The following is a 246,755-nucleotide window of genomic DNA, read 5'->3' on the forward strand; positions in this document are numbered from 1 at the left end:
TTCTGTGAAGGAAAGCTGCCAACACTGCCATGCATTTGGTGAAGACTCGCGGAGCCGACTTCAGACCAAAGGGCAGGACCTTGTATTGATAATGTTTGTGTCCGATCACAAACCGCAGGTACTTCCGATGACGTTTGGCAATGGAGATGTGGAAGTACGCATCTTGGAGGTCCACCGAACACATCCAATCCCCTACTTGCAGATGTGGACATATTTGGTGAAGGGCCAACATGCGAAACTTCTCCCTCACTATGACCTTGTTCAGTAGACGAAGGTCCAGGATTGGTCGAAACTTGCCCTCCTGATCTCCTTTGTGGACAAGAAAGTATCTGGACTAAACTCCTTTTCCTCTTTGAGAGGGCGGAACCTCCTCTATCACCTGCTTTCGGAGAAGAGCTCTCACCTCTTTCCGAAGCAGCTTCAACTGATGAGGACGAGACTTTTTAGGTGGTCTGTCCTTTGGAAGGGTACGGAAACGTAGCGCATATCCATTGCGTAGTATATTCAGCACCTAGCGATCTCCTGTGAAGCTGCTAGATGTTGAGAAGTCAAGTCAGTCAAGTCAGAGAATTTGTATAGCGCACTACACACCCAGAGGGTCTCAAGGCGCTTGAGGGGGGGTGGGAAATTACTTGTCGAATATCCACGTTTTAAGTTGCTTTCTGAATGCTAGGTGGTTCTGGGTAAGGTGAAGGTAAGTGGGAAGTGAGTTCCAGGTTTTAGCTGCCAGGTAGGAGAAGGATCTACCTCCCATGGTGGTTTTGTTGATGCGAGGTACAGTGGCAAGGGCTTGGTTGGATGATCGTAGCTGGCGGGAGGGGGTGTAGAAGGACAGTCGTGTGTTGAGGCATTCTGGTCCGATTTCGTAGAGTGCTTTGTGTGCGTGGGTTAGGAGCCGGAAAGTGATCCTCTTATTGACGGGAAGCCAGTGGAGGTTTTTCAGGTGACCAGAGATATGTTCTTTACGCGGGATGTCTAATATGAGCCTGGCTGAGGCGTTTTGGATTCGTTGGAGTTTTTTCTGGAGTTTAGCGGTAGTCCCGGCGTAGAGGGTGTTTCCATAGTCCAGTCGGCTCGTGACCAGAGCGTGGGTGACCGTTTTCCTAGTTTCGGTGGGGATCCAACTAAATGTTTTTTTGAGCATGCGAAGAATGTTGAAGCAGGATGAGGAGACGGCGTTGACTTGTCTGTTCATTGAAAGTGAGGAATCCAGGATGACGCCCAGGTTCCGTGCGTGGTCTGTCGGGATGGGTGCTTTTCCAAGGGCTTCTGGCCACCAAGAGTCGTCCCATGCGGAGGGGGAGGTACCTAAGATGAGGACTTCTGTTTTATCTGAGTTCAGTTTCAGACGGCTGTGTTTCATCCATTCGGCTACTTCTTTCATTCCTTCGTGTAGGTTAGTTTTGGCGGTGCTAGGGTCATTGGTGAGTGATAGGATCAGTTGAGTGTCATCCGCGTAGGAGATGATGTTGAGGTTGTGTTGGCGTGCGATGACCGCGAGGGGGCTCATGTACACGTTGAAGAGGGTGGGGCTGAGTGAAGATCCTTGTGGTACGCCGCAGATGACTTCAGTGGCCTCTGACTTGAATGGTGGAAGGCGGACTCTCTGGGTTCTTCCGGTGAGGAACGAGGTGATCCATTCTAGTGCTTTTCCTTGGATTCCGATGTTTCTGAGGCGCTGTAGAAGGGTGCTATGGCAGACTGTGTCGAATGCTGCGGAGAGGTCGAGGAGGATGAGGGCGACTGATTCTCCATTGTCCAGTAGAGTTCGAATGTCGTCTGTTGCTGCGATGAGGGCGGTTTCGGTGCTGTGCTTGGCTCGGAAGCCGGACTGTGAAGAGTCGAGGGATTTGTTGGCTTCGAGGAAGGCGGCGAGCTGGTTGTTGACAGCTTTTTCGATGACTTTGGCCGGGAATGGAAGGAGCGAGATGGGGCGGTAATTTTTGAGTTCAGTGGGGTCCGCTGTGGGTTTTTTCAGAAGGGTGCTGAGTTCAGCGTGTTTCCAGCTTTCCGGGAAGGTGGCGGAGTTGAAGGAGCAGTTGATGACGTCTCGGAGGTGCGGTGCTATGATGGAGTCTGCTTTGTTGAAGATGTGGTGAGGGCATGGGTCTGTGGGGGATCCTGAGTGGATGGAGTTCATCAGGCGGATGGTGTCCTCAGTGGAGATTGGGTTCCAGTCATTAAGGATGTTCGAGGGGGGTGAAGGTCCAGCAGATGGTTGGGTGGGTTGGTCTCCGGGTTGGTTGTCGAAGCTGTTGTGGATGTCTGCAATTTTGTTGTGGAAGAATGAAGCTAGGGAGTCGCAGAGGGCTTGAGAGGGGGTGATGTCGTTAGAGTTGGCCGAGGGATTGGTAAATTCCTTGACGATGTTGAAAAGTTCCTTGCTGTTGTGGGCGTTGTTATCTAGTCGGTCCTTGAAGGCCGTTTTCTTGGCCTTTCGGATCAGTTGGTGGTGTATGCGGGTGGCGTTTTTGAAGGCGTCCTTGGTGCTGGTGGTTGGGTCTTTTTTCCAGGCCTTCTCAAGGGAGAGGCAGAGTTTCTTGGATTTCTTAAGATCATCGTTGAACCATGAGGCCTTCTTGCTGCCAAGTTTGCTTTGTCGTTTTTTCAGTGGTGCTAGGATGTCGGCGCTGTTGGATAACCATAGGGTGAGGTTGGTGGCGGCTTGGTCGGGGTTTGAGGAGTGAGCTGGGGGGTTTAGAAGAAGCGATGAGGAGATCTGGTCGATGGTGATTTTGTTCCAGTTTCTTTGCAGAGTTGGTAGGGGGTGGTTGTTGGGTTTGGGCTTGTTGTAGGTAAAGTGAACGCAGCTGTGGTCAGTCCAGAGGAGAGCCGTAGTGTGGCTGAAGGAGACATGATTGCTGGAGGTGAAGATAGGGTCGAGGGTGTGACCTGCGATGTGGGTGGGGGAAGTGACCAGTTGTTTAAGTCCGAGGTTGGCGAGGTTGTCCAAAAGGGTGGTGGAGTTGCGGTCGTTGTTCTTTTCAAGGTGAAAATTGAGGTCTCCCAGAAGGATGTAATCTATGGAGGGGAGCGCGTGTGGAGTGATGAAGTCCGTGATGTCCTCACTAAATTGTGCGCGGGGTCCTGGTGGCCTGTAAAGGAGGGTGCCTCTGATTGTGGTCTTGGAGTCGATGTGGATCTGGAAGTGAAGGTGTTCAGAGTTGGCGAGATTGACGTCTGAGCTGGTTGAGATGTGGATGGATTTCTTATGGACGATAGCGATTCCTCCTCCTGTGTGGCCGGTACGGTCCTTGCGTATGATCTTATAATCTTCTGGGATGGCAATGGTGATGTCTGGGGCGGAGGAGGCGTTCATCCATGTTTCTGTTAGGAAGGCGACGTCCGGAGAGATGGTGTCTAGTAGATTCCATAGGTCAATGGCGTGCCTGTGGACCGATCGGGTGTTGAGCAAGATGCATTGTAGGTGGTTGGGGTCGGGAATCTGTGGTGTGGTCGTAGCGGAGTTGTTGTCGGTGCCGATGAATTTGCAGGAGTAGCATGAGAAAGGTCCATGGGTGTGTCCAGGAGCGGCTTGGACGCAGTTGGGGGAGCGGCCGGGGTTAAGGGCTAGAAGGGTGGTGGCATCGTAGGTAATGCGGGAGGCCTGGGCAATGCGGGGGCCAGGGGGTCTGGCGCTGGGCGCGGTCCAGGCGCGGACGGGCGTAGACGGGCTTACCTTTGGCGCACCTTCGGCGTGTCAGTAGCGCGTGGACGCTGCGCGTGGGTGCATCTGTCCATAAATGGATAGTGGGGGGGCGGAGCGTGGGAGGGTCAGCTTGGGAGGCGGGAGCGGGGAGGAGACACTGGGGCAGGTAAACAAACAACAACAGCAAAATGGCGGTGGGGTAGCGCGATTTCAGCAGTCCCCGCGCTAAAGTTGCCAGATATCAGGAGCACTGATCAGAACAACAATATAAATTATAGCGCAGGAAAAACGCTATTAGGTAAAAGTTAATTACAATTCTTAACAGAAAGAAAAACGAAAAACGATACCAAGCGCTATACAGGAGCGCTATGCAGGGGAGAAGGCAGGCGCTGTGCAGCAGTACACTATTAGTTAAAAGTTAATTACAATTCTTAACAGACAGAAAAACGATACCAAGCGCTATGCAGGAGCGCTATGCAGGGGAGAAGGCAGGCGCTGTGCAGCAGTATACTCTGTGGGGTAGGGCTCAAGGAGGAGCGAGTGGGAGCGACCTCTGAGAGCCCTACCCCACTCCCACTGGAGTGAGCAACGGCAGCGGAGGACGCCACTGTTCATTACTTTCCACCTCTCGCCGTGGTACAGGACTGCTGTTGGTGACCACCTCTACCTCTGTTGGACTTTCCTCCTCGAAAATCGTTTTTCCCCTGGTTCTTGTTCTGGGACCACTGAGGAATTTGAACCCTCTGTTGAGGCCCCTTGCACTGGTTGGATTTGTAGCGGCGCTCAAATTCCTTCTTCTTCTCCAACCCAACCGCCTTGACAGTGTCCAACTCGGTTTTCATCCTATTCATCTCTTCGTCCGCGTGCGTGCTGAAGAGAGAAGAGCCAGAGAACGGAAGGTTTAGTATTCTTTGCTGTGCATCATGCTTCAGTCCTGTTAATCGCAACCAGACCGACCTCCTGGCGCCTATCCCATGCACGTAGGAGTGCGCTGATAGCACCGCACCATCTGCCGCTGTGCTTATCATTTGGTTAGACACCAAAAATCCCTCCGTGACTACTTCAGCGAAATCCTTTTGGTCTTCCTTAGGGAGCTTGGTTTTGAAACGCTCCAAAGAGTCCCAGAGAGCTCTGTCATACCTGCCAAGCAACGCAGCTGCGCTGGAGACTTTAAGGGATGCAGCAGCAGAAGTGCAGGCCCTACGACCCCACGAGTCCTGGGACCTGCTCTCTTTGTCTGGTGAAACAGAAGAAGTGGCCGAAACAGCATGCGTCTTCTTCGCTGCGGCCACGATGACCGAGTCTGCAGGAGATTCCGTCTTGACGAAGACCTGATCCGAGGTAGTCGGCTTATATTTCTTCAAGAGGCGAGCCGGCACCGCTTTAATGGTTGCTGGAGTTAAAAAAGTGTCCATGACTGGGTCAAGGATCCCAGGAACCAATGGAAGCAGAGGACGAGATGCTGTCTTCTTATAGAGATTCTCAAAAATCACTGTTGTCGTGACGTGCGGGACAGACATCTCAATATTGAGCTTCTGCGCACCTCTCTGCAGAACCTCATGGTAGGTGCCAATGTCATCTATGGGCGAGACCCTGGAAATCGGGCTGTCCGATAGTGTGGGGTAGTAATCCCTCCTGGAGGACCGGGTAGAGGAAGTTGAGGAAGTAGATGGTGTCCTCCTACTTCGTCGGTGTGCACTACGCCTCCTTTCACATCTGTCTGCGCGTTCCTCACGTCTCGGAGAACGCGATCTGTAGTGCCTTCTCTCCGGAGACCTCTCCAGCCTGTGTCTAGGAGAGCTCGCTCTGTCCACTTCGTCCACCAGTCTCTGAAGAGGAGACCTATGCACAGAGCTGGCATACTCCTGCATTCGCTTTGATGCTCCAGTGTCCCGCCAGTGACTTAAGGGCAGCTGCCATCTTAGGGACAACTGAAATGCAGCAGGAGGTCTTGAAGGGGACTTGCGGACGTGTGAAGCAGGTTCTGGAGTGGCTGATCTTGCAGAAGCCCTCCTGGAATGAGAGCACGAATGGCGTGATGCCAACTCCGTCACCAGGACCACTGATCCATCCCCAGGCCTCACCGAGGCCTGTCTTGACGTCGAACGTGCTCTCGACGTAGAACCTGCACGCACTCCAGACGCCGATCTAGGCTCCTGCCGTCTGCTTGACGTTGAACGCTGTCTTGACAGCGACCAGTGTGAGTGCTCTCTCGACGTCGACCGGCGTTGAGAAGCCGACGATGGAGGATATCTCTCTCTCGATGCCTAGTGTCCTCTAGACAAAGGAGGAGCTGTATCCACTCTCGACGTCGAAGGTTTGCGAGACAACGAGGAGGGGTTTTTCTCGCCCTTGACGCCGAACGCCGTAGAGACGACGACGTAGATCTCATCCTCTACGCCAATCGTCGCCGGCTTGACGACGGCGGAGGGGTCCTTGTTCTCAACGTCGATCGTTGGTGGGACTGCGATGACAGAAGAGAGCCTGCTCTCGACGTCGAACGTTGACGACGGCGGAGGGGTTTTGTTCCTCGACGCTGATCGTCGCCAGGTTGACGGCAGAGGGGTGACACTCCTCGACTCCGATCGTCGTCGAGATGACGACGGCGGAGGGTCCTTGCTCCTCAACGCCGATCGTCGCCAGGTTGACGATGGTGGAGGGTCTCTGTGTCACGGTCCAACGGCTCTTCGGGATCAGGGCGATGCTAATAGGGGTCCACCTCCAGCTTTCCCCGCCCTCCGATTGTACAACACACAGAGCACGGTAGTAAGCAGGTGAGGGAATAATGCCGGGGGCTGGAACCGCTGGAGAAGGGCTGCCTGTTGAAACAAAAACCATACGTTAAAACCAGTGCCTCACACTTCTCCAATCTATATCTCAATTAGAGCCTCCCCTACCTGATGCTCCTCAGACTTTAGCTCCCTTCTGTATTTTCAACCTGCCAAGATGAGATGACTTCTCTCATATGTGGATCAGGATTCCTGAAAGAACAAAAAGCCCTCTGATTATGCTGTAGTGTAGTTCCTATTTTCCCAATAGGCCCTGCGCATTGGAATAACATAAACAGTAGTATCGACGTAGAAGTGTGGATCTTCCAGGCCTCTACTGACTATGCTAAACTTAATTGGGTTTGTTACCAACTAGCTCAGAGGTCGCTGGAAACTTTCTTCTCTGAATAGGAAGTGATCAGCTTCCCTGGTACAGACAAGAAGGGATTCAGTTTTCCAACAACCGTGCAACATGACAACTTTGCTCCTCATATAAGAGTCAATCTCTAGAGTCGTGTGAACAATAGACAGTTATTTTACTCAGTCAGTGGTTGTGCAGATTACTTTAACAATATGTAGAGAATAGAGAGACGGGCGTTGTCAATAAGGGGTAACATTTATTGAACAGTCTTTCTTCTCGTACAAGAGAAATGAATTGCCACAATTGCAAGACTTGTTGTTATAAAAAGTACGTACAGTAAGATGAGTATTGCGAAATAATACTGTAAAAGCATTGATATGGTTTCTTAGCCATACAATGGTTTAAAATGAATAAAACATATATACATTCATATATACATTAGGCTAAAATACTCAACTGGTGCTTCTAACTACGCCTACCCCAGTGTACCTGACCTAAGCCTAATATTTGGGAGGGGAGTAAGTAAGTAGCTTTAAGTTGGTTTTGCCAAGGTTTGCTTCAAGAATTCTCTCTAAGGGTTTAGTCAACACCATACCTCTGGAATAGAATGATGGAGGTCTGGTGTCACCTTCAGGGACTCGATATCCCAGTCACCCGCAAGGGTAGGCTGGAAACGCCGGGGCTGGATTTCTCTGCAGGAGAAAAGACAGCGTCTCTCTCAGCGCGTCGAGGAAGAGGAGGGGCAGCGTCCGCGGGCAGCTTGCATCTGCTGGGCTCTTGCAGCGGGACGGCTGTTCAGCTCCTAAGTTCACCACAACATCGTTCGCTCGTTAGCAGCGATAGCAGTAGCGATAGCAGCTATGGTATCATCAGCATAACAGCAGCAACTTCAGCAGCATCAGCGAAAACAGCAGCGTTTGCTTAAGGCAACGTTGGTAATATTTATACCTGAAAGGTGCCTTGTTTGACGTATGTTTTTGGACATAAGACGTCAATTAAGATGTCACTAGGAAGTGATCGTCTATCAGTGCTCATTAGAGTTCTATTACTAATCAAAACATAGCAAGCGGGGCTTTCCCAGGTTGCTGAGTTTTAATCTTGTTGAAGAACTCGGAGTGTTAATCTAGGAATCTTAGATAGTAACTTCTGCTATGTCATTGCACTAATTAGCTGCAAAGGAAGTGGCAGAGAAAGCGATTCTGAAATGTGGCTCTGTTCGTGTGAGGCCCGAGACGAGTTTCTGAATATTGCATTTGATCAGTTATGCCAATATAGGGAATAAATGGATTTATAGCCGTATAGGGGCATAAGGTCACAGTATCGATCAGGGTCCTAGATTAGAACGCTACACCCACTCCACGAATTCATGTCCATCAATTACTAAAACTAGAGCAATAAGATGCATGTGTAACATTGCCCACCCCAAAATACATATATGCATTTGAAATAGGCGTATTTCTAATACGTGAAAATGTAGGTACTGTACGTTTTTGAAGCATAGAAATCATTCAAAAATTATAGCATATGAAATCAATGAACGATTTTGCAAAAAGAATTACACATGAAATATCTCTGAATACAGAAAGGAAGGGCGAGATAATTTCATCACATATAAATGCATTGCAGTAAAATGTGCTAGAGGCTGGTGTAAAGTTATTATGTCTCTAGATGTATTTAAAAATATAGAAGTAGAAGCTTCTGTTCTTTATGAATAGTTCTACTTTAAGCAAAGAATTTTTTGTGCCAAAAAAGGGTGAATATTAAAAAGTGTTCAATTCAAAAGAATTATTGCTTGAACGGGAAAAATAGAGTTCCAACGCTTTTAGCAGTTTTTGTTGTTCAAAACTGAAGGCCGAATTCAGAGTTCATGGGAACGCTGTGTGCCGAAATGCTTCTCTAAAGTTATTGTTTCTGTTCGTGTGAGAACATCATATCCCGACAGGCTCTCAAAGAATTGGTCTACAAAATCAGGTGACAGTTCGACCAAATTCGATAGTGCTGTAACTTGGCAGGTGTGAGAATGATTGCTGTCATCAAAGGCTGGATCAGCAATGCTCACAGAAGGTCGTACCTGGGTGATGTTGCTTTTGTCACTTGCTCCACTGTTACCACCTAGTCGTAGTACAGGAGTCTCAACGAATGCCGTCATCAGGATTGGTAGCCGCTGGGGACAACACAATGCGTGAGCCGTTATCGGACTTAGCAAAGTATCGATATCCAGTGGTACTGCTGATGGAAGTGCAAGACAGGTGTCCAACACGCACTCATCTCCGCATAGCATACATCGTAGTACAGGTAAGATGCAGTTTTGCCATATCGGTCTGAATGAAAGGAACCAGGTCATGTTTAGATCTCTCAGCCTGGCCAATCCAAGGACTCTAGTTATTCTGTCCCGGTAGCGGATTGCTAGGATTGTTTCTTCCATTCCCATAGGAGTCATGTCTGAGCTGTGGCTTGCCATATCGGAGCAGGAGGGTCAAACATAAAATCCCTGCTACAAGTCCCAAAAATAGGGGTATGCCGCCAAAAACAGAGTGGACAAAATTTGGAACGATTCCCAGAATTGCTTGAAATGGTGTTAGCAGTCCCGTAAAAATCGTCTTAAATATGCCTGGGATGCCTGTGGCACTAGACATGTTAAGGAGATGGCTCAACATTTCTACGAAATGCACGGGGCAATTTGTTGATAAAAGGTCATGAACCTCCGTAGCTGTCCTTGCAACTAGGAGATCATACGTCTCTTTTGATGACGTGATGGGCACTGTTGTCTGCAAAAGCACAGACTTCATTTTGCTTAAAGTATCAATTCGTATAGAAGAGAAATGCAGACGAGGCCAGATGGGAGTCTCTATGTCTCCAGGGCCGCTCGGGAACAATGCTTGCATACAGCATTTGACCATGGAAGTTACGCTTACGAGATACGCTTTTCCTGGCAAAAGGCCACAACATCTGTGATCCGTTCTTAGAATGTAACTCCCATTCGCGAGTTGCATAAAGAAAGGCTCTATCTACGTTGCAGGTGTGACAAGCTGGTGGCATGAAAGGTTGTTAGAATTACCTTCACAGGCTCCATGTAAATTAATACCCTGGCACAAAAGTATACCGCTTAGTGAACGTTTACAGTTTTCACCACTAAGAAATACATTTTTGTCGCTGTCACTATAGCATGAATGTGTGTATGGTAATTTCCATTCTGACTTAACATATCCTTTACCTAATCGTTCATACTGGCCAGTAGGTATGTATTCAAGGCACTTCTTAAATCGGAAATCTGTTATCGGAATTGTGATAATCCCGTGTATTATCCATTCAATGACAGGACTTTCTGACATTGTCAATGGTAATCTCTCAGGTTTTTCGATGCTCAGGATTGTATAGTCTGCTCCTTTCTGTGCCAAGCTGATTTGTTTATCAGTAAGGTTAAAAATGGAAAACAATGACGTTGTGTTGATTAAACGCCAAGGCACATAGCCTGAACGAAGATTTTGCAGCGTCCAGCCTAATTGTACAATAGAATGTAATTGCGACTGGCCATGCTGTAGCATTAGCAAGTCTCTGTCTATTATATCAAAGGCAGAGGATACAATATTGTCCAACGAATGTATTCTGGAGGACAGAGTCATTAACCCATTGTCCACTACAGAAAGTGATTTTTCCAAATTAATACGATCAATTTCTCGTATTTTTTGAGCTGTTTCAATTTGTGTGACTTTCCAAGCCTCGTTGTATGGAGCATAGATACTGGTCGCTATGAAACGCTTTTGACGCTGTTTGCGTGGTCCAAGAATGAAATCGTGCAAATCAGCACCCTCTTTAAGTAAAGATAAGTGTTGCTTAATTTCAGCCAGTGTGGATGATCCTAGTCATTCAAGGCAGAGTTTCCCTACACTGTATGTTGTTACTATCCCTGGATGTTGTCTCTGGGAGTATCTAGGGTCTTGTCTGGTCATTTTTAACCCCTGTGTTTTATTCAGGAATCTATCTTGACAGTTGTTTGTGTCAGTAGGCCAGATTAACCACTTTTTCCAATCAGGATGTGTTCTGTTAAAATGTAAAATTTTAGTTACGTCTATCTCAATATCTGTTGTTGCATTATCAGGTATTGGCTTCGGAATAGACGGTTTGTTAAGGTCTTTGATCTTAGCTAGGCCAAGACAGGATGTTTGATGAATTGTGTCATTTAAAAACATCATTTGTTCTGGTATCATGCAGGTTCTGAATAGTGCTTCTAGGCCTTGTACCTGCCAATCTTTCGTACCCCAAATGGTTTTGGTTTCAATGTTATTTTTCCAATAATCAAAACCAAATGTCATCATTTTTTCATAAAATGCTTCAGAATATATCAATTTAGTGCTTGTCAGCATTGTTTTCAATCCTGCTTTATCTAACAGTTTGTAATAAAACGTTTATGCATCACTGGTGTTAAACCCTGAGAAGTACTTGAATTTCTCAAAGAATGTTTTAGAACTGCTTTTAGGTGGTGTAGCACAATGTTCCCATTGGTTATACTTAAAAACATTTCTAGGCTGTGCAGATTTATGCAAATAATGATCGCCATAATGTGTAAAACAGAACATCTGTTCATAACTAGATGAACCTTGTAAATAATCATGATCTGTGAATCTAGCTGACATTACTAAATCAGACATCATGTTATTAATACTGTCAAAGTCCCAATCATCAGAGAATGTACTAGGTTTTACAAAGTCACTTAAGGAAACCTTCAGTTGATGAGGATACTTCAGGATCTCGACCGGACCATAGATCTCATAGTCAGTTTTCTCCCATACTACCCCACCGGGTATTGGAATGGCTGTGACATTTACTGTTGACAGTTCTCTTTTCTTCACGTGGGATGATCTGTGTGGTTTGAGGACTAAGTTGATGTTCTGACTTGCTGTGTCCATTGTACTATATTTTCCCTCAATGAATTTTCCCAAACAAAGTACCATGATGAGCCAAAGCAGGAGGAAAAATATACCTAGACCGAACCAGAACCAGAACTCTAACCAAGGGGAAATAAGGTAGATTTCCTTCAGTTGATGAAAGAGTTCCGTTGCTTTTTCTTTTAAAGTCTTTTATGTTTCTGGCATCACTTCGGGGTTACTTTGATCCTCGGAAAAGTTGTCGAAGTCGATGAAATAACCAGAGGCAGTTCTGTCAATTATTGGGATTGTTCTTTCAATTTGTCTTTCGGTAGCACTTTCTGATGCCACATTATTGTAGACTGGTGTTTCTTGACGAACTGTTTCAATCTGTGTCTCAAGAGGCACGAGTTCCATGGCATTATTGCATAGTTCCTCTCTGTGCACTGCAGGCTGATCGAATGTGATTAGTCTTTCAGTTTGAACCTCTTGGATTGTTGCAAGTTTGGGTATTCTGTTGTTTCTTGGGAGTCCACTGGGCCTACTGTTGATTATAGGCCACATGCTTGTGGTTTTACCAGGTCGATTGATACAACTCTGTTTTCCTTTTTACCAGCAAAGGGCGGTCGTACTACTGATCTTGTTCCGGTGACTGCCAAGACAAGTACTGCTTTTCTGTAAGAAGGCCCAAATTCCTTCTTCACCGCTATTTTTTCTCTGACTAGATCCCCAATCTTTGGAATCCAGACAGGCCTTGCTGGGGCTGTTGCTTGTGGTGCCTCGTCAGTGGTAGCTGGCTGTTGCTTTAACTTTATGTTGCTTAAGGATTTTCTTGTTTCATTCAAGTCCTGTAAAACAGCCAAACTATCTTTGATGTCAAAGTCTGTTTTCTTATCTTGTACCACTGATACTTGACTATCTAAGTCCTGAACTCTCATTCTAGTTCCGAACAATAGTTCGTATGGGCTGAAACCTTTTAGAGAATTTCTTGGCAAATTATTAAGACTGATTTGGACACTTATTAGATGTTTGACCCACCCAGCACCCGAACCTAATACCTTCGCTGTTATAGATTGCTTTATGTCCCATTTTTTTCTTTCTACCACACTATTCCCTTCGGGGTGTGACGGACAAGAATACCGCAACCCAACTCCCATGCTGGCCATGGCCTCCCTATAAGCTCGAGAGCTAAAAGCAGGACCCTGGTCAGAATGGAACATGGCAATTGCGTATGTGCCGATAAAGACTCGCAGATCTTTTATAACCGTTCTGGCGTCAGCCGAGCGCTGGGGCCACATTATTTAAGTGTGTTTAGCCTTAACTATTAATAGGACGCAGGATGGGATGTAGACAGCGTTACGCTGTTTCTGATTGGTAGCCGGTAGCATAGTTCGCTACTGCGATCCCTGTTGCAGTTTTCACAGTTGTTTGCATATATTTGGTGTTGTACACTCATTCCTGGCCACCAGTATACCGATTGTAATTCAGTCAAGGATTCCTTGATCATTCTGTGCCTAGGACCCAATCCCATGTGTGCGTCTGCTATTAAAAATATTCTCCTGTTCATGTTTGGAATTACCCTATCTCCCACTCCAGGGATTCGAGCAAAAGGAACGGAGTTTGCATCGATTACGTATGCATAATTGAGTGGATAGTTCACGGGTAGTGCTGCACAGTCGCCTTTTACGGTCGTTTTTACTGCCAGCATGGTTTCCCCGTCTATGTATTTTTCTGTACGCTTTTTTGTGGCTACGGAAGCCGGTTTAGTTGCTTCCACTATGGCTGTATTAGCCAATGAATTCCCTGCAATGTGAACGCCATCACGTTGAAGACTCTGTGCGTGTATCACGTGAGTCTTTTGTAGTTCTTTCTGAAAAAGAGCTACCTGTTTCCAGAGCAATTTATGCTTTATTGTGGCACCTGTGTCATCTTTGTAATCGTTTTCAATCCAGTTCTGCAGTTTATTATTGTAAGAGTTGACGCAAAAATGAGAATCGCACACGATTAGTGTCGGGAATTCACGTTCTGCATTTTCAAGCCCCATCTTTAAAGATCTGATCTCAGCTCTCTGAGCCGAACAGTTTCTTACTGATTCAGTTTTTGTTATTTTCGGTCTGAATTTACCGCACAGCCAACGACCTTTAACAATCGCACAGGCTGCATCGTACGATTTGCTCTCTACGTTGAAATGTTGTACAAATTTATCTGTATAGATTATACAGGCGTACTGTGGGAGAGGCAGAAGTTCGATTGGCAGAGGATATTCTTCTTCATATTCTAAATCATTCAGTTCTTCGAATTGCGGGGCGAAATAGTATTTCACATTTTCCGCTCCTAGAGAATCTACATACTGTATCCATTTCGGATCCAGTGACACTGTAGGCAGGTTTACTGGGCTGAATAGCGCCTCGAAGGCGGATTCTGCTGTGAGGATATTAATCCGTTTGAAACAGATTGTGTGAAGGTTAGAGATACCTTTCACTAACTGTGCGCTAAGTTCAACTTGAAACTGAATTGTTTCTCCTCTTGTTGTTTATCCTTTTTTTATAAAGAATTGATGTTCACAATGTTTTTTATGATCATTTCAAAATATCTTTATTGACTTGTTTTTTCCTTTCCTTATTATAACTCATAAGGACTTTTTAATCCATTTCGTTAATGAATCCATATATACAAATTATTTCTCTGCCCAATGCATTTCGGGTCGGTATGAGTGACCCTTCGTTAGGGGCCTGTGAATGAATAGATACAGGACCTTAGCAATCACTTCAGTGTAATCAAAATATAATTGATAAACAATCGAAAACTGCACATACGTCATTATGAGTTCATGGCATACATATGTTAAAGTAAATCTCGAATATCAAACAATTCTATTGTGAAAAAAGTGATGAGTATAATAACAAAACGTGACTTGATGAGAATATCACAATAGTGAAAAGTGCTTAAACGTGCGGACATTTGAATAAACAGTGACAGGTACGAGGTGATTACATGGCGGCGTGGTTAAAATGATATATTGGAATTGATTCTTATGGGGGTTTCAAAAGCAGAAAAACGAATCAAGGGAAAAGGGGTGAAACTTACGAGCGATCTGTACATAGGATATCTCCGCAGCGTCGGAGGATCGTTTGGGGTTTTCGCACGGTTAGTCATTTACAAAATGAAGAGTATCCCGATCACGTGATGTGGTTAACAATGGAAGTCGAAAAAAGACTCTCCAGTATGTATGATGAATGTTTACTATTCGTCGGATTTAGAGAATATACACTGGAATGTTAGTTGCAGTAAACATTCAATTAAAACATGAAAATATATCGTGAAGAGTATAAAAATGACAAGTAAAAATTAAAATAATGCTCAGTGTAAGTGGTGCTTCCATTGTTACCCAAAAATACAGCAAATATACATCCTCGAATAAAAGAGTGCACAGGGATCAAAAACTTTATTCATCTTGACGCACTGCCTAACCCATCTCTGTAGCACCGACGCTAAAATTTGACAAAATGCAATTTGACGAAATAGCCCAGATCACAGTAAATAAAGCCGAAACATTAGCATTTACGTCAGAAGCAGCGAAAGACATTTATGGTTTGATACAGGAGACCAGAGCCTTCACACCCCAAATATCGACAGTAGCACAACTATTACGTCAATTCGAATACATTTCCAAAAAGGAAATTAACCAAAGGCTTCATGCCACAACCTTGATTCATTACCATAAGAATCAAAGAATTCCTCGGGGACTACGAATAGCCCTTAAACCGATGCTATGCAAAAACAACAAGAAATTCATCGAAAGATGGTATCAAATTTTGAACAAATGTTCTCTGGATTTAATTCTACTAATAATTGAAGAGTTGTCAAAAGTACTAAAGGAACTTGAGGAAGAACTAGAAGGCATAAAAAGAGAACTCAACAAACAGGAGGATTTACAACAACTCCTTGAGGACATTAACAAAAAACTTGATAAATACACTAAAGAGGTAAATGACCGTAAGATACGAAAATACCGTTGAGACACTATCGACTACAAGTTAGAAGAGGTATACACATGGGCTGAGATCTATAACCAAAGAAAATGGCAACAACCACAACCACAACCAAGATCGAATGTGGGATCATCCCAAGAGAGTGTAGTTTCAGAATCAGAAATATCAAAAACAAGACAACCAATTCCATCAACATCAAAACCATCAGTAACTCAAAAACCTTTAACTCAAGCACAACAACTGGCTTTTTTAGACTTAAGCCCAGCAGCCAACGAAGCACCGCAAGTAACAAAACAAGGAGAGGAAAAAGAAACGGAAGAAGAACGAGTAAGACGAGTCACGAGGAGCCAAACGAAAGTGACTTAGTCATCAATATCTCAAAAAAACAACTTAATGAAACTCAAATAAAGATTTTGAACAAGGGAACCTCATTCGTCCCCACCTACAGATCAAACTTACCTGAAACCGAAATAGCACTTTTCAAATTTTTTCGAAATCTGAAACTACGGTACTTCTTCAAAACTAATGAAAACATTCCACCTCAAGAATCTGAAAGTCAAACAAAAGAATTCAAACCAAAAAGCACATTCTGTGCACCAGTTTCTCACAAAACTATCGAAGCCTTCGAACGAACGGTACTAACAGACCTACAAAAAATAAAATTTGCTAAACCTAGGAGAACAAATCTTTCACCTCGAGAATGGAATATTCTGAAAAATTTAAGTCAAGACGAAGAACTAACCTTCCAAAGAGCTGACAAAGGTGGTGCGTTAATTGTAATGGACACTAGTTACTATCTACAAAGTGTGAATATGCGTGTCCAAGATACCAACACGTACATGCCACTTGACTCTGATCCTACTGATGAATACAAAAGAATATTACAACAGATAATTGACAAAGCACTTGACATGAAATGGATCAGCAAAAAGACTCACCAATTTTTTGAGACAAAGTATCCAAGACGACCAAAACTTTATATGTTACCCAAAATCCACAAGGACAAGAAAAACCCACCATTCAGACCAATAGTCTCTGCTTGTGGTTCAATCTCCGAACCCATAGGACAATACATCGATTGGTATCTTCAACCCATAGTTCAGAAAGGTAACACATACATAAAGGATACTACAGATTTTTTAAAACTACTCAATGAAGTGACACTTTCACCAAACAATGAATATTGGCTATGCACTATAGACATGACTTCACTCTACACTTCTATTCCTCACAGTAAAGGACTTGAAGCTTTGGAATGGAGCCTCCTCAGGAATGATGAACTGGAGGAAAGCCAGAAAATATTTTTACTAGAACTAATGCATTTCGCATTGTTTCATAGCTATTTTGAATGGCAACAACGATTCTACAACCAATGCAACGGGACATCAATGGGCTTTGGGGGGCTCCCGCATACGCCTGCATCTATATGTCAAAATTCGAAACAGACTTTGTTTTGAACAACCCAGATTGGAAAGACAACATGATCATATTTAGACGGTACATAGATAACATTTTCGTATTATGGCAAGGAGACAAGAATCAACTCGAAAGAAACATCACATCTATGAACACAAGACATGAAAGAATCAAATTCACCTACAACATCGATCATGAATCTATTGTCTTCCTGGATGTAAAAGTTAACATGACTGATTTCCAATTCACAACTCAAGTCCACACTAAGCCAACAGATAGGAATTCAAGTCTTCTCTTTCAAAGTTTCCATCCTATCACATTAAAAAAACACTTACCTACTTCGCAATTGATCAGACTAAAAAGGATTACCTCAGATCCTAAACAACTAGAAACCACAGTCAATGAACAAATCAAAAAATACCAAGAAGGAGGATATCCTATAACCATTTTGGAAGAATCAATGAAAAGAATAAATAACACTCCCAGAGAAAAACTATTCACACCTAAGACAAACACATCAGAACAGAAGACAGTATGTGTGCTCAAATTTTCCACAGAGGCCATGAAAATCAAGAAAATAATTAACACTCATTGGAGTCTGATAAGAATGGAACCAGACCTGAAAGATCTATATAACGAAACATTACGTTTGCATTCCGCAGATCCAAAAATTTGAAAGAAATTGAAAGAAATTCTAACTACAACATCAACAAAAAACTCAAAGATCAAATTCAAAGGCATGTCTAAATGCTTCAACTGCACTCATTGCAATAATGTACTAATGGGAAACAAATTCATGCATCCAACTCAAGGCTATGAAATTGAACTAAAACATACCAGTACATGTGACACAAAAAATACCATTTACGCCATCAAATGCCCTTGTGGCAAGATATACGTAGGTCAAACGGAAAGGAAAATAAAAGTAAGTATAACAGAGCACAAGAGCAATATTCGTTTACAAAATCCTAAATCAACTTTGGCGAACCACTGGATAGAAGCAAAACATCAAATATCCCAACTAAGATTCACGGTTCTGGAGACAATCACACAACGCAGTGACATGGACCCCACTAAACAAAGACTAAGAGCTGAATTTTTTTGGATAAAAAAATTGAACAGTCTTCAGCCAATTGGAATGAATGATCATATTGAATATTCGTTTCTTATAGAAAGCATCCAATAAGGACTATTCTGCTACCTGAACATTATAAAGTAACATGAGGTCACTAATCTATGGTGATGTATCTACAGGCTAGTTTTCGTAAATCATGTAATTATCTTTATGCACCTGTTTTACATATGTTATTTTTCATCACAATGTATACGTTTGGCATCTTCATTTTAACACTCTCATATATTTTTCTATCTCAGGCATCCTCTTTCAATTCCTCTTCCAATTCTCCTTTTGAGTTAACTCTTCTATGTTTATGGTAGTTTTCAGTCAAGTTCGTGCTCGATTATTATCACACATTCAATTATGCACCACTTACACTGAGCATTATTTTAATTTTTACTTGTCATTTTTATACTCTTCACGATATATTTTCATGTTTTAATTGAATGTTTACTGCAACTAACATTCCAGTATATATTCTCTAAATCCGACGAATGGTAAACATTCATCATACATACTGGAGAGTCTTTTTTCGACTTCCATTGTTACCCACATCATGTGATCGGGATATTCTTCATTTTGTAAATGACTAACCGCGCGAAAACCCCAAACGATCCTCCGACGCTGCGGAGATATCCTATGTACAGATCGCTCGTAAGTTTCACCCCTTTTCCCTTGATTCGTTTTTCTGCTTTTGAAACCCCCGTAAGAATCAATTCCAATATATCATTTTAACCACGCCGCCATGTAATCATCTCGTACCTGTCACTGTTTTTTCAAATGTCCGCACGTTTAAGCACTTTTCACTATTGTGATATTCTCATCAAGTCACGTTTTGTTATTATACTCATCACTTTTTTCACAATAGAATTGTTTGATATTCGAGATTTACTTTAACATATGTATGCCATGAACTCATAATGACGTATGTGCAGTTTTCGATTGTTTATCAATTATGTTTTGATTACACTGAAGTGATTGCTAAGGTCCTGTATCTATTCATTCACAGGCCCCTGACGAAGGGTCACTCATACCGACCCGAAATGCATTGGGCAGAGAAATAATTTGTATATATGGATTCATTAACGAAATGGATTAAAAAGTCCTTATGAGTTATAATAAGGAAAGGAAAAAACAAGTCAATAAAGATATTTTGAAATGATCATAAAAAACATTGTGAACATCAATTCTTTATAAAAAAAAGGATAAACAACAAGAGGAGAAACAATTCAGTTTCAAGTTGAACTTAGCGCACAGTTAGTGAAAGGTATCTCTAACCTTCACACAATCTGTTTCATATTACTAAGACACGATTAGGCATCGTGTAACAACTGCTTGCGCTACCACAAACAAAATACAGCAAATATACATCCTCGAATAAAAGAGTGCACAGGGATCAAAAACTTTATTGATATTAATCCGTTTACCATGTGCTAATTCTCGTTCATTTGCTAATGCAATTTGCACTGCTTTCACAGTTCTTTCTGTGGGACTGAATGTTTTTTCTACTTGTGTGTACAAGTGAGATTTAATTGAAATTGGTACCTTTTCTCCCTCATTAGAGGTCAGGTACGTGAATCCGCATCCTCCTGGGATGACTTTGATTACAAGATCGCGTGTGTTGTCACGTGTATCTAATTTTGTTTTTGCTAACATGTCTGTTTGCAGTGATCTCAAAATTTCTGTGTGTTTTTTAGTCCAATTGATTTGTTTAAAATCAGGTTTGATTAGTTCGTAGAGAGGTTTAACCATCTCTGCGTAATTTAGAATGTAAGTTCTTCCGAAATTCAGAAAACCTAGTATGGATTGTAAATTCTTCAGCGTTTTTGGAGCTTGGAGTACAGCGCACTTCTCTAAGAGGTTGTCCGCTAGGCTTTTTCCTTCACTTGATAATTCGTATCCTAAAAATAATAGTGTCAGATGGGCAATTCGAGACTTTTTAAAGTTGAATTTGTAACCCTTTGCTGCAAACCCAAGTATAATGGTGTTCACTCTTTTCAAGTGAGTATCCAAGTCGTCGTCTGTGAGATAGATATCATCTACGTAAGATAATGCCTCATCATCATATATTTGTAGTAACTCTGTTACTCTAGCTGAGAATAGTCCTGGGCTGTTCTTGAACCCCTGTGGGAGCCTACAGAAATTTTTCTGAGACCCCATTTCGGAGAAAGCGGTCAAGTACCTGCTTTCTGGTGCAATGTTTTGACAAAAGAAACCATTAGATATGTCTAATGTCGTTTTATATTTTTTCCTAACTATGTTGTTCATTAGTGCAACACTATGCGAGTTTTGTACTGCAAATGTTTTGCAACATGCATTAAGGTGTCTGTAGTCCAAAACTAGACGATATGAATTGTCTGTCTTGGAGACTGGAAACAAAGGATTGTTCATTTGAGAGGTGCATGTTTCAATCACCCCCTGGTATTCAAGTTGATCTAAGATCTCCCTGACTTGTTTTTTAGCTTCTTGGTTAATGGGATACTGCCTTTGGGCAGTTGGTTCACTGTTTTAACTGGATTTTGTGAGGAGGCGAGTCCTCATCCCATCCTACATGATTTTTATATAATGCCGGTGCCTGGGCCACTGCCCATTTCCTAGCATAAGTATATTTTTTGTGAATCGGAATGTGATTCGAGAAGGCAGGCATAATCATTTCTTCGCCTTGAGGGCACTCCCTGACAAACTCTGGGGGCCAATCTTTTTCAGCTAACAGAATATCATAGCCTTTTGAGAGTTTATCCCAAAATAGACCCTTTCTTTTCCTAGTCTTATCACCCTCTATACGCAATGTTATTTCGTATATCTTATGGGGCTCGCTAAGTCTGGTGTCGGCAGTTTCAACCTGAATGTATTCATTCGTGTCCACTGTCTCCAGATGACTCATCAAGATCTTGCGGGCTATACTGGTTTCTGCTGCACTGTCTAACATTGTCTGTGCCCACTCCCCGTTTTTCAACTGTGTCCTCAGTATTCTCGGCATGGTTGATTACTCTAATACTGGCTACCTTCTTTTTTGGAAATTGAGATTTTTTACTCTGAGCAGGTTCCTTGTCTTTGGACTTGGTGTGCTCTCCTGGGTCTGACCGTCCTCTTCTTTCCGATTTCTGCGAAAAAGATCAAGAGGGATGTGTATCAATACTTTGATATCTATCAGGTTTTTTCAAATTATCCCTATTTCTAAGGTTATATCTTTTCTCAGAGGGCTCCCTCTGGGGTGACTTGTGTTCTCGAGTCGGAGTTCTTTCCCTCCGTCGAGGAGACCTTCCTCTGGACTGGAAAACGTTTTCCTTGGGAGTGGATTGTTTATTTCCATCCCAGCTCCTTTTAGGAGTGTTTGAATTATTTTTAATAAATAATTTTTCAGGATTTTCGAGCAGTTGGGGCTTTACTGGTTTTCCACCCAAGCTGTCTCTACCTAATTCTTCATAGCATTTTTCTATGATTCTGGCAAGCTCAATTGGCTGATCTGTTATATCTGTTTCCCTCAACTTCTGGCGGATCACCACGGATGCTGCTTCTCCTTTTGTATTGGCTAATAATATAGCCGAGACCTGCTTAAAGTCTTTCAGTAATTTCATACCAAGAGTTAAAGCAGGTTCTGGACCGTATTCATTTTGAATCTGTTTTAGCACTTCTGGTATTACCGCCATTGACGGGACACCATGTGTTTTTGTGTAAATGGAAGCAAAGACTGTACCCCAAGTGTCACAGTCCTCTATGTGTGGTGCGACCCCCATAGGAAGGCAGATGGTCAGGATCCTATGTTTCTCAATAGGGGTAGTATTCGGAAATACTGCCTCTATTTGAGTGATTTTCTGCGCCAACCAGAAAGGAATTTGTTCCCGTTTTATGGGTGTTTTACCAAGACATGACTGTATGTTCTGTGGTGTAATTTTATTAGTGTTCCCCTGATGAGGGGTCAGCTGTGGTACATTAACAGCTGATTGGACTGTAGCAGTCCGCATTACATATTGGACTAATTGCCTTTGTATTTTTATAAGTGTTTTTAGCTGTACTAACAGCTCATCTTTTGACATTTTTGCAATGTCCGGATGTGGTGTGTAGCTGGCTAGAACCGGCCACGTTGCTCCTGGTCTACCTAGTGGACCGAGCCTGGTAATATGATCATTGTGTTTTAGGGCGCCTTTAAACCAAAGTAAATGTTCTTGGTATTTTAGTGGGATTTCAGTCTCCTCGAAAGGAGCGTACTCATCCGGTGGTTTCTCTATTTTGTAATAGTGAAACTCTTTTGTTCTAGCGTTTGCCGCTGGAAAGTTTATCCATGAATAGAATACCTCTGTCTGCCGATATTCGTGTGCCTCTATCACGAAAATCACTGTACCACCTTGTGGTGTCAGTCCGTTTTCTATAAGTTTTAACGTTATAGATTTTCTTAAATTGACCAGGATGATTATTGCATCCGGTTCAGTCTGTAGGAGACTCGTGTCTTCCTCTGTTAGTAGGGTTGCCAGTCTAGCTGCTTCCTTTTCTTCTTCACTGTCTGACATTTTATTGTCAGAAAGGTTTTTGCAGAGTAGGTCTCCAAGGAGACAAAGATTAGGTGCACAATATTTTGAAACACTGTATCCTTCAACGTTGAATAAACCAGAGCTTTACATAGGAATCTCTTCCTACTAAGGTCGGGCCGATTTTAACCTTTCACCCACTCCAGACGTCTATTGGAGTATTTACGGGAGAAAGGGGTCTGCGTGAAATATGCACGACTGAGTTACTCTAACGTCTTGCGTTAGTTTATCGCCTTACCAAACGTTTGGGCGCCATGTAGTGTAGTTCCTATTTTCCCAATAGGCCCTGCACATTGGAATAACATAAACAGTAGTATCGACGTAGAAGTGCGGATCTTCCAGGCCTCTACTGACTATGCTAAACTTAATTGGGTTCTTTACCAACTAGCTCAGAGGTCACTGGAAACTTTCTTCTCTGATTAGGAAGTGATCAGCTTCCCTGGTACAGACAAGAAGGGATTCAGTTTTCCAACAACCGTGCAACATGACAACTTTGCTCCTCAGATAAGAGTCAATCTCTAGAGTCGTGTGAACAATAGACAGTTATTTTACTCAGTCAGTGGTTGTGCAGATTACTTTCACAATATGTAGAGAATAGAGAGACGGGCGTTGTCAATAAAGGGTAACATTTATTGAACAGTCTTTCTTCTCGTACAAGAGAAATGAATTGCCACAATTGCAAGACTTGTTATTATAAAAAGTACGTACAGTAAGATGAGTATTGCGAAATAATACTGTAAAAGCATTGATATGGTTTCTTAGCCATACAATGGTTTAAAATGAATAAAACATATATACATTCATATATATACTAGGCTAAAATACTCAACTGGTGCTTCTAACTACGCCTACCCCAGTGTACCAGACCTAAGCCTAATACTTGGGAGGGGAGTAAGTAAGTAGCTTTAAGTTAAGTTGGTTTTGCCAAGGTTTGCTTCAAGAATTCTCTCTAAGGGTTTAGTCAACACCATACCTCTGGAATAGAATGATGGAGGTCTGGTATCTCCTTCAGGGTCTCGATATCCCAGTCACCCGCAAGGGTATTCTGGAAACGCCGGGGCTGGATTTCTCTGCAGGAGAAAAGACAGCGTCTCTCTCAGCGCGTCGAGGAAGAGGAGGGGCAGCGTCCGCGGGCAGCTTGCATCTGCTGTACTCTTGCAGGGGGACGGCTGTTCAGCTCCTAAGTTCACCACACCATCGTTCGTTCGTTAGCAGCGATAGCAGCTATGGTATCATCAGCATAACAGCAGCAACTTCAGCAGCATCAGCGAAAACAGCAGCGTTTGCTTAAGGCAACGTTGGTAATATTTATACCTGAAAGGTGCCTTGTTTGACGTAAGTTTTTGGACATAAGACGTCAATAAAGATGTCACTAGGAAGTGATCGTCTATCAGTGCTCATTAGAGTTCTATTACTAATCAAAACATAGCAAGCGGGGCTTTCCCAGGTTGCTGAGTTTTTATCTTGTTGAAGAACTCGGAGTGTTAATCTAGGAATCTTAGATAGTAACTTCTGCTATGTCATTGCACTAATTAGCTGCAAAGGAAGTGGCAGAGAAAGCGATTCTGAAATGTGGCTCTGTTCGTGTGAGGCCAGAGACGAGTTTCAGAATATTGCATTTGATCGGTTATGCCAATATAGGGAATAAATGGATTTATAGCCGTATAGGGGCATAAGGTCACAGTATCGATCAGGGTCCTAGATTAGAACGCTACAATGCTGTCCCTTCCTATCCTACCAGTAAGAGACACCTCACTTCCACACATACACACCATGCGGTCTCGCTCCCTTGTGAATAACTGAAGACGAAGAACCAAGCTAGACCTTCATATAACCAGAAGGTGCGGAAAAGAAAAGAAAAGAAACTAAATGCCAGTGTATCCACCCAGTTCGTAGGATCCAAAAACATTAGCATGAAACAGACCGTCTCATTATACCTCCGTATGAATGTCTAACTACAGTTCACAAGATCCATAGTCACGAAAAAAGGATGGCAGAACTACTCAAGGTAGTATCAATAGGAACGATGCTCTCTTACCAGACTCAGTCACTGGCGTTTCCACTCCACCGTTCTGGCCGCGGAAGGGGGCAATCCTGCGTCTTCCTACCAGAACACACCCCAGAATAGCAATCCTAGAGTGAGGATGAAACCGGTCAAAGAGAGGGTGTAATCCGGCGTCTCTCCTAATGACCTAACCCACCTCACATCAGCGGGAAAACAACCACCAGTCGAGAGGGTGCAATCCGGCGTCTCTCTAATTGGCAGCAAACCACAATCCGACGTGAGAGGGGGAAATCCAGGCGTCTCTCACCTCGGAACAAAAAAACAACGAACTAGACTTCAGACTCGGTGGTAAACTTCTAGCGTCTCCCGTTCTGGCCGCAATCAAGATACAGAGGCCAAGGGTCAACCCTCCAGTAATCCCGCAGCTGCGGAACTACCTCCGTTTAGATAGAAGACACTTCTTCACTCTGGAAACACAGAGAAACCAACGTCCAAACAACTGATCCCAATAGGACAAATCACGAGCACCGCTCCCGGTGAATCGCGTACATTTATGGCCTCTCCCAATCGCTTCTGCCCACAGGAATTCTGGGGGATGTAGTTCACAGCTATTTTCAGGCAGGCACACGTCGCATCCTGACACTCTGCTCCTCGACATCGATCGTTGCCGGGTTAACGACGACGGAGGAGTTTTGTCCCTCGACGCCGAGTTGACGACGGCGGAGGATCTTGAATCGACGACATACCTCTTCTCGGCGGCGAGTCCGCTGTCAAGGGTAGTTTCTTCGATAAATGACCCACCTGAAGATCTTTTCTCAGCGCCGAGCCGTAGCTGCCAAGGTTTCAGATTGCCATGTGTGACATTTGAAAAATTTGAGTGAAATTATGAGTGACATTTCAACGACTATGAGTGACACTTTCTCGCGAGCAAAAACCATGCAATTAAGGCAAGGGAAATTTATAAATGTCAGAAATGACAGCCAATTGAGCAACAAGAAACTCCAAGAACTTCTTGAAACTGTTGCAGATCACCAGCAATGGAAGGAGACTAATCCTATTGCTCCCTCCTGTAACCGTCGTGGATGATCATGAGGCGCAGGCTGAACCAAAAGCAACCGGGCTGGCCACCTGTTGTTGTGCTGGTAGGGGCTGGTGACATCACTGGGGCTCAGCTCTGCCTCTCCTCAGCTTGCCTTGTAATGATCACGAGGCAGCCGGGCCATTGCTTAGCAACAAGATGGGGACTCCTGGCCTGGGCGTCGAGTCTGAGTCTCATGTTGTGGCAGGTCTCTCGGACCGTCCAGGCCCCAACTCAACAGGATGTGTGAGCAGAGAGGAGCCACACTGAAGTCAACAACACAGGTCTCTGTCTGTGTGACTCAGTGTGTTTCGGGCAGGCCACTTCACAAATCAGAAAAAAAGACACTGTGAAGAACACTGAGAGTGTAAATGTCCATGCACTGACCCGACTTCGGACTTGATGATAATACCCACTATTCACAACCCTAGATGACACTCAGAGCAGCTGCTAATGTGATAACACGTACTGCAGAGGTATTAGGTCAGACTAAACCAGGGGCAGCAGGCTCTCGTACTCCGGAAGGATGATCAGACAGAGCAGCCCTGCAGATCGATGCTTTTTATTATGTGAAATTATTGTTTCACTGCATCATGACTCATGTTAGTAAAGGTCACGGTGGTGCTACGGCCAGGCAAGTAGAATACCTGACGCAGTGCTCTTCGTAGAAGGTCCAAGGGGATGGGCTGTAATAATGCTGAAGGCTCAGTCCTTACCTCTCTGCGTAGGTGCTGCTGTGTGACAGTGAGTGTCTCACCTTCTGGCTGGCCTACCGGTACCCAATTTCTTTGAAAACTACTGTTCTTACTACATTCGCAGCCTAGGCTTTCTGCATTTTTTTTAAATAAATGCATGTCACTGGAGGTAAGCGGCTACATAGAAGTTAACACGGCTCTGAGCTCTTGCTGCTGTGTGTCACTTTTCTCTTAACATGGTTGCTACCTCCTACATTTTGTTTGCTGTCACACTTGCACCAGACAGTGCCACCATTGCCTACGACGTAACGTTACGTTTGTTCTTGTGTTTGAGTGTCTGACATTTATTGCACTATTATAGGCTCTAGTCTACTTGTTACTAACTTTGCACGCTTTTATAACTTACTTGCACGCGTCGCATCATCATGCCACTTTCCTGTAATGCAGCGTTTGTGCTATCTCGTTTGCTCACGATTGTCACTTATGCCTCATGTAACACGTTTGTTTAAGCTTTTTGTGTAATTCATTTGCCTCATAACTAGTTTCTACTCAATACTACAGAGTTGTTGTCTCTGTCTGTTGTTGAAGCGCTCTCTGACCCCCGAGGTAAGTTGTCCGCGTGACGCAGCGCTGCAAAGTGCATAACATAAAAAATAAATAAAACAGTGACAGTCAGTGACTGACACACTTACTAAGTGACTTGCTCAGCTGCTGCCGTGCACACCCAGCCACAATGTGGTTCAACACTGGCCACTCTGACGAGTCTCCCTGCCAGCTGTGCCTGCTGCTTCATCCCGACGGACACTGTCACTCCTTGGCCGCCGCCGGGCCGCCGCCCCTGTCACCCCCGAGCCCGGGCCACGCTCCACAGTCCTCCAACCTTGGGCCTGGGCGCAGCTTGGCCAGAGCAGCAGTGAGTCTGTCGCCGCCGCCGGGGCGCTCTGCTGACCTTAGGAGCTCAGCTGCCAGAGGTGGGCCTGGGGCAAGGTGCGAGCTGCAGTGTCAAAGCGCTGCGGGGCGCCGCGCACGGCCATGATGGTGCTCAGAGAGACATGAGCGACTCGTGCCGCGCAGCCTGCACTCGCGCTAATCGGCACATCCGAATTAATCCCGGCTCCCTGGTGCGGTGATTGACAGCTGAGTATTACGACTAGAGGGCAGCCCGGCCCCCTTGCAGCAGACTAGTACAGAGTCTGAGTAGCCGCGCTGGCGCCGCCTGCACAATTTGCGCATGATGTTTACAGTTTCCGGGCAACAGGAACTTAGTCGGAAAGCACAGGCAGCTGCTGGCAGAGAGACTAGATACATTGTAGCGCGCCGCTGAGCGCTGTAGCAGAGTCTCTCAGTTAACTGTGTAGGCACTCGGGCGACTGGCAGCACCTCTCTCAGAACACAGAGCCGGGCACAGGAGCGCCGCTGGCGAGCCTGGCACAAGTCAAAATGCGTGACAATGCATTTCAGTGCGGTGAAGCGGATCACCGCACTGAAATGCGTGAGCGTCACACCTGTTGCGTGACGCTTGGCAGGACTGCCGAGCCCGACGCTGAAGCAGAAGGACGCGAGGACTAGAAGATGTTCTAGGCCTCTTGGAGCCCTTCCTTACTGGAGACCTTCCTCTAGATGACTTATCTGCCTGGCCATAAATGCGAATTATTTCCCTGTCCTTCAAAGTTCTTCTGGACAGGTTCTGGCAGTGAGGGCAGGTCTTCGGATCATGATCTTCAGGTAGACAAAGAATACAGACTCTATGAGAGTCTGTTTTGGCCTTCTTTTTACCACAAGAAGGGCAAGAGTCAAAAAGAGATGGCATTTTAAGGTGTTAAAAATGCCCAACCCTGCCAAAAAAAGACAGCCTGTTACTTCTACAGATGAAAAACGTCGAAGTGAGGAAAAAAGTTGTCAAAAGTTAAAAGATTTTCTGAAGAAATCAGAAAAGAGTGGAGCTGTGTTGCCAGGATCCTTCTAGAAGGAGCCGGAAAGAACAACTGACCTAACTGTCACCCATGAGGCATGATGGGAAGCTGGGGGTCAGGAGTGCCTTAAAGGCACGGTGTCAGTTTATTGCTATACAGCTACAGGTTACCTTTTCAGTCTTTTTAGACTGTGTATTTGCAATGCAGCCTGGGAGTTTTCTATGCTTTCAGTGTTTTATGAAAATTTTAAGCATTAAAACAGTTTTTAAACAAACTTTGTTGTTGTTTCTCATGTTTCTAATGCATGTTATTCATGTATGGTGGAAATTCTTTACAGCATGATTCAGCTCTGGTGTTTATTAGGCTGCAATTGCTTATTTATATATATATATATATGTGGGGCACATATAATATAGTGTTTCCGGGGTCCCGCGCATGGGCGGGAATATTCTAATGCTTATGACTTTGATGAGGATCCCCGGGAAAAGAACTGCTTCTTATGGTTACCCCCACTTTCTGCTGATGTCTCATTGTTTTTGGACTGGTCTGGCTGGGATCCTGCTATTCAGGACCCCAGTCTATCTACTTTCTCCCTTAAATTGCTATGCATGTACTTTAGATACAATCCAGATTGGATACTGGGGTACTCTTATCAGTCCCTAGTAGATGGTACACCATTTAGCCAGGGCATAGTTACCCCAGAGGCCTCCCATGGGCTGATGCATGTATTATGCCCTCCCTGAGAGGCCATCCAAATTGACATGACAAGCCTGCTACAGCAGACTGTGTAAGCTGGTGTGAGAAGTTGGCCTGGTTTATGATGTTCACTATTCTAGTGAACCCCTTGCACCAGTCCAAACAACAGTTATGGTGATGGTTGTAAAGTCAACCTTATAGACCCGCTATCCTAGAGGTAGCGTGGACAGAACAGTCTTAGGCTAAAAGACTCTTGAGAGCATGTAAAGCCAGCTGTTTTACCATATGTAATCCCTTGAATAGCAAATGAAAGGACACCATACAGGGCATATATAAAATATGTATGTATTTATTCACTAACACACTCCTCTGAACTCTTTATGAGATCAGAGGCAAAAGCACATAACAAGTTATACTCAGAAATACTTTAAATAGCACAATTTACAGTTAGGCCCTAGGGGCGCGTAAAACCATATACTAAGTAAGTGGTATAAGAACCACAACTTGGGAAAGGAGAAGGCCTAGGGTCTAGGGAATCGCTGGGACTATACTATCTGACCCTTAGGTTAGGAGTGGGAGGCCCACAGGCGGCGCGTGCAGAGTCAGTACTCTCACGCGAGTCAATATAATGTCAAAATGGAACGTAAAAGGAAAGTAAATGAAGATTTAGGACACTTCCGGTCTAGCTAGAAGGAAACAACTAAAAACCTAGACACTTGGATAGTCAATACCCTTGAGAGCACCAAAGTACTTGTGTTACCTCACCCACAGGAAGCGGGTGCATAGGTGTGAAGATGTCGGGTTTCGCCGTTAAAGTCTATGGACCCTGTGAAGAAAGATGCTGCAGGTGACCAGGAGGAAGATGTCCGGGTAGATCCAAGGGTGGATCGAGGATGAAGGAGACCTGAAAGCAGAGGGGACAGAGTCTAGGTCACTAGCTAGTGACCGGGTGGAACCAGGAAGGAACCAGACCTCGTCGAGGAGCAATCAGGTGCTGTCTTGAAGCTTGTTGTTGCAGCCACGCGGACCAGGAGGTGTCGAGGATGACCAGGTGCTGGAGAGGAGCTGTCCCAGAAAGGTTCTCCCAGATGGAGGGGTTGGCTTCATGATCGGAGCCAACAAGCCTAAGCAAAGGCAACCCACGCAGGATACACAAGGAGCTTCTGGTGCAGACCAGGAGGGTCTGGGGTACTTCACCTTTTCAGGGAAGCAAGTGCCAGTCTGGAGCAACCAGACCAGCGATGGATTTTCAAAGGATCCTCGTCACAGGGCTACTAGCCAACTGGCCAGCAACCGGGACAACGCGCCGAGCAGAACACAAGCAGAAGGGCCCCACGCAGATCTCGTGGAGTGTGGAGGGCTGGTCTTCGGTGCAGGTGGAGCTCGGTGTCGGGGTGTCTCAGTCCCCAGTTCACAGCTTCGAGGAGCCTCAGGAGCTGCGCTGTTAGCAAGTCAAAGTCTTTCCAATTTGCTTGCTTCCACGGGTTTCGACGCCTTCCACGGGGCTCAGCTGTGCTGGAGTCGTGCAGTGGGGTCAGAGAGGTCCGGGAGTCGAGGTCTTGTCAGGCTTTGTGCTCGGGTTCCGGCGGAACAGGGACAAAGCAAGCCGTTGAGGTGCTGGATGGTGCCTGTTGCCCAGGGTGGTCACTCTTTGGCCGCAAGGGAGATTCTTCAGTCTTCAGCTTGGTTGAATGTTGATGGGTTCAGAGTTTCGTCTTCAGTTCGATTCCAGGATTAATCTAAAGTCTCCTGGGTCAGCTCCTACCTTTATACAACTAAAGGGGGCTGGTTTACTCACTAGGTCCCTCCTGTGGGTGGGACCAGGAGGGGGGGTGGTTAGACCCCCTTTCCTTCGTCCAGTTTCGCACCAGAGCTGGGGCTGGAGTGCCCCAGCAACCGGTTTGAACTGGTGTATGCATGAAGCACCTGGTGTGACTCAGGCAGTGTCTCAATCTATCCAGCCCTCCCTGTCCCAATACACATCCTCCTGTCTGGGGTGGTGCTCGCACCTCCCCAAGCAGGAAACCTATTGTCCAAACCTCCATGACTGGAAGGACTCCCAGCAGCAGGAGGTCAGACTTGTGTCTGTGGCAGCGGCATCCTTTTTGTGATGCTGGGGCTCTGGTTAACTTTAACCGGGCTCGTTGGACTTAACATGTCTTCTCCCTCTAGAAGGGTGGAATGCTACCCCCGTCGCCAGAATTGGCGAGGGGGTAGTATTCCGAAGCGTATGACACCTTACACGACATGTTTGGATAAAGCCAAACCAAAGTTAGCATTTAACTGCGAGGTTCATAATGCACTTAAGAGTACATGGTATGGCAATATCATAGAACAGCTATAAGGACATGGTTCCGAAAGCTGCAGACAGGCTCAGCTCATGCTAGAGCACCATCTCACATAAAACCAAGCACTCTGCCTCCAGGATTGTTAAGGCCTGCCATAGGAGTGACTTATAGGTTACTATGTGTCTATATGTAAGTAGGTATAGGAATACTACACCTAAGCAAGGGGTGGTTACACGCCCTTGCCCCAGCTTAGTGATCAGCCAGTTGTGTCGATTTGAGTGGCCAGCCAGGGGTGGCATAATGCATGCTGCAGCCCCTGGTAGGCCTTGGTTACACCTATGCCTTGAGTACCTAGGGTACAATTCTACAGGGGCTGATAAGGTGAACCAATTCCCAATTGTGGATGTACCTAGAGTACATGGTGTGAATTTAGAGAGAGTGCATCTGGGCTGTGGGTCTGATTAGCAGGCCCACAGCCACATCTAAGTCGAAAACCAGTAAAGCAAAAGCAAAATGTGGGGGTGACCATAGGAAGCTACTCTCCTACAGCTGGTGCTTGCGCCACTTACTTAAGATATAGGTTTGCTATATCTATCTAAATCACTACACTTAAATACGTATCAGTCTTTCTTTTAGCAGTCCTTATCAATCCTGAAGTCAGGGTGCTGTGTTTTACGCGAGAGGGTGCCCCTGCATGAGCAGAGCACCTCTGCAGCCTTCGGGGATCATTCTCCGGGGTTGTCTGTGATGCAGCCAGACATATATGTTTAAGTGCATTATAACCTCGCGGTAAATGCTAACTTTAAAATGGCTGCTTAGAAACAAGTTGTGTTTGGTGTCAAGCACCTTGGAATCATACCTCCACACCAGTAACTGGTGTGGAAGGTATGATTCCACTCTTCCAAAGGGACATATGTGGGTCATTGGTCTACCCAGTACCAGCTTTCTCGACCTGGAAAGCACAAAAGGAACCTTGCCAGCCACAGACACGATTCTGCTCTCCTGCTGCTGAGCCAAGCTCGAACAGAGAAAGGCATGACAATAGGCATCATGTCACAGGGAGGTGTGACCACCTCCCAGACAGAGTTTAGTGTATTGGGGCTGGGTGGGTGCACTCAGAGTGCCAAAAAAGTCTGCACTGGGGGCATAGTCCAGCTCTGGAGCGAAACTGGACAAAGGGCATAGGTGTAGCCACCCCGCTGTCCTCCCCCCATAACCCCAGGAGGGTCCACAGAATCTTGCCAACCCCTCCCCATGGGTATAAAGTGGGTTACCTGACTACAGGACTGTAGATTTTACCTGGACAAGATTCTGCTAAGAAGAAACCAAGTACTTCGACTGCCTGCACAACGCTGGACGACGGAAGAATCTCCCTTGGAGTAAAGGAGTAACTCCCCTGCAAAAGCAGGCACCTAAATGCATCTGACCGGTTAGCTTCTCCCGAGCTCCTGTGGACTCCAACACAGGAGGTGAGTTCCTGAAGGTCCCTGAGGTCGATCTGCTTTCTCAGCAATTCTGAGACCAGCATCTCTCGTGGGGACTGTGCAACCCGAACCCCTGTGCACTGTGTACTTTTGCTGTTGAATATGCTTGTTGATGAATCCTGAGCTTGTGCATTGGACTCCGTGCAGTCCTGACCCCAAGCAGTATTTGCACTGAAGATTTCCGGCCTCCACTCCTCAAGTGTCCTGTGGGCTGGTACTTTGCAACCTTGCTTGAGGTCTCCTTGCGATCCCTTGTCCGTTGGCCTGTGGGTCCTGGCGAGAGTCACATTGTATGTTCTTGGGCTTACCTGGTTGCTCCAGACGTGCCCTGACCTTGCTGGTCCACACCGTAACCTGTTTTCTCTGACCCCATGGGTTGCATTTGCCAAAATTTGTTGGTGCTCCAGCCGGACATCGACCCCTCAGCTCTCGACATCCTTCATGGGACAGCTCACACCCAGATCCTGGTCGTCCTCGATGTCACCTGGTCCCCGTGGCTGCAGAGTCAAGCAACCCTTCTTCACTTCTGAAGCATTCGACATTGGTGGGCATTCGACTACCGAGCCCCGGGTCACCTGGCGTGACCCAGACTGTATCTCCACTGCTTTCAGGTTCCCTCCGGGTAGGTCGCTTCCCCACCGCTGCAGCTCTGCCGGTGCCCATGTTCTCCTGTCTGCCTGCCTCCTCCCGCATCGTGACCCGTTGCTGGTCTTGCCCGCTAGACCCGCCTTGCTCTGCTTGTGCCTTCTTCGTTTTTTTTTTTTGTTTTTTTTTTTAAAACCTTTATTACGCAATATCAGAAGTACAAATACGGGCCTACAACCATACGGCCGGCCACGAAAACTGTTGATGCGTCATAGCATACATAACGATGACACCATATCACATACGGACCATATCAAACATCAAAAGTTACACTGTAAAGCAGCGTGATATCGTGTCCCAGGAGTTATGAAGGTTAATTTTAAAGGTTTTCTTCAAATGCAACTATTAAAGTCCGACATATAAATGCACAGAAACAGTAAGGAAAGAGAACCGCCCATGCAGGTGAGGTCTAACCTCATCGACAGTGTGTCTAAGACCCAAGTACCCAAGAAGCTAGGACCCCCAGGCGGGATGGCGGCATATTCACCCCAAGGAGGTAGTAGAACCGGGAAAGTACACAGAATTCACCGCCACCCCCCCATCCCAACCTGACATGGACCCGAGAAACATAGAGAAAGAGGACGAACACCGAATAAAGAAGGCACCATAGAAACCAAAACAGAAAATAAAATCCCCCATCCCCCCACCCTACACGCATGCAGAGGCTACGGCCTACCCCCCCCCAGCAGTGTGTCTGTCGCCCAATAAACCCGAAATTTAGAAGAGAAGCAGAAGAAAGAAAAAGTGTCACCCTTGACATAGAGGGAGGAAGACGAGTGTATAAACTAATCTATAACTCCCCAAAATTAAGAAGGTGGGGAGGAGCCCACAATTATCGAGCTTCCCGGACTCACACGCACTTCAATGGTTTCTACGCCAGAAGGGGCATCGAAATTGGGAGACATCGCATCATTTATAAACAAAGTGGTCTACCTCCGGACCCCCGTTCCGCCCAGAACCGAGATCTTGGCTACGATGATAAACAATAGGATTTTATGACTGCGACCTTGAAAGAAGAAGAGCATCCCCCCCAGCGCACAAATCATAGCAAATAACATTACAGGCCAGGTCGTCACCAGTCAGTCGGCAAGTCAGCGTGTGAAACATCCTCAGCCCTGGCCAGAGCGCCGAAATACCTCCAGACATGTCCACCGCTGTACACTCCCCTCCGGCCAGACAAAGAAGCAAAATGGCCTCCTCCAACAAAGAAGGCGAAGAGGAGAGGGATATGAGCGCCCCCAGTCGACAACACCAGCAGTGCCCAGGTGGCGGGGCGCCCCCCCATCGCAAGACGACTCACACTCCGCGAACGCGGAGAAAGAGTCACGGTAAAGGCAGGGAGGGGGACCAGCGCCCGGAAAGTCTCTGGGGAATGCCACAGTGTCGAGTCGGTAGCAACAGTATCAGGCTGCAAATCGGAGGGTGACTTCGCAACAGTATCCTTATCAAAAGTGAAACAATCAAATTTACATCCAAGGTCTGATCGCTTCTTCACATTCTCGCGGTGTAGCAATGCCTCCTGAACAGGGGTAGTCAGCGGTAGCAGGGGGCCAGTCGAACGCAGTTGTGTCAGACATACGGCACCTCCCACTATCTGTTGTTCCAGTATACAGGCTTGTTGCCGCCATGTCGCCCGCAAGTCAAACAGGGCAGCCAGGATGTCGCCGCAGGTCGGTTCTCTCCGTGCCGCTGGCTGACTCATACCGCACGGGCGCTCCACCATGTTAATCACCAGTTCAGATATAGGCAGGATCCTGCCCGTTGAGGACAAAGAGACTGCCATCTTCCCTCTGCATGGGAGGGGGCGTCATGGCTACCCCCGCTGCAAGCTCGCAGTGAAGAGAGGGGGGCGACTACGTAGGCGAGAGCAAGAAGAGTGGGAGCCACCGACAAACTGGCGGCACACAGGTCCAGACCAGGGCAGAACGAGAGCTTTCTCTCCAACCAGCGATGCAGACAAGCTGCGGTAGAGCAGGCTCCCCAAGATGGTCTCCGTTCAGTCCCCAGGCAGCTCATCGGGGGAAAATCGCTGTGGGTCGGGTGCCCGTGTCTCTCGTTAGCAGGGCGACCCAGCAAGGAGCCTTACCGCTTCAGAAGGGGCGATGCAACCCGTCTCCGCGATCAGCAGCGCTCTTGTCCCAGCCAGTGTCGTGCCAGCGTGTCCGGCTGACGGCGCCCAGCCGCGTCCAATGGCGGCGATCGGCTCCAGGTCCCGGGTCGGCTCCAGGGGTCGGCAAACAGTGCGAGTCCACCGTGTAAACAATCGGCAGAGGTCCCAAAAGAACACCGGTGACATCAGCGTTCGCGTGTCTCCATTTAAACACGGTACGGTCAGGATTAGTGTCAGGATTTCATTGCAGGATCGGACGGCTCGCGGAGCCTGGAGCTTACACGTCCGTCCCGGTCGCCATCTTGGCTCCTCCCCGCCTTCTTCGTTTTTGACCCCCAGTGCCCCTCTTCACTTCTGTACCCTGCGTGTCCCGTGTGCCTGCTCGCCCCTTTCTCTCCTTGTTCCCCGTGTGTTTTTGCTGATTGTTTATTCTGTTTTACTTTTCAGGTCGCTTCCTGAGCGCCTCCCGATCGCTGCTTTCCCGCCGCTGCCTCCCGTGCGGCCCACCCCCCCACGCCCATTCGCTGGTCCGTCCTCCCGGCTGACCCCTCCTCCCCTCCCACCCTCATATGGCGGCTGCTGCGCGGTACAGACAGCAACCCTTGACCCTCCGGGTAGGTCGCTTCCCCACCGCTGCAGCTCCGCTGGTGCCCGTGTTCTCCTGTCTGCCTGCCTCCTCCCGCATCGTGCCCCGTTGCTGGTCTTGCCCGCTAGACCCGCCTTGCTCTGCTTGTGCCTTCTTCGTTTTTGACCCCCAGTGCCCCTATTCTCTTCTGTACCCCGCATGTCCCGTGTGCCTGCTCGCCCCTTTCTCTCCTTTTTCCCCCTGTGTTTTTGCTGATTGTTTATTCTGTTTTACTTTTCAGGTCGCTTCCTGAGCGACTCCCGATCGCCGCTTTCCCGCCGCTGCCTCCAGTGCGGCCCGCCCCCCCGCGCCCATTCGCTGGTCCGGCCTCCCGCCTCCCAGCTGACCCCTCCTCCCCTCCCACCCTCATATGGCGGATCCGCGTAGCGGACGCGCCAAAGGCGCACCAAAGGCAAGCCCGTCTGCGCCTGTCCGTGCCAAGACCGCGCCCAGCGCCAGAACCCCTGGCCCCCACCGCACCCAACCCACCGGACTGAAATAAGACTCCGCCTCCCTCAACGCCGGTCGAACTACCACCTGCTACCAAGCCACCCCCAAACGGACCCACGGACCCTTCACCTGTCAAGCCTGCAAATACTCATGCATCCGAAGCTGCAGACCAGCCACCGGCGCACGCAACAACAACCACCTCAAGTGCATCCTCCTCAACACACGCTCCGTCCACAAGCACGCCGTCGAACTATGGGACCTCTTGGACACCACAGCACCAGACATCTCCTTCATCACGGAAACCTGGATGAACAACTCCTCGGCCCCAGACATCGCCATAGCCATCCCCAACGGCTACAAGCTCGCCCGGAAGGACCGCGTCAACCAAACCGGAGGAGGAATCGCCATCATCTACAGGAAAACCATCAACATCACAACCACCACCGAAGACACACCCCTCGACGCCGAACACCTACACTACCAGATTCACACCGACTCAAGAACCACCCTCAGAGGAACACTCATCTACAGACCCCTGGACCCACGCGCACAATTCAGCGAAACCATCGCCGACTTCATCAGCCCGCACGCCCTAGCCTCACCAGAATACATCCTCCTCGGGGACCTGAACTTCCACCTGGAGAAAAACAACGACAACAACACCACCACACTGCTAGACAACCTTGCCAACCTCGGACTCAAACAACTGGTGAGCACCCCCACCCACATCGCTGGCCACACACTCGACCCCATCTTCTCCGCCAGCAACCACGTCTCCTTCGGCCACTCTTCCGGACTACACTGGACCGACCACAGATGCGTCCACTTCACCTTCAAACGGGACACTCACCACCATCGTACACAACAAATTCCCCGCAGATACTGGAGCAAAATCACCACAGACCAGCTCCTCTCAACACTGAATCAGAAGCCACCAGCCAACATCACCGACATCAACAACGCAGCCCTCAATCTCTCACACTGGATCACCAACTGTGGCGACAACCTCGCACCGCTAAGAAACCCCCCTGGCGGGACCAGCAACAGGGAAACCCCATGGTTTACGGACGCCCTCAAAGAATCTAAGAAAGCCTGCCATACCCTCGAAAAAACCTGGCACAACGATCGAACCACAGAAAACATGGCAGCCCTCAAGATCGCCACCCGTGAACACCACCAGCTGATCCGCTCCACCAAAAGGACATCATTCAAAGAGCGACTAGACAACAACAACCACAACAGCAAGGAACTCTTCGACATCGTTAAAGAGCTTTCCAACCCCAGCGCCAGCTCCAACGACATCAGGCCTTCACAAGAACTATGAAACTCCCTCGCCTCGTCCTTCCACCGAAAGATCGCAGATCTACACGACCGCTTCAGACCACAACCCCCGCCTCCTACTACCGAACCAGAAGCCCCCACCACCACCCTAAGCTCCTGGACCCCTATCAGCTCCGAAGAGACCATAAGCATCATGAACTCCATCCACTCCGGCTCCCCCTCGGACCCTTGCCTCCATCACATCTTCAACAAAGCCAATACCATCATCGCACCCCATCTCTGGAACATCATCAACAGCTCATTCGCATCAGCCACCTTCCCCGAGAGCTGGAAACACGCAGAAATCAACGCCCTCCTGAAAAAACCCACGGCAGACCCCAACAACCTGAAGAACTTTCGCCCCATCTCTCTTCTCCCCTTCCCGGCCAAGGTCATCGAGAAGACCGTCAACAAACAGCAGACCGCTTTCCTCGAGGCTTACAACTCGCTTGACCCATCCCAATCTGGATTTCGAGCCAACCACAGCACAGAAACCGCCCTCATCGCAGTCAGCGACGACATCGGGACCCTGATGGACACCGGACAAACAACCGCCCTCATCCTCCTGGACCTCTCGGCAGCCTTCGATACAGTGTGCCACCGCACCCTAATAACCCGCCTCTGCTCCACTGGAATCCTTGGAAAAGCCTGTGACTGGATCATCTCGTTCCTCTCTGACAGAACCCAGAGAGTCCACCTCCCTCCCTTCCGCTCAGAACCCACCGAGATCATCTGCAGCGTTCCCAAGGCTCCTCACTTAGCCCAACCCTCTTCAATATCTACATGAGCGCCCTCGCAGCCATCAGACGCAAACACAACATCAACATCATCTCCTATGCCGACGACACCAAGCTAATACTCTCCCTCACCAAAGACCCAACCACAGCCAAAACCAACCTACAGGAAGGCATGAAAGACGTCGCGGAATGGATGAAGCTCAGCTGCCTTAAACTGAACTCATACAAGATGGAGGTCCTCATCCTCGGACAATCCCCTTTAGCCTGGGACGGCTCCTGGCGGCCCACGGCACTGGGCAGCGCACCGTCCCCCTCGGACCACGCACGCAACCTCGGATTCATCCTGGACCCCCTCCTCACGATCACCAAGCAAGTCAACGCCGTCTCATCATCATGCTTCAACATCCTACGCATGCTTCGTAAGATCTTCCGGTGGATCCCCGCCAAAACCAGAAAGACGGTCACCCATGCCCTTGTCACTAGTTGACTGGATTACGGCAACACCCTATACGCAGGAACTACAACAAACTCCAGAAACGACTACAACGCTTCCAGAACGCCTCCGCACGCCTCGTCCTCGACATTCCACGCCACAGTCACGTATCTGCCCACCTGAAACACCTGCACTGGCTCCCCATCAACAAGAGGATCACCTTTAGGCTCCTCACCCACGCACACAAAGCACTCCACAACATGGGCCCTGAATACCTCAACAGCCGCCTCTCATTCTACAGGCCCGCCCGTCAGCTCCGCTCAGCCAGCCTCGCCCTCGCCACCGTCCCACGGATCCGCAGAACCACCGCCGGAGGAAGAGCGTTCTCCTACTAGGCGGCCAAGACATGGAACTCCCTCCCCACACACCTCAGAACTACCTAGGACCAACTCGCCTTCAGGAAGAGCCTCAAGACCTGGCTCTTTGAGCAGTATTAGACCCCCCCATCCTCCAGCGCCGTGAGACCCCCACGGGTGAGTAGCGCGCTCTACAAATGACATGATTGATTGATTGATTCTCACTTCGAATCCAGGCTTGGATTCCACCGGGCATTCGTCGACCTACTGGCAGCAGTACTTCTTCGCAACTTTCCATTGAAAACAACAAAGGTTTCTGACACCACTTGACCCCTATGCACCCGGCCCCCCTGGGATAGGTAACACAGGTACTTCAGTACTCACTGGTGGGTTGGCCTTCGAACCTCCTATGTTCCAAAGGGTTTGCTCGAAGTCCTCTTAGAAGTGTCCCTAACTTGTAGATTTACAACTGTGACTTTCCCATAGAGTTATATGGAGCACACATCTGTGTTTCCTCAGTGCACCTGTCCTTCGTGGGCTCCCAGTGTCACTCCTCTGGGTGGTTCCTTGGGGTCCTACATGCTCTTGGCACTGTGTCTAGTCAAGTCGTTGGTCCACCATTTAAATTTTTTATTTTAGTATGTCTTTCGGTCTCCCCCTGGAGCCCGCTGTTTATTTTACTATTTACAATTGTTCTCTTGATTCAGTATTGTGTACTTTGTGCCCTAGTCTTGTATAGAGACTATTAGAGAGTGTTATATTAATAAATACATATTTTTATATAAACACTGTGTGGTTCTCCTTTCAGTTAGTCATTTAAGGGGTGATATTCTGGTAAAGCAAGCTGCTTTACATTCCTTCAAGATTAAGAAAGAAGGCTGCTCTCCAAAGCTACCACTAGGGTAGCTTTCAATAAGGTTATCTTTGGCCTCGTACATCATAAGGGTTGTGTGGACAGGCACCTAAGATCACAATGGATCAAGGAGCTAGCTGTGGAGTAAGTAGACACCACAATACAATATACAATTTCAATAATGTTTGTACTCTTTATAATGACCACAGACTCAAGAAGTTTTGAAAACCTTTATCTAATCATCATCATCATCATCATATGCCATGAGCCAAAGGTTTACACAGATCAAACTGTCTGTAACTAGAATTAGAAATATCGTATAACTATGAATGAGGGTAAGAATCATTTAGAAATCGAGAATTACTAAAAGGAAAAAAATAAGGAACACGCTATTTTGAATCAACAGACTTTCACAACTTCACTAAAGGCGGGTAAAGAAAGGGAACATACTAATCAAAGTAGACTTTTGAAATTCACTAACGGTTCAAAGGAAATGAAACTTATGCAATTTGATTTATCCAGATGTGCTTATTCTCTATAGGGAGGGTAAGAATGGAACATAAACTATATAAGAAAACAATTTGATATTTGACTAAAGGTAGGTAGAAAAGTGGAACATGCTAATAGACAATAATGCATGAAAATCTCATTTATAGAGCAACAGAGGAAAAAAGGAACATGTGCAATTAAGCTTTATTCGAGACGTTAGGAAGGAAGTTTAGACAAAACGAACACCCACACAGATATATTTATCTAGGATAGATTGAAGACTAACCCTGACCACGGGTTAGTTTGGAAAGACGGGAAAGGACCCTCAAGGACTTAGGTTGCCAGTAGGCGAACAGGTACAGCTCATGGACAGTCAGGACAGGATAACCCCTGGATTTGGATCAGGACAGGAATCACCAAGGAGTACGACCAACACCTGCAGCTTCGGTTGCAACGCCTGCGCTACTCCCTCTCTGCAAGGATTCTGCCAATAACCCCGATTGGGTTTTCGAATCTCTCAGCAAAGTGCTTCGCCAACACTTAAGGTTCCCCAAAACCCCGACTGGGTCTGTGGAAAATACGGACAGAGTGCTCCGCAGCTCTCTGTATCAGTCACCTATAGAGTACATTGGGTCAGTGACCGGTCTGCTATTCGGACATGTCGGACAATTTCTCTAGTTAAACCTAGGCTAGTTATACTGTTTTTCGGGTCAGTGTACCACCCCCTAATGTTGCAAGTGAAAGGATCCCCAAGTTCTGATTGGACAAAGGAGGAGGTTAAGTCATCACACCGCCTAAATTTTAGACTTTCTCAGGCTTAATATTCAATTTCGTACCCACCCCTTACATTCTAGTTTCCCATGGCATATGTTTACAGAGGACAATGGGGTATACAGCAGTTTATTACAAATGTAGCAATTTCAGGTACAGTTCAGCTTCGTCCTGCTGGGTTACAGGTCGGTTCCCAGGAGCATCTTGGGCGAGGCTGCCAGCTGGCTGGGTTCCACTGTTGCAAGGTTATTTTCCCCCATGTAGGAAGGTGGCTACCTGACTATGGTTACCTAAGATTTGTTGCCTTGTGTTTAGCTGGTTTTCGACTTAGTTGGCCTGGTTCCCTGCTAATCAGGGCCCCAGGCCATCTGCTCTCTCTGTAAAATGGACTCCATGTACCCAAGGTGCATAACTAGATTGGCTTGGGTCACCTTATCAGCCCCTGTACAGAGCACTATAGGTGCCCAGGGCATAGGTGCATCCAAGGCCTACCAGGGGCTGCAGCATATCTTTTGCCACCCCTGGCTGGCTATCTAAAATTGTCACAACTGGCTGATCACTCAGCTGGGGCAAGGTGGTGTAATCACCCCTTGCTTAGATATAGTATGCCTATATCTAATCCTATCTGGACACATATAAACCTGTGAGCCACTCCTATGGCAGGCCTTAACAATCCTGAAGGCAGAGTGTGTGGTTTAATGTGAGATGGTGCTCTAGCATGAGCTGAGCCTGTCTGCAGCTGTCGGGACCAATTCCCTTAGCTGTTCCGGGATAATGCCAAACCATATACTATTGAGTGCATTATAATCCTCGCGGTTATATGTCAACTTTGGTTTGGCTTTATCAAAACATGTCGTGTAAGGTGTCATACGAATTGGAATACTACCCCCTCGCCAGTCCTGGCAACGGGGGTAGCATTCCACCCCTCTAGAGGGGACGACATGTTACTTTTGCTAAAACGCGGTTGATTTTTAAAAGAGCCTCAGATCCACAAAATGGATGCTTCTGCCACAGACACATGTCTGACCGCCTGCTGCTGACCGAAACTCAGCAGAGGAGGCCTGGACAAAGGCTTTCCTGTCGCAGGGAGGTGTCACACCACCCCAGACAGGAGATAGTGGATTGTAGCAGGGAGGTTTGAAAAAAACCAGACACTGCCTGGGGAGCACAAGGCTGCCCCTTGCATAATCCGGCCAAACCGGTTCTGGGGCACACCAGCCCCAGTCCCAGCGTGGCCTGGATCAAAGGAAAGGGGTGTATCCACCCCCTTCCTGGGTCCCACCCATAGGAGGGGACCTAGCAGGTAATCCAGCCCACCAGATTCGAATAAGAGTGGGAGCAGTGCCAATGCAACTCAGATTATCCTGAAGAAACATAAGAAACGAAACTCTGGACCCTTCGACATCCTACTCAACGTAGAAGACTGAAGAATCCCCCTTGTGGCAAAGGAGTGACCACCCTGTGCAAACAGGCACCATGCAGCACCTCAATCCTTGCTTGTTGCAGTTCCCGCCGGAACTCGAGCAACAGAGATCAACGAGATTAAGCTTGCCTGCCTTCCCCAGCCCGATCCACAGTCCCTGCACAGCTGAGACCCGTGGAGGCGACCGGAAGCGTGGGGCACGCCATCTTGAAAAGGCCACGAGACGCTGACCGTGCAGCCCATGAGTGACCCTCGAAGCTGTACACCGGGGTTTGAGAAGCCCCCACCTTGAGCTGCTCTTGCACCGAAGCTACCCCCTCCACACTCGACGAGTGCTGCGTGGGGCCCTTCTGCTTGTGTTGGCTTGACGCGTTGGCCCGGTCACTTGCCAGCTGGCTTGTGGCCCCTGTGCCGACAAAAACCTTAAACCGACTTGCTTGTCTAGTTGCTCCAGATTTGCACCAGCTCCTGTGAAAAGGAGCACCAGCTCTGACCTTCCTGGTCTGAGTGAGAAGCAATCTCCTGGTTCCGCGTGGATTGCTTTTGCCAAGTGCTGTTTGCTCCAATCTTGAAGCCGACGGCGCTGACGGCGAGAGCCTGCAAGGGACACATCGTGACCTGCTCCTGGACGTCGCAGATGCCCCAGAGCCCACGTGACAGCGGAGAGAAGCTCCTCGACAACCATCTGATTGCGCCCGACATTGCCTGGTTCCGTCCTGGTTCCACCCTGGTCACTGCTGAGTGACCCAGACTCTGTCCCCTCTGCTTTCAGATACTTCTCGACTTCGATCCACCCTTGGATCACACCGGACACTTCTGCTTCCCATCGCCTGCAGCATCTTCAGCTCCAAGCACCAAGAGCCTGCGTGTCAAAACCCGACGGCACTTCGACCCTATGCACCCGCTTCCTGTAGGTGAGATAACATTGCAACGCCGATGTTCCCACACTGGTACACACCTCTAGGGTCTGTGTCTTAAGTTTTGTTCCTCTAGGTTCAGAGGGAGTATCTTTTAACTCGCTTTGTGTAACTTTTACGCACCATTGACATTGCATTGGTGCCAGCCGCACTTTACGTGCTGCACCCGAATTCCGCGGGCTTTTCCCGACTTCAGCATTGCTAGTCCAGACTGCTCCCAGCGATTCCCTAGGCCCTAGGCCTAACCACTGTTCGATTGGTATCTCTTATACCACTTTTTTAATATATGGTTTGAGTGGCCACCCGCCCTCATCAATAATTGTGCTACTTTGTATGTTATACTGTGCTTTTGATTTAACGCTTGTGCCCCTTTGCTCATAAGAGTACTGGGGATTAATTTAGAAATAAGCACATATATTTTTATAATATATACTTGTGTGGTGTCCTTTCATTTGGTATTACAGGACTGTATGTGGTAAAACAGCTTGCTTAACATGACCTCTTAAGTTAAGCCTTTAAGGCTGCTTAGTCTATGCTACCCGTAGGATAGCTTGTCTAACAAGGTTGACTTACAACCAGACACCATAAATGTTTGTTTGGACTGATACAAGGTGGTTCCAGAATTGGAAACACCACATATCAGGCCAACTTCTCACATTGGTGCGCAGCGTGCGGATTTGAGCTTGCTGTTGTTTTACCATTGCACTCTTTATATCAAATTGAAAGATCACATCAAGTACCTTAGGTACATATAAATCAAAAGCTTAGCATATTAAGTTCTACTGAACTTAGTAGTTGTAGATTAAAGGGATTAGCACACCCTGACTACAACTCACTAGCAAGGTACAGTAGGAAAACACTTAGTGTAGGTAAGTGCACCACTTGCACCTCACTAGCAGTCATGTCTGATGCAGGTGGAGCTTCAGGCTCTGCTCCTGTAGCAGTTGACCCTACCAAGGCAACTACCAGATATGACAACCTTAGCCTTGTGCACAGCAAGAGGGCTAAAAAAGGGCAGAAGCCCTACCATTCCTTCCCTGATAGCCATTCTGGAAAAGGATGACTTAGATAAGGTGAGTCAGGCTCCCTTAGAGACAGGAGAGGGGGTGAACACCCCTGAGAATGAGATTCTCCCAGAAGAAGAAGAGGAGGAGGAAGAGGAGGAAGAAGGCTCAGAGATAGAGGAGCCTGAGAATCAGGATCAGAGGGTGTGAGAAGTTGGCCTGGTATATAATGCTCACTAATTCTTAGTGATCACTTTGTACCATGCCAAGCAACCCTTATGATGATGGTTGTAATTCAACCTTGTAGACCAGTTATCCTAGTGGTAACGTGGACAAAGCAGTCTTAGGCTAAACTCTGAAAGGCATGTGAAGCCAGCTGTAATACCATACACAACCCCCTTGAATACCAAATGAAAGGGACACCGCACAGATATATATTGAAAATATATATTGATTTATTAACTATAAAATCCCCTGGACTCTTTATGAGCCCAGAAGCACAAGCGTTAAATCACAAGACAGTTTAAAATACACAAAAGTTGCACAATATGGATGAGCCCTAGGGGCCACCTAAACCATATACTAAGAAAGTGGTATAAGAGATACCAATCGGAATGGGAACAGGCCTAGGGCCTTGGGAATCGCTGGAGCTATTCGAGACCTGCAGTGACTAAGTCGGGAAAGGCCCGTGGGACTCGGGTGCAATGTTCAAAGTGCACACACTTTCCAATGTAAATTCTATGGTGCGTAAAAAGTACAAAGTTAAAGAGTTAGGAACCTTCCGAGTGACCTAGAACGCTGAAACTTAAGACACAGGCCCTTGAGATGTGTACCAGTGTAGATACACTGGCGGAGCTGAGTTACCTCACCCACAGGAAGCGGGTGCACAGGGTCGAAGTAGTGTCGGGTTTCGTCACGCTGGTCAATGGTGCTTGGAGCTGAAGATGCTGCAGGCGGCTCGATTTGAAGAGTTCCGGTGGATCCAAGGGTGGATCTGAAGATGTGAAGACCTGAAAGCAGAGGGGACAATGTTCAAAGTCACTAGCCAGTGACTACCGTGGAACCAGATTGGAACCAGGCGATGTCGGGTGCAAACAGGCGTTGTCGGGTAGCTTCTCTCTGCAGCCACGTGGACACCGGGGGTCGAGGACGTCCAGGAGTCGGTCACGAGCTGTCACATGCAGGCTTCTCGCTGTTGGCGGTGTCGGCGACCTGATCGGAGCAAACAGGCCTTGGCTAATGCAAGCCACGCAGGATTTGAAAGATGCTTAACACTCGGACCAGCAAGGTGAGAGCGAGTGCTCCTTTTCACAGGAGCTTGGGTGAGTCTGGAGCAACCAGACCCGCTGTGTAGTTCGTTGGTTTCGTCGCCAAGAGGGCCGCTGACCACGTGGCTAGTGGCCGGGATGGCGCGTCGAGTGGCACAATGCAAAAGGGTCCCACGCAGATCGTGGAGATGCTGGGGGGCTGATCTTCGGTGCAAGGGCTGCTCGATGGTGGGGGTTCTCAGTCCCCAAAGCACAACGTCGAGGATACCTTAGAAGCTGCGCAGTCAGCTTTTCGAGTGTCTTCCAAGAGGTCTGGTCCCACGTCACTCTGTGCCTCCACGGGTCCCTTCTTTGCAGGGACTGTGGATCGGGCTCTGAGAGGTCTGGGAGTCTGGTTCTTGTCGGGCTCTGGGCTCCGGCGGGAGGCGGGAGGCGGCGGCAAAGCAGACGTCGAGTTGCTGGTTGGTGCCTGTGTTCACAGGGTGGCCACTCCTAGGCCACAAGGGAGATTCTCTTCAGTCTTCTGAGCAGCAGAATGTCGAAGTCCAGTCGTCTTCTTAGTTTCAAGTTGATTCAGGATGATCTGCTGTGCAATGGCACTGCTCCCACTCTTATTCCCAATCCGAGGGGTGATCACCTACTAGGTCCCTCCTTTGGGAGAAACCAGGAAGGGGGGCGGTTACACCCCCTTTCCTTTGTCCAGCTCCTCGCCAGCCCTGGGTCTGGAAAGTCCCAGGACCGGTTTGGACTGGCCTATGCACGGGGACACCTTGTGTGCCCCGGGCATGTCTGATTCTATTCAGCCCTGTCCTACCCAATACACAAAACCCTGTCTGGGGTGGTGCTCGCACCTCCCAAGGCAGGAAACCCTTTGTCCAGGCCACCATCTGCCGAGTTTCGGTCAGCAGCAGGAGGCCAGACTCGTGTCTGTGGTGGCAGCATCCATTTTGTGATGCTGAGGCTCTGGTTAACTTTAACCGGGGTTAAGGCTACACACATGTCGTGTCCCTCTAGAAGGGTGGAATGCTATCCCCGTCGACAGAACTGTCGAGGGGATAGTATTCCAATTCGTATGACACCTTACTCGACATGTTTTGATAAAGCCAAACCAAATATAGCATTTAACCGCGAGGATTATAATGCACTTAAGAGTATATGGTATGGCAATATCCCGGAACAGCTTAGGGAGTGGTTCCCGACAGCTGCAGACAGGCTCAGCTCATGCTAGAGCACCATCTCACATATTTCCAAGCACTCTGCCTCCAGGATTGATGAGGCCTTCCATAGGAGTGGCTGATAGGAACATATGTGTCCAGTTTAAGGTTAGATATAGGGATACTATACCTAAGTAAGAGGTGATTACACCAACTTACACCAGCTGAGTGATCAGCCAGTTGTGTCAAATATGGAGGCCAGGCCAGGGGTGGCACAATACATGCTGCAGCCCCTGGTAGGCCTTGGAAACACCTATGCCCTGGGTACCTAGGGTACACTGTTACAGGGGCCTATAAGGTGAACCAGTTCCAATTGTGTATGCACCTAAGGTACATGGAGTCCATTTTAAGGAGAGAGCAATCAGCCTGGGGCCCTGAATAGCAGGATCCCAGGCCAACTATGTCAAAAACCAGCTAAACACCAGGCAAAATGTTTGGGGGTAACCATAGTCAGATATCCACCTTCCTACATAACCCCCCCCCCCCCCCAAACGAAAGGAGATAAGGCTATTTTTGACCAGGTAAGCCTATATTGCCTAAGTGGCCATATAAGGAAGTACCAGCTCTGGCTTGGTAACCCCCTGTCTCATGGTCCACTAAGCAATCCCTCACCCTAAGGGTATCTGAGGGTCTCCACCATAGGGAATCTCTACCTGTGGGGTGTCTTTGCAAAGTCAAAGGCTGGTGTTGAGATGGAGTACTGAAGTGAGTTTCCTCTGTAGGGCTCAGCTTCCTCCAATCACTCTCCACCATGTGTGCCTTTCTTTCTTTGACTGGGTTGCACTGTGCTCTCAGGGTCAACCTCTGGCTACCTAAAGCTGGAGGCTGGGTCTCTCTGTTTGGCTTACTGGAGGGACAGTTCAGGTTTGGGCCCTTAGGGTCCCAGGTTTGGCTGTGCCCAACAATATCCATCTGGGGGAGGTCCCTAACTACTTTTAAGGGGGATCCCTCAGGAGTTTTTAAAGTTTGCACCTCACTAGGGCTACTAGTTTCGGTGCCCCTAATCTGTTGATGGGGGTGCTTTATTTGACAGGGGGCCCTTTGGGTCTCACTGTCCTTCTTGTCCTCTGCAGCCCTGGGCTGAGTAAGGCAAGGTAGAGAGGGGCAGGTTACCTGATCCAGACTGGGTCCCACCTGAGAAGGGTCCACTGCCATCAGAGGCTCTGTCAGGCCAGGCCTAACAACCTCTGGGACAGTTCCTTCATCAGGGGTAAGATCAGTTCCCTGAGGAGGCTGATCCTTTCCTAAAGTCTGGTGAGGGGGAGATTTCTCTTCCTCCTCCATGCTCTCAGTTTGGGTGGAGTGATCCATCGTTTCAGGCTTCACTACCCATGTATCTGTTTGAGTTTGGGCTGTGGCCATCACAGCCCCTCCAACCTTTTCAGGAGGAGACTCAGTTTGGGTATGGACTGTTACCATCACAGCCCTGCTACTCTTTTCAGGAAGGAAGTTAGCTAAAGATGGGGCTGAGGTTTGCTCCGCCCTCCCAACCTTTTCAGAAAGGACATCTTGGATTGGGGCTGTAGCCATCACAGCCCCACTAACCTTTCCATGGAGATTTACCATTTTAGAATGGGTTTGTTGTTCAACCTCAGCCCAGGCTGAGATTTCCAAATCATTACCCAGTAGGCAATCTACAGGCAAGTTTGCTGACACTGCCACTCTCTTTGGGCCAGTGACACCTCCCCAGCTAAGATTGACTACTGCCATGGGATGATTGGTTTCTATTCCATCAATGTTTGTCACCTGATATGTGGCATCAGGTAAACGTTGCCTTGAGGGGACTAGACATTCAGCCACCATGGTGATGCTAGCCCCAGTGTCTCTGAGGGCCTCAACTTTCAAACCATTGATGAGGGGCTCCTGTCTATACTTGCTCAAAGTGTTTGGGCAAGCAGTGAAATTGGCAAACCCCATGCCAGTCTCATAGACAAGAGTATCTGAGTTAGGGGACCTGGATAGGCCAGAGTCCACCTGTCCTCCAAAATTAAACCCACCCAAATTCTTGGGGGTGCTTCCACCACCTGGGGGACCACTGCTAACAGTGACAGGAGGTGTTGGAGCCTTACCTGGAGGTATATTCTCTTTATTGCCATTCTTGGGACAACAGCTATCTGTTTTGTAATGCCCCACCTGTTTACAGGTATGACAATAAGGCTTTTTCTGGGTTGTAGAAGTGTCTTGGGACCCACCCCCATTCTTGGAGTTTTGGGGCCCTGGAGAAGTCTTTTCCTTACTTGTATCCCCACCCTTCTCTTGAGGCTTGGTAGTCTCTTTCTTTTGGTCACCACCCTGGTTCTTAGGCCTGATCCTGGTTCTGACCCATTTGTCTGCCCTCCTACCCAATTCTTGTGGGGAGGTCAGATCAGAGTCAACCAGGTGCTGATGTAGAAGCTGATTTTGACAATTACTTAAGATTTGCTCTCTCATAATTAAATTATACAATCCTGTATAGTCAGTAACCTTACTTCCCAGCAACCAGCCCTCCAGAGCCTTAGTGGCACATTCAACAAATTCAGACCAGTCCTGAGTCTGTGTCTTCTGGGTATCTCTGAACATTAACCTGTACTGTTCAGTGGTTAAGCCTAACCCATCAATCAGAGCACTCCTCAGGACCAGGTAGTTTCTAGAATCCCCATCACTAACTGTGAGGAGTCTGTTTCTGCTTCTACCTTCAAAGGAGAGCCACAGGATTGCTGCCCACTGCTCCTGAGGGATCTGCTGTACCATGCAGTCTCTCTCAAGTGCAGTCATCCATTTGTGGATATCATCCCCAGCTTTGTAGGGGGGCACAATCTTACTCAGGTTTCTTGTATCAAAGGACCTGTCTTTATCCTTCTGGATAGTGCTGCCACCAGTGGATCCTAATCCACTCTCTCTAGGCTGTCTTGCTCTAGCAAGTTTCTCTTGGGCCAGGGCAACTTCTAATTCTCGCTTCTGGATCCTAAGCTCAGCCTCTCTAATTTTGGCCTCATGTTCCCTTCTCTGGGGCTAGCCAGCTCCTTTCTGGAGTGGCCATGAGAACCTCTAGAAGCATGGAAGTTTTTAGAGTCACCTGAGTGAGTCCTTCTCCTCCTAGGCTTCTGGTTAAGCCCACCTGGGGGTCTGAATGGGTTGTTACCTGATTCATTCCCAAGTAAGCTTAAGTTAGCCTGGTTCAGTCTACTGACCAGCACCTGACTATTTCTGTCATCATCTGACTCACTGCTTTCCACCTCCTCCTCTTCCTCCTCTTCCTCTTCCTCCTCATCTACCTGGGGAGCTCCAGTGGTGGAGGCTTCCTCATCTACCAGGATGATAGGGGCAGGGGTGTCTACAGTGTCATCCTCTGAAGGATGGCCTCCTTCAGCATCCCCTGTGGGGTTTGCCTTGGAGGGCTTTAGAGTCTCAGACTGGTCTAAGAGCTCTCTTAGGTGGTCTGTAGTAGGGGATGGCCCTGTCTTCAGACCCCTTAAGACAGAAAGCTGTCTTAATTCCTTAAAGAAAAAAATAGCAAATTTGGATGGTGCCCTTGGAGGGTCACTCTCAACAGGAGTAAGTCCACTGGACCCCTCTGCTCCAGACATTGCTCTAGTGTGGGTGGATGTGTTCCAATCTACCTACACTGGTGTTTACCTACTAAACCTATCTAGTAGTTGTAGCTAGGGTGTGCTACTCCCTTTGCTCTACAACAACTAAGTTCAGTAGAACTTAAGTATACTAGTCTTGTTTTATATGTACCTAGCAGGTACCTGTATGATCTTTCAAATGATAATCTCAAAGATTGTAATGGTAAAACAACAGCAAGCTCAGATCCCAATCCGCTGCTCACCAATGTGAGAAGTTGGCCTGGTATATAATGCTCTCTAATTCTTAGTGATCACTTTGTACCATGCCAAGCAACCCTTATGATGATGGTTGTAATTCAACCTTGTAGACCAGTTATCCTAGTGGTAACGTGGACAAAGCAGTCTTAGGCTAAACTCTGAAAGGCATGTGAAGCCAGCGGTTATACCATACACAACCCCCTTGAATACCAAATGAAAGGGACACCACACAGATATATATTGAAAATATATATTGATTTATTAACTATAAAATCCCCTGGACTCAATTCAATTCAATTCAATTCAATTCAAAATTTCTTTATTCGACTGAAGGTAAAATCAGTCATAAAAGTACATGGAAAAAAAGGTAACACATATATAAACAGTTCATCATTTAAAAACAGTTAGATATAAAACAGTAAATTGCGATATACCCTATCACAGCTCATGCAAGAGCGGCAGTACAATTCATTAAGATACTTATTATCCTTCCATACTTTTCCTAAATCTCAGGGCTGTCTTTAAAAAATTGATTACGTATAAAGTGCTTTCACGGTGCAACATTTTAAGATAAATTAGTGCGGGCCTTATTTGCACGAAATTCAGTTTTTTAAGAAGAGGTTTTAAAAACATTTTTCGAGGTACGGTATAGTATGGACATATAAATAAAAAGTGCGCCAGATCTTGCGGACACTTGTTGTCGCAGCCGCAAGCTGGCAGCACTTGCCCCCTATGGGCTCCACTGGGCACGGCTAGCAACAGATGAAAAAGGTCAAAACGAAATCTAGTCATTAAAAAGCGCTCATATCTGGAGATGGCCCAGGATAAATATGGTTCTATTTGAATGCATGTTTTGGATAAAGTGTGGCTCAACACACTGCCCTTCTTCAGTTCAGTCTCTTCCCTCGCCAACTGACGGGTCATTAGAAAAGTAGTCTTTACAGATGTTGCATCATACTTTGTTACTGACTGTGGTGCTAAGAAGAGGTCCAACCTGCCCAGGTTTTGAAGGCAGTCTCGAATGTACTTTATCCAGGGTATCTTTAGTTTCCCATCCCATGTGAGTGCTTCAGATAAAATGTTCTGAGTGAACGGTATTTCGTTGTTCATCCAACTATTTAGCCAGCACAAGAGGGGGTTTACTGCAATTTTATCCTCTAAATGTGGCATGCCCAGTTCCTTGTGGATGGAGAAGTTGGCCGTACTTTTCGGTAAACATAATATTTGTTTTAAAAAGTTATTTTCTGTGATTATTAGATCAGGCACTGGTAAGAACCCCCAGAGGTCACTCCCATAGCAGGCAACTGATATGCTCTTGGCTTGGTATAATTTCATTAACGCAGCCACGGTTGTGTTGCCCATTTTGCGAGCAAAGTCAGTTATTGCCGCGTTGGTCCTTATTAAGTCTCCTCTCTTTTTCTTTAGCGCTGGTCCCCATGTAAGTTTGCTGTCGAACAATACGCCAAGGTAGGAAAAAGATGTTGTGTAGGGTATTTTTTCCCCATTAACAGATAAAGGGTAAGTCTTCTTGGACCCATGTCCTACCTTCATGATGAATGACTTGGCGTTGTTAATACACAGGCCTCGAGAGTTCATAAAATGAAAAAAAGAATCCAGTAAAATTTGGAGGCCAAGTGCCGTTCTTGAGATAAGGACGGCGTCGTCAGCGTAGAGAAGGACAGGGACGCCCCTTTTACCTATGTATGGGTAATCCGTGTTTGTTCTTAAAAGGTGCTCCTCTAAATCATTGATGTATAAATTAAAAAGAAAAGGCGCTAAAATACAGCCCTGTCTGACCCCCGATTTATTTTAAAATCTTTGGTCACTTTTAGGTCTTTAGTGTATCGCACATTCGCTTGTGTATCGCTGTGAAGATCGGCCAAGAAATTGATTAGGTTTTTTTCAACCCCCATTTTCAGCAAGACATCCCAAAGTTTATTTCTGTCGACACAGTCAAATGCCGATGAAAGGTCCATAAAGGCCATATTGAGTATACTGTTTCTGGCCAGTGTATATTTGCCACTAATTAGGTATAGGTTCAGGCATTGTGTTATTGTGGAATGTCCTGGTCTGAAGCCATATTGTGCTGGCGACATAACATTGTTGTTTTTGGCCCAGGTAGATAACCTATTTAGGAGGATCCCACCAACAACCTTGGCGACAGAGTTAATCAGTGAAATTGGCCTGTAGCAAGCTGCGTTACTCCTGTCTCCTTTTTTGTACACGGGTACAATAGTTGAGGCTCCCCAGGACTTAGGGGCCCTGGTAGCGGCTCCAGCGTTGACCACTGCCGTGAGGATTGGAGCCCAGAAGGCGACGTTTGATTTAAATAGGTCTGAGGGGAGGCCATCTGGGCCCGGGGCCTTGTTGCTGGTCAGACAGCGAATCCCCCTTTCCACTTCTTTGTCTGTGAATAACAACGGAGCTTCTACAGGGAGTTTTGGGGCTTGCGTTTGCTGTGTATCGTCGCTTTTAAAAATTGCACTAAAGTGAGAGACCCAGTCACTTTCGGGTATGCAAGTTCCAATTGTAACAGCATTCGGATCGTCAAACATTGGTTTGTTGATTAGGCTCCAAAACTTAGAGCTGTTGCCCAGGATGGATGGATCGAGTAAGGATTCCCAGATGCTCACCTTTATAGCTTTTTTGCGTGATGCCAAAGCAGATCTATAATCAGAGCGTAATATTTTGATTAAGGTGGGATCCCTTGGTTTGTTCTTCAGAGCCATTTTTAGTTGCCGACCGGCTCTTGAGCAGGTATGATCGAACCATCGTGGCTGTTGGTTGGCTTGACCCTTCATTGGTACGGAGAGCAGTTGATCCACTCTTTTGGTCAATTCAGCGAAGGCAGATAGTATAAGATCCGAGGGAGTGGTGTTTTGGGGAGCAGATGGTAAGTTCTTGAACACAACTCGTTTTAACTGATTCAAGTAAAGCTTCACTGTTTATTGAGGACCACTTTAGTCGTCGGTTGCCATTAATTAATTTTAAAACACCTGGGTCTTTGCGATTTTTGCTGAGTTCAAACAGTCCACTTTTAACTTCCACTGAGATCGGATTATGGTCACTATGGATATTTTCATGGATGTTAAAATTTGAAGCTGTAATTGCCATATCAACAAAGAGCAATATATGATCAATAAAGGAGCCTTGTTCTGAACCTTTATAGGTTGGGGTTTTGTAGATAAAGGAATCCTCTTTCAGGGTCATCGCATTTCTCAAGTCTAGGCCGTCTATTAGGTTATTCATATTAGAGCCACGTGGGCAGTGCACAAAATGAAGGCCTGATCTGTTTCCACAACCCATGGAACCCAGGGATGACAATGTCGGGTGACCACAGATATGCACATTAAAATCACCTACAATTATTTTGTTCCGTGGTAGAACTGCCAGGTTATCGTGAAGGTACTCGTGGAGTTTGACGATATTGCAATCACCTGAAGGCGATATGGCATTATAGAAGTTAACCAAAGTTAGTACTTTTTTGCCTTTTCTAAGGTCCAAGACCTGTATGTTGATATTGTCTTGACGTTTGTATTTTAACTGTATCACTAGGGAGAGGCTAATGAATATTGCCAGCCCCCCCTTTGCCCTTCCACTGGGTGAAGGAAGACCGGGAACGAAGAAGCTTTGGAAACCTTCAATGAAAACATTGTTGTTGGTGAGCCAAGTTTCCTGAAAGCACAATATAGTGAAATTTTTAACAAAGGCTATCCAGGAATGATCATTGATTTTTGAGGCCAAACCTGCAATGTTCCAAGATAAAATTTTGATGGAGCTAGGGTTGTTATGGGGATTCCCCATATCAGCAGTCATATGTGGCGGTGAGGGCAGGTGCAGATCAACATGCCTTTCGATATCTGTCTGGGAGCTGCTATCGCTATGTGAATGGTTTAGGTGTGTATTAATATTAGGGAGGCCTATGTCAACGGGGAGAGGGGCAGGTGCACCTTGTGGAGATAAACTTTCAGAACTAGATATTATCGTCTCTGTATTGAGAGTATCTGTGTGTGCACTGGTGGTATTGTGGGTTTTTTCAATGACGGCAGGTTTTATTATATTGGAAGGGGCAGCGAGTTTTATCTGATTACTTAAAGGACTGGGAGGTGAGACAGATACCAGTCAATCTACCTCATCAAGGTAGTCGTTGTCATAGTTATAAAGAGCTTCATATCTATTTGAGGTTGGGATCTGGTATAAATTATGAGTTGGGTGCGATCTTGTATATGGATAGTAGACAGGTTCTAGATTCTCGTACAAAGGATATGTTGGATAGTTGTAAGTTCTATTTTCCCAAGAGTGAGCATATCGATGTGCTTCTAAGTTCGTATGGCAATATCCCGGAACAGGAGTGGTTCCCGACAGCTGCAGACAGGCTCAGCTCATGCTAGAGCACCATCTCACATATTTCCAAGCACTCTGCCTCCAGGATTGATGAGGCCTTCCATAGGAGTGGCTGATAGGAACATATGTGTCCAGTTTAAGGTTATATATAGGGATACTATACCTAAGTAAGAGGTGATTACACCAACTTACCCCAGCTGAGTGATCAGCCAGTTGTGTCAAATATGGAGGCCAGGCCAGGGGTGGCACAATACATGCTGCAGCCCCTGGTAGGCCTTGGAAACACATATGCCCTGGGTACCTAGGGTACACTGTTACAGGGGCCTATAAGGTGAACCAGTTCCAATTGTGTATGCACCTAAGGTACATGGAGTCCATTTTAAGGAGAGAGCAATCAGCCTGGGGCCCTGAATAGCAGGATCCCAGGCCAACTATGTCAAAAACCAGCTAAACACCTGGCAAAAAGTTTGGGGGTAACCATAGTCAGATATCCACCTTCCTACATAACCCCCCCAAACGTGTAGGTTGGTTCTGGCGGTGGCGGGGTCGTTGTTGAGGGAGAGGATCAGCTGGGAAGGCTGGCAGGCTGGCATTGCAACGTTGTTCCAGCCAGCGTAGGAGATGATGTTGAGGTTGTGTTAGCGTGCAATGGCCGTGAGGGGGCTCATGTAGATGTTGAAGAGGGTGGGGCTGAGAGCTGATCCTTGTGGTACGCCGCAGATGACTTCGGTGGCCTTGGATTTGAACGGGGGGATGCGGATTCTCTGGGTTCTTCCGACGAGGAACAAGATGATCCACTCTAGTGCCTTGTCTTGGATTCCGACGTTGTTGAGGCGCTGCACTAGGGTGTGGCGCCAGACAGTGTTGAACGCTGCGGAGAGGTCCAGGAGGATGAGGGCCGCTGTTTCCCTGTTGTCGAGTAGGGCTCAGATGTCATCAGTGGCTGCGATGAGGGCATTCTCGGTGCTGTGGTTGGCTCAGAAACCAGATTGTGAGTGGTCGAGGGATCCATTCGTCTCGAGGAAGGCGGCCAGCTGTCTGTTGACGGTCTTCTCGATGACTTTGGCAGGAAAAGGGAGGAGCGAGATGGGGCGGTAGTTTTTTAGGTCAGAGGGGTCCGCTGATGGTTTCTTCAGTAGGGCGCTGAGTTCGGCATGCTTCCAGCTCTCCCGGATGGTGGCGGTTATGAAGGAGCAGTTGATGATGTCCCGTAGGTGTGGTGCGATGACGGAGTCGGCCTTGTTGAAGATGTGGTGGGGGCAAGGGTCGGATGGTGATCCGGAGTGGATGGTGTTCATCGTGCGCATGGTGTCTTCGGTGCTGACCGGGGTCCAGGCTCGGAGTGTGGTGGTGGGGGGTGTCGGTTCGGTGGTAGGGTGCGTGGGCTGTGTGCTGAAGCTGTTGTGTATGTCTGCAAACTTGCTGTGGAAGAACGAGGCGAGTGCGTTGCAGAGGTCTTGCGAGGGAATGATGTCATTGTTTCCGGCTCTCGGGTTGGAGAGCTCTTTGACGATGCTGAAGAGCTCCTTGCTGTTGTGGGCGTTGTTGTTATGTTATGTTAATTTTGATTTATATAGCGCCAAATCACCGACAGGTCTCTTAGCGCTTGCTTTGGGAATCCGTCCTGGCTTTCCCTGCAAGATAACCCCTACTGGGCGTCCCCAAGGTGAAGACCAGGCATCCCATCGCGGGGGACGTAGTGGAGATTAAGCAAGCTATTGCCCAGAGTTGCAGAGTGTGAACACATGATTCGAGTAGGCACCGAGGTGAGAATTATCGAGTCTGTGGACATTTTGAGCTCAAGACCCTGCCGCGTCGGGAATTGAACCCTGGTCCCGGGTCTGACCTCTGCATCAGGGTCTGCTTCCTCTAACCAGTGAGCCACACTAGTCGTTCCTTGAATGCTGTCTTCTTGGTGGTGTGGATCAGCTGGTGGTGTTTGCGGGTGGCGTGCTTGAGGGTGGTCATGTTGTCTGTAGTCGGGTCATTGCGCCAGGCTTTCTCGAGGGTACGGCAGTTCCTCTTGGAGCTCTTGAGTTCGTCGGTGAACCAGGGGGCTTTCTTGCTGCCGGGTCTGCTGGGGGCGGTCTTCAGTGGAGCCAGGTCATCTGCGCAGATGGTGATCCACTGTGTGAGGTTGTCGGCTGCTTGGCTGGGGTCCGTTGATCTGGCGGGGGTGATGTGGGTCAGGGATGTGGTGAGCTGATCGGAGGTGATCTTGTTCCAGCTCCTGCGGGGACCCTGTTGTGGGTGGTGGTGGGTCGTGATCTTTCGGAAGCTGAAGTAGACGCAGCTGTGGTCTGTCCAGTGAAGTCCAGTGGCGTGACTGAAGGAGATGCACTTGCTGGATGAGAAGATGGGGTCAAGTGTGTGTCCGGCGTAGTGGGTGGGGGTGGTCACCAGTTGCTTGAGTCTGAGGTTGGCGAGGTTGTCCAGCAGGGTGGTGGTGTTGCTGTCATTGTTGTTCTCCAGGTGGAACTTGAGGTCCCCTAGGAGGATGTAGTCGGAGGAGCGGAGGGCGTGCGGGCTGATGAAGTCTGCGATGTCTTCGCTGAAGTGTGTGCGAGGTCCAGGGGGTCTGTAGGTGAGGGTGCCTCTGAGGGTGGTCTTGGGGTCAGTGTGAATCTGGAAGTGCAGGTGTTCGGCGGCTGTGAGGGTGTCGTCTGTGTTGGTCGTGATGCTGATGGTATTTCTGTGGACGATGGCGATGCCTCCTCCGGTCTGGTTGACGCAGTCCCTCTGGGTGATCTTGTAACCGTCCGGGATGGCGATGGCGATGTCGGGCGCTGAGGAGGCGTTCATCCAGGTTTCCGTGAGGAAGGCGACGTCTGGAGATATGGTGTCGAGCAGGTTCCAGAGTTCTATTGCGTGTCTGTGGACGGAGCGGGTGTTGAGCAGGATGCACTTCAGGTGGTTGCTGCTGGGGATCGGCTTGGTGGGTGCCGCGCGGGTCCGGAGGCAGGTGAACTTGCAGGTTCGGCACGTGACGGGTCCGTGGGTGCGTCTCGGGGTGACTTGGTAGCAGCCGGAGCTCCGGCCGGTGTTGAGTGCATTGAGGGTGGCGGCGTCGTACGTTCGGCGGGTGGACTGGAATCAGCGAGGGCCAGGGGTCCTGGCGCTGGGCGCGGTCCAGGCGTGGACGGGCGCAGACGGGCTTGCCTTTGGCGCACAATCGGCGCTCCCGCTGCGCGTGAACGCTGCGCGCACGCGCGGTCTCCATTTAAGGTGAAGTGGAAGGGAGGGGCAGCTGGGAGGCGGGAGCGGGGAGGACACAGAAGAAAAGGGGGGCGGGCCGCGATGTACGGCAGCGGGGAGCGGGGGTCACAACAGGGGCTAGAATACAATCACAAAAATACACGGAGCAGGAGCAAAACAGGGGCAATACAGGCAACAAGTGGAGAGATTACCACAGGCACAGCACTTAGCGGAAAAACGGCAACGATCAGCAGCGAGCGAGGGAGGGGGCACACAGACACAGCTGGAGGGCCGTGCGGCACGGTGGGGTCTTGAGGACAGGTCACACTCACCTGCGCCACGAGGTCTCCATTTAAGGACAAGTGGGAGGGAGGGGCAGCTGGGAGGGGGAGGGCACAGAAGAAAAGGGGGCGGGGCCACGATGTACGGCGGCGGGAAGCGGGGAGCGGGGGGTCACAACTGGGGCTAGAATACAATCACAAAAATACATGGAGCAGGGGCAAAACAGGGGCAATACAGGCAACAAGTGGAGAGACATGCGTCCCCCCCAGCTGAAAGTGGGGAGAGCTACCCAACCTCTAGGGAGTTCTTGTCACTAAGGCGGAAGAACCGGGAGAGCCAGTCAGCATTGGCGTGGTCAACTCCGGGTCGATGTTCCACCCGAAACTCCATCCCCTGTAGGGAAATGGACCACCTTAGCAACTTGGGGTTTTCGCCTCTCATCTGCATGAGCCAGCGAAGGGGTCGGTGGTCGGTCTGAATCAGGAAGTGAGAGCCAAAGAGGTATGGCCTCAACTTCTTCCAGGCCCAGACCACGGCGAAGGCTTCTCGCTCAATGGTACTCCATCGCCGTTCCCGAGGGAGGAGTCTTCTGGAGATAAAGGCCACAGATTGGTCTTGGCCATTATTGTTGAGTTGCGGCCGCATCGCGCCTATGCCATGCTCAGAGGCGTCTGTCTGCACGATGAATTCCTTTGTGAAATCAGGTGTTGCAAGCACCGGGGCGGTGCACATCGCGTGCTTCAGTGTCTCGAATACCTCTTGGCAAGCAGCCGTCCAGATCACTTTTCGTGGCTGCTTCTTCGAAGTCAACTCAGTCAAGGGGGCTACGATGGTACCATATCCCTTGACGAACTGGCGGTAACAGTCAGTGAGGCCGAGGAAAGCTCGGACCTCAGTCTGCGTTTTGGGGGGCTCCCAGGCCAGATGGTCTCAATTTTGCCCTGGAGGAGTTGCACCTTACCTCCGCCCAGCAAGTGTCCCAGGTAGACGACAGATCCCTGTCCAATCTGGCACTTGCTAGCCTTGATGGTCAGACAAGCACGTTGCAAAGCCTGCAGCACCTCCTGGAGATGCTGCAGAAGGTCCTCCCAGGTGCTACTGAAGACAGCTATGTCATCCAGGTATGCCGCTGAGGAGGACTCCAGGCCAGACAGCACCTGGTTCACCAACCGCTGGAAAGTGGCCGGAGCATTCTTAAGTCCGAAGGGTATGACTCTGAATTGGAAGTGGCCCTCGGGGTGGAGAACGCTGTTTTCTCCTTTGCTCCATCGGCCATGGCAATCTGCCAGTACCCTGATGTTAGATCAATGGTGCTGAGGTACCGGGCTGCTCCCAGCCGGTCAATCAGCTCATCTGCCCTTGGGATCGGGTGAGCGTCTGTCTTGGTGACAGAGTTCAATCCCAGATAGTCCTCACAGAACCGAAGTTCTGGTGTAGTGCCCAGTGGGGACGCTTTTGGCACCAACACAACCGGACTAGCCCAAGGGCTGCTGGAAGGTTCGATCACCCCCAGCTCCAGCATTTTGGCTACCTCACCCTGGCTCCTGTTCGTAACCTTATCAGACAGCCAGTAAGACTTGGTTTTTATAGGCGGACTGTCCCCTGTGTCCACATCATGGGTACACAGATGTGTAATTCCAGGCGTGGGGGAGAAAAACGAGGCGTACTGTTCCAACACCTGGTGGCAGTCCCCCTGTTGTTCCGGGGTCAAGGATGGGGAGAGGACAACTCCTTCCACTGAACCATCCTTCTCCTGGGCTGCCAGAAGGTCAGCAAGAGGCTCACTCTCTTCCTCCTCGCTCCATCCGTCACCAGGAGGAGAGCAAGCTCAGATCGCTCATAGGCTTCAGGTGGTTGACGTGGAGCACCCTATGGGGCTGACGGGGGTCTTCAAGTCAACGACATAGGTGGTCTGGCCTCAACGCTCCACAGTTTCGTACGGACCAGTCCACTGGTCCTGGAGGGCACTAAGCTCCCCAGGCTCCATGACCCACACCTTCTGTCCAGTGTCCAACTCCACCGTCCGAGCGTTGCGGTCATACCACTCCTTCATGACGGCTTGGCTAGCCTCCAAGATGTCTGAGGCTTACTTCCACAGCTTGGCCATCTGGCTGCGGAGCGCCAGCATGTAGCTGACAACATCACAGGGAAGCTTCATTGAAGCCCTCTCCCACCCCTCCTTGACAAGGCTGAGGCGCCCCCTAACGGGATGGCCATAGAGCAGTTTGAAGGGGCTGAACCCGACTCCCTTCTGTGGCACCTCGCGGTACTAAAACAGCAGGCAAGGGAGTAGGATGTCCCATTTCCACCTCAAGTCCTCTGGCAGGCTCCGGATCATTCCCTTCAAGGTCTTGTTGAAGCGCTCTATGAGCCCGTTTGTTTCGGGGTGGTAAGGAGTGGAGAACCGATAGGTCACTCCGCACTCCTTCCACATGGCCTGCATGTAGGCCGACATGAAGTTTGTGCCCCTGTCCGACACCACGACCTTGGGGAATCCCACTCTGGTGAATATCCCCATCAGGGCCCGCGCCACCACAGGTGTAGTGACAGTCCTCAGAGGAATAGCCTCCGGGTACCGAGTGGCGTGGTCCACTAACACCAAGATGAACCGGTGGCCCACAGAGGTCGGAGGGTCCAACGGTCCAACAATGTCAATTCCGACTCGCTCAAAAGGGGTCCCGACCACCGGGTGCTTTTCCAAAGGGACCTTCACCTTAGTCCCAGTCTTGCCACTAGCCTGGCAAGTCTTGCAGGACTTCCAATAGGTGTCAGAGGCAACTCTCATCCTGGGCCAATAAAAATGTGGGTCCAACCGCGCAAGGTTTTGTCCTGGCCCAGGTGTCCAGCCAAAGGAATCTCATGCACCAATTCCAATAAGAAGGCCCAGTAGCATTGGGGGACCACTAAGGGCCTCGAGGATCCATGCACCGGACCCTTAGGCTCACTGTAAAGGAGACCATCCTCCCAGTACACGTGAAAACTGCCAGTCTCCTGATCAGTCGCTTGGGCTTCGGCCTGTCGCCGCATGCCTTCAAGCGTGGGGCACTCCTTCTGCGCCCGACAGAATTCCTCCCGGGTAGGCCCTCCGTCCACATGCCACTTGGCAAGGGTCGGCAAGTCCCCTACGGGAACAACATCCACCTCCACGGACTCCGGGGGTACCTCCACAGGCTCCCCATCCATCAGTACGGGGTGTGTCCTCCACAACAATCTCAGGACCAGCATTGGGTTGGGCCATTGTCTCAGGCTCCAATCCAGGTTGAGTTCCTCGCTGGGCAGCCATGGACCTCGTGACCACGCAAGTCCATCCTGGTAACCCCAGCATCTCAGTGTGGGCTTTAAACTCCACTTCCTTCCAGGCGGTATGTTCCAGGTTGTTTCCTAGCAAACAGTCCACAGGCGAGGCAGGGCTTGTCGCAACTCAACAGGCCTTTCACTCCTCCCCACTCAAAGGGAACCTGTGCCACGGCATAGTAGCTCAGTTTGCCATCAGCCAACACGGCTGGATGGAACACATCAGGTACTATTTGCTCAGGGGACACCAGCCGCCTCACTACAGTGGTCAAGCTGGCACCTGTGTCCCTCAGAGCCTCCACCTCCTCCCCATTAACCTACCCCCTCTGTTGATATTTAACAGTGTTCGATGGTAAGGACGTCACTGGGATCATCTCTCTGTCCCCAAGTGAAACCAGGGTCAGGCCTGTCCACTCCCCTTCCCTATCTAGGGGCAGCTTCACCCCAAGCGCTACACTAGCCACCCCGGGACTCTTGCCACCTGTGGGGGCCGGAGGTTTCTTGCGATACTGGGGTTCCCCCTTGTAGTGTCCAACCTCCCTGCATTCATAGCACCGGACAATTTTTGGCTGCTGACTCTTGTCAGGTAAGTGGGCTTTGGGGAACTGGAATGAGGTGGGGTACCTACTCCTTTCCCAAACTGTCTAGTTTGTGGGCCTCGTGAGAACTCCTTCTATTTATCTCCCCCCTCTTTCTTCTGGGGGATGCCCTGTCCGCCTTTTGGGCCATCTCCCCCGGGGCTCTTGTGTGACACCCAGGTGCTAACCCAAGTATCCGCCTCTTCCTCAAGCTCACAGGGATCAGTCAGATTGCGGTCCACCAGATGTTGGCGCAGCTCCGGAAAACATTTATCCAAGAGGTGCTCTCTCAAAAATAGATTGTACAGGCCCTCATAATCATGCACCTTGCTGCCACGCACCCAACCATTCAAAGCTTTACGGGCGTAATCAAAGAAATCCACCCAATTCTGCGTGGACAGCTTATGGCTACCACAGAACTTTTGGCGATACATTTCGGGGTTGAGGCTAAACTTCTTAAGGAGTGCCTCCTTCATGGGGGGATAACTGAACTGATCTGCCTTTTCAAGGTACAGAAGGGTGTCCCTAACATTGGGAGGTATGTAACGATACAGACCACCTCCCCAGTGGCTCTCGGGCACCCCATGGGCTGTCAAGGCCACTTCATACGCCTCCAACCACTTGGCGATATCATCCCCCTGAGTGTAGCTTGCTATCACCTACTTGGGTACCAAAACCTAGGCTCTTGTTGAGCCCCTGGTACGCTGCCACCATTGGGACTTGCTGGTGCCCTCAATTGCAAAGCTCTCAGCTCTAACTCCTTAAGCTGAAGCTCGTGCGCCACCTTCCTCTCATCCAAAGCTAATCTTTCTCTCTCCCTCTCGTGCTCTAACTTGGCAAGCTCCCATCTCAATTGCCTCTCCTCCCTCCTGTCCTCATATTCTTCTAACGACCACCTCCTCCTAGATCCACTACTGCCTGCCCTGGAACGTCTTCCTGCCAACACATTTTCAGTAACATCAATACCCAGTAGGTCTAGCTCTTCTTGGGTGGCCGCTTCCCCTGGTGTGCCCTGCCCCTCCTGTTCCCCATCCCCTCTCCCCTCTGGGTGGGCCCTTACCCATGCCCTCAAAGCAGTACGGAGTTCTTCCTTTGCGGCTCTCCGCCCAACCGGCACCCCCATCCCCTGACAAAATTCCCTTAGCTGCACCACTGTGTACTTCTCCAGATCGGCTAGCTGGATCTCCATTTTGACAGGTGGGGACCCAGATACAATAAAGGAAAGATACTAGGACGTAGGTAACAATATTGGGTCAAACAGGTCTCTGCACACTCAGGTTACACAGTGGGGGTCAATTGCGTAGGCTTGCATGCACGATAGGTGTCTAGTCTGATTGCAGCCCACTCTGTCCCACTGGAGGGTGCTGTATAGTCACAGGTCCTGTATCACACCGCTCACTACCAAAATGTAGGAACTGGGTTCGCCAGGTCCCCGGGGGATAGCTTATACCGAGCCGGCAGGCACCCGAAGCTTAGGTGTAAAGTGACTACACAACACACTCATTCACTGAGACAATAAGTGCACGCAAGGACTGAGTCCACACCAGAATGCTGGATTCAAATAAATACGTTTTATCTTGAATTAGAATCAGAGCAGGCAAAAATCACAGCGGTATTAACTCATTGCCGTTCCTTTAAAACACAGGTTTTGCATTTCTCAGCAATAAATATGTAAATAAATATTAAATATTGAATAATGGTCAGCCTGGTAACAGCCTTACTCCTAGTCAGCACCTGCAAAGAATTTCCTTCTCAGACTTTTAAATAACATCTCATTGCTCAGCAGCAGTCGCTAATGGAGGGTAAACATTTCCTAGCTGCAAAAATAAGCCATTTATCAGCAAATACAGTGCATTTCATCAGGCTGGAATAAAGCAATTCAACACTTAGTTATGAGCATTTATTTTGGTCATAATAGGCAGGACATGACTCTCAGGAGCTAAGTATGACAATTCCCTTAACGATCAGGCCACCACAGTAGAACAACCTCTCCCCTGCTAAGGGGTTAACGTTTCTTAGGGCTCCTGCCCAGTCCTCAGTATCTCTTGGGGCCAACGGGGCCCAACTATAGTCTCCCACGGGGAGGGCGGACTTGGAGCCTCCCCAGGGGTTTACCTCACTTCTTCGGCCCCTGTTCGGGCCCTTGAGAAGGGTCAGCACAAGGTAAGATGACTCCAGGAGGCGCGCTCTTCCTACTGCGTCCTCCGGTGGTGTAGTAGGCTCCCGGGCCCCCTTTAAGCCCTCCTGTGAAGTCGGGGATGCGCAGGGGCTCTGGTAGTCTCTGCAAGCCCCCCGCGCAGGTGTCAGCTCCGGTCCCGGTCCTCCCTCAGAGTCTGCAGGGACCAGGGACCAACAGGAGGATAGGGTGCGGAGCGACCGCCAATTGCAGAGCGGCTCGCGGAGCACAATTTCGGGGACCCAATAAGGGCATGGCGGGGGCGGAATTACACCGGCGCCCCTGTCATGTGATGCTAGATCCCAGCTTCAGGCCTAACGAGGCCTACTGCGGCCTGACCAGATTTTACGGCGGCCTTCTCTTGGCTCTGGGGGCCACCGAGGGGGAGCAGAAAGCAGCACCGGCGTCGCGGAGAAGGCGCCCGGCTGCAACGATGACAGTAAGGCTCAAAGGCTAAAGCAGAACTGCAAGAGCTCTCGACAGAAGTGCGACCGGGGGGGGGGGAGCCAGCTGAGAAGCATTAAGCAGTCAAAGCGCTTGGTCCTCGTGGCGCTTTAGGCCAATTTACCATCACGCCTTAGGCAGCACTCTCAGGGCCCACACAGGGTCTCCACGCAGTAGCGCTTCTCAAAAGGGGCACAGCGCTTGCCAGTCAGCAGTTCACAGCGCTTCTCAAGGGGAATACAGCACTTGGCAGTTAACAGTTCACAGCGCTTCTCAAGGGGAATACAGCGCTTGGCAGTTAGCAGTTCACAGCGCTTCTCAAGAGGAATACAGCGCTTGGCAGTTAGCAGTTCACAGCGCTTCTCAAGGGGAATACAGCGCTTGGCAGTTAGCAGTTCACAGCGCTTCTGTTCTGACCGGGTTTTTGTTCCCTTTTTGAGTGAAGGTGACTTTAGCCTACTATCATTCTAATAGAGGGATTAGAGCCTTAGATCTGTCCTATTTACAAGGTGCTTGATATAATTCCCTACTCTTTTCTCTATTCTAGGACCTATAAGCTTATGTTGGGGGATAGATTCCTTAGTATTAGTATTATTCCGTCCTTTTGTAAGGTTACTAGTATATTTCTGATAGAGTTATTCATCTTTATGCTTATTTCGGGCCTTGTAGGCCTCAAACGAGAGAGACTCCATCTTTCTTTCTGCCTCGGCTGCTTGAGACGCTTTTAGGTCAAATGTAATGTTTTAGTTATAAGGTGTTGTTCACTTGGAGAGAACCGGCTCAGGCTGGCCCTTATCGAAAGACTGTATTTTTCTTCGTGTCGAAGACATAACATCAGGCCGGCCATCTGAGAACGTGTCCTTGGCACGGGGTGGTACAAGAATTTGGTGGGCGGCAGGTTACTGGCTGGAAATTTCCATGCATGAACAAGGTTCTATATTAGCGAAAGTACAGAGAGAAGGAGAGGTCATTCAGTCAGTTAGTAGACGGCAGCTAGCCGTTAGCATTATTATTATTATTATTATGTTTCTTATATAGCGCCTGAATCGACCCCCGAAGGGGTATCTCCGCGCTTGCCTTGGGAACCCGTCCTGGCTTTTCCCTGTGAGATAGCCCCTACAGGGCACCCCCAAGGTGAAAGCCAGGCATCCCGCCGCGGGGGACCGTTGTGGAGATTAAGCAAGCTTAATGCCCAGAGTTGCAGATTGTGAACCCATGATTAGGTCAGGCACCGAAGCGAGAATTATCGAGTCCTGCCGCGTCGGGAATTGAACCCTGGTCCCGGGTCTGACCTCTGCTTCAGGGTCTGCCTGCTCTAACCAGTGAGCCACACTTCTCCACATTATTGCAGTTAATCAACTTAAAGCAGACAGTCGCCATTTTGAAGTCCGAAAAGACCGAAGGCTGATACTCTCTCAGAAACATTGAAGTTATTTTAGTTGGAGCACTGGTGAGCTTTGATACTAAGATCAGAGCATGCAGAGTGAAGAAGTTAGCAGAGCGAACGAATACTAGAGCGGCAGTAACTGATTTATAAGATCGAAGTCGGAAGGTGAAGATAGTCCGTGATCGAGAGGAGAGAGGAGTAGTGCAGAACGACGAGAGTGAGACAGACGAAACAGAGGGATGTTCCAGTGACTTGGAGGGGAGTTCAAGTTCAAGAATTTAAATAGCGCACTACTCACCCAGAGGGTCTCAAGGCACTTGGGGGATGGTGGGTGCGTTACTTATCAAATAGCCAGGTTTTTAGTTGCTTTCTGAAGGAGAGGTGGTTCTGTGTAAGTCGGAGGGGAGTGGGGAGAGAATTCCAGGTTTTGGCCGCTAAGTAGGAAAGGGATCTTCCTCCCATGGTGGATCTGTGGATGCGCGGAATTGCGGCGAGGACTTGATTGGATGATCGTAGTTGGCGGGTGGGTGTGTAGAAGGACAGTCGTGTGTTGAGGCATTTGGGACCTAGGTCGTAGAGGGCCTTGTGTGCGTGGGTGAGGAGACGGAACGTTATTCTCTTGTTGACGGGGAGCCAGTGGAGATTCTTCAGGTGATCGGAAATATGAGCATGACGGGGAATGTCCAGTATGAGTCTGGCTGACGCGTTTTGGATGCGTTGGAGTTTTTTCTGAAGTTTGGCTGTGGTTCCGGCGTAGAGGGTATTTCCATAATCCAGTCGGCTGGTGACCAGTGCGTGGGTGACTGTCTTTCTTGTTTCGGTGGGGATCCAGCGGAAGATTTTTTTGAGCATGCGTAGGATGTTGAAGCATGAGGATGAGACGGCGTTGACTTGTCTGGTCATTGAGAGGGAGGAGTCAAGGATGAAGCCCAGGTTGCGTGCGTGATCTGTAGGTATGGGTGCTGTGCCCAGGGCCGGTGGCCACCATGAGTCGTCCCAGGCGGAGGGGGATGATCCTAAGATGAGGACTTCCGTTTTGTCCGAGTTCAGTTTTAAATGGCTGTTCTTCATCCATTCGGCTACTTCTTTCATTCCTTCGTGTAGATTGGTTTTGGCGGTGTTTGGGGCTTTGGTGAGGGAAAGGATCAGCTGGGTGTCATTGCGTAGGAGATGATGTTGAGTGTTGGCGCGCAATGGATGCGAGGGGACTCATGTATACGTTGAAGAGGGTGGGGCTGAGTGAAGATCCTTGTGGTACACCACAGATGACTTCGGTGGCCTCTGATTTGAAAGGGGGGAGGCGGACTCTCTGGGTTCTCCCGGCGAGGAACGAGATGATCCAGTCCAAAGCTTTTCCTTGTATGCCGACGTTGCTGAGGCGTTGTATGAGGGTGCTATGACATACTGTGTCAAAGGCGGCGGAGAGGTCGAGTAGGATGAGGGCAACTGTTTCTCCGTTGTCCAGTAGCGTTCGGATGTCGTCTGTAGCTGCGATGAGGGCGGTTTCGGTGCTGTGTTTGGCTCGGAAGCCGGACTGTGAAGGGTTGAGGGAATTGTTGGATTCAAGGAAGGCGGCGAGCTGACTGTTGACGACTTTCTCAATGACTTTGGCAGGGAATGGGAGGAGTGAGATGGGGCGGTAGTTCTTAAGTTCAGAAGGGTCTGCTTTGGGTTTCTTCAGGAGGGCGCTGAGCTCGGCGTGTTTCCAGCTTTCTGGGAAGGTAGCGGAGTTGAAGGAACAGTTGATGACATCGCGGAGATGGGGTGCGATGATGGAGTCTGCTTTGTTGAAGTTGTGGTGGGGACATGGGTCGGTTGGCGATCCTGAGTGAATTGAGTTCATCAGGCGGATGGTGTCTTCAGTGTTGATTGGGTTCCAGGCGAAAAGGTTGTGAGAGTGCTGTTTTGGTTCGGAGGTGGGTGGAGTGGGCTGTTCATCGGACTGGTTTTCAAAGCTGTTATGTATGTGGGCGATTTTGTTGTGGAAGAAAGAGGATAAAGAGTCGCAGAGGTCTTGGGAGGGAGTGATGTCGTTGGAGCCGGCGGTGGGGTTGGTAAATTCTTTGACGATGTTGAATAGTTCCTTGCTGTTGTGGGCGTTGTTGTTGAGTCGATCCTTGAATGCTGATTTCTTGGTGGATCGGATTAGCTGCTGGTGTTTGCGGGTGGCGTCCCTGAAGGTGGTCAGGTTGTCAGAGGTTGGTTTTTTCTCCAGGTTTTCTCGAGGGTACGACATAACTTCTTCGATTTCTTAAGGTCATCGTTGAACCAGGGGGCCTTTTTGCTTCCTTGTTTGATCTGATGGTTTTTCAAGGGTGCTAATACATCCGCGCTGTGGGTGATCCATTATGTGAGTTTGATGGCAGCTTGGTTTGGGTCTGATGAAATGGCAGGAGGGTTTTGGTTTAGCGATGTGAGGAGTTGGTCGGTGGTGATTTTATTCCAGTTTCTTCGAGGAATAGGTTGTGGGGGGTTGTGGGTCGTGGTCTTTTTGTAGCAGAAGTGAACGCAGCTGTGGTCCGTCCAATGGAGAGCCGTGGTGTGATGGAAGGAGATGTGTTTGCTGGAGGTGAAGATAGGGTCGAGCGTGTGTCCGGCAAGGTGGGTGGGGGTGTCGACAAGTTGTTTGAGTCCGAGATTGGCCAGGTTGTCCAGATGACAACTGAGTCCAGACTTCGTACTCATAAGGTGACGTCGACCCTTTCTTATTAGCGTGCACACACATTCTAATTTTTTCCTTTGCTTTTCAGGCTATATGTTATATTGCAGTATTATATTGTTGTTATAATTTATTATTGTGTAATAAAGGGGCCCCAGTTCTTAGTGAACCATTGTGTAACTGTTATTTGTATGATAAAGTTAACCTTTCTTCTAGTCAGATGCTGTTATGTGGACGGATGCGTTTCCCGTCCGGGTAAGTGGTAACTGAGCAAGGGAGCAGGGAGCACTTAAATCAGAGAATACCCTTTGCATACCGTAATTTGGCCATTCTTGTGTGAAAGGATCATACTGTATATTTCCAGTAGTATATAGTGAAACTTCCCAACAGAGAGAGAGAGAGTTAAAGGTATCAATAGGACAGCGATCGCCATTGTTAGTGAGAGCACCGGGAGGACACGGTGTGTATACCCACAGGATTGTGGCTTGACAGAGAGAGAGTGAGAGCGCCAGGAGGACACGGTGTGTATACCCACAGGATTGTGGCTTGAGATAGAGAGAGAGAGAGCACCGGGAGGATACGGTGTATATACCCACAGGATTGTGGCTTGTGTGAGCACTGATTGTGGTCAGTGTGTAATGGTAAGTAATCAGAACTGCCCCCTTCACTGTGAGTAGGAGGGTAGCATAGTCTGGGCCTAAGTTGCCGCGAGACTATAAGGTATGAGTGTGGTGTAGAATATGGAATTCCGTAGCAGTTGGTGATTGTTTCTAGTAATCCCTATGGATTTGGTGGTGTTTTAGATGATCTAAGCTTGTATATTGCTAATTCCCCATCCCCAGGTAGGTACCCAGGTACCATGGTGAGTAAGTCCTGAGGAGGGAGGTGGTTACGTTTCGGCTGAGTTGGTGGTGTCTTGGTGAGCTGATTTTATCTGGTCCGAAAATCCGGTCGTTACAGCTTCTCAAGGGGAATACAGCGCTTGGCAGTTAGCAGTTCACAGCGCTTCTCAAGGGGAATACAGCGCTTGGCAGTTAGCAGTTCCCAGCGCTTCTCAAGGGACATGCAGGGCTAATACCTGGTTGATTCCCCACCAGTCCTGTGGGCAGTAAGAAAGTCTTCTTGGCGCTAGAAGTTACTTGAAGAGAGGGGGGTGGTGAGTTGAAGGCTTGTCCAGTTTCCTCAATAAATCACTTCAGGTGGTCCCTGGGTTCCCCTCCCACTGGGCCAGATCAGTGGGCTAGTTCAGTGTTCCTCACACAGCTTGGTGGGCAGTGCCTAAACCCTGTCACCCCCAGTGGCATAGGTTCCCGACTAGGCCCTACCGCCTAAGTCTCCTGCGTAGGTTCCCCCAGGTCAGTGATGCCCCAACTACTCTCTCAAGAATGTTTCCCTCCCTTTCCTTATATAGCGACAGTTGGCTGTTGGCAGTGGCAGTTGGTGTCACCTCCCCTGTTCCGGAAGGTTCCAGGAGCTTCCCTCATTCTAGCTATGGGCAGGCTGGCATTGCTTTAGGGTTCCAGCCAGCTCCTGACTACTAGAGTGCGCCTAAAAAGACCACGCTGCAGTTGCAGGGGTCAGTGGCAGCCATCTTAAGGGAAGAAAGCACCTGCACCTTAGCATTGGTAACCAATGGGAAGGTGCCCAGCAACCTAAGGCCAACAAAAAGTAGGTGAGAAAAATGAGGCAAAAGCGAAAAAAAATAGGCAAAACCACCCTAAGGCTGACAGGTCTAACACAAGGTCTTTCTGCTGCTTACTTGTTTTTCGCTCTTCACTGACCAGAGTGAACTGGATATTATCTGTAGAATGTGCAACTCTGGCTCGAAGCCAAAATACGGGCGATTGGCCAGCCTCCGTCTTGGCCTTGACGCAGACTGGTACAGCTAGCCCAGTTCTTTCTCATGAGAAGAGGGCGAGGTTTTCTAGAAACTTCGCCTCACGTTGAGTAATGGTATTAAAGCTGGAAGCCTTCGGGGGCCAGGTGGAAGTTCCCCACAGAATAGACTTTTTTCTGTGGAGGTGACGTAACTTGAGTCCTGATTGAAACTCCGTCCTGGGCTTTTGACGGGCTTCCCAAGCTGGAGTTGACAAGGATGATGCAAATTCAATCGGTGAGGTGCTCCTAACCATTTTGTATATATTTTCTACTCTTTGCTACCTGCACACACTGCATTTCATTCTAATTGTTCATTGTAGTTAATTGATACTTGGGAATCTGCATTTACTGATATATTTGGCCTATCGTTCTAAACATTGCATTAATAAAGTTGTGTGTTATTTTTAAATGCACCTGAATTCGTTTTCTTGCCTCGTCTTAAGGGGGTGCTGCTCAAAGTGTGTGATTTAAAGGTGCAGTGGTATATTTGCCTCAAAAGTGGGAGTGCAGGGTTTGGGTGTGTCCTTTTATCGAAAAGAACATACATTACAGGAGCGTGCTCTGGTTGAGACAGTCGTCACAAGAATGAGGCAGTTATGATGACCCATGCGGGCCCAACCCCAAACTGAAGATCAGCACCTGGAGCGTTGCCACCCCACAACTGTGTGGAGTATCCCAGGAAATTACCAGTATTGAAGGAGCACCGAGGACCCCACCCCCCCAACAACCTCTGCCTCCGCAGAACCACATGTACACTTGACCGCTCCTCTTCCTAGGCCGCATGTGAAGAACTTACTGGAGACAACCGCTGCAGCTTTAGCGGCCCGGAAAGGGGAGGTGCTTGTTGATTCTGGTAATTCAGATCGGTCTCGTGCGGTTAAGACTGATTTACGGGGCATGTGACGAACTTTCCTGACGTATATCGGTTTGATGCTAGAACACAAAGTGGGACGTCTGAGACTTGGACTACTAGTGGGGCTGTGGCGCGGCTGGAGAAGCAAGAAAGAGACTGTGTTTAGGGCTTAGGTGGTTTTATTACTAATAACATAAAGAAGGCTTTGCTTTTCAAGGGGTTTAGAGGGATGTGTCTTCTTTTGGTCTCTTCTTATTCAGCAATCTGATTGGCTCGTTGCTCTCTTCCACAGGTTACCATGAGGCTGCGGAGGATTGGGTATAAAAAGAGACAAAAAGGAACAAAAACAACTATATAAGTACGTTGTCCAGTAGTCCATAGTAGAACCAGGGAAAGGGTGTGAAGAGAGACTTCACCCAAGATCCACCACCAGTGTTGTTTTTGTTTTGGCCACTCTCTATGTTACGCGCAGCCTGCCATGCCAGGCACCGTGCGAGAACCTCACTTGCCTCCCTCCTCCCGACCCTGCTTTGCGGATCTGATTCCCTTTCCTCAAGCGGCTCCCTTATGCTCTTGTACCTTGTTTAACCATGTCCCTCCTGGAACGTGGCTGGACTCCTCACAGCGGCTCCCTCTTTTTCATGGTTCCAGTAGCGATCTTCAGGATCTCCGTTTCCTGCGGGGTCTCTTCGTCTCTTGGCGTCTTTCTTCTCTTCCGGCATGAGGTCTCTGACTCTGATCTCCAGTTAGAAGTTGTCTGTACCCCCTACGGGGGGGAGATCTCCATTTTATCTCTTCAGGATCGTCGGGCTTCGTGCTAATTGGATCATGTGATTGGGGAACAGGTCCCAGAGTCCCAGAGCCTGAGATCATTAAAGGCACAGTTCATGTTGTGCACTGTGGATGCCAACTGAAAACAGAGGAAAGGAGATGGAGATAGATAACGGGGAAAGGACTCTACATCCGTTTTCTGCTCCATTACCTCTTGTTTCGGCATCTCGTGACAAACCCCTTCCCCAGACTGTTCCCGGTTGGGGATCAGGCGAACGCATGAAAGGAAGTCCACGTTCCCATTCTCAAGGCCCTTACACTGTCTGACCTCAAAGGAGAAAGGCTGTAGGAAGAGGTACCAGCGTAAGACCCGGGGATTGTTCCCTTTATTCCGGCTCATCCAGTGCAGGGGTGAGTGATCAGTATACAGAAGGAAGTGGGAACCCTCCAGATAGTATTGGAGCTTGTCCACGGCTCATTTAATCGCATGACATTTTTTTTCCTTTAATGGGGTACCGTTGTCCTCTGGGGTATAGCTGGCGGCTTATAAATAGAACTGGATATTTGGTGCCGTCATCAGAAGTCTGCGATAAAACGGCTTCTAGGCCATTTTCTGAGGCATCCGTCTGCAGAAGGAGGGGTTATGAAAAATATAGGGACTTTAGTCTTTGTCTGTTTTTTTAACAGATCAGTCAAGTGTGTTGCTATCTCCGAGTATTGGGATCTGAATCTTCAGTAATAGCCAAGGACACCTAAGAAAGCCCTAACTTTTCTTTTTTTGGTAGGGAAAGAGGTGTTTAGGATTGCTTAACTTTCTGAAACCCGGCCCTGGACTTCTTAGCATTGATGTGTAGACCCCCTGACTGAAGGGCCTGGAGGACCTGGCGACAATGGTACAAGTGGTGTTCCCATCTGGGACTATAAATAACGATGTCGTCAAGGTAGGTGGATGAATATGTCTGGTGGTCTGAGAGTACCTTATTCATTAGCCTCTGGAACGTGGCAGGGGCTCCGTGGAGACCAAAAGGCAAGACAGTAAATTCATACGGGCCATTGGGTGTAGAGAAGGCAGTCTTTTCTTGGTCTGGTGTTCTGAGGGCCACCTGCCAATATCCCTATGTAAGGTCCATGGTCGTTATGTATTGGGCATCGCCTAGTCTCTCGATAAGTTTGTCTACCCGAGGCAATGGGTATGAGTTGAACTTAGAGATTGCATTGACATCCTGAAAGTCAATGCAAAACCAAACGGACCCATCTGGTTTTGGTACCAATACAATTGGTGAGGACCAATCACTTTGGGACGGTCTTATCACTCCCATAGCAAGCATGGTCTCAACCGCTTTCCTTATTGCTTCTCTCCTGGCTGCAGGTATTCAGTATGGCCTTTGTTTCACAGTTTTTTCAGGCAGAGAGGGGATAGAGTGTTCTACTAAGGTGGTCTTCCCGGGGAGGTCAGAGAATAAGGTAGAGAAAGGAAAAAGGGTAGCATGCAGGGTCTTTTTCTGATCATGAGACAGGTCATTAATTCTCACAAGTTGGTTTAGGGTGGTATTACGTTTGAACACTGTGATAGTGGATTGAAAACTTTTTGGAAGGGGGCCTAGCCATTTCTTTAGAAGGTTAATGTGGTAGATTTGTGTCTTTTTGGGTATGATTTGTAAGTGGTAGGATGTTAAGCTGATCTTTTTGGTGATTTTGTACGGTCCTTTCCACTCAGACCGGACTTGAGGCAGGGAGGATGGCATGAGCACTAATAGCCAGTCTCCTACATTTAGGTGCTGCCATATTTTCCTCTTATCATAGAACAGTAAGTAAGTAAATAGTTTATTGTGATGATTATTTAAAATCTTACAATATTACACATCTCAAACAAAAACCCAAAACTGTGTTCTCGAATAAAAACACTTAAAATGTCATTGCATCAGGTTTGTAGGTGATTAAATATTTAAAATAGATATGACATCTAGTTTCCTTTTGACTATCAATAAAAACTTTACAAAGATAGCATTTAAAATAATGTCGTTCGAGTTCATGCAATTATTCAAGGCCTGCCTACATGTCCTTATGCCACGTACTTTGAAGGGAAACTTTAATAATGATTTTCTCTCCTGTAGTAGCGCAGGGCAAGTACAGAGAAGACGAAACATATCCTCCTCACCATTATTACACAGTCTGCATTTCCTTTGAGTTTCCGGTCTCTCCCACGGGGGAAGGTGACACAGGCCTGGCTTTGTTCCAAATGTGGCTTTAAGGAGCACCTGTTTTTTTTTTCCGTCCATGGTGTTACCAAGTATTGTTGGATTTCCTTCTTTTTATATCCGTTAATTATCGCCCATGCGTGTTTTCTTTTGGTGAGGATAGCTTTATCGTTTAAGATGGATAAATGGTTTACAGGTTTATTAATTATTTCCTTAAACGATGACTTGATTATATTGTTTTCCCATATTGACGTGATCGCAAAATCCTTTATTGCTTCCCTAAGGTAGATCCCCGCAGTAGAGTTTTTGTCCTTATTTATTTCTCTCCATAACAGTTGCGAAATTTCATTTTGATGGTCATTTTTTATTTGGTTCCATACTTTTATAAAGTGGCCTTGTCTTGCATATTGCTGATTAGTCAGTCCAAACTCCAACCTTACTTGGGCTGAGGACGCGTTTGCTGGTAGATGGAATATGGCTCGATAGGCTCTGGTTATGATCTTGTTTAGAGTTTCGCTATCCTTGCCCATTACCACTTCACTACCATATGTGATAGTCGGTAGGAGTTTTTCGCCAATTACATTCAGAAGAGGACCATAGGTTAGGCTGGGAAGTGACTTTTGCACGATTCTGAATGCTGCAGTTAGTGAGTTCGCTTTTCTTTGAATAATCAAATCATATCATAGAACAGCTGTTGTTTGGTTTGGGCTTGTTCTAAGTTGGCATCGGCAAACCCCCACAATTTATGTAGGATGGTGCGTAAGGCTTGGGTGTAGTCAAGGAATGCCCTGGTTTCTTCCTCTTTCTCTTGTTCCCATGCCTCTTTGGTTATCTCCAGCCGGCTGCATGGTCCTCTGCCATAAAGGAGCTCAAAAGGGCCACAGCCTAGACTTTTTTTGTGTTTGGCTAAGAGCTAGAGGGAGAAGCATGCCTCACTCTTTGCCTTCGATAGCTTGCATTTTCTTTAACATGAGCTTAAGAGTGGCATTGTATCACTCACACAAACCACCGGTTTGCGGATTGCTCAAGATGTTTTGATGTGGGAAATGTCAAGAGATTTACATATCTGTAACATTAACCTAGATATGAAGGGTGTTCCCTGGTCCGTGAGTATTTTCTTTGGGAAACCCACACTTAAAAACAACTCTAGGAGCTTGTCGCTGATGTTGGTAGGAGTGGGGGCTCCTAATGAGAAGGCCTTGGGATAATGGGTAGCGTGGCCTACCAAGACTAAGGCGTATTGTTTACCATTCTTGGATTGTGGTAATAGGCCAATGAGATCCACTCTCACCCTCTCGAACGGCTTTCCGATTATTGGAAGGGGTTGTAGTGGGACAGAAGGAGGCCTATGGATGTTCTTTTTTTGGCACACCTCACATTCCTGGCAGTATTTAGTGACCTGAGAAAAGATGCCTGGCCAATAGAAATGTTGTAGTACTATTTGTCTTGTCTTTTGAGCCCCCCTGTGCCCAGCAAGTAGGTGTGAGTGAGCAAAGAACAGGACCTGTTCTCGGAAAGCCTATGGCACTAACAGTTCAGGAGGGACCCCGGGTTTTCCGGTTCTGTATAGGAGGTCGTTTTCTATGTGAAAGTGAGGATAAATAGGGTTGTGTAAAGTAGCGGTCTGTTTAGCGAGCACCCAAGCGGCTTGTAGGGTAGGGTGATGTGTTCGGTTATATTTGAAACTTTTGTCAGAGAGCCAGGGGACTTGAGTGAGTAAGGTCGGTTGAATGTTGCTCTGGGTCTTCGGGGAGTGTATCTTGCTCCTGAGTAGATTATGGAACATCAGGTTGTCCAGTCCTAATATCAGTTGTTCTGGGAGGTTGGGTAACACTCCTAGTTTGGCCTGTAGAACTTGACTGTTCGGCAGGGTGATGGGAATCTGTACTACCGGATAGATACGGATATCTCCGTGGACCCACCTAATTGGGATGATGTCTCCTGTTGTGGGACTGGAGAGGTCTATTAGGGACTGAGGAATGACAGACTGGCGACAGCCTGAGTCTAGCAAAGCTCTTACGGTCTATTCCTTCACCTGTACACTTACATAAAACAAGGTCCCATTTCTTCTGTATATAGGATGGAGCGAGGGATACAGCTGACGTTCATTGGTTTCTTGTGAGGACAGACTTTGGCGATGTGGCCCCATTCCCCACAATCAAAGCATTGGAGGCCCTTTGCAGGGAGAGAACCAGGGCGATAGTTGCGGGACCTAGGCGGTTCTGGCATGGATTACGGTTGTCTCCTTTCGGGTTTAGCAGAAGGAGCAGAGGGGCGTGTTGTTTTCTCGGTTCCCCAAGGCAAGGAACGAGGTTGGGCCCTGTAGAATGTGGTGGCCATTTCCACTGCTTGTTCTACTGTCAGTCTTTCTGCCTTCCTTCTCTTCCTGCGTGAGGTTGAGAGGTCTCTCGTCTCCGACTCGGATCTCCGAGGGGAGATCGCCATTTTATCTCTTCCGGATCGTCGGGCTTCATGCTAATTGGGTCATGTGACCAGATCACGTGATCGGGGAACGCGCCCCAGAGCCTGAGATCATTAAAGGCACAGTCCATGTTTTGCGCCGTGGGTGCCGACTCAAAACAGAGGAGTGGAGATGGAGATAGATAAGAGGTAAAGGACTCTCCATCCGTCTCCTGCTCCATTACCTCATGTTTCGGCACCTCATGACAGGGGCTTAACTTAAATGTCACCCATAGCAAATGGGGAATAACTGCTCCTGCTAGGGAGAGAGGAGTGGGACTCATGAGCTTGCCTGTTAAAGCACTAGAGAGCTGACCTCCGGGGTCTGTGTGCTTTTGTGAATTCCATATTCTACTTTGTATTTGTATATAAATGCTCCTTTTTAGGTCTCGCCTAGGCAGCGCTTGATCTGTCTCCTCGAAACATGCTGTATCTAGGATACAGGCTTGAAAAAACACCCATCTTTTTCATTGGTTCCTTTTGCTTTCCTTTAGAAATGCTGGCTTTTCATTGGTGAATATACTTAGTAGTCCCGCCTTTTGAAATGTTATATCCTCTCATGAGGGCGCACCCCTTACATGTATTCTTACTGTTCAGGTTATTTATACTTAAAGAGAACTCTTTTTTTAGTTGGCCTGCCTCTTTGCTCCTTAAATGTTCTGTTAACTTGAGCTGTGAAACTTCTGTGCATCAGTTGCTTGTTTGGCTTTATTTCCTGTGCCTTGCCCTCATCCCTCTCACAACACTGCGTGCAGGCCCCCACCACCCCTCCAAGGCCACTGCTGGTTATTTTTTTTTTGTTACTTTGCAAACGCTTGACAGCAGACTCGAACTGCAAAAATAATTTCTAGCTATTGTGTCAAGATTTTTCAATTCTATTAAGGACACGGGCGAGGATTATACTTCTCTTTCTTTTACTGACGTAAAAACAGCAGCCAATCGACACTTAATAAATGAAAAAAACACCGTTCCCAAGATCCCCAATAGTCCAGTCTCTACCAATAATTGGGGCATACACCATATAAAAGCCCATGTAACCATAGCACTTCCTCTTTCTTTGGTAATAATCCTCAAAAGTCGTTCCAGAAGCACACAGGGTGAGCCCATGACGGAGGGAAGTGGGGAGGAAGCACACGGAGAGCACATCACAGAGGGAAGTCGGGAGGAAGCACACAGGGTGAACACATCATGGAGGTAAGTGGGGAGGAAGCAGACAGGGTGAGCAGAGGGAAGTGGGAGGAAGCACACATGGGTGAGCACATCATGGAGGTAAGTGGGGAGGAAGCAGACAGGGTGAGCAGAGGGAAGTGGGAGGAAGCACACATGGGTGAGCACATCACGGAGGGAAGTGGGGAGTAAGCACACAGGGTGAGCAGAGGGAAGTGAGAGGAAGCACACATGGGTGAGCACATCACGGAGGGAAGTGGGGAGGAAGCAAACTAGGGTGAGCACATCACGGAGGTAAGTGGGGAGGAAGCACACAGGGTGAGCACATGACAGAGGGAAGTGGGGAGGAAGCACACAGGGTGAGCAGAGGGAAGTGAGAGGAAGCACACATGGGTGAGCACATCACGGAGGGAAGTGGGGAGGAAGCAAACTAGGGTGAGCACATCACGGAGGTAAGTGGGGAGGAAGCACACAGGGTGAGCACATCACGGAGGGAAGTGGGGAGTAAGCACACAGGGTGAGCAGAGGGAAGTGAGAGGAAGCACACATGGGTGAGCACATCACGGAGGGAAGTGGGGAGGAAGCAAACTAGGGTGAGCACATCACGGAGGTAAGTGGGGAGGAAGCACACAGGGTGAGCACATGACGGAGGGAAGTGGGGAGGAAGCACACAGGGTGAGCAGAGGGAAGTGAGAGGAAGCACACATGGGTGAGCACATCACGGAGGGAAGTGGGGAGGAAGCACACAGGGTGAGCACATCACGGAGGGAAGTGGGGAGGAAGCACACATGGGTGAGCACATTATGGAGGGAAGTCGGGCCCTCTGCGCCTTTTGGAACTGCTCCTTTCTGGTGAGTCCGGTCACAGAAATTTTAAACTTTTTGCAGAAGCCCTTGAGCTGCTTCCTGGTGTATCATTCTATTTTCTCTTCCTCCCAATCACAGTCAACAGATGCAAAGGATGCTGCATTTTCCATGATGGTGGAATCAGGCATGACTTTGCAAAAATGGAGATCCCTGGCAAAAACAAGTATCAGAAGTACATGGTTGCGCTGTGGTCTGCACTCACTAAGTAGTGTTCACCAATCACTGTATATGAGTCCCAAATGCAAGTCCAGAATCCCTCCGCTGACCAACAATGTTAGAATTTGGGGTCTCTAGTTGGCACAGGTAGGTACCTGTGACAAATAGGGACCCTCTCCTCTAGTCAGAGTAAGGGGGGTACACTCCTAGAATAACCCCTGCTCACCCCCTTGGTAGCTTGGCACGAGCAGACAGGCTTATCTCAGAGGCAGTGTGTAAAGCATTTGTGAACACTTACAGTAATCCAGTGACAGCACTACAAATGGACACCACACAGGTTGTATAGTTATAAAAATAAGTATATTTTATATAGAGTTACCACAATACCAATAAATGAGAAAAATAATCCACAATACTATTAGAATTAAAGAGTTCTGGTTAAAAAGGCTTAAATCAAGGTTCTGTGCGAGTCGGTAGCCCTGTCCGGCTACAGCTTTGTTGAAATAACACAGAGTCTACCAAATCCAGTGGACCGCGTCAATACGGGTCCTCTCAAAGGTCGACAGACTCGGTCACAGTACCTTTCACATGATGCGGCCGGCACAGACGTGCGAGCTGGTTCCGGTGTTCGTCGCGGTGCAGAAAGGAAGCGTTGCAGGTCGCGTTGTCCCTCGATGCGGTGTGTAGGCAACGGCCCGTTGACAGAGTCAGTGAGTCCGAGGCGTGCGTTGCAGGGCAAGAAGTTGTTCGCTGCAGTGCTTGCAGCTTGCGGTGCGGCAACAGAGCCGGAGTTCGGGAGCTGGCGTCGATCAGTCCGGACAGCGGTGCGAATCGGGCGGTGCGGCGCGAAGCATGCAAGGCGGTGCCCAACTCTGGTGCGTTCACAGGACTTGAAGTCAGCAGCAGTGACCGCGTCGGTCAGACCAGTACGAGCCGGTGTAGCGAGGCGTTGCACGTCGCAGTGTCCACCAGTCGCGGTGCAGGCAACGGCTCGATGACGGCATCAGGACGGAGTCGGTGAGCTCAGAGCTTGCGTTGTTCGAGGCGGACATTGGTCGATGCGGTGCCTAGTGGACACTGGGCCGGTCGTGAGAGTCGGTCACAGCTCCCTGCCTCTGTAGCCACTGAAACAGCGTTTCCATCAGCAATCCACAAAGGCTGGTGAAGTCTACTGGTCCTGAGATTTCGGTCAGGGGGCAAGCTCTCTTCCAAGCCCTTGGAGATCCTTCACAAGTTGAAAGTAAAGTACACAAAGTTCTTTCTCCTTACTTTAGCAGTCAGGCAACAACTGCAGGCCAATCCCCAAGCAGCACTTCAGCTTGGGAATAGTCTCTCCTCAGTTTCTTCAGGTTCCTCTCTTCAGCAAAAGTTTCTTCTTGTAGTCCAAAAGTGATCTAATTTTATGGGATCAGGGTCCCAATATTTATACCCCAAAATTCTTTGTTCTCTGAGGGGAGAAGGGCCTTTGCCCAGTCCAAACCAGTTCTGAAGCACGCTGCTTACCAGACTTCTCCTTTCCTTTCACAGCGCAGGGCATGCACATCATACGCCCCACATGAGGCGGAGCCAGCATTGTGGAAGGCAAGTACAGTCCTGGAGCACTTTGTTGACGGGACTCCTTCTCTTCTTTCATAGTGCAGGGCAGATACATCAGTCGCACCCCAGGAGATGGAGCCAGCATTGTGGAAGCAGGCACAGCACTTTTCAAGGTTCAGGTGCAACTCCTCCCTCCCATCTATATGCAGATCTCTCTATTCACCACTGGGCTGACTCATCCTGTCTCTGGGAATCCCCCAGCCCTGTCACTCACAAACCCAGACAAAGGAATACACAACCTAGCAGAGGCAGGCTTGAAAGGTTAGGCAAGCAAATACCTACTTTCTAAAAGTGGTATTTGGAAAACACAGAATGTTAAAACCCACTTCACTAAAATATGTATTTTTTCATTCAGAGTCCAGGCATACTAAACTCAAATTTCTACCATGTTCTCTGAGTCAGTTAGGATTATAAAATGTTATGATTCTAACAACCTATTCTGGCCTATGGAGAACGGGTAACCTTACAATAGTGAAACAGGAAAATGGCTGTAATTTGCTATTAGGACATACCACACACATCAGGGCTTGCCCTACCTTATACTTCCAATGCACCCTGCTCTTGGGACTACCATAGGGGTGACTGATATGAAGAAAAGGGAAGGTTTAGGGTTTGGGAAGTGTGTGCACTTGCCCAGTCCGCATGACAGTACCAGACTGCACGCAGGCTCTGCAATGGCAGACCTTAGACACATTTTACAAGGCTGCTTCTGTGGGTGGCACAACCAGTGCTGCAAGCCCACCAGCAGCATTTGGATTACACGCCCTGGACACACTCAATGCACTAGACTCGGGTCTGACAAGTAAACCAAATAGTCAATCATGGAATCACTAATTAATACATTCATTTACAGAAGGGAGCATTTGCACTGTGGCACTGGACAGCAGTGGCACAGTGCCCAAAGCATCTAACACCAGCAAAAACACATGAGGCAACAGCAAAAATGGAAGGGAGACCCACGCCAATGGTGCCAGGTCTAACACAGGTGCCCCAGGACCCCAGCCTCAGAGGGAGGCAGAGAGGTACCCTATAACCCTAGCCTCAGAGGGAGGTAGAGAGGTGCCCTATGGCCCTAGCCTCAGAGGGAGGCAGAGAGGTACCCTATAACCCTAGCCTCAGAGGGAGGTAGAGAGGTGCCCTATGGCCCTAGCCTCAGAGGGAGGTAGAGAGGTGCCCTATGGCCCTAGCCTCAGAGGGAGGCAGAGAGGTACCCTATAACCCTAGCCTCAGAGGGAGGTAGAGAGGTGCCCTATGGCCCTAGCCTCAGAGGGAGGTAGAGAGGTGCCCTATGGCCCTAGCCTCAGAGGGAGGTAGAGAGGTGCCCTATGGCCCTAGCCTCAGAGGGAGGCAGAGAGGTACCCTATAACCCTAGCCTCAGAGGGAGGTAGAGAGGTGCCCTATGGCCCTAGCCTCAGAGGGAGGTAGAGAGGTGCCCTATGGCCCTAGCCTCAGAGGGAGGCAGAGAGGTGCCCTATGGCCCTAGCCTCAGAGGGAGGTAGAGAGGTGCCCTATGGCCCTAGCCTCAGAGGGAGGCAGAGAGGTACCCTATAACCCTAGCCTCAGAGGGAGGTAGAGAGGTGCCCTATGGCCCTAGCCTCAGAGGGAGGTAGAGAGGTGCCCTTTGGCCCTAGCCTCAGAGGGAGGTAGAGAGGTGCCCTATGGCCCTAGCCTCAGAGGGAGGTAGAGAGGTGCCCTATGGCCCTAGCCTCAGAGGGAGGCAGAGAGGTGCCCTATAACCCTAGCCTCAGAGGGAGGCAGAGAGGTGCCCTATGGCCCTAGCCTCAGAGGGAGGTAGAGAGGTGCCCTATGGCCCTAGCCTCAGAGGGAGGCAGAGAGGTACCCTATAACCCTAGCCTCAGAGGGAGGCAGAGAGGTGCCCTATGGCCCTAGCCTCAGAGGGAGGTAGAGAGGTGCCCTATGGCCCTAGCCTCAGAGGGAGGCAGAGAGGTACCCTATAACCCTAGCCTCAGAGGGAGGTAGAGAGATGCCCTATGGCCCTAGCCTCAGAGGGAGGTAGAGAGGTGCCCTATGGCCCTAGCCTCAGAGGGAGGTAGAGAGGTGCCCTATGGCCCTAGCCTCAGAGGGAGGCAGAGAGGTGCCCTATGGCCCTAGCCTCAGAGGGAGGTAGAGAGGTGCCCTATGGCCCTAGCCTCAGAGGGAGGCAGAGAGGTACCCTATGGCCCTAGCCTCAGAGGGAGGCAGAGAGGTGCCCTATGGCCCTAGCCTCAGTGGCTGCCAGGGGTCATTTTAGGGTTCAGTGTGGGTATGGGTGTTGGTGTGCCAGGGGATAATTTTAGGGTTCAGTGTGGGTATGGGTTTTGGGGTGCCAGGGGGATAATTTTAGGGTTCAGGGTGGGTATGGGTTTTGGGGGGCAAGGGGAGACATTTTAGGGTTCCGGGCAGGTATGTGTTTTGGGGTGCCAGGGGGACAATTTTAGGGGCCAGGGCGGGTTTGGGGTGCCAAGGGGCAAATTTTAGGTATCAGGGAATGTATGAATTTTAAGGGGACAGGGGGTAATTTTAGGGTTCATGTGTGCTCTAATTGTTGTCCAGTTTCAAATACAGAATTCACCAATTTTTTCCTCAGCTTGGCCTGAGCATTACCTGATCCTGATTGTCTGTCATTTTAGCCCCTCCCCTATTGATTAACGTTAGCCACGCCCCTCCATTTGCCAGGTTAGACCCCCCTGGAAAAAGTTCTGCGGACGCCCATGTTGAGTACGGTGGGCAGCCCAGCGCCCCTCGACCCTCAGATTGGAAATGTGTGCCTGACATGAGGGGGTTACTCGACCTACCATGCCCTGTAAAGGGGGAGGCGGAGGGGGTGGACTGGCGGTACGGCCCTCATTGACGACCCTTCTCTGGCTCACGAAGCCCCGAGACCCTTTGCATCCACTGAGACCCCTCAGTCCTACTGCCAGCGCACCCTCTCAGACCCCCCTTACGGACTCCCGGGGTCCGCCCACTTCCCGCTCCAAGGGAAGCTCAGAGCATGGTCGCAGTTTGAGGTGAAGCAACATATAAAATCACAGGTGATGAGAGGGGATGGCCAGGCTGGTTCCAGGTGCGAGGGGGTGGGCAGGCTGGGTCCAGGTGCGAGGGGATGGGCAGGCTGGTTCCAGGTGCGAGTGGGTGGGCAGGCTGGGTCCAGGTGCGAGGGGATGGGCGGGCTGGTTCCAGGTGCGAGGGGATGGGCAGGCTGGTTCCAGGTGCGAGGGGATGGGCAGGCTGGGTCCAGGTGCGAGGGGATGGGCGGGCTGGTTCCAGGTGCGAGGGGATGGGCAGGCTGGTTCCAGGTGCGAGGGGATGGGCAGGCTGGTTCCAGGTGCGAGTGGGTGGGCAGGCTGGGTCCAGGTGCGAGGGGATGGGCGGGCTGGTTCCAGGTGCGAGTGGGTGGGCAGGCTGGGTCCAGGTGCGAGGGGATGGGCGGGCTGGTTCCAGGTGCGAGTGGGTGGGCAGGCTGGTTCCAGGTGCGAGGGGATGGCCAGGTTGGTTCCAGGTGCGAGGGGGTGGGCAGGCTGGTTCCAGGTGCAAGGGGATGGGCGGGCTGGTTGCAGGTGCGAGAGGATTGGAAGGCTGGTTCCAGGTGCGAGTGGGTGGGCAGGCTGGTTCCAGGTGCGAGTGGGTGGGCAGGCTGGTTCCAGGTGTGAGTGGGTGGGCAGGCTGGTTCCAGGTGCAAGGGGGTGGGCAGGCTGGTTCCAGGTGCGAGGGGATGGGTGGGCTAATTCCAGGTGCAAGGGGGTGGGCAGGCTGGTTCCAGGTGCAAGGGGGTGGGCAGACTGGTTCCAAATGTGAGGGGATGGGTGGGCTAATTCCAGGTGCAAGGGGGTGGGCAGGCTGGTTCCAGGTGTGAGGGGATGGGCAGGTGGGTTGCAGGTGTGAGGGGATGGGCAGGCTGGTTGCAGGTGCGAGGGGATGGTGTGAGGGGATGGGAAGGCTGGTTGCAGGTGCCACGGGATGGGCGGGCTGGTTCCAGGTGCGAGGGTATGGGCAGGTTGGTTCCAGGTGCGAGTGGGTGGGCAGGCTGGTTCCAGGTGCAAGGGGGTGGGCAGGCTGGTTCCAGGTGCGAGGGGATGGGTGGGCTAATTCCAGGTGCAAGGGGGTGGGCAGGCTGGTTCCAGGTGCGAGTGGGTGGGCAGGCTGGGTCCAGGTGCGAGGGGATGGGCGGGCTGGTTCCAGGTGCGAGTGGGTGGGCAGGCTGGTTCCAGGTGCGAGGGGATGGCCAGGTTGGTTCCAGGTGCGAGGGGGTGGGCAGGCTGGTTCCAGGTGCGAGGGGGTGGGCAGGCTGGTTCCAGGTGCGAGTGGGTGGGCAGGCTGGGTCCAGGTGCGAGGGGATGGGCGGGCTGGTTCCAGGTGCGAGTGGGTGGGCAGGCTGGTTCCAGGTGCGAGGGGATGGGCGGGCTGGTTCCAGGTGCGAGTGGGTGGGCAGGCTGGTTCCAGGTGCGAGGGGATGGGCGGGCTGGTTCCAGGTGCGTGGGGGTGGGCAGGCTGGTTCCAGGTACGAGGGGGTGGGCAGGCTGGTTCCAGGTGCGAGGGGATGGGCAGGCTGGTTCCAGGTGCGAGTGGGTGGGCAGGCTGGTTCCAGGTGCGAGGGGATGGGCGGGCTGGTTCCAGGTGCGAGGGGGTGGCCAGGTTGGTTCCAGGTGCGAGGGGATGGGCGGGCTGGTTCCAGGTGCGAGGGGATGGGCAGGCTGGGTCCAGGTGCGAGGGGATGGGCAGGCTGGTTCCAGGTGCGAGTGGGTGGGCAGGCTGGGTCCAGGTGCGAGGGGATGGGCGGGCTGGTTCCAGGTGCGAGGGGATGGGCAGGCTGGTTCCAGGTGCGAGGGGATGGGCAGGCTGGGTCCAGGTGCGAGGGGATGGGCGGGCTGGTTCCAGGTGCGAGGGGATGGGCAGGCTGGTTCCAGGTGCGAGGGGATGGGCAGGCTGGTTCCAGGTGCGAGTGGGTGGGCAGGCTGGGTCCAGGTGCGAGGGGATGGGCGGGCTGGTTCCAGGTGCGAGTGGGTGGGCAGGCTGGGTCCAGGTGCGAGGGGATGGGCGGGCTGGTTCCAGGTGCGAGTGGGTGGGCAGGCTGGTTCCAGGTGCGAGGGGATGGCCAGGTTGGTTCCAGGTGCGAGGGGGTGGGCAGGCTGGTTCCAGGTGCAAGGGGATGGGCGGGCTGGTTGCAGGTGCGAGAGGATTGGAAGGCTGGTTCCAGGTGCGAGTGGGTGGGCAGGCTGGTTCCAGGTGCGAGTGGGTGGGCAGGCTGGTTCCAGGTGTGAGTGGGTGGGCAGGCTGGTTCCAGGTGCAAGGGGGTGGGCAGGCTGGTTCCAGGTGCGAGGGGATGGGTGGGCTAATTCCAGGTGCAAGGGGGTGGGCAGGCTGGTTCCAGGTGCAAGGGGGTGGGCAGACTGGTTCCAAATGTGAGGGGATGGGTGGGCTAATTCCAGGTGCAAGGGGGTGGGCAGGCTGGTTCCAGGTGTGAGGGGATGGGCAGGTGGGTTGCAGGTGTGAGGGGATGGGCAGGCTGGTTGCAGGTGCGAGGGGATGGTGTGAGGGGATGGGAAGGCTGGTTGCAGGTGCCACGGGATGGGCGGGCTGGTTCCAGGTGCGAGGGTATGGGCAGGTTGGTTCCAGGTGCGAGTGGGTGGGCAGGCTGGTTCCAGGTGCAAGGGGGTGGGCAGGCTGGTTCCAGGTGCGAGGGGATGGGTGGGCTAATTCCAGGTGCAAGGGGGTGGGCAGGCTGGTTCCAGGTGCGAGTGGGTGGGCAGGCTGGGTCCAGGTGCGAGGGGATGGGCGGGCTGGTTCCAGGTGCGAGTGGGTGGGCAGGCTGGTTCCAGGTGCGAGGGGATGGCCAGGTTGGTTCCAGGTGCGAGGGGGTGGGCAGGCTGGTTCCAGGTGCGAGGGGGTGGGCAGGCTGGTTCCAGGTGCGAGTGGGTGGGCAGGCTGGGTCCAGGTGCGAGGGGATGGGCGGGCTGGTTCCAGGTGCGAGTGGGTGGGCAGGCTGGTTCCAGGTGCGAGGGGATGGGCGGGCTGGTTCCAGGTGCGAGTGGGTGGGCGGGCTGGTTCCAGGTGCGAGGGGATGGGCGGGCTGGTTCCAGGTGCGTGGGGGTGGGCAGGCTGGTTCCAGGTACGAGGGGGTGGGCAGGCTGGTTCCAGGTGCGAGGGGATGGGCAGGCTGGTTCCAGGTGCGAGTGGGTGGGCAGGCTGGTTCCAGGTGCGAGGGGATGGGCGGGCTGGTTCCAGGTGCGAGGGGGTGGGCAGGCTGGTTCCAGGTGCGAGGGGGTGGGCAGGCTGGTTCCAGGTGCGAGGGGGTGGGCAGGCTGGTTCCAGGTGCGAGGGAGTGGGCAGGCTGGTTCCAGGTGCAAGGGGGTGGGCAGGCTGGTTCCAGGTGCGAGGGGATGGGTGGGCTGGTTCCAGGTGTGAGTGGGTGGGCAGGCTGGTTCCAGGTGCAAGGGGGTGGGCAGGCTGGTTCCAGGTGCGAGGGGATGGGTGGGCTAATTCCAGGTGCAAGGGGGTGGGCAGGCTGGTTCCAGGTGCAAGGGGGTGGGCAGACTGGTTCCAGGTGTGAGGGGATGGGTGGGCTAATTCCAGGTGCAAGGGGGTGGGCAGGCTGGTTCCAGGTGTGAGGGGATGGGCAGGTGGGTTGCAGGTGTGAGGGGATGGGCAGGCTGGTTGCAGGTGCGAGGGGATGGTGTGAGGGGATGGGAAGGCTGGTTGCAGGTGCCACGGGATGGGCGGGCTGGTTCCAGGTGCGAGGGTATGGGCAGGTTGGTTCCAGGTGCGAGTGGGTGGGCAGGCTGGTTCCAGGTGCAAGGGGGTGGGCAGGCTGGTTCCAGGTGCGAGGGGATGGGTGGGCTAATTCCAGGTGCAAGGGGGTGGGCAGGCTGGTTCCAGGTGCGAGTGGGTGGGCAGGCTGGGTCAGGTGCGAGGGGATGGGCGGGCTGGTTCCAGGTGCGAGTGGGTGGGCAGGCTGGTTCCAGGTGCGAGGGGATGGCCAGGTTGGTTCCAGGTGCGAGGGGGTGGGCAGGCTGGTTCCAGGTGCGAGGGGGTGGGCAGGCTGGTTCCAGGTGCGAGTGGGTGGGCAGGCTGGGTCCAGGTGCGAGGGGATGGGCGGGCTGGTTCCAGGTGCGAGTGGGTGGGCAGGCTGGTTCCAGGTGCGAGTGGGTGGGCAGGCTGGTTCCAGGTGCGAGGGGATGGGCGGGCTGGTTCCAGGTGCGTGGGGGTGGGCAGGCTGGTTCCAGGTACGAGGGGGTGGGCAGGCTGGTTCCAGGTGCGAGGGGATGGGCAGGCTGGTTCCAGGTGCGAGTGGGTGGGCAGGCTGGTTCCAGGTGCGAGGGGATGGGCGGGCTGGTTCCAGGTGCGAGGGGGTGGGCAGGCTGGTTCCAGGTGCGAGGGGGTGGGCAGGCTGGTTCCAGGTGCGAGGGGGTGGGCAGGCTGGTTCCAGGTGCGAGGGAGTGGGCAGGCTGGTTCCAGGTGCAAGGGGGTGGGCAGGCTGGTTCCAGGTGCGAGGGGATGGGTGGGCTGGGTCCAGGTGCGAGGGGATGGGCGGGCTGGTTCCAGGTGCGAGAGGATTGGAAGGCTGGTTCCAGGTGCGAGTGGGTGGGCAGGCTGGTTCCAGGTGCGAGTGGGTGGGCAGGCTGGTTCCAGGTGCGAGTGGGTGGGCAGGCTGGTTCCAGGTGCAAGGGGGTGGGCAGGCTGGTTCCAGGTGCGAGGGGATGGGTGGGCTAATTCCAGGTGCAAGGGGGTGGGCAGGCTGGTTCCAGGTGCAAGGGGGTGGGCAGACTGGTTCCAGGTGTGAGGGGATGGGTGGGCTAATTCCAGGTGCAAGGGGGTGGGCAGGCTGGTTCCAGGTGTGAGGGGATGGGCAGGTGGGTTGCAGGTGTGAGGGGATGGGCAGGCTGGTTGCAGGTGCGAGGGGATGGTGTGAGGGGATGGGAAGGCTGGTTGCAGGTGCCACGGGATGGGCGGGCTGGTTCCAGGTGCGAGGGTATGGGCAGGTTGGTTCCAGGTGCGAGTGGGTGGGCAGGCTGGTTCCAGGTGCAAGGGGGTGGGCAGGCTGGTTCCAGGTGCGAGGGGATGGGTGGGCTAATTCCAGGTGCAAGGGGGTGGGCAGGCTGGTTCCAGGTGCAAGGGGGTGGACAGACTGGTTCCAGGTGTGAGGGGATGGGTGGGCTAATTCCAGGTGCAAGGGGGTGGGCAGGCTGGTTCCAGGTGTGAGGGGATGGGCAGGTGGGTTGCAGGTGTGAGGGGATGGGCAGGCTGGTTGCAGGTGCGAGGGGATGGTGTGAGGGGATGGGAAGGCTGGTTGCAGGTGCCACGGGATGGGCGGGCTGGTTCCAGGTGCGAGGGTATGGGCAGGTTGGGGACAAGTGCGAGGGTAGGGGCAGGCTGGTTCCAGGTGCGAGGGTATGGGCAGGTGGGTTGCAGGTGTGAGGGGATGGGAAGGCTGGTTGCAGGTGCGAGGGGATGGGCAGGTGGGTTGCAGGTGTGAGGGGATGGGAAGGCTGGTTGCAGGTGCGAGGGGATGGGCAGGCTGGTTGCAGGTGCCACGAGATGGGCGGGCTGGTTCCAGGTGCGAGGGTATGGGCAGGCTGGTTGCAGGTGCGAGGGTAGTGGCAGGCTGGTTCTAGGTGTGAGGGGTGGGCAGGCTGGCTCCAGCTGCGAGGGGATAGGTAGGCAGGCTGGCTCCATGTGCGTGGGGATGGGTGGCAGGCTGGTTCCAGGTACGAGTGGGTGGTAGGCAGGCTTCCTTAGTGGGGTGGAAAGGGTGTGATGGGCAAGCTCCATCTGGCTGTGTGCAGGTAGCGACAAGGCTTGTTGAGAGGGAGAGGTGGACGGACTGTGTTCCTGTAGGAAGGAGGTGGTGTGTGTGTGTGAGAGAGGGGCTAGTGTGTGGGTGGGTGAAGGGTCAGCACTCCAACCACAAATACAAAACGTGAAGTCGTCACAGCAGGGGACGTTGTGTTGCTCACAGATGGTATTTGTGGCTGCGCTGAGCAGTGATAGCCTGGGGTTATTGCGGGGTCAAAGTTGTGGTGTTTGCAGCAAAGACCAGGAAGAGGCTGAAGGTGGGAGGGCGGGGGAGATACTCTCCCCTGCTACAGTGGCTGCAGGTAGTCAAGTCAAGTCAAGTCAAATAATTTATATAGCGCGCTACATACCCATAGGGTCTCAAGGCGCTTGAAGAAAGGAGGGGGATTATTTGTCGAATATCCAAGTTTTAAGTTGCTTTCTGAATGCTAGGTGGTTCTGAGTAAGGCGAAGCTGAGTGGGAAGTGAGTTCCAGGTTTTAGCTGCCAGGTAGGAGAAGGATCTCCCTCCCATGGTGGTTTTGTTGATGCGAGGTACGGTAGCAAGGGCTTGGTTGGAGGAACGAAGCTGGCGGGAGGGGGTGTAGAAGGACAGTCGTGTGTTGAGGCATTCGGGTCCAAGTTCGTAAAGTGCTTTGTGTGCGTGGGTTAGGAGACGGAAAGTAATCCTCTTATTGACGGGGAGCCAGTGGAGGTTTTTCAGGTGACCAGAGATGTGTTCTTTACGCTGGATGTCTAATATGAGCCTGGCTGAAGCGTTCTGGATGCGTTGGAGTTTTTTCTGGAGTTTTGCGGTGGTACCGGCGTATAGGGTGTTTCCGTAGTCCAGGCGGCTCGTGACCAGTGCGTGGGTGACTGTTTTTCTAGTTTCGGTGGGGATCCAACGAAATGTTTTTTTGAGCATGCTCAGAATGTTGAAGCAAGATGAAGAAACGGCGTTGACTTGTCTGTTCATCGAGAGTGAGGAATCTAGGATGACTCCCAGGTTCCGTGCGTGGTCCGTCGGGATGGGTGCTTTTCCAAGGGCCTCTGGCCACCAAGAGTCATCCCAGGCGGAGGGGGAGGTGCCTAGGATGAGGACTTCTGTTTTGTCTGAGTTCAGTTTCAGACGGCTGTGCTTCATCCATTCGGCTACTTCTTTCATTCCTTCATGCAGGTTGGTTTTGGCAGTGTTAGGGTCTCTGGTGAGAGATAGGATCAGTTGAGTGTCATCGGCGTAGGAGATGATGTTGAGGTTGTGTTAGCGTGCGATGACCGCGAGGGGGCTCATGTATACGTTGAAGAGGGTGGGGCTGAGTGAAGATCCTTGTGGTACGCCGCAGATGACTTCAGTGGCCTCTGACTTGAATGGTGGAAGGCGGACTCTCTGGGTTCTTCCGGTGAGGAACGAGGTGATCCATTCCAGTGCTTTTCCTTGGATTCCGACGTTTCTGAGGCGCTGTAGAAGGGTGCTATGACAGACTGTGTCGAAGGCTGCGGAGAGGTCGAGAAGGATGAGGGCGACTGTGTCTCCATTGTCCAGTAGAGTTCGAATGTCGTCTGTTGCTGCGATGAGGGCGGTTTCAGTGCTGTGTTTGGCTCGGAAGCCGGACTGTGAGGAGTCGAGGGATTTGTTCGTTTCGAGGAAGGCGGCGAGCTGGTTGTTGACCGCTTTCTCGATGACTTTGGCCGGGAATGGAAGGAGCGAGATAGGGCGGTAGTTTTTGAGTTCGGTGGGGTCAGCTGTGGGTTTCTTCAGAAGGGCGCTGAGTTCGGCATGTTTCCAACTTTCCGGGAAGGTTGCGGAGTTGAGGGAGCAATTGATGACGTCTCGGAGGTGTGGTGCTATAATGGAGTCTGCTTTGTTAAAGATGTGGTGAGGGCATGGGTCTGTGGGGGATCCTGAGTGGATAGAGTTCATCAGACGGATGGTGTCTTCAGTGGAGATTGGGTTCCAGTCATTGAGGATGTTCAAGGGGGGTGGGGGTCCTGCAGAGGGTTGGGTGGGTTGGTCTTCGGGTCGGTTGTCGAAGCTGTTGTGGATGTCTGCAATTTTGTTGTGGAAGAATGAGGCTAGGGAGTCGCAGAGGGCTTGAGAGGGGGTGATGTCGTTGGAGTTGGCTGAGGGGTTGGTAAATTCCTTGACGATGTTGAATAATTCCTTGCTGTTGTGGGCGTTGCTATCTAGTCGGTCCTTGAAAGCGGCTTTCTTGGAATTCCGGATCAGTTGGTGGTGTATGCGGGTGGCGTTTTTGAAGGCGTCCTTGGTGCTGGTGTTTGGGTCTTTTTTCCAGGCCTTCTCAAGGGAGCGACAGAGTTTCTTGGATTTCTTAAGATCATCGTTGAACCAGGAGGCCTTCTTGCTGCCTAGTTTGATTTGTCATTTTTTCAGTGGTGCTAGGATGTCGGCGCTGTTGGATAACCATTGGGTGAAGTTAGTGGTTGTAGGTAAAGTGAACGCAGCTGTGGTCAGTCCAGGGGAGAGCTGTGGTGTGGCTGAAGGAGACATGTTTGCTGGAGGTGAAGATAGGGTCGAGTGTGTGACCTGCGATGTGGGTGGGGGTAGTGACAAGTTGTTTAAGTCTGAGGTTGGCGAGGTTGTCCAAGAGGGTGGTGGTGTTGCGGTCATTGTTCTTTTCAAGGTGAAAGTTGAGGTCTCCCAAAAGGATGTAATCCTCGGAGGGGAGCGCGTGTGGAGTGATGAAGTCTGTGATGTCTTCACTAAATTGTGCGCGGGGTCCTGGTGGCCTATAGAGGAGGGTGCCTCTGAGTGTGGTCTTGGGGTCGATGTGGATCTAGAAGAGAAGGTGTTCAGTGTTGGCGAGATTGACGTCTTAGCTGGTTGAGATGCGGATGGATTTCTAATGGACGATAGCGATGCCTCCTCCTGTTTGGCCGGTGCGGTCCTTGCGAATGATCTTATAGCCTTCCGGGATGGCAATGGTGATGTCTGGGGCTGAGGAGGCGTTCATCCATGTTTCTGTTAGGAAGGCGACGTCCGGAGAGATGGTGTCTAGTAGATTCCAGAGGTCGATGGCGTGCCTGTGGACTGAGCGGGTGTTGAGCAGGATGCATTGTAGGTGGTTGGGGTCGGATATAGACGTTGGGAGAGAGAGCCTGGTCGGGGTGGGTGGGGGGAGAGCTGCACTCCCCCTGCCCCCCCTGCGCCTCTGCTCTCCGTGCCTGCTTCACAGCTGTGATGAAGAATTTTCTTATCTGCTTGTTAAATAAATAAGCAGATAAGAAAAGTCTTCACGACAGCCGCAAACCAGGCCATGGTGTCCGGAGGGGTTGTCCGAAAAACGGGCAGGGTGGCACCCAAAAGCCCTCTTTTCTATTAGGAAGCCAGCGTTTAGCATAAACGCTGACGCTACCCAATGGAAAAGAGGGACGGGGCTTAGAGTCCCTTTTTAGAAATCTTGTATTTACAAGGTCTCTCGCAGAGGCGGAGCAGGGCTCTGCCCTGCCACGCCCACGAGACCTAAAAATAAAGTTTAGTATGCCTGAACTCAAATCTAAAGGTGCATCTTTTAGGAAAGGTGATTTTCACATTCTATGTTTGAAAATACCACTTTTAGAAACGACCACTTGCGGGTTGATGTGTGTCCTGCCTTTCCTGAATGAGTCAGGGCTGGGCTGAATAGACCTGGGCTGCATTCAGAGTAGGGGGAGGAGGACTCACCAGCACCTGAATAGGCCAGGTCTGTATTCAGAGTAGTGGGAGGAGATTTCCTTGCACCTGAATAAGCCCTGTCTGCCTTTGACAATGCTGTCTTCGCCTCCTGCTGGGAAGCTGTCCCAGAGAAGACAGAACTGGTTCTGGCTGGGATCAGACACTCTCTGTCTGAGAGAACAAATGATTTTGGGCTATAAAAAGTGGTACCCAGACCCCTGAACTTAGGAACTCTTTTTGGACCAAGAAGACTACCAAGAACAGGGCCGGACTGGGAACCAAAACCTGCCCTCACAAAGTGCCCAGGGGGTTGGGGGTGCGGGCGAGCTATTTGCCAGGGCCGGTTTTAACCGATTTTGTCACAGGGGGGGATATTGCTGCTATTGTGCAAAAACGGCCCTGTCACCAAATCGGCCCCACAGGGGTCCAAAATTGGCCCCCAACCTGGCGGCCCACCGGGGAAATGCCCGGTGCCCGCTCCAGTCAGTCCGGCCCTGGCCAAGAAGAAGATCTGGAAAAGCTGTGAGGAGGGACTTCCACTTTGCTGTGTGCTTTGCTATGTTGGCCTGCAGTGGCTGCTTCTGTCTTGGGCAGTGAAAGGACTGAACTTTCTGCAATCTACTTTTGTGAGTTTATCCAAGGGCTTGAGGTAGACCTTGCCCGCTGTTCAAGAAGTCTCGGGAACAGCAAAAACCTCAAGTTCTTTGACCCGCAGCACTGGGGACTGTGTATTTTGTGCTGCAACAGAAGGAAAAGCAACCTGGCGGCGCGTAGATGCTGCTGCCGACTCAGTGTCCTGAAGGTACCGCAGAGGTCTATGCCGCACCACGACCCTGGTCTCACTGATGCCTGCTGACACCGCCACTGAGTCGGTGCTCGCACCGCGACCTGTGGACACGCACTCCACATCGCCTCGCTTCACGACACCGCCTTGGTATCCCCGATGACGCCGCTCCATCCCGAAATCGACGCTGCTGCCTGCACCGTGGTTCGAGGGCACCGCTTGTAAAGTTACACGACACACCGTTCTCATCCTGCACCGCAGCCTTGGCCTACTGACGCCGGCGCCATTAACTCTGATTTGACGCCAGCAACGACGACAACGCTGCTTGCACCGTGACCTGCCAGCACCGCATCACTTCGCACCGCAACCCTGGCATGGCTGTTCCCACTATAACTGTCCAACGTATACCACCGCCAGCTACCCCCTCACATAGCGCTAAGAAGCCCTCGGGCAGCCATGTGCTCTATAAAACCCCAAACACATACAGTGTGAGGAGGGGGTGGGACCTTGAAGGGAGTGGGGGCTCGTGCGTAAGTACGCCCTTTTGAACCCCCACCCACAAACCGCCTCCTCCCCAAAAAACAAAACCGCGCTTCTTCGGCTGGCGGCGAGTCCTGGGGTGTTTTCACCCTGATGGACTTCGGCAGTTCAGAGCCCCTCAAAAAATGTGCGGGAAATCTACAGTTCAGAGTGGTTTTCAGCTCTTTTCCCTGCACAGTGTGATATCGGCTCCTCGCCGTGTGATGGGAGACGATATGGTGTGTCACACGGTGGCACCGTGTGAGTTGGCAGGGAGATCCGTGGCCGTGGAGGGGTGGGGCTGAAGGGGGCTTCTTGCAGTCTAGGGTCAGGGAGCTCCCACGTGACTTCCCGTAGGGTTGACGGTGAGAGCCCGTGTGACACACGGCGACACGTCCCGCCCTCTGGACGCTGCGCCTCTTGCTGTTAACATGCATGTCCATGAGCTGTGTGTACATTCACCTCAGGCGCCGCCGTGTGAATAAACACGCCGTGTGACGTCAGTGACATCCATCCGTGGGAGCTGTAATATCCAGGGACAGTGAAGAGTGCAGAGCATCACCAGGGCTTTAATATCCAGGGACAGTGAAGAGTGCAGAGCATGACCAGAGCTGTAATATCCAGGGACAGTGAAGAGTGTAGACCTGTAATATCCAGGGACAGTGAAGAATGCAGAGCATCACCAGGGCTGTAATATCCAGGGACAGTGAAGAGTGCAGAGCATGACCAGAGCTGTAATATCCAAGGACAGTGAAGAGTGCAGAGCAGTAATATCCAGGGACAGTGAAGAGTGCAGAGCATCACCAGGGCTGTAATATCCAGGGACAGTGAAGAGTGCAGAGCATGACCAGAGCTGTAATATCCAGGGACAGTGAAGAGTGCAGAGCATCACCAGGGCTGTAATATCCAGGGACAGTGAAGAGTGCAGAGCATCACCAGGGCTGTAATATCTAGAGACAGCGAAGAGTGCAGAGCATCACCAGGGCTGTAATATCCAGGGACAGTGAAGAGTGCAGAGCATGACCAGAGCTGTAATATCCAGGGACAGTGAAGAGTGCAGAGCAGTAATATCCAGGGACAGTGAAGAGTGCAGAGCATCACCAGGGCTGTAATATCCAGGGACAGTGAAGAGTGCAGAGCATGACCAGAGCTGTAATATCCAGAGACAGTGAAGAGTGCAGAGCAGTAATATCCAGGGACAGTGAAGAGTGCAGAGCATCACCAGGGCTGTAATATCCAGGGACAGTGAAGAGTGCAGAGCATCACCAGGGCTGTAATATCTAGAGACAGTGAAGAGTGCAGAGCATCACCAGGGCTGTAATATCCAGAGACAGTGAAGAGTGCAGAGCATGACCAAAGCTGTAATATCCAGGGACAGTGAAGAGTGCAGAGCAGTAATATCCAGGGGCAGTGAAGAGTGCAGAGCTGTAATATCCAGGGACAGTGAAGAGTGCAGAGCTGTAATATCCAGGGACAGTGAAGAGTGAAGAGCATGACCAGAGCTGTAATATCCAGGGACAGTGAAGAGTGCAGAGCATCACCAGGGCTGTAATATCCAGGGACAGTGAAGAGTGCAGAGCATGACCAGAGTTGTAATATCCAGGGACAGTGAAGAGTGCAGAGCAGTTATATCCAGGGACAGTGAAGAGTGCAGAGCTGTAATATCCAGGGACAGTGAAGAGTGCAGAGCTGTAATATCCAGGGACAGTGAAGAGTGCAGAGCTGTAATATCCAGGGACAGTGAAGAGTGAAGAGCATGACCAGAGCTGTAATATCCAGGGACAGTGAAGAGGGCAGAGCAGTAATATCCAGGGACAGTGAAGAGTGCAGAGCTGTAATATCCAGGGACAGTGAAGAGTGCAGAGCATCGCCAGGGCTGTAATGCTGCGCCGCCTGCTGCCACGGTGACGTCACAGCTCAGGTGTAACCAGTAATGCCAAGAGCGCATTTACTGTCGGATTACAGGTGACGTCACGGCCAGCCTGGCACGGAAGGGTCGCGGGCTCTCGCTGTAATGACTCCATTACAGGCCGTCGTGCGAGGCTGTAACACACACTCGAGCCCGGGGCTGCGCAAGCCCCGCCCGCACTGCACAGCACTGGGGGGGGGGGGGCACTGCGGATGGGGGCTGCGGGGGGGAGGGGGGTCTTGTGGGCGGGGCTTGCAGTGCGGGTCCCTCCCCGGGGGTGAGGGGGGGGGGGTCACTCCTCTACAAGGTCGCTCTGTTGTGGGGGGGCGGTCCTCCGGCGGGGGCGGGCTCAAGGCGGCTCCAGACCCGCAGTGGGCGGGGGGGGGCGGGGGCTCAACAAGGAAGTGCAGAGCAGGGAGGGGACGCACCGGGAGCATCCGAGCTCGAGGACACCGACCCCCCCGGACCCGCAGCTGCCCCCCTCCCGGCACATACCCCCGACGCCCCCGTGACCCTCCGCAGACTGCAGCGGATCCGCAGTCACCCCCTCCCCCCAGGACAGGTGAGGCCTACAGGAGGGGGCCCACAGGGGCTGGGGGTGTCAGCATGGTACTCTGGGGGGGCCTACAGGAGCCGATGTGGGGGTGTCAGCATGGGGGGGCCTACAGGAGCCGGCGTGGGGGTGTCAGCATGGTGCTCTTGGGGGGCCTACAGGATCCGGTGTGGGGGTGTCAGCATGGTGTTCTTGGGGGGGCCTACAGGAGCCGGTGTGGGGGTGTCAGCATGGTGTTCTTGGGGGGGGGCCTACAGGAGCCGGTGTGGGGGTGTCAGCATGGTGCTCTTGGGGGGGCCTACAGGCAGTGGCGTCACTAGGGGGGTGCGGGGGGTGCGGACCGCACCGGGTGACACCTGTTGTGTCGTGTGATCTCCGCTCATCAAGGGGCATCTAACCCTGACTAGGCCTAGCACGTGGTCCTAGAATAAACTCAGCCAGACACTGGGAATAAAGTTGCTTGGTCGGTCGGCGCGCGTCTCTGAACGCCCTCTCACGTGCTCGACCTCTTTTTATTATAGGGCGGTCACATGACCAACTTGTCCGTCCCTCCGGACCTCGGGGGCGGACCCTCGGGGACACAACATTCCTCCTAAAACACGAAAAACAACAAAAACAACAAAACCAACAACACGCTGTAACATTGCAACTAGAGTCTGATCGAGCCCACTGTCTCATTAGCATCGGGACTGGTACCTTCAGCGTCTTTCACAAATGCTAGCGCATTCAGTTCAAAACATGGCAGGCGCACATATAAATTAGAACAGTCTTACGTAAAGTAGTCTCTCAGCCAGCTGGAGGGGGTGGGGTTAGCACGTAGCTGGCGCTGGGACCCTCGCTGCGTCATCGGCTCGGTTCCAGTCTCCACCTCTTGGCTTGGCGCCTCGTTGTCGGCCCCCTCCGGATCTGGGGCCTCATCCAGGGCCTCCAGGTCTCCGCCCACATCCTCACCAGGGATCGGCTGCTCAGCACGTGGCCGGACCTCGTGCTGAGATGTTGATTCACCAGGCGGCACCATAGTTGCAGTTTCGGTTTCTCTGTCGCCTTGCTGGCGCCTTGGCTCGCTACTCGCCGGGTGGTAGAGTTTGAAATGGGATACGTTGCGAGTCACCTTGTCTCGTCCTCGAGTAACTGTGATACGGGTGCCCTTCACACCACTGACTCGCCATGGTCGTCTTTCATAACTGAGTTTGAATTTTCCCCCAGTGGCCCGATTTTTTATGAGCACTAGGTCACCTCTTTTGATGTGGGGGGCCACCGCCCTCCGTTTCTTGCTGATCTGATCATAGGCGGCCCGCCTCTTCATTTCGACAGTCTGTTCCTTTATCAGTTCAGGGGCCCACTGGGGATGATGAGGAATGGAGTCCGTTATTACTCGTCCTAGGAGAAGGTGTGCAGGAGCTACCCCCGTTGTAGAGTGAGGGGTCTGGCGGTAGCTACGGAGAAAGGTGAAGATGGCCATCTCCACAGACTGTCCTTTATCATGTGCAATGCGGATTACTTTGTTTAATGTTCTCATGAATCGTTCGGCCTCTCCATTGGCCTGAGGCCATCTTGGGGTGATGCGCCTGTGGCGAATTCCTTGGGACAAGAGATAGTCTGCAAAGTCTTGGCCCTGAAATGGCGGGCCATTGTCCGTTCTGAGTTCTTTCATGGCTCCGTGCGTGGCAATGATTTTCTCCATCTTGGGAATCACACAGTCGGCACTAGTGCTGGTGATAATTTCGACTTCCGGGTATTTGGAGTGATCATCGATCATCACTAGCGTGTGCCGTCCATCCGGAAGGCTGCCAAAGTCCATGCTGACCCTTTCCCAAGGACCTCGGGGCCTGGGTTCCACGATTATGGGTGCTTCGCGGGGGCTGTCCCCTGTGGTCTGGCAGGCCGTGCATGTGCGCACAGCAGTTTCCACCATGTCGTCCATTAGCGGGAACCACACCTTTGTCCGCAGCCGGGCCTTTGTTTTAACCATTCCCTGGTGTCCTACATGCGCCAGCTGAACTACTCGGCTCGTCAAGGCCGTCGGGATCACCAGACGATGCCCTCGCAGGAGGCACCCTGCCTCGTCTTCATTCAGTTCAGCCCTCACGTGGTACAGACCGTCCATGATTTTCTGGGCCTCGGGGGTGAGCACCCTCCAGCTTTCCCTAGCTTTCTGCCAGTTGGCTGTCCGGAGCAGATCTTTGGCCCGCTGTATGCAGGCGTCCTGAGCCGTGGCGCTCACCACCTCTTCCAGGGATATGGGGCGCGGGCATGATCTGGCCACGACCCATCGCACATAGGCCTCCGTCTCTTCAGCTTCCTCCATCTCCTTTGGGGTGGCCGCCCGGGGGTGTCGTGACAGATAGTCCGCCGGATTCTTTGCCCCTGGCTGGTACTCAATGGTACAGTTGTACTCCTGTAATTGCAGGATCCACTTCTCAATTCTGGGGGGTGGTTTGGATGATGTACCTGAGAACAACGACAGCAGTGGCTTGTGGTCTGTTACTACTGTGAAGGGTTTGCCATATACATACAGATGGAAGTGCCGGCATCCCCAATGAATCGCGATGGCTTCCTTTTCAATTTGGGAGTACCTTTGTTCAGTGTCCGTGAGGGACCGGCTGGCAAAAGCGACGGGGGCCCAGTCTATCTCGTCCCGGGCTCTCTGCATCAGGACGGCCCCCAGTCCCGCCGGTCCAGCATCTACTGCAATAAGGGTGAAACGTCGGGGGTCAAAAAACGCCAGTGTGGTGTCGCTGGACAGCGCACTCTTGATGGCTTGGAATGCTCTTTCCTGCTCCGGTCCCCAGTTCCATGGTGTGGAGTCTTTGGTTAACTCACGCAGAGGGAGGGTCAGGTTAGCTAGGTCTCTTATGAAGCGACCACAGTAGTTCACCATTCCGAGGAAGCTTCGGACTTCCGTGACAGTCGTGGGCGGAGGTGCATCTTTGACGTCTTTGACCTTGTCCGGATCAGGAGTAACGCCATCGGCCGAGAATACATAGCCGAAAAACCCCAGCTTGGTCTGAAGGAACTCGCATTTGTCTCGGTGCAGAGTAAGTCCAGCACTGCGGAGCCTGCGGAACACCTGTGCCAAGCGTTGGTTGTGCTCAGGAATTGTCCTTGCGTGCACCATGATATCGTCACTCACATTGATCACCCCCGGTATGCCAGCAATGAGCTCTTGGATGACATTCTGGAATACCTCGGCAGCACTGGAGATCCCGAAACTCAGTCTGGTGTACCTGCGCAGTCCGACGTGAGTGGAGAACGTCGTGATATTCCGAGACTCTCTATCCAGCACGAGCTGATGGTACCCCGCTCTGAGGTCCAACTTGGAAAACCACCGGGCCCCAGCCATCTCTCCGATCAGGTCATCGATCGTGGGGGTGATGTGTCTTTCCCTTTTGATGGCCGCATTGGGGAGGCGCATGTCCACGCATATCCGGACCGCTCCCGGCTGCTTGGGTTTCCGAGTGACCACGATGGGCGATACCCAGGGGGTGGGTCCGGACACTTTCTCAATGATGCCCGCTGCTTCCAACTTCTGTAGCTCTTCTTCAACCAGGGGCCTCAGATGAAACGCGACCCGCCGGTGTCGCAGGGCCACCGGTTGGACAGTGGGGTCCACATGCAGGTGTATTTCCCGACCCTTGAATCGGCCAATCCCTTCAAACAGGTCCGAAAAGTCTACGATCAGTTGCTGCACTGACTCCTCGTGCACCCCAAATGCAAAAGAGACCACTCCCAGGTCTTCTGCCGTCCGGCAACTCAGGAGCATGCCTTGGCCTTCCTCCGACACAAAGATGTTGGCACGCGTGATCTTATCTCCGTGCCGGACTGCTGCTTTGAACTTTCCTCGAATACGGAGGGGCACATCCTGGCCATAGGCAAAAACGGTGATCGGAGTGGGGCGGAGGCTGGGTGGAGTAGCCATGTCTCCATAGAGGGACGCACTCATCAGGTTTATTGATGCGCCCGTGTCCACCGTCGCCATGATGTCCTGATCAGCCACTTGTATTGCGCATTGTGGTAGTGTCATTGTGCGTCGGGTGGCTGTGCCGATCATGTGTACCTTGTGTGGGGACCTTTCCTCCTCGTCGTCGTCCATATCACTGTTGCTGGGCCCTCCTTCCGCGCCTTCAGGCTCCACCACCGCGTGTACTGTCTGGCGGGGCTTGCTGAACTTTTTGGACCGACACACCTTTTCAAAATGGTTCATTTTCCCGCACCCGGAGCATATCTTGCCCCGTGCTGGACATTCTGGCGCCGGGTGTCTCGGGCCTCCACAGTAACCACATGACTGCGCCGAGGCTCCGCCCTGCGGAGTTGTTGTTCTCTTCACCCATTTGGGCTGTGGGCGGACCTGCAGTTTGTTCACCGGTTCCACTTTCATATTGGCCTGCAGAGCTGCTTCCATGTGGGCTGCCCTGGCCTTGGACAGCTCCTTCGTGCGGCCCAGCGTGAGAATGTCTGGGAGGGGTTTCCCGGACTCTTCTAGAATTCTCTCGCGCAGTTTGGCAGAAGCGCAGCCCTGTATGATCTGTCCTCTGATCTCCTCCGTGACATCCTGAAATCCACACGTTAGTGCCAGTTTCTTCAACCTCGAGTGATAGGCGTCCAGTGATTCTTCTGGCAGTTGCCGCGCTTGCCTAAAGATGAACCGTTCATAGTCTTGGTTGGCCATGGGTTCAAAATGCGCATTGAGCGCGTTTATGAGCGTGTGGTGGGTTTTAGGAGTTGCTTCCGTGAGGGTGCGGGCGATGGAATGAATGTCCTTGCCACCAAGATGGAGGATCATGGCACGCTTCTGATCCTTGTGGACCTTGGTGGCCTCAAAGAATATGAGTAGCCTGTCCACCCATTCTTTCCACTTCGGTGCGAGAGTGGACGGTGCACCTTCCACCACGAACGGCTCAATGGGCGGAATGTTGGCCATCGCTTTGGACGGCCGGGAGGATGTCCGTGGGCAGCCGGGGTGTGATCCAGCGGCAGCCGGAGCGCCGGACGCACCTCGCGCGACCAATCAGACTTCTGTGCGCCGCAGGGAGATGCAGGCCAGCGCCGCTCACCTGAGGAGAGCCAGGGATCAGAGTGTTTCCTCCAGGCAGGCAGAGCGGGGGGGGGTGTGTGGTAGCAAGGCACGAGCACCGCGGACACGTGGTAGTGCCCGCAGCCGCCTCACCCCAATGGGGACACACACACGCACCCCTAGCGGGGAATCGATCCCACCCTCGTCGCCAATTGTTGTGTCGTGTGATCTCCGCTCATCAAGGGGCATCTAACCCTGACTAGGCCTAGCACGTGGTCCTAGAATAAACTCAGCCAGACACTGGGAATAAAGTTGCTTGGTCGGTCGGCGCGCGTCTCTGAACGCCCTCTCACGTGCTCGACCTCTTTTTATTATAGGGCGGTCACATGACCAACTTGTCCGTCCCTCCGGACCTCGGGGGCGGACCCTCGGGGACACAACAACACCCTCACATGGGGGTGACACCATCTGGTTGCGCCCCCCGCCCCCTTAGCAGGCCTCTGTACATGGCACCCCCTGCACCGCACCCGAAGGCCTCGGAGAGACTCGATCCGCTTTAAAAACAAAAGCGAACCGAGATATTTTCTCACCTATTCGAATTAAAATGTTCTCATTAGATAAAGTTTGAAAAGTGTAGTAATGAGGGGCCCCCGCCATTTATATGGAAAAAGACACAGTGCTAAAGAGGGAGGGGGGGGGGTATTAACCGCTTGGAAATTAGCTTTTACTTTAGCTGTTACATATCGTAACATTCTCACGTCTACAAACTCGCTGGTGCCTAGTACACAGATTTCTTTTTGCATCTTGAAAAGCTTTGAAAGAGAAACCGCATGAAAGCGGCAGAGAGTGGGTTTAATGTGCGAGAGAGGGAGCTAGAGGGGGTAAGAAGACAGAGAGAGTGAGAGTTAGAGTGAGAAAGACAGAGAGAGAGGGAGCTAGAGTGAGAAAGACAGAGAGAGAGGGAGCTAGAGTAAGTAAGACAGAGAGAGGGAGACAGAGGTAGCTAGAGGAAGTAAGACAGAGAGAGAGAGAGAGGGAGCTAGACAGAGAGAGGGAGCTAGAGGGAGTATGATAGAGAGAGAGGGAGCTAGAGGGAGTAAGATAGAGAGAGAGGGAGCAAGACAGAGAGAGAGGGAGCTAGAGGGAATAAGAGAGATGGAGGTAGAGGGAGCAAGACAGAGAGAGAGGGCGCTAGAGGGAGTAAGACAGAGAGAGAGGGAGCTAGAGGGAGTAAGACAGAGAGAGAGGGAGCTAGACAGAGACAGAGGGAGCTAGAGGGAGTAAGACAAAGAGAGAGGGAGCTCGAGGGAGCTAGACAGAGAGAGGGAGCTAGAGGGAGTAAGACAGAGAGAGAGGGAGCTAGAGGAAGCTAGACAGAGAGAGGGAGCTAGAGGGAGTAAGACAGAGAGAGAGGGAGTCAGAGGGGGCTAGAGGGAGCAAGACAGAGAGAGGGAGCTAGACAGAGAGAGGGAGCTAGAGGGAGTAAGAGAGAGAGAGTGAGGGAGCGAAAGGGAGTAAGACAGAGAGAGAGGGAGCTAGAGGGAGTAAGAGAGAGAGAGGGAGCTAGAGGGTGGAAGACAGAGCGAGGAGCTAGAGGGAGTACGACAGAGAGAGAGGGAGCTAGAGGGAGTAAGACAGAGGGAGCTAGAGGGAGTAAGACCGAGAGAGAGGGAGACAGAGGGAGCTAGAGGGAGCAAGAGAGAGGGAGCTAGACAGAGAGAGGGAGCTAGAGGGAGTAAGACAGAGAGAGAGGGAGCTAGAGAGAATAAGACAGCGAGAGAGGGAGCTAGACAGAGAGAGGGAGCTAGAGGGAGTAAGATAGAGAGAGAGGGAGCTACAGGGAGCTAGAGCGAGCAAGACAGAGAGAGAGGGAGCTAGAGGGAGTAAGAGAGAGAGAGGGAGCTAGAGGGAGCAAGACAGAGAGAGGGAGCTAGAGGGACCAAACCAGAGAGAGAGTGAGCTAGAGGGAGTAAGACAGAGAGAGAGGGAGCTAGGCGGAGCAAGACAGATAGAGAGGGAGCTAGAGGGAGCAAGACAGAGAGGGTGCTAGAGGGAGTAAGAGAGAGGGAGCTAGAGAGAATAAGACAGAGAGAGAGGGAGATATAGGGAGCAAGACAGAGAGATGGGGGGCTAGAGGGAGTAAGAGAGAGAGAGGGAGCTAGAGGGAGTAAGAAAGAGGGGGCTAGAGGGAGTAAGACAGAGAGAGAGGAAGCTAGAGGGAGTAAGGCAGAGAGAGGGAGCTAGAGGGAGCAAGACAGAGAGAGAGGGATCTAGAGGGAGTAAGAGAGAGCGGGAGCTAGAGGGAGTAAGAGAGAGAGTGGGAGCTAGAGAGAGTAAGACAGAGAGAGGGAGCTAGAGGGAGTAAGACAGAGAGAGAGGGAGCAAGAGGGAGTAAGACAGAGAGAGAGGGAGCTAGAAGGAGTAAGAGAGGGAGAGAGGGAGCTAGAGGGAGCAAGACAGAGAGAGGGAGCTAGAGGGAGTAAGACAGAGAGAGAGGGAGCTAGAGGGCGTAAGGCAGAGAGGGAGGGAGCTAGAGGGAGTAAGACAGAGAGAGAGGGAGCTAGAGGGAGTAAGACAGAGAGAGGGAGCTATACAGAAAGAGGGAGCTAGAGGGAGTAAGACAGTACCTAGCACCGTACATTTCCGACAGAGGTAGTCCATGCGGTAAGTCGTGAGGGGGTGACACCATGAGTTACCCGCACCGGGTGACACCAACCCCAGTGACGCCACTGCCTACAGGAGCCGGTGTGGGGGTGTCAGCATGGTGCTCTTGGGGGGGCCTACAGGAGCCGGTGTGGGGGTGTCAGCATGGTGCTCTTGGGGGGGCCTACAGGAGCCGGTGTGGGGGTGTCAGCATGGTGCTCTTGGGGGGGCCTACAGGAGCCGGTGTGGGGGTGTCAGCATGGTGCTCTTGGGGGGGCCTACAGGAGCCGGTGTGGGGGTGTCAGCATGGTGTTCTTGGGGGGGCCTACAGGAGCCGGTGTGGGGGTGTCAGCATGGTGCTCTTGGGGGGGCCTACAGGAGCCGGTGTGGGGGTGTCAGCATGGTGCTCTTGGGGGGCCTACAGGAGCCGGTGTGGGGGTGTCAGCATGGTGCTGGGGGGGGGGCTACAGGAGCCGGTGTGGGGGTGTCAGCATGATGCTCTTGGGGGGCCTACAGGAGCCAGTTTGGGGGTGTCAGCATGGTGCTGGGGGGGCCTACAGGAGCCAGTTTGGGGGTGTCAGCATGGTGCTGGGGGGGCCTACAAGAGCCAGTTTGGGGGTGTCAGCATGGTGTTCTTGGGGGGGCCTACAGGAGCCGGTGTGGGGGTGTCAGCATGGTGTTCTTGGGGGGGCCTACAGGAGCCGGTGTGGGGGTGTCAGCATGGTGCTCTTGGGGGGCCTATAGGAGCCGGTGTGGGGGTGTCAGCATGGTGCTCTTGGGGGACCTACAGGAGCTGGTGTGGGGGTGTCAGCTTGGTGCTCTTGGGGGGCCTACAGGAGCTGGTGTGGGGGTGTCAGCATGGTGCTCTTTGGGGGGGCTACAGGAGCCGGTGTGGGGGTGTCAGCATGGTGCTCTTGGGGGGCCTACAGGAGCCGGTGTGGGGGTGTCAGCATGGTGCTGGGGGGGGCTACAGGAGCCGGTGTGGGGGTGTCAGCATGGTGCTCTTGGGGGGGCCTACAGGAGCCGGTGTGGGGGTGTCAGCATGGTGCTCTTGGGGGGGCTGCAGGAGCCGGTGTGGGGGTGTCAGCATGGTGCTCTTGGGGGGCCTGTATGAGCCGGTGTGGGGGTATCAGCATGGTGCTGGGTGGGGGGCTACAGGAGCCGGTGTGGGGGTGTCAGCATGGTGCTCTTGGGGGGCCTACAGGAGCTGGGCGATGAAATGCAAAAGACAAAGACTCTAGTACGAGAGCGCATCCTTTCCTTAAATTGAAACAATTCACGAGGTATTGGGTTTAAAAATGGAGGGAGGTGGTGAGCGTATGAGGGAGGGTGAAAGTGTATGTAAAGTGGGGTGAAATCACGGCAGGTTTTTGTAATGGGGATACTGTTAAAAGGAGTGATTAGTCGGGATGACATGGGTGGTAAGCACTCATGGGTGTCCGTGGGCAGCCGGCAGGTGATTGGGGCACGAGGTTTAGCATACGAGTTTGCTTTGAATCACGGGAAGGATTCAGGAGGGTCACGGGTTGAGATATTCATATTTATTTCTTTTCACATCACTGTTGTTGTTCTTCAAATTAATGTCTCTTCATTTTGCTTCTGTTGATTGGTCAGCTGAGTTGTTTTTTTCATCATGTTGAATTGATGCATCTGCAAAAAACGAGCCATTGTACGAAGCCCGAAGCTCAGAAACAAGGATCAGTATTAATCTGGAGCATCCATGGTTTATTCGAAGAGTACCAGGATAAATTGGTTATTATGGGGGACAAATCCCACTTTTCGCAGTGCGACAGGGAGGAACGTGAGAAGTGCCCTCTTTTGAACACTTTCTAAAAGTGGCATTTCTGAAACTGTAATGTAAAATCTAACTACAGCAGTAAGCAGGATTTATCACCACTATTCCAAACATAACAAACATGGCAACACTACTCCATTCTGATCAGGAATTACCACTTAAAGGTATATAAGGGAATCCCCAATGCTAGCCTATGAGAAGAGTAGGCCTCCCAGCAGTGAAACACGAAATAGGCTGTTTATCATTACCAGGACATGCCACACACATAAAGTCACATGTTCTACCTTTTATTTACACAGCACCCTTCCTATAGGGCAGCCTAGGGCTTACCTTAAGGGTGGTCTATGTGTGTAATAAAAGGGGAGTTTAAGGCTTAGCTAATACTTTAGCATTCTAAGTCAAAGTGGCAGTAAACTGAGCACACAGGCCTTGCGATGGCCGGCCTGTCTGTGGGGGCACTAGCAGCGCTGCAGGCCCACTAGCAGCATTTGATTTACATGCACTGGGTATATGGGATACCTTGTAGAAGGGACTTGCAGCTAAATTAAAATGCCAAACAGGTGTAACCCAATCCTGCCATGTTTAGAGGGGAGAGCACGAGTACTTTAGCGCTGGTTAGCGGTTTGCAGTGGTTAATAACCCATGTCCTAAAGCCACATAAAGGTCTGAAAAAAAGGCGTAGGAAGGCAAACTGTTTGGGATAACCCTGCCAAAAAGGGCAGGTGCAACCGTCTTTACAGAGGGAGCTGTGTTTAGGTGTCTGCTGGTTGTGTCTCAATGGAGCTCCATTCAGGTGTGTCTCTATGGAGCTGGTTATTCACACCGTGGCTTTGTCTCTCTGGAGCTGTGTTTGGGCGCACAATGGCTGTGTCCATGGAGTAGTGTTTGTGTCCAATGGCTGTGTCTCTATGGAGCTGTAATTTGGCCCACCATGGCTTTGTCTGCAGGAAGCTGTCTTTAGGTGTCTGCTGGCTGTGTCTGTATGGAGCTGTCTCTAGGTGTCTGCCGGTTGTGGCTGTATGGAGCTGTGGGTAGCTAGATGATGGCTGTGTCTGTAAGGAGCTGTGTTTAGGTGTCTGCTGGCTATGTCTGTAAGGAGCAGTCTTTAGGCTTCTATTGGCTGTGACTGTATGGAGCGATGTGTAGGTGTCTGTTGGCTGTGTCTGTAAGGAGCTGTGTTTAGGTGTCTGCTGGCTATGTCTGTAAGGAGCAGTCTTTAGGCTTCTATTGGCTGTGACTGTAAGGAGCTGTGTTTAGGTGTCTGCAGGCTGTGTCTGTAAGGAGCTGTGTTTAGGTGTCTGCATGCTGTGTCTGTAAAGATCTGTGTTTAGGTGTCTGCAGGCTGTGTCTGTAAGGAGCTGTGTTTAGGTGTCTGCAGGCTGTGTCTGTAAGGAGCTGTGTTTAGGTGTCTGCATGCCGTGTCTGTAAAGATCTGTGTTTAGGTGTCTGCAGGCTGTGTCTGTAAGGAGCTGTGTTTAGGTGTCTGTTGGCTGTCTTTGTAAGGAGCTGTGTTTAGGTGTCTGCTGGCTGTGTCTGTAAGGAGCTGTGTTTAGGTGTCTGCTGGCTGTGTCTGTAAGGAGCTGTGTTTAGGTGTCTGCTGGCTGTGTCTGTAAGGAGCTGTGTTTAGGTGTCTGCAGGCTGTGTCTGTAAGGAGCTGTGTTTAGGTGTCTGCTGGCTGTGTCTGTAAGGAGCTGTGTTTAGGTGTCTGCAGGCTGTGTCTGTAAGGAGCTGTGTTTAGGTGTCTGCAGGCTGTGTCTGTAAAGAGCTGTGTTTAGGTGTCTGCATGCTGTGTCTGTAAAGATCTGTGTTTAGGTGTCTGCAGGCTGTGTCTGTAAGGAGCTGTGTTTAGGTGTCTGCAGGCTGTGTCTGTAAGGAGCTGTGTTTAGGTGTCTGCATGCCGTGTCTGTAAAGATCTGTGTTTAGGTGTCTGCAGGCTGTGTCTGTAAGGAGCTGTGTTTAGGTGTCTGTTGGCTGTCTTTGTAAGGAGCTGTGTTTAGGTGTCTGCTGGCTGTGTCTGTAAGGAGCTGTGTTTAGGTGTCTGCTGGCTGTGTCTGTAAGGAGCTGTGTTTAGGTGTCTGCTGGCTGTGTCTGTAAGGAGCTGTGTTTAGGTGTCTGCAGGCGGTGTCTGTAAGGAGCTGTGTTTAGGTGTCTGCTGGCTGTGTCTGTAAGGAGCTGTGTTTAGGTGTCTGCAGGCTGTGTCTGTAAGGAGCTGTGTTTAGGTGTCTGCAGGCTGTGTCTGTAAGGAGCTGTGTTTAGGTGTCTGCTGGCTGTGTCTGTAAGGAGCTGTGTTTAGGTGTCTGCAGGCTGTGTTTAGGTGTCTGCAGGCTGTGTATGTAAGGAGCTGTGTTTAGGTGTCTGCAGGCTGTGTCTGTAAGAAGCTGTGTTTAGGTGTCTGTTGGCTGTCTCTGTATGGAGCTGTGTTTAGGTGTCTGCTGGCTGTGTCTGTAAAGATCTGTGTTTAGGTGTCTGCATGCTGTCTCTGTAAGGAGCTGTGTTTAGGTGTCTTCAGGCTGTGTTTAGGTGTCTGCAGGCTGTGTCTGTAAGGAGCTGTGTTTAGGTGTCTGCAGGCTGTGTCTGTAAGAAGCTGTGTTTAGGTGTCTGTTGGCTGTCTCTGTATGGAGCTGAGTTTAGGTGTCTGCTGGCTGTGTCTGTAAAGATCTGTGTTTAGGTGTCTGCAGGCTGTGTCTGTAAGGAGCTGTGTTAAGGTGTCTGTTGGCTGTCTTTGTAAGGAGCTGTGTTTAGGTGTCTGCATGCTGTCTCTGTAAGGAGCTGTGTTTAGGTGTCTTCAGGCTGTGTTTAGGTGTCTGCAGGCTGTGTCTGTAAGGAGCTGTGTTTAGGTGTCTGCATGCTGTGTCTGTAAGGAGCTGTGTTTAGGTGTCTGCTGGCTGTGTCTGTAAGGAGCTGTGTTTAGGTGTCTTCAGGCTGTGTTTAGGTGTCTGCTGGCTGTGTCTGTAAGGAGCTGTGTTTAGGTGTCTGTTGGCTGTCTTTGTAAGGAGCTGTGTTTAGGTGTCTGCATGCTGTCTCTGTAAGGAGCTGTGTTTAGGTGTCTTCAGGCTGTGTTTATGTGTCTGCAGGCTGTGTCTGTAAGGAGCTGTGTTTAGGTGTCTGCGGGCTGTGTCTGTAAGAAGCTGTGTTTAGGTGTCTGTTGGCTGTCTCTGTATGGAGCTGTGTTTAGGTGTCTGCAGGCTGTGTCTGTAAGGAGCTGTGTTAAGGTGTCTGTTGGCTGTCTTTGTAAGGAGCTGTGTTTAGGTGTCTGCATGCTGTCTCTGTAAGGAGCTGTATTTAGGTGTCTTCAGGCTGTGTTTAGGTGTCTGCAGGCTGTGTCTGTAAGGAGCTGTGTTTAGGTGTCTGCATGCTGTGTCTGTAAAGATCTGTGTTTAGGTGTCTGCAGGCTGTGTCTGTAAGAAGCTGTGTTTAGGTGTCTGTTGGCTGTCTCTGTATAGAGCTGTGTTCAGGTGTCTGCAGGCTGTGTCTGTAAGGAGCTGTGTTAAGGTGTCTGTTGGCTGTCTTTGTAAGGAGCTGTGTTTAGGTGTCTGCATGCTGTCTCTGTAAAGATCTGTGTTTAGGTGTCTGCAGGCTGTGTCTGTAAGAAGCTGTGTTTAGGTGTCTGTTGGCTGTCTCTGTATGGAGCTGTGTTCAGGTGTCTACAAGCTGTGTCTGTAAGGAGCTGTGTTTAGGTGTCTGCTGGCTGTGTCTGTATGGAGTTGTGTTCAGATAGACAATGGCTGTGTCTATATGGAGCTGTCTTTAGCCGTCTGTGTCTATAGTGCTCCGTCAGTAAGTGTCTGCTGGCTGTGCCTATGGGGCGCTGTCAGTAGGTGTCTGCTGGCTGTGTCTTTATGTAGCTGTGTGTAGATGGTCAGTGTCTGTGTCTGTATGGAGCTGTGTTTAGGTGTCTGCTGGTTGTGTCTGTATGGAGCTGTGTTTAGGTGTCTGTATGGAGCTGTGTTTAGGTGTCTGCTGGCTGTGTCTGTATGGAGCTGTCTAGGTGTCTTTTTGATGTGCCTATATCCAGGGGTGTGGAATTTAACAAACTATCTACTTGTCCATGGGGCAGCTTGCTTCATAGATCTACTTGTTTAGTAACAAAATCAACTTGTCCCTTTGGTGCCCTGTAGAGCAGTGACAAATTATGGAAGCAATCTCATTATATAAGAGCTCTGATACAGCCTCTCTGATTATGCCGGGGTTCATACCATAGTAGTGTTTGAATACTTGCAATCCCCTTATGTTTCCAAGTTTCCGCAGAGCTACAGACTGGGGCTGAAGGTAGTGGTAAGCAATAGTTCCTGGGTTCGAATGCCCTTTTTGAGTCTGTGCAAACCTTGTACCTTGCATGTTTTAAGGGTTTTCAACAACTGTTCTCCAATATTTTTCCATACTGAGAAATTTTGGAAATTTACTCCTGACAGTGGCAGACGTAAACCTTCCTCCAGAGTTGTGAAAAAAGTGGTTGGAGGGAAAGTGAACTTGCAAAGAATCAGATTTTTGCATGACCTAATCTACACCTGCATATTTGCTCATCCCAAAATGCAGTTCCAAATATTTTCTAGGAGTACTATTTCTTGGCCTACTTCTGTATATTCTTGAGAATTTACAAAAGCTGTCTTGCTGCAATGACGTGCACACAAGTGGTAGTGAGGCACGACTGCCGTGGCCGTGCACCATACCTGTCCTTTGAGGCTCCACTGACGTGCACACAAGTGGTGGAGGCTGATGCCAGGGCTCTGCTCCACGCAAGTCCATGTCTGACCGGCGTGGCGCTCAGCCAGCCCAGTAGTGGTCCTGTGCCAGTGTTTCTTCTTCGGTGGTTCTCGTCAGAGCTAACTTCTGTTCCTTCCCCCAGCAGGAGTATGCTGCGCCTGGCTTGCTGCACCGCCCTTCTTGCCCTCCTGCGGCTCATCCTCGGTCTGCCCTGGCTGCAGGTGGTCCCGGCCCTCCTCATCTTCTACCTGGGCTCTGGAGGATGGAGGTTCCTGAGGATCGTCTACAGAACGCTTGGCAGAGACCTCAGGTGAGTGCGCCTTGGAGATCTCCCACGCAGACATGGCTTTTTTATTCTACCTGTGCCCTGCCCACCCTGGAGGAGACCTCTTCTGTTGGGATGGTGTGTGAAGGCCCCAGTGGCAGGTGGCTGCGAGCTAGTAGGACTGGTGTGGACCTGGCTAGAAGCGGCTTGGTGTGATCTGGATGCGACCAGGAGTCCATAGAGAGCTGGACCTTAACCTATGCATGCCTTAAACTATACATGCCACAAACCGCTGGCTCTTAAACTGTGTGTGCCATAAACCGCATCACTGGCTCTTAAACTATACATGCCACAAACCGCTGGCTCTTAAACTGTGTGTGCCATAAACCACATCACTGGCTCTTAAACTATACATATACTATAGCAAACAAACGGTTCAGGTGAACAATTATAACGTAAATACATTACAGAAAAGAAGAAGAAGCCTAAGAACACACAGATACAAATTTACAAAAGCAGTCAAAATGTATTATGCATGTATTTCTTAAATTATACATGCCACAAACTAATGGGCCTTAAACCACTGGGCCTTAAACTATGCATGTCACAAACCACTGGGTGTTAAACTATGCGTGCCTGTGGGGTAGCGACGATGTGTGCTTGCTTGTGGGGCAGCGACAGTGTGTGCCCGCCTGTGGGGCAGAAATTGTGTGTGCCTGTCTGTGGGGCAGCAACAGTGTGTGCTTGCGGGACAGGGGCAGTGTGTGCCCACCTGTGGGGCAGCGACGTTGTGTGCCTGTTTGTGGGACCGTGTGGGTGTGCCCGCCTGTGGGGCAGTGATGGTGCATTCCCACCTGTGGGGCTGCGGGGATGTGCCCACCTGTGGGGCTGTGGGATGTGCCCACCTGTGGGGCAGCGGAGTGTGCCCTTCTGTGGGACTAGGACGCTGTGTGCTTCTGGAAGCCCCAGGCCTCTGATGCTGTGTGACTTCCCACAGCCCTCTGAGTCTTTCCTTTTTATATATATATATATATATATATATATATATATATATATTTTTTTTTTTAAGTTTACATTTATTAAGAACAATAAACATCACTCAAAATTTAACATAAACTAAAATAGAGCAGGAGTGATAAGCATAAAATACAATCCAAGTAACAAACCTATTGAAGTACATATAAGTATGAGCAAATATACATTCTATGCCGTGGAAAACTGTGGTAATATATAAGGTACATGGGAGGGGGGGGGGGTTATAAAACGTAGCAATGCAAAAAAGATACAAAAATAATAACCATAGAAATCGTAGGCTTTGTGCGGGAAAAAAAGAAACAGTATTGCATACAGGTATTTGTAACACTGTATAAAGGTTTAGTAAAGTATAGAGGCAGATGAGAGTTCAATTGGATGTTATTAAATGAAGGCGGAATTCCGATGCAGGCCGCGACAGGCTTGAAAACGGTCCGCAGATCTTGATGAATGTGTGACTAAAGGCCGAGCCCCCTCCCCGAATCCGTGGGGCTTTTCATTAAAAATTACAAAGAATAAACCGCTAGAGGAAACCATCCTCTTACATATAGCGCAACTTAGCGAGTGCGTCACATATCTGGTCTTAACGCTCACATAGACCATCACCTTTTAACTTCCACTCACATAAGGTCCTGAAGAAAGCCGGTTTTAATTTTAGGCACTGACCGAAACATGTTGAACATATAGGATATGGGAGTTCCTAATCACCTCCACTCATCTCCACCGCCTTGTTTTGAATACTGCCTGAGGCCCACTATTGAAATAGTCCTTTGGAGACTTGAGACCCTAAGGACAGTCTTTTAACCTACACTCTGCACATCAGCACTGCACACTCACTTAACAAAACCCGCTCCACTGTAGCACACCCAAGGTTCACCCAGGGCCTTGGGTGGGACCCAATGAAGCATGACACCAACTAGGTTGGTGTGTGAGGGTTTTTATAAAAATCAAATGTTTTTTCCTGCCTTTTAACAAACACCAGCAGCTAGTTATCATTGATGTATACATGCAATGAAGAGCGACAGCTAATAATAAATCTATTGACTTATGACTTGGAGAGAAGTGAGAGCAGTGAGGAGCTGAGCTGCCCAGACAAGCATTGTTAAGAAACAACTCCTTCCTAATGTGACCCAGCACTGAGCTCACAGCAGGGTCAGCGCCTGCACCCGTCTCTGCCCCTCGGGCAGTGCCCAGAGACCGAGCCATACCCGCGGCTTTTTATAATGTACAGCGCGCTCTTGGGTCCAGGTGATGCACCTGTCCTTGGACTCTGGCTCTCAGGTGGCACCGGTGGGGCCCCTCCCTCTATAATGTACAGCGCGCTCTTGGGTCCAGGTGACGCACCTGTCCTTGGACTCTGGCTCTCAGGTGGCACCGGTGGGGCCATCCCTCTGGGTCTTGGGCAGCTCCCTGGAGATAAGCGGGGACGTCTCCTCAGCACTATGACCTTTAGTCGCGTCAGGGCGTGGAGCTTTCCTGGCCCTTTGACAGTGCTTGAGATTATACACAGTTTTCTCTCCTACCCCTCGGTGAACTCTCCCTTTACTGATTTCCATGTTTTCTGTGGCACTTGGGGTGGGGGCGCTAGTTCTAGTGAGAGGACCAGTGTGGGTGGCCCCCTGTACCTGTGGGGCTGCTGGTTGTGGCAGGAAGGTGTGCTCCTGCACCTTGCTCCACTTACCTGGGGGCTCTAGTGGTCGGACATGTCCTTCCCACCAATCTACGGCCCCTTGATAGGTTTGGGGGTGTGCTGAATGCCCGGGCCCTTGAGTTCACCTCTCTCTGTCTTCTAAAGAAAGCCAAACCGTTTCTTCGAGAAAGAAACTTCAGAACTGCTGTTCACGCCCTCGTACTCTCGCATCTGGATGGTGGTAATGCCCGTCTCCGTGGCAGCCCCCCTTGAGGGCACCCTACATCCCTCAGTGCTCAGTGGCAGCCCCCTTTGAGGGCACCCTACATCTCTCAGTACGCTCTGCTCCGTGGCGGCCCCCTTGAGGGCACCCTACATCCCTCAGTGCTCAGTGGCAGCCCCCCTTGAGGGCACCCTACATCTCTCAGTACGCTCTGCTCAGTGGCGGCTCCCCTTGAGGGCACCCTACATCCCTCAGTACGTCACCTCTATCCTGATGGAAGTCCATTGGCTGCGGTGCCTTCGCGCCATCATGAGCAGCAGCACAGTTTATCCTGCAGACAAGCCCCCCCCAGCCCTGGTGGCCTCATCACAGTCACAGCCAGGACCCCACCAGCCTGCAGGCTAAGAAGTGAAATCAACAAGCATTTACAATGCAATAAGTCTCGCAACTGCTAGTTTTGGAGCTATTGGCATTGTAAATGGCAATGCTTTTTAAAAAATTAAAAGGCATTGTCATTTACAATAACAGAAGTAACACCTATTGCATAGCATAGTGGAGGGCGGTGTCCGTGAAGACGGCGCCGCGCTCATTAAAGGAAAAAACAAGAAAGGAAAAAAAAAAGTGTGGTGTCCCTGAAGCGAGCGCTGCACTCATGACTAAAGGTAATTAAAAACAAGCATTTACAATGCAATGGTCTCGGCATTATTAAAGGGAGAGCTATTGGCATTGCTTTTTTTAAATTTATTTATTAATAAATGGCCTTGTCATTTACATAGGCAATAGCTTAATCGTTAAAGAAATGGCATTGTCATTTACAATGCTAATATGTTTGTTTGCAAATGCATTACTTATTGCATTTACATCAACACAGAGCTACCCACACGAAGCTACCTACATAGAGCATTCACATAGAGCTGCCTACACAGGGCCACACTCACACAGACAGAGGCATCCACATATAGAGCCACCTACAATAAAAGCTATCTACACAGAGCCAAAGCCACATACACACAGCGGCACACACAGAGCTACACATACATAGCTACACACACACAGGTACACACACACACAGCCACACACACACATAGAGACACACATACACACACACACACACACACACACAGACACACACACACACTGAGCTACACACACATACACATACCTACACACATAGAGGCACATACACAGAGCCACACACACACAGATTTACACACACACATATAGTTACACACAGAGCTACACACACACACATATAGACAGAGCTACACACACACACAGGGAGCCACACACACACACACACACACACACACACACACAGAGCCACACCGTGCCAAAGCTGTTCACCCGTTCCCTAATTAATGTTTTGTCGCAGTACCAAATCCACCCGGTACCATTCCTTCCTCGAGGACAAGCATAAAATGGCAACGAGTGGGTGCTCTCCAATTCGAGGCCCCAACACAAAAGTATTCTCACATTTCTATATGTGTAAATATATCCTGCATGTTTTTCCTGTAGTTCGTTGCTTCAATTATTACTATATGAAATGAGAACTTACTTTCAGACATCTTAAAGCTCTTACATAGACTGTACTAAAATTATTGACATCTTGATCATTTTAGCTCAACCATCACAAATATTAGCTTACCACTCCTGGCTATGCAGACACCTTCAAATATTATCCAGTTTCTAATGCATCTTAGTTAGGCACCAATAAACACGTGCATCCTGCAAACCTCTTCCCCGAACACAGAAACCCTATCTCAACTTATCACTGCTAAAGTTCGTGTCAAAACGACTTATTTCTGTACACCATGAAATGTGGTTCCTTTTACATACTCTCCCCAACTTGTAATGCTTCAGTGGCCTCACCAAGTAACTGTGATCCGAAACGGGGATCAGAGCACTTTAAATAGCACCAGTTAAGTTACAGTGGACGCACATTCATTTTTGTCAGGCACGGGGAGAATAAGTGATTTGCCCAGGCGCATGCAGATTGTGTAAGAGGCATAAGCCAAATAATATTTCTCTTACAAGTGCTCGGTTGTGAGCGCGCTTTCATACTTAACGTTAAACACGACTTCCAATTGAAAGCGCTCCCTTTTTCCTCGCACGCATCCCGAATACAAAACTGGACCTATTGATAAATAAATACCGTGCTCGAGGCATTACCTAGTCATGTATCGTTGCCTTTACTTTTCAGCGCCGTCTCATAGCGCCTATGCATATAAGAATAAGTACATTTCCCTGTACGTCCAAAACCGGCTATGGGCAGCGCCACGCATAAATACCTGCCCTGACTGTCGTCTAATCGTTGGCCTCCTAGTTTGTACCATGACCGTTATAAACTTCCCAGTCGCCTATGCAGAGCATAAAGGGCGAATCTATCAGAGTTCTCATTGCGCTTCCTGACAAAAACGCCTGAGACCCAAGCAACTCGCCATGGGCATTTGGCACGGGGGCGTCGGATGATATGCTGGCGGCTGGACCTGAAATAAACTTAATTGAACAAACCTCCGCTGCCTGCCCCGCCGCACCGGAAAGGGCAGGGGTAGCATGCCTGGCATTAACAGAGATAAAGAAGCGCTCCCTCCCCATCCCCCCCCCCCCCCATCGCCATGTGCACAGACCGGGAAGGTGTCATGGAGTGGTTGCGAGGCTGAGGTGCCACGAGTAGCGGGGAAAGCTGTACAGCGGGGAAGGTGCCGTGGACCAGTCGGGTAACACTGGGATGTGGGGGAGGCCGCAACTAGTGTGCCCCCCTCCCCCCTGCAACAGTCCCGTCTTGCTCCTTCCACTCCTCCGAGTGCAACCCCGTGCCTCACTCCGAGAGGTAGGCGAGGGCAAGCTTGAGGGCCTGGACCCTGGAGGTGGCCTGCTGGTGAGGGCCGCGTCCCAGTTGGGGGCCGCCTCCCCCTGCGTGGCGGGAGCTCCCGGCAGTCAATCCCAATAGAGGAGAGAGGCAAGAAGACTCACTATCCTACCCCACCCCGATACCACGCAGGACAAGCACCCACGTGACCAGCAGCAGCAGCAGTAGCAGCGGCGACGACCCTGGTGCCCGAGTTGGACTGGGTCCCGGCCAGCGCCTACAAATTGCTTTGGGCAGACATTACTAAATGCCCACTCCCCTTGTCCCAGGGAGCTGCTCTCCCCCATGACGGACGTAGCCACAGCGGGGGCCGGGCACAGCCGCCCATCTTCGGGGAAGAGGGGGCACAGCACTCACTGCAAAATCGCAGATCCCGGGGACACGTCCGAAATGGGGGATGCAAGCTTCTGAACATTTTCAGATTCAGGGGCGTGTTCGGCGTTCTAAAAAGGGACGTGGCTAAAAAGTGGAAAGAACAGAACGAACACGCCCCCGAATCTGAAAGAGATGGAGCTTCTTTCGAGTGACGCCTCTCTCCTCCAATGGCTGGCCTCCGTTTAGGAAGCCAGCCAATGGAGGAGAGACGAGGAGAGAGGCGGGTTTAAGCACCCTACTGAAAGACATTAAATCTCCGACTTCCGGCTGGCAAGCCAGCCTTCTGTCCTCGACCTAAAATATTTCAAGTGCTTCAATGCCTTGTGAAGGTAGTATGTGTGTGTGTGTGTGTGTATATATGTATGTATGTATATATATATATATATATATATATATTACACACAATGATAACATGTCATGTTTCACGCTGCACAGGCCAGTCATTTTGTGTACATTAAGGGAACAGATACATAAAACAAGGACAAGATGTGCTCTAGGGCTCAGGCTGATCTGAAAGAACAAATACCATACAGAAATAATGTACTATTTAGCCTCGGCACGCCTAGATATCATTCGGTGCGCGGTGTTAAACGATGCAAACGTTTTTCACTAATATTTACAGGCATAGAAATGAAGTTGTTAACAAGTAGTATTGCTACAGAAGTGCCATCTGCATTTTCTAGTATTCCATTCAGTTACATGAATGTGGAAAGTGCTTTGTAGCAACTATTTCATACCACTATATTAATGACATCTTTTAAACACAGTAAACTGTAAAGCATCTCGTTTTCTATGATTATGAGAAAGGTCCAACGTTAGTAAAATAAGTCTTATTTCATGTTCTATGTCTCAATGCGCTTTTAAAAATTTGAACCTGGTACTATTATCACTTGTTTATTTATGTATGTTCATCACATTCTTCTCTAAGGGTATTAAACCATCTTCTGGAAATCCTATGCAAAGCAGAAAAGTGACATTCTAGTTTCAGCTGGGCTTGAAGTTCGTGCTACCAGCTGCTGCAGGACATATGTTATGTTGTTTAGTATAGCGCACTATTCACCCATGTGGGTATGCAGGATGTTGCCGGACATATACAGGTTAACACCGTCATGTGTGAAATTGATATTTGACCCTGGTCTGTGCCATTTTTTTCACTGTGTATGAATGCCTGTGTGGACGTGCTGTTTACACGGACAATCCTTCACTGTGTATGAATGCCTGTGTGGACGTGCTGTTTACACGGACAATCCTTCACTGTGTATGAATGCCTGTGTGGACGTGCTGTTTACACGGACAATCCATCACTGTGTATGAATGCATGTGTGGACGAGCTGTTTACACGGACAATCCTTCACTGTGTATGAATGCATGTGTGGACGTGCTGTTTACATGGACAATCCTTCACTGTGTATGAATGCATGTGTGGACGTGCTGTTTACACGGACAAACCTTCACTGTGTATGAATGCATGTGTGGATGTGCTGTTTACACGGACAACCCTTCACTCTCTATGAAAGCATGTGTGGACGTGCTGTTTACACGGACAATCCTTCACTGTGTATGAATGCTTGTGTGGATGTGCTGTTTACAGAGACAATCCTTCGCTGTGTATGAATGCATGTGTGGACGTGCTGTTTACACGGACAATCCTTCACTGTGTATGAATGCATGTGTGGACGTGCTGTTTACACGGACAATCATTCACTGTGTATGAATGCTTGTGTGGATGTGCTGTGACAGAGACAATCCTTCACTGTGTATGAATGCTTGTGTGGATGTGCTGTTTACAGAGACAATCCTTCGCTGTGTATGAATGCATGTGTGGACGTGCTGTTTACACGGACAATCCTTCACTGTGTATGAATGCTTGTGTGGACGTGCTGTTTACACGGACAATCCTTCACTGTGTATGAATGCTTGTGTGGACGTGCTGTTTACACAGACAATCCTTCACTGTGTATAAATGCATGTGTGGACGTGCTGTTTACATGGACAATCCTTCACTGTGTATGAATGCATGTGTGGACGTGCTGTTTACACGGACAATCCTTCACTGTGTAGGAATGCATGTGTGGACGTGCTGTTTACACGGACAATCCTTCACTGTGTATGAATGCATGTGTGGACGTGCTGTTTACACGGACAATCCTTCACTGTGTATGAATGCATGTGTGAACGTGCTGTTTACACAGACAATCCTTCAGTGTATATGAATGCATGTGTGGATGTGCTGTTTACCCGGACAATCCTTCACTGTGTATGAATGCATGTGTGGACGTGCTGTTTACACGGACAATCCTTCACTGTGTATGAATGCATGTGTGGACGTGCTGTTTACACGGATAATCTTTCATTGTATATGAATGCATGTGTGAACGTGCTGTTTACACAGACAATCCTTCAGTGTATATGAATGCATGTGTGGAGGTACTGTGTACACGGCCAAACCATCAGTGTATATGAATGCATGTGTTGATGTGCTGTTTATACAGACAATCCTTCACTGTGTATGAATGCATGTGTGGACGTGCTGTTTACACAGACAATCCTTGCGTTTGGTTGTTTGTTGGCTTTTGATTGAGAGTGCTGGTGTTTGGTTGTTTGTTGGTGTTTGGTTGTTTGTTGGTGGTTGGTTGGTTGTTTGCGTTTGGTTGTTTTGTTGGCTTTTTTTGGTTGAGAGTGCTGGCGTTTTTTGGTTGAGAGTGCTGGCGTTTTTTGGTTGAGAGTGCTGGCGTTTTTTGGTTGAGAGTGCTGGCGTTTTTTGGTTGAGAGTGCTGGCGTTTTATGGTTGAGAGTGCTGGCGTTTTATGGTTGAGAGTGCTGGCGTTTTATGGTTGAGAGTGCTGGCGTTTTATGGTTGAGAGTGCTGGCGTTTTATGGTTGAGAGTGCTGGCGTTTTATGGTTGAGAGTGCTGGCGTTTTTTGGTTGAGAGTGCTGGCGTTTTTTGGTTGAGCGGGCTGACGTTTGGTTGAGCGGGCTGACGTGTGGTTGAGCGGGCTGACTTGTGGTTGAGCGGGCTGACGTGTGGCTGAGCGGGCTGACGTGTGGCTGAGCGGGCTGACGTGTGGCTGAGCGGGCTGACGTGTGGCTGAGCGGGCTGTCGTTTTTTGGTTGACAGTGCTGGCTTTAGTGCTGGCGTTTTTTGGTTGAGAGTGTTGGCGTTTTTTGGTTGAGAGTGCTGGCTTTAGTGCTGGCGTTTTTTGGTTGAGCGGGCACACGTGTGGTTGAGCGGGCTGACGTGTGGTTGAGAGTGCCGGCGCTTAGTTGAGATTTCTGAAGGTGGTTTGTTGGCGTTTGGTTCTTATGCGACTGACATTTGTGTAAGGCCTTGTAACATTATTAGGGCTCCGTAGCACATTCTTAATATCGCCACCATTTCATGCTGATCTAGGAGTGCAGGCTGTGAATGTTAATTTGTTGTTTTGTTGTGTGAGGTGATTAGCCAGTGTTTTCATGCTTTATGTTAGAAGTTGTTTGTGTACTTTACTGTAAAAGTCAAGCCGGTTTCATCTATGGGCTTTACATCTGTTCTAGAACCATGTATGAGGGGAGCCCTAACATGTATGAGGGGAGCCCTAACATGTATGAGGGGAGCCCTAACATGTATGAGGGGAGCCCTAACATGTATGAGGGGAACCCTAACCTGTATGAGGGGAGCCCTAACCTGTATGAGGAGAGCCCTAACCTGTATGAGGAGAGCCCTAACCTGTATGAGGGGAGCCCTAACCTGTATGAGGGGAGCCCTAACATGTATGAGGGGAGCCCTAACCTGTAATGAGGAGAGCCCTAACCTGTAATGAGGAGAGCCCTAACCTGTAATGAGGAGAGCCCTAACCTGTAATGAGGAGAGCCCTAACCTGTAATGAGGAAAGCCGTAACCTGTAATGAGGAGAGCCCTAACCTGTAATGAGGAGAGCCCTAACCTGTAATGAGGAAAGCCGTAACCTGTATGCGGGGAGCCCTGACCTGTAATGAGGAGAGCCCTAACCTGTAATGAGGAAAGCCGTAACCTGTATGCGGGGAGCCCTAACATGTATGAGGGGAGCCCTAACATGTATGAGGGGAGCCCTAACCTGTAATGAGGAGAGCCCTAACCTGTAATGAGGAAAGCCGTAACCTGTATGCGGGGAGCCCTAACATGTATGAGGAGAGCCGTAACCTGTATGCGGGGAGCCCTAACCTGTATGAGGGGAGCCCTAACATGTATGAGGGGAGCCCTAACATGTATGAGGGGAGCCCTAACCTGTAATGAGGAGAGCCCTAACCTGTAATGAGGAGAGCCCTAACCTGTAATGAGGAGAGCCCTAACCTGTAATGAGGAAAGCCGTAACCTGTATGCGGGGAGCCCTAACATGTATGAGGGGAGCCCTAACATGTATGAGGGGAGCCCTAACATGTATGAGGGGAGCCCTAACCTGTAATGAGGAGAGCCCTAACCTGTAATGAGGAGAGCCCTAACCTGTAATGAGGAAAGCCGTAACCTGTATGCGGGGAGCCCTAACATGTATGAGGGGAGCCCTAACATGTATGAGGAGAGCCCTACAGTTAACCAATGTAATGAGCTAAACATTGCCTTTAATCTTTGGAGCAGACCCTGCCTTGGGTCGTAACTGTGCCCTCTGTCCATGCTCACAAGTGCTTGACCCGGTGTATGCTTGCTCCTCAGGGCTGCGAGAACTCTTCTGACCGTGAAGATGAGCGTCAACCACCACGTGAGGGAGCGAAACACCATCCCGAAGATCTTCAGCCAGTGCGTCCAGAAGCACCCGGACAAGCCAGCTCTGGTCTTCCAAGGCACAGACACCATCTGGACCTTCCGCCAGCTGGACGAGTTCTCCAACGCTGTGGCCAACTATCTGTACGAGCAGGGCTTCCGGGAGGGTGACGTTGTGTCCCTCTTCATGGAAAACCGTAATGAGTATGTCGGCTTCTGGCTGGGGATGGCCAAGATTGGCGTAGAGGCGGCGCTGATCAACTTCAACCTGCGGCTGGAGGCCTTGCAGCACTGCTTCAGCATCTCCAACTCCAAGGCGGTGGTGTTCGGGGCAGAGATGGCGCAAGGTGGGCATTCACTGTCTAAGGCCTTTTCAGTATTCCCAATTCAAGGCACTGCTGTGTGTGGCCGAGGAGGTTCCACCCTGTCTAAGGCCTCCTTCAGCATCCCCAGGTTCAAGATGGTGGTGTTCGGGGCAGAGATGGTCAAGGTGGGTCCTCCCTGCCTAAGGCCCCTTTCAGCATCTGCAAGCTTAAGGTGGTGGTGTTTGAAGCAGGTGTCAGCAGAACCAAAACACAGGGTTCGTGCCTTGCTTCAAACGTCTGCAGGTGCTTTAGTGTTGTCTTTAAGGCCACACTGTTGGAGGGTGGGCACTGCCTGTTTGTAGCGTGCTTGAGCTCGGCTTAGCGCCTCCTTGTTTCCACACTCGCGCTTCGCTGGGCGCTCTGGCTGTCTTGAGAGGGGACCATCATGGAGCACGTCTGATCAGTTTCTTGAGATCACTCCCTTCCTTGCTACGGATCACTCCTTTGTAGTTCTTTAATTTATTTGTATATTCTGCTCCCATGGTCGGGAGGGCCTCTGTGCGCACTACCAAGAGCAATGCAATAGTGAATGATGCAGATGCCTTAAGCAAAATAGCTTGGAAAAGGAGAAGGTGGGGTTGAGATAGTAGAAGGTAAAGTAGTGCAGAAGTCTCCTAGTTCAAACAGTCGAAGTTTCAAGAATCGAGCTCTACCATCCAGTTGTTTGTTTTGTGTTGGTGTAAAGCGCTGTTCGTACTCAAGAGTGTGGGCGCTTTGGCATGCCTCGAGTGCATAGCAGAGGACATGTAGTTCAATCAATCAGTCAGGGAGTTTATAAAGCGGGCTACTCACCTGTGGGGGTCTCAAGGTGCTTGGGGGGGGGGATGGCAGCCCTGGATCAGTCGAAGACCAGGTCTTGAGGTCCTTCCTGAACGTGTGCAGGGTCGGTGAGCATCTGAATCTGATGTTCACGGGGAGCTCGTTCCAGGTCTTGGCTGCGATGTAGGAGAAGGCTCTCCCGCCTGTTGTAGTTCTGCGGCTGCGGGGGACTTCTGCCAGGGCAAGGTAGGCGGAGCGGAGGTTCCTCTTGGGTACGTGGAAGGATACTCTCTCGTTAAGGTATTTGGGTCCGATGTTGTGGAGGGATTTGTAGTCATGGGTGAGGAGTTTGAAGGTGACCCTCTTCTCGACGGAGAGCCAGTGGAGGTCTCGTAGGTGTTGGGTCATGTGTTCGTGATGAGGTGTCCCGAGGACGAGTCTGGCTGCGGCATTCTGGATGGTTTGGAGTTTGTGTAGAAGAGATCTGTTGATTCCGGCGTGTAGGGCGTTGCCGTAGTCCAGTCGGCTGGTTATGAGCTCGTGGGTGATGGTCCTTCTGCAGACGGGAGGATCCATTTGAAGGTCTTACGGAGGATGCAAAAGCAGTTGAAGCTCATGGAAGTGACAGCGTTGATCTAGCGCTTCAAGGAGAGGGAGGAGTCGAGGATGATGCAGAGGTTTAGTGCGTTGTCTGTAGGGGTGGGTGGATTCCCGAGGGCGGAGGGCCACCAGGTGTTGTCCCAGGCGGAGGTGCAGGGTACAAGGATAAGGACCTCCGTCTTCTCTGAGTTGAGCTGCAAGCAGCTGTCCTTCATCCAGGCTGTCACGTTCTTCATTCCTGCTGGAAGCGGAGTCTGGTGTCTTCGGGATTCTTCATGAGTGAGAGGATGAGCTGGGTGTCGCCCGCATAGGATACAATGCTGAGCCCATGCTCTCTGATGATGAAGGCGAGGGGGGCCATGGAGATGTAGTAGAGCGTGGGGCTGAGCGATGGTCCCTGGTGGACTCCGCAGTTGATATTGGTGGGTTCGGAGAGGAAGGGAGGGAGTCTGATCCTCTGAGTTCTGCCGGAGAAAAAAGATTGGATCCAGTCGAAGGCGGCTCCTTGTATCCCGACGTCGTGAAGTCTGGCTGCGAGTGTGCGATGTGAAACGGTGTTGAAAGCTGCGGAGAGGTCTAGGAGGATGAGGGCCGCAGTTGGCACAGACTCACATGATCCAGGTAGAGGAGAGGGCTTCAACATGGGCTCCAAACCACAACTACCCGAGGTTATACTTTTCAGCTAGCAGTGTCACTCATGGGCCGATGGGGGTACTTGTGGCCTGACCAGTTGGAACTGGGAACAGGAACATAAGGGGATGCATATAAGTTGAGCAGGGTAAGGCCTAGAGAGAACATGGGACCAACCATGAAAACCGAGTAAATCCAGCGGGACCGCGTCTGAAGGCCTGGTTTGAGGAGAATGAAGCTATAGCTACCATGAGAACAGGGATGACAGTAGGTGGTCCAGCCAGACGCTCTCCGTCCTGTTGGGGGTCTCGGCAGGTGCGCGATAATCTGGGCGCTTGCGTGCTTCTGGATCACTTCTGGGTGGCTGCACTACACTCTTCTTGTGACTTCACCACACACTTCTGGTGACTGCACCACACACTTCTTGTGACTGCACCACACACTTCTGGTGACTGCACCACACACTTCTGGTGACTGCACCACACACTTCTGGTGACTGCACCACACTCTTCTTGTGACTGCTGGGCAATTCATTTCCTCAACACCATCTTCAATGATCTTAGAGTGTTGCTGTTACACCATCAGCGCTGAAGCAGAGCCTAGGGTTCAGACTGGAGCGGACAGGCTCTACCGCAGTCTAGGGATCAGAGTGGGAAGGCTCTACCGGAGTCTAGGGATCAGATTGGGGAGGCGCTGCCAGAGTAGAGGGTTCAGACAGGAGCGGCTAGGCCCTAATAGAGTTTGGGTATCAGACGGAAGCAGCCAGTTCCTGCCGGAGTCTAGGGATCAGACCGAGCAGGCCCTACCAGAGTCTAGGGTTCAGACTGGAGCAGCCAGGCTCTACCGGAGTCTAGGGATCAGAGTGGGAAGGCGCTGCCAGAGTCGAAGGATCAGACGGGAGCAGCCAGGCTCTACCGGAGTCTAGGGATCAGAGTGGGAAGGCGCTGCCAGAGTCGAAGGATCAGACGGGAGCAGCCAGGCTCTACCGGAGTCTAGGGATCAGAGTGGCCAGGCCCTACCGGAGTCTAGGGATCAGAGCGAGCAGGCCCTACCAGAGTCTAGGGTTCAGACTGGAGCAGCCAGGCTCTACCGGAGTCTAGGGATCAGAGCGAGCAGGCCCTACCAGAGTCTAGGGTTCAGACTGGAGCAGCCAGGCTCTACCGGAGTCTAGGGATCAGAGCGAGCAGGCCCTACCGGAGTCTAGGGATCGTAGTGGGAAGGCCCTACCGGAGTCTAGGGATCGTAGTGGGAAGGCGCTACCGGAGTCTAGGGATCGTAGTGGGAAGGCGCTACCGGAGTCTAGGGATCGTAGTGGGAAGGCGCTACCGGAGTCTAGGGATCGTAGTGGGAAGGCGCTACCGGAGTCTAGGGATCGTAGTGGGAAGGCGCTACCTGAGTCTAGGGATCGTAGTGGGAAGGCGCTACCGGAGTCTAAGGTTCAAACATGAGCAGCCGGACTCTGCCGAAGTCTAGGGTTCAAACAGGATCGGCCCTACCAGAGTCTAGGGTTCATACAGAAGCAGCCAGACCATACCAGAGTCTAGGGTTCAGACCGGTACAGCCTGGCCACTCCTGACTCTAGGCTTCTGACCGGTGCTGCCAGGCTCTACCAGAGTCTAGGGTACAAACAAGAGAGGCCAGGCCCTACCTTCGACTTCATACTTTGAGCAGGTATTTCTCCACCTCTAATTAATCCTAGATGTTGACACCAAGGTTTGTTCTGGGCTTAGGATACATTTCAGAGTATTTTTACCTCCATTCTAGAAGATAGTAAGTTGAGTTCCTCCCAATGCCGAGCTTCCCCCGCTTAATGCGGGGTGAAGACAGCGTTCAGAGCCTTGACCCCTCCGCTGAGGTTGAGTGGGTCCTGTTCCTTCTGAGCCTCTCGAGTGACCAAAAGCAGGTGAGACATGGCTCCAAGAGCCCAGGGCAGGTTCTGCTGTGGCTTGGGTCCCACATCTCTCTGCTTGGATGAAATGAACAGTGGAGACAGGCCCACGAACCCCTCCCCCACCACACATAAAGGAGGAACCTCTTGTGGGACACCCCCGCGCCGCACGGCCACCAGCTGCTGCGTGTGCCCCTGTGCCTGCTTTCTGCCTCAGCGCCGGCCTCGCTGCCGCCTTGAGCGCTCCCCTTGGTTTTCGCCGGTTTTTGACCGAAATTTGTGCTTGTTTGCTGTGTATGCCGTATAATCGCTGTTTAACTGTTTTTCCCCCGTTTTGACCTGCATTTGTGCCTGTATTTTATTGTGCCGTTTTGCCTCGTGTTTTGCCCTCCATTTGTGTATTGGTGCTTGTCTCCTTCCTGATTGCCCGCCTACCTCGCCGCCCTCCGCTCTCCCTCCCCGCTTCCGCTTCCTGCCACCGCCATTAGCCCCGCCCCTTTCTCTTCTGTTCCCTCCCCGCTCCCGCCTCCCAGCTGCTCCACCCACCCGCGCACTTCGCCTTAAATGGCGACCGTGCGAACGCGCAGCGGTCACGCGCAGCGGGCGCGCCGATTGTGCGCCGAAGGCGCGCCAAAGGTAAGCCCGTCTGCGCCCGTCCGCGACCGGATCGCGACCAGCACCATTACCCCTGGCCCACGAAGACCCCGACCGACCCGCCTGACGTACTCCGCCGCCACCCTCATCGCACTCAACACCGGCCGACTCCCAGAATGCCACCAGGCCACACCACGACGCACCCACGGACCTTTCAGCTGCCACGCCTGCAAGTTCTCCTGCATCCGGACCAGCCTCGCACCAGCACCCCCAAGTCGAACACCAGCAGCACCCACCTCAAGTGCATCCTGCTCAACACCCGCTCCGTCCACAGACACGCCATCGAACTCTGGAACCTTCTAGACACCACAGCCCCTGATGTTGCCTTCCTCACGGAGACCTGGATGAACGCCTCTTCAGCTCGCGACATCGCCATCGCTATCCCAGAGGGCTACAAGATCGTCCGGAGGGACCGAAACGCCAACCAGATGGGAGGAGGCATCGCCATCATCCACAGGAACACCATCCGTCTCACGACCAGCACCGACAACACCCTGACCAGCGCCGAACACCTGCATTTCCAGATCCACACCAACCCGAACACCACCCTCAGAGGCACACTGATCTACCGACCTCTGGGACCACGCACTCAATTCAGCGAGGACATCGCCGACTTAGTCAGCCCGCATGCCCTCCCCTCCGCTGACTACATCCTCCTGGGAGACCTCAACTTCCATCTGGAGAACAACAACGACCGCAACACCAGCACCCTGCTCGACAACCTCGCCAACCTTGGACTCAAGCAACTGGTGTCCACCCCCACCCACCTCGCCGGACACACACTCGACGCAGTCTTCTCTTCCAGCACAGACATCGACTTCAGCCACGCCACAGAGCTTCAATGGACGGACCACAGCTGCGTCCACTTCACCTTCAAGAGAACGACGACCCACCAACACCAGCAACAGGCCGCCCGCAGAAGCTGGAACAAGATCACAGCAGACCAGCTCGCCACCTCCCTGAGCCAGCACCCTCCTGCCAGCTCAGCGAACCCCAGCCAGGCCGCCGACAACCTCACGAAGTGGATAAGCAACTGCGCGGACGAACTCGCCCCACTGAAGACCCCGCCTAGCAGACCCGGCAGCAAGAAGGCCCCATGGTTCACCGACGAACTCAAGAGCTCCAAGAAGAACTGCCGAGCCCTCGAGAAAGTCTGGAGAAGGGAACCGACACCGGACAACAGGACCTCCTTCAAACTTGCCACCCGGAAACACCACCAGCTGATCCGCGCCTCCAAGACAACAGCTTTCAAGGACCGGTTGGACAACAACGCACACAACTGCAAGGAACTCTTCAACATCGTGAAAGAGCTTTCCAACCCCAGCGCAGGAAACAACGACATCACCCCATCGCAAGACCTCTGCAACTCCCTCGCCTCATACTTCCACAACAAGATCGCGGACATACACAACAGCTTCAACAACCAACCAACGCACACCATGACCGAACAACCACCCCCCACCACCACCCTCCACGCCTGGACCCCGATCAGCACCGAAGACACCATCCGCACGATGAACTCCATCCACTCCGGATCACCGACCGACCCCTGCCCTCACCACGTCTTCAACAAGGCCGACGCTGTCATCGCACCCCACTTGCGAGACATCATCAACACATCCTTCGACACCACCATCTTCCCTGAGAGCTGGAAACACGCCGAACTCAGCGCTCTACTCAAGAAACCAACAGCAGACCCCACCGACCTCAAGAACTACCGCCCCATCTCGCTCCTCCCGTTTCCAGCTAAAGTCATCGAGAAGACCGTCAACAAGCAGATGGCCGCCTTCCTCGAGACGAACGGATCCCTCGACCCCTCACAGTCCGGCTTCCGAGCCAATCACAGCACCGAGACCGCCCTCATCGCCGCCACCGATGACATCCGAGCCCTGATGGACAATGGAGAAACAGTGGCCCTCATCCTCCTAGACCTCTCCGCGGCATTCGACACGGTCTGCCACCGCACCCTAGTACGGCGCCTCAGCAACATCGGAATCCAGGACAAGGCGCTGGAATGGATCATCTCCTTCCTCGACGGAAGAACACAGAGAGTCCGCCTACCACCGTTCAAGTCAGAGGCCTCCGAAGTCATCTGCGGCGTCCCTCAAGGATCATCTCTGAGCCCCACCCTCTTCAACGTCTACATGAGCCCCCTCGCGGCCATCGTACGCAAACACAACCTCAGCATAATCTCCTACGCGGACGACACCCAGCTGATCCTCTCCCTGACCAACGACCCCGCCGCCGCCAGAGCCAACCTGCACGAAGGGATGAAAGAGGTGGCCGAGTGGATGACGACCAGCCGCCTGAAACTGAACTCGGACAAGACGGAGGTCCTCATCCTGGGCTCCTCGCCCTCCGCCTGGGACGACTCCTGGTGGCCTCCCGCCCTGGGCACCGCACCCAAACCGACAGACCACGCACGCAACCTGGGCTTCATCCTGGACTCCTCCCTCTCCATGACCAGGCAAGTCAACAACGTCTCCTCGGCGTGCTTCAACATCCTACGCATGCTACGGAAGATCTTCTGGTGGATCCCCACGAGACCAGGAAGACCGTCACCCAGGCCCTCGTCACCAGCCGACTGGACTACGGCAACGCCCTCTACGCCGGCACCACCGCCAAGCTCCAGAAGAGACTCCAGCGGATCCAGAACGCCTCAGCCAGACTCATCCTCGACATCCCACGAACCAGCCACATCTCCGGACATCTGAGAGACCTTCACTGGCTCCCCGTCAACAAAAGAATCACCTTCCGCCTCCTCACCCACGCACACAAAGCCCTACACGACCAAGGCCCGAGCTACCTCAACAGCCGACTCAACTTCTACGCTCCCAAACGCCACCTCCGATCAGCCAACCACGCCCTCGCCGCCGTCCCCCGCATCCGAAGAGCGACTACAGGAGGAAGGTCCTTCTCCTACCTGGCCGCCAAGACCTGGAACTCCCTCCCTCCCGACCTGCGCCTGACCCAAGACCACCTCTCCTTCAGGAAGAAGCTGAAGACCTGGCTGTTCGAGCAGTAGCGGCACCCCCCCCCCCAGCGCCTTGAGACCCTACGGGTATGTAGCGCGCTTTATAAGTGTCACTGATTGATTGATTGATTGAAAGCCCTTGTTCTGTTTCTGGACACCAATCCGTGAATTGGTATTGTCTTCACCCAAGGTCCTGAGCTAGACAGTATGCCTCTCTTCTTGGAGGTTCATTTGGGCGATTGAGCATGGACCGCCTTGGGATCAGCCTGGGCAAGAGCTGTTCAAACTCCTACCCGGGTGCTGCAACCTCGGGGTTCAGCCCCTTGAAAAGACCCCCCTGCTTCGGTGGTGCTCGGTGTCCCTGCAGTGACTGGATTTCACTGCAGAGTACAAGGCAGGACCGTCTCATGGGAATTACTTTCTACATTGAAGACCAGGGGATTCTTCACAGGATTAATCCTGGTGTGTCTGAATTCGGGGGGGCCTGTTCTTGAGGACGCTCTTCTCTCAGCGCCATAGTCCTTTCATTTTCCATGGCTTGTCTCTAGTTTTTTAGGTCTAGCGGTGCAGTGCACAGCACTGCTCGTGCAGCACGAGATATTTAGTAGGTGAAAAACGGGGTTCCAGCACTGACCTAGGAATCGCACACGCTTGTGCATGTGCATTTCCTTTTGTGTCCCGCTATTGGCCTTTGCGTGCATGTTTTTTTTACAAAGACAGCACGCAATAGGCCAAAGGCGGGCGCATAGCTCCGCCCATGGCCTATTGGTGTCTATTATGCGCACCAAAGGCCATGTGGTTTCAATTATCGTACCCAGGCACGGGCGCGACAATCGAAACCACATGTTTTGCTGTGGCGCGCACCACTCGCGGGCCTCTGTTTTTTTTAATCCATTTCCCAGGGAAGCAACTAAATGAAAGACGGAAAGAGAGGCGGGCTGCTCGCATGGACCACTCGCAGGGTTGTTTTCTGGTGAGACTAATTCAAATTGTTGAGACCGATGTCCACGTCAAGCAGACTGGCCCATATTTTGCACTAACACGGGTGTTTGTGCAAAGTGAAGTTTGGAGGACGTCTTTTCTAGTAGCCATTGTTTAAAAGGTGCGTAGCCATTGTTTAAAATGCGGTCTACCAGCTAGGACTCACCTCAAGTGCCACCACCCTCCGGGACAGCCACCACAGTTCAGCGGGGCAGCTATCACATCACAGCACCCTGTGTCGTCCCGACAGCAGGGTCCACGCCAGCGATACACCACACTCTCAGCTGGAGTTCACTCGGAGGGGAGACAGCTAGCAGCAGATGAACCGTCCATATAGCAGGCCACGTATCTAATTTCAGTCAGCCCATCCAGTTACACAGACAGACTGCTTCGCTCTCACAGGGCCACTGAACGGGGCCCTATCATGCAGGGCCCCCGGCAAGTGCCCAAGCTCATGCCGAGTCAAAATTACCAGGGCTCCGCAGTGTCTCTGGGAATGGCATGGGTGTCTGTCCCCTGTAATGCTCGTAATTCCAGGGCGGTAGTCGACTGCACGAGCGTGATGGTAGATAATCTGGGTGTTGGATCGCGCCCGTCACCAGCTCCCATTGGCGCTTCGTGAAGCAGGTCCATGCCAGTCAGTGTCTAGATCTTTACTGGTACGTTTGCACGACACCCTGCAAGGCAGGTAGCCAGTGGGGCACACTGGGGATCCTCGGGCTTTCTGCAAACTCCAGGATGGCATCGTAGAGTCACTGCAGACTAGGACATATGTCGGATGAAGGGTCAGGGAGTCAGAGCTTCAAGCTGAAGCGTCCGCCATCTTAACCCATTGGCCACGCTCCCCAACTCCCATTCCTCTACACTGCATAGTATTAGTAAAATCAATATCTTGACTAAGGCAACCAGAGAAACAAAACACAAAGTAAATATGCTCGGAGCACAGCAATGTCACAATGCCCTCCATATTTCAGGGATTGTGCCTGCCAAAATGTGGCTTCATTGATGTCTGTCCCACTGTTCAATAAATGAGAACCAGGGCACATGAATATTTCTTTATACAACGTCTAAGCTCCATAAACGAGGATTGTGTGATACAGAAGTGTTCATCTAGAGTGTTCTCCCTACTTATGTTCTCTCTGATGTAATTGCAGAATCATTACGAGCAGTGTAAACAATAATCCCTTTACTAGGACTCATACTTACTCACTCATATATGTGATACTCTTCCTGTCACTAGAATTAACTGTTTTCCCAAACACTTGTGTGCTTCCTACCCACTTAACGAGACCTGACATTTGAGAACAACGGTGTGCGAAATTCACATCTTATGTTTTGTTCACGTTGTTTGTTGGAGAAAGTTTGCTACAGGTTTGTTACATACAAGAAGTATGCCAACTTGGTGGGTTAACTTACGGGCGATCCAAGGGCTGGCAGCGATGACTCACCTAAGCTGCCCTGCCCACCTGATGAGCCAAACTGCACCGTGGCCAATCCAATCGGTGCTAACATTTATGTACCATTTACCATTACATATCATGGACCAACAGTCCATACCTTTTACTCACGCCTTTTAGGGGTGGAGCGTAACCAGGCAAGCGCAAGACCCCAGTTGCTCAGGCTTACAACCACCCGAAGGACTAGCTGCGCACCGTCACTTTCAACCAGGGTCCTGCCGTAAAGACTCCTGGGATTTTGGCATCAGGCTCCCTTATTATGCTCCTGAAAGGGTACCCCGCGTACCAATCAGCCTCCAGATCGCCCTGTAACTTGGTCAAAGCCCTGGATGTGGCCGCCATCATATCCAGGGCCCCCTCCCCACCATGGCCGGTTCCATAACCCCCTGCATGTGGGTACCAGTCCTTCTAGCTGTACAATTCCCATCAACCTCTGACAGGTTACCCGTCTGCTGGTGTTCCCCATCCCCATAGGGGGAACCTTGCGGCGTATGCACTCAAGAGACCCGCCTTTTTTACCAAGCCTGCTCATTTGCTTTTGAATACATTTGAATCAAGCCCTCCTGCTTGTGCTTGGCTTTTTACTACAGTTATATTTACCCATCCGTCGGCATGCTCCATGGCCTGCCCAGAAGTGAAGCAACTGCTCTTTAACCGGAGTTCAGGGTGCAATCCCTATGGTGCACTGCGCCAATAAGCGCCTTCTTGTTAGGTGTTGCTGGGTTGTACATTACCCCTCGCCGCCCAATCACGGATTGCAGAACATGCTGCAAAACGTATTGGAGATGGCCAACCAGGCCAACCGTGCATTTGTTACCAAGTTATTGTTTGTGGCCATCACCAGACCCTTCTCTTTGCCCGCGCCCCCTCCTGTACCGGAGCACCAAGGCCAGAATTCAAACCCAAACAGGAATGCAAGACCACTGCTCTTCGTAACCCTGGCTATGTCTGATTAAATCCATTGCGCACTGAGTGCTTTACATATAGGACTGACTAAGCCCTTGTTCATTTGTTACTTGCTTAGTCCCAAAATTGGGGTTTAAACTGATACCCGTGTCCCGCACCAGCAGTGGAAATGTACCTGCTCCTTCCAAAGTTGAATGCGCTCTGTGTTCTAGTAACGGATGGCATCGATGCACCAAACCCATCTTTCTCCCCCTCCTTGGAATCGCTGCACACACCTCTTTGGAATGGCAAACCCAGGCAACCCCCTTCTAAATAACACACTCTATTTGTGTGTTCCTGGAAGTGTACCCTTCGGGACGTGTATGGTCATATTGCATGCCAGCCCCCCACCTTCGGACTGCAAATGTTAGCTGTTGTGACACCATGCTGATGTCCCCTTCCGGGGCAGTCGTGCACTTCCCAACTTCTGGTAAAGTGTACCATGGAGCAGACAAGTGGGTGGCGATGGGGGAACAATAAGTAAGATACCTGTCTTTATCTTGAATAATGGGCACACCAGCTGTTCTTAATGCATTGTAGCCTTTTTGAGCCTAAATACCTTGTGTCCCCAACTATGGGGACAGCAGCACACTTGTTAGATGACGGCTTCCACGGCCAGCTTAGATGCTTTGGCTATAGGGCAGGGAATGTTTTGCTTAACTGAAGTCATCTGTAACATGTCTTGGGGCCAGAGTATACACAAAGTGCTGAATATGATCAGACATTTGCACGGACCTCTTTAAATGCTAAGCCTTGGCGAACACTTTAAAGGTATCAAATCTGGATTGGGGGATGTTTGTATGGTGCACAGTATTGCCGTCACAGCACCCTTTTGGAGTGACAACTTACACAGCCCACAGGCTTTCTTAACTGCAGTCCGATCAGAGATACACACTACCTGCCAATCATCTGTGAACCTTGGTGCTTAATCCAGCTAAAGACCAAGTTCACTTTGTTATCCCTGGAATCGATTACTCTCCACAGACTCCAAACCGGGTTCGGCTTACCTTCTAGTCAACTTGTAATTAAAGTTTGAACATTTTTACCCTGCATAGCCATAGAGAGTCTTGCGTAATATTAAACCTGTGTTGGGATCTAAGATTCTCAGTTTCATGTTTTGCCGCAGCTCGCCTATTGTGGGTCCGCTGGAACCCCTCTGCCCACTTCAAGTAACTTCGCCACTTAAAACCGCCTCCCTAGTGCACTTTCCTGTCACTCAAAGACGCATTACCTAACCTAGCTTCTGTTTAGCAAAGCTAGTTATGGCTGATCTTATGAGGGAACCCCTCTTTGGATGGTCACCCCCAGGTTTTGTTCGTGGTGCTTCTGTTTATTTGACTCCGAGTGCCCTGAGGCCTGCTCACCAGACCTCCGTGCCAATGCCCTGACCCCAAAACGTATATGTTACAGGTAAGTTAGCCTATGCCCATTGGGTATAGCCACTGTAAGGCTCTAGTATATGGCACCCAGTGAAGATAGCGGGTCCCCTCCGGGATTGCACCACTGGTTGTGTCGTCCTGGGTGTGACACGGTTAAAACGAGCCACCCAGTCCACCACTGCAGACTGGAAGAGTCGTTTTGCTAACCCGACCTTGCCTTTTAAACCAATCGCAAAGCCAAGCCTCCATCGGTAATGTCTCCTATCTTCCTATCTATCTATCTGACCAGTGCCAGATGGAGCTACCATCAGAGCTAGAAGGATGACCGGCCGTGGATCCCCTCCTCGGTGGTCACCTCCCTAGTCAGTCATTGGGCAGACTGTCCCTTCATCTCTCATACCTCCACCCCCTCTTCCTCCCCCCTCCCCCTCCCCCTTTCTACTCTCCCTCTCGCTCTTTCAGGTGTCGAATATATTTGATGTGACGTGTAATCGTTATCATTGTTGTAACATTGTTGATCCTCATGTAAAGCGCTCTGATACCTACGGGTCTAGCCAGCGCTATATAAAACGCATAAATAATAAAATAATAAACGTGTATAAGTCGCCCCAAGGCAGCGTGCATCATATTTCACAAGCAGGACATTTATTTGACATGTTCCGGCAGTACGAACGCAAAACTGTTTTTTATTGTGGAAAGACTTGGCTGCTACATTAATTTATCCAGTACAGGGACACGTGCTGACCCCTCCGCTATGCGTCCTCCTGGATGGTGCTAGTAAAGCTGATACTCCCAGGTATCAAACCACTCGTTACATTAGGCCTAACTCGATCCTCCAGTCGAAATTAATGCAACAAGTTGCAGTGGGCAACTTTTGCAAAATTGACATTTTGTTACTTTTAATTTCCTGTGCCCTGAACCTGTGCCTAAGGCAGCTTTCTGCACTCATGGGCAGACAAGCTAATGACTCCCAAGAAAGGCGGACAGTGGAAACCTGCACTGGAGAGAGGTGTTCCCTCACTCCCACAAAAATCCACATAGGTGCTGGCCCAAAAGGCAAGCTTTAGAGGGGAAGCCACCTTTGAAGGGCAAATGGGTAACACTTGGAAGAGGGGCTGCCTACCTTGTCTAGGTCGACAGCCTGGCACTAGGGAAAGGGACGGGCAAACCAGTTGCCAAAACACTTTTCCAGGGGCCGGTATTCCCCTTGGTAGCGCCACATATTGGTTGGACTGCGGAGGTTTGGACACCGGAAGAGGGGATCTACCATGCTTGGAGTGGGCAGAATGGTGCATCTTAGGACAGACAGATGCCACACTTCTCAGGAAGTGATCTTCTGGAAGGAGGAAAACTAGTAGCCCATTGGATACTGACCGTGCCTAACCTGAGGGCACTTTATGAACATAAATGGGCACCTTTGGCAGCTACAATTCAGATCTTGCCTGGACTAGAAGGACCGAAAGACTGCCCTGCTGCACCCTACTGGTCCTAGAGGGGTTGGTAGGTGTACGGCGCGGTGAGGTTGCCCAACCGCACCATAAAATACGCCCCATTCTTCACAGCTCTTTTAAATACCGGTTAATAAAGGTATTGTCTTCTTAAAATATACAGCAGTTGATTAACCCTGATATGATTTAATGTGCTGACCCGCTCCTCGTGTCGACCAAGGCTTGACTGCTCACATCTCTCAACCCTGAGACAGCTTAGCGCATGAAGGGATGACCTTGGTTTTCCAGGTGGAGAGCCATAGCATTGCAGCTCTGAGACACCAGTAGGACGTAGCAGCACCTGCTTGGGACTGTGACCAGTAACTGCTGACTGTCTCAGGACCCTAGGAAAAGATCTCCTAGATTGTCCCTGTTCTCCGTTGCAAACAGGCCCGTTCTGTCTCCATGGTCTGCCGATGATCGGAGATCCCTGCGACCCTTGTTCATTCAGGGCCAGATGGCAGCTTTAAATCCATCTATTCTATGTCTAATCAGCTGACTTCCTTTCTTCGGTTTTCACCCTGGATACTGCTGTCTTTCTTTCGGGTTCCTTCAGAGATGTTCTCCTCCCTTCTATTTCTCTCTGTGAGCTGCTCCGTTCTTGTGGTATTCCCTCGGCGTCCTCCCGTCCCTGAAGACATTCCTCGCCTGCGTTCTGTGTTCGTCTGCTTTAACTTCCAGTTCTTCTGCTGCATGGACCCAGATCTGCTCTGACTGGTGCACGCTTCTCCATTCGTACTGTTTGGAAGTGATTCTAGCCTTCTTGAGGTGATGAGAAATAATGTTTCTCAAGTTAACTGCTAACAAGACAGATGTTTTGGTGCAAGGGTCAGTCAGGACCTCTTCAAGACTACAGTCTGGCCTTCACCCTGGGAGATCCACTGGTGCGGACTATTGAGGTATAAAAAAATACAACATCTGGGGTTGAGACTGAACAAAAACCCTGCGCTTTCAGGGTAACTTGTGAGCGGTGACTTGTCGTGTCATTTAAGACCTCCACAAACGGGTCCAATATATTCCGGCCTTCGACTATCAACCTCCTGTGTGCTTTCACCAGTCCTGACTCCCACTCATCCCTGTTATTGTTATGCTGTCGTTTGTTGTGGCAGCTGAAACACGTGTTCTGAGAGGCACATTCACCTGTATCAATCCTGTGTGGTAGTAATCTTTTGGTTAGTCTTGTCCAGTGTATAACACTCTAGTTTGTCATGTCCAGTGTGTAACCCTTTGGTTTGTCATGTCCAGTGTGTAACCCTCTGCTTTGTCATGTGCAGTGGTTTAGTTTGTCCAGGGTGTAATCCTTTGCTTCGTCTCGTCCAGTGTGTTTTCCTTTGGTTCCTCATGTCAGTGTCTTTCTAGTAAAATTGCTGCTTGTGTGATCTTCGAAACTGATCACCGACACGTTTCAGCTCTTAAGACTGCATCAGTACATATAATGCTCACAGGTATGTTCTTCATGACAGTGACTGCTCCATCATGAACACAACTGCATTGTTAAGCATTTAGAGTAGAGTTTGATCCCCAGAAGTATACATAATAGGCTGTATCAGGGACATTGAATTCCAGGCTTTGAGCAAGACCGACCTAAGGAGGGTCTAGTACATTATGAGCTTTGATATAAGAAATCAAGTTGGACCTTGAATTCATACTTGTAGGTGGTTCTTTATTGAAGTGTTCAAGTGCCTCGTGCTGCAGCATTCTACAGACCTACAATAATATCTCCTCGGGTCACAAGCTCACGAGGTAAGTGGAGGTGGAGTTTAAGTAAGACGTCTCACACTGTCCTCTCTCCACAGCCATGAACGACGTCCATCCGATGATTGGGAAGTCTGTCCGGCTCTTCTGCTCTGGCGATTGTGCTCCAGTGTCGCTGCCCCCTGGCACAGAGTGTCTAAATCCATTGCTGGAGAGCGCTTCCAGGCACCCTCCTACCCCGGCCAACAAGGGATTCTCAGGTGAGAGTATGTGAGGGTCCACTCAGCCTTTCATCCTTCTGAGGTCAATAAAATGAGTACCATTATTCGGCAGCAAGATACTCTGGGGAGAACCTGCGTTTTACAAATAAAAATGTAATATTATTGTTGTGAACTGAGTAAAGTAATCGTAGCCAGGTAATCCAAGAGTGTAAGTTATAAGAAGAGGTTTATTAAGACTCAATTACAGTCAGTTCCAGGTAACCGGTAAGATGGTAAGTAAGCTGTTAATAATAATAAAAATAATAATAATAGTTACATTTACATTTGTAAAGCGCCTGGTTACACTGAGGCCAGTGTGCCCCGCGCTGCGGTATCAAAGAAAGGACACAGCAGCAGCCACCAAAAAACTGGCAATAATTAAGAAGCTGGAAATAAGTGCGTCTTCAGACCTTTCCTACAGATGGATTCAGAACACCCCAGCCGGAGTGCCTGAGGAAGCGAATTCCACATCTGGGCCGCTAGATAACAAAACGATCGTCCACCCATCCTGGCTCTTTTAATTTTGGGGACCTGCACCCTGCCTGTTCCCCTGGACCGTGGCAATCTAGTAGGTGCATAGGGCGTTAAAAAACCATACAAGTATGCGGGTCCTTTTCTTTGTAAAATTCGATGGCTCACACACACAGCCTTGAATTTTACTCTTTCCCTGATAGGGAACCAGTGCACGGAAGCCAGCGCACTTGTCACTGGAGCACTCTTACGGAGCATGAGAATTAATCTTGCTGCTGCATTTTGAATGCATTGCAGGCGCCGCAGGCATCTGACCGTAGCACCCAGATACAGAAGATTGCCGTAGTCCAGGTTGGAGGTTACCAGCGCATGAACAAGAATTTTCCTCGATCCCGTGGGGAGGGCGTCAAGGGTTTTCCGAAGTCTCCTCAGAATACCAAAGCAGGCGCCTGCCACCCGCCCGATGTGGTAGTCGAAGGACAACTTGTTATCCACCCAAATCCCAAGATTCTTGGCTTGTTCGCAAGGTATGGGGGTGGGGCCCAGTGACTGGGGCCACCACGCCGAGGACCATACTGATGGGGCTTTGCCTATCACCAGTACCTCGGTTTTACTGCCATTCAACCTCCGGCAGGTGTTTGCCATCCAGCCCGCCAGTTCTTGAAGGCAGGATACAAAATTGGAGGCAGCACCAGCCTGGGCCTGGGTCAAAGAGACAGGGCATTAATCCAAAATGTATCTGCGATTTTAGCTAAGAGGGCGACATAGAGATTGAATAAAGTAGGGCTCAAAATAGAGCCCTGAGGCACCCCCTGGGTCAGCTTGATGTTTCTAGTATAGAAGCTGCCCTGCATAACAGTGAAGTTACGCTTCGATAAAAAGGATTCCATCCACTTTAGTGCTCCGTCCGTTGCACCCCCTCTCGCTAGATCATGAAGTAAGGTATGGTGGGCAACAGTGTCAAACGCGGCACTCCAGTCTAAAAGAATTAAGGTCGCTGTCTGTCCTTCGTCCACATGCTTCCTGATGATCTCTGTGGAGTACAGTAGAGCCGATTTCGGTGGAGTGCAAAGCCCGAAAGCCCGACTGGGAGGGATGGAGAAGGTTGTTGGTACAGATATGTGCGATAAGTAAACCCCATCAGGAGCAGCACCCTTGCTGCTTGGCCCACTCACTCCAACTGTTTACTTATCCAATCACAAACACTCTCCGCGCTCATCCAATCACAAACTCTCTCAGCAGTGTAATGACCTCACACACTGGTTGAGCAGCAAGGAGCAGAGCACTAGGGAAGAATGCATTGCAGAATACACAGGATACAACACTTGTGTTTATGCTGGAGGGAACTCCACGAAAGGCAACATCAGAAGGGTCACTTGGAACACAAATGTGACATGTACAGAGCTCAAGAGGTACACAGGGTACATAAAAAGGCTCATTGAGGTACACAGGGCACCTTAAAAGTTTGAGGTACACAGACATTCACGCACTACTTACACGGAGCACCGGCCGCATCATCCCTTGCGATTGGCCGGAGTATCTTCTACACCATTTCAAAAGGCCGCCTAAGGACAAAGCGTCATCCAGATTCCTCGACCTGGGGATGGTGACGGCAGTACGACTCCTCACTAGGAGATGGAAGGCGAGGGACCCACCCAACACTAGAGCGGGGTTCCTGTCTCTCTCGTCATGGGCTCGAGCGGAATGGACAGCCATCCGGAGGGAGGAAACTATGGGTCTCCGTAAGGAGCCTATGGCAGAGAGATGGGAACACATGTTAAACACTCTGCAGGAGGCAGGAGACGCTGTGGAGGAGGGGACGGCGGGACACTAGGCTGACTCAACAGGCGAGAGGGGCGGGGCACAGAGAGCACCACGTCAGACATATCCTCTGGTGCGCTGCGCGATGCAGCGACGAGGCAACACCTGGTGAAAAGCTGTGCGAGTCAAATGGGTGGGAACATAGGAGGTGGGGGGGGGTTTGGGCTGGAAGGGTCGAGAATTGGGGCAAACGGTAATGTAATTATGTGACGGTGTCGTAGTTAGTTGTTTTGTTCTATTGCGTATGCTGATCATTTGGGGTTGGGATGGATATGCAAAGCTTGTCCTTTCCCTTGTAGAGGGGTGAAGCGTTAACTCCTGTTCCCTAATCGGAAGGCACACCTGGGCGCTTGTATCCTGTTCAAGAACTACTTTAAATGTATTGTCATAACGCCCTTGATGAACCACAATGTTGATGTAATAATACCCGTGAATAACCGAAGTGCCAATCTGATTGTAAAGAAGTGCCTATTGTATTGTTGAATTTACAAATAACAATAAACAGATTTAACAAAAAAAAAGTTTGAGGTACACAGGATTTCTAGGGCACTGTGGGGTAAACTGGGTACCCTCAGATCCATGAGGTACACAAGGCACATAAAAGGTTTATTGTGGTACACAGGGCACATAAAAGGCTTATTGTGGTACACAGGGCACATAAAAAGCTTATTGTGGTACTCAGGGCACATAAAAGGCTTATTGTGGTACACAGGGCACATAAAAGGTTTATTGTGGTACACAGGGCACATAAAAGGTTTATTGTGGTACACAGGGCACATAAAAGGCTTATTGTGGTACACAGGGCACATAAAAGGCTTATTGTGGTATTCGGGGCACATAAAAGGCTTATTGTGGTACTCGGGGCACATAAAAGGCTTATTGTGGTACTCCGGGCACATAAAAGGCTTATTGTGGTACTCCGGGCACATAAAAGGCTTATTGTGGTACTACGGGCACATAAAAGGCTTATTGTGGTACTCCGGGCACATAAAAGGCTTATTGTGGTACTCCGGGCACATAAAAGGTTTATTGTGGTACACAGGGCACATAAAAGGCTTATTGTGGTACACAGGGCACATAAAAGGCTTATTGTGGTACACAGGGCACATAAAAGGCTTATTGTGGTACACAGGGCACATAAAAGGCTTATTGTGGTACACAGGGCACATAAAAGGCTTATTGTGGTACTCCGGGCACATAAAAGGCTTATTGTGGTACTCCGGGCACATAAAAGGCTCGTTGAGGAATTTCCTCCTGCTTCTCTGGCAGCCCGAGTGCCCACAGGTGCCGCATCCCCTAGCGCAGATCCCCTTCCTTTGGTGTGACCGGAGTGAGCCCGCATCAGCAGCACGGAAAGCCCACCCTGGCATTCTCAGCCTGGCTGCATCAGTGAAGAGGGAAGACCCAGATTCAGAAGCTGCAGCCAGAGGGGAGAGCTCCCTGCTGCCACCACGGCCCAAAACATGGAGGCCGCCCCGCATCCTGCGCTGCAAGAGCCGTGCCCACTGATAGGAGTGCCACGAGTGCACCAGCAGAGAAGTAAAGCTGACCGGCGTTAGTAAGGAGCTGCATCATCCCTCGGCAGTCTGCTGGCCCCACATGACCCCACGTGCTGGGGGCCTGGAACTGTCGTCTTCCGCTCATGCTGACAGCCAGATGGCCACCTGCACTCCCTACAGGGGCCGTGAGCCCTTCAAACCACTTTCTGGGCCTCACAGACTGCTGCAGCGCTACTGCATGATGCTTCTTTGCACCCCACCGAAGTCGCCGATGCCCCACTAGACTGGCAGCGTTAGGGAAGCTGCCGGGGTTGCTGACTATTCCTGCAGTGCCACATGTAAGTAGCCGTCAAGCGTCAACCACGTCCAGGCCCAAGCTTCATAGTGCGACCATCCATCACATGTCACAGCCTGCTTGGCATCGATGTCACCCCTGCCTGGCATCGATGGCACCCCTGCTTGGCATCGATGGCACCCCTGCTTGGCATCGATGGCACCCCTGCTTGGCATCGATGTCACCCCTGCCTGGCATCGATGGCACCCCTGCTTGGCATCGATGGCACCCCTGCTTGGCATCGATGGCACCCCTGCTTGGCATCGATGGCACCCCTGCTTGGCATCGATGGCACCCCTGCTTGGCATCGATGGCACCCCTTCTTGGCATCGGTGGCACCCCTTCTTGGCATTGATGGCACCCCTTCTTGGCATCTGGCACCCCTTCTTGGCATCTGGCACCCCTTCTTGGCATTGATGGTACCCCTTCTTGGCATCGATGGCACCCCTGCTTGGCATCTGGCACCCCTGCTTGGCATCTGGCACCCCTGCTTGGCATCGATGGCACCCCTGCTTGGCATCGATGGCACCCCTTCTTGGCATCGATGGTACCCCTTCTTGGCATCGATGGCACCCCTGCCTGGCATCGATGGCACCCCTGCTTGGCATCGATGGCACCCCTGCTTGGCATCGATGGCACCCCTTCTTGGCATCGATGGCACCCCTGCTTGGCATCGATGGCACCCCTTCTTGGCATCTGGCACCCCTTCTTGGCATCTGGCACCCCTTCTTGGCATTGATGGTACCCCTTCTTGGCATCGATGGCACCCCTTCTTGGCATCTGGCACCCCTTCTTGGCATCGATGGCACCCCTGCTTGGCATCTGGCACCCCTGCTTGGCATCGATGGCACTCCTGCTTGGCATCGATGGCACCCCTGCTTGGCATCGATGGCACCCCTGCTTGGCATCGATGGCACCCCTGCCTGGCATCGATGGCACCCCTTCTTGGAGAAGTGTGGCTCAGGGGTTAGAGGCGGCAGACCCGGAAGCTGAGATCGGCCCTGGACCAGGGTTCAATTCCCTGCCTCGGCGGGTCTTGGGCTAAAAATTCCACGGACTCGATAATTCTCGCTCCGGTGCCTTCTCGACTCACGGGTTCACACTCTGCGACTCTGGGCAATAGCTTGCTTAATCTCCACAACGGCCCCTCGCGGCGGGGTGCCTGGCTTTCACCTTGTGGATACCCTGCCGGGGTTATCTCACAGGGGAATACCAGGACGGGTTCCCTAAGCAAGCGCCGGGAAACCCACTGCGGGTAGCTGTGCGCTATATAAGCTCAAATACATTTGGCATCGATGGCACCCCTGCTTGGCATCGATGACACAGTGCGACCATCCATCACATGTCACCGCCTGCTTGGCATCGATGGCACCCCTGCCTGGCATCGATGGCACCCCTGCCTGGCATCGATGGCACCCCTGCCTGGTATCGATGGCACCCCTGCTTGGCATCGATGGCACACCTTCTTGGCATCTGGCACCCCTTCTTGGCATCGATGGTACCCCTTCTTGGCATCGATGGTACCCCTGCTTGGCATCGGTGGTACCCCTTCTTGGCATCGATGGTACCCCTGCTTGGCATCGATGGCACCCCTGCCTGGCATCGATGGCTCCACTGCCTCGCATCGATGGCACCCCTGCCTGGCATCGATGGCTCCACTGCCTCGCATCGATGGCACCCCTGCTTGGCATCGATGGCTCCACTGCTTGCAACTGCCCATGCTGAAAAAGAACTGCAAATGGCAACAAAGTCCCTCCAGTCACCCTTGCTCCAAGCAGCCATCACCAGCTGGAAGGATCGTCATCATTACCAGGTGCATCACCGGAACCACTTAAGAAGCATCGCGTCACCAGAGGGAGCCACCTGCATGTAAACCAACCAGAGGTTAACCAAGCATCTCTGGCTCCGTAGGAGGCGCAACAGAGGGAAAAGAAAACCAGGCTGCCCCCCACTCAAAATTCATCACAAACAACAAAACCTGGTTTCTGAGGCGTTTCCTATTTCAAAACTTTATTAAACGTGTGTGAAGCACTGTTTTTTACTAAATTTATGCACTCCTCCCTTTTCTCTCTTATGAGGTAGAGTCACTACACGTTTATACGCCTTTCTTTAAAAAGATCATTTTTTTCAACAGACAGTCCTCTCAAAATGGAGCATTGAGCTCCTTTCCACCTTAAACTTAGTGCAGAACACAGGCACGAATATGTGAACCAATGTGAGCCTGGCACAAAGTGTGTCATCTGGGTCCCCGTTAGATCCTCTTCCACATAAGATCTGGAAGGAATACGGATCAGAGCTGTTCCCCCAGATGTATCAGATCTGTTATCAGTCTCTGGAGGAAGGCGTAGTGCCGGAGGTATGGAAGCAGGCAGTGGTCACCCCCCTGCTCAAAAAGCCGTCACTAGATCCCACTTTCCCAGCACACTTCAGACCTATATCGCTCCTACCCTATCCGATAAAGATCATAGAAAAATTAGTCAGCAGGTCCCTGTCAGGCTACTTGGAAGATAATTGCCTACTGGACAAGGACCAGTTTGGCTTCCGCCCAGGACATGGAACAGAAACTGCACTGGCGACCGTGTTGGACACTCTTCGAATGCGAGCTGACCGTGGCAATTCCTCAGTACTAGTACTGTTGGATATGTCGGCCGCATTCGACGCGGTCAGCCATGCAGTCCTGGTGCACAGACTGGAGAGACTGGGCGTGAAGGGCAGGGCTCTAAAATGGCTCCAATCCTATCTGATGGGAAGACAGCAGGTAGTGACCCTGGCCCCTTTCACCTCCCCCAAGTCCCGGGTTGGTCACGGAGTACCACAGGGCTCCTCGATTAGCCCGATTCTTTTTAATTTATATCTACAGCCTCTGATCCCTATGATAAAGTCATTTGGGATTGATCTGGTTAACTACGCCGATGATACCCAATTGGTGTTCTCCTTAGAGGGAAAGCAGGCAGTGACCATGGAGACCTTCTAGAATTGTATGAGTAAGGTCGCCAAGTGGCTGAAAATAAATTCCCTTCAAATAAATGAGGGGAAGACTGAGGTAGTCTATTGCCAAACACCGAAAATGAGCCAGCAGCCATCCTGTGAGATCCGGCTAGTACCGGGAACAGAGCCCTGTATCCCAGTAAAGACCGTGCGGAACCTGGGAGTTATGTTGGATGACGATCTCCAATTGACCTCACAGACAAACAAAACCATCAGTGTTTGCTGCGGCCTACTGAGAGCGCTCAGACAGATCTTGCCTCTTCTACCCGATGCGACCAGATCACTGGTGGTCAGAAGTGTGATCATGGCAAGATTGGACTCCTGTAACTCTCTATACCTGGGAGCCCCCTTTTACATCTTACAGGGGCTCCAGAGAGTTCAACCTATGGCGGCCAAGCTAGCTCTAAACAGACCCCGTAGCTCTTCTACAACATTGGCACTCAGAGAACTACACTGGTTGCCAATTGGGAGCAGAGTTGCTTCTAAATCTCTCTGTATTGTTCATAGAGTACTACACAACACGGGACCTATTCCATTACAGGAAAGGCTCACCTGGTACAAACCTGCTAGGTCACTGCGCTCCTCTAGCTTGGGGCTGGCAGCAACCACCAGGATTAGGAAGTCAAGGCTAGGTGGTAGAGCTTTCTGCACCTCAGCATCAAGGCTGTGGAACGAGCTGCCTCAAAAGATTAGACTGATCGACAACCTGCTGGAATTTAGAAAGAGTCTAAAGACATGGCTCTTTGCCAAAACCTAAAGTTCGACCCCAGGCTCATCAAACGTTGTGTCTCTCCATCTGACACAAACCCTGCTGTATTGTTCTTTTTCATCTGTATATTCCTTCTGGCGCCAGGATACCCGTCAGCGAAGTGAAAGGAGATCCCCTCTCCCTTCTCCCCTTCCTTAGCAAAGTTCTAGAATCGCACGTCACTCAGATTCTTAGTTCCTTTGTGGAAGATTCCGGTGTCTTGGACCCCCAGCAGGCTGGATTTAGACCCGCGCACTCTACAGAAGCCGTCATCCTTTCTGTCATGGAGGAACTGCGCAGGGGAGCGGACGGAAACATCTGTCAGGCCCTGGTTCTCCTGGATCTGTCGGCCGCCTTTGACACGGTCGACCATGATATTTTGGTCGACCGTGTCAGGGAGGCTGGCATCCAGGATACCGCCCTGGACTGGGTCCGCTCCTTTCTGACTCATCGCCACCAAGCTGTCAGACTATCCCAGTTCTCTGCTTCTCAGGTCAAACTTACCTGTGGTGTCCCGCAGGGTTCTTCCCTGTCCCCCCTCCTTTTTAATTTGTATCTCTCCCCACTTATCCGTGCCCTCCGGCAGTTCAATGTCACAGCGTTCAACTACGCTGATGACATACAACTGATTTTCAACATCGATTCCTCTGCTGACTCCATCTCTACTTTTCAAAACACCCTCTGCTTTATCAGCAATTGGATGAGCTCAAACCATCTGAAGCTCAACCCCGACAAGACCGAGCTGGTTCTTGTCGGTGGCCCTTCCAACCCCTGGGACTCCTCCTTCTGGCCGGTCAGCCTTGGCAGCCCACCTTGCCCCGCCAACCGTGCCAAAAGCCTGGGAGTCGTCATCAGCAGTGACCTTTCCATGACGCCCCAGATCAGTGCGGTAGTCTCCTCCAGTCATTTCCAACTGAGGAAAATTAGGAAAATCTCCCGGCTACTTACTGTCGAGGCCCTTACCCTAGCTTTGCTAGCGCTAGTGATATCAAGGCTTGATTATGCCAATGCACTTTACGTTGGCATTCCAGCCTACCAGCTCAGGCGGCTCCAGCTCATTCAGAATCAGGCTGCCCGCCTGATACACTCTCTCCCAAGAGATCAGCATGTTCGTCCCCTTCTGAAGAGCCTCCATTGGCTCCCGGTGGCCGCCCGCTGCAGGTTCAAGTTGGGCTGCATCATTTTCAAGGCCCTTGCCGGTCAGGGCCCCCACTTCATTTCTACCCTCCTCCAACCCTATGTTCCCCCTCGCACTCTCCGGTCTTCCCAAATGGCCTTGTTATCTATTCCCAGATACAAGAGGAAGAAACACGGTGGGCTTAAGTTTTCCTATCTGGCCCCCACCCTTTGGAATTCTCTCCCCCTGCCCCTCAGACTGTCCACTTTGTATCCCAAATTTCGATCCTCTCTCAAAACTTTTCTTTTCACTGAATCCTACCAATAACGTCCTCTGTTGCTTCTTCATCTGCTCTCTCCTCTTTGGCGCCAAGAAACCTAATGGTGTTAGCTGCGCCCTACAAATTTTTTTAACATAACATAACATAACACGATCACATCAACCGGTGTGACCCACTGTGAGTAAAATCGAGAAAAAGACACTCTCCCAAGCAAACTCTTTACTATTTACTGAGTGCTTTTAATCAAGTTAAAATGGAAAGGTTGCTATTCATGCGCACCACTTCCAACGCCAACATGTTTCTTTGCCGCACTACTTTAGGCAAATTCTTCGGTGCCAGGATACTTCATCAAAGCACCAATATTGGACACAAAATGATGGCAGACCTCAGATAGCCAATGTCTGTCACGTTTGAGATCAACTAGGAAGCTCCTTACAAGAGTCCTCCTTATGGATTGACCATACATATATTATTAGCAATCTAGGGCAAGGGCCTCAAAGGATTTCCAAAGTGAGGAAATCCCAGCAAGAAAGATGCATCTACAAAACAGGCACCAGGAAGCGCTGAGGTCATGGACAGAGACTGGTCACCCAGAGACTATCTGTTGGAGGCCCGTGCACCTTAGTCCTAATGGCCGGAGCACGCAGACTCTGAGACCACCACCGTTTGTGGCTGATAGAGCGACTTGGATGTGATCCTGTCGGCAGTTCCTCAGTGATGCCTTCGCGCAGCCTATGAGAGGCCTGTAGAGTCCACACAGTCCTGTGGTAGCCCGGCTGAAAGGGTCTCAAGGAAGTTCCTGTGAGAGGGAAGTCTGAAGCTGCCCCACCACTGGGCACTGGGAAGCAGCAAGCCCTTCAAGGAAGACCTCCATCCATCCCTCCATTTCGTCCTCCAGTCTTTGTGGGTTGAACATTCATGAGCCTGGGCGCCTTCAACGAGATCTCCACAGTGGACAAAACCCTCGCTCTGGATACAGCCCACATTGAATTATGTAATTACTAACACCATGAGTCCAGGCCGGTCTGAATGACATCGCTGAGGTGGATTAAAACCTCATGGGCATGTGGTCAAGAGATCCAGCACTGCCTAGCAGACGGCCCGAAGAGACTCAGTGCTGCTGTGTTATTTTTGTTTTTTTCCACAGGTTGGATTTATTCATCTGCTTTTCAGTAAAGTTTGGGAGGGATGTAGTGTCCTGCTGGACATGTTCCAGTGTTCCAGGAGTGCTGTACCTACACTCTACACCCAACCATCACAGGCATCACCCCTCAGGTGACCCTGCTAATAAAAGGGGCAGAGGGACAGCGTGCCCGTGGGCTGGGCCAGCTACGAGTAACCATACTACTGTGCCCTGTGCATTCATTCCAAGTATGGGTGCTTAGAGCCGACTTCTTCACACCGTCTAGACGGAGAGATTCATAAGATCAGAAGCCCTGGGTGGGCGCTGTAGCGGCTGGCGGACCTCAGTGGAGCTTGCCTCCAGTTTGCGATGCAGGCTGGAACTGCCCATCATCTATTCTTATTCAGCTCTCCTCCCTGTGATGCCATGTGAACAGTTTCACTACATGGGAGACTTGTTTCCCAGTCACAGGTTCCTCCCCCTGGAGGAGTTCATGAACTCGGCCTCTTCTCCTGTGGTAGATCTGCTTAGCTGCTATAACCTCAAACATGTTATGTTATTTCCATTTGTAGCGTGCACGGCTACTACAAGGAGTGTCCCAACATGAACCATGAGGAGTCACAAGACCAATTTATGCGAATAAAAATGGTTTCAGCTTCTTTTTAAACAGAATGGGATCTTATATGTTCTGAATATCCAATAGCGGTACAAAAGGGGGTGGTAATGGACGGAGCATCTGAATTAATCAAATACTCACACCCAGTCAAAAGATATGGGTTTAATCCATCACCGTTCTTTAGCCCACTCTGCCACCCCAGTTCAGACATGGCTATATGCAAATCAGTCTGACCCTGTGCCTCATGGGAACAATCCAGCCCGAACTGCCAAGCCATGTCTTCCCTGGACCGGAATCAAGCTTCCGAGGACCGGTTTCTGGCATTCCAGTCGTCTTCAGCCCGGCTTGCTTGAATCCAGTGGCAAAATGAACAAGGGACTCACGTCTGAGCATACCCTGCCACACTTATGGCGGCCAAAAGCGGTACAAACACTCACACCCAGTCAAAAGATTGGTTCAGATGCTCCGTCCATTATTTGGATATTCAGAACATATAAGATCCCATTCTGTTTAAAAAGAAGCTGAAACCATTTTTATTTAAGCACACAGGATACCATACAGACCTGTTTCAAGCACACAGGACACCGTACAGAGCTGTGTCAGGCCCACAGGACACCGTACAAAGCTGTGTCAGGCACAGAGGACACCGTACAGAGCTGTGACAGGCACACAGGACACCGTACAAAGCTGTGTCAGGCACACAGGATACCATACAGACCTGTGTCAAGCACACAGGACCCCATACAAAGCTGTGTCAGGCACAGAGGACACCGTACAGAGCTGTGTCAGGCACACAGGACACCGTACAGAGCTGTGTCAGGCACACAGGACACCGTACAGAGCTGTGTCAAGCACACAGGGCACCATACAGACCTGTGTCAAGCACACAGGACCCCATACAAAGCTGTGTCAGGCACAGAGGACACCGTACAGAGCTGTGTCAGGCACACAGGACACCGTACAGAGCTGTGTCAGGCACACAGGATACCATACAGACCTGTGTCAAGCACACAGGACCCCATACAAAGCTGTGTCAGGCACGTGGACACCGTACAGAGCTGTGTCAGGCACACAGGACACCGTACAGAGCTGTGTCAGGCACACAGGACACCGTACAGAGCTGTGTCAGGCACACAGGACACCATACAGAGCTGTGTCAAGCACACAGGGCCCCATATAGGCACAGGCACTTATTGTAGATCTTCTCAATACCTCCCTTAAAACAGCTTCAGTACCCCCTGCATGGAAACATGCAATGATATTGCCCCTGTTAAAAAAGACTAATGCAGACCCTAGCATTCCATCTAATTTTCGCCCAATCTCACTTCTTCCGGTGCTTTCTAAAATCATGGAAAAACACATCAACTCCCAACTGTCAACCCACGTTGAAGCAAGTGGATTATTACATCCATCTCAATCCGGGTTCAGACGTGGCTTCTCGACTGAATCCACTCTGCTAGGGGTCTCCGAAAACATCCGATGCCGAGTTGATAAGGGGGAAACCGTGGCACTCATTTTACTTGATCTGAGTGCCGCATTTGATACGGTTTCCCATCCCATCCTTATCAATGCCCTCAGATCATCTGGGATCATCGGCACAGCTCTCAACTGGTTTGTTAGCTTTCTTTCAGATCGCACCTTTCAATTTTTCTCCTCGTCCTCTGCTTCTCAAACCTTCACATCGGCGTACGGGGTGCCGCAGGGTTCCATCTTGAGCCCCTTGCTATTCAATTTGTACGTCAGACCTTTGGCTACTATTGCTGAGCAAGCTGGGCTCACTATTTACTCGTACGCCGATGATACCCAGGTTATCTACTCCCTTTCCTCTGACTCTCACTCCCCCTCCTCTTCCCTCTGTACAGGACTGAGCAACATCGCAGCCTGGATGTTGGACAATAAACTGCAACTAAACGGGGGAAAAACAGAGGTTCTTCTGTTCGGTCACAACACCACCTTATGGGGACCTCGGCAATGGCCTGTTCAAATGGGCCCTTTACCTACCCCATCCAAAACAGCTCGCAACCTCGGTGTCATTTTTGACGATCAACTATCTATGAAGAACCATGTGGTCAAAACTTCATCCACTTGCATCACTATCATCAAATGGTTGCGAAAAATCATTTGGATGCTTCCATTGGACACTCAGAAAACTGTGGTCCAGGCCCTTATCACCTCGAGACTGGACTACGGGAATATCCTTCTTCTGGGAGCCAGTAAAGAGGTGACGCGTAAATTGCAGACAGTCCAGAACATGGCTGTGCGACTCCTCTGCAAATTACCTAACATTTCCTCAACCTCCAATGCCCTTCGCTCCCTGCACTGGCTCCGAATTGAAAATCGGACAAAATTTAAGGCCCTTTGCATCATTCACAGAATAAATTCTGGTCTAGCTCCACCTTATCTCAACCCCTTGGCACAACTATACCATCCCCCTCGCAATTTACGATCTTCTAACCAACACTTACTTTCAGTTCCTAGAATTAAAAAAGCCAGAATGGGTGGCCGATCTTTTGCCTGGCTGGCCCCCTCACTCTGGAACTCTCTCCCCCATAAGACACGAACTGAATCCAACTACCTTAGGTTCCGCAGACAGGTAAAAACCTGGCTATTCAACATCTAATAATTCTCTTCTGACTTTCCCCCCTCACCTTTTGGTTTTAGCGCCGGGAAACCTACGGGTAGCTGAGCGCTTTAGAAACTTAATTATAATAATAATTATAATAATAACAGACCACAAGGGGATGGGATTTGCGTAGTGTTTGGTACTGTGAGTGATATGTACTGACACTTTTGTTTTGTTTGCAGACAAGCTGTTCTATATCTACACCTCCGGCACAACTGGGATGCCCAAAGCTGCCATAGTGGTGCACAGCAGGTGAGCATGTGACTGGGGGTTGTGGAGAGAAGCGGGGGCTGGGCACAGGGTGGAAGGGGTCATCGATGCATGAGCCTGGTTTAGGAGAGCATCGGTGCAGTTGGTGTGAAAGAAAAAACTGCTGGGGATTAAAAGTACTCGCGTGGAGCCAGGAAGAGTGTGTGTAGGTGGTATTTAAGAGTGAAGGTGAGGGGTCGGTCACTCCTATCGATTCTTTTGTCTCGTTCTCAGCTGTAACTCTTTCCCACCTAATTGTGGCCTCTCTCTACACAACTGTCTCTTTTATCTACTCTCATCGTGACATCTCTCCATCTGTCTATGGCTGTCACTCTTATCTACCTCATCATGGAATCTGTCTGCAGCTGTCTTTCTTATCTGCCTTATCGTGACCTCTCTCCCTCTATTTACAGCTGTCAGTCTTTTCTACCTCATCTTGTCTGTCTAAGGCTGCCACTCTTTTTTCTACCTCATCTTGAGCACTCTCTCCCTCTCTGTCTATAGTTGTCACTTCCCTACTTCATCTTTGCCTCTCTGACCTTCTTTATCTAAGGCTACCGCCCTGGTCTATCTCTGGCGGGTTCACTCATTTTACCTTCCCAGGCTCTTTGTCTGTCTCCTTGTTGCCTCTCTCGCTCTTTCTTCCAGAAGCACTCTTCTCTCTTCGGTCTCAGTCCTTCGCTCTTCTCTCTACAGTACATTATTACTTCTGTCACCATCCGCTTGCTGACTCCTTCTCCTCCCTTTGGCTGCAGGTATTATCGCATGGCTGCTCTGGTGTACTATGGATTTGGGATGAGGTCTGATGACGTGGTGTACGACTGCCTCCCTCTGTATCACTCAGCGGGTAAGTGCAGCCTAACATCAGAGGTGCTTTTGCTGTTCAATCGTTGGGTAGGTAGGCAGGCAGGCTCCTTTCCAAATTGACAGGTACTGTGGTTTTGTGGTGAGTGATGGCGAGACCACGGTAAGTGCTATTGTGTCGAGAGAGCTCCTGTATGAGGTTGTCATGTGTGCCTTGGGGTGTGCGACTTTGGCTGCAGTTAGCAAGGATAACCAGATGGAAAGCCAGTAATTTTATGATTGGTGTTTTCTAAAATAAATTATTTTCCACCGTCTATTCTAAAGGATAATAGTTGACAGCTCCTCTTTAATAGAAACAGCTTTGAGCATTGAGTATCATCATTGTATCACCCTGAAATAAATGGCCTGGTCGAAAGACTTAATTGTACCATAATGGACATCTTGAGGGGGGTTTGTTTCGCCTGAATGTGACTGGAACAAGCCGTGAAAGAGGCTGGTGATGCCTACGCAGTTACCTAGTGCTATGACAGGTTTGGAGTCTTTTAAAACACTGCGTAGAAGGAATGATGCCACTACGGTGTGTCAAGTTTGGCTTGTTCATTCTCAACAGGTTGGGACTGATGATTATGCTTTGAGGGTTTGGTTTACAGATTTGCTGCGTAACAGCAACCACAAAATCCATTATCCACTAAAATGATGGTGCTTGGGTATGTGGTGAACTGCTGGGATGGGTCACTAAAAGGCCTTCACTTTTTTCTGTTCCTGTGAGGGTCACAGGATGTCTCTGCTCTACTACTCTTGTAGCAAATGCGCATATGACTGTATTTGTGCTCAAGTCTGCCTGCTTTGTGCTATTTGTTTCAATCCAGTTGAGCAAGAGTTGAAATGTAGTGTCTGGAATGTTGACTTGTTTCCTGGGTGTATGTGTTGGGTGTGAGAAGTTGGCCTGGTATATAATGCTCACTAATTCTAGTGATCACTTTGTACCATGCCAAGCAACCCTTATGATGATTGGTTGTAATTCAACCTTGTAGACCAGTTATCCTAGTGGTAACGTGGACAAAGCAGTCTTAGGCTAAACTCTGAAAGGCATGTGAAGCCAGCTGTAATACCATACACAACCCCCTTGAATACCAAATGAAAGGGACACCACACAGATATATATTGAAAATATATATTGATTTATTAACTAAAAATATCTCCTGGTCTCTTTATGAGCACAGAAGCACAAGCGTTAAATCACAAGACAGTTTAAAATACACAAAAGTTGCACAATATGGATGAGCCCTAGGGGCCACCTAAACCATATACTAAGAAAGTGGTATAAGAGATACCAATCGGAATGGGAACAGGCCTATGGCCTTGGGAATCGCTGGAGCTATTCGAGACTATCAATGATTAAGTCGGGAAAGGCCCGCGGGACTCGGGTGCAGTGTTCAAAGTGCACGCACTTTCCAATGTAAAGTCTATGGTGCGTAAAAAGTACAAAGTTAGATAGTTAGGAACCTTCCGAGTGACCTAGAACGCTGAAATTTAAGACGCAGGCCCTTGAGATGTGTACCAGTGTAGGAACACCGGCGGAGCTGAGTTACCTCACCCACAGGAAGCGGGTGCACAGGGTCGAAGTAGTGTCGGGTTTCGTCACGCTGGTCGATGGTGCTTGGAGCTGAAGATGCTGCAGGCGGCTCGATGTGAAGAGTTCCGGTGGTTCCAAGGATGGATCTGAAGTTGTGAAGACCTGAAAGCAGAGGGGACAGTGTTCAAAGTCACTAGCCAGTGACTACCGTGGAACCAGATTGGAACCAGGCGATGTCGGGTGCAAACAGGCGTTGTCGTGTAGCTTCTCTCTGCAGCCACGTGGACACCGGGGGTCGAGGACGTCCAGGAGTCGGTCACGAGCTGTCCCACGCAGGCTTCTCGCTGTTGGCGGTGTCGGCGACCTGATCGGAGCAAACAGGCCTTGGCTAATGCAAGCCATGCAGGAATCGAAAAAGGCTTAACACTCGGACCAGCAAGGTCAGAGCGAGTGCTCCTTTTCACAGGAGCTTGGGTGAGTCTGGAGCAACCAGACCCGCTGTGTAGTTCGTCGGTTTCGTCGCCAAGATGGCCGCTGACCACGTGGCTAGTGGCCGGGAGGCACAATGCAAAAGGGCCCCACGCAGATCGTGGAGATGCTGGGGGGCTGATCTTCGGTGCAAGGGCTGCTCGATGGTGGGGGTTCTCAGTCCCCAAAGCACAACGTCGAGGATACCTCAGAAGCTGCGCAGTCAGCTTTTCGAGTGTCTTCCAAGAGGTCCGGTCCCACGTCACTCGGTGCCTCCACGGGTCCCTTCTTTGCAGGGACTGTGGATCGGGCTCTGAGAGGTCTGGGAGTCTGGTTCTTGTCGGGCTCTGGGCTCGGGCTCCGGCGGGAGGCGGCGACAAAGCAGACGTCGAGTTGCTGGTTGGTGCCTGTGTTCACAGGGTGGCCACTCCTAGGCCACAAGGGAGATTCTCTTCAGTCTTCTGAGCAGCAGAATGACGAAGTCCAGTCTTCTTCTTCGTGTAAAGTTGATTCAGGATGATCTGCTGTGCAATGGCACTGCTCCCACTCTTATTCCCAATCTGAGGGGTGGATCACCTACTAGGTCCCTCCTCTGGGAGGAACCAGGAAGGGGGGCGATTACACCCCCTTTCCTTTGTCCAGCTCCTCGCTTGGCCTGGGTCTAGAAAGCCCCAGGACCGGTTTGGACTGGCTTATGCACGGGGACACCTTGTGTGCCCCGGGCATGTCTGATTCTATTCAGCCCTGTCCTACCCAATACACAAAACCCTGTCTGGGGTGGTGCTCGCACCTCCCAAGGCAGGAAACCCTTTGTCCAAGCCTCCCTCGCTGGAAGGACTCCCAGCAGCAGGAGGTCAGACTCGTGTCTGTGGTGGCAGCATCCATTTTGTGATGCTGAGGCTCTGGTTAACTTTAACCGGGGTTAAGGCTACACACAGGTCGTGTCCCTCTAGAAGGGTGGAATGCTATCCCCGTCGACAGAACTGTCGAGGGGATAGTATTCCAATTCGTATGACACCTTACTCAACATGTTTTGATAAAGCCAAACCAAAGATAGCATTTAACCGCGAGGATTATAAAGCACTTAAGAGTATATGGTATGGCAATATCCCGGAACAGCTTAGGGAGTGGTTCCCGACAGCTGCAGACAGGCTCAGCTCATGCTAGAGCACCATCTCACATATTTCCAAGCACTCTGCCTCCAGGATTGATGAGGCCTTCCATAGGAGTGGCTGATAGGAACATATGTGTCCAGTTTAAGGTTAGATATAGGGATACTATATCTAAGTAAGAGGTGATTACACCAGCTTACCCCAGCTGAGTGATCAGCCAGTTGTCAAATATGGAGGCCAGGCCAGGGGTGGCACAATACATGCTGCAGCCCCTGGTAGGCCTTGGATGCACCTATGCCCTGGGTACCTTGGGTACACTGTTACAGGGGCCAATAAGGTGAACCAGTTCCAATTGTGTATGCACCTAAGGTACATGGAGTCCATTTTAAGGAGAGAGCAATTAGCCTGGGGCCCTGAATAGCAGGATCCCAGGCCAACTATGTCAAAAACCAGCTAAACACCAGGCAAAAAGTTTGGGGGTAACCATAGTCAGATATCCACCTTCCTACATAGGGTAGATTTTATGTGTTGCTATTTAAAATGAGCAGTTGGTAACGCTGTCTGTCGGACCCAGTTTCGGGTCCACATGGCAAGCAGGGGTTACTGGGCCGCATCTGTGGGGGTGCGGGGGCAGAAGCCCCGTTACCGCTGATGTCCCAGGTTTTTACCTAATACAGCACTGCAAACTCTGTGTTAAGTAGACCCTTTCCGCACATGACTGTCAGGGTAGCGAGGGTGCGCTGTCCAAGGCTTCTTGGGGGTGTATGAGGGGTAGCATCTAGAACTGAGACAATTATGCAACAGACAATAAATGCGGTCCAGCCCACTGCCTTTCTTTCTAGCAAAAGAGAAGTACTTTAATTCCACACCAAAATGTAATGCTTCACAAAGTAAGGTAGTCAAGCACAGGGTTCTAATATGAGTGTTACAGGATTATGATCACAGAGAATAACTGGTGCAAGCTCACTGTTGTGGGTGCTGGGTGTGGAGACACTCCCACGGCGCGGGTGCTGGGTGTGGAGACACTCCCACGGCACGGGTGCTGGGTGTGGAGACATTCCCCAGGGCGTGGGTGCTGGGTGTGGAGACACTCCCCACAGCGTGGGTGCTGGGTGTGGAGACACTCCCCATGGCGTAGGGTGCTGGGTGTGGAGACACTCCCCACGGCGTGGGTGCTGGGTGTGGAAACACTCCCCACGGCACGGGTGCTGGGTGTGGAGACATTCCCCAGGGCGTGGGTGCTGGGTGTGGAGACACTACCCACGGCGTGGGTGCTGGGTGTGGAGACATTCCCCATGGTGTAGGGTGCTGGGTGTGGAGACACTCCCCACGGCGTGGGTGCTGGGTGTGGAAACACTCCCCACGGCGTGGGTGCTGGGTGTGGAAACACTCCCCACGGCGTGGGTGCTGGGTGTGGAAACACTCCCCACGGCGTGGGTGCTGGGTGTGGAGACACTCCTACGGCGTGGGTGCTGGGTGTGGAAACACTCCCCACGGCGTGGGTGCTGGGTGTGAAGACACTCCCATGGTGTGGGCGCTGGGTCTGTCTCATGTTACTGTGGCACGTGAGCACATCCATGGCATGTATCTCGTGTTACTGTGGCACCATGAGACGCACCCATGATGTGGTTGCTGTGTGAAGGTCCGAGTATTGTTTTGCACTCTTACATTTCATTGCTCAATGAGCTAGCCATATTCTCTCTCTTTACGCTGCTAGGATAGTGCTTGGTTTTGTAGAAATCACCTCTGGGAGCTCTAAGCTGTTAGCTCCTGAACCGTGGCGCAAATTCCCCTGCGGTGCGTGAGTTCTATTGAGTGGGCGGGGACGTGTCGGCCAACGGACGTGCACAGCACTACCCAGGTAGTGCTTGCAACGGCCGTTGGCCGACGCGCGCACGCAACTGGTTAAGCTCTCTTATCTGGACATGTCTGTTTATTGGTGAGTGTGCACCTCCCCGGCCTTGACCTACTCTCGTCTCTGCCCTCAGGTAACATTGTGGGCATTGGGCAGTGCCTCCTGAACGGACTCACGGTGGTAATTAGAAGGAAGTTCTCTGCCTCCGGCTTCTGGGATGACTGTGTCAAGTACAACTGTACGGTAAGTGAGGGGCACAATTTGGGGTTCAGTGAGTAAGGGACGAGTGAAAACAATGAGTGAGGAGCCACTCGAGCACACTGAGGAAGGAATGACTTGGGGTTCGTGAGTGAGGTGTTATTAAAGGAACGGCAAGTGAGTAAATCCAGACATGGTGAGTGAGGAGTGACCCAGGGCTCTGTGAGTGAGAAGCGACCTGGGGTTCGGTGAGCGAGGAGCAACCCAGGGCTCGGTGAGCGAGGAGCGACCCGGGGCTCGATGGGCGAGGAGCGACCGGGGTTCGGTGAGCGAGGAGCGACCGGGGGTTCGGTGAGCGAGGGGCGACCGCGGGTTCGGTGAGCGAGGAGCGACCGGGGGTTCGGTGAGCAAGGAGCGACCGGGGGCTCGGGGGGGGTTTGGTGAGCGAGGAGCGACCGGGGGCTCGGTGAGCGAGGAGCGACCGGGGGCTCGGTGAGCGAGGAGCGACCGGGGGCTCGGTGAGCGAGGAGCGACCGGTGGCTCTGTGAGCGAGGAGCGACCGGTGGCTCTGTGAGCGAGGAGCGACCGGAGGCTCGGTGAGCGAGGAGCGACCCGGGGCTCTGTGAGCGAGGAGCGACCGGGGGCTCGGTGGGCGAGGAGCGACCGGGGGCTCTGTGAGCGAGGAGCGACCGGTGGCTCTGTGAGCGAGGAGCGACCGGTGGCTCTGTGAGCGAGGAGCGACCGGAGGCTCGGTGAGCGAGGAGCGACCCGGGGCTCTGTGAGCGAGGAGCGACCCGGGGCTCTGTGAGCGAGGAGCGACCCGGGGCTCTGTGAGCGAGGAGCGACCCGGGGCTCTGTGAGCGAGGAGCGACCCGGGGCTTGGTGAGCGAGGAGCGACCCGTGGCTCTGTGAGCGAGGAGCGACCCGGGGCTCGGTGAGCGAGGAGCGACCGGTGGCTCTGTGAGCGAGGAGCGACCGGAGGCTCGGAGAGCAAGGAGCGACCCGGGGCTCTGTGAGCGAGGAGCGACCCGGGGCTCGGTGAGCGAGGAGCGACCCGGGGCTCGGTGAGCGAGGAGCGACCCGGGGCTCGGTGAGCGAGGAGCGACCCGGGGCTCGGTGAGCGAGGAGCGACCCGGGGCTCGGTGAGCGAGGAGCGACCCGGGGTTCGGTGAGCAAGGAGCGACCGGGGGCTCGGGGGGGGTTTGGTGAGCGAGGAGCGACCGGGGGCTCGGTGAGCGAGGAGCGACCGGTGGCTCTGTGAGCGAGGAGCGACCGGTGGCTCTGTGAGCGAGGAGCCACCGGAGGCTCGGTGAGCGAGGAGCGACCCGGGGCTCTGTGAGCGAGGAGCGACTGGGGGCTCGGTGGGCGAGGAGCGACCGGGGGCTCGGTGAGCGAGGAGCGACCGGTGGCTCTGTGAGCGAGGAGCGACCGGTGGCTCTGTGAGCGAGGAGCGACCCGAGGCTCGGTGAGCGAGGAGCGACCCGGGGCTCTGTGAGCGAGGAGCGACCCGGGGCTCTGTGAGCGAGGAGCGACCCGGGGCTCTGTGAGCGAGGAGCGACCCGGGGCTCTGTGAGCGAGGAGCGACCCGGGGCTCGGTGAGCGAGGAGCGACCTGGGGCTCGGTGAGCGAGGAGCGACCCGGGGCTCGGTGAGCGAGGAGCGACCCGGGGCTCGGTGAGCGAGAAGTGACCCGGGGCTCGGTGAGCGAGGAGCGACCCGGAGCTCGGTGAGCGAGGAGCGACCTGGGGCTCGGTGAGCGAGGAGCGACCCGGGGCTCGGTGAGCGAGGAGCGACCCGGGGCTCGGTGAGCGAGAAGTGACCCGGGGCTCGGTGAGCGAGGAGCGACCCGGGGCTCGGTGAGCGAGGAGCGACCCGGAGCTCGGTGAGCGAGGAGCGACCCGGGGCTCGGTGAGGGAGGAGCGACCGGGGGCTCGGTGAGCAAGGAGCGACCGGTGGCTCGGTGAGGGAGGTGCGACCCGGGGCTAGGTGAGGGAGGAGCGACCCGGGGCTAGGTGAGGGAGGAGCGACCCGGGGCTAGGTGAGGGAGGAGCGACCCGGGGCTCGGTGAGGGAGGAGCGACCCGGGGCTCGGTGAGGGAGTCGCGGCCTGTGGCTCGGTGAGGGAGTCGCGGCCTGTGGCTCGGTGAGGGAGTCGCGGCCTGTGGCTCGGTGAGGGAGTCGCGGCCTGTGGCTCGGTGAGGGAAGAGCGACTCAGGGCACAGTGAGGGAAGAGCGACTCAGGGCACAGTGAGTGAGGGGCGACTCAGGGCACAGTGAGTGACGGGCGACTTGGGGTGAGATGAATGAAGGCCTTCCAGATTGGGGGCACGCAGTGTGGTGAGCCCCGCCTGGTTTGGGATGCACACTCTTGGGGCTCGCACTGCATGGATTAGGGGGGCCGCAGGCGCAGCGGGTGTCATGAATCACCAGGTTACCAGACACACCCCGCTTGAGATCCTCTCGGTTCGCATCTGGTCCAGAAGACACCCCTTGGTGTTACATTGGGTTAGGATGTCTTACTAGGTTAAAGATCACAACAGGGTAGGGGGTCATAACAAGTTAGAGGTTGAGGGTGGAGGGCATAGCCAGGTTAGGGGGGTCGCACCAAAGAGAGGCCACATTGTCAGGACCACACTCTTCCAGGTAGGTTGTGGGGGGCACGAGGCTAGAGGCTCGCTCTTCCTGTGGAGTCTGCACTTGGTCAGGGGTCCTACACTCTCCCTTTGGGGGCTGCACTGGGTTAGGGGTTGCACACTCTTCCTGTGGGGGCTGTACTGGATCCCTCCTTGTAGCCCTCTGGTCCTCTCTTTTTGTGTTCCTCACTCCTCATGTCCCTCCTTGTAGTCCTTGAGTCCTCCCTCATTCGGTCCCTCCCAGCTGCCTTCACTCTGGGTGCCACTTCGGTTAGAGGGGGCTCCAGGTTAGGCGCTACATCAGGATAAGGGCTTCTCTTCCTGTGTAGGAGCGCCCCCGGTTAGGAATACGATAAGCCTGCCCTCACAGTAATCCTGTGTTTTTCTTCCCCAGATTGTCCAGTACATCGGTGAGATTTGTCGGTACCTCTTGAATCAGCAGCACCGGGACGTGGAGCGGCGGCACCGGGTGCGCATGGCACTCGGCAACGGGCTGCGCCCATCCATCTGGAGGGAGTTTATGGCGCGCTTCTGTGTGCCCCAGGTGGCTGAGTTCTACGGGGCCACTGAGTGCAACTGCAGCCTGGGCAACTTCGACAACAACGTGAGTGTGGGAGCGGGGGTGCTGGGTGGGACTGTGGGGTGAGCCGAACCATGGCCTAGTCGTGTGACTGCGGGGTGAGCAGGATCCTGGGGGACAGACTAGTCCAGTCGTGGGACTACGGGGCGAGCAGGTACCTGGTGTCAGACTAGTCCAGTCGTGGGACTGTGGGGCGAGCAGGTCCCTGAGGTCAGAGCAGGGTGTGCTGGCTCCTGGGGGACAGACTAGTCCAGTTGTTTCTTTCTGAGGTTGGAGGCCTAGGATTCTTTCACCTCAAGTGGTAAGAACATGTGTTTAGATTGAATCTTCGAAGTCTTCGGCTCGAGGCATGATGCATGTATGGAATCAGCGGCTGCCAATTTCCATGACCCATCTCCGTTTTCGTGTGGAACTGCTGGGGACAGGGACATCTTAAAAGTTTTGGGGGCCTCGGGGCCAAACGTATTTTGGGGACCCCTGTTTTGAAAAGCTTTGATTTTTATGTACCAGTTTCAGCTCTTTCATGTCGTCTTTGGCCTGGTCACTGACAGTGCACAGGCACACTGGTCCAAATTCTAAATGTGTTTACATCCAATATTCAGGGATAGGGACGTGTGTTTTCAATATTGTAACAATGCAGCAGCAACCCACTAATATCGCTACAAATAATCTCTGTGACACCCTCCCATTTCTCATCTGTGAGGTCCTGTGTTTATCTAAAAACATTTTTATGGATGTTGCATGAAACTCAAACGCTACGGTTCTCTGCAAATGCGCTGTAATAACCTCTCACACATCACCCACAATAAAAATATATTTAAGGAAAATGGTATTCAAAACAATATGTTTAAGAATTAATCAAGGCCATCAGGGCGAGACCCAGCAGACCAGAACTGGCCCCATCAGGATGCTCCCTGAAAGCCTGGTGCCTTGGGCCCACTTTTCCGTGCCTTCAAATGTCTCTGGGTAGGGGACGCTGTACTCGGAAGGGTGCAGGGTAACAATGGATGAAAGACTCTGCCATGGGGTCTCACTTCGATGGAGGCGACTGCATCCCGGGCTGTCTTGTCTGAGTAATGTTGGTGGCCTTCTAACTTAGGCAAAACTTGGCTTCCAGTTTTCTAACAGATTTACACCCAAGCAAACTAGAATTACTTATTAATATTCAATTTATTTATTGCTTTTCCCCCTGCCTTTGGGGAAAAGAATAAAATGGCTAAGAGGTGTAAGTACCTTGACAGGGTGAGGGGTAAAATAAGTCAAGACACAAGACAACCGTTTGAGATGTAAACATAGTAAAAGATGGAGGTCGTTCAATGTATCTGTAAGGACTCGGGATCTGATGGAGAACACAACTAAGTCTCATATTGTCCCTCAAGGTGTTCAACGCATCACCATGCATTACAAATGAAAGAACGCCTGTGTTTATCACACAGAGTAGGTAGGTGAGAGGGGGTGAAACTATTCACTGTAGGAACTGGTGATTCGGAGTGTATCGATGTCAAACCTATTAGTCCATATTCAAAATCATCTCAATGCAAAACTGCGTGCGAGCCAAGAGTAACATTGTGAAATCTCTCATTATTCCCCAAGTCTCTGCGGTACTTGGACACAGCGATGTTCTGTTCAGCAGCTGCACTCGCTGTCTAAGCAGGACAGTGCCTTATATATTCCACTCGTCGACAATATCATAAGGTAGAGCTCCCTCTTTTCATCCAGGATTCTCCTAGGTAAGCTGTAACTCTTTCTGTGGCATCTTTCCTTGATCTCCATCCAGTAGTCTCCTAGGTAAGCTGAAACTCTTTCTGTTGCATCTATCCTTGATCTTCATCCAGCATTTTCCTTGGTAAGCCGTTACTCTTTCTGTAGCATCTCTCCTTGATCTCATCCAGCGTTCTCCTATGTAAGCCGTAGCTCTTCCTGTAACATCTTTTTTTGATCGCCTTCAGTGTTCTCCTAGGTAAGCCGGAACATGTTCTGTAGCATCTTTCTTTGATCTCCATCCAGCGTTCTCCTAGTTAAGCCGTAGCTCTTTCTGTAGCATCTTTCCTCGATTTCCATCCACCATTCTCCTAGGTAATCCTTAACTCGGTTTGAGGCATGTGTGCTGTAGATACACATTCTTTGCATACTCCTGTCATCTAGTGTTGGGTCGGATGCTTGCAAGTTGTTTTTCTTCGAATAAGTCTTTCTCAGTCACGAGGTAAGGTGACTCCTCCTTTCGGTGATAGTGCGAATGTTTATCAACTCCATTGTTAGATTGTTTTCTTTCTGCCATCTGGTTTGGACGTGGTTTTTGGCACGATAGTTTGAAACCTTCCTTCTGGTTCCCCTTGGTGTGCAATCCACTGTACCCTTGGCAGTATTGTTCTTGTACGCGTTTCTCTTTTCTCTGTGTATCGTGTAGATTGAAAAACTCTCCACCTTCGGTTGAGGAAACATTGTGCGCAGCCTTTGATACTTCGGTTGACTTCTACTCCGTTCCTTACTAGACAGTCTCCTGCCAATGGAACGCACTTTGTTTCAATTCTGTCCTTGGTGTCACTCCAAGTACCCTCGCACTGACCTGCATATAGTCTGCAACTTGTGCCTCTCATCGGAGCATAAAGAAGAGGATTGCGAAACTTGTCGATCGTTCGATCGAAAAAGGACTTTGCAGGATCTTCTGGCTCGACGAAGATACATGCAATGACAAAACATTGAGTACACTCCAGATATCTTCGGGGAAGATACCGAACACAAAGAGTTGTAAGCGGCGGAAGAGGAGGAAGCCTTCTCTGTCCCAGAATCGGATTCCGAGCTGGAAATAGAGTCTGAAGGCATTCCACTGGGACAGGCTGCCATGAGTAACAAAGCTCCTTTGCCCTCAAACTCTCTTCGATTAAGTAAAAGGCTTCTCGACCACCACTGCCTTCAGGCCATGGTCAGCACTGAGGCGATGTTTCCGACTCGCCCCACCCTTGGGCCCGGCACCAAAACAGTTAGGCAAGCTTTCCAGCTCGGGCCGAGTCAAGGAAAGCCACCTTCAGAACTGAAACCTTGGGCTCTAAAAGACAAAACAGACCAATCCGGTTTGGCACCAAAACTTTCGGCACTGAAATCAAAAGATACCCTTCAAAAGCCTCCATAACCTATCCTGCACATGAAGAAGAAACTGGACCCTAAACAAATGAAAATGTATATTAATCCAGATACTAGACATATATTGGCTAAAGGTGTGACACCTTCCAAAAGAAAAGTTGGCTCAGAGGACACTGGCTACAAGCCCTATCTATTCTATTCCTCAATCCCCCTCCACCATCTTCACCGCTACCAACATTTCCAGGCTCAGACCCTTAACACATAACACCTCCGGGGTCTCCACTTACACAACCTGGTATAGGGGATGATGACGATGACAATAGTCATTTACCAGCAGACCCATGGGATGACTATAATATCGATCCACCCATGGATAATGATTCTGAATTATATCCTTCCTGCGAAACCATCACCTCCTGATGACACGTTGCCTATTAGGAGTTGATTCCAAGAGCAGCAGCTTATCATGGGGTTCCATTATACAAAGAGTCTTTAGAAGGAGACTTTTTGTTTGAGACACCAGGTTCTACACATAGAACAAGCCCATGCCTATGTTAAAAGGCAGGGTGTGACAGGCCGATGACATCATTAAGGACCCTGTTCTTGCCCGCATACTAACTCCTAGGGTTGACGGAAAATACAAACCTCCACCGGCTGATCCCATTTTTATTAAGGGACAGTTGCCTTTAGATTCTTTAGTAGTATCTAATGCTCGCAAAAGAGTAAATTCACAGAGTTCAGCAGATGCACCTCCCCCAGACAAGGAGTCTAAATCGATCGATGCATCTGGTAAGAGTCGCTGCTCAATCCGCTAACCAATGGTGCATTGCCAACACACAAGGCCCACTGGGACGAAAGGGAAGACCTGCTCCAACACCTCCCAGAAGAGCTTAAAAAGAGAGCGCAACAATAAGTGCAGGAAGGCAACTAATATCCAATTCCTCCATTAGATGTGCTTTCGATGCTCCTGTCGCTGCAGCAAGGGGAGGAACACAAGCATTCTCCTTAGACGACATGCATGACTTAGGATTTCAGGATTTAAGCCAGAAGTTCAGCAGTCTATCCTCAATACTCCTTTTGACAAAGAACACTTTTTTGAACCTCAAGTAGATGAGGCACTAGAAAAAATGAAGAAAGACACAGAAGTAGCGAAGTCTACGGGAGCTCTTCAGTCCCCTTCTAACAGAGGCTCCATGTGGCGTTCATTTTATAGAGGTAGGTCCAAAGTTAATTCCTAAGAGCCGAATGCCTCCTCATCTAAATCCAAGATACAGCCCTCTCCATCGAGAGGTTTCTATAGAGGAGAGCAAGGAGGAAACCATTTCAAGGGTAAGAGTATTGGTACGCCAACATGTATCTCTCCTTCTCCCAATAAGCAGTGACTCCCCCGATCATTTTTCACCTGTCGGGGGAAGACTTCAACAATTTCTCGCCATTTGGCAATCCATAATATCAGACAAATAGGTAATGGACATTATCCAACATGGTTATTGCCTGGAGCTTACCAACAGTCCTCCCAGTATTCCATCTCACACTCACAAACTCCTACAGCTCCTCAAACAAGAGGTACAAACTCTTTTAACAAAGGGAGCTATAGAACCAGTTCCATTACAACACCAAAGGCCAGGGGCTTACTCTCTATACTTCCTAATCCCCAAAAAGGACTGGTCTCTGACACCAGTATTGGACCTCCGGATGTTAAACCTGTACATACTGTCGGAACGTTTCCACATGGTCACGTTTCAACAAGTGCTTCTACTTCTACAGCAAGGCGACTTTATGTCCACACTAGTCGTAAAAGACGTAAACTTTCACATTCCTGTTCACCCAGCACATCGCAAATATCTCAGATTTGTGATAACGGGAAATCACTATCAGTTCAAAGTATTCTTATTCGGAGTTACTACGGCTCCCCGAGTATTCACCAAAAGTCTAGCAGTGGTGGCAGCTCATCTCAGAAGACGACAGATTCATGTCTTCCCATATCTAGAGAACTGGCTCATCAAAGCCAACACACACCATAAGAGTTTACAACACACTCAGACTATATTAGACCAATACGCAAAAGTCTCAACTTCAATCTCACAAATACAGTTTCATCCCAACAAATTCTTAACAGTCAGGACTTTCATGCAACTGCAAGGAATTATGGCATCATGCATTGGAATAGTGCCTCATGCAAGATTACACATGCGTCCCCTACGTGAATGCTTAGCACGCCAGTGCAGTCTGTCACAGGGTCAGTTAACAGATTTAGTGTTGGTAGGTGGTTGCACCGATCACTCTCTGCTGTGGTGGGACCCTCAAAATGTATCAAAAAGGCGGTCCTTCATCGACCCTGCTTCACAAATCGTACTAACCTCAGACGCATCTCTCACATTTTGGGGTGCTCATCTATGGAATCTAAAAATTCAGGGGCTGTGAGACAACAAGCACAAACGTCTACACGTCAACTATCTAGAGCTCCTAGCTGTGTATCTAGCACTAAAAGCTTTTCAGCCTCACTTCATAGGAAAAGTTGTCCTAGTCCGAACGGACAGACATGTACTCTGTACAAAAACTGGGGGAACGTAGACACTCTCTCCAGCTCTCACACCTTTCTCAGACCATTTGGCATTGGACAATTCATCACAGAATTCATCTTCTGACAGAACACCTCCCAGGAGCAAATAATCAAATTGCCGACCTCCTCAGCAGGATGCGGCAACAAATACATGAATGGAAACTTCACAGGCGTGGCCAGCCAGGCAACATGGCTGACGCGACTCTCTAGAGCTCTGTCTGCAGGGCCCTGATTTATCCTGAAATTTCCCTGAGAGAGTGGTTTTAGCTCGCCTACATCGGGCGGAACAGGTGCGGCATTGAATGTGGAGCCCGCCGGTGTGCGAGACGGCAGTCATCGAGGCCGCAGCGGAGGGGAATCGGCCGCTAGACTGCGGAGGCTCGGGGGAGCAAAAACTGCGCGAAACCTGGGCGGGGCCTGGACGGGCAAGGATGCCCCTGAGCCCGGCTCTGTGGTGGAGGCGGAGAAAGCCGGACCTGATCGGCGCCGCGGACCCCTGTGCGGACCGGCAGTGCGCAGCGGCGTCCCTGGAGCGAGAGGCCAAGTGACCAGAGGTGCAGGGGGAGGCCGAGAAGAGGGCCGAGAGGCGAGGCCTTGCAGTGACTGAGCCCGAGGTGCCGGGAGCAGAGGAAGGTGAGCCGCGTTTGCCAGCAATACGGAGAGGCGAGGAAGCCCCGCTGTGCGTGCCCCCAGGAAGACTCGCAACGAGAAGAGAGAGGCGGAGGTGGGGATCCGGCCAGCGGCGAGCCTGAAAGCTGGTGGCAGAAGAGAGGAAAGCAGGGAGTCAGGCTGCAGCGCGCCCACCCTGGAGCTGGTGTACACTACGGGCTCACACCCAGGCTGAGAGAGGCGGCGGAGAATCGGCGGACTGTGGTGCATTGCGGAGGCTCAGTGGCGGGCAAGAGAGGTGAGCGTTCACTGCGGAGACATTGGGGCATGGGACACCGCGAACTGGCTGACTAACGGCTCCGGGGGCATAGACGCTGAGGCCGGAGCCGAAGGGCAAAGCGTAGGCACCAGCCACTGCAATCCGAGCAAGGGGGCACAGCAGGACTGAGGAAATCGGGGCAGCGAGGTGCAGAGGACGCGGCGAGCCGCAAGTTACGTTCTTCGGGCGTCATTTCGCCTCGGGCGCCATTTTGTACGTCCGCATGGTCAGAGGTCCCTGTCCCCTGGATCGCTTCAGTCGTTCCCCCTGCTGCGGACGTCACTAGGTGCTGAGACCGCGCCAGTAGCACGGAACCGAGTGGAGAGGGGAACACCCCCCCTCCTGTATTACTGGAGCAGGGGTACACCTAAGAGCGTTGCTGCCCACAGTCACATGCCATGCTGCAGACTGGCGTCCATTGAGAGGCCGTAGTTAATCAGTGCGCCAAGCGGCTCCTAAGAACCCGAGCAGAGGCGCCAGGCGGCAGTCCTACTGCAGCTAATCCCCAATCGACCAGCGCGCAGCCCCACCTGGGGGCACAAGCCTGATCCCCCTACTGTTCGGTGCCTTGTGGGAGAGCTGCAAGAAGGAGACTAGATCCTGGTGAGCGCCTGGGATACAGCTTGCTGGGCATTTACTGTCTGCGAGGCGCTGCAGAAGAAGTCGAGAGACACGGCTGAGTGGCGGAGAAGGAGACACGAGGTACGGGGAGTGTGACTGGCCGCAGACTGCGCTGAAGGGGCGCCATTTTGACTCGGAAGCCACTCTAGGTGCCCATGTGATGATAGGCCCCTGTCCCTAGACTGCAACAGTCTATCCTTTTGCTGCGGGAGGTAAGCGGCCCACTTGTGTGGCAGGCGCTGGGGCGCATTTGGGAGGACATTGTTGTTTGCGCCCCCACACCCACCCGACAAGAAGTGCGCGCTGAGGCTCTGGAGCCAGCCTATGCGGTGAACAGTTCCTAACCGCCCCAGAGCAGATGCCCACTGGAGAAGGCCTACTGTAGCTCATCTACGTTTTGCCTGTGCGCAGTCCGGCCTGCCGGAGTAAGACTACTCTCCCCACAGCCGCCAATAGGAACAAGGCGGCCCAAGGAACACTAGAGAGAGGATTGCGGACTGTCTCTCCCGGCCCCACCTGTTGAACAAGCCTGCTCCACCTGCAGTCACAACTAGCGACCGAACTGGCCAGGGAACTATTGGAGGAAGGCTGCTGCCTGTACACGCTAACCCGGATGGGAGACGGCTCATAAAGAAGTCTGGGAGTAAGACTGCGAGGTGCGCTGTCCTTGGACGTCTGGGCATCTCATCCCAACAGGTGTCCCCCTAATCGGAGCACAGTACCGGTAGATTGGCCGATAGAGTGGGAGCTCATCCTCACCCCCTGACGTCGCTCCTGGGCCCGCAGACAGTCGTGTTGATGCCCACGGCGCAGCAAATTGTAATGGGCAGGCTTCGGGACAAAACACAGACGAGGCAGCAGGACACGGGTGGCCCAGACATCCCGCAGGAGCAGAGGCGGATGGCCATGGAACCCACGGCTACTCTTGTGGCCAAAATGGACACGGTTCTAGCGGCGGTGGAACGCATCGGGACGACCTTGGAGCAAACTAAGTCGTCCCTGGAAGGGCGGATTGATAAAGTCACATCTGACTTCACGCTTCTGCACGCGGACCACCGTAAATTGACAGAGTCAGTCACGGAACAACGCCAAGTGGTCCGGGAACTGCAGCCTGTGGTGCGCAGCCATGCCTCATCCCTGCAGGACCTGATTGAGAGAGTCCATGCGCTAAAGGACCGCGCGGAGGATGCGGAAGGACGCTCTCGGCGCAACAATGTCCGAGTGGTAGGCCTGCCAGAGGGGGAAGAAGGGACAGACCCTGAAAGATACACGGAGACATGGCTGCGGACAATTTTACCGGCTGGAGTGCTGTCCCCTCATTTCGTGGTGGAAAGAGCGCACAGAGTACCAGCGCACGCCCAGAAGCCAGGAGCTAGACCCTGCCCGTTTTCTCTTCAAGCTCCTCAACTACAGAGACCGGGATACGGTGCTCAGAGAAACACTGAAGATGAGTGACCTTCAGGTGGGCAACAGTCACGTGAAGCTTTTCCCGGACTACACAGCAGCAGTGCAAAGGAGGCGTGGCTCATATATGGCAGTGAAGAAGCAGCTGCGGGACCTGGAACTGCCCTACCCATTACTGTTCCACTCTCGTCTGCGTGTGGTCTCCAAAGACGGCACTCGCTTTTTTGAGGCTCCGTCGGAAGTCTGGGACTGGCTAGAGGAGACTGGGCCGTGGATGGGAACGCGGCCGACGGGCCTGGAAGACGGCCGATGGCAAGAGCAATTATTTTGTGAACCTGCCTTTGTTCGTGCCTGCGTCCTTCTTTTCCAACCTTAACCGGATCCTACGCGACTTTATCTGGGGCGCATCTCGACACCGCCTGGCTCTCTGGAAACTGTTCCTCCCTACAGACAAAAGTGGATTAGCCGCCCCCTGCTTTGAGCACTACTACCTGGCAGCACAGCTCCAGTGGATTGCCCGCTGGTTAGCAGACAAGGGGAGAGAGGACACTGCCACGAGCGAGCCGGCCTACACCTTGGAGAGGATCACTGCGCTGTTCCACCCGTTAGCGGCCAGGGCACGCCCCACCCCACTACTGCTAGGGGTGGCGTACAAATGTTTCCGCAGGGCACTGCACCTCACGAGGAAGGTGCTCCCATACGCACCGGCGGTGCCACTGGAAGGCTCGCCAGGAGGTGAGGGTGTCCTCACACGCCGCATGCTAATTCAGTGGCAGGACGAGGATGTTCAGACGCTAGGTGACTTATACCAGGATGGAGCTTTAATCCCATTTGAGACGTTAATCGCAGAGGCTGGGCTCCCCCCGGGGGTTCCTAATGCACAGATCTCTCACGGCCCGAATGGCGTCCGGATGGGGCGAAATTGCTGAGGAGCCAGCGCAGCACTTAACGTTGCAATACCTGCACGTCATGGGCTGGGGAAGGCATCTAATTAAATGGTTTGTCGCATCCTTACGGATACACACGGAGCTAGATCTGACTCCTCTCCGCGGAAAGTGGGAGAGGGATATGGGACGTACGTTGGCAGACAAAGAGTGGGAGAAAATTCTAAAAAGCCCGGTGCGCATCCCCAGAAACATGCGCTTTCGCCAGATCCTAGTATATATAGTTCACAGGGCCTATCTCACCCCGACTCAATAAATAAATACTTTCACAGGGCGGACGCGTCTTGCCCCCGGTGTGGCGAGCTGAATGCGGACCTCCTTCACATTCTGTGGCACTGCCCGGGACCCTGCACTTACTGGAGAGACATCAGTGTCCTGCTCACGCAATGCACTGGCCGCACAATCCCTTGTAACTGGCCTGAATTTCTCTTGCATCATTTCAAGAGGTCGCCCAAGGACAAGGCATCGTCCCGGTTTCTGGATCTGGGGATGGTAACAGCGGTGCGGCTCCTTACAAGGAGGTGGAAGGCAAGCGACTCGCCCAGCGTGAAGGCATGGACCCTGTCGCTCCTGTCGTGGGCCCGAGCAGAGTGGACTGCCATTCGGAGGGAGGAAACAGTGGGGCTCCGCAGGGAGCCCATGGCGGAGTGCTGGGAGGGCATGCTCAAGGCCCGGCAGGTGGCAGGGGCTGGCACTGCTGAGGGGGCAGAGGGGGACTCAGTAACCATGGTGGGTAGTAGAAGGGAGAGGTGCGCAGCGAACACCACTGACGCGCAGGCTGGTGCACACCATGGGATTGCAGCGAGGATGTAATAGAAATGGAGACACACGCACACACATGATTAAGGGGTGAGGCGAGTCAGCAAGACCGAGAAAAGGGGACAAACAACATAAAGAAAGGGAGGGGGGAGGCAGGCCTCTGGAATGGGAGCGGGGGGTGCTTTATACTGTAACGTGATGACAATGCCGTCTTTTGCTGTTCTTGTTGTCTTGCAAATGTTTTGATTGCGATTGAGTTACAAATGTAAGACTTGTTTCTCAACGCAGAAATGGGATGCAATGACTCTTGTACGCTGCGGGCATGCCTGGGTGCCCAGGACCTAACCGCATGCCACACAGGTGTGAATGTAGCAGCGCCCTATTGACTTGCCGCACTACCAGTGCACGGGCAACTAGACACGATTGTAGAACTATCTGGAGGTTAATGGTACACCCAATGTAATGTTAAAAATAAAAATGCCAATAAACAGAGTTGACAAAAAAAATGAATGGGAACTTTACCCCCAGGTTCTCCTTCCATATTTCCAAAAAGGGGATTACCACAAATAGATCTATTCGCCACAGCAGACAACTCAAAACGCCCAAACTTCGCCTCCAGGTTCTCACACCCTCTATGCAAAGGCAATGCCCTATGGATCGATTGGTCGGGGATATTTGCCTACGCTTTTCCGCCTCTCCCTCTTCTTCTGTTTCTGGTTCAGAAGCTCAGACAAACATTTCTCACACTTATTTTAGTGATTCCCACATGGGCCCGTCAACCATGGTTCACCGCACTCTTGGAACTATCAGTGGTTCCACATCAACAGCGGCCTCGCACCTCCAGCCTTCTCACTCCGAACCATGGAGAAATCAGACACCCAAACCCCAAGCAGCTCAACCTGGCGATTTAGTTCCTGAAGTCCTAGAGTTTACCATTCTTGGAGGCAAGAAAGCCTACCACCAGGGCTTGTTATGCAGCTGAATGGAAGACATTTGTTGTATATCGTAACAACAATATTATTGATCCACTAGATTTATCTATACAAAATATTATTTGTGATCTTTTGCATCTGAAGCGAGTGGCTCAGACTACACATCCATTCGAATACATCTTGCAGCAGTATCTGGGTATCATCAAAACAGAAAACATTTATCCTTATTCAAAGATCCAGTAATAAAAGCCTTTATGGAAGGCCTTAAAAGAATAATACCGCCCAGGATACCGCCTGCACCAGTTTGGAATATTAACATTGTTTTTGCCAGACTCATGGGGTCCACCTTTTGAGCTATTACACAATTGTCCATTACAGTTTTCTCTCATGGAAAGTTGCCTTCCTGATTGCTATCACTTCATTAAGGAGAGTTGGTGAGCTTCAGGCACAAACCATAGAAGATCCCTTCTTTCAACTTCATAAAGATAGAGTAGTTCTTCGTACAAACCCAAAATTCCTTTAGAAGTGGTTTCGGGTTTTGATATTAACCAATCAGTTGAGTTTCCTGTATTCTTTCCTCAACCTGATTCGGGAGCAGAAAGGGCTCTTCACACACTTGATGTCAGGAGAACACTATTATAGTATATAGAAAGGACAAAAGGTTTTCGTAGAACAAAGCAACTGTTTGTTGCGTTTACTACACCTCACAAAGGCAATCCTATCGCTAAATCTGGTATTTCTAGATGGATTGTTAAATGCATTCAAACATGCTGTGTTAAAGCTCAAAGAAGTTTATCTATACCCTCTAGAGGAAATTCCACTTGCAAAATAGGGCCTACTATGCCTTTTTAGGTAACATTCCTAAAGCTAACATTTGTAAGGCAGCTACATGGTCTACACCACACACATTTACTAAACATTATTGTGTGGATGTGTTGGCACATCAACAAGCCAGTGTAGGGCAAGCCGTGCTAAAGACATGTTTTCAAACAACTGCAACACCTACTGGTTAGCCACCGCTTTGGGAGTAAATGCAAAGGATGTGTATCTACGGCACACATACCTTGAGTGGATTGTGTTCCTTACCCAGTAAGCATCTGTTCTTGGCATGTAGAGCTGTAGATTCATATGTGCGCTCTCAACTCCCCAGACACCTATAGTTGTTGCAGTTCCCATTATTTACAATATTTATGCACGGATATCTCTTTACTACACTCACTCCGTTCTCACCCTCTTACGGAAATCAATCTAACAATGGAGTTGATGCCCATGCGTACTGCCACCGAAAGGCGGAGCCACCTTACCTCATGACAGGAAAGACTTCTTCGTAGAAAAACAACTTGCAACATCCGAACCCAACACTAGAAGGCAGGAGTATGCAAAGCATGTGAATCTGCAGCTCTTCGTGCCAAGAACCGATGCTTACTGGGTAAGTAACATAGGGCCGATGTATCAAAAAGATGTTTTGCGATTCCCTAATTGCTAATCTTTGCGATTCGCAATTAGGGAGTTGCAAAACGGCATGCATGAAAGTGTGTAGTATATTTTCTGCGATTCCTAAGGGGTCGCAAATGACCTATCTCATGAATATTAATTAGGTAGGTCGCAATTTGCGACCCCCTAGGAATCCCAAAAATCTCAGGGATGGTGCCCTGCTGAGATCAGCACACCACCATGTCTGTGATTGATTTTAAATATAGAACTCTTTTTTTTGTTGTAAAACAACCAGTTTTTCTGAAAGAAAAGTGAGATGCTTTACAGAAAGAAAAATGAAAAGTTTTCTCTTCATTTTTTAAGAGCAGGCAGTGGTCCGTGGGACCACTTCCTGCTCCTAAATATGCTTTTAGAAACATTTACAAAGGCGAATGGGTTTCCACCTACTTGAAGTAGGTGGCAAAATGCGAATGCTTTGCTACCGCATTCACAGTCACAAAGCATTCATGCATACAGTTAGGATTCACCATTTGGAAGGGACGCCCTAAACATGCCCTTTCCAAATAGCGAATCGCAAACCCATTTTGCTATTCGGTAACACGTTACCTAATCGCAAAATTGGGTTTGATGCATCGCAAAAGCATTTTTTGCGATCGAAAATGGGCCGATTCTGTGAATCTGACAGTTTGCGAGGAGAAAAATGCTTGATACGTCTGGTCCATAAACCTTCTAACTGTGGGTGCAAGCCATAATTTGTTAGTCGGTCAAATCCGAGTTAGTGTACACATCCATCGAAAATAGGCAGCACCGGTTCGTATTCATACTATTGTTGGTTCGCGCATTCCCGAAAGAGCTTAAAGAGGAATCCATCCGAAAGCGCCCCCGGTCTCTCAATGGGACCTTAACGTTGTTCTTACAAGTCTCATGGGTTGACCTTTGGAGCCGTAACACTTGTGCTCAGTACAGTTTCTTTCAACGAAGGTGAGAGTCCTAACTCCAGTCGCATCCCTGGTGGGAGTTGGTGAACTCAAGCTTTACCAGTGCAAGAGCCATTTATTCAGGTGCAGAAAGAGCGGCCATCCTTGTAACTAATCCTCCTTTTCTGCCTTCCAATTCCATGTCATTCAAACCAGTGACCTTTCAATTTTTTTTCCAGAAGCAAAAGGCTGTAGGAAGGGGTTAACACATGTTAGATGGTTAGAGCCCTTCCTGATTACATTCACAGACCTAAACCTTTTAGAAAAACTATTTGTAGTTTCTGGTAAGCCTCGCTTAGGAAACCAACTTCCAAAGCAGGCGCTGTAGATAGATAGTTGAATGCATTTAAACGTGTTGGACCGCAGACTGGACCTTGAGCCTGCGGCGCATTCTACTCCCAAGAAGAGGTCCTGGTGGCTTTTCTTGGCAGCTCTAAATTGCAACTTTTGTAGAGCTGCAGCACGGTCCACCATCCACACTTTTATCAAACTCTGTTTTGTAGACCGAATCGTTTTTTGTACATTTGAAAAAGCATTTTTCGGTTTGCAACGGTCGGTTCTGTGAATCACGCCGTTTGTGACAGGAAAAATGTTTTATACATCTGGCCCCATCGCTCTTACGTATGTGGTAACACCGTCTGATGTGCAGTCTGTGCCCTGGTGCATCGTGGATTTATGGTGAGGACTGATGCGCCGCCTCAAAACCACAACCTCAAAGAAAAACCACTCGCAACATCCTTTCCCAAAACCAGATGGCAGAGTGTGCAGAGCATGTGAATCTACAGCAATTGGTACAGGTGAGTAATCTTTTCTGTCCTCCAATACCTGCCTATCTTGTACCCTGTATTCTATGGTTGATGATGGGTGTTCTCATCTTGTTCTTTTCATCCCAGTAATTTATCTTGACCTGTGCTTTATTTTACTTTGTTGTTGATTTCCTGTTTTATTTATAGATACTGTTTTTAGTTCTGATGTTTGATACAACCTTGGGGTTACATTGTGACTGGTTGTTTCATATAGTCTTATTTTTCCAACCTGTGGTCTAGCGTGTTTCACTTTTTTGGTGTGGTCTTGTTTTAGGGCGTTATTGTTGTCTTTTTTTGGTGTGGTCTTGTTTTTCATTCTTTGAATTGTAGGAGCATGACATTTGTCTACTTCTTAATTTCTTTCTTTCTGTTTTGTTTCAAAGTGTAATGTTTTCTCGATTATATTTTTGTTTTGATTTATTTCCTTCATTTAACGTTGGGTTTCTTTTCTTTTGCTCTTGAAGGCTTTCATATTTCCATTGAGTGTTGTCCTAGATTTTACTGTTTAATTTAATCTTGTTTTTAAAATGTTATTTACCATTTGGTGGATTCGTTTTTAGGTGGAGCCTAGGCAGCACGCATGCGCTGTCTGGAAGACCTGTAGTATTCAGTAACACCTGCTGCTTACCATTTGTTCAGCGCAGGGTCTGTCTTCTTTGCTGTCTTGTGACTGGCTTAGGCACCCAACGTCACTTCCGTTTTTTTTTTCCAAGCGCAGCACCGACTAAGAACAATCACACTTCTTATCTGATATTTGGGGAGCTCTTTTCTTTGTTATTGGAATTGCTTTATGCTTGGGTCAGTGCAGTTCTGTGTCGATCCCCTACACACGCCCGCGCCACCCTCCCGTCGCTACTTGTTTGTCATACAAGTGCTTGTTACATTTATAGCGGATCATGCAGTGTAAGTAAAATATACTTTAATTTTTCTTACACAACGTGATTTAGTTTTAATACGGCACTCGCACCTTTCTTTTGTTGTGCACTCTGCACCTAAACATTCTTCTAAAAAATGTTTTAATCAACATGACATGCACACAACAGTGGCGCCTGCTGCCTGCAGCCCCCTCGCGCCCTCTGGAATGCTTTCAGTCTTCATCAGCCTGTGTCGTTATCCAGTTAAAGTTGTGAAGGTGATTACTTTTTCTCGCAAACTTCTGTTCTTAGTCATAAAGTGAAAAACTTGAGCTTGTTGGCTGTTAGTATCCTGACTCCCTCGGCAACAGCTTTACTAATGCAATGATTCAGGCTGTAGCTATAATACGTGTGCGACTTGGAGATTTTATTTTTATTTCGGTTGCTGCTATTCAAAGAGATGGCTGGTTTATTGGACCAGATTTGTAGAAAGCACATGTTGTCTCAAAGCCCCCCCACCCTCCCTGTACACCAATCACAACCAACCCCGTCCATCTTCTGTGCATCATGCTGGTACCAATGAGTTTTGCACCAGTAAAGGTAGGCAATAGGTCTGGCATTTACGTAAGTCTGGGCTCTTGGCATTGTAAATGACAATACCTTTTATTTATTTTTTGTTTTTTAAAACCTAAATAAAAGGCATTGTTATTTACAATGCCGATAGCTTAAACTCGCGTAAATGCGAGACCTATTGCATTGCAAATGCTGGTTGCTTTTGAATATTGTCACTTGTTGTTCCTTTTGTAACTTGTTTTGCAGTTTTGTCTTTAAGACTCCCAGGTCAGTGTTTGACTGCTGTCTCACGGTGTGATCTTGTTGCTTCTGTAGGTGGGCTCCTGCGGCTTCAACAGCCGGATCCTCCCCTTTGTGTATCCAATACGGTTAATGAGAGTGGACGAGGAGACGATGGAACTGATCCGGGGGCCTGATGGGGTCTGCATCCCCTGCAAGCCAGGTGAGACGGGGGGGGGCTGCAGGAACACCACCCAGGGAGGGGGCAGGGGTCACAAGGATGACGTGCAGAGACCCAATGGAAGAGGGAGGCCCTGAGGGTGAATGAAGGGAGAGGGAAGGTGCGGGGGGGCATGGAATGCTGAAAGAAAAGGCCAAGGAGTGATGGAAGAGAGGAAGCTGGTGAGGTAGACAAAAGGGATCATAGAAGCAATAGGGCAGAGACTGATCGACATTTGTGAATGAATGAAGAAATGGATTGTAATTCTCAAATGCCGCCATAACTGGTGTGCTGGCGGTGGGTTTCAGCCACTCCGAGCCATACACTAAATGGTAAACAGTCCTTGTTAACGGAAATTGTAATAAAATGAACTATTTCTTCCCATAACTGAAAGAATTCCAGTGTTTACTATCAACAAGGACAACATGTTCCTCCAAGACATGCTTTAGGTATTTTGGGAAAGGTAAGTAGGCAGCAAAAGACAAGGAGATGATGGACGGAGCGCTGGAACTTTTCAGACACTCGCCCCCAGTCACAGATCTGGGTTTAATCCATCACAGTTGTTTAGCCCACTCTGCCACCCCAGTTCAGACATGGCTATATGCAAATCAGTCTGACCCTGTGCCTCATGGGAACAGTCCAGCTCGGACTGCCAAGCCATGCCTTCCCTGGACCGGAAAAAAGCATCCTAGGACCGGTCTTGGGCTAACAGCCGTCTTCAGCCAGGATAGCTTGAATCCAGTGGCAAAGTGAGCAAAGGACCCACATCTGGGCATACCCTGCCACACTTAGGGTGAACAAAGCAAACACAAGGAGATGATGGACTGAGCGCTGAAACTTTTCAGACACTCACCCCCAGTCGCAGATTTTGTCATTCTTCTCCACTCTCCACTCTGCCGTCTCACTTCTCCTTTTGTCTTGCTCCACATTGCACTCCTCACTCAATACACTTTGTTACACTCCTCCCACGCATGTTCCCCCTTCCCTTTGTCATTTTGGCCCAGAATTAACGTTTTTCACAGTAATGTTTAAAAAAATAAAGTGTGCCAAAAAGAGCGCAGCCGCAACCCAGCGGCCTCAGTCACTCATTCCCAAGCAGGGATATTTGGCGCCTCGATGAAAGTGTGACTTCCCCCGTTCCCTCTTGATGACGATTGGAGGCAATTAATATTTTTTTCAACAGATTATCCTGCTACCAACGCCATTTGGTGCTGTATGTATAAATCAAAATATTTGTTTTTCACCACAAAATTTTCTTGACTAAGAGAAAATATAGGAGAGGTATTGGAGTATTTCCTCCTGGTCCTGAAAAATAGCTTTGGGCTAGGGCTAGAAACATGTCGACCAGTGGAACTGAGGTACGTTGCTCCCTTTAGGTTCCTAAATCTTTCCCCCTATTTTCATCATACCGGATAGAGACCGGAATAGAACATCCTTTCCTACTAGCCAGGTATTTTTAATTTTTCTCTCCCCTCTCCCCCAATCTTTTACTTCATCTAAGACATAATCTTACCAACAAAAAGTGCCCCCACTTAACACGAAGGTTGTAGCACACCACAGTTCGCAGCGGAATGGTAAGAATCCAATCAGGAAGCATGCCACCAGAAGGAAACCCTGGTGGGTGAGGGTTATCTAAGGAAAACCTACAGTTTTCCAGTGAAACACCCTAGTGGGAAGCAAAACCCTTCAATTGACAGAAGGGCTCCACTTTGAATACAGGACGTGTACCTGGAGGCCGAGCCCCTTTGTTGTGCCCTTTCCTCCATCCCCCCCTGTTTTCTGAAACCCTGTAGGACCTCCTCCGACCCCTCCTCCTTGGTCAGTTCAGCTCATCCCTGTGATACCTGTCGTCACTTCACACCAGTCCCAGGTGCCTCGATGTGGTATTTGCTGTCCCTCCTCACTGGTCTGTGGCGCTTGTCCCTGTCGCGAGTTCTGCTCCTCGTCACCCATCTGCATCTTGTAGTGTTTCCTGTCCCTCCTCACCAGTGCTCGTCCCAGTGACGCGTCTTGCCTAAAGTCCTTGTGGTGTCTGTCCGTCCTCCTTCACTGCTCCTGCTGCCTAAAGCCTCAGAGATGTTTCTTCTCCTCCCTCTCAACTGTGCCCCTGAAAATGCCTCAGTCAGTGTAGTTTTTGCCTAACGTTCAGGATGTTTTTCTCTCTCCCTGCAGGTGAACCAGGCCAGCTTGTTGGACGTATTGTTCAGTCAGACCCACTACGGCGCTTCGACGGATACGTGAATGGAGATGCAACGAGCAAGAAGGTTGGAAGAGATGTCTTCAAACGAGGAGACACGGCCTACCTCAGTGGTACGTGGAGTGTTGTTTCTGTCAGGGGGGCAGGGCCTGGTTTCTAGCAGAGAATTGTGTGACTACAGGCAGGCTGGAGTGCTGCTACTGGCAGAGCAGGGTTAGGATGCTAGGGTGCTGATATGCACATACTGCCCGAAACTGCATCTTCTACGCTGGCCAAGAAGTCTTTTGCTGCTGATGATCAGAAGGTGGCCGCTACTGGAGTGGTGTTTGTAGGGATAGAGATAGTGTGTTGGTGGAACAGTGTAAGAAGTTTTGCAGCATAGCATGTGGATACTGTCAGAGGGGGGTGTTGTGTGTGTGGGTGCATGTGTGTGTGTGTGTGTTTATACGTACGCTAGCAGCTCTGTTTAGATGCTGGTAGAGCAGTGCAAATGCTCATGAGCAGCGGACGCTAGGTTAGAAGTGTTAGGGTGCCTCTAGAGTACTGTGGGGTGGTGTGTGTGTGTGTGTGTGTGTGGTTGCATGCATGTATGGTGTGTGCATGTGTGGTGTGTGCGCGTGTAAAGCAGTGCCGATGCTCACGAGCAGCGGATGCTAAGTTAAATGTCTTAGGGTGCCTCTAGATCACTGTAGGGTGGTGCGTAGCTTCTGGCAGAGGTTTGGGGCAGCTGGAGGAGCAATACATGTTTGTTGGCTTCGTAGTGTTTGTGGAGGCGATTATGGGTGTTATGGGAAGTTGTGTGGGTGCTGACAGACTGTTTGTGCTTGTGGCTGCTGTTTGTGAATTGTGTTGGTGTAAACCCTCATCTCTGGGACCGCGCCAGGTCTGCACTCGTTCAACCAGGGCTCAGAACTGCTGTAGTCTGTGCAGACCGCTGCAGGTCTGCACTCGTTCATCCAGGACTCAGAACTGCTGTAGTCGGTGCAGACCGCGGCAGATCTGCACTCGTTCATCCAGGGCTCAGAACTGCTGTAGTCTGCACTCGTTCATCCAGGGCTCAGAACTGCTGTAGTCTGCACTCGTTCATCCAGGGCTCAGAACTGCTGTAGTCTGCACTCGTTCATCCAGGGCTCAGTCTGCTGTAGTCTGCACTCGTTCATCCAGGGCTCAGAACTGCTGTAGTCATTGCAGACTGCGCCAGGTCTGCACTCGTTCATCCAGGGCTCAGAACTGCTGTAGTCTGTGCAGACCGCGGCAGGTCTGCACTCGTTCATCCAGGATTCGGAACTGCTGTAGTCGGTGCAGAACGCGGCAGGTCTGCATTCGTTCGTCCAGGGCTTAGAACTGCTGTAGTCAGTGCAGACTGCGCCAGGTCTGCATTCGTTCATCCAGGGCTCAGAACTGCTGTAGTCAGTGCAGACCGCGGCAGGTCTGCACTCGTTCATCCAGGGCTCAGAACTGCTGTAGTCATTGCAGACTGCGCCAGGTCTGCACTCGTTCATCCAGGGCTCAGAACTGCTGTAGTCATTGCAGACCGCGGCAGGTCTGCACTCGTTCATCCAGGGCTCAGAACTGCTGTAGTCGGTGCAGACCGCGGCAGGTCTGCACTCGTTCATCCAGGGCTTAGAACTGTTGTAGTCAGTGCAGACTGCGGCAGGTTAGCACTCGTTCATCCAGGACTCAGAACTGCTGTAGTCGGTGCAGACCGCGGCAGGTCTGCACTCGTTCATCCAGAGCTCAGAACTGCTGTAGTCGGTGCAGACCGCGGCAGGTCTGCATTCGTTCATCCAGGGCTTAGAACTGCTGTAGTCAGTGCAGACTGCGCCAGGTCTGCATTCGTTCATCCAGGGCTCAGAACTGCTGTAGTCGGTGCAGACCGCGGCAGGTCTGCACTCGTTCATCCAGGGCTTAGAACTGCTGTAGTCGGTGCAGACCGCAGCAGGTCTGCACTCGTTCATCCAGGGCTTAGAACTGCTGTAGTCGGTGCAGACCGAGGCAGGTCTGCATTCGTTCATCCAGGGCTTAGAACTGCTGTAGTCGGTGCAGACCGCGGCAGGTCTGCACTCGTTCATCCAGGGCTCAGAACTGCTGTAGTCGGTGCAGACCGCGGCAGGTCTGCATTCGTTCATCCAGGGCTCAGAACTGCTGTAGTCGGTGCAGACCGCGGCAGGTCTGCATTCGTTCATCCAGGGCTCAGAACTGCTGTAGTCGGTGCAGACTGCGCCAGGTCTGCATTCGTTCATCCAGGACTCAGAACTGCTGTAGTTGGTCCAACTGTCATTAGGCCACACTCGCCCATCCTCCGGTCTGTAGTCCTTGCAGATTGTGGAAGACCTTCACTCCTTCATCCAAGGCTCTGAGCTGTAGTTGGTACAGATTTTGGCAGACCTGCATTCATTCATCCGTGGCTCAGGGCTCTTCTAGTCAGTGCAGATTCTGGCAGACCTCTATTGCTTTCATGGGCTTCAAGCTCCTGTAGTCAGTTCATACTGGAGCAGAAGCATACTCACCCTTTTTTCTCTTCCTTAGGGGATGTCTTGACAATGGACGAGTATGGATACATGTATTTTCGAGACCGCACTGGGGACACATTTCGATGGAAAGGCGAGAACGTTTCGACAACGGAGGTGGAGGGAACTCTGAGCCGCATCCTAAACATGGCCGACGTGGTGGTGTATGGCGTGGAAGTACCAGGTAACTACATACTGTTCTGTCGCAATCAGAGGGCCTGGCAGTGAGTCTTGTTTCTGGGGCCCTCAGTGGTCACGTGGCAGTATCTTTTGTTTTATTGGAGTCCCAGAGCCTCTTGTACTCTGCCTTTTCTCTCAGACACCCAAGGTACTTCTAGATGCCCTGCACCCTGAGAACAGGCTGGGAATCTTTTCAAGGACAGTCCCTCCTCCTGCAGGGCTAGGCACTGAGGCAGACCTGTATCTTCTCCAGCAGGTTGTAGACTTCAGGTGATGTCCTGTCACCTCTAGGAGACTGGCTGTGAGGCGGCCCCTCATCTTCTCCAGCAGGTTGTAGACCTCAGGTGATGTCCTCTCACCTCTAGGAGACTGGCTGTGAAGTGGCCCCTCATCTTCTCCAGCAGGTTGTAGACTTCAGGGGATGTCCTCTCACCTCTAGGAGACTGGCTGTGAAGTGGCCCCTCATCTTCTCCAGCAGGTTGTAGACTTCAGGGGATGTCCTCTCACCTCTAGGAGACTGGCTGTGAGGCCCCTCATCTTCTCCAGCAGGTTGTAGACTTCAGGTGATGTCCTCTCACCTCTAGGAGACTGGCTGTAAGTGGCCCCTCATCTTCTCCAGCAGGTTGTAGACCTCAGGTGATGTCCTCTCACCTCTAGGAGACTGGCTGTAAGTGGCCCCTCATCTTCTCCAGCAGGTTGTAGACTTCAGGTGATGTCCTCTCACCTCTAGGAGACTGGCTGTGAGGCGGCCCCTCATCTTCTCCAGCAGGTTGTAGACCTCAGGTGATGTCCTCTCACCTCTAGGAGACTGGCTGTGAGGCCCCTCATCTTCTCCAGCAGGTTGTAGACCTCAGGTGATGTCCTCTCACCTCTAGGAGACTGACTGTGAGGCCCCTCATCTTCTCCAGCAGGTTGTAGACTTCAGGTGATGTCCTCTCACCTCTAGGAGACTGGTTGTGAGGCCCCTCATCTTCTCCAGCAGGTTGTAGACCTCAGGTGATGTCCTCTCACCTCTAGGAGACTGGCTGTGAGGCGGCCCCTCATCTTCTCCAGCAGGTTGTAGACCTCAGGTGATGTCCTCTCGCCTCTAGGAGACTGGCTGTGAGGCGGCCCCTCATCTTCTCCAGCAGGTTGTAGACCTCAGGTGATGTCCTCTCGCCTCTAGGAGACTGGCTGTGAGGCGGCCCCTCATCTTCTCCAGCAGGTTGTAGACCTCAGGTGATGTCCTCTCACCTCTAGGAGACTGGCTGTGAGGCGGCCCCTCATCTTCTCAAGCAGGTTGTAGACCTCAGGTGATGTCCTCTCGCCTCTAGGAGACTGGCTGTGAGGCGGCCCCTCATCTTCTCCAGCAGGTTGTAGACCTCAGGTGATGTCCTCTCACCTCTAGGAGACTGGCTGTGACGCGGCCCCATATCTTCTCCAGCAGGTTGTAGACTTCAGGTGATGTCCTATCACCTCTAGGAGACTGGCTGTGAGGCGGCCCCTCATCTTCTCCAGCAGGTTGTAGACTTCAGGTGATGTCCTATCACCTCTAGGAGACTGGCTGTGAGGCGGCCCCTCATCTTCTCCAGCAGGTTGTAGACTTCAGGTGATGTCCTATCACCTCTAGGAGACTGGCTGTGAGGCGGCCCCTCATCTTCTCCAGCAGGTTGTAGACTTCAGGTGATGTTCTAGGAGACTGGCTGTGAGGCAGACGCCAGCTCTGGTCACACAAGTCCTCAGATCTGAGGAGCGCTCCTTCCTTGGTCATGAAGGACATGAAACTAGAACCAAGTGCGGTGGTTTATATCCCACTTTTATTTCACATTTTCCGGACAGGGAAGATGGATCCGCTGTTGGAAACTCCAGGACCGGTTTGGGGTGGTTCTCCTTCAAATGTAAATTCTTGGCTAGTCTCCAGACACTGTCTTTTTGCAATGTGCTGTCTCACAGCAGGCAGCAGTGGGGCTGGCTCCAAACCAGAGTGGCCAAAACATGCGTTCAATGAAATGTGAGTTCTCTGCGCCCGTCTGACGCAATAATCAGAAACAGACAAAAGGGTGGGCCCTGCCCAGAAACGCCCTCGACCTGAATACCCGGAACTGCATCCCCAACCCTCAGCCCGAACATCTACCTGTCATGAAAGTAGTGAAGGTTGCCCCGCCTCCATCCTCATCATTTCAGTGTCTGGGTCTCCAGCTGCAGCAATGCAGGCCTTCCAGCGCCACTGTAGGGGGGCCGTCCTCACTCTTCATGTGTGTCATCTTAAACCAGGGGCATCCAGTGTGTGTCCCACAGCCCCAGCACTCACAGACACACACTCAACGTGCATATGGTATGTCAGCACAAGGTTCTGTACTCACTCACCACACAGAATCCTACAGCCAGACTTGAACTGCACACTCCATGCACAGACACACACTCAGCCTGCACAGACCAACGCAGCGTGCACAGACCAACGCAGCGTGCACAGACCAACGCAGCGTGCACAGACCCACGCAGCGTGCACAGACCCACGCAGCGTGCACAGACCCACGCAGCGTGCACAGACCCACGCAGCGTGCACAGACCCACGCAGCGTGCACAGACCCACGCAGCGTGCACAGACCCACGCAGCGTGCACAGACCCGCGCAGCGTGCACAGACCTGCACAGACCCACGCAGAGTGCACAGACCAACGCAGCGTGCGCAGACCAACGCAGCGTGCACAGACCCACGCAGCGTGCACAGACCCACGCAGCGTGCACAGACCCACGCAGCGTGCACAGACCCACGCAGCGTGCACAGACCCACGCAGCCTGCACAGACCCACTCAGCGTGCAGAGGCCCACGCAGCGTGCAGAGACCCACGCAGCGTGCAGAGACCCACGCAGCGTGCACGGACCCACGCAGCGTGCACGGACCCACGCAGCGTGCACGGACCCACGCAGCGTGCACGGACCCACGCAGCGTGCACGGACCCACGCAGCGTGCACAGACATGCGCAGCGTGCACAGACCCACGCAGCGTGCACAGACCCACGCAGCGTGCACAGACCCACGCAGCGTGCACAGACCCACGCAGCGTGCACAGACCCACGCAGCGTGCACAGACCTGCACAGACCCACGCAGAGTGCACAGACCAACGCAGCGTGCACAGACCCACGCAGCGTGCACAGACCCACGCAGCGTGCACAGACCTGCACAGACCCACGCAGAGTGCACAGACCAACGCAGCGTGCACAGACCAACGCAGCGTGCACAGACCCACGCAGCGTGCACAGACCCACGCAGCGTGCACAGACCCACGCAGCGTGCACAGACCCACGCAGCATGCACAGACCCACTCAGCCTGCACAGACCCACTCAGCGTGCAGAGACCCACGCAGCGTGCAGAGACCCACGCAGCGTGCACGGACCCACGCAGCGTGCACGGACCCACGCAGCGTGCACGGACCCACGCAGCGTGCACAGACATGCGCAGCGTGCACAGACCCACGCAGCGTGCACAGACCCACGCAGCGTGCACAGACCCACGCAGCGTGCACAGACCCACGCAGCGTGCACAGACCCACGCAGCGTGCACAGACCCACGCAGACCCACGCAGCGTGCACAGACCCACGCAGCGTGCACAGACCCACGCAGCGTGCACAGACCCACGCAGCGTGCACAGACCCACGCAGCGTGCACAGACCCACGCAGCGTGCACAGACCCACGCAGCGTGCACAGACCCACGCAGCGTGCACAGACCAACGCAGCGTGCATAGACCCACGCAGCGTGCACAGACCCACGCAGCGTGCACAGACCCACGCAGCGTGCACAGACCCACGCAGCGTGCACAGACCCACGCAGCGTGCACAGACCCACGCAGCGTGCACAGACACACTCAATGTGCATAGACACATTCAACGTGCATATGGTATGTCAGCACAAGGTTCTGTACTCACTCACCACACAGAGTCCTACTGCCAGACTTGAACTGCACACTCAATGCACAGACCCACGCAGCGTGCACAGACCAACGCAGCGTGCACAGACCAACGCAGCGTGCACAGACCCACGCAGCGTGCACAGACCCACTCAATGGGCATAGACACGCACTCAATGTGCATACACATTCAACGTGCATAGACACACACTCAATGTGCATAGACACATTCAACGTGCATAGACACACACTCAATGTGCATAGACACACACTCAATGTGCATAGACACATTCAACGTGCATATGGTATGTCAGCACAAGGTTCTGGGTTTCTCATAACAGATTAACTCTACATGAGCGGGATCAGTCGACTGTTCTCACGACACCGAGGTCTGATTGCACTGTAGATTCAGAGGGCAGGGTATTCTGATGTACCCAAGGCAAGGACAGCAGTCGGTTGCCTCGTGCGAGGGCATGTTTGGTGTGTCCCTCCAGGTCACAGGGCAGGTTGTGGACCACGCATTGTCAGGGACTGGCTTAGGCTTCTGGGCCCACGCTGGGTTAGCGTGGTGCACAGGCTTAAATAAAAGGATACCCCTATCGCATGCAGCCGGGGCTCTGGGCAGGGGTACGTGCCCGCCCAGTATTCAGGGGACATGCCTATCCCACACCAGGCCATTTCCTTTGGATATTTCACTCTTCTGATGGGGCCAGTTTCACAATTTGCCTCCTGCGTACAGAATGTCCCTGACCAGTGAGCGATGGATGGGTGACAACTGATTGAAGCCCAGTTTCTTGAAGACCAACGTTATGTGACAGGCGCGCAGGAAAGGGGCAGCCCTGGCAGGCCGGCTCTGCAGATATTGGAAAGGAGCCCCTGGTAAAGGACATAGGTTTATGGATGGATAAGAAGTGTGTTGTTATTAAAGTCCATACAGAAAGTCCATGTCTTCTGGTTTATTTTGGAATAAAGTAAAAATGCCACCAACCAAAGAAAGGTTGTGGCCCCAGCAGCGACCATCCATGCCCGTCGAGTTCCCAAACACACTCATTTGAATTTAAAAGTGAATATTGGGATTTAATCCAGCTGTGCTGCATCAAGATAAGGAAGACAACAAGGAAACCTAACTATAACAGGGTGCTGTAAAATGCAGCTTCGTCCATCGGAGAACCATTAGCAAATCTTTCCCCACCTACATTGTCTTCCTAGTGTCCCAGCTGTACTCGCCCGCGCCTGTGACCTGCACTACTACAGGCACCAACGGCAGCTGGTAAAGGAAGTAGCAGCCGGATTCCTCTTGCAGTTTCTGTGCTGGGACCCAGTTATGTTATGTTATGTTATAGGTAGTTTTATAGCGCGCTCAAATACTCAGGAGTGTCCTGGCGCGATGCAGAGTAGCAGGAAGCAGAAAAAAGTGCTAGAGATGAAACCGACTACTCAGAAGAAATCTTAATGTCAGTGCAGAGAATGTGATGTACAGCACCACACGCTACAGAGAAAACACGCACCTGCTCTCGGAGACTAACCGTCTACCAGAAGAGAGCCGCCACCTCTGCCTCAGATTCTTTCTTTCTGCCATCGGCTTCAGACCGCTTGTAAACCTTTGGGACAGTCTAACTCGAAGCAACACTCTGACCCCAGTAATCAGAATCGCCTTTCTATAGCATCGGAAGTACCAGCACTGCTTCTAATGGGCCCTGAGGGTGCTCTCAACATCCGGGCGTGTGAGAATGTCTGTGAAGGGGGTGTGGAGAACAACGCCTGCCAGGTCTGCCCCAAATGTATCCGCAAGTTCTGTGGTATTGCCTCCTTCTGAAAGGGTCCATGCAGTCCCCCTGCCCAAGCACAGTCACGTGCATCACTCATGTGTTACCACACGGCGTCACACCAGACAGCCTTCTGTAATCGTAATTTAGTCAAAACTGTAGCCTGGTTATCATAAAAACTAAATATTCCTAAAAGTAAAACATCAATAGAAACATAAAGGTATTGCACTCTCTCTCTCTATTTTCTATCTATTTGTGAGAGGGCGATGATTTAAAATATGTCTTACCTTTCACGTGACCAGTAGGTATATATAGGGTCCGTCTAAGTCCAATCCAGCATATGTGCATCTAAAAAACCTGGTTTTGTAAGTGTACCTTTGTATTTGACACGGTGGACCACTCCATCCTCCTTACCTGTGTCAAGGCGGCGGGCATAGAGGGCCTGGCCTTCGCCTGGCTTAAGTCCTTCCTGAGTGATAGGGCTCAGGCGGTCCACCTAGCTGGTTTCACCGCTGCCTCTCGTAAGGTTGTATGTGGAGTCCCCCAAGGTTCCTCACTTTCCCCTCTTTTGTTTAATTTATACATCTACCCCCTTATTTTTATGTTACAGCAGCTTGAGGTCACGGTGTTCAATTACGCCGACGACCTCCAGCTAATTTTTAACCTCTCCCATTCTTCCTCATCCTCCTTGAACGTCCAATCCGTTATGTTGTTAGTCCTGACCGGAGGTGGTTGCAGTCCTTGGTCCCCTTCCCACTGGCCCTCTTCACTTGGTGTCCCCCCGCTCCCAGTCCCCAAGGTCAAAACCCTTGGTATTTCCCTGAATTCTTCACTTTCCGTTCACTCACAGGTCAATTCGGTTGTTTCCTCCTGTTTTTTTTCCCTCAGAATCATTAGGAAGATCTCTCGCTTTTTCTCTCTACCTGCCCTAAAAATCATAGTGATGGCCATGGTGCTCTCGCGCCTTGACTATGGGAACATCATCTACAATGGCGCCCCAGCCTACGCCATTCGCCGTCTGCAGCTAGTGCAGAACCAGGCTGCTCGCCTGATTCACGGCCTGCCTAAATTCCATCGAGCCACTCCCCTATTGCAGGCCCTGCACTGGCTGCCGGTGAAAGAGCGAGCCTTGTTCAAGCTTGGCTGTACCACCTTTCAGGCCAAAATGGGCACCGCCCCGGAATTCATCTGCTCCGCCATCACTCCCTACACGCCAGGAAGAGAGCTTCGATCCACCCATCAGGCCCTGTTAACTACCCCCCGTTTTAGTAAGAAAAAGGCGGGCGGAACAAAATTTGCAGTGCTCGCTCCTGCGTTTTGGAACTCCCTCCCGACGGAACTCCGTATGACACCCTCTTACATCGAGTTCCGGAAAGGTCTCAAAACTTTGCTCTTCTCCCGAGCCTATAATGCCTATAATGCCTAAACTCCCTCCGCTCCTGTCTGTCTCCTCACAATCCAAAAGCGCCAAGAAACCGCATGGTAGAAGTGCGCTATACAAATGTTTTTAAATTCAAATTTTAAATTCAAATCTGCAAAGAAATCCCATGTATATTCAAATCAAAGTTTATCAGTGAAGCTACATTCCTCCTCGTATCATTCTATCCAATATATTATTCCGTAACCTACAATATCCGCTCTTCATGCCAGATCCAATTCATATTTCAGTCCAATCATCTATTTTAATAAGTAAATTCTGATTTCTCCTTCTTATTTCAGCCCTGTATAAACAGTGGCTGAGACGCATGGTACGCGCTCGCAATAATGACACTTAATGTCTCCTTTCAAATGTGGTGTGACCCGCACACCACATTGGACAGTCGGATTATAATTCTCCACCTTGTTCAGGTCGTGACGTGCACTCCAGGTATACTCGTGTCTCAAGTTTTCTGTTAACTTTCTCTTTCTTGCTACGACTATTCCAGCATATTGTGTGCACCTTCTGTGGCACGCACACTGTGCTGACCTTTCATTGTGTTTTCCTGATGTTCACTTTCTGCATAAGTGTAACTTTTTATGTTACTGCACACATTCATTCTGGTTTATATCTTTGTAGTCCTTTAGAAACCTGCCAATATGGAACAGTCAGTTTGACCCCCTTCTCCATTTCTATTGACCCCAGAGAATCCTCCTGTGGAGTGGGAATTATGGTTAAAAGGGCTTGAGGCTTACCTAGAAGCCATTGTAGCAGAAGTTTTCACTCAGAAGAAAAGATTTGCTTTATTGCTCCACTATTTGGTCACTGAAGGGAGGAAGGTTTTAAAGCCCTTACCGCCAGCTGTAATTATGGGTGAAGGCGATGCAGTGGATGAATACGCCTCTACCATAAAAATGATGGAAGCCAGGTTTAAAATGAAGCATAGCAGCATTATGGAGAGTCACAGGATCTACATGAGGAAGCAGGTGCCGGATGAACCATCGAAGCTTTCATGAGTGATCTTAGGGTCCGAGCAGCGACATGTGATTATAGACCTTTTGAGGATGAAATGTTAAGGGACCGATTAGTTGAGAAAACTAATAGCAAAAATATTCAAGAGAAGCGTTTGACGACTGAAAACTTAACCTTAGAAGCATTAGAAATAGCTTAAAATGTAGAGACTACAGCCATGTACATGGACCGTATGGGTATAGAAACTGAAGTGCATGCAGTTTCGGTGGAGAGTGTCGTGAGCAAGAGGGAAAGGAAAAGTGATAAACAGAGAACATTAGAGTGTTACAGATGTTGCAACAGGTCATTTGGGAAATGCTTCTTTCTGTCCCGCATCTGATAAGCATTACACGAATTGCAAAAAGAGGGGTCATTTTGCTAAGGTGTGCAAATCTAGGCCAACACATGTCAAACCTACAACTAAAAAGGGTTCTGTCAGTTGATAGCGTATCAGAGGGGGATTCTGATCCTGGCAGTTAGGAAGGAAATCTGATCATGATGGGGTTGGATGCTTGTGAATTGAGTGTTTGTGGGGAAGTTAAATGATTTGAGTGATTCTTGCAAAACCACTGATTCCATAAACAAGGCAGCTACTTCAGAGGTTTTGAAGCTTGACTGCACAAGTGTCTGCCAACCTTTTTGTCAAATTGGTGAAAATATTTCCATGATGGCCGACCCCTGTTCCTTTTGCACTCTCATTAGTCCTGAAGAGTGGAATAGGTTAGTGAACACTTCCTTTAATAAATCCCTGGTTAAGCCCGTAGCTTATGGGGGTAAACCTGTTCAGGTCTTGGGGGAATTTGTTTGTTTGCTAACCTTTAAGGGACATTCCACTCCTGCCACTTTGTATGTGGCAAAAGATGGATCTTCTCTTCTGGGATGGTTGGAGCTGAAAAATCTGGGCATCATTTTAGATCCAAATAGTTCAGAGCAGTTTCTGCTCAAAGAGGACATCAAATCCATCTGGGCTGTAGGGGTACAGGATTGGAAAGCATCTGTTTCAGAAGTCTTTAGTAAGAATCTTGGAAAAATTAAGGGATTTTCACATCACATATTTTTGAAGCAAGGGGTTCAACATGTGAGTCACAAAACCAGACGTGTTCCATTTGCCATGAGGAAGGAGTTGTCCCTAGAATTTGAATCTTTGTTGGCAGGGTATTATTGAGCCTATTGAGAGGTCTGAATGGTTGTCCCCTGTGGTTTTGGCCAGGAAAGGGAATGGTGCCCTTAGGATGTGCATTAACTTGAGGGATCTAAATGAGAGAATATGGGTCTACCGACATCCCCTACTTAACATTACGGAGATGCTGGGTTTATTAAATGGGTAAAAAAATGTCACCACCTTAGATATTTCCTCTGCATATCAACCGATCACTCTCAAGAAAGAAAGTCACCATCTTACATCCTTTGTGGCCCCTTCCGGTGCTTATATATTTAGGAGAATGCCCTTTGGTCTTGCATTGGCTTCTGAGGTATTTCAGAGGGTCATGGAAGAAATGTTTTCTGGTGTTCCCAATGTCAAGTGTTTTCAGGATAACATTTTGGTGTACGGTAAGAATGTGGATTGTTATGGCAAGACCTTAGCCACTGTCTATCTATCTTTACTGAAAGGGGCATCACATTAAAATCAGAGAAGTGTCAGTTTTCAGTGGACAAGGTGAATTACCTAGGATATAAGTTGTCTGCTTGGTAGGTGGAACCTAAGGAGGATTTAGTATTGGCCATAAAGGGTTTCCCCACACAACAAAATAAGGACCAGCTCCGGTTGATTTTTTTTTTTTTGGCATGTTGGAATTTTATTCCAGGTTCATTCCCAACTGTAGTGATAAGACAGTGATAAGACCCATAACTTGAGGATGCTGATGAAGAAAAACCAGCAGTTTGTGTGGTCTTCAGATCAAGAGCGTGAATTCCAGTAAAAAAAGCTGGAATTAAGTTGTGCCATTACTCTGCAACCTTTTGATACACATGATCTTTCTATTGTCGCCACAGATGCAAGTCGGCATGGGTTGGGTGCTGTTACTCCAAAAGAAAAAGGGAAATAAAGAGTGGTGGTTTTTGCGTCTCACACTTTAAGAGGTGCAGAGTGCACTTACTCTGTGATTGAGCGTGAAGCCCTGGCTTATTGGTGGGGTGTGGATCATTTTCAGCAATACTTATGGGGTTCGGAGTTCATCATCCGCATGGATCACAAGCCTTTAATAAAAGTATTCACCACAAAGGGACCCAGCAACGCCACTCCCCGCATTGCCAAATGGCACTACAGCTTAATGGAGTTCTAGTATCAATTGGAATATATTCCCGGCACTTAGAATATTTTTGCGGACTGTTTGTCCAGGTTGCCCCTCTCCAATGTGCAGGCAGGCGAGCAGGTGGATGATGGCTTTTGCGTCGTAGTCTCATTGGAGGAATCCGGTTTTGGTTGCATATCAGAGGAAGAGTGGAAAATTGCTGTGCAAGAAAGTGAAACTATCCAAGTGGTGGCTGGTATGTTAAATAAGGGTTGGCTCCCTAAAGATGGGGAAGCCAGTTCTTTCAAACATGTCTTTCCGGAGTGAAGTATGCAAATTGATGTCTTGAGAAGAATGGATTTGTTGTTGGTGCCTGTGGCATTGCAAAGGCCATGTGGGCATGAGAGCCATGAAGAGGAGAATTAGAGAAATATGTTGGTGGCCGGGTATAGATAGGGGAGTTGAGCATTTTGTGATACTGTGTAGTGTGTGTGGTTAGTGACAAAACCCAAGTCAAGTTTCTTAGTCCACTGAAGCAGTGCCTGTTACGGCCAAATCGTGGTTCAAGTTAGGTTGGAACATCATTGGACCCATGTATGCTTTGGATGAACGGAACAGGTACGGTTTAGTGGCTGTGGACTATGGCTCTAGGTGGCCTGAAGTGACATTTGTGAAGTCCGCCAACACTGAGGAGGTTATAATTTCTCCAGTCCTTATTTTTGAGAGAAGGTGCTCCTGTGGAACTGGTCGCTGACAATGGGGTGCAATTTGTTATGTTAAAATATTTATATAGCACTGTGGGCGTGGGAGTAGGGACGACCGTGACACCAAGTAGTGGGGTTAAAGATGGCTTTATTTTTATGACCCTGGCAGGTTTAGACATCAACGTCTTTCTGTTCCTAGGAGTCAGTCTCTCTCGGCGAACACGCTGGGGTCCGTGGCGATGGTCTGCTCTTTCCTTTACTCGGTTGCGGAAGGGTTGGTCTCCGAGGTATCTCCGGTATCAGGTATGCTCTCCGCTGCCTCAGAATCCGGTGCATGAAAAGAAACCAACAGAAAGGGAGCCGTTGGGGTCCAGTCCTCAATGGGGTTGCACCAGGGGGTCCTGGGTATGTGAGGGAAACCAAGTGTATCGTGCCTCCTTATTTTAGTGCCTAGCGTGAGAGTGAGGTGGGGAAGAAAAGGAAGGAAAAGGGGTGGGAACGGGATAGCGGATGGGAAGGGAGCAAAACACAGGGTAGTCATGAACAGGGTCTCTTTACACTATCTACACGCTTTCGCTTCGCCTCCCCAGCCAAGCCGCCCAACGCCACAGGGTCGTTGGCCTCCTGGCTTCTCTCCGCCTTCCGTCTCTCCGTCTCCTCCGGGATGTTCCTCCGGGTTGGCTTTCTCCATGCTCTTCTCCTTGTCGCCTCCGTCCTCCGTTCCTCTTGCTTCCTCCTTTCTCTCCTCCGGGGTGCTCGCACACCCGACGTACAGGACTTCCCTGCTTTTCACCAATCCCGTCGCTCTGACGTCATTCGGGGGAAGGTTTCCCTCATCTGCTGAGAACGCCCAGTTAAAGGAGCCGCTGTTGTATTCGTCTTCCGGATCGCTCCGTCCTTCGTCCCATCGTCCCGACTGCAAAGGAGTCGTCGATGGGGGGTCAGCAGTGTGAGGTCTCCACCAATCACATGAGGCAAGCGCCCCCACCTCGTTACACTCCTCCCCCCCCTGGATTCTCCAGTTTGGTGGGAATTGGCATCCGGGAAAGGAAATCTGCGTTCCCATTGTCCCTTCCCTTCCTATGTACCACTGTGAATGAGAACGGCTGCAGAAACAAAAAACCACCTTAGGATTCTCGCGTCCTGGGACCTGTTTTTCTGCATCCAGTGCAGGGGGGCATGGTCCGAAAAGAGTACGAAGGCCTTACCCTCCAAGTAGTATCGCAGTTTGTCAACTGCCCAGCGAATGGCTAGGCACTCTTTTTCCACCGTGGGATATTTACGTTCCCTCGGGTGGAGTTTCCGACTCACAAACAGTATATGATGTTCCACACCATCCTCCCCTTCCTGGGACAATACTGCACCAATACCGCTATCTGAAGCATCAGTAGCCAGGGAGAATGTCTTTTCAAAGTTCGGAGGTATGAGGACCGGACTCGTTGTCATTGCTGTCTTTAGTGCCTGAAAGGCGGTTTGGGCCTTTTCGGAGGGGGGCATCGGAAGGGTGTTTTTGACGTTTTTCTGGAGCAGGTCGGTCAGGGGACTGGACAGGTCAGCAAAATCTTTAACAAAGCGTCTATAATACCCGATTAGGCCTAGAAACGCTCTTAGTTCCCTTTTAGTAGATGGAAAGGGTGTCTGCGTGATAGCTTTGATCTTCTCCTCTTGTGGGGCTATCACTCCCTCCCCAAGCATGAACCCCAGGTACTTCACTTTAGGGAATGCAGCTCTTGATTTGTTTGCGTTCACATGCAACCCTGCTTCCTGTAGAGCCTTCAATACTTTGGCCAGATGTCCCAGGTGGTCCTCCCATGTGGTACTGAAAATCACAATATCGTCTAGATATACGGAACTATATCGGGTATGGGGTGCTAACACCTTGTTCATTAGCCTTTGAAAGGTGGCCGGGGCTCCGTGTAGACCAAAAGGGAGTACATTAAACTCAAAGAGTCCATCCTCTGTTGCGAAGGCAGTTTTGTGTCGGTCCTCCTCCCTCAGTGGGACCTGCCAATAACCCTTGGTGAGGTCAAGGGTAGTGATGTAACGAGCCTCCCCAATCCGTTCAATCAATTTGTCTACCCGTGGTATGGGGAACGCGTCGAAGGACGAAATAGCATTCAATGCGCGGAAGTCCATACAAAAACGGGTAGACCCGTCGGGCTTCGGGACCATGACAATGGGCGAGGCCCAATTGCTCCTGGAAGGTCTTATCACTCCCATGTTTAACATGTCATGTACCTCCTTCCTCACATCAGCCCGTTTTGCTGCTGGTATACGGTATGCCCTCTGTTTTACCACCTGCCCTTCCTTAGTTTTGATCCGGTGCTCTGCCAGATGTGTACACTCCGGGGTGTCCGAAAATATCGGGGAGAAAGGGTTCAGGGTATTGAACAGTTCCTTCCTTGCTGGATCCGTCAGCTCGGTGTTCACCGGAAGATCCACCAAGGTGGAGGTAGGGATGCTGGATGGCAACACCAAATGGGCGGATCGAGGAGGTTGTCCTAACCACCGTTTGAGGAGATTGATGTGGAAGGTCTGCCTCCGAGTAGGAGACATTTGCAGCTGATATGTGGTTCTCCCATAGGAGTTTAGTACTTTATAGGGCCCCTTCCACTCGCTCTTAAACTTTTGTGTTGAAGATGGAAGGAGTACAAGGGCCCAATCCCCTACAGCTAGGGTTCTCCACTTCTTGCCCTTATCATAGTATTGTTTCTGGGTTCGTTGGGTCTTTTCCAGGTTCGAATACGCTAGGTCCCTGAGCTTCCCCAGTCGAGACCTCAGTTGCTGGGTGTATTCTAGTAGACTTCTTTGTTCCGCTGCCTCCTCCCTCTCCCATGCTTCTCTCGTTATTTCCAGGAGGGATCTCGGTTGCCGTCCATAGAGGAGCTCAAAAGGTGAAAACCCTAGACTGCTCTGTACTTGGGCTCTCACTACATATAGGGCTAGGGGCAACATCCTATCCCAATCCTTGTTTTCTGCACTCAACAATTTTTTTAGGGTGGCTTTTAACGTTCTATTGTACCTCTCTACGAGGCCGTCCGTTTGGGGATGGTATGCGGACGTTCTGATGTGGCGGAGGTCCAGCAACTTGCACACCTCCACCATCATCCTAGAAACAAAGGGGGTCCCCTGATCCGTTAGGATCTCTCTTGGAAACCCCACCCTGGAAAACAACTCCACGAGTTTTTCCGCTACATTCTTTGTAGTCTGGGCACTGGGGGGGAAGGCCTCCGGGAACCGTGTATTGTAATCCACCACTACGAGAGCGTAGGTATGTCCTCTGGAGGTCCGTGGTAGTGGACCGATGAGATCCATCCCTACCCTATCCCATGGGTTGCCTATGATCGGCAGAGGTTGTAGTGGAACTGCAGGGGGTCGGGTCAGGTTCTTTTTTTGACACACTTCGCATGGTCTGCAATACGTTTCTGCCTCCTTATAAGTACCAGGCCAGAAGAACAACCGTACTATGTTCTGTGTCGTTTTCTCGGCCCCGCTGTGTCCTGCAGTAAGGTGGGTGTGGGCGTAGAAAAGGATCTGCTCCCTGAATTCTTTTGGTACCACTAGCTGGGATGGCTCACCTGCTTTCCCTTCTCTATACAACAAGTCGTTCACTATCCTGAATCTGGGGAACCCTTGGGTAGGTGTGCTTTGCGCGATGTGAGCCGCTTCCCACGCATTTAGTAGAGTAGGGTCGTTGGTTTGGGCGAACTTAAAACCCCTATCTAAAACCCATGGTTCGACCGACCGGTATGCCCCTGCCGGGAGGACTTTAAGTTCCCTTTCAGGGTTGTCCACTCCTATTATAAGTTCTTCGGGTAGGGTCTCCACCACCCCCACCTTCACCAAACAGGGCTCTCTACCTATTGGGTGTATGGTTATGCTTGCTAGAGGATATGTTTTGACGTCACTGTGTACACATCTGATGTGCACGGTGCCATCATGACCTATCTGGTCGGGGTGTAACAACTTCCCCTGTATGACAGATTGCCTACACCCGGAATCTAGGAGGGCTTTTACTGGTTTGCGATTTATCCGTACCCTTACATAGAATGAAGGTCCCATTTCGGCGGTGTACATCACGGCTTTTGGGATGTAGCCGACCTCCATGGGTTCCTCGGTGGTTCTTCGATGGGGGCACAATCGGGCTATATGTCCCCATTCTCCACACTCGTAGCATTGGGGCCCCTTCATAGTGGGGGGTCCTTCTGGTCGATATTGTCGGGGTCCCAGGGGCTCGGGGACCGGTTTCTTTTTATCCTGTTTGGATGGCGTCGGGATGGGCTTGCCGCTCTTGTCTGTATCCCAGGTGAAACTCCGGGGTGCTGCCCTGTTGTAATTAGAGGCCATTTCAATGGCTTGGGCTGCCGTTAGTCCTGGATGCTGTCTCAGCCATCTTTGTGTGCCGTATGGCAATACATCCATGAACTGTTCTAGGATAACGCTAGACATAATCTCTTCCTTGGTATGTATATCAGGTCTTAGCCATTTCTCGGCGGCCATCTTGACTCTTAGGTACATGGTTTTTGGGTTCTCGCCCGTTATACCTTTCTCTTTTCGGAACCGAAGTCTATATGCCTCCGCATCCATTCCCAGATGATCTAGAATCACCGCTTTGATATTGACATAGGAGGATGTACCAGAATGGTTGGCCACCTGATAGGCGGCCTGGGCTTCTCCTGTCAATAAGGGAGCAAGGAAGAACGGCCATTTGTCCTCTGGCCACCCACAAGCCCTCGCTGCCCGTTCAAAGTTCAGCAGAAATGCATCTGGATCTTCCCCTGTCACGTACTTCTGCAGAGCCACTCCCGAGGGATGTTGTCCGCCTAGTCTCGGGATTGCTGCACTTGGGGCCTGCACTACTTTGTGGAGATTGTCCATCTGTTGCGTCATGGATGTTCTAAATAGCTCTCTGTCGGCATCTGCCGTGTTAATCTGCTGGCCGATCGCCCATTCCAGCTTTTGTTGCCCGTCGATGAGGGTCTTGATCACTTGTTCCATGGCCATGGTCGGTTCCGAGGAGGAAGTAGATCCCACTTCTGACACCAGTGTGGGCGTGGGAGTAGGGACGACCGTGACACCAAGTAGTGGGGTTAAAGATGGCTTTATTTTTATGACCCTGGCAGGTTTAGACATCAACGCCTTTCTGTTCCTAAGAGTCAGTCTCTCTCGGGCGAACACGCTGGGGTCCGTGGCGATGGTCTGCTCTTTCCTTTACTCGGTTGCGGAAGGGTTGGTCTCCGAGGTATCTCCGGTATCAGGTATGCTCTCCGCTGCCTCAGAATCCGGTGCATGAAAAGAAACCAACAGAAAGGGAGCTGTTAGGGTCCAGTCCTCAATGGGGTTGCACCAGGGGATCCGGGGTATGTGAGGGAAACCAAGTGTATCGTGCCTCCTTATTTTAGTGCCTAGCGTGAGAGTGAGGTGGGGAAGAAAAGGAAGGAAAAGGGGTGGGAACGGGATAGCGGATGGGAAGGGAGCAAAACACAGGGTAGTCACGAACAGGGTCTCTTTACACTATCTACACGCTTTCGCTTCGCCTCCCCAGCCAAGCCGCCCAACGCCGCCGTACCTGTGACAGCCACACTCCTCCCTCAGGAGCGTGGCACGGCGGTCCACAGGGTCGTTGGCCTCCTGGCTTCTCTCCGCCTTCCGTCTCTCCGTCTCCTCCGGGATGTTCCTCCGGGTTGGCTTTCTCCACGCTCTTCTCCTTGTCGCCTCCGTCCTCCGTTCCTCCTGCTTCCGCCTTTCTCTCCTCCTCCGGGGTGCTCGCACACCCGACGTACAGGACTTCCCTGCTTTTCACCAATCCCGTCGCTCTGACGTCACTCGGGGGAAGGTTTCCCTCATCTGCTGAGAACGCCCAGTTAAAGGAGCCGCTGTTGTATTCGTCTTCCGGATCGCTCCATCCTTCGTCCCATCGTCCTGACTGCAAAGAAGGAGTCGATGGGGGTCAGCAGTGTGAGGTCTCCACCAATCACATGAGGCAAGCGCCCCCACCTCGTTACAAGCGCATGGCTGCCCCTGCATCGAGGCGTCCCAGCGCTGAGGTAGAACACGGAGTGGGGAGGTAGAGCAAGAATTAGCAGTGGGAAAAGAGTCAAGTCTTCACCCGCCTTCTGAAGGTTAGGTGATCAGGGTTGCTATGAATGTGTAGAGGGAAGGAGTTCCATAAGGCGGGAGCCGGCCGCTTGAAAGATTGACCCCCGATCTGACCCTCTGTATTCGTGGGATTCTGGCAAGGAGCAGGTCTGCCGAGCGCAGAGCTCATGTGGTAAACAGTAGGAGCATAGATCACTCAGGATTACTAGTGATACATAGCGTTTTGAAAATAACTCTTTATTCAAGTGGTAGCCAGTGTAGGCGGTGGAGGGCATAGATACCGCGAGCCGCAGCGTTCTGACCATGCTGCAATCTTTTTATCACTGATTTATTGGAACTCAGAAGTAGCACGTTACAGTAGTACAATCTGGACAGGATGGAGGCTTGGATAATCTGCTGATGCGTTTGAGGATAAAAAAAACAAGTATAGGCTTTAGACCTCGCAGCAGTCCGAAACATTTCCCAGCCACAGATTCAGTGTGCACCTCTAAAGTGAGTTCTTTAACCATCATAATACCCAAGTTCTTCACCACAGGTGTGGGTGCGGGGGCACTTTAAGAGCAGAAGGCCACCATTCATCCGAGATGGGAATACCTGCCTACCAGGAGGATCTCGGATTTGGATGAATTTAACTGCAAAAAATTAGTAGTAATCCACTCCGAGATGGCCATTAAATCTTCTTTGATTTTTTTTTTTTTTATAAATCTTTTTATTAAAACAAGGCATCAGTAAAAACATATTTACAGAAAAGTGCATAGCATTTAGCAGTACATCATGAAATGGAGGGGGGGGAGATGAAAACAGAAGTACATAGTCAAAAAACATTTCCATGGGGATGAAGGAACATCAATAACAACATCTCTAGGTGGTGTGCAGATTCCGCCCCTATGTGCGTTCCACCGGTTCCAGATTAAGGCCCATTTCCAAGGAAGTCTGGCAACATATACAGTTTTCTCACGGAACATGCACCAGTCCATATCTCTTTCCCACTCTCCAAGGGTAGGTGGCGTGTCCGAGCCCCACCTCTGGGCAATATTTCTTTTGGCTATCATGTTACCCAATGTGACCCATTGTGTCTGCGCTGCCGTACAATCAGTGAGTTCCCAAATGTTCAGGAGACACCTATGCGCCTCCGGTTGCAGGGATATTCCTGTGGCCTCATTCATAGTGGTGTGAACCTCTTTCCAATACTGGGCAATCTCTCGACACTCCCAAATAATGTGAAAGAATGTACCTAAGAGGCCACATTTGCGTTTTCACAATCCTCCAGTGTCAACCCCATCTGAACCAGCCGGGGCCTGTGATATATACCCTATGCAGGATCTTCAATTGAATGAGTCGAAGCCTGGCAGAAATGGCAACCACCCTCAGGGAAGAGACAGCCGCCTGCCAGTCTCTTCTTTGAATTTTGCCATGTACTGGCTGGGATTGTTGGAAAAGGTGATCACCAGCTGGGTGTCATCTGCGTATGACACCAGGGAGAAGCCCCGGGTTTTGGTTATCAGCGCCAGTGGTCGCACGTAGACGTTGAATAAGGTAGGGCTTAAATCTTACCCCTGGGGAACACCGCAACCTAATGGGTGTGTGCGGGAGGAAAATGAACGGGCAATTACTTGAAATGTCTGATCAGCCAGGAAGGACGTGAACCAAGAAAGGGCTTTACTGTTGACCCCGATCTCCTCCAGACGATGGAGCAGGATTACGTGGGAGACCATTGACCCTGGGCGTGTAACTCCACTGCGCCAGTGGAGTTTGCGGAGATTTGCCTACTCTGCGCTCCGTGGCAAATGCGGAGTAGGCAAAAACTCTGCCTCTGTGACGGAGCGGAGTTAGCCGCTCCCATCCCCCTCCCAATTGCTTTTTAAAAATATATAAATATATAAAGAAAGCACTTACCTGTATTTCTGCCGCCTCGCCTGCTTGGCCGCTCTCCTTCCTGCTCCTCTCACATCCTCGATGACGCCCTTCATAAAAAAAAAACGACATTGTAAGTCTTGTGCGTCTGTGGTTCCGGGGGAGTACTCCCACCATGCTAGAAATTCAAATATTGGTCGGCGTTCAGCCGCCCCGCCATATTGAGGTGTCTCCTTATACTATACTGTTAGATTTGGGGGGTCTCTAGTTGGTACAGGTAGGTACTTGTGACAAGTAGGGACCCTCTCCTCTAGTCAGGGAAAGGGAGATTACACTCCTAAAATAACTCCTGCTCACCCTCAAGGTAGCGTGGCGAGAGCAGCCAAGGCTTTATAATAATAATAATAATAATAATAAAACCATTTGTAGAGCGCCTGGTTACACTCAGAACAGTGAGTCCCCGCGCTGTGGATACAATCCGCCCCAGAGAGCCCACCACTGAACAGAGCAATGAAGACTGTGACAGGCTAAGCACATGCTCTCATATGCGAGGGAAGAGATGGGTCTTTAACTTGAGGTGAAACCTCATCTCAGATGGTTCCATTCGTAGTTCAATGGGGAGTTTGTTCCAGTGACTAGCCGCCAGATAACGAAATGATCGGCCTCGCATTCTTGCCCTAAAGATGCGGGGCACTGTGAACAACATACTCCCGAACGACCTGAGATTTCGTTTAGGGCGGTAAATGGTAGGAGCTTTTTCAAATAAGACGGTCCTTTCTCATGGGCTATGCGATGGGAGATGCATAATGCTTTAAATAAAATGCGCTCTCTGATGGGTAGCCAGTGTAACTTCGCTAAAGCTTGCTTCCCTGATGCTTTTCTCTGCAGAATCAGCATCAAACGTGCAGCCGCATTTTGGACTCTTTGCAGCTGCTTTAGCCCCTTCTGACTAAGACCAATAAACAGAGCATTTCCATAGTCTAAGTGTGGGGTAACTAGGGCGTGAATCAAGGATTTCCTAGTACTGATGGGCAGAAGGTCTAGTACCTTCCGTAAGGTTTTGAGAATTGCATAACACCTGCCTGTCACTTTTGTGATATGCTTCCCAAACGAAAGCTCTGAATCCAACAGGACTCCTAGGTTCTTTGCTGTTTCTGTCGGGGCAGGGGTCTGACCTAATTCTGCCGGCCACCAAGCTGATAACCAAATGGAAGGGGTTCTCCCAATTATTAGCACCTCTGTCTTATCCCCATTAAGACGTAGACAGTTATTGTTCATCCAACTTGCCACCGTTGTCAGACAGGTGGAAACGTTTACAGCTGCCTCGCTCTGGCCCTGGGTAAGGGTGATCATTAGTTGTGTATCATCGGCGTAGGTAATAATATCTACACCAAATGATTCCACTATGCGGGCAAGGGGTTCCATATAAAGGTTGAATAATGTTGGGCTCAAACTGGAGCCCTGTGGAACCCCATGCTTCAGCTGTCTAGACGAAGATTTAAATGGGGGGCAGTGGACTTGAAAGCTTCTATTCTCCAGGAAGGACTTTATCCACTCATAGGCTGATCCTACCACTCCTATCTCTGACAGCCGTGTCAGCAGCGTGGTGTGCGACACAGTGTCAAATGCCGCACTTAGATCTAAAAGTACCAACGCTGCTGTCTGTCCCTCATCCGCTGTCTGTCTCAATAGTTCTGTGGAGTATAGGATGGCTGATTCTGTCGAATATCTCGCTCTAAATCCCGATTGAGTCGGGTGTAAGAGATGGCCTTTCTCTAGGTGATCCATAAGCTGCAAATTAACTACTTTCTCTATTACCTTCATACAGAGTAGAAGCAGAGATATAGGACGTAAGTTCTGAAGTTGGGACACATGTAAATTAGGTTTCTTTTTCAGGGGAATTACCTGTGCTCTTTTCCATGCCTCTGGTACAAGGCATTCCTGAAAAGACAAGGTAGTCAAATGACTGATGTGATCTATCACCTCGTCAAGGATGCCACTGAAGCCTTTAGGTGGAGCTGCATCATTCGGGGAGCCTGACTGAACACTTTTTCTATCTGGAGCTTTGAAACATTTTAGGTGTGAGGTTAGGGCCTGGCTCCTGCCCATATCACTCTGGATCAGGGATCCAACCGTCCCAACTGTAAATGAAGCATGTATTTGTTCCACTTTGTTGACAAAGTGGTCTGCGATTGAGTCTCATAGTTCATCAGAGAAGGTGTCTTGGGTTGATAATCTATCCGGGACAGTGATCTCTTTATAGATAGCACATAGGTCTTTAGATGGGTTATCCGCTGTTTCAATTCTTTCCCTAAAGAACTTTCCCTTTGCGACTCTAATCATTTGATGGTACTTGTTTAGCTCCACTCTATAGTGTTGTTTACATCCTATATCATTATTTTTTCGCCAACAGCGTTCTAAATTTTTGCAGGTAGCTTTAGCTTCTTTGAGTTCTTCGCTAAACCAGGGAACTGTTTTAGTTCGTCTCACTGGTGCTTTACTAGTCCAGGGAGCCACGGTATCTAAGACCTTTGCCATCCACTCCTCGTAAGCAAGCCAAGCCTCATTCAATGTGCCGCTCCGAGGGGGCGGCACATCCAACAAAGCCAGTCTATACACTTCCTGTGTAAATTTTTTCCAATTTCTACGCTTATAAGACAAAGGTTTAGTCGTTTTAGCTTCATTTGGGTCATATTTGGCCTCTAAGTGACGAGAGAGTAGCCCGACCATAGAATTCTAATCGGGATGGACAGTCAGTTCGTCCCAGTTGGCAAATATGGGGTCTAGCAGATGGCCTTGTTGATGTGTGGGCGATAATGATTGAAGTTCTAACATCAAGGAGTTCAACGCCCCCGTTAGCGCTTGCGCCTCTTTACAATCATCATCCTCAAAATGTAGATTTATATCTCACAAAATGAGGAGCCGCTTATAGCGTATTGCCGGTTGGGCAACAATATCTACCAAACTGTCACTGAACGTTGCCGCTGTGCCCGGGGGATGATAAATCAGATAGCCATTTATAATGTTTTTGGGGGTAATATTTATTGTAAAGCGTCCTGCCTCACTATTCAGAATCTTAACCTGTTCCAAGGTGCAGATTAACTCCTTTCTATGAATGATCGTGATTCCACCCCCCTTCTGGAGTCCTCAATCCACTCGAAGCAAGCATTACCCCGAAGGAATGGCGTCAAGGGCTTCTGGAGATGTAGTTTCATCTAACCAAGTTTCTGTCAGAAAAATCACATCAAGCCGACGATCCACTATTAAGTCGTGGATTTCGACTGTGTGCTTTTTCAAAGAGCGGCAATTCAGCAAAAGCATTTTGACTGTTGCCGCCTCTTTCCGCATATCATTAAGGGGGCAAGAGATGAAAGAGCACACATGGCAGCAGAATGGTACAGTATCTGCCTGCAATTTATGCTTACAACTTGTTTTGGCTTTAGGACTCGAGTAGAGAAGTTGTTCTTTGGAATAAGACACTCTACCTGATCCTTTTCGATCACCACTTGCAGGGGTTCTAGCCCTTGGCCGCGTACAGTCGCAGACGGGCCCACCTTTGGCGCGCCATTGGCGCGGTCGCTGCTTCCCCTGCATTTATAGTGGTTAATGAAGCACAGGGGCAGGACAGCACAACTAGAGCGCTAACCTAATTCCTGCAGAGCCCGGAAGTGTTGGGTTGCCTCACCCTCCGCTTACTAACGCCCACAAGGACGCGGCGGACCGGGGCGGGCCTCAGAAGTTTGAACACAGTGAGTTCACACAATTATTTTGATTTTAAACAGTTATGAAGTCGTAGCCAATTTTAAAAAATTCATGCAGGTAAAACAATTCAATATAGCAGCATTAGCAGCAGCAATTCGCGCCAGACTAAAATTACTCTTTCACAGCAGCCAGCTCACGCCAGTGGATGCGTCTGTCTCCGCCACCGACAGACCTGCATTTATTTCAGAGGCCTTGTAAGTTAAGCATTTGTGACCACATACAGTAACCCAGTTACAGTAACCCAGTGACAACACTACAAATGGACACCACACAGGTTTTATATAAAAAATAAGTAGACTTTAAATAGAGTTACCACAAGACTATAAACAACAAAAATACACACTATTGTTACTTTAAGATGGTAGATTTAAGCTTAGTTCAGTTCCGTTTTAGATGCGACACTCTGCGTCATTGTACCTTAAGTTGTGTTGCGCTTCCACAACAAGCAATGTCGCAGAGATGGGAAATGCCGCAAAGTTCAGATACAAAGAAATAAAGACGTGAAGATCTTCTAGATGCGGCACGCTTATCGGGGGTGCGAGAAGCTTCTTGGTTCGATGCGTGGACTACAGCGGCGACATCCAAGATGCGACAGGAGCAGCTCCGGGGGCGACGCTCTTCTCCCACGATGCGTGAAGCTTCCGCTCGATGCGACAACTACAGCGGCTACATTCAAGATGCGACGGCAGCAGGTCCGGCGGCGCGCTTCTCGGGGATGCGAGGTGCTCTTGGGCAATGCTGTGCAATGCGACTGTTCCAGCGGCGACACCCTCATTCTTCGGAGTTGCGATGTCAGGCACAGTGACGGCGACACACTCCAACCTCGTTGTGAGATTGTTCTCCTGATGCGGTGCAGTGCGACAGCTCCAGCAGCGACCCCCTCCTTTGGAGTTGCGACTGCAGCAGCGACGTCGACACGCTTCCTCTTCGTTGTGGCACGCTTCTCTCCGATGCAGTGCAGTGCGACAGTTCCAGCGGCGACACCCTCCTTCTTCGGAGTTGCGACGGCAGGCACAGCGACGGTGACACGCTTCTTCTCGTTGAGTCGCACTTCCAGTTCTTTGAGACAGGCAGTTCCTCAGAAGGCCCGAAACAGCAGCAGGCACTTTCACAAGAACTCTGGTGAGCTAGGAGGTGAAGCCTGTTGTCCCCGAGACTTCATCAGGAGGCAAGCTCTTTTCCAAGCCCTTGGAGATCCTTCACAAGTTGAAATCCAAGTACACAAAGTTCCTTTCTCCTTCCTTTGGCAGTAAGGCAACCACTGCAGGCCAATCCCCCAAGCAGCACTTCAGCTTGGGAATAGTCTCTCCTCAGTTTCTTCAGGTTCCTCTCATCAGTAAAGATTTCTTCTTGTAGTCCAAAATTGATCTAATTTCATGGGATCAGGGTCCCAATATTTATACCCCAAAATCCTTTTTCTCCGAGGGGAGAGGGGCCATCGCCCAGTCCAAACCAGTTCCTGAGCACTTTGTCTACCAGACCTCTCCCTTCATTTCGCAGTGCAGGGCAGAGACATCTGACACCCCACAGGAGGTGGAGCCAGCATTGTGGATGGCAAGTACAGTCCTGGAGCACTTTGTTGACGGGACTCCTTCTCTTCTTTCAGTGTGCAGGGCAGAGCCTCTCCCCATGGGGTGGAGCCAGCATTGTGGAAGGCAGGCACAGCCCTATTCAAGGTTCAGGTGCAACTCCTCCCTCCCATCTAGATGCAGATCTCTCTATTCACCACTGGGTGACTCAGCCAGTCTCTTGGATTCCCCCAGCCCTGTCAATCACAAAACCAGACAAAGGAATACACATCCTAGCAGAGGCAGGTTTGAATGGTTAGACAAGCAAATACCTACTTTCTAAAAGTGGTATTTGCAAACACAGAATATTAAAATAAACTTTACTAAAGGATGTATTTTATTATTCTGAGTTCAGGCATACTAAACTTGAATTTCTTCCATGTTCTCTGAGTCTGTTAGGATTATAACATGTAACCATTCTAACAGCCCATTCTGGCCTATGGAGAACAGGTAGCCTTGCAATAGTAAAAAACGAAAATGGCTGTAATTCACTATTAGGACATGCCACACACATCAGGGCTTGTCCTACCTTATACTTACAATGCGCCCTGCCCTTGGGCCTACCATAGGAGTGACTCACATGAAGTAAAGGGAAGGTTTAGGGGCTGGCAAGTGTGTGCACTTGCCCAGTCAACATGACAGTACCAGACTGCACGCAGGCTCTGCAATGGCAGACTTTAGACACATTTTACAAGGCTGCTTCTGTGGGTGGCACAACCAGCGCTGCAGGCCCACTAGCAGCATTTGGATTACATGCCCTGGGCACACTCAGTGCACGAGACTAGGGTCTGACAAGTAAACCAACATAACAAAGCAAGAACAAAAACCTCTCAGGTAATTACTTTAAACATTGGTAATATATCCACAGTTCATTGAAATAAGTACATTGCCCCACACAAAAAAGATATTTTAGAAAAATATATCGGTTCTTTAATTATTTTACATCAATTCCTTAGTAAATCACAAATAAATAATCATCATATATAAATCAAAACATTGTGTAACCCAACAAACCAGTATCTACATCCATCACGCATCTCCATACAAACCACTCAATCACACCAATCACATGCAACCGTCTCCCCAATTTGAACCAACTCCACAACATACACTAAACAGTTAAAGTAATTAACACACTATGACCACATACAAAAAGTATATAAAAAAGTTCTTTTTACAGTAGGGAGCACTTGCACTGTGGCACTGAACAGCAGAGGCACAGTGCCCAAAGCATCTATACACCAGCAAAAACACATGAGGCAACAGCTAAAATGGAAGGGAGACCCACGCCAATGGTGCCAGGTCTAACATATACCATGTGCGTAAAATACGCAATGACGTAATTCCTCTTTTTTGACTCTGCCTGCCACTATATAAACTCAGCAGCCATCTTAACTTGTCTAAACTGTGTAGCACAATGTAGGAGAGTAGGGTCTGCTTTCCTATGGTCACCCCAATTTTTGCTTTTTGCTTCACTGGTTTTCGACTTAATGTGGCCGTGGCCCTGCTAATCAGACCCAAAGCCTGCTGTTCTCTCTCTAAATTCACAACCATGTACTTTAGGTACATTACCAATTGGGTATTGGGTCACCTTATCAGCCCCTGTACAGTGTACTATTGGTATCCAGGGCATAGGTGCATCCAAGGCCTACCAGGAGCTGCAGCATATCTTTTGCCACCCCTGGCTGGCCATCCAATCTGACACAACTGGCTGATCACTCAGCTGGGGCAAGGTGGTTTAATCACCCCTTGCTTAGATATAGTATACCTATATCTAAACCTATATCTGGACACATATACACCTATAACTCACTCCTATGGCAGGCCTTAACAATCCTGGAGGCAGAGTGCTTGGTTTTATGTGAGATGGTGCTCTAGCATTGGAGAAGTGTGGCTCACTGGTTAGAGGAGGCATACCCTGAAGCAGAGGTCAGACCCGGGACCAGGGTTCAATTCCCGATGCGGCAGGGTCTTGAGCCCTATTGTCCACGGACTCGATAATTTTCGCTTCGGTGCCCACTCTAATCACGGGTTCACACTCTGCAACTCTGGGCATTAGCTTGCTTAATCTCCACAACGCCCCCCCCCCCTGCGGCGGGATGCCTGGCTTTCACCTTGGGGATGCCCAGTACGGGTTATCTCACAGGGAAAAGCCAGGATGGGTTCCCAAGGCAAGCGCCGAGATGCCCTAGGGTAAGTCGAGCGCTATATAAGAACACACATACATACATACATTTCCAACTACTTTGTTTCTCAGCAGGAAAAAAAATAACTATTTTAATAAATTTTTATAATAATTTAGAGGATGACCATTTTTGTATCACCCTCTCAACAATTCAGGAAAAAATTGCCCTGCTCAGACATCTGTACGAAAAAAAGGGACCATTCATTTACTATGGGGAGGGGACTTCAATTTACACCCCTGTCCACGTTCGGGCATGCGGAGTTGTGGGATAGTGGATGAGCATGATAACCCTCTCATGCACTTCCCCCACGTAAGGACAGGGACAGCTATGAGCAATCTCCTTCTAGATTTAGAACTGACAATAGCAAACATAACCGATTCTACTCAGAATCTCCCAGATCCAACATACCTAGGGAGAGGGCATGAGACCACCGTCGATTACATTCTTTTGACGGATGGACTAAGACACCTAACCAGGGATTTTACACTCATGAAAAATATTCTAAGTGACCGTTGTGCCCTTAGACTAGATGTTAATCTGAATGATCTAGAAACTCAAACATCAACTATAGCAAATACTCTATCCCAAAATAAGATAGAATTGGGAAAGAATAACGGGTACACCCTGAAATGGGAAAAGATCGATCCCACTCAACTAACCGAGAAACTGATAAAAATAACATACCCTAACATAATAAATTGCTTAGATCTTTCACTAGATGATGGGGCGGTTCTTGAAAACTTCAAGACAATATTAGAAAAAACAAAAGGATTGTTGACTAGAAATTCTAATCCAGCTAAGTCAACTGTACCAGGATGGTTTAACCGCGACTGCACTGTGGTGCTAACTAAGCTAAAAACGGCCCTTAAACAACCACATAGAGTTTACAGAGCTCAGCAACAGATACAGCACCTTAGGCTCCACTATAATAAGGCAAGGAAGATGAGAAAACAAGAGCTAAAACAAGCTCTATGGGATGACCTTCATAAAAGTGCAGTTATGAAAAACAGTGAGTCCTTTTGGCGGATAGTTAAGACCCCCTTCTTATCCGATCCTAACGGCCCTAAGATAGAAGTGGCTATAGAAGAGGAAATCTGGGTAAATCATTTCTCAAAAATATTTAAACTAACATTTCCGCCTGAAGGGCAAGATCACTCTCTTCCCCCAGTTCAATTTCCAATTCCCCTGCAATTCGATATCCTTGATGTAATTCAGGCATTGATGTCAAGTAAAAGTGGTAAAGCACCTGGCCCTGATGGGGTCCCAGCATATTTTTTTAAACACCTTCCAGACCTCTGGGCCTCTATACTCACAAGAGTATGTACTGCAGCAGCGAAATTGGGATTGATGGAGTCCTGGTCCAACTCATCATCCACACCTATATCATTTGCAGGTTGTTGCCACACTCTGCCACCTCCCCTGCCTGTGACAAATACCACAGCCCACTCCTTTATAACTGCCAGTGCTCCTCGCTTAGCGACACAGTATACTAGAGCAGCACTCATTAATTCACGCTCTCTCCCTAAACATAGTCTGGACATCAGGGAGAGCATTATTAATCACGAACTTGACATCTTGTTCATCACAGAATCATGGGGAGATGAAGCATCAGGCCCTGACTTTGTGCAAGCTACCCCTGAAGGTTACAGCGTAGCTAGACAAGATAGAGCCTCGGGGCGAGGCGGAGGCCTAGCCATTATCTATAGGGACATTTATCGTGCCAAATTTCAGCCCATTCAAAGTACCAATTGCGAAGCTTTCGCGTTTACTATCAATCTTACACACAAACAGGCGTTTAAAGGAACCCCGGTGTACAGGCCACCTGGGGCGCGCACTAAATTCCTAGCTGCACTCACTGAAATTATGGAATCAGTAATAGAATCCCCGACTTATACGATTCTTGGGGACTTTAATTTTCCTCTGGAAAACATGGAAAACAAAGACACACTCCAATTTATCACTGATATGCAGGCAATAGGACTGAAGCAGCTGGTGAAGGGCCCCACGCATGAAGCCGGACATACGCTGGATGGCCTGTTTACGAATGACCATGGCATTGAGTTGGTAGCAACACTACCTCTGATATGGTCTGACCACCAAGCCATTATTTTTAGGATTCGGATGCTACCACTCAAACCCCCTCAGACCAAAGATAGGGCATCAGTGGGGGCGCGGATGTGGAAAAACGCAGATATACCACATCTTTCAAACCTCTTGCTGTCATCTGCTCCAGAAAGCGGAGACGATACAGAAACTGTCCATTAAATTTCAGGAATGTATCTTAAAAGCTGCGAACGAAGTTGCCCCTGAAAAAATTTATCGCCCCAATAGAGCGACTCCATCTGCCCAGTGGTACACAGAGGAGCTGCGACTCCAGCGTCAGTTCTGTAGAAATTTAGAAAGGCGTTGGAGAAAGCACTATAGTCCATCGGCCAAGCAAGAATACAAAAGTGCTCTAGCGATATATAAAAAAGCTATTACCACACAAAATAATCTTTTTTTCACTGGTCGAATTGAGCGCGCCCAGAACTCAGCTAGGATGCTATTTCAAGTGGTGAACTCTCTGTCCACTCCTCCAGCTGGACCCACAACAGAGAACTCGCAGGAATTCTGTACCGCCCTAGCCACATTTTTCACCACTAAAGTAATGGATATTTACTCCACTTTCTCTGAAGAGCCGGTAGGAAGAGCCGCTGATTTAACTATTCAACCAGCACTGAAGCACCCTTCCTTTACTCAGCTTCAGTCAGCTACCGAAGATCAGGTCAACGCACTTGTTGGCAAGATTAAATCAGGCTCTCCGTTGGACCCGTGTCCCCCGACCATAATGAACCAACTACACAATGTTGTTACCCAGCCGCTGACCAACATATGCAACTCCATCTTTAAGACATGTGTCTATCCACAGACTTGGAAGAAGGCTATTGTTAAACCTTTGATTAAGAAGCCATCCTTAGACCCTACCATCACCTCCAACTGCAGGCCAATTGCCTGCCTTCCCTTCCCTGCCAAAATAGTAGAGGCAATAATGAATAAACAGCTCTCTGAGTTTATTGAACAACATAAACTCCTAGATGACACTCAGTTCGGGTTCCGGAAGGGACACGGAACTGAGACAGCATTGATAAAGGCCTCGGATGAAATTCGAGAGATCATGGATTCGGGAGGTGCTGCAGTGCTCATCTTGTTGGACCTGTCAGCTGCTTTTGACACGGTCGACCACGTCATCTTGGTCGACCGTGTCGCAGCCCTTGGAATTAGTCATCTGGCTAAAGATCTTATAGCTTCCTTCCTAGTTAATCGCAAACAGGCAGTCAAATTGGGCAACTACTACTCGCCCACTTCTGAACTGCCCTGTGGAGTCCCTCAAGGATCCTCGCTAAGTCCCACGCTTTTTAATATCTATGTTGCGGACTTAGCGAGGGTTATTAAATCACATGGGATGCGATTAACTACCTACGCGGACGACACCCAGCTTGTGTTGGCGGTTCACAAGAACGGTTCAGTGGTAGCAGCTTAGTTTCAGGAGGGGTTACTGGATGTACAATCATGGATGCACAGTAACCGCCTGAAACTTAATGCAGAGAAAACCGAAGTCATGACTTTTGGCAAGATCTCTCCCGAATGGTCCCCAACTTGGTGGCCCAGTCAAATGGGCTCCCCCCGATTCCAGCTGTTAAGGTTAGGAACCTGGGAGTGATCTTTGATAACAGGCTATCTTTTGGTTATCATGTCAACAAGGTGGTCTCTGCTGCATTCTTCGTGCTGAAGAAAATAAAAAAACTCATGCCATACCTACCTGCTTCGGCAGGGAAAACACTGATTACCACCTTAGTGTTTTCGAAGCTGGACTATGGAAACGCCCTCTTCCTTGGCACACACAAATACATCCTGAACAAACTACAGTCTGTGCAAAATATGGCAGCACGGATCCTGCTTAATATTCCTTGGCGACACTCCACTTCAGTAGCCATACGCCATCTACATTGGCTAAGAGTGGAGAGCAGAATCAAATTCAAGGCTCTCTGCATCGCCTATAAGGCCATCCATCAGACTGGACCGAAGTTCTTAAAGGAAGCTTTTCAGGTGTACATACCTGGAAAGAATCTAAGATCAACAGCAAGCCACCTATTGCATGTTCCCCGAACAAGAACGGCCACATGGGGAGATAGACGCTTCCTGGTAGCGACCCCCATACTGTGGAACACACTCCCCTTGTATATTAAAACAGCACCTACACTCATTGCCTTTCGTAAGGCCCTGAAAACTTGGTTATTCAATCAATAAGTTTGTGCCCTGAATTTTGTGTATCCCAGAGTATCTCACTGCGCCTAGACACCCTAGGGTATTAGTTGCGCATTAAAAGTCCCATAAATAAATAAATAAATAAATAAACTCAATCATGGTGCCAATCTTTAAAAAGGGGGACCGCCAGGACGTTACATGTTACCGTCCCATTTCATTGCTGGACTCCCTGGGCAAAGTAGTCGGCAGAGTAGTACTCGAGCGGCTCCAGCAATGCGCAGATGATAGGAACATTTTATCTGACCTGAAATTTGGATTTAGGGAAGGTTTCAGAACACGCAAAGCAGGGGACAATGTACATGGTATACGTTGACTTGTCCGCCGTGTTTGATTGCGTATCTCATGCGAAGCTATGGACTCTCTTGAAAGGCATGGGGGTGGATCCCCCCCCTCCTGGATTTTCTAAGAGAATTATATGCTGAGGCTTCTGCAAGAGTGCGCTATGGCACAAAAGGGGAACTTACCGCATCTTTCAGAGTGGAGCGGGGAGTCAGGCAGGGGTGTGTCCTGGCCCCCTTTCTCTTCTCGTTGTATACAAATGGATTAAAGGAGGGGATGTTGAGGGGGGGGGCAGGACCTCCCCAGATTAAACCAACGCTTGATCCCCGCTCTACTCTATGCGGATGACGCGGTCATTCTGGCCCGCACACCAACTGAACTTCAGAAGTCCCTGACCAAGTATGCTGATTTTATGAGCGCCTTAGACTTACATGTAAATGTTAAAAAAACATTTGTTATGGTGGCTGGAGGAGGACGAAAACGAACCAAGAACATTTACTTAAATGAACAAGAACTTGAGAGGACTCCCCAGTATCCTTATCTGGGTATAATGATTGACGAAAGGTTGAACTGGAAGGCAGCCATTGAGGCTAGGAGGCATCTTTTTAAGAGAGCCATTGTAGCACTTATGAACTTCTCCCAACGACTTGGAAGGAGACAACCAGCTGAACTGCTAAAAATCTATGCAGCGAAATGTCAGGCAATTGCATTGTATGGGGCCGGGGTATGGGGACATGCAGATGTTGGTTCCCTCCAGATAGTAGAGAATTCTTTTATGAGGTTTCTCCTATGTGCTCCAAAATGTTCCTCTATTTATGCTTGTCATCTGGAACTAGGAATCCCGTATATAGAAGACCTGATAAAGGTTCAACCATTGTTACTTTGGAGGCGCATTTGGGTCTCGGACAAAAATGTGCTGACCAAACACATCTTAGCGGATTCCATGGCGCTGGACCGCGCGTACAAAATAACATGGCTTACCTATGTCAGGCGCTTTTTTCAAGACCTGGGTCTAGAAAAGTACTATTTCACACCTGACAAGCTAATTGAAATATCAAAGAAAGAGTTGAAGCAAATAGCTCTGAATCATCTAGAGACCCTTAGGATTACCCTGGTATCAACCAAACAATCTGTAACACATGCAAACAAAGTACAGCTCACCCTGCAAATCCAGCCTTATCTGACATTAGAGATCAGTACCTATGATAACATGCTTCTGACAAGGTTTAGATTCAACCTTTTTCATAGGCTTGTAGCCTTCCCAGTAAAGAATACATGGGAACTAAACTTGGCTCATTGCCCTTGTGATGACATGTCGCCACAGTCGTGTATGCATACAATATTGTTCTGTAAATATTTTAATACCCACAGAAAAATCTGGCTACTTCCCCTGTTAAAACGCTGGGGCTTCAGACAGTGCCGTCCCGCCATGTTATGCTTACAAATGCTGGACTCTGAATGTACTTGCTATCATGTATTAAATTTCTTAAAATGTATTATCTGGCACAGAAACAACCTTTAAAAGCTGAATTATCTCAATGGAACTGATCCTTTTAACATTTTAGAATCTTGTTAAAATACTTTTATGACAGACTTGACATTTTTAAAATATGTAAATGTATAAACTATCATGTCGCTTTTATGGTTTTGCAATGTTTAAAACCGAATAAAGAATTATACATACATACATACATACATGAGCTGAGCCTGTCTGCATCTTTCGGAACCTTGTCCTTATAGCTGTTCCGGGATATTGCCATACCATATACTCTTAAGTGCATTATGAGCCTCGCGGTCAGATGCTAACTCTGGTTTGGCTTTATCAAAACATGTCGTGTAAGGTGTCATATGCTTTGGAATACTACCCCCTCGCCAGTCCTGGTGACGGGGGTAGCATTCCACCCTTCTAGAGGGAGAAGACATGTTACTTTCCTTAAACGCGGTTAAATCTAACCAGAGCCTCAGCATCACAAAATGGATGCTGCTGCCACAGACATGAGTCTGGCCTCCTGCTGCTGACTGAAACTCCGGCAGGGGAGGCCTGGACAATTGGTTTCCTGTCACAGGGAGGTGTTACACCCCCCCAGACAGGAGATAGTGGATTGGGGCAGGGAGAGCTGAATGAAACTAGACACTGCCTGGGGCACACAAGTTGTCCCATGCAATGTCCAGTTCAAACCGGTGCTGGGGCACCCCAGCCCCAGCTCTGGCGCGAAACTGGACAAAGGGAAAGGGGTGCAACCACCCCCTTCCTGGGTCCCACCCATAGGAGGGACCTAGCAGGTAATCCAGCCCCTTGATTTGGAATAAAGGTAGGAGCTGTGCCCATAGACATTAGATCATCCTGACTGAAACTTTGATACGGATCTCTGGACCCTTCGACATCCTACTCGATGTAGAAGACTGCAGAATCTCCCTTGTGGTCAAGGAGTGACCACCCGGCACAAGCAGGCACCATCAGCGCTCAAAGGTTTTCTTTGCCGTTGCTCCCGCTGGAGCTCGAATGACCGAGATCGACAAGACCTGGACTCCCAGACTTCCAACAGCCCGATCCACAGTCCCAGCATAGCTGAGACCCGTGGAGGCGACGAGAGACGTGGGACCGGCCATCTTGGAAAGCAAGCGAAGTGCTTCCTGTGCAGCTCCCGAGGCACCCTCAGAGCTGTACTTTGGGGTTTGAGAAGCCCCAGCCCCAGCCCCGAGCAGCCTGTGCACCAAAGATCACCACTCCACACTCACCGAGTGCTGCGTGGGGCCCTTTTGCACTTTTCCTGCTCGACGCTTTGTCCGGTAACTTGCCCGTTGGCTAGTGGCGTCTGAGACGACGAACCTTAGATTTTGAACTGCTGGTCTGGTTGCTCCAGGCTGGCCCTTGCTCCCCTGAAAAGGAGCCACCGATCTGACCTTCCCGGTCCGATCCAGAAGCCATCTTCGATTCCTGCGTGGGGTGCATTTGCCAAGGCCTGTTGACTCCGATTCAAGAACCGACACCGCTGACAGCGAGAGCCTGCGTGGGACAGCCCGTGATCAACTCCTGGTCATCCTCGATACTTCCTGGTCCACGTGGCGGCGAGACAAGCTTCACGACATCACCTGATCGCAACCCGACATTGCCTGGTTCTGTCCTGGTTCCATCATGGTCACTGGCTAGTGACTTAGACTCTGTCCCCTCTGCTTTCCGGTACTCTACATCTTCATCCAACCGGACTCTTCTCTTCTGGCCGCCTGCAGCATCTTTTCCTCGAGGCTCCATAGAACTCCACAAAGAAACCAGACGCACTTTGGCACCTATGCACCCGCTTCCTGTGGGTGAGGTAACGAGGGTACTCCGGTGCCCCTGTAGTGATTTACATCCATAGTGTCCTAGTTTCAAGTGGCTAAGTTCTAGTCCAGTCAGAAGTCTCCTAAACCCACAACTTTCTGATTTTTACGCACCATTGACTTGTATGGTAAACGCGGTTGCCTATAGACTGTGCACCCGCATCCTGTGGGCCTCCTATATCCTAACCTTCATTAGTCCAGTGTAGCCCCAGCGATTCTCAAGGCCCTATGCATTACCTTTGTTCGTGACGTGGTTCTTATACCACTTTTTTAATATATGGTTTGAGTGGCCACCCGGCCTATCCATAATTGTGCAGCTTATTGTATGTTATATTAAGTTCTTTGTTTAACGGTTGTGCTTCTGTGCTCATAAAGAGTATAGGGGATTATTCTAGTAATAAATACATATATTTTGTAATATATAACTTGTGTGCTGTCCTTTCATTTGGTATTCAAGGGGTATATGTGATGGTAGTACAGCTGGCTTCACATGCCCTCTTGAGTTTAGCCTAAGACTGCTTTGTCCATGCTACCCCTAGGATAGCTGGTCTATAAGGTTGACTTACAACCAATCACCATAAGGGTCGTTTGGACTGGTGCACTGTGAATATTAGAATAGTGAACATCATATACCAGGCCACCTTCTCGAACACAACATAACTCCATCATATTGGCGTGTCTAAACCACGTAGCACAAAGTAAAACTTCACCATATTTAACAATCTCAAATTTGATCTAGATCATCCTGAGGTCCAAATTCTATTATAGGTCCTGTTTATATATCCTATATAATCGAAATATTGACGTCATAATTACCCAATCCACAGTCATTGAAGAATGCACAAATGATTCAATTAATCCATATGCCTCATAAATGTAATAGTAATTGTGGATTCACTGTTCTCGATATTTTATGTACTTTGAGTACATAATTCTGAAAGGAGTAAAGTAATAGGATAGGCAATAGGTCCCCAGAGATGGAGGGGGCAGACCTAGTTCTGTCTGCACACATTATCTTTTCTATTTGCCATTTCGTTTAGATGCATCATATTGTCAACATCTATAATTAACCAATCAAATCTCATTGTTAGTACAAAATTAGCTCGATTGAATCAAACGCCACATGTGTCTAATAACTGGTGTAGGTTCAAAATTTCCAACATACTGTGAAAAATCTTGTTGCGGCCGAATGACTCTGCAATCCTTCTCTTCTAGGTACTGAGGGGAAGGCCGGGATGGCGGCCGTCGCTGACCCTCATGGCACATGTGACTTAGAGAGGTTTGCCCGTGAGCTGCGCAAGGCACTTCCAGTGTACGCCCACCCAGTGTTTCTGCGGCTGCTGCCAGAAGTCAACAAGACCGGTGAGTCCACACACCTTTCCTAGGATGGCCCCGAAACAAGAGTCTGGTGATGTGCATGTTCTGCTGCTGTCTGGGTTTTATTCTAACCCCCTACAGGGTATACCCCGATAGTCTCAGCAGTGGCAGAAATGACTGAGGTCAGAATAGGCTGGTCCACTTCTCTGAAGTAGCATAAGTCCGTTAGCAAATCAAAAAAGGTGACCGGTGGAATGCCTAAATTAATCTCCGGCTGCTGGTTTTCTTTTACTGTTGCCACTCCAGATAGACGGCCTGAATTAGATCTGAATTAGATCTCGGCGGACGGGTTACACTGTCACAACGGTGACGGATATCCCGTCCTCTGAAATATAAATGCTATGTCATCCTAGGGCCTGATTTGTATCTCGACGGACGGGTTACTCCATCGCAACGGTGACGGATATCCCGTCCGCGGAAATATAAATGCTATTGTATCCTAGGGCCTGATTTAGATCTCAGAAGACGGGTTACTCCGTCACAACGGTGACTTATATCCCGTCAGCTGAAATATAAATCCCACAGGATATATGGGATTCATAGTTTGGCAGACGGGATATCGGTCACTTTTTTTTTGGGGGGGTGGGGGGGAGTTTTGTATAGCGCAAAGTTGTCCCGAAAGGTATCCTAGTGCTTTACATGAGCACCAGTAGCATTACAGAGCGACACATTCATTTTGTTCGGCACGGGGGAGTTTTAAGCGATTTGCCCAGAATCACATGATGAGCGTCACCAGCTTTAAGGTCGACCGCTCTAGCCTTTTGTGATGGAGTAACCCGACCGCTGAGCAGCTTCAATCATATACAAATCAGCCCTGGTCTTGCTGCAATAGGAACAGTCCAACTCGAAGTGCCAGGGTTGGTCCTCTCTCGGATGAGAAGGCCCGCAACACCAGACTGGTTCAAGCCTTCGCCGTCCTTGTCATTGAGATGAGATCTACCTTGATTCCTGTGGCAAAGCCCTTGAGTGCAAACCAGTGGGAGCCCGAGAGCCGTCTAGCCAATAATATGTTTAAGTGCAGTTTCGAACCGTTCGTGAACCTTTCTTCTAAAACATCATTTACCCAAACGTTTGAGAATTTCTCTATGGATTATTCAAAGCACAAGTTCAATACCAGCCCACCGCTTGTAAGGTTGTGTCTGTAGATTTAAGTTCAAGGATTCACAATTGGTCCATTCTGAGACAGCAATGACTAATGTAAGCTGTTTGCATTTTTTAACCCTCTTTGTAACATATATGGCATAATACCCCTTTATGAAGAACCAACCTCATTGGAAAAGCATTGGAGTTTTGCTGTTTCAAAATGAACCAGTAAGTGTATCAGTAGATATAATCACGCCACAGCGGGGACAATTAATGGGGTCCAAGTCTCCGAATACGCCACAATCACACATTTATTGCTACAGAGCAAAGGTAAAATGTGAGTTTCTTACCCCCGTATAGGAAATAAACTTGAGAAAACCATTGTTTAGTGCATAACAGATTGCATGTAACAACTGCTTTACACAGTGAAATGGTTCTTCTAATACTCGCGAGTCGCTTCAGTATGGTTTTTCCAGACTGCACAAAAGCAACCACTTGCATTCTGTTGTTGCTTAAATACCTTTTTGGTAAAACTAGTACACAGAAAAAGTACCAGGACAGTAAACCCTATATGGAGAGAGTATCAAATCTTTGCTCTCCGGTACATAAAAAGGGCTGAAAGGAATTAAACAAAATTTGACAAAAGTTAGAACTTTTTTCAGAAAACGTGTTTTTTTTGATTTGTTGTAGATACGTTGGACCTTGTTTTCAGAAACTAGTGTTTAAACGGAGGCTTGGGTTGGGCATGAATGGGTTAATACTCAGAAGAAGTCCGATATATCTGGACAGTTGGTCCCAAGGTGCTGAAATATATATATATATATATATATATACCTTTTTTTTTAAACGGGTCTTCTGATTGGTCTTCCCATCAGCCATTACAGTACTGTGGTACTGAGGGATCTTATTGGCTGGCTGCAACTCTGAACAAAATGCTGTGGCCGCCATTACCAGGACTTGGAGACTTGGTCCACATATCTTGAAAAAGTTTTTGTAAGAAGGCATAAGGGGGCAGAGTAGGGACACCTTGACCCCCAGGCCCTTTGAGTGGGGGGTGCATACAGAGAGCCCACCCTAGAGAATAAAACATTTTTGGGGTTATCAAGGCTGCGGCGCTCTTGTGGGCAGGTAGGGTCTCTGCGTTCAAATGCTCTGAACGTGTTCTCTGTCCCCTGTTTCACTAAGTCTCGCTTCGGAGGTAGAGCTTTTTCGGCGAGAACTGCAAAATTGTGGAACGCCCTTCCACTTTGTATTCGTAATGCAATCTCTGAGCCCGTCTTCAGGAAACAGCTAGACATGGCTTTTTAATCAGTAATCTGCTTTTAAGCTGCCTTGTTATCGTGATGCTCACAAAACGCCGGGACGCCTCCCTGTGAGGGAGCTGTTTGCGCTATATAAACTTCAGTATTATTGTTATTGTGGGACCCAGGGTGGCCCTCCCATGGGGTACTATGAGACCTCCATGGGAGCTGCTATACACGCTTCCACCCCATTGTGCCGTGGGACCACGAGTCTTGACTGGAACGGACATGGTTTGGAAGCTGGCATGGTGAAGGGCCAAAACACTTTGAAGACACTGCGGGTTGGGTCCGCACGGCTGAAGGAGGCAGCGGGGGTTGATTGCATGTGGGAGCAGAGTGAGGCGGGTGCAGGGCCGAAGGCTTGCACAGAGGAGGTTGACCAAAGGCTGTGGTCAGCAGGGGTGCTGGTCTCCCACCTGGAGGATGGGTGCAGGGCTTGGCCAGAGGACGTTTGCATCAGGGCGTAGCAGTAGGTTAGGCAGCTGTGGCAGTGTTTGGCACAGAGTCTGGCCAGAAACTAGGCCCTGCAGCTGAACCCCTACTGTGCATGACGACCTTCAGCATTGGCTGCAGGCTGCTTGAGGGGTTGAGCATATGCTCAAGTTTCAATATGATCAAAAACCCCAGAAATTAGATCAAAAGCTACAACAACAAAAAAGATAATCTGTATCGGACACGGTCTCAATGACTGGATAATGTTCCCAGTGATGTCATCAAAGAAGCCTTTTGAGATGTGATGAATGATGTAATTGATTATGCCATTTAACATGTTATGAGTGATGTAATCTGCGAGGTCATAAGCGTTGCATGGCGAGGCGCAAGTTATAGTTCGCTTAGTAGCTATAGCTTGTATATATTTACCGTCACTAAAATACTACTGTGAAAGTGAAGATGTTATTTGCTTTGGTAATAGCTCCTCACAGAATGCAAAGTAACACTGAAATGTCCCAGCTATGGTTAGGTCCGTCAATCATAATACACACAACAGCCATGTAAACTTGCACTCCAGGTGGCTGTCGCAGAGAGAGCTCACAGGCGTTTGGACCAATGACAGCCGCGCATGTAAACTTGCACTCCTAGTGGCTGTCGCAGAGAGAGCTCACAGGCGTTTGGACCAATGACAGCCGCACATGTAAACTTGCACTCCTTGTGGCTGTCGCAGAGAGAGCTCACAGGCGTTTGGACCAATGACAGCCACACATGTAAACATGCACTCCTAGTGGCTGTCGCAGAGAGAGCTCACAGGCGTTTGGACCAATTACAGCCGCAAATGTAAACATGCACTCCTAGTGGCTGTCGCAGAGAGAGCTCACAGGCGTTTGGACCAATGACAGCCGCACATGTAAACTTGCACTCCTTGTGGCTGTCGCAGAGAGAGCTCACAGGCGTTTGGACCAATGACAGCCGCACAGGTAAACTTGCACTCCAGGTGGCTGTCGCAGAGAGAGCTCACAGGCGTTTGGACCAATGACAGCCGCAAATGTAAACATGCACTCCTAGTGGCTGTCGCAGAGAGAGCTCACAGGCGTTTGGACCAATGACAGCCGCACATGTAAACTTGCGCTCCTAGTGGCTGTCGCAGAGAGAGCTCACAGGCGTTTGGACCAATGACAGCCGCACATGTAAACTTGCGCTCCTAGTGGCTGTCGCAGAGAGAGCTCACAGGCGTTTGGACCAATGACAGCCGCACATGTAAACTTGCGCTCCTAGTGGCTGTCGCAGAGGGAGCTCACAGGCGTTTGGACCAATGACAGCCACGCATGTAAACTTGCACTCCAGGTGGCTGTCGCAGAGAGAGCTCACAGGCGTTTGGACCAATGACAGCCACACATGTAAACTTGAACTCCTAGTGGCTGTCGCAGAGAGAGCTCAGGCATTTAGACCTATGACAGCCACACATGTAAACTTGCACTCCTAGTGGCTGTCGCAGAGAGAGATCAGGTGTTTGGACCAATGACAACCGCACATGTAAACTTGCACTCCTAGTGGGTGTCGCAGAGAGAGCTCACAGGCGTTTGGACCAATGACAGCCGCACATGTAAAATTGCACTCCTAGTGGGTGTCGCAGAGAGAGCTCACAGGCGTTTGGACCAATGACAGCCGCACATGTAAACTTGCACTCCTAGTGGCTGTCGCAGAGAGAGATCAGGTGTTTGGACCAATGACAACCGCACATGTAAACTTGCACTCCTAGTGGCTGTCGCAGAGAGAGCTCACAGGCGTTTGGACCAATGACAGTCGCACATGTAAACTTGCACTCCAGGTGGCTGTCGCAGAGAGAGATCAGGTGTTTGGACCAATGACAACCGCACATGTAAACTTGCACTCCTAGTGGCTGTCGCAGAGAGAGCTCACAGGCGTTTGGACCAATGACAGCCGCACATGTAAACTTGCACTCCTAGTGGCTGTCGCAGAAAGAGATCAGGTGTTTGGACCAATGACAACCGCACATGTAAACTTGCACTCCTAGTGGCTGTCGCAGAGAGAGCTCACAGGCCTTTGGACCAATGACAGCCGCACACGTAAACTTGCACTCCTAGTGGCTGTCGCAGAGAGAGCTCACAGGCGTTTGGACCAATGACAGCCGCACATGTAAACTTGAACTCCTAGTGGCTGTCGCAGAGAGAGCTCACAGGCGTTTGGACTAATGACAGCCCACAAGTATACTCCAGTGGCACCATTCATCTTCCTCCCAGTGCTATAGTTCATCATTTCTTTATCCGGTGTCATTCGGTTTCTCACCTGGCATCACTGTTCTTCTCTTCTCCGTGTTATGGCCGTCCTGGTTTTACTCCCATTGTTGCTATTCTTCCCTTCCTTTCCCTTGTGTCACTGTTCATCTCTTTCCTTCCTGCTCAGTATCAATCTTCTGCTTCTCCTCCTGCTGATGTCATTACTCTCTTCTCCCAGTGACTTTCTTCTGTGCTTCATCCTGTTGTCATTTCTCTCTTCCTCCTTCTCCTGGTGACGCTCTTCTTCTCTGCTTCCTGCAGGTGTTATATTTATCTCTTCCTCCTTCTCCTGGTGACGCTCTTCTTTACTCCCTCCTGTTGTCATTTCTCTCTTCCTCCTTCTCCTGGTGACGCGCTTCTTCTCTACTCCCTCCTGGAGACTTTGCTCTCTTCCTTCTCCTGGTGACGCTCTTCTTCTCTGCTTCCTGCAGGTGTTATTGATCTCTTCCTCCTTCTCCCAGTGACTGTGCTCTTCTCTGCTTCCTCCTGATGTCGCTACGTCTTCTTTTTTCTCCCGGTGACGCTCTTCTTCTCCTCCCCTGCAGGTACCTACAAGTTCCAGAAGACCGAAATGCGGCGAGAAGGCTATGACCCGGTGCTGGTGAAGGATCGGTTGTTCCTCCTGGATTCCCACCTTGGGAAGTACCTCTCTCTGGATGAAGAGATGTTCAGGAGGATCCAGTCTGGGAAGCAGAAGCTGTGACCGTGGAAGGTCCCATCTTCTCCTGGAGAGCACTAGACGTACAAGATGCATGGGTTGCAGGTGACGAGAGGGCTCTGTGGGCCGCTTCCCAAGGTTACGAACCGAGACCAAGCTCTTCCTATCCAGGAAGTGGCTGACCAAAGTATGCTGAGCCCAGGGGTGCAAAGCCTGAGGCACTGGCCCCCTCCTCACTTCTGACCACTTCCATTATGTCATCTATTACGTATTCTGGAGAGGGTGGCAGATTATTTTTTTACTTTTACCGTTGATTTTTGTAAAATTAATTTATTGCAGTTACGGGACTGCTTTTCTCTGGCTGTAATCAGGGAAGCTAGAGAGGAATATTCTGGACTTGTTTGAAGTTATGACACGCACATGTGGGCACTGGACGCGTCAACAGCGGATCCGCTTTACCTACGACCCTCCGGTTGGGAGCACTGAAGCATTAAGCACACCGCCACATGTATTCAAGAAGGGAATAATATTTATTATGTGTGGATTTGAAGTCCAACGGATGAAAAACTGTTAATCGAAAGGGAATTGCGTTTTATGCTTTTTATAATGTGTATGACTGAAGTGTGTCGAGGAGTGGGTGCGGATGTGTGTTTGCATGTGGGAGTAAGCACACGTCTACCTGTGTGCTGCTGATGGTTTGCTAAGGAGTATGTGTACGCTTGAACATATGTCAGAAAGCACTTGTCTGAGTGCCGCTGTGGTGTGTAATTGGTTTTCAGCAGAATGAATGAATGAATGCGGGTGATTTGTAGAGCTCATGGCTACTCCGTGTCCCAGCAGAATACTGACATTAACAAACTCATCTACAGCACACTGTATAAAGTACACCTGCTATCGCCCACACACACATGTATGTTACTGCTCTGTGTGCAAACATGCATGCGCAAGCATGTCCATGGATTACTGGTGGATTGTGTGTGTACATGCACTCACCACTTTCTGTGTGGTGCTGCTGATTCTGAACATGTATGTACCCGCTTGGCCTGTCTGTCTGCTGATGCACACTTGTTGCATACAAATGTCTGTTTAGGTCGAGCGTACAAGATATACACCTGTCTCACTTTGAAGGATATATTATGAGCTTACCAAGAGCATGCAGAGACTAGGTGCCCGTCCATGGCTTACCATTGGTTGGCTTTATTGTCACTCTCATTTGCCTGCTTCGTATTCGTGTCCCAGGCTGTCAATCTAGTGTTTGCTCCTCCCATGGAGCATAGCCATTTTACCATGTCTTTTGAGTGACTTCTTTGCCTCCACTTGCTTTACAAGCGCTATTTTTTTCTTTCTGATTAAGCACGACTCGAGTGCATGTCCTTCCCAGAGATCTCCCTCGTGTACGTCTCTTCTCTGCACACCATGTTGCTCAGTCACCCGTGTCCTTCTCCCACCCACCCTCTATGTTGCCTTCGCTCTTGTGTCCTCCCCCTTTTCTTTCCCCCCTGTGTACTTCTCTCCCACCCTCTTCTTGCTGCTCTTTCCCGTTGCTTTTCCCCACCCTCGCCCTCTCCGTTGCTCCACTCGCCCTCTCCGTTGCTCCACTCGCCCTCTACGTTGCTCCTCTCGCCCTCTACGTTGCTCCTCTCGCCCTCTACGTTGCTCCTCTCGCCCTCTCCGTTGCTCCACTCGCCCACTACGTTGCTCCTCTCGCCCTCTACGTTGCTCCTCTCGCCCTCTCCGTTGCTCCACTCGCCCTCTCCGTTGCTCCACTCGCCCTCTCCGTTGCTCCTCTCGCCCTCTCCGTTGCTCCTCTCGCCCTCTCCGTTGCTCCTCTCGCCCTCTCCGTTGCTCCTCTCGCCCTCTCCGTTGCTCCACTCGCCCTCTGCGTTGCTCCTCTCGCCCTCTGCGTTGCTCCTCTCGCCCTCTGCGTTGCTCCTCTCGCCCTCTGCGTTGCTCCTCTCGCCCTCTCCGTTGCTCCACTCGCCCTCTCCGTTGCTCCACTCGCCCTCTCCGTTGCTCCACTCGCCCTCTCCGTTGCTCCTCTCGCCCTCTACGTTGCTCCACTCGCCCTCTGCGTTGCTCCACTCATCATTCACGGATGCTGCACAGCATGAGTGAGACCTATTGACTTTGTCCATGATTTTTAAAGACGAAACCTGTACGCTTTTGGCAATGCTTGTTTTCACTTGCTTCTGGATTCTGATGTGCGAGTGAACAGCTGCTGTGGTGCTGAAGTGTGTGAAGTTATTCTTACACCTGCTTGTGTGCTGCTGATTTGGGGGACTGTGTGAGTGCGCTCCATTTTTGTAGTGCTGGTGGGTGGGAATGTGTGTGTAGCAGTGTTTGTTTCTTATTACAGCTCTCACCCATACTCAAGACACATATCTGTGCTCTCAGGAGGGCACTGAGAGAGCAGAGAGGGAAGGGATGCACTTCAGTGGAGCTTGCGCACCTCCGGTGACCCACTTGTCCACACATACAGGTGAACCAGATGCTCTTCGAAGACGTCTTGGCTCTGCCTTCTCATAGCGCCTGAGCCCATAAGCGTAATTTCACCAGATTTGCAAGTAGAAGCAGTGGTCAACAAGCACAGGGCAGTATGTTGCTAAGATAAAGAACTTATGTCCCAGGCAAAAGGTTATTTAAAAAAGGAAATACAGCTAATGGTTGGCGGCATAGCAGTGATGTGGATATCATTTCATCAATGAACCAAATTTGTTAAAAAATCAATAGCATAAAAAGTCCAGTAAAGACCAAAGCCCTTAACTAAAAATAATCTATATGGTAAAAGTCCAGCAAAAGAAGCAAAACTATGGATCCATGTCACCCGTCCACTTGTTTTGCAGAATTATGGAGGAAGGCAAGCAGCACCTTCTAGAATGTGAACAATAACACAATATTCAGGTTTCAGGCTGGGGAGGTGGACTGGAGCGCTGTAGACCGTACAGGAGACGCGATGTCCTCCTCTCTGGTTCTACCTCTCCGCACTAAGGACCAGCATCGCTGGTGTGGTCCTCCTCCAGTGCCCCTGAGCTCTCCTGGTGACTTCAGCCACCAAAGGAGCGTTGACTCCTCCTCCTTTTCAGCTGTGAACCCCAATCCAGCAGCGTTGCAAAGGGTTCCTCCCCGTCTGGTCTTTACTTGAGATGGGCGGCCCAGGTGACATCTTGGTACCACCTACAATTCCCAGTGTGTAGCCAGACTGTGTCCAGCTCCGCTCTTCCGGGCAGCCTCAAAGACCAGCACAACCGGCCTGAACAGTGTCCATGGCCAGCGGTGGGGTGCGACCTCCCTCTGCCCCTTACGAAGGGCAGATCCTCAGGGTGGGGGGCCACGTGGGGGAGAGCTTGGCATTCAGCTGGCTGGTGCAATAGGAGCCACCTTGACCCAAAGACCGACACTAAAGAGTCTCCCGAGCGCTACAAAGCGACTTTCTGCCATAAGGCAGTGCTAAGAGACCCATTAAAAGTGAACTAAAAGGTCTATTCAGAAAAGACCATCGTGCCTTGGAGTCCTCATGCAGGCCAGTTCTGGATCTGTATGGGGAAGCCTTCTTTTTAGGTCTCGCCTAGGCAGCGCATGCGCTGTCTCTTCGAGACATGGCGTGTTCAGGATATTGACTGTAACCAACACCCATCTTTCTATTTGGCTCCTTTTACTGTCCATTGTAAATGGCTTCTTTTCATTGGTTAAAATGGTCACTAGTCCCTCCTTTTTTACTTTTGTAACCTCCCATGTGGAATGCCCCTCTTACAAGTGGTATTACTCCTCAGGTTATTTATTACTTTGGAAGCACTCTTTCTTTATTGTCACTTGTTCAGGCTCAAGAACTCGCTGGCGGCCACACTGGCTCCCTCTCTTCGGGCTGCAGGGGCCTTCTCCTCCTCCCTCCTGCTTGTAAATATGTATTTCCTGCTTGCTCTTTGTTGTGGTTTACCTTTGGCTCCAATCCTCCCCCCCTCCCAACCTCTCGCCTCTCGAGTATTTCGGACCTTTTTTTAATATTATGTGCAAGGGCTGCTTTCTGTCCGGGCAACGTTCATAAGGTTCGCTTATTTAAATTCTGTTCTGCTGACATGCATAATATAAAAGAAACTAAACGTCCTGAACATACAATCCAGCCCCGCCCATCCCCCCTTGTGCTGTTGTCCTCTACAACAGCTTCAGAAGGCCGGCGCTTTTAGTGCTCGTCATTAAACTTACAAGGGCGCCGCGCTTCAGTTTTCAGCACAGCGCCTGCTTTTATCAAATGCGGGGGGCCCCATCTCCCCTATCGTTGTCCATGTGGCTTGTAGTAAGTAATAACATGTATTTGGTTTGCTGCAGCCACCAACCTATTAAAAGTAACGTGTGGCCTTCTAAATAACCGTATCACATATGGGTGACTTCCGATTTGATGCATGTTAATTACTGTGATGTTATTGGGCGGTGCTGTGAACACAATAAAACCTGTCCCTGCAGGCGCCGTCCCACCAGTCACCTGTACATTGGATTCTTGCAGACAACGAAGGTTCGCTGTTTCTTTCCTCTGTGGTATAAACTTCACGGAGACCATAAAAAGCACGGGCTGGACATCTGCCAAGCTGCGACGGATGTCCCGTCCGCTCTATTATAGCGCACAGAGGCCCATGCGCTGCGGCTAGGCACATGTCCCGCTTCCATCAAACTCTGAATCGGGCTGCGAGGCTCTAGTGCTGCGAGGACCAAGTCTGAGCACACTGGTCAACTCTTGCTGTGTGCCAGGATGGATCCATCGTGTCTTAGGGTTTAAAGAACATGGGATGACTTTTGGAAAGAAGCAGAGTGGAGGTCATGTGCGATAATGTGCCTGGCAGCAGCATGTGCACAAAGGCAGCAGAGAGCGCTGTGCTAACACCAATCACAGTCCTGCCTTCGTAGCACCCTCACACAGGCCCCGTGTTATGGACAGCGCCTTGCAGTAATGGCAGATGCACACTCGGCGCTGCACAAAGCATCACTACCTCAGTGTGCATTGGAAGCCGCAACACACACTAGACTGTGCCTAGAGGCAGTAATCAAGTGCAGGGTGCAGCGGCAGCTCCTCGGTCACAGCGCCGGGAAACCTCCGGGTAGCTGCGCGCTTTATAAATTTAAATATAATAATAATAATAATAAAGTGTGCCCTGCCAGCTTACAAACACACTGCCGCCATCAAGGAGAGCACTAGTCACCAGGCACTGCGCTGCTGCTCGCTTCGAGGCACCTAGTTGTGTGCACACAGTGTCACTCAGTCATGCTCTTCATCTCATCCCTTTCTTTGCCCAATTGTCTTCTCTTCTTCTCCATTTCAATCTCTTCGCTCTCTATTCCTCCTGTCTCGTGTGCTCCTCCCGGGTTCGTGTGGTTTCTCATTTGTTTTTTTCCTCTCTCTCTCCACAGTGTTTGTATCCGTGTTCCACCTTTCTGCTCCTTCAGTGTTCTCCCTTTTCTGTTCTGCTTTCCCCTCACCCAACCCTCTCTTTGCCCCCTTACCACACCTAACCTTCTCTTCGGGGTCTCTCCACATCTTCCTTTTACATACTTTTCCCTTCTCCCTTGCTCCCAAGCTGAAGACAGTAAAGGGGGTTTGTAAATCCAGTATTTGTAAAGCACGAACAGTTACCCGGAGGCATCCCGGCGTTGGGGGCCGTCAGGAAGATTACGCAATTTATTGCCCAGAGTCACATGGTGCTGGGCTGACCTGCTGTGGTGCTGGAGATCGAACCGTGGGCCCCAGATTCCAGCGTCAGTCGCCCTGGCCGCAGCACAATTCCTCACCAGGCGGAGGTCTGTGACTGACTGGCACAACATTAGCCCCCCCACAGCCCCCTGGCAGCCTAGAGGGAATGTCTCCATCGCATACATCCATGCGATACAACAGAATGCCCCTTCATGCCACAAAGTTCAACCGCACACCACATAATTAAACTCCATTACATACCTCTCCACAACACAAAATTCCAATCCACGTAATTACAGTCCAATCTCAATGCCACATAATTACTATCCACATAATTCCACTGTACATCATGCCTCATAATTCCACTGCACACCATGCTACATAATTCCACTGCACAAATCCACTCCACACCAAATTATTCTACGCCACACAATTCCACGGCTGACTGCTCCAGTATACACCATATACATCCACTCCATAACACATGGGTAAAAGACATTGTCATTTACAACGCCATCGCTCAAACTCTTGCAAATGCGAGACCTATTGCATTGCAAATGCTTGTTTATTCTTGACAGTGCTCTCCAAGGCCTATATTCAACTACGCCGGTTGGGCTGGCTCCACATCAGCAGCGTTGGAGGATCCTTCACTTGGGGGTCTTCAGTGCCTGTGCCCCTGTGGTCTAACGCAGGGCATAGGTGCTTGGAGCTAGAGCTGTGAGGCTCCCAGGCTGGTCTAGCGGTGTTTCCTCATGGCCGCTGGCACCCCCCCCCCCCCCCGTGGGCTGCCAAGGCTTCTCATGCACCAGATGTGGGGGAAGCTGTGCCCAGGTCTGGTCTCCTCTGTGCGCAAAGGGCAGACCTCACTGCACCTGTGGTCCTTCGAGGAGGGAGTCTTCAGATGCCCTGGCGCTGCCCAGGGGCGTGTCTTGATAGTCCTTCAGTGCGCCATTTTATACAGGAGCCAGGGCTCTTGATTGGTGGACGCCTTAACACTTTGAGGGACCAACAGTGCATGTCACTTCCTGCTGCATTCATCTATTATTTGTGGCCGGAAATGCATCAGGCACTTTATTGAGAAGCATACGGGTTCAGAAAGTCTCATGTTCTGCATTACATGCATGTTTATATGTGGTGTATGTTTAGTGCCACCCTGGCCAAAAGCAGCAGGGGTCTGTAGAAGGTCCGACCCACATGTCCTGAAATGATAGGGGGCCCTCCCTCGGTTCTGGCCAAACCCACAGGTCCTGAAATGTTAGGGGTGCCCTCCCTCGGTTCTGGCCGGACCCACAGGTCCTGAAATGTTAGGGGTGCCCTCCCTCGGTTCTGGCCGGACCCACAGGTCCTGAAATGTTAGGGGTGCCCTCCTGGCCAGACCCACAGGCCCTGAAATGTTAGGGGTGCCCTCCTGGCCAGACCCACAGGTCCTGAAATGTTAGGGGTGCCCTCCCTCGGTTCTGGCCAGACCCACAGGTCCTGAAATGTTAGGGCTGCCCTCCCTCTGTTCTGGCCGGACCCACAGGTCCTGAAATGTTAGGGGTGCCCTCCCTCGGTTCTGGCCAGACCCACAGGTCCTGAAATGTTAGGGGTGCCCTCCCTCGGTTCTGGCCAGACCCACAGGTCCTGAAATGATAGGGGTGCCCTCCCTCGGTTCTGGTTTGAAATGTTTGGGGTGCCCTCCCTCGGTTCTGGCCTCTCTTCCTCCAGGCCGCCCCAGAGACCGTGCCACTGGCCCAGTCTGGAACCATCACTGCGTCTGTGGGGGGGGTGGTTGATGTCTTCAGGGGTTGAAAGGGAGGTTTGGAAACCTGGCCCCACCCACCCGCGCCTGTGGAGGGCTCAGCCAGGTGTCTCAGGGGGCAGCGAACCCTAAACTGCAGCTGCAGGAGCTGGATTTATCCGCATTACTTTAGAGGTCGGAAAAGTATTCCATTTAACTGCTTTCTGGAAAACCCTAACACACCTCTGAATTCTCATTAATGAGTCGTAACAATAGGTTAACAGTGCCCTAAAAACCACATCTGACCCGCCACCAGGAAGACCTATTTCAGTCTTTGTTGGGGGTATTTATATATCACAAACGCAGCCCATGGGAGCAGAACAGCTTTTTATACAAGATAGGAACAGGTCCCGGGTCTTACAGGATAGGAACAGGTCCCGGGTCTTACAGGATAGGAACAGGTCCCGGGTCTTACAGGATAGGAACAGGTCCCGGGTCTTACAGGATAGGAACAGGGCCTGGGTCTTACAGGATAGGAACAGGTCCCGGGTCTTACAGGATAGGAACAGGTCCCGGGTCTTACAGGATAGGAACAAGGTCCCGGGTCTTACAGGATAGGAACAGGGCCTGGGTCTTACAGGATAGGAACAGGTCCCGGGTCTTACAGGAATGGAACAGGTCCTGGGTCTTACAGGATAGGAACAGGTCCTGGGTCTTACAGGATAGGAACAGGTCCTGGGTCTTGCGGGATAGAAACAGGTCCTGGGTCTTACAGGATAGAAACAGGTCCTGGGTCTTACAGGATAGGAACAGGTCCCGGGTCTTACAGGATAGGAACAGGTCCCGGGTCTTACAGGATAGGAACAGGTCCCGGGTCTTACAGGATAGGAACAGGTCCCGGGTCTTACAGGATAGGAACAGGTCCCGGGTCTTACAGGATAGGAACAGGTCCCGGGTCTTACAGGATAGGAACAGGGCCTGGGTCTTACAGGATAGGAACAGGTCCCGGGTCTTACAGGATAGGAACAGGTCCCGGGTCTTACAGGATAGGAACAGGTCCTGGGTCTTGCGGGATAGAAACAGGTCCTGGGTCTTACAGGATAGAAACAGGTCCTGGGTCTTACAGGATAGGAACAGGTCCTGGGTCTTACAGGATAGGAACAGGTCCTGGGTCTTACAGGATAGAAGCAGGTCCTGGATCTTACAGGATAGGAACAGGTCCTGGGTCTTACAGGATAGGAACAGGTCCTGGGTCTTACAGGATAGGAACAGGTCCCAGATCTTACAGGATAGGAACATGTCCCGGGTCTTACAGGATAGGAACAGGTCCCGGGTCTTACAGGATAGGAACAGGGTCTGGGTCTTCCGGGATAGGGACAGGGCCTGGGTCTTCCAGGCTAGGAACAGGTCCCGGGTCTTACGGGATAGGAACAGGTCCTGGGTCTTACAGGATAGGAACAGGTCCTGGGTCTTACGGGATAGGAACAGGGCCTGGGTCTTCCAGGCTAGGAACAGGTCCCGGGTCTTACGGGATAGGAACAGGTCCCGGGTCTTACGGGATAGGAACAGGTCCTGGGTCTTACAGGATAGGAACAGGTCCTGGGTCTTCCGGGATAGAAACAGGGCCTGGGTCTTCCAGGCTAGGAACAGGTCCCGGGTCTTATGGGATAGGAACAGGTCCTGGGTCTTACAGGATAGGAACAGGTCCTGGGTCTTACAGGATAGGAACAGGTCCTGGGTCTTCCAGGATAGGAACATGACCTGGGTCTTACAGGATAGGAACAGGTCCCGGGTCTTACGGGATAGGAACAGGTCCTGGGTCTTACAGGATAGGAACAGGTCCTGGGTCTTCCAGGATAGGAACATGACCTGGGTCTTACAGGATAGGAACAGGGCCTGGGTCTTACAGGATAGGAACAGGTCCCGGGTCTTCCAGGATAGGAACATGACCTGGGTCTTACAGGATAGGAACAGGTCCCGGGTCTTACGGGATAGGAACAGGTCCTGGGTCTTACAGGATAGGAACAGGTCCTGGGTCTTACAGGATAGGAACAGGTCCTGGGTCTTACAGGATTGGAACAGGTCCTGGGTCTTACAGGCTAGGAACAGGTCCCGGGTCCTGCAGGATAGGAACAGGTCCCGGGTCTTCCAGGATAGGAAAAGGTCCTGGGTCTTACAGGATAGGAACAGGTCCTGGGTCTTCCAGGATAGGAACAGGTCCGGGTCCTGCAGGATAGAAACAGGTCCTGGGTCTTACAGGATAGGAACAGGGCCTGGGTCTTACAGGCTAGGAACAGGTCCCGGGTCCTGCAGGTCACATCAGACAGGCGATCACTCTGCAGCTTCTATAAATACCTACCCAAATTGGTGGTAGAAGTGCAATGCAAGTGGAAGTGCGCAGGGTGAGAATGGATGGAGTGACAAGAAAGGATGCCTCAGGGTTCTTGCTGAAGGCCAAGAGGTAGTGAAGAAGGGGGTGTTTTAGGGTACCAAGAAGGAGAGGAGCGGTCTTCACTGTTTTCAGTGCACTGTCCAGCTAGAGATATGTCGTGGCCGAGCAGGCTCTGGCTGCAGCTGCCATGTCTACAAGCCAGATTGAATGTACGTGCAGCACGTGAAAGGGCTCGCGCGGGTCACCAGCGCAGCTGCCCCAGGGGCGTGCTTCACCATTATACACGGAATGCATATGGGGTGGGTAAAGAAACCCTCAGGGCTGAATTGTGAGCTGAGGTCTCAGTGCTGTGAGACCCTCTCGGATGAGTAGCGCGCTTACAATTCCCTGATTGATTGATTGATTGAGGTACCCACAGGAGTGAAAACACTGGGAGCCTTTTTCACCTTCCCTTGGCATCTCCTGAGCCCAGAACAGCTCTTTTTCACCCCTTAGAGCAGATGTAAGGCCCTTTGTGCTCGTGACACCTGCTGCCGCCCCACCTGACCACAGTCACATTCATCCTTATTGTGCACCAAGTGCATTAAAACACCAACACCTTATAGCGCCCTCACTCACCCTAGTAATGAAACTGACGCTCTCCGCCCTGAGGTGGCCCTTCTAAGGCAGGCGTTCTCTACACCTTGTCTGCTGCTGGAGGTGTGAGTGCACTACAGTTTGTGTACACCCTCCTGGACTGCGATTGCATGTGAATGCCACTCGCGGTATGAATGTTCACCAGTCTGTGTCGCTGCTGTTGGGTGTGGGGGTCTGACTGAAAAATGTGCTGCTCTTAGATGTGCATAGTGCACACACTAGTCTGTGCAGCTGATGTGTGTGAGTGTGCACAAGAATATGTAGTGATGATCGATGTGAACGTGCGAGCACACCTGCCTGTCCCGGTTGGTGTGAGTGCACGTGGGTCTGTTGGGTGTGAGTGCGCACCTGCCTGTCCCGGTTGGTGTGAGTGCACGTGGGTCTGCTGGATGTGAGTGCACACCTGCCTGTGCTGGTTGGTGTGAGTGCACGTGGGTCTGTTGGGTGTGAGTGCACACCTGCCTGTGCCGGTTGGTGTGACTGCACGTGGGTCTGTTGGGTAAGTGCACACCTGCCTGTGATGGTTGGTGTGAGTGCACGTGGGTCTGTTGGGTGTGAGTGCGCACCTGCCTGTCCCAGTTGGTGTGAGTGCACGTGGGTCTGCTGGGTGTGAGTGCACACCTGCCTGTGCTGGTTGGTGTGAGTGCACGTGGGTCTGTTGGATGTGAGTGCACATGTGCCTGTGCCAGTTGGTGTGAATGCATGTGGGGCTGTTGGGTGTGAGTGCACATGTGCCTGTGCCGGTTGGTGTTGGTGCACATGGGTCTGTCGGATGTGAGTGTACACCTGCCTGTGCTGGTTGGGTGAGTGCACGCATATCTGTTGGGTGAGTGCACACCTGCCTGTGCTGGTTGGTGTGAGTGCACGTGGGTCTGTTGGATGTGAGTGCGCACCTGCCTGAGATGGTTGGTGTGAGTGCACATGGGGATCTGTTGGATGTGAGTGTACACCTGCCTGTGATGGTGTGAGTGCACGTGGGTCTGTTGGATGTGAGTGCGCACCTGCCTGTTATGGTTGGTGTGAGTGCACGTGGGTCTGTTGGGTGTGAGTGCGCACCTGCCTTTGTTGGTTGGTGTGAGTGCACGTGGGTCTGTTGGGTGTGAGTGCACACCTGCCTGTGCCGGTTGGTGTGACTGCACGTGGGTCTGTTGGGTGTGAGTGCGCACCTGCCTTTGTTGGTTGGTGTGAGTGCACGTGGGTCTGTTGGGTGTGAGTGCGCACCTGCCTGTTATGGTTGGTGTGAGTGCACGTGGGTCTGTTGGGTGTGAGTGCGCACCTGCCTTTGTTGGTTGGTGTGAGTGCACGTGGGTCTGTTGGGTGTGAGTGCACACCTGCCTGTGCCGGTTGATGTGACTGCACGTGGGTCTGTTGGGTGTGAGTGCGCACCTGCCTTTGTTGGTTGGTGTGAGTGCACGTGGGTCTGTTGGGTGTGAGTGCACACCTGCCTGTGCCGGTTGGTGTGACTGCACGTGGGTCTGTTGGGTGTGAGTGCGCACCTGCCTTTGTTGGTTGGTGTGAGTGCACGTGGGTCTGTTGGGTGTGAGTGCACACCTGCCTGTGCTGGTTGGTGTGAGTGCACGTGGGTCTGTTGGGTGTGAGTGCACACCTGCCTGTGCCGGTTGGTGTGACTGCACGTGGGTCTGTTGGGTGAGTGCACACCTGCCTGTGATGGTTGGTGTGAGTGCACGTGGGTCTGTTGGGTGTGAGTGCGCACCTGCCTGTGCCGGTTGGTGTGAGTGCACGTGGGTCTGTTGGGTGTGAGTGCGCACCTACCTGTGCCGGTTGGTGTGAGTGCACGGGGGTTTGTTGGGTGTGAGTGCGCACCTGCATGTGCCGGTTGGTGTGAGTGCACGTGGGTTTGTTGGGTGTGAGTGCGCACCTTCCTGTGCCGGTTGGTGTGAGTGCATGGGGGTCTGTTGGGTATGAGTGCACACCTGCCTGTACCGGTTGCTGTGAGTGCATGGGGGTCTGTTGGGTGTGAGTGCGCACCTGCATGTGCCGGTTGCTGTGAGTGCACGTGGGTCTGTTGGGTGTGAGTGCGCACCTGCATGTGCCGGTTGGTGTGAGTGCACGGGGGTTTGTTGGGTGTGAGTGCGCACCTGCATGTGCCGGTTGGTGTGAGTGCACGTGGGTCTGTTGGGTGTGAGTGCGCACCTGCCTGTGCCGGTTGGTGTGAGTGCATGGGGGTCTGTTGGGTGTGAGTGCACACCTGCCTGTACCGGTTGCTGTGAGTGCATGGGGGTCTGTTGGGTGTGAGTGCGCACCTGCATGTGCCGGTTGCTGTGAGTGCACGTGGGTCTGTTGGTTGTGAGTGCGCACCTGCTTGTGCCGGTTGGTGTGAGTGCACGTGGGTCTGTTGGGTGTGAGTGCGCACCTGCCTGTGCCGGTTGGTGTGAGTGCACGTGGGTCTGTTGGGTGTGAGTGCGCACCTGCCTGTGATGGTTGGTGTGAGTGCACGTGGGTCTGTTGGGTGTGAGTGCACACCTGCTCATACATCTGATGGAAAGGTGTGCGCATTAATCTGTCTGTAGAGCAGAAGTGTATGGGTGCACGTTTGTGTTCTGCTGTTGGGTTTTAATGTGTGTGTGAGTGCACACCTCCTGTGCGTGTGATGACCCACGCACATTTCTTGGGCGTACATTCAGGGGGTGGTGAGCTCCGAGTGTGGCAGTTGTCTATGTGGCACCAGTAACTTCCACCCTCGTGACACACTTCTGTATGTTTATTAAAATACTCCCATTAGGTGAGTGCCAGCAGCCACCCTGCTGTGTGAACCTCTCCCTGTGCTGCTCTGGGTGGGGGGGTCATGGCATCCAAGACTGTCTCCATCACTGCAGCCTTCTTACCTTTTCTGGGGTTTGGGATCCAGAAATCCCACTCCCTTGTGTCTGGCTCCTGGTTCAGAGGGGGGTCCACCATCAGTCGATCAGTCATGCCTCATTCTGGTAAGCCTGTGCAGGTGAGGGCGTCTGCTGCTGTCCTGCAGTGCATGTGTAAATGATGTGCTTAGAAGCCCGTGGCCAGCGCTTTTAAACGCCAGGGCCCTGGTGTCCACGCTGCGCAGTCTCCCGTCCACCGCAGGACTCTTCCATCCACTCCCAGACACTCCCTGCCCTTGCTCACTCTTGTGGGTTCCTGCTGTCTCCCTTTGCAACGTTTTCCCATCTTTCTTTCCCTTGTGTTTGCTTTTCCCTCTCTTGCTCTCATGAAATGTCAGCTAAGGACAAATAAGTGCTGGCAACCACGTGCTCAAATTAAGCACTGCTGTCTAGTGTGCAGGTGAGAGTCCCTGCTCCTCTCTCGTGTGCAGGTGAGAGCTCCAGCTCTTCTCCCCTGTGTAGACAGTTCCAGCTGTTTTCCCCTGTACTGGTGACAATTCAAGCTGTAAATGTTATTGTAATTTATACTTGTAAATCGCACTAATACCCCAACTGGGGTGTCCTGGAGCTGTAACGCATACCGCTGTGGAACCCTTCCTGGCTTTTCCCTGTGAAATGTCCACTCCTGGACACCCCCAAGGTGGAGGCCAGGCATCCAAGCGCTGCTGGGGCCGTTGTGGAGATTAAGCAAGCTATTGCCCAGAGTTGCAGAGTGGGACCCATGATTAGAATAGGCCCCGAGGCGAGAATTAACAGGTCTGAGGAAATTGAGCCCAAGACCCGCCGAGGCGGGAATTGAACCCTGGTCCCGGACCAGACCTCTGCATCAGGGTCTGCCGCTCTAACCATTGAGCCACACTTCTCCACATGTGTGCAGGTGAGAATTCCAGCACTTCTCCCCTGTGTACTTGACAGTTCCAGCTGTTTCCCCTGTGCAGGTGACAGTTCCAGCTGTGCTTGGGAGAATTTCATCTCTTCTCCCATGTGTAGTTGACAGTTCCAGCTGTTTTCCCCTGTACTGGTGACAGTTCCAGCTGTGCTGGTGAGAATTCCAGCTCTTCTCCCATGTGTAGTTGACAGTTTCCGGTGTTTACCCCTGTACTGGTGACAGTTCCAGCTGTGCAGGTGAGAATTACAGCTCTTCTCCCCTGTGTACTTGACAGTTCCAGCTGTTTTACCCTGTACTGGTGACAGTTCCAGCTGTGCAGGTGGGAATTCCAGCTCTCCCACCTGTGTAGTTGACAGTTCCAGCTGTTTTCCCCCTGTACAGGTGACAGTTCCAGCTGTGCAGGTAAGAATTCCAGCACTTCTCCCCTGTGTACTTGACAGTTCCAGCTGTTTCCCCTGTACTGGTGACAGTTCCAGCTGTGCAGGTGAGAATTCCAGCTCTTCTCCCCTGTGTAGACAGTTCCAGCTGTTTTCCCCTGTGCGGGTGACAGTTCCAGCTGTGCTTGGGAGAATTCCATCTCTTCTCCCATGTGTAGTTGACAGTTCCAGCTGTTTTCCCCTGTACTGGTGACAGTTCCAGCTGTGCTGGTGAGAATTCCAGCTCTTCTCCCATGTGTAGTTGACAGTTTCAGGTGTTTTACCCTGTACTGGTGACAGTTCCAGCTGTGCAGGTGGGAATTCCAGCTCTCCCACCTGTGTAGTTGACAGTTCCAGCTGTTTTCCCCCTGTGCAGGTGACAGTTCCAGCTGTGCAGGTGAGAATTCCAGCTCTTCTCCCATGTGTAGTTGGCAGTTCCAGCTGTTTTCCCCTGTACTGGTGACCGTTCCAGCTGTGCTGGTGAGAATTCCAGCTCTTCTCCCATGTGTAGTTGGCAGTTCCAGCTGTTTTCCCCTGTACTGGTGACAATTCCAGCTGTGCAGGTGAGAATTCCATCTCTTCTCCCCTGTGTAGCCGACAGTTCCAGCTGTTCTCCCCTGTACTGGTGACAGTTCCAGCTGTGCAGGTGAGAATTCCAGCTCTTCTCCCATGTGTAGTTGGCAGTTCCAGCTGTTCTCCCCTGTACTGGTGACAGTTCCAGCTGTGCAGGTGAGAATCCATCTCTTCTCCCCTGTGTAGCTGACAGTTCCAGCTGTTCTCCCCTGTACTGGTGACAGTTCCAGCTGTGCAGGTGAGAATTCCATCTCTTCTCCCCTGTGTAGCTGACAGTTCCAGCTGTTCTCCCCTGTGTAGTTGACAGTTCCAGCTGTTCTCCCCTGTACTGGTAAGAGTTCCTGCTTCTCTCTCATGTGCTGGTGACAGTTCCCGCTCCTCTCCCCTATGCAGGTGAGAGTCCCATCTCAGCACATGTGTCCCTCAGAGCACTGCTGGTTCGTCCTCCATTGGCTCGCCTGCCCTGTCCCAAAGTCCGTTCCTGTGCAGCTGCTCCAGGCTGCAATACAACTTCTTTAGCTGCTTGTCCACATTCGTTAGCACTTCCTGCGCCCCTGGTTAGGCTCCTTTGTCACTTCCTGTGCTACTGGTTAGGCTCCTGTGTCACTTCCTGTGCCACTGGTTAGGCTCCTGTGTCATTTCCTGTACCCCTAGTTAGGCTCCTGTGTCACTTCCTGTGCCCCTGGTTAGGCTCCTGTGTCACTTCCTGTGCCCCTGTTTAGGCTCCTGTGTCACTTCCTGTGCCACTGGTTAGGCTCCTGTGTCACTTCCTGTGCCCCTAGTTAAGCTCCTGTGTCACTTCCTGTGCCCCTGGTTAAGCTCCTGTGTCACTTCCTGTGCCCCTGGTTAGGCTCCTGTGTCACTTCCTGCGCCCCTGGTTAGACTCCTGTGTCCTTTCTTGCTCCCCTGGTTAGGCTCCTGTGTCACTTCCTGCGCCCCTGGTTAGGCTCCTTTGTCACTTAAACTGCCACTGGTTAGGCTTCTTTGTCACTTCCTGTGCTACTGGTTAGGCTCCTGTGTCACTTCCTGTGCCACTGGTTAGGCTCCTGTGTCATTTCCTGTACCCCTAGTTAGGCTCCTGTGTCACTTCCTGTGCCCCTGGTTAGGCTCCTGTGTCACTTCCTGTGCCCCTGGTTAGGCTCCTGTGTCACTTCCTGTGCCACTGGTTAGGCTCCTGTGTCACTTCCTGTGCCCCTAGTTAAGCTCCTGTGTCACTTCCTGTGCACCTAGTTAAGCTCCTGTGTCACTTCCTGTGCCCCTGGTTAAGCTCCTGTGTCACTTCCTGTGCCCCTGGTTAGGCTCCTGTGTCACTTCCTGCGCCCCTGGTTAGACTCCCGTGTCCTTTCTTGCTCCCCTGGTTAGGCTCCTGTGTCACTTCCTGCGCCCCTGGTTAGGCTCCTTTGTCACTTCCTGTGCCACTGGTTAGGCTCCTGTGTCACTTCCTGCGCCCCTGGTTAGGCTCCTTTGTCACTTCCTGTGCCACTGGTTAGGCTCCTTTGTCACTTCCTGTGCCACTGGTTAGGCTCCTGTGTCACTTCCTGTACCACTTGTTAGGCTCCTTTGTCACTTCCTGTGCCACTGGTTAGGCTCCTGTGCCACTTCCTGCGCCCCTAGTTAGGCTCCTTTGTCACTTCCTGTGGGCCTGACTTGGGTCCGGTTTTTGCTTTTGAGCTAGTGATCCCATTCCTGTGCCAAGGGTCCTGGTTCCAATGCCACTTCCTGACTGCTGGTTCACCTTCCAGTGGCACTTCCGGTACCCCTGCCCTGGATCTGCTGTCACTTCCTGTGGGGCTGCTGATGCAGTTACTTATCACCCTTCCTAGGCTGCTGGTTCAGGCCCTAGGGGCACTTTCTTTGCTGCTGGTTCAGTTTCTTTATTGACGTGTTGTCAATTTGGTTCCACTTCCTATGCTGCCAGCTCAGCTTTTTATAACACCTTCTAAGCCTCCTGATAACCGTGCTGTGTCACTTCCTGTACTGCTGGTGCAGTCTCTGATGTCACTTCCTGTGCTGCTGGTGCAGTCTCTGATGTCACGTCCTGTGCTGATGGTGCAGTCTCTGATGTCACTTCCTGTGCTGCTGGTGCAGTCTCTGATGTCACTTCCTGTGCTGCTGGTGCAGTCTCTGATGTCACTTCCTGTGCTGCTGGTCCAGCTCCCTTTGGTATCTCTGACTCCGCCCCATGGTTGCTATCTGTGCTGGCCACTCTCTCCAACACCAGGTCATCTGCTTTTAGGATGTCTGCTGTCCATCTGCCTCACACTCAGGAAAGTGTCATATTCGTGTCATTGCTGATAATGTCCTGCGCTTGGCTCCGCCCTCTGCTGTGCAATGCTTTGTGATTGGCCGCAGAATATTCTGTGCAATAAAGGAAACTTTCACATTGACTGTCTCTCCTGTCTGTGTCTGCATGCAGCTGTTTGCCTGCTGCTGTGAATGTTTCTACCCTTAGTCCAGATGTTCAAGTCCTGCAGGCCGTGATTGGAAAGGATGGAGCTTGGCGGCCATGTGACTGACTGCCCGCTGAATGTGAGCGTTGCTGACCACACAAAAAGCTGTGAGGGAATGCATGTCTGATGGAGGCTGAAGAACTGATGTGACTGCCACAACTTGAACTTCTGAGCACGAAATCCAGGCCTGTGTCGGGGGATTTTTTGCCTGGGATATGGCTCAAGAGAGCATCACACGCTGACTGCTAGAGGCCATGCTATGCTGACGACAAGAGGCCATCACTCACCGCTGACTGCAAGAGGCCATCACACTCTGACTGCAAGAGGCCATCACACTCTGACTGCAAGAGGCCATCACACTCTGACTGCAAGAGGCCATCACACTCTGACTGCAAGAGGCCATCACACTCTGACTGCAAGAGGCCATCACACTCTGACTGCAAGAGGCCATCACATGCTGACTGCAAGAGGCCATCACACGCTGACTGCAAGAGGCCATCACACGCTGACTGCAAGAGGCCATCACACGCTGACTGCAAGAGGCCATCACACGCTGACTGCAAGAGGCCATTACTCACACGCTGACTGCAAGAGGCCATCACTCACACGCTGACTGCAAGAGCCATCACTCACACGCTGACTGCAAGAGCCATCACTCACACGCTGACTGCAAGAGCCATCACTCACACGCTGACTGCAAGAGCCATCACTCACACGCTGACTGCAAGAGCCATCACTCACACGCTGACTGCAAGAGCCATCACTCACACGCTGACTGCAAGAGCCATCACTCACACGCTGACTGCAAGAGCCATCACACTCTGACTGCAAGAGACCATCCCCTGCTGACTGCAAGAGGCCATTACTCACACGCTGACTGCAAGAGACATCACACGCTGACTGCAAGAGGCCATCACACGCTGACTACAAGAGGCCATCACACGCTGACTGCAAGGGACATCACACGCTGACTGCAAGGGACATCACACGCTGACTGCAAGGGACATCACACGCTGACTGCAAGGGACATCACACGCTGACTGCAAGGGACATCACACGCTGACTGCAAGGGACATCACACGCTGACTGCAAGGGACATCACACACTGACTGCAAGAGCCCTTCACACGCTGACTGCAAGAGCCCATCACACGCTGACTGCAAGAGACATCACACACTGACTGCAAGAGACATCACACGCTGACTGCAAGAGACATCACACGCTGACTGCAAGAGACATCACATGCTGACTGCAAGAGACATCACACGTTCACACGCTGACTGCAAGAGACATCACACGCTGACTGCAAGAGACATCACATGCTGACTGCAAGAGACATCACACGCTGACTGCAAGAGACATCACACGCTGACTGCAAGAGACCATCCCATGCTGACTGCAAGAGACCATCCCATGCTGACTGCAAGAGACCATCCCATGCTGACTGCAAGAGACCATCCCATGCTGACTGCAAGAGACCATCCCATGCTGACTGCAAGAGACCATCCCATGCTGACTGCAAGAGGCCATTACTCACACGCTGACTGCAAGAGGCCATTACTCACACGCTGACTGCAAGAGGCCATTACTCACACGCTGACTGCAAGAGGCCATTACTCACACGCTGACTGCAAGAGGCCATTACTCACACGCTGACTGTAAGGGACATCACACGCTGACTGTAAGGGACATCACATGCTGACTGCAAGAGCCCATCACACGCTGACTGCAAGAGCCCATCACACGCTGACTGCAAGAGCCCATCCCACGCTGACGGCAAGAGCCCATCCCACGCTGACGGCAAGAGCCCATCCCACGCTGACGGCAAGAGCCCATCCCACGCTGACGGCAAGAGCCCATCCCACGCTGACGGCAAGAGCCCATCCCCCGCTGACGGCAAGAGCCCACCACACGCTGACGGCAAGAGCCCACCACACGCTGACTGCAAGAGCCATCACACGCTGACTGCAAGAGCCATCACACGCTGACTGCAAGAGCCATCACACGCTGACTGCAAGAGCCATCACACGCTGACTGCAAGAGCCATCACACGCTGACTGCAAGAGCCATCACACGCTGAATGCAAGAGCCATCACACACACGCTGACTGCAAGAGGCCATCACTCACACGCTGACTGCAAGAGGCCATCACTCACACGCTGACTGCAAGAGGCCATCACTCACACGCTGACTGCAAGAGGCCATCACTCACACACTGACAGCAAGAGGCTAACACATGCTGACGACAAGAGCCCATCACATGCTGACGACAAGAGCCCATCACATGCTGACGACAAGAGCCCATCACATGCTGACGACAAGAGCCCATCACATGCTGACGACAAGAGGCCATCACCCACACGCTGACTGCAAGAGCCCATCACACGCTGACTGCAAGAGCCCATCACACGCTGACTGCAAGAGCCCATCACACGCTGACTGCAAGAGACATCACAGGCTGACTGCAAGAGACATCACACGCCTACTGCAAGAGACTATCCCATGCTGACTGCAAGAGAGCATCACACGCTGACAGGAAGAGGCGAGGCCATCACTCACACGCTAAGTGCAAGAGACCACTGCCTCCTTGCGTGGGTGGATATTATGAGTGTATCTGATACGTACAGGACTTCTGCATGTTGAAGGGTGTAGATTCTTTCAATGTATTACTTCATATACTGGAATCACCTGATGAAGCATGCCGGAATGCACAAAAACACATAAAGGGGAGGCTGAGCCTCAAAGCAAGTGTGAGAAGTTAGCCTGGCATATGATGTCCACTAGTTCTAGTGGGCACCTTGCACCAGTCTAATGGACCCTTATTGATGGCGGTTGTAAAGTCAACCTTATAGAAAGCTATCCTAGTGGTAGCGTGGACCAGCAGTCAATAGGCTAAGACTACAGAGAGCATGTGAAGCAAGTTGTTTTACCAATTATAATCCCTTGAGTACCAAATGAAAGGACACCAAGCAGGTATATATCAAATATATATATATATATATATATATATATATATATATATTTTTTTTTTTATTCTAAACACAACCCCTCTGCACTCTATATGAGGTCAGAAGTAAAAGTACATTACAAGTTACTCAATTAGCAGACGATAAGTTGTACTGTAAACGATTTGCCCTAGGGGCCTCACAAACCATATGCTAAAATAGTGGTATAAGAACCACGTCTGGAATAGAAAGTAGGCCTAGTGCCTAGGTAATCGCTGGGGCTACACTAATCAACCAAAGGTTAGGAAGTAGGAGGCCCACGGGAGATGAGTGCAGTGTCTAAGCTCAACAGCAAGTTACCATTGACTTTCTAGGGGAAACGAAGAAGTTGCAAAGTTACTGTTTAAGGGCACTTTCGGATGGACTACCACAAAACCCCTTTGGACTAGAACATTTCAAGAGTCAAGACCCACGGGAGCGCCGGAGTACTCGTGTTAGGCTTTGGGCCTGATTAGCAGGGCCACAGCCAGTCTAAAGTCGAAAAACTAGAAAATCACAGCAAAAAGTGGGGATGACCATAGGAAGCAGGCCCTACTCTCCTACAGCAAGCATCCCCGGGTAGACCATGTGTTGAAGTCAGAAGCCTTCCAGGTCTGCAGGAGTTGTCGGCTGCTGGGACTGTCCTTGGATGATTTGTGCTGAGGCCCTCTAGTCCAGCTCCGGTAGGCATGAGGAAGCGGGTGTGGATCGGTGCACGGTCAGTTCAAGGTGTCCTGGCCAGAGGGATGCCTTTATTATGGGCCGGCAGACGCTGAGCCAGGGCTACCAATAAGCTAGTCCTCTCTCAGGTGCAAAGGGATTTCCTGAGGTGGATGTCCCTGAGTGATGCCGCTTGGAATCGCTTCTGGATTCAAGTGCTGTGCATAATTTCGACATCTAGTGATTGATTTCAGTAGTATTTAAGGTTTAATTTTGTGTTCATGGGCGTTGCCTTGGGGGAGATATGAGTCAATATGACTCCAACCTTAAGCTCACAAGGCCCTTTACATTCTTTTTTCCACCACTGGATTCGGAGGCGAGGTCCCAAGAAAACAGATGTTCATCAAACATGTGAGGTTGACTTGCAAGGCAAGGGACAGCTGGAGGCCAAGAACATGGCATGGACCGGGAGACGCGCTGCTTTTAACGAACAGACTTTGAGTGGGTCGCAGAGGGAT

General features: G+C 50.7%; 1 protein-coding gene across 2 annotated transcripts; it reads left to right on the forward strand.

Moving 5' to 3' along the window:
- Positions 1-97,602: 97,602 nt before the first annotated feature.
- On the forward strand, positions 97,603-225,541 carry SLC27A4 (solute carrier family 27 member 4). Of its 2 annotated transcripts, none has more exons than XM_086924924.1 (13): positions 97,603-97,793; positions 112,086-112,250; positions 123,002-123,396; positions 138,965-139,123; positions 152,926-152,995; positions 153,748-153,839; positions 158,941-159,050; positions 162,031-162,240; positions 178,408-178,534; positions 180,704-180,841; positions 183,258-183,422; positions 219,026-219,172; positions 224,849-225,541. In XM_086924924.1, the coding sequence occupies exons 2-13, from the start codon at positions 112,090-112,092 to the stop codon at positions 225,004-225,006; spliced, it is 1,932 nt and encodes a 643-aa protein (XP_086781050.1). In that variant the 5' UTR covers positions 97,603-97,793; positions 112,086-112,089; the 3' UTR covers positions 225,007-225,541. The 2 variants fall into 2 exon arrangements, with proteins under 2 accessions (XP_086781050.1, XP_086781051.1); XM_086924925.1 differs by having other exon boundaries at positions 97,619-97,793; positions 112,083-112,250.
- Positions 225,542-246,755: the final 21,214 nt, after the last annotated feature.

Source organism: Lissotriton vulgaris, chromosome 5 (genome assembly GCF_964263255.1).
Source record: "Lissotriton vulgaris chromosome 5, aLisVul1.2, whole genome shotgun sequence".
NCBI lineage: Eukaryota > Metazoa > Chordata > Amphibia > Caudata > Salamandridae > Lissotriton > Lissotriton vulgaris.

Coding starts and splice junctions, on each gene's coding strand:
- SLC27A4 (XM_086924924.1), top strand. CDS start 112,090: ATGCTGCGCCTGGCTTGCTGCACCGCCCTTCTTGCCCTCCTGCGGCTC. Junction 162,241..178,407: donor TGGGCAACTTCGACAACAAC/GTGAGTGTGGGA, acceptor TTGCTTCTGTAG/GTGGGCTCCTGCGGCTTCAA. Junction 180,842..183,257: donor AGACACGGCCTACCTCAGTG/GTACGTGGAGTG, acceptor TCTCTTCCTTAG/GGGATGTCTTGACAATGGAC.